The sequence below is a fragment of the Balaenoptera ricei genome, chromosome 10 (assembly GCF_028023285.1).
Source record: "Balaenoptera ricei isolate mBalRic1 chromosome 10, mBalRic1.hap2, whole genome shotgun sequence".
Lineage (NCBI taxonomy): Eukaryota > Metazoa > Chordata > Mammalia > Artiodactyla > Balaenopteridae > Balaenoptera > Balaenoptera ricei.
In genome coordinates this window covers 76,030,607-76,318,964 of record NC_082648.1, presented here as the reverse complement: position 1 = coordinate 76,318,964, position 288,358 = coordinate 76,030,607, and the positions used below count along the sequence as shown (strand labels likewise).

General features: G+C 37.5%; 1 protein-coding gene across 3 annotated transcripts; it reads left to right on the top strand.

Annotated features, from left to right (window-relative positions):
* Nucleotides 1-151,808: 151,808 nt before the first annotated feature.
* On the top strand, nucleotides 151,809-282,137 carry ATP2B1 (ATPase plasma membrane Ca2+ transporting 1). Of its 3 annotated transcripts, none has more exons than XM_059936653.1 (22): nucleotides 151,809-152,239; nucleotides 207,457-207,882; nucleotides 219,721-219,918; nucleotides 233,782-234,036; nucleotides 234,125-234,250; nucleotides 237,802-237,942; nucleotides 240,412-240,450; nucleotides 241,206-241,367; nucleotides 242,884-243,098; nucleotides 245,489-245,731; nucleotides 247,084-247,325; nucleotides 249,915-250,152; nucleotides 255,273-255,452; nucleotides 256,091-256,178; nucleotides 256,554-256,660; nucleotides 263,989-264,180; nucleotides 264,411-264,624; nucleotides 265,090-265,301; nucleotides 266,680-266,787; nucleotides 268,605-268,787; nucleotides 269,173-269,259; nucleotides 278,846-282,137. In XM_059936653.1, the coding sequence occupies exons 2-22, from the start codon at nucleotides 207,675-207,677 to the stop codon at nucleotides 279,155-279,157; spliced, it is 3,750 nt and encodes a 1,249-aa protein (XP_059792636.1). In that variant the 5' UTR covers nucleotides 151,809-152,239; nucleotides 207,457-207,674; the 3' UTR covers nucleotides 279,158-282,137. The 3 variants fall into 3 exon arrangements, with proteins under 3 accessions (XP_059792636.1, XP_059792638.1, XP_059792637.1); XM_059936654.1 differs by lacking the exon at nucleotides 151,809-152,239 and adding an exon at nucleotides 152,618-152,870; XM_059936655.1 differs by lacking the exon at nucleotides 269,173-269,259.
* Nucleotides 282,138-288,358: the final 6,221 nt, after the last annotated feature.

Below are 288,358 nucleotides of genomic sequence, written 5' to 3'. Positions count from 1 at the left end.
AATCAATATCTGCAAAGTGCAATAAAGCAGAGTGCAATAGAACGAGGTATGCATGTACTAATAAAAGCTGGGATCAGTGTAAGAAAAAATCATTCACAACCCCAATTAAATTCACATTTTGCGGGACTTCCCTGGTGGCGCAGTGATTAAGAATCCGCCTGCCAATACGACATGGGTTCGAGCCCTGGCCCGGGAAGATCCCACATGCCACGGAGCAACTAAGCCCGTGCACCACAACTACTGAGCCTGCGTGCCACAACTACTAAAGCCCGCACACCTTGAGCCCGTGCTCAAGATCTGCCTGAGATCTTACACTGAGGTGAAGATACAGGAATTCAAATTTATCAATATAGTTCCAAGGATGCACTCCTAACTGCTACACATATGGCCTTTATGAATAAAGCAGCAGAAATGTAGTGGTTCATGAAGAAGGAGAGAGTGGCTAACAAATTACCTAATTTTTAGCAATGTGATTCCTCTGTTGCTGCTCCAAGGGAAAAAGTTGAGTTCCAGGGCACTAAAAGCTATTTACAGCCTTTACCGCCCACTTTACTTGGTGCTTTGAACCGCGGCCAAATTGAATTCAACACTTACAGTTTTCTAATGCCATTGTGAGTTAATGGTTCTTTTAATCTACATCTTATCTCCCAGCTGTAGTCTTTGTGGCTGTTCCTAACTCTTAAAGTGTCAGATCAAGGGATATGAGACTTCAGTAAATCCTTCAGAGTTTAAGATTAATGAGAAGAGAAAAATGTCTGATGTCAGTTAAATGATAATGTCCTGTAGTTCCGTTTCAAATTTCGGGAGGCAGAAATTTGTTTCTAAAGAAAGAAAAAAAATGCTATGTCCTGTGCTCATTATGCAGATCAGAAACAGTAAGGAAACATCTGTATAGTTAGAAGATGAGTGCCCAGGGAGGACCTCTTTGAATGAGGGAATTGATAATAATATTCTCTCTACTATGAGTGTATTGCTGCTAGATCACCACTGGCAAGGACTATGTTGTGTTTGATTTTTCATACTGATAATGTGAAAAAGGAAGAAATGCTGTTGTAGGTAGAGAGAAAACAATGGAGACAAGTTTTGGAGGCCATGGTTGCCTTTGAAGAGAGCACCTCAAAAGTTCAAGAATACATGTTAAATGGGGAAGGAAAGAGGAGAGAGCCTGAAGCTGGAAAGGTAAGGAGAGGCCAGATTACAAGAGGTTCATAGAGTAATCCAATGTGCTAAAGAATGTGAATATTTTCCTCTAGAGAATGGGACGCCACTAAATGATTTTATGCCGGAGTAACCAGCATAACATCAAATTAGATTTCTGGTTAAAAATGATCTTTCAGGGACTTCCCTGGTGGCGCAGTGTTTAAGAATCTGCCTGCCAATGCAGGGGACACGGGTTCGAGCCCTGGTCAGGGAAGATCCCACATGCTGCGGAGCAACTAAGCCCATGTGCCACAACTTCTGAGCCCGTGTGCCACAACTACTGAGCCCGTGCACCACAACTACTGAGCCTGTGCTCTAGAGCCCACAAGCAACAGCTTCTGAAGCCCGCGCACCTAGAGCCCGTGTGCCTAGAGCCCGTGCTCCGCAACAAGAGAAGCCACTGCAATGAGAAGTCCACGCACCACAACGAAGAGTAGCCCCGCTCACCGCAACTAGAGAAAGCCCGCGGGCAGCAACGAAGACCCAACACAGCCAAAAATAAATAATTAATTAATTAATTTTAAAAAATGATCTTTCTGAATTCCTGTGTAGGGTGGAGAGAGGGGAAGGAAAAGAGTGAGATTGGATGCCAACAAAAGGGTAGGGTGGGGCTTCCCTGGTGGCGCAGTGGTTAAGAATCCACCTGCCAATGCAGGGGACATGGGTTCGAGCTCTGGTCTGGGAAGATCCCACACGCAGCGGGGCAACGAAGTGCGCCACAACTACTGAGCCTGTGCTCTAGAGCCCATGAGCCACAATTACTGAAGCCCCCGTGCCTAGAGCCTGTGCTCCTCAACAAGAGAAGCCACCGCAATGAGAAGCCCATGCGCTGCAAAGAAGAGTAGCCCTCGCTCGCCGCAACCAGAGAATGCCTGCGCGCAGCAACGAAGACCCAACGCAGCCAAAAAATAAAATAATAAAATAAATTTTAAAAAAAGGTAGGGTGCTATTTGCAAATAGCACCACAGACCAGGGAAATAAGGCTGCAGAGGGACCCAGGACTCAAGCAGCAGCAATGAACAAGAAAGATCTGGAATGTAGGAAGGACAAGTTTTAGATTACACATGTGCTTTAAGGGGTAGAGGGATATTCTAAGGGAGCATTTCTCCATTTTTAATCCATGATCCCTTTTTAATAAATAGAAAAACCTCACATTGTCTCCCCTGCAACAAAATTCTTATGTCCCCTCTAGTGGAATACGTACCCCCCCAGTACTTAAAAATCACTTCTCTTTGGTTTATTCCTACTGACCAGGAAATATTTTGTCAAACTTTATTCATATGGTTTGTATTACAAAACAATAGGATTGTTTCAAATCTAAATTTACATTTTATTGTAAAATAGAAATATTCAGTCTATAGAATAACCTAGAGAGACTAATCTCCCACTGTCCCCACTAGAGTCAGTGTGCTTAAATGGCTCCTGGGTTTCCAGATTTGAGCAGAAAGGTCAATTGTGGTCCTTAATATAGAGAATACAAGAAAAGAGGTTTAAGGAAGTGAATATTGAGTTTAAAGTGAATCAATATGATTTGCTAAACTAAAAACCACTGGACAGCAGGGACCATTTCTTAGCCCTGAATAACCTAAAATAGTAAGTGACTGGCCCATACCTTTAAAACATTTTTTAATAAAAAACATGTGTTGATGTGAACTAAGATGCCTGCTGGACATCAGGAAGGAGATACAGAGTAGGAAAGGTAGAGTTAGAGCTGTGGAGAGAGGTCTGAACCGAGACAGTACTTTAGGGTCATAATGGCAAAAGTAAAAGTGGTTTTTAAACTTCTGCACGTGAACTTTTTTTTTTTTTAATTTTTTTTTATAGACTTTTACTTTTTTTTTTTTAAGTATTTGTTTATTTATTTATTTATGGCTGTGTTGGGTCTTCGTTTCTGTGCGAGGGCTTTCTCTAGTTGCGGCAAGCGGGGGCCACTCTTCATCGCGGTGCGCGGGCCTCTCACTATCGCTGCCCTTCCTGTTGCGGAGCACAGGCTACAGACGCGCAGGCTCAGTAATTGTGGCTTACGGGCCCAGCTGCTCCGCGGCATGTGGGATCTTCCCAGACCAGGGCTCGAACCCGTGTCCCCTGCATTGGCAGGCAGACTCTCAACCACTGCGCCACCAGGGAAGCCCGAACTATTTTTGAAAAACTAATGAAAGCTATCAGTTTTTCCCAGTATATATGCATACACAATATGTGCATACAATTAACCTCCAAAAGTCTTACTTGAGTCCTTTAAGAGTTTCCAGAACCCAGATCAAGAATCTCCATACCAGTCATGGTTGAGTCTTGGGTCAGGTCTCCCCCACTCAGGGAGAGGGTAGGATAGCAAGGCTAAGAAAAGAACCTGGGGGAATATCAATATTTAAGAGGCAAACAGAAAATAATCTTCTAAAGAATGAGCACAACAGTCATAGAGGTAGCAAGGAATGGGCATGATGAGTGTAATTAAATCAAGGAAAGAGATTCTTTCAAAGAAGAGGAGATGGGCTCACATATTGTAGAGAGACAAAGTAAGATGGTGATAAAAAGACATCATTTGGATTAGTGGACACTTGCTGTTTGTTGCCTGGTTTTTATTCTTCTACCTTCTGGGAAGAGAATTCCAAATTTCCTCTGAGAAATCAATCCCTTGTTTCACCCATTCTCAGCCATATGAATGGTGTGGGATTGACCTCAGTTCTAGTTCCAGAGGACTGCATCTTCCTGCTACCATGATGGGTTCAGAGATGGGCACATAAAGAAGGTTCGTTGAACTTTTAGGATTTTATTGGAAATCCTGGGACATGGAGGCGCCAGATGCGAACAAGAAAGCAAATGGGGGGCTTCCCTGGTGGCGCAGTGGTTGAGAGTCTGCCTGGCAATGCGGGGGACACGGTTTCGAGCCCTGGTCTGGGAAGATCCCACGTGCCGCGGAGCGGCTGGGCCCGTGAGCCACAATTGCCAAGCCTGCGCGTCTGGAGCCTGTGTTCTGCAACAAGAGAGGCCACAATGGTGAGAGGCCCGCGCACTGCGATGAAGAGTGGCCCCCGCTTGCCACGGCTAGAGAGGGCCCTCGCACAGAGGCGAGGACCCAACACAGCCATAAATAAATAAAAATTAAAAAAAAAAAAAAGAAAAAAGGAAAACAAATGGCCTTGGGAGCTGCTGGTGGTCATCTCAAGACAGAAAGCCAAAAAGAAGCTGGGTCATTGGTCACCTTGATAGTCCACTAGATCAAGCCTTTCCTAAAGCTAGTCTACCTCTGAACGTTTCAATTTCATGAGCCCATTTAAATCAGATCTGCTGACACATTCAATAAGAAGCATCCAAACTGATACATCTCTTTGCAGAAACTCAGTGCAATGACAGTGACAGAAATAAGACTGCTGTAGGCTAACAAATGACTGGGAGATATAATGCTTCAGTAACCCAAACTACACACTTTATTTCTGCAGCAGATTTATTGTGGCCATTTAAAATACAATCCAAGTGTTTTTGGTTTTTTTGGTGTGTGCTTTTTTGTGGTTTCTTTCTTTTTTTTAATTTTTATTTTATATTGGAGTATTGTTGATTTACAATGTTGTGTTAGTTTCAGGTGTACAGCAAAGTGATTCAGTTATACGTATACACATATCTATCCTTTTTCAAATTCTTTTCCCATTTAGGTAATTACAGAATATTGAATAGAGTTCTCTGTGCTGTACAGTAGGTCCTTGTGTATATATGTTTTTGTTTTTCTTTTTAATTCTTTTCCTCATATGGGCTTTAGGGAACATCAAAGAACAGTGTATTCTCTTTTGACTCCTTTCTAGGACACAGGTGATAGCTCAAAATCTTAGAAGAAAAATTTACGTAATTCTTCCCCTAACTTATTAAAGTACCTTGGTCAGCCAATATTGAAATTTACCCACCACTTTTCCTTCCCCCTTACATTAAGCTATGCAGGGTAGCTCTGTTGACTTCAGATTTTCCTGCTCAAAAAAACAAATCTAGACATTCTTCTGGAAACTCCTTTTCCAAAACTCATCATCTCTTGCCTTGACCATTGAAACTCACACTAAAGTGCCTCCTTGTTTTCATTCTTGCCCACTTTCAGTCTAGTCCCTACACAGCAACCATACCGGTTTTTTTTTTTTTTTTTTGTAAAGGAGATCATACTCAGAATTGCCCAGTTTTTCCTACTGCACTTAGATTTAAATGTTTAATAGGGCTGCTTTGAGAATAAAATTAGATTATATTTGTAAAGAGCTTAGAACAGTGCCTGGAACACATAAGCACTGAATAAGTGTTAGCTTCATTATTACCAGCTGTTCTCTCTGCCTGAGAAAACCTTCTCCCCCCGCACCATGTTCACTTAGTAATTCAATTCAAATACCTACTCCTTTTTGCTAAGCAAAGGACTTTCTCCTCTGTGCTTCCATGGAATCTAGTTCATACCTGTGTGATGAAATGTACTGAGTTTATGTACATTTATTTACTGATCAGCATCAGTAAGCTCTGGATAATTTGTGTATCCAACACAATGTCTGTCATTTTGTGGCTGACATGTTCTACAAATAAGTGAAATTATGTTCATTTCTATTTCTTTCTCCACAGGCTTATATATCCCAAACACTGGCAGATTATTCCCTCCTCTTACAGAACCCACATTCCGCTTTTTCTAACTGGGACTGTTTGTTATCATGGACTACTGACCATTAATACCTACCCTTTGTTACAGTTTCCAACAACTGACAGATGTAAAGGTGGTCTTTACCTGTCAGTAATATCAGTGTCACTTATTCTCTAGAGCCTCTATCGTGCCAAAGAGGCCCTAAGGTGATGTGTCAGTTCTCTTGGACATGGGTAACTAGAAGGCAGTATGACTGAAGAAAAAGTCCCCACCAGGATTTGGGGAAATTCACTTACTGTCTCTAAACTTGGTTTCTTCACTTATAAAACCATTCTCAGAGTTGCTGTGCAATTCAAGTGGAATAAAAGAGATCATAACTCCATACTGATGTCAAAGAACTATATATTTTACATCAGCCATACTGAGCCTTGACTATCTAGCCCTGCACTGTCCAATATGGTAGCCATGGACCACAAGTGCTGTTGAGCACTTGAAATGTGGCTGGTCCAAAATGAGATGTTGCTGTATGCATAAAGTGCACACCAGATCTCAAAGACTTAGTATGAAAAAAGGAATGCAGAATATCTCGTTAATAATTTTTATGATGAGAATATGTTGAGAATATTTTGGATATCATAGATTAAATAAAATATATTTTTCAAATAATTTCCTGTGTTTCTTTTTACTTTTTTATGTGGCTATTAGAAAATTTTAAATTATATATTTGGCTCACATTATATTTCTATTTCTACTGATCTAGAAAAGGGCTCCCAACTTCTTATGCATCTAAAAACATGTTTCCATGGGCCTTGGTGCCAGGAACACTCTGCAAAAGGGCACTTCAGATGGCTTTTCTGACTCTCCTACAAAAGAGAGTGGAGGATTTATGCTGTAACATACTTCTGGGTACCAATGCTACATTTTCAAGAAGGCTGGTAATGAGGCAGAGGTGATACTGTGAAAGCCAACTAAGCTTGCCAGCTCACCCCAGGACTACACCCCATCGCTGAGCTCATTCGCTCACTAATCAGAAGTGTTTATACCCTTTCTTAGCTCTGGCAATTCCTATAATGTCTATGTCCTTGTAGGTTTAAAGTTATTTCTAATTCACAGTAGAGAAGTACCTTTGTGTTGCTCTATATATGCACAATTAATAACCCAAATGCTGATGTGATAGTAATGAAAGTAAAGTTTCTTTCTTATTTTACTAGAACTTTGTTAAATGTCAGCTGAAGCAAACATGTTTTCGGGTGGCTACTTTCAAAATTGCTCCAGGAGCTATCTGCACTTCATACTCACATCATACGTCCCCAGAGCATTAACTCATTTCTTAATCAAAACTAAAATGGAAAGCCAGTCACTTCTCCATTTTTCTCTTGGACATAGAAGTGAAAATAAGCTTCCTAGGAAAACCATGGAACAATGTTCCACAGGAAAGAACATCTGTGGGGGACAGAATGTAAGACCTTATGGATGAAAGGCAGGGCTTCATTCGGTGTCACTGCAATTCCACTGTAGAGGAATTATAATTTTTTTAATTAAAATGTAAGCAGAGAAGCATGACTGCAGAAGAACTGAAGGCATCTCAGTGACCAAAGAATGCATGCTCTTAATCATCGCTGTCATCATATTATTGCCTGAGTAGTTGAGGGAAAGAGGAAAATGAGTGCAGTGGGGGAGAAATGTATGTTCTGGGTGTGTTTGGGGTTTGTTTAGGGATGTATATATGAGTATCCTTACCCCTAGGCCTTTCTTTAATTCATTCACTCAACAAATATTTATTAACTATGTACCAGGGGCTTATTCTAAGCCCAGGGGATATAGCAGCAAACAAAGTCCCTATTCCCAAGGACCTTACATTCTAGCAGAAATTCCCTGGAGAGAGCTGTGTACCCTATGTGTGTGATCTAAATTTCTCTTAGTACCTTTGCTTCAGTGGCCTGAAATTCCCACCTTTATATCAACTCCACACCCACATTGGAGCCATATGAATTAGCATATCATACACATAGAACCCAGTTTTAGAATTCAGGGGAGGGAGAGGAGGGGGAAGGAGACTCAATTCTGAAATCCCCTTCTAACTGGCAAAGCCTTCAGAGTGCCATAAATAACTTCCACTGAAAGAAACCTTTGTCCTTTCTTTAAGGCTGATAAGAAAAGGTAGCCCTTGTTACCGCTGAGTAAACAGCAATCGCCTTGTTCCTCATCTTCCTCCCTCCTTTCACGTTTGCTCTGTGTGCTCTTTCTGGTGTCCGCCTCCCTGGCAGCAGGACATGAGTGAGCACAGAGCTGGAGGATGCAGAGCTGGACTGTGGCAGCGTCTCAGTGTGCGGAGGGCTTTTCTATATGAGACAAAGGTCCATTTCAGGTAGAAGTCCTGCTCCTTCCACAAACTAACTCTGTGACATTGGGCAAGTCACTGAACATTCTTAGCCCTGGTTTTCTCTTCTGTTAAAGTACAAGTATTAAAGTAGAGATTCTCTAAGCCTCCCCTCAGTCTTAAGGATTTATGCCTTTAAATAATTGATGTAACACAAATAAGTAAAGACAGAGAAATTAGAAAGTGGCGTAAAAGGTCAAGAAGGAATTTATGGACCTTAATTGATATTTATCAATAGCAATGGAAGATCAGTAACCAGAGAGAAAACCACTGTGTCCTCTAAAAAGTGACTTGAACAAGGTCATCCAGCGAACAGAGCATGTTTCCTGCAGTGTCTTGTTGCCTTATTTTTCAACAAGGCTCAATCTATTACATTTGGCAGTTTCTCAGCTGGACCTGTCATATCTATATAAATTAGTCTACAGCTGTAGCCAGCTGTTTTGTGAGAAGTAACAGAATCTCCAAGCATATTTCCTATCAACCAATATAAAGGCTGAATCTGGTATTTTCTAAAAAGAGCTTTTGCCCTGAAACTGCATACCTAAGCTAACATTGCCATCCTTAAACAGAAACGGCAAACACACTGAGGACATTTACCCTGGAAATTTTGGGGGGTGTTACTGCTGCATGACCCACATTATGATTAGTGTCCCAAAGACTGGGTAAAAATATGGCAGGAAAATTTCTTTCTACATTTTTCCTTTTCCTCCACCCCCAAATTGGAAAATATTCACATGGGGAATCCTTAGAAATGAAAAAACAGTTTTGAAAAATAGCCTAATTTTTCCAGTCCTTCACATTTCTAATAATGGTGGGCCGGGCAGGTTCCACTAATGTTTTCCAAACACTACACAGACCACATAGCTGATATAAATAGAACTAGGTCTAAACAACTTATGAAAATAGCACTCAGGGCTCCTGCAGAGGCCATCTGTGAGATGATCCTTTCCTAATGAGCCTGTGACTTCAGGGAATCACAGATTCACCCATTTTGATCCAAACCCTTTTGGAGGGATTGGATAACACACTTTTTCGGGGGAGGAGGGGCAGCAGAATTAGAAGCGGGGGAAGGGATGAGGACTAGAGAATGCCCAAGAGGAAGCCTCTGTCTAAGTTCCAAAGACTAAATCATGGTCAGGAACAAGACAATTTTTGTGGGTGAATCCTTCTACCACTGAAAACACTCAACTCAATGGTCCCTTCTCCCTGGATCCTCCGTAAATACTTGACGTTAAACACATAGCATTTATTAAAACATCTAGTATTTACTTAGCCGTCAGCTCTGTTTATTAGGCACATCTGATGGAATTGGCACAGCATTTTCTTGCCAACACTGTTTATCATTTCTAGCCACTCACTGATCAGAGAATAAACCTAGGAGCCAAAGGAAGGGGAGGGAAAAGGGAGGAGGTGTTGGCAGTCTGGGGGTGAAGAGTAAGGGGAAGGAGAAGCCAGGGAAGGGCTGCTTAAACTGGAGGTACTCTCCTACAGTAGATTTAAATGGCTAGATCAATGGAGTCACTCAAAGCTAAAAGTGAAAATTTGAAACATCTTCACAGCTGAATCACTGATTTAACCATTTCATATTTTTTCACCCATTTTGTTACTCTGCAAACTCTGAAAATTCATTATAAACAATCCCATATCAAGTAAATGTAACTTTATTAATTCCTCTGAGAATGCTGAGCACTTAAAATATCCTTAAACAAATGTGTTTAGTTTCAGTCTTGTTAAATGTTTCTGAAAATTAGACATTTGATTCTAAATATACCAAGATGGAAACTGTCTGTGGGCGTTTCCATAAGGTTTTGGAACTATACACGCTCAGAGGCACACGGCACTCTGATTATTTGGACCTAATTTATAGTAACATATGTTTAAAAACCTAAAAATTTTTAAACTATAATAAAACCTGGAAAATAGATAAAGACTCAATATGATGTGCACATACACAGAAATAAGTTTTAATTCTCACTACCTTGAAAGGTAGTAAAGAGAGCCACAGAGTTCTATCTTAAACCCACATCCATAAATGTTAATCATTTAAAACCTGAAAAAAAAAAAAAGGATTCTCAGGAAAAAGGCACTACACAGAACACCTCAGCATTTTAAACTGTTTTATTTTAAATTTTTTTCAAAGTTTAAAAATCATATATACTTTTAAAAACTGTTTATGTTGTAGACTCGACATTATTCAAAACTCTTCCCATTAGAATTATTGAGGACCCAGGCTGTGCAAAAATATCAAAATAGAAACATCTTTGTAGGACTTTCTCTTAATTCTTGTTTTGTCTTACCTTTGTGGCTCTTAATACCTTCCAACCACTGAAACACTTTCCCCATCCAAGGCTTGCAAGCTTGCCTTCCCTGTCAACGTTCTAGTCTTCCTTTCTTTCTTATCAAATCTTCCGTAACCCAGGTCTTAGCACCCCAGGAACCTCTGTTCCACTTTTTACTGTGATAGAAAATCATCTGATAAACTTAGCCATGATATCTAATAACTTTTATCTGAAATGTGCCTAATGATGAGAATCAGCTCACTGGCTAATTAAAAACATGAATTCTTAGACCTAACCTTGACCTTCTAAATCAGACTCTCTAGGAGCCAGCCCTACCAATCTGTAATTTAGTCAAGCCTGCCCAGGTGAACCGTATATCATCCTGCCAGTTTGAGCACCCCTGGATCGGTGGTTCTCAACCTGACTAAATTGTCCATTCACCTGGTGATGCTCAGGCATTACACTGGACCAATCACATCAGAATCTGTGTGGGTGATGCTGGAGTATCAGTAGATTGTACAAGCTCCCTGGACGAATCTATTGGGCAACCAGAGATGAGAACTACGGATTCATGTTTCTCAGTATTTGGTCCAAAAACTTCTGCATCAGAATCACCTGGAGTGCCTTGTAAAAATGCAGATTCCTGGACCCCTACCTCAGATCTATTTAATCAGAATCTTTGAGGCTGGAATCCAGGCATCTGAGTATTTAACAAGCTCCCGGGTAATACTTTCTTACCCAAAGTTCTGAAAAAAAAAAAAAAAATCCTCTGCTTGCAGCAGATGTTTATAATTAGGGCATATATCAGAAACAAAGAGAAGAGGCTTGCCTCCTCTAACCTCTGCACTAGCCATATTGCCTTAATTGATGTGAAAAGGGTCCAGACAAGCCCTGCCATGCCCTTTCAGGTGATCTCGTTATGTGGTCTCATTGAACACAATTATACTGAATTTTTTATTTAATTTTATTTATTTTTAGCTGCATTGGGTCTTCGTTGCTGCACAGGGTTTCTCTAGTTGCAGCGAGCAGGGGCTACTCTTCGTTGTGGTGCGTGGGCTTCTCATTGCAGTGGCTTCTCTTGTTGTGGAGCATAGGCTCCAGGCGCAGGCTTCAGTAGTTGCAGCACACGGGCTCTAGGGTGTGCGGGCTTCAGTAGTTGTGGCACGTGGGCACAGTAGTTGTGGCTTGTGGGCTCTAGAGCACAGGCTCAGTAGTTGTGGTACACAGGCTTAGTTGCTCTGCAGCATGTGGGATGTTCCCAGACCAGGGATCAAACCCACGTCCCCTGCATTGGCAGGTGGAATCTTAACCACTGTGCCACCAGGGAAGTCCCATGAACACAATTATACTGAATTTTAATAGATGAAAAAGTTCCCTAGAAAAATAAGTTTGAGAAATGCTCAATCCTAGTTCTCTTTGATTTTCATAATACACATTACCAGCATAGGACACATTCTAGGGAATCCTGCTTCAATAAAATTATTTAACTTTGATGGTTTTGTACATTGCTTTATAAAATTTATACACATTTTCTCAGTGAACCTTTGAAGCACGTTAAGAACGCTGAGATATAGAGAAATTAGGTGATTACCTAAGATCTCCAGTAGTAAATGGCAGAGTGACCCAGAACACAATTCTTTTGACTCCCCCCTTGTCAGATGATCCCCTTGGTCTCATTGCCCCACAGCTGTGATTCAGTTAGTACAAGAAGAACCACATAACAATGCAATGGTGGGTTCCATTGTTTCTGAATTTCTTTTGTAGTTGTTGTTTGTTATTTTTTTCTTTTGAAGTAGTTCCTTTGAACTGATTTCTCTACTATTATGAAGAGGAGGGGAGAGGATAACACCCCAGAACAGGTGTTTGTCATAGTGGCAGCCTCCTACGACCAGATGACCCATATTATCGCCCATCTGTCACAGACTTCGTTCATAGAGAAGGAGAAATAACACATTTTAGAAAAAAAAATGCTTCTATGTGATATTATGTTCTGTTGCATTATTTCACGGGTACTTTAATCTGTGTGTTTAATATCTTGATAATCAGGTAATGTCATACAATAATATTAACTCCAAAACAATTTTAATGGATGCCAAATAGACAAGGACACAACTGTACATGCCATACTCCAACTAAATGATAAAGCCCAATGAAATGGGCACCATAATGCCCTTCACCTTCTGGCCACCTCTGTGACAGTCATGCAGGCTGGGTATAATTTCTAAATCCATTTGAAGGTGGTAGGAGAGTAATTTAAATGGTTAGTTTTAAAGGAACCAGTTAGTAGCAGGTCTGGTTACCAGCTAGCTAACCAAATGACTTTAACCAATTATTTTCAAAACATTTATAATAAATATAGTCTTTTCCAGTAGGAAGAAACCTTCCACGTATGAATTATCTCACAACAACCCTGTGAAAATTAAACAGACTCAGGGAAACTCAGTGTCTAGAAGTAAGTGGTAAAGCAATATTTAATCCAAGTTCACTGAACTTCTGTCTCTACATTCTTTTATCTCTAGACACAAGATACCTGATTATTTCAATGCAGATTATTTTAGCAATTTAGTGGAGAAGAAAACATTTTTCATTTAAAAACATTTTTTATTATGTCTATCCTAATATTTTGTTTCCTGCTAAAATATTTTTGATATGTGTCTCACTGTTAATACATTTAAAAGACAGTAAGCCTGTTTTATCTCTTACTTTGGGGTTGCAGTGACTTAGTGTCAAAGAAATCTCCTGTGTTATTACATTTTGTTTTCATAAGCTGTAATGTTCTAAGTATGTTAATGCAGAGGGGTGCTCTTGAAAGTTTCCATTATTGGTATGAAAAGGAGACTGATGATCACTCATTTTATAAAGCAATGTGTCCCTTTTTTGTGAGGGGTTCTGCGAGACTGACAGGTAAAGACTGACATCAGTGTGGGGATTACCAAGGGTACAGTCAGAAACATAAAATACAGGGCACAGCATTAAGTTAGCAGGAAGAGAAAGTCAGATAAGCCAATGCTTATTCCTTGTAAAGCCCAGAGAATGGAACTCATACAGGGGCACAGATGAGGAAAAGAAAGAATCCATCAATAAGATGAAATATCTAGCATCCTGTTTATTCACCAAGTATTTATTAAGAACATACTATGTTTTTAGCAGTGGGCAGACTCTAGATGGAGAAATAAAGCTGTGCACAAGAGAAACACAGGTCCTGACTTCATGGAAATTACTGTCTCATCCAGTGTTTCTCAGACTTGGAAAACATAAAGGTCTCCTTTTTATGGGCAAAAACAAATCCTCCCAGACACCTAGTGTTGATTTAAATTAATTATATTACAATGTTACATAAATATATATATAAATATAAAACTAAATATGAATACATTATGCATTTAGGTCATGCATTTACAAAAATGTAGCAAAATCACAACATAGATGCAAGCAGAACTTCAACACCAGTAAAATTCAGATTAGCATCATTGAGTATCCTATATGTTGTTTTTTTGAAACCAGTAGTGACTAAAGTGTGTTCCAGTACCATAAAAAAGTGTACTATTTCCTTCATGTGTTCTCTATATGAACACCTATAAGTCTTTGTTTAGGTGGCATAACTGAAACTATTTGATCATTACTTGGCACAAATATTGGAATTTACATGTTGGGATCACTTCTGTTCTACTATCATTAACTCATGACAATTCAATAGCCACTATTTGGTGCCAACATAATTGAAAAAATTATATATATATGTATGTGTGTATGTATGATTATAATCATAACAAAAATACAAAATTTAATCTCGATGATAACTGAGAGACCCCCTCCCCCAAGAATACACCTGTTTATCCCTTTTACAAGGAGAGATAGGATGAGAAATGTGATTAGAAGAACACTGCTCTGGTGAGGATGAGAGACTCTAAGCTATTAGGGGTATGATGGGCTTCACTCATGGGGACAGTGTTATGAGGACATAGCAGAGAGGACACTAGCCAGGCCCTGAGTGGGCAGGCACCTTTTCAAGAAGTAATACTTAAACTGAGACTCAAAGAAAGACTTTTATCTTAACAAGGAAAAGAGTAGCGGGGAAGATGAGGGCTAATTTTCAACCTGTTAACACTAGGATATCTGTGCACCACTTCAGATGCGTCACTTACCTGGTGGGACTGGTTGTTAAATATTTTGCATTTTCCCGCCCGCTGAAAGAATCCTCATATATGGGAATAGGGACTGTAATACCAACTGCATCTCATTCTTGGGAGTATTCAATGAGTTACACAAGCTGGTACTTGGTACAGTGCCTGGTATGGAGTAAGCACCTTTAATGGGAATTGCAGTCATGGTGGTGATGATTAGGATGATCCTTAGTGATTTAGTTAGAAGTATAATATTGATAAAACTGATGGTATAGTTGTTAACTATAAAAGCAAAGTTTAGTCTGTGTCCAGGGTCTATTTTTCCATCCTCTCCATGAATGATAAGAGGAAACTGGGGGGCTTCCCTCGTGGCACAGTGGTTAAGAATCCATCTGCCAATGCAGGGGACACGTGTTCGATCCCTGGTCAGGGAAGATCCCACATGCCGTGGAGCAGCTAAGCCTGAGCGCCACAACTACTGAGCCTGAACTCTAGAGCCCACAAGCCACAGCTACTGAAGCCTGCATGCCTAGAGCCCGCGCTCCACAACAAGAGAACCCAACACAGTGAGAAGCCCGCGCACCTCAACGAAGAGTAGCCCCCGCTCGCCGCAACTAGAGAAAGCCCACGTGCAGCAACGAAGTCCCAACGCAGCCAAAAATAAATTAATTAATTAAATAAAATTTTTTTAAATTAAAAAAAAAAAAGAAGAAGAAACTGGGACTCCACTATTTCATTATGATACACATTCCAGAACACCCTCAAGCAGAATTTGGGAGAGAAAAGTAGAATACTTTTTGCCTCTCAGAAGACAAGTGATGGCCAACACATAGACAATATATTTCTTAGTCTATATAAAACAGTTGCCCCCTGTGTTACCTGTCTGTCTCAGGGAACTACTAAAGAACTCTGAGTATCAGGGCCTCTGTCCTACATATGTTTTTACCTTTTAGCAAAAGATCCACAATCCTTCACCGTCAAACAAGTCCCTTCATTGAGTGTCAAGAGACAGAGTTGAGGTCCATACACTCTGATCCCCCGGTCTCAATAGACCCCACACTCATGGCAGCCCAACCTCATTTTGGTTCTTAAAGGATGCTTCAAGGACTCTATGCCCATGTTCTTCCCCAGACTTAAGAATCTTAGTCCAGAGGGAGAACAAGAGTTGTTCCCACATTTCTAATGTCGGTAACCAGATTGCTGGTTTCCTAACAGTTTCCTATAGACTGAAGGTTGACAGCCAATTCAACCATGAAAATAAACTCTGACTTCTAAGTTCAAGACTAGAAATAATAAGCGTACAGAGTCACAGCTAAATGGGATTTTAGATATAGGAAAATTGCAGTGACAACAAAGATGGGACTCTTTAGAATTTTAATACATAATCTATAGCCTGCTCATGTCAGAAGCTCATCCCTGTGGAGCACAGCACAAATTCTAGTAGTAAGTGGATACTCAAAGTCAGTTGCTTTACAACTACTTGATGGTACCAGTCCTTTCATTTTGCCATTGATTTCTTGGTACAAAATGACTTACTAAAGGTCACTCAGCTAGTTAGCTTCTAAACTAGATTTACATTACAGGCCTTTTCATTCTTAATGCAGTGATCTTTCTGATGCTTATTGTTGTTCCCTGCATTCACACATGGTTTGACTACAGATAACATTTTAAAATCTCCCACCATTTGTATCAGTTTGCATCCAGGAATCTTTCTAAGCTCTGCTTCCCAAACCTGAACTCTCTCTCTCTATTGATAGCCCTTCATGACTGGTTGCATTCTTGCTCTCTACCTGCTTTCTTTGGCCTGACACCTCACACCTCCCTTTATTACCTTTTTTATTCACCTAGTACTTTAGCATCAGTACTCTTGGCTCAATGCCCTGCAGCAAAGGCCAGCATCCTTCATTGAGATCTGGCCTTTTACTCTTACTTCTAAGTAGGCACAAAAATAGCCTCATAAACTTTCTAGCCTGTTTCTTCTCCCAGAATTTAAATGCTTCATCATAGGATAAATAGAAAACTCAGGGCCCTAAAATTCAATACCAGACTGAATGGTTCTGGTCAAATTCTTGGCCCTGTACCTAATGCCTTCATCCCATGGTGAACTCTGCTAATTTCCACTAGGGCTGATGCCATGTCTGTTGTCTCCTGACCTTGACTCAATTCCGACTCCTGCTACTTCCTTGGCAACCTGTCCTCTCCAGAAGGGACATGACAATCAAAGGAGACCAAAAGCAGCTGGCACCTAACCCAGGCTCTTGGCAACTGCATTTTCTACTGGCCCATCAAACTGGTAGGCAACAGAATCATCTTGGGAGGAGAGTGAGGTGGCATTCACAAATGTGAATGTGAGTAATGTGAGTTGTCAGGCCTTATGCTTCTAAAACACAGATTTCTGTGATAGAATTAGATAAAGTTTTATTTCAAACTTGCATAACTCAGCATTATGCCATGCAAATCTTCGTGCTTTTAATTTCCTGCTAAATTTTATGGTCCAAAAAAATCAGCAGATGCTGAAGAAAGTTATATTTATGTAACAGAGCTTCTAATTCAATATGAAAATAATAAAACAATGAAGACCTACTCAGGCAACTCAAAAAATCTGGGTAGAATTTTGAAGTCCAAGAACATCCCCTAGGATGTACCAGCCATTACAGTGACCAGATGATACTGATGCAGCTCTCCCCCACACAGACACCTCTCCCCCAGCACCACTCATTTTCTTCATAACATTTGGCTTCACCCCTTTTCCAGTGACTTAAGTATGCATGGAGCTTTTTCCACCATGGCCCCAACTTTGATTTTTATCCACTCTAAACAATTGCATTTAAGAAAAAATTATTTCAAAAATATAGATATCCCCCAACTAGCCATCTTACAAATAAGTGCCATTGGACTCAGAGCAAACTTGGAGAGAGTATTCGTGTCTGTATGGATTTCGATACATAACAAAGCACTCCAAAATTTAGTATTTAGAATAACCGCAATCATCATTTTATCCCTAAAGACACTGTGAGTTAACTGGCTCGGCTAGGCAGTTCCTCTTCTCCACATGCTGTCAGCTGGGGCTGCACTCCTCCAGAGGCCAGACTGGGCTAGAATCCAAGGTGGCTCACTCACATGTTTCTGGAAGCTCATCTGGGGGCTGTTGACTGAGCACCTGGGTTCTCCTCCACATGGTCTCTCCACGTTGCGTGGGCTTCTTACAGGATTCCAAGAGGTATCATTACACAACATCACTTCTACCACATTCTATTACCAAAATATATCAGGATCAACTCAATTCAAGGAGAAGGGAAAAAGACTGTCTCCTTATGATCCATCACAGTATCCAAATTCACCATATCCATGGAGCAAAAACAAACCAAAGTTTTATTGTTGGAGCACTAATTCCATTGTTGTTTATAAAGCACCTTTCCTCAGTAGACTCAATCCCAACAGAGACCAGAGGAACTGACTCACTGCTTTTGGATCTTCTTCAAGGCAGGAACAGAGTGAGAAATTCTCAGATTACTCAGGTTGGATTCTGACTTCAAGGGGGCCTAGGGCCCCTTGGGGCTACTTAAAGGATTAGGGGGCTATGTAGGTTTGAAAATCCCTGCGGTTTATAACCCTGTTTGGGATTTACCTTGAACTATATAAATGTCAAAGCAACCCAAATAATTTTCCAACAGATTCTGCCAAATGAAGGAATAGTGGGCCACTTAGGTATAATTGTTGAGGGGGAGAGGACTGTACTGATTTCTCTATCAAAGGTTTAAATTTGAATATGATTTCTAGAACCACCACTCATTTGTATTGTACTTATATTCTAGTAGAATATAAGACTAGAGAGGACAAGATTGTGGATTCAGTTCCCATGAGAAAGGTCAAGCTTTGCTTTCACTATACCTCTAAACCAAACTGGCTGTGTTATAAACTTGTACCTTGATTCACCAATGGATCTGAAAGAGAGGGTGCAGATCAGTGTTACCCCTTTCTTGACCCTGAGAACACCTCAAACCACGGGGCCTTCTCTTGAATGTCACTTAACTTCTTCCTACTTCTCTTTACCCCAAACTCCTTCCCCATTAAAAATCAGGAAAAAAGTTAATCATTATTGAGCTCTTATTATTTGTCACCACTATACTAGGATTGTTTTCTTTTTTGTTAAACCAATATTGTGTCATTCAATCATTATCATACAGGGTTTTGCACACTACTGGCATTTAATAAATAGTTCTCATTTGACTTGCTGAGATAAGTTGTGAGGCTGGTGACCAACCATGGCATTAGCAATGTTTCACCGGGTGAAAAATCTCACACGTTTTTAAGGACAGCCTCCCTTGGTTCTCAAGTACAGAAGCTGGATATCCTTGCCAGGCCTAGAAATATATTATTTTCAGCTTATATCAGCTCAGTATATGATATTAAATTTGCAAAACATGGTAATAAAACCCTGAAGAAATAGAAGACATTTTCATAATTGTACTTTAACCTATGTAAGATATTTTATCATGAAATATCTATACAAAATGCCATTTGACCATGAATTGGAGATGTTGCTTACTGCAAGCATTTTACAAGCTAATTTTGGATGAATCTACTACTTTAGCAAATTTGCAGTTCTCAAAAATAGGAATTCCATCCAGAATGGAATGGCAATTTTCCCTCAGGGCGTGAATGATCATTCTCATTTTGTTGAAATGTTTCAGTACGCTAAATTTAATCAGAGTGGTTTTAATTATCCCCTTCTTCTGCCCCCATTTCCAGTTCTGCCTTCACCCCTAACTCCTAGATTTTCTTTAGCAGAGTTTAATATCCACACATTTTCCTTTCTTCAATTACTGCCAATTTAGTCTACCCTTGAATTTCTGAGAAGTTGAGAAAGATTTTCAAATTAAAATAAGTCATCTGTAGAAATCAAAAGGCATTTTAATGACAGGACAACTTACAGGGCCTTTGGAAAACGAGATCACAATAAAGAAATCTACTGATCGAGAAGACAGAGTGAAAATGTTCAAAGGGTCTTTATTTATCACCAACATCAAGGATATTAGTCAAGATAACATGTGAAGAGAGAAAAGGATAAAGAAAGTATCAAACTCTAGAAAGAAATGATGAAGAAATTATCAAACCATAGACAGTCTTGTTAGAGGCTACCACAAAAACAAGAAATTTGAATCTAATCCTATCTTGGAAAAAACATTAACATTATTTGCTTAATCAATATTTTCTTCATAAAGAGTTCTGTTGTTTCAATTACTTTTTAAAAATTTATTTACTTTTATTTATTTATTTTTGGCTGTGTTGGGTCTTCCTTGCCGCACGCAGGCTTTCTCTAGTTGCGGCGAGCGGGGGCTACTCTTCATTGCGGTGTGCAAGCTTCTCATTGCGGTGGCTTCTCTTGTTGCGGAGCACGGGCTCTAGGTGCGCGGGCTCAGTAGTTGTGGCGCACAGGCTTAGTTGCTCTGTGGCATGTGGGATCTTCCCGGACCAGGGCTCGAGCCCATGTCCCCTGCATTGGCAGGTGGATTCTTAACCACTGCGCCACCAGGGAAGCCCTCAATTACTTAAGTGTTTAACACTATCCTTCTGTTTAACAGTATCCTGTCCTCTGAATTAAACCGTGTATTTCTAATTAATATGGATTTTATTTGGTAGGTTAATTTATGTATTATTCCTAGATGATTGCCATGAGCATGAAGATATTTAATGTATTTCAAATACACAGATATTTTCTAAACAAAAATATTGTACACTGTGTGTGTATATATATATATATACACAAACACATACATGTATATATACATATATATATGTGTATATATATATATATATATATATATATATATATATATATATATATATATATATCTCCTGTTGAAGAGTTTGATTGAGGTCTCTGTCTCCTTTAAGGGGCTGCCAGTTTTTAATTCAGTATTCTAAATATCCCAGAAAAAGTTATTCAGCTACCTACTATCTCTATTCTATGCCTACACAAGGTACTGAATGTCATACCCTGTAACAATTTAGAGCCATCCAATATTGTGACTGAATCCCTGTTCAGAGTTGTCCTGCCTCCCAGAATCTGACCTCTCCTATCATATGCTGACACTGGTACATGCACAGCCACCTGACTGTTAGTGTTCAAAGTCAGTAACTTCCCTAGTCCCTTTGAAGAATGGTGCACTTTGAACCCAGTCTATACAAACCATACATGTGAGTCTAGTAAATTTGCAATGGTGTGTTATATTACAATATCTTGGAATGGTGAAACAAGGTTCAAGGTAGTGCTTTCTGAATAAATGTTTTCAGTCCTTTAAGTTGAATCTTGTTTGTGAGAGTTCATGTTCAGAATGGAAATCCATCACCTACGAATTACTGGGAGCCTCACAGATATCTCCACAGCGACTACAACTCACTCCTTGAGGCCTCCTAAAAATAGGTGTTCAGGTGCCAGGAGTAGCTCACGCAGGCTACTAGAGTCTGCGATGACTCTAACCATGACAAAGAATGTCGACATTTGTCCTAAATCTATTTTTAGAAACCAATTGTCAAAACAGCCCACAATGTGTGGATCTGCCAGTGAACTCTATAAACAGATGTCACTTTATTTTTCTATCTTGAAAAATATGTCAAGTACCGTGTGCTAGCTACCAAAGAGAAGATTACATAGAAGTAATAAGAAATAGGTTAGCTTACCCTTAGCTTGACGTTTAAAATGGATCAGCTTTTCAGGGCGTTTCATTTACTCCATTCTTCATATCACGATGCCTCTACTTCTTTGTGGCAAATTTCTTGTCAAGATTTAAAGGCAGCCCTAGAGAAGATTAATGAGCTCAATCTATGAAAATGAGCCCATTACCATGTTTATTACCAATTTTTCTCCCTATTACATACAATGGAACCATGCAGACAGGCTCTTCTAACCTCTTACCTTCTGCCTTTGTAAATTTGCCATGTACGAACAATGTTTCATTTGTATAACAGGTTACTTGGAAAAGGATGTGTGGTGTCATGAATGGCTGCCTCGTTTCTTCTCAGCAGAGTTCCACTCTGTGTTAGCAGGCAGAGCAGTCCTCTTTTATTGCAGTCAAAATAGGCACATCACCAAAGAGTTAAAATATCTGTGGTACATGCCTTTAGGGTTAATCTCATTTTCAGTCAGCTGCCATATTCCAAGGGGAAGATGGTCTCTGAAGGCAGCTCACGGCTCCAGTAGGATATCCGCCTGCCCCATAAAAGGCTCCCAGATGAAGATCTGAAGAGGCCTTATAAACAGATCCCCAAGTCCCTAGAAAAACAAAGTGAGATCATCTATACAAGATACTAGGTTATGACAACAAAAGAGAAGATAATGCAAAAAAAGTATTCTCCCAGTGTTTTCTAGCATCTGATTAAAAATCATAAATAGAGAAAATATTTAAATGACCCCTATTTTCAATAGTTAATAGACTTGGGTTTCCATATCCTAGAAGAAACAAATTTCTTAGTTATGTTTCTGTACTGGAAGAGTTAATCCAAAAGACAATGTTTTCCTGAAATTTTATATATCACCAGTAAGGCTAAGATCAAATACCCTCTTCAATTGTATTCTCTCTCTTCAGTTGTATTCAGGATTGCAAAAAAAGTTTAAGCTCCAGATGAAAGGGAATAGATAAGTATTCTGCAGTATAAAAATAAAGTGCCTGTTAAGTATGATGTCGTAAGCAGTATAAAATTTCTATAAGCTGGCATATGTGTTACATGTGGTTCAAAGATGATCCTTCATTTTCTACCAATCTGGTTTTTAACCTGCTGTTCTGAGGCCATAAACTCTCAGAGTGAAGTCCTCTGTAATTTTATATGGAATTTGATGACTTAGAGGCCCATGACAGGAATTATGGAGAGGGAGTTTTCTCAACTCCACAGCTCCTATAGAGAGACTAAAGCTCATTACCTGAATCTTGGACTAGTTCATTTTACAAAACCACAAAAGAGCATAAACTATGTTAACTCCTTCAATTTCATTCTTTGGGTGATGTATTCTATTCACCTCCTAGAAATGTGTATTAGATGCCAGTGGATAGAGGGGAAGGAGGGCTAAGTATGCCCAGAACATTGGAAGGACATATAGTGGGAAATCAGAAGTTAGATTAGCCTAATTTTTCATGGAGACAATCCTTCAAGCTTTCCCAGGAAATAAAAGGCTTCTAGTGAGAAGAAACAATAGACCTGAACAGCAGGAGTGTTTGGGACGGGAGCCAGGGAGCAAGAGTCACTAACAGAGAGTGGTAATTTGGAATGATTTGCTGTTTTATGTTGTGAAGCACCAAGACACAGCTGGTGTGTACTGGCTAACCTGAGGATTTGTAGTAACTACATTGAAATGGTAATGAAGTTTTTATTTTATGATTGCAGATGTTTGTGGATTATTGTTATTAAGCTTATTAGTGTAACAGTACAAATATGAGATTTTTATTTACTTGGTCTCTTATTTATGGGAGCTTTGTTAAAGTCTTTTTAACTGAAGTCAAGAAAACAAAAGCCATGCAATAACCAAAATGTGCTGAACCATCGGGCTGGCCTTACCACGTGTGTGGGTGTGCTTAACATAGGATTCTCCTACATTGTAGATAAACCTCAGTGTTCCCAGTGTTGTGCCTTGGGTCATGTTGTGAAGTAATCTGCTCATAGGTAAAACAATTAACAGTTGTATTAACCATGGTCACTATCACTGATTCTGGAGTTGAATTGCCTAGTCCTACTCTGCCATTGACAAGTGTGTAACATTAGGCACTTAACCAACCTCCTCCACTTGCCTCAGTTTCCTCCTCTGTAAAATTAGGTTTAAAAAAATGCTACCTCTTTCATAAAGTCACTGTGAGGATTAAGTGACATTATATGAATAGAGCACTTATCAATTAATGTTAGCTGTTACCTAAAAGATCTTTTGTTGTGGGAGAACACCTAAGCATTTTATTCAAAAGGTTTGAGACAAAAAATTCTGTTGGAAACTATTATCTTGCAGAGTTATCTGTTTGATCAAACAATTCAAAGAAGATACACATATGTATACTATGTGGGTAACTAGCTTTCAAGCAATAATATAAATAATATTCAGTTGTTAGTTTATTGTTAGGCATAATATGATCTCTTTTGATGATTCTGAAACGGGTGAAGAATCTTGAAATTTCTCAAGATATTGTCATCGGTGAACATTGAACAGTATCATGGAATAGATTGACCAGCGTTTGTGATTCCAGTTATTCCAATTATAAAAATTCCAGATGATTTGCCTTCATTATAGTTCTCTTCCTAGCTAGCCGTAAAGATACTGTAAATATATAGGAAGAGAAATGAGCATCTCCAAGGAATTTAATTTCTAACTTGCTGGAATAATTTCCTTAGGTTAGAAATATCAAAATCCCTCAAAATATCCCATATGTAAAAATAGAGTCATTACCATTATGCATTTCAAAATTAAAATGATTACTAGTTGACCAATTAAAGAGAAGCCTTTTTCATATTGACTATTCAGCAATTCCTGCCAGTGTCGAGATGTGATCTTGATGATTTAAAGCCAATTTGGGACACTAATGAAGAATCCTGTGATTCACAGTCGAATATATCTGGAGTCTAGTCAGAAATTTACAATAAAGTTGACAACTGGGCTTCCCTGGTGGCGCAGTGGTTGAGAGTCCGCCTGCCAATGCAGGGGACACGCGTTCGAGCCCTGGTCTGGGAAGATCCCACATGCCGCGGAGCAACTAGGCCCGTGAGCCACAACTACTGAGCCTGCGCGTCTGGAGCCTCTGCTCCGCAACAAGAGAGGCCGCGATAGTGAGAGGCCCGCGCACCGCGATGAAGAGTGGCCCCCGCTTGCCGCAACTAGAGAAAGCCGTCGCACAGAAACGAAGACCCAACACAGCCAAAAATAAATAAATAAATTAAAAAAAAAAAAAAAAAAAAAAAAAAAAAGTTGACAACTAATAAAAGTTTTCAAATGGGTATATCTTCTGTAGTTTTAAATGTAGCACGATTAAAATAGGTTCCTGGTCCAGAGGTGGTAGGGTAATACTGTAAGAGTAATAGCTTAAGATTTTTTTTAAAGGTTCCACTATAAATACTATAGTATGTAGTTTATAAAATTGTATGATCACCTTAATGTGTTGATAACCTACTTCCTTAAACCAAGGTGGATCCTAATGACGTTGGAAGCAATAAGAAAGCACTGTGTAAATTATTAAGCACTATTTGGGGGATGCGGGAATGTCAGGGAATTGGGAAGCAAACTGAGTTCTAATGTTTGTTCTAATGTTCTAATGTTCTCAAGCACATTAATTCTTCTGAGGGACAGCTTCCATTAGGCACTTTCATAGTATCTTAAACCAGCACACACCAATACCATAGGCTGTCATCAAGAAGATTTTTATACAAAAACAAGGTCTTCAGAAATTACATTTTATATCTCATTATTATAACTTAATTGCTTACGATGTATATACTTCTAAATTCAAAAACAATTCACTTAAATAAGTTCTGTTCTCTATGGACATTTTTCCAAAGTGAAACTTGTAACTATAAGTATAATGTAAGCCTGGAGCTGCATAGAGAAAGACTCCATGAGAACAAAGCCAACTCCGAGGAGAACTGAGCCAAGAGATGGAAAGAGACAGACCCTGGTGACATTTGAGGCCTCCAGATTCACCCATGCCTGTGATTCAACGTTGGCTCTGTGAGCCAGCAAGTACCCTGTATGGCTTATGCCTATTGAAGCTGGATATCTGTAACTTAAAAACCAAGAGAATCCTGACTAATACAGTGGTCAAAAGTTTTGGGGAAATGCTTCAAACTATATCTCTTTCTTGCACATTCCCAATGTACATGAATTTATTAAAAGATCTCAGAAAACCTGCTGTAAAGAAACTTGTTTATCTTTGTTAACCCACTGTTTCCCAAACTTTATTGATGGTAAAACCTCTTTTTACCCAACACCTATGAACATCTATTCCACTGAGCACATTTTGGGAGATGATGTTCTTTAAGGGCAAGGAAGAAAGAGTTGTCAAAATTGTATAGGGACCACTATGTTTGACCTCAGCGGTACTCCAGAGATGCACTGAAAAGGATGCTGTTAAGTGACGTAGCCTCTTATTAGATGAGCAAGTCTAAGTGGGTAGCACCAGGGTATGGACCGTCAAGACCTCCATCATCTCTTTAAATGGCAGATTATGAGGTGCTCACTATAACTGCTGGTTCTTCCTCTGCCATGCACCAATATTTTCGTTGTTTTTCCTGACTTCATTCGCCTCCACAAGGATCTCCACTACCTGTAAAATGAAGTCATGCCAGGCCATTTGGAGCTTCTTTATTTAAAGCGGCAATGAACCTCATTTTCCAGGCTCCCGTCACATTTCCCAACCCTGCACTTGCAAGCTTCAGCTTCTGAAATGAGTCTCAGCTCTCTTAACTTCTGCCAGGTAATGACCATCTTTTCCACAACCCCATTCAAGTCTGAAGACCTGAGAACCAGAAGAGCTGATGATGTAAGATCCAGTCTAAGTAAAGGAGAAAACCAATGTCTCAGCTTGAAAGCAGAAAGAGAATTCTCCCATACCCTGCCTCTTGTTCTACTCAGGCCTCCGAAGGATTGGATGAGGCCCACCCACATTGAGGAGCACAATCTGCTTTGCTCAGTCTATCGATTCAAATGTTAATCTCATCCAGAAGCAGCCTCACAGACATACCTAGAATAACGTTTAACCAAATATCTGAGCACCCCGTGTCCCAGTCAAGTTGACACATACAATTAACCACACGACAAAATCACATATCCTTCTGCTTCACTGAGTCCCGGGGATTTGTCCCAGAAGCATGGGCTCTTTGAAAGTTCATAGTCCCCCCTTGTCATCATGGCCTATGATATCACCTCTCTTAGTTCAGCAGTTCCCAGCCTTGGTTGACATCAAAAACCTATAGTATTATAAAAACATGGATTTGGGGGCTCCCATTACAATATTCTGAATCAGAATCTGAATTTTAGACCCATCTTACATCAGAATATGAGCCCAGGCCCATTTCCAAGGAATTTTAATACTCAACCTCACTAGGAAACAATGCTTTAACTATGTTATAAAGTACAGAGTCCCTGGATGCAGTGAGCCCAAAAGCCAGAGCAGGGATGTAATCAGTTTCCAATGATTTAAGTCCCTCCCTCTCATTCCACCTGACTTTTGCCCTCCTCCAGAACTTCCCCTTTGCCAGTTTAGGGGGAAACCAGGAAGATAGAGCCATTTGTTGAGTTACTAGTACATAGCAGGAATTGGACTATGTACTTTACATATATTATTTCATTTTAATCCTCTAGCCAACCTTGTGACCAAAAAAAAGAGGTCTATTTTATAGATGAAAAAACTTTGAGGAGTTAAGTAATTTTCCCAAGAGATTAGTTAAAAGAGCTGGGATTTAAACTGCAATCCATTTGATTCCAAACACCATGGTTTTCCCACCACATCACACTTCATGGTTAGTTTAGGAATTTCAGATGCCCCCTGATTGGAATGGATTAAAGATTCAGGAAGGACATGCATCTTGTTCTTGGTGATCGGTCAATAATAGGTTAATAGGTTCAACTAGTTGACTAAACATGGAGAGAAGCAGGAGATAAGGCAGTTTTCCACTCTATTAGGAAGACCCATAGCCCTCATTCGACAGAAATATTCAAAAACATGATCATACTCACAGGGGCATCAGACATTTTTATGAAATTTGCAATGTCCCTGTCCCACATCCCTATTCAACATCATAGGCATTAAATAAATGACTCTTGAATTTTAAAATGATATATAATTTACTTAGTACTTGTATTTTTTCAAGGAAGAGAGCCTTCAATAATTTCTTGTTTGTTTGTGTACATCCTGAGAGTAAGAATAAGAATACTAGACATTTGCATAATCTAAATTTGAGAACTCTTCAGTAATTCCCCATTCAGTTTATTTTATCTTTAGATAAAAGGTGAATCAATGTTAAGTGTTTTAATCAGCTGTTTAGAAAGGCATCATATGGCTCCCTTTCTGAGTGACATAGAAAATAAGTATTTGGCTGGCACTAATAGTCCTGAAGATTCTTCTTATTTAAGGGCCTTACACAGTTCATTCTTTGGGTTTTCAATAAATGCTTACTGCCTGATTGATTTTGAGGAGTAGAAAGATTCTCTTACTAGTGAGAAATTTTAGAATGTTGTCACAGAACCTGTGTTCTGCTTGTATTCCCTTTCCTTTTTTTCTGAAAAACCTCCTTATATTTGCTAGCACCAGCAATGTAAGCAACACAGAAGTTCAGATTTGGAAAGATAAGAGTACTTAAGATGCACATGAAAAAAAGTATTACCAAACTGCATGCAGTATGAATGTATGATACAGAGTCAAAATTATTGTAACAGTACTAGTCAAAAATTCACTACATCCCCTAGAACCTGGAGAATCTAGAGGATATACCTACTAATTAATAAATGTATTCTTATGGCAACAGTCATCTGAATGATTTTACTAATCTTGCAATCTATGGGTTGTAGCGAAATGTCAGACAATGATTAGCACTTCCTTAGGCTCAACAAAAAATCTGATATGAAGTATCTGTAAGGACACAAGTCTTAGTCAAAAGTGGCAGTTATTAATGGACTTTGTTAGTCTCTAGGTGGTTAACACACAAACATCTTGGCAAATGTTGCAGTAGATCTCTATTTCTATTTTTTTTTATATTGGAGTATAGTTGCTTTACAATGTTGTGCTAGTTTCTGCTGTACAACGAAGAGAATCAACTATATGTATACATATATCCCCTCCCTCTTGGACCTCCCTCCCACTACTCCCCCCACCATCCCACCCCTAAGCAAGGATTCAGCATTGTTGATTCTTGGCTTCATCTCTTCTAATCCCAGAACGAATTTAGTTTCCTTCTTCCTCCTCTCTCTCCTCTTTTCCCCCTTCCTTCCCTCAGTCCTTCCCTTTCTCTCTCCTCTCCGTTCCCTTCTCCTCCCCCCTCCATCTCTCACACCCTTCCTTCTCTGCTTTCCACAGGAATTTCTTGAGTCTCTACAATAGGCCAGATCCATGTTAAATCTTAAAGATACAGTGATGAACACTATAGTGTCCCTAAATTTAAGATGCTTACAGAACGTCTTAAACACAACATAAAAAGAGATGGAATTCAGAGTGTACGTCACTGATTACCTAGGCAGATTAAAGCAGGTTATAAAATATTATCAGAGTAGAAAAAATTCAGCAAGTTTCAGTGGTAGCAAAAAAAGTAAAGAAATTTATTCTGAAGTTGAAATTATATATGTTCAAATAAATTTGAGGCTGTTGAAAATTTACTGAAATTGTTCAATTTCTAGGGCTTGACTACTTTATGATGGGAGAAAATCATAAAGCAGTATTCATAATATCCAAATTCCTGATATACATTATATTTGATGATCAGAAATACTTTATTATTTAAAGTATAGCAAGGAATTTTACTACTGCTTTGAATATGTAACCATATTTGAGTAACATTCCTTTTATTTATTTCTTAAACCTAAAATGCACACTAAATTTTTTTTCTGAATCTATAACTATGTTTTTATTATATATAAGAAACTTTTTTCCCATGGTTAATTCATTTAACAAATATTTATTGAATACCTCCTATCTGCCAGGCACTGTGTCTGCAATAAGAAAAACAAAAAACAAAACAAAAAAAAACACAGGCAGACATGGTCTCAGCCCTCATAAAACTTGTATACTGGTAAACAGTCTCAAATTGTGTAATATAAATTATTGGCAAAGTAGAGTTTCCTTCAGAAAAATACACTTTATAACAAACTTGGCTAAAATGCAAATATCCCAGTAAATAGGGCATGACTGCCTCTGATGTTTTAGAACCACAGTTCTGAAACCACAAAGCACAAGCTTAAAGTGAAATGGACTCAGTTCAAATTCAGCTTTGTACCTTCTTGAATCTCTGACTCCATCTTTAGAATCAGAATAATAACCCCAACTTCACAGACCTATTGTGAAAATTACATGGGATGTCATGCAGGGAGGACCTGACACCCAAAAAGTTGTAGCTCTCGATACTGCTACTACGTCTGTTTGTGTCTTATTTTGTAACTAAACTAGAAGATTGAATTGAAGTCAAATAAAACCTCAATGCTTGCAAAATGGTATGTCCTGGTACATTTGTGTATTTATGATTGACTGAGGGATATCTGGATATTTTTAAATTTAAATACCCTTGTTTGTAAACTCTTTCTAAGTTATAAGAACCACTATTCTTTAATACATTTAGTATAGTCTGAGGATAATGCATTATTTTCAAACGTAAGAAATTCCGGACCCTAAATGGAAGGGTGCTGGATTAGGAAATACTTGAACCTATGACTTTTGGCGCGCGCGCGTGTGTGTGTGTGTGTGTGTGTGTAAGGGTGTGTTTGAGAACATTTCAGTGCCTCTGTGCCAGGATCATTATCATGAATTAATGGATTAGTAACAAAAATGTTGATATAGCAAGAGTCACGCTGAAAATGAATTTCTGGGAACATATTCTGATATCCGTAATTGATTTTAGAACAAATAGGAAGTGTTCCACACGTCTATTGATGATGGTAAAATCCTTAATTCGACTTTTCCCGTTCATTAAAAAAATCATAATCAATTACAAACTGTGAGTTCCCATATTCCAGTTGAGATTCTGTACCTCTAAATAATACAAGTTAACAACTTGCTTCTCCCCTTCCCAAATCATTTGAATTACATCACCAAATGTTTGAAGAGGATGTTTAGAAGATGTTTTTTACTTCTGATAGGGGTAAAAGGATCACTTAAAATTAGAATAAAGAGTGTCTCATTTACTTGGAAAGAATTATAGTCTTAAAGCATTTAAAATGAAAATTATCTGGAAATCATCTAAAAAAGGCAAGTAGGTGGTAATATTTTCATTATTGTTTGCATTACAAAACTTACTGCTTTATGTGTATATGCTCACATCTTCTTTTCTTTTTATTCCAATAAAATGTGTGTTAAATATAACAGAATTAACCAATTATAAAATTGATCAAAAGAAAATTTCTAAAATGAATCCTAACATATTCTTCCTATGAAAAAAACACATAGTGACAAATTTTTAAAATCACATGTAAGAACCTACTTTCAAACAATAGGATTTCTTTTTCCATTTCATTTCCTAGTCAGAGCAGTCACGTCATTATTTATTCATTTTTGCAAGACACACATGTCACAGATGTCCGTAGACCTTTTTTATCCTTAAATAGCTTTATCAAAAGATTTATTACGGGCTTCCCTGGTGGCGCAGTGGTTGAGAATCTGCCTGCCAATGCAGGGGACACGGGTTCGAGCCCCGGTCTGGAAAGATCCCACATGCTGCAGAGCGACTGGGCCCGTGAGCCACAACTACTGAGCCTGCGCATCTGGAGCCCGTGCTCCGCAAGAAGAGAGGCCGCGATAGTGAGAGGCCTGCGCACCGCAATGAAGAGTGGCCCCCGCTCGCCGCAACTAGAGAAAGCCCTCGCACAGAAACGAAGACCCAACACAGCCAAAAATAAATAAATAAATAAATATATTTAACATTAAGATACTCTTTGACAGAGAGGACACCAACAAAACTAAAGACAGGGCTTGCTTTCCTTTAAAAAAAAAAAAGATGTATTACTTGTAAATCTGTATCATATAAGAAATCTTTTCCTTTCTTGACCTGGTCTTTTCCCACCCTCACTTCCTTCATAAAGAAAGTTTTGAGGAGAAAGGATCACAGGAAATAGCTGTGGGGAGGATCTTAAAAAAATAAAAAAGCAGTTCATCTGGCCGCTGATGGTTGCTTATTTAGCATATAAGTGACCAGACTCTATCCAGCTTATCTATCTCTTTACCACTATCTAACGCTTAAAATAATTTTAAGGAAGCACCTTATAGGTGAGAGGTGTGCTTTGTCTCTGAGGAGCTCATCATGTTTGACAGGGGTTTTATTGTTTTAATAAATAATTTTTTAAATATTCCTGCAAAGAAAGCATAAGTGAGTTATCTGTTTTTAAAGGCTGGGGGTGTGGGGTGGTGGAAAGAACATGAAGAGGCCAGGTCAAGGAACAGGCTTACAGATTCAGCCCTGGAGCTAGAATGCTGGGGTGCGTATGTGCATGTATTTGAATGTCCATTTCTGTCTTTACATCTCTCAGCTTCAGGATTTCACTGCTCTGTGCCTCTCTACCTAGTTTCCCACTCTCAATCACTTCATCAAGCAATCCTTGACAAAGTTAATGTTCCCTTCTCTTGCCCCATATTTCTGAATTGGTCATTACCAATTTACCTTGTATGAACCATAGGTTTCCCCCTTGTCCTGAATCTTGGATTCTGCTTCACTAAAATATGGCAGATTTGGGTGAATACATTTGGTCTGATGGTTCACAATGCCCTGACGTGCATGGCAGCTTGACAGTAACTTCGAGAGGGCAGTGAGAGGAGAGACATCTGATGAACACAGAGATGTCATAGATTTGTGTAGTGGCTTTTATATAGAGGCTCTGACAAGGAACATCTAACTTCTACCATGACCAAGGCAAAGGGCAAAGGGATGGTACTGCCCCCTCATCCCCTACATAGTCAGCAAACCCCTATTGAGCACCATTGACCAGATACTGTGCTGAACCATATACTGAATGCAAAAGCAAAGGAGGCCATGTTCTACCTTTTTGAATTTTGAAATGCTGTCCAACAGAAGAGTTAGGCATGCAGACATACCCAATTATAAAGGGAAATGAGTTATAGTAGGCTATAAGCTTTTTAAAAGGTTGTGAGAGTATGGAGAATAGAGTAATCGCATCCATTCATATATGTGATTTATTCCCCCTCCCCCCTTTCAGGCTGCCTTAAGGTATAGTCTAATCTGATGTCATCTGTATAAAATTTTAGTTAATGCAGGGCAGCAAGGAAAGTCATAAAATATAATTTTCTCTGGATCATTCTTACACCCTCAATACTGCCCTCCCATTTGAACGACCCCTTGCCCAGTTGCCTGATGGATAATGTTTTCCAAACCTGGAAATTCTGACTAGAACTCTAGTACCTGTGGGTAGACTAGGCCAGAAATGTCATAGGTACACCCTTCTCAACAAACACCCTGACAAGTTTCTTTTTTTGGGGGGGAGGGGGGCTCTGAATATCAGTGACAGAGATAAAGCACTAGCTCTGGGGGGGGTCTGTGGGTTGGTAGTTCCCATCTACAAGTAATCATTTAATTGAAAAGGTAGTTTTGATTTATTAGAGAGAAAAGTGACTGGCAAAGTTTACCAGGAATATATTAGCATAAAATGACAATTCTCGATTTGTAAGTGAACATGTGAAAAGTGACACATGATTAATCCTGACTTGGTCAGTAATACTTGAGTAATCAAAAGTTGGGAGACATTCTGAAATACCCACTGGTGGATGGTAGGCAATTTAAACATGTCCCAATGTTCTTGGAGTATTTTCACTCAGACTTGTGCATGTGTCAAACTCTGGGGCAACATGCCAAAGTCAGAATGGATTGATACCAATAAAGCACTGGGAACTAAGATAGGGTTTTGTATAGAGCATAGATACCAATCTGGTATTGTACACCTAGTAAGAGATGAATTTCAACCAAAGGAAAGAGAATTTTATCAGCTCTTCAAAATTGTGGTACCAAGGTTGATGCTGGATAACTTTAATTTCATTCGTTTTCCAAAGAAGCTTTCCTTCCTTCAGATGCAAGTTTTTGAATCTTTTGGCTGAGTTTCTAATTCTGAATGTACACGGAAGATTCAAAAACATATTATCTACACAAGGACCAAAAAAAAGACTAGGAGAATTTTTTCTAGTAAAAAGTTTAATAGTAGTTAATTTGAGGGAAGGTAGATTGGTGTAGCCACTATGGAAAACAGTATGAAGTTTTCTCAAAAACCTAACAATAGAACTACCATATGAGCTAGCAGTTCCACTCCTGGGTATATATATATCTGAAAAAAAAAACCCACTAATTCAAAAATATAAATGGACCCCAATGTTCATAGCAGTATTATTTACAACTGCCAAGTTACGAAAGCAACCTCAGTGTCCATCAACCGATGAATAGATAAAGAAGATGTGGTATATATATTCAGTGGAATACTACTCAGCTATAAAATAAAGAATGAAATTTTGCCATTTGCAACAACATGGATGGACTTGGAGGGTATTATGCTGAGTGAAATAAGTCAAACAAAGAAAGACAAATACTGTATGATATCGCCTAATGTGGAATCTAAAAAAATACAACCAATTAGTGAATATAGCAAAAAAGAAGCAGACTCACAGATATAGAGAACTAGTGATTACCAGTGGGGAGAGGGAAGGAGGGAGGGGCAAGATAACGCTAGGAGATTAAGAGCTACAAACCACTATGTATAAAATAATAAGTTATAAGTATACATTATACAACACACAGAATATAGACAATAGTCTATAATAACTATAGAGTATAACCTTTAAAAATTGTGAATCACTATGTTCTACACCCAAAACTTATGTAATATTGTACATCAACAGTACCTCAATTTAAAAAAATAGTTGATTTGATATCACAAGATGCAGTAAATTGCCATGACCTTAAGTTTTCAAGCACTAAGTAGATTTTCCCCTGATCAGTATAAAAATTAATTATTATTCCATAAATCCCTCTTGAATTCCAAACAGTGTTTATTTCGGCAATACTGAGAGAGCACTCCTTGTTGTTGACATTAAAATCATCCTAAAAATCGCAATAATGTGATATCCTTACCCTATTTTACCCATGGCTGAAAACTACATCCTTACTTGCAGCATATCTCTTCTTTAGAGTCATTCGTTCAAATCAGCTGCAAGAAAACATATTCACAATATGAGTAAAGCAAATACACACACCCACACACACACACTCACTTGGTTTATTGAACTTAAGTTGATCCTGACAAAAAAAGTAATTTTCATACCTTTGAGTATTTCACTAATAAATACCTGCACACTAACCAAACCCTCGGTAAAATCCATTTGCTGCATTATAAATCCATCTATGAAGGACTTTATATATTCATTGATCTAGTTGTGTTTTTTTTTTTGTTAATTTGTCTAATGACCAGAATCTCGTATTCCCAATCATTGAATAGTCTATGCTGTCTCAATGGTTATCAATCTATATAAGAAGGGGAAAACTGAGCATAGTGGTGGTGTATTAGGGTTCTCCAGAGAAACAGAACCAACAGGAGAGATAGACCGATAGATAGATAGATAGATAGATATAGATAGATAGATAGATAGATAGATAGACAGATGTATACATACACATATAAGTTGCCTCATGCAGTTGTGGAGCCTAAGAAGCCCCACAATCTGCCATCTGCAAGCTAGAGACCCAGAAAAACCTGTGGTGTAATTTGGTCTAAGTTCAAAGGTCCAAGAACCAGGAGTGCAGATGTCTGAGGGCAGGAGAAAATTGATGTTCCAGCTCAAGCAGAGAACAGATCCTCCCTTCCTGCACCTTTTTGTTCTATTCAGGCCTTGAATAGATTGGCTGATACCAACCCACATTGGTGAGAGCAATCTTCTTTACTCAGCCTACCAATTCAAATGCTAATCTCTTCCGAAAACACCCTCACAGGTACACCAGTAGTAATGTTTTACCAGCTATCTGGGCATTCCTTAGCCTAGTCAAGTGGACACATAAAATTACCCATTACAGTTGGTGTTATCAGCTTCATTAGCAACATCACTTCTGACACTCAGAGCCTTTTATGTGGCTGGCACTATGCTAAGCATTTTATTTGCATGATCTCAGTCCTCTCAACAATCCAATGTGACAAGTGCTACATAATAATTATCTCCATTCTTTAGGAAATTGAGGCCTAGAGAAATACAGTAACTTGTCCAAGATCACAGGGTAAGAGGCAGAACAGGTGTTAAACACACAGGTCTGTCTGACATCTAAAGACCACACCCAAACCCCTCATCCTCTAACTGCCCATGTCCAACTTGAAAACAGGTGCTTGGTTATTTTACAACATCCTATACCTGTAAAACGTACGTGAAAGTCAAGTGATATTGATGTTATTGGTTAAGTAAACAACATAATTTGTGGACTTTCTCCAGTTGGGAGCTTTCTTTTATTTACTTATTATTTATACCCTATTTTGTCATACAGATAAAACTAAGATTTAATACCAAAAAAAAAATCTTCATAAAAAGCAGTTGCGGGGCTTCCCTGGTGGCGCAGTGGTTAAGAATCCACCTGCCAATGCAGGGGACACGGGTTCGAGCCCTGGTCCAGGAAGATCCCACATGCCGCGGAGCGACTAAGCCCGTGCGCCGCAGCTACTGAGCCTGCGCTCTAGAGCCCGCGAGCCACAACTACTGAGCCTGCGCGCCTATAGCCCGTGCTCCGCAACAAGAGAAGCCTCCGCAGTGAGAAGCCCGCGCACCGCAACGAAGAGTAGCCCCCGCTCGCCGCAACTAGAAAAAAGCCCACACACAGCAACAAAGACCCAGCACAGCCAAAAATAAATAAATAAAATTAATAAATTTATTTTAAAAGAAAAAGTTAAAAACAAAAAAAGCAGTTGCTCAGGAAACCAATCTGGCAAAAACAGAGTATGTTTAAAGCAGAGTTACACTGGTTTTCACGCGTTCATGTCACTCTACACCTTCTTTCTTCCCAGCGCCTAATGGGAAAGCATTAAGTTGACCTAAACTCCAAGTTTCCTGGGGTTTGGCAGGCTGTCTGGTCTTGAGGGCTGCTATGACCACACAAGCAGTCCAAAGAGCTGCTTCGGGACTAGGCCCCTCAGGGTGTGGCCTTTAAGACTGGTGTGGGTGGCAGCAGTTAGCAGACCACAGGGCCAGGTTCCTGTAACGGTTCTCCCAGAATCCGGGGGGCCAAAGGGATTCCCTCCCACCCCTTCCACATACCCCAATTAATCCAGAAAAGTTGATTGGATGGAGGGAGGTTTCCACTCCAACTAGAAGAACAAGTTGAGGAGGCAACATTCCACCACAGTGTGAGGATGTGCCAGGCTTCCAAGAAGCCGTGTGCCGAGTCCCAGGAGCGCTTGGGTACGAAGCAGGCCTGTCAGTGTACGTGTCAGTGTTCGTCCCGCCGGTGTGACTCAGCTGGGAATTCACTCTGCTGCGGGGGCGGGCCTGTCCTTTTCATTCCTCTGAGGATTTCCTGGGAGTTGAAGGGTCATGAGGAGCTGCCAGAATGAGCATGTGCAGATGGCAGTGAAGGTTTCACGTCAGCGAAGAAGGAGCACTTTTGTGTTTTTCAGGAGTGGCAAGTCAAAATGCAGCCCTTAGCACCGGAGGCTCACTAGGGGAGTCAAAAAGAAAAGCACGTGGGCATTCACATTAGGCAGAAAAGGATCCACGGAGCTGTTAGAAAACCCGAGGGAGATAGAAGCTAAAGAAGTTTTCCTACTTACACACTAATGATGTTTATCTGCAGAGGCTGCTTCTGGTACTTTATATGCTATTTAGGGGCCCTTAAAATTTAATTCATTATAAATATATTTTAAATTCAAAGTTTCAGAATAGTAACTCAAACATTTCAGAAATTTCTCTTTTTACTTACACTGTGTTTTGCCTCTACTGCAAGGTGAGCAGCTCAGATACAGTAACCCGCCCACAATCATTGACTCCTACCTCCAGCCTTGCTTCTGAATATTCAAACACACAGCTGTGGGAGTGAAGTGAGAGGCAGGAGACCTGACAGTGAAAAAACTCCCTCTGTTTTCCATAAACTCAGGCACTTTGGGGGTTGGGAGATGTGTTTTCCAGAGTGTTAGACACACTTCTTCAGTCCTAATTGAGGGGGTTGTTATCAGCATCTTGTAATTGCAAATGCCGAATTTAAACATCAATTTAAATTAAACAGGAATGAACAAAGAAAAATACAAACACACTCTATAGAAAAGCTTCAATTTCCTAGATTATCTGCATTGATTTTTTTTTTTTTTTTTTTTTTTTGGCCATGCCGCACTGCTTGCGGGATCTTAGTTCCCGACCAGGGATCGACCCCGGGTCCCGGCAGTGAGAGCGCCAAGTCCTAACCACTGGACGGCCAGGGAATTCCCTGCATTGATTTACATGGGTAGTTATCTAGGTCCGTATCTGGATACTGCATTTTCAACATGCAGTAAAGGAATAAATATGAACATTAGAATCATAAAGATCAAAGTCAGACTTCCCTGGTGGCACAGTGGTTAAGAATCCTCCTGCCAATGCAGGGGACACGGGTTCAAGCCCTGGTCCAGGAAGATCCCACATGCCACAGAGCAACTAAGCCTGCAGTCTAGAGCCTGCGAGCCACAACTACTGAAGCCAGCACACCTAGAGCCGGTGCTCCGCAACAAGAGAAGCCACCGCAATGAGAAGCCCAGGTACTGCAACAAAGAGTAGCCCCCGCTCGCTGCAACTAGAGAAAGCCTGCACGCAGCAATGAAGACCCAACGCAGCCAAAAATAAATAAATAAATATTTTTAAAATAAAAATAAAATAAAAATAAAAGTCAAATCTAGACCCTACGACATTAAAGCACTTCAAATGACATTGGATGAATCACTTATGTACTCAAAGCCATGGGTCCTCATCTAAAAAATGAGGAAGAATAATATCTACGTAATACAGGTAATAGAGAATGTAAGTTCCCACCAGTTTGTACACTTCGTGAGAGCAAATAATCTGAGGTTTACAGGGTTCCCCCCCACATTGCTATAACCTTCAATACCTAAGACATTGCCCAGCACTCAAATATTGGTTGAATAAATGAATGAATATTGTACACAAAAAAGATTCCATATGTGAAATGTCTATCCCCTATTTAATTAATAAATGTTTGTTCCTTCATTAACCTCCACCTGACTCCATCTTCATTCCTACCATACTATTTCAAATGTTTAAGGCTGAATTATTTTGACTCAATTCATATAGTAGATTTATGTTCAGATATTCTTAGACATTTACACTAAGAACTATCTTTGAGTATTTCTTTTCTATTATTCCCTCTATTAAATTAATTAGCAGGACTATTAATTCAACCTCCAGAATATATCTCAGATCCATCCACTTCTGTCCACTTCCACTGTCACTATCTAATCTAGGCCACGATCCCCAAATGGATTCTTGCAATAACCTCTTAACTGGTGTTTCCCATTTTGCTATGCCCTTACAATCCATAGCTGGATCTCCAGTCTCATCATGTACCATTTTCTTCTCTCTTACCCATGCTGCAACCATCCAGACTTCATTTCTGCTCCTCACATATCAAGCTCTTTCTGCTCTCAAACCTTCATACTTGTTATTCACTCTGCCTAGGAATGCTGTTACTCTGGCTCTTGTGTGTGAGCTTCCTGCACAGTCACCTGCTCAAACACACCTCTTCAGAGAGGCTTTCCGTGTTTACCAGGTTTTCCCTACCATGTTTCTTCATATTTCTTATTTGCTCACTGATTTAACCTAGGCTAAAATTGGCACCACCATTTACTGGCTGTGAGAACTTAGGCAACATACTTAACCACTCTTAGCCTTGGTATCTTCACCTATAAGATAAGGGTAATAATAATACCAATCTCACAGAGTTGTGAAGAATAAATGAGATATTATGTGAGAAAAGCTCTGAACGTTACCTAGAACATGCACTTGCTCGCTTAATGTTAGTTATTTCTATAATTTTTATTATTATGTTCACCTGCAAAACTACAGGTTCCTTGAGGTCAGGGACAGCATCTGTTTTTTTTCATCACTGCCTTGCTAGTTCCTAGAAATGTGCTGGCACTAAGTCATCAGTAAATGTTTGCTAAATGAATAAATGCTACCTAAACAGGCCACATACATTTCAGCTAAAGAGCTTCTTGTAAATACACATGCATGTTTAAATATGCATAAGTTAATTTGCTGCAACAACTACATAATGTAAAAAAGAAGAGAGAAATTGCTATTTGACAACTTCTCACCAGGTCTACCAACACTACCCTAGCCAAGCCACTGGGATTATTCTAGTAGCCTCATAATTGGTCTCCTTTCTTCTACTCTCACCTCCCTACAATCTATTCTCCTCACAGAAGTCAAAGTGATCCTATTAACACACACATCAGATTATGTCACTCTTGTGCATAAAATCCTCCAATAGTTTCCCATCGCACTTGCAATAAAGTCTAAACTCCTTGCCATAGCTGAAGGCTTACGTGATCTGGCTGCTGCCTGATTCTTCAAATTCATCTTCTACCACTCTGTTCCCTGGTACCACTAAATGTCTGACTTTTTCCCCACTAGCCTCACTCATGCCGTTCCAGTCAGGAAAGTAGAATTTTTAAATTTAGAAATTAATATAAAATAGAATAATCAGAAAGAACAGACATAGCAAAAAACACAATAAGGGACATAGAGGTAAGAAAGCAAACAAAATGAATGAAACTAAAGAACTGAAAAGTAGTAGAGAGAAAACAGGAGAAAAAGAACTTCCAAAGGAGATCCAACATTTGCATAGAGGGCATACCCAACAAGAAAAATAAAAATTTTTAACAAAACAAATATTTAAAGTTACAATTTAAGAAAATTTTCTTTAAATGTGGATTTGGATCTCTATATTACAAAAGCACACTGTGCCATGACAGAAAAAATTGACCCACAATGGTCAATAACTAGTCTTATAGTAATAAAATTATTGAATGCTTGAAATGAGAGAATCAGACATCCAGGCAAAAATATCAAGTTATTTATAAAGAAAGGAAATTATATTGGAATCAGATTTCTTCATATGAATTACCACTGTTAGAAACAATGGAGCAATGCCTGCAAAATACTCCACAAAGAAAGGGTGAATCAAAAATTTTATATCCTGCCAAACTGACCCTCAAGAATAAAAATTACAGATGTTTTAAATATGCACAAATTCATGGAATATTGTTCTCATGGACACTTCTCAGGGAAACTACTAGAGGAAAAGCTTCAGTCAACCAAGACATAACTGGAGAACTACAGCGAAAGGACTTGTAGTGACCATTGAATGTATTTAACTCTACAATTGAGACTAACACAAACCACAGTTTATGGTGAAGGAACATAGTGCAAATTGTATATGCCTGACCATAGAATAAGGACTCAAGTTTTTTTAAATGGGAGGGAAAAGGGAAAGAATGGAGTAGAATAATAAGTAATTCCATCTGCAGTAGCCAAGAGTCAAATTCTATAATTTAAAACTGACTTATAAGCATATATAACTCTATAAAATAGAACATTAAGAAAGATAATTGACTAAAATTGGAGAGTGAAAGAGAGAGAGAGAGAGAAATGAGGAAATAATAGTAAACGAACTACTTTTATCATCATAAAAGGAAACTAATAGATTGTGTTTGAAGAAGATTATAACCAGTGACATTACATAAAGATATAATTATGATAATATTAAAATTAAAATAAAATAAAATAAAAACCTCCTTAAATCTCAGCAAAATTTCACACTGAAAACAATCAGCAGACAAAGAAAACAAACCATGTAGTAATAGACTTTTTAAAAAAGTTATAAAAGAAAAACATGATATAAAATAATAACAAAACTAAGACCCAACACTTCTGTCAAATCAATAAATGTAAATTGTCTTGATTCATGTATATAAAAGAAAATTTTTACAGATTAAATCACAAAGTAAAACCCTACTCCATGCCAAATACAAGGCAAAACCTAAGATCATCTTAAAATAGAAGAGAAATCAAAGGCCTACCAAACAAAAATAAATAATATAAAGAAGTCATAATCTTCATATCAAGCAAGGTGGAAGTCAGAACAAGCGGATTTAAATAAAACAAAGAAGAGAACTTAATAATGCCAAAGGGTTCAATTCCCAGTGAAGATATTATAATTAAGGCTATTTATGCAAAAAATAGCAGCATTCATTGAGCAGAAATTACAGGAGACATAAAGAGAAATAAACACAAACATGCTAATCTTGGGAGACTCCAACTCATCTCTCCAGTGCATGATTAATCAGGTAGGAAAAAATAAGTAAGGATACAATGACCTAAATATCATAATTGATATAATGCAAATGATTAATATATTATAAACACCATAACCTGAAAATAGAGAATACACTTCTTTTCCCAAAAATGACCAATAGAAAACTTTACAATCTAAAAAAATAGAACCATAGAAATAACATTCTTTGATCACACTACCTAGAGACTATTAATCACACTATTAATAATGGTGCAAATATTCTAAATAATATATTAGCAAAAAGAATCCAGGAGCTCATTTAAAAAAACAAAAACAAAACAAAACAAAAAACTATTGTTACCAACTGAGATCGTAATGGTCCACTACTAGAAACTCTGTTAATGCAGTTCACCATATTGACAAATCTAAAGAAAAAAAGTATAGGATCTCTCCATAGATGCTGAAAAAGTGTTGGACAAAATTCATCCGCCTTTCCTGATACAACAAACAAACAAAACAACCAAGAAAACATTGAAATAGAAATAGGAGGCTATCTTGTCACAATAAAATGTATCTAATTCAAAACAAAGCCATCATAATGCTTCTGACTTTTATGGAAATGTCTTCATTGTGTTGGCTAGTATCCACTAACACTACAACTATGTAACATTGTGCTGGAGTTATTAGTCAATACCATTACACAATAGAAAAAGATTATAAATATAAAAATTGGAAGAGATGAGTAAAAATACCACTAATTATAGATAACATGGTAGTGTAATTAGAAGGTTCAACAGGTTTTTTTAAAAACTACTACAAACAATAAGAGAATTCAGTAATAATGAAGTACAAAATCAGTGTGCAAAACTCAGTTGTTTTTATATATTCAAACAGTTAGAAGATTCAATAGGAGAAAAGAGTTCGTATATAACAGCAACAGAAAAGATAAAATACATAAACTAAATGTCAAGAAAAATGTGAGACCTGTTAAAAATAAAATTTAAAATAATACTGATGGCCACAAAATAGCCTTTCTACAAATGGAAAGTCCATGTTATTGGGTAGGAAGGCTCAACATCATATATGTGTCAATTCTCTCTAAATTAATTTGTAAATTTAATATGATCTCAGTGAAAGACCAACAGTTCTAAGCTATATCACCAGATGCTAAATTTAGTAAGAAAAATAAACATAGAAGGCGACCAGCCCTAAAAGACATTAAAACAATTTTAAAAGCTTAAATAATTAAGAGTAGCATAGTGGTCCATTAACAAAATAGAAATTCCAGAAGTAAGTGTATCAGGTACATACAGGAATTGAGTGTATAAAAAAGATGCCATCTCAAGTCATTAGGAAGAAAAGGGACTGGTCAATAAATACTTTAGGGATAAGTAAAGTAATATCCATATCTTACTTCATATGCCAAAATAAATTCCAAAGGTACCAAAGATTTAAATTTTTTAAAATATGACCATAAAACAGTAAGAAGGAAAGCTGGAACAATTACTTTATAAATTTGGAGTTAGGAAGGTCTGTCTAAACTTTTATGACTCAAAATCCCCAAGTCATAAATTATTTTATTGGTATATTTGGACATAGGAGAATTTTTTTTTTAATTGCAGAAAGAAAGTCATGAACAAAGTTTTAAAAAAGACAAACTGTGAGAAATATTTAAAACTCACCACACAGGGCTAGATTCTCTAATATATTGATATAAATTGATAAGACCATTACCATTTTCAAATACAGAAAAAGGAAATGAAATTTGCTCTTAAATAAATGACGAGATAATCAACCTCCCTTATAAAAAAAAGAAATATAAACAGAAACCACACAGGATATCATTTTCTACCTCTCAGTCGGCAAAAATCCAAAGTTAGCTAACACATTCGGTTGATAGGACTCTGAGGGAAAAATAACACTTTCTCATGCATTGCTGATGGGAGTATAAGTTGGCCATGTGCTAATACCTATACATCTTACAAATGTATATACCCTTCACCCTAGCAATTCCACTGCTAGGAAAACCCAGATATCCACTAGTGATGTGTGGAATGCTGCCTGTACATTAGTACAAGATTAGTCATTGCAACAAAAAAATTTGAAAATATACTAATGTCCATCAGTATGTAACTAGCTAAATAATTAGTAGTATGTCCATATAATGGAATTACAGGTAGTTGTTAAAAACTGAAAGCAGAAACTCTCCCTGTACTGATATCAAGTGGTATACAAGGTATATTAAGTGAAAATAGTGTGATTAAGCAAAAGTAGAATAGTGTTTGTTAAGTGAAAAGAGAATAGAGTGTGTAGTATGTCATCTTTTGGGTAAAAAGGAGAAAAATAATGTAGCTATATTTTCTTGTATATGCATAAAGGAATTCTAAATGAATACTCCAAGATTAATAATAGCTGTTATCCAGAGGGTTGGACCTGGGGGCAAACTAAAAAATGAAAGACATGGATATAAAAGACGCTTTTCACTGTATAACTTCTTACGTTTTTTTTGAATGACAAGAATGCCTTATCTATTCAAAATTAAATTTAAAAGATTTAAATAAAAAAAGAAAGAACAATTTGTTATGAAGGTAATACTGTCTTGTGTTTTTCTTAATTTTTAAAAATGTAATTCTAATTTTATTTCTTAATTTTTAAATTTAATTCATTTTTTTATTTTTTGCATTATTTATCATATCTAATAAAATTTTGAAGGCATTCGTTGAGTCTTCATCTCACTGTACACTATTTACTTTTTAATAAAAGTTTAGTATTTCCATAATCCTAAATATTTCCAGCAGGAAAGGACATAGAAGAGCCAGGCTATAAAATTGATAACTTTTCAACTGCAAATGGTTTCATCCCCAGTAGTTTGCCGAGTGTGTAGTTTCCTTGTCATTTTTTCTGGTTGGCAGAATTCTTATGATCAAAGTATCTTTAATAATACATAAAAGCTCACTTAGAACACATCTACTGACAATAAACTTCAAAGGCAGTGAAATCCATAGCTGTACAAAGATCCCCATGTTGTGACATGCTACCAATTTTTAATTAATCAGTGTATATATCTAGTGTATTAAATGTAAGAAATGACATTTGTCACTCACCCCACATTTGTTCAGGGAATTTCATTGGAAATAGTAAGAGGGGGTCAATTCCTACTGCCCCATCCAAGCATGCACAGGCATCCTGCCTCCAGACAAGCCACTGTTGCCACCTTCTCCTCTCATGAGGCCTGCAAGCCAATGGAGAAACTTCACTTCCCACGTCCTATAGCTCAACCAAAGATTGGCACCAGCCCTATCCCCTTCTGATTAAAATAAGAAAATATGGTCAAATCACAACATAGTGATTTGATATTTCTATATGTTTCAAAATGATCACCAGGATAAATCTAGTTTCCATCTGTACCATACAAAGATAGTGTTGTAGGTCAATTATACTTCAAAAACAAATAAATTCGTAGAAAAAGAGATCAGATTTGTAGTTACCAGAGGCAGGGGGTGGAACGAGAAGGAAGTGGATGAAGGCAGTCAAAAGGTACAAACTTCCAGTTATAAGATAAATAAGTACTAGGATGTAATGCATAGCATGATAAATGTAATTAGCACTGCTGTACTTCATATATGAAAGTTGTTAAGAGAGTAAATCCTAAGCGTTCTCATCGCAAGGAAAAAGATTTTCTATTTCTTTAATTTTGATGATAGATGTGATATATGTGATAATGGATGTTCACTAAACTTATTGTGATTATCATTTCATGATTTATGTCAGTCAAATCATACGCTGTACACCTTAAACTTATGCAGTGCTCTATGTCAGTTATATCTCAAAACTGGAAGAAAAAAATAAAAAATAAAAAATAAAAATAACCCAAAGAAGACATTCCTATTTTTATCATCATTATATCTGTATCTTAAATTAACTTCAAAACCAATATTCAAATAGATAAAAAAATAATAATTCTATGGCAAAAATGAGGAGGGCTGTGAATATTTAGCCATAAACATTCAAATTTTTATAACTATTGCAATATAAATATTTTGTTTAGCCAAATAATGCCTGTCATTGTTTCAAAAACCACCTGCAAAACCTAGCTTTGAGAATAGCATCCAGGGACTAAGTAATCCGTGGCCATGGTGGGCACCATTTGCAAAGGGATTAGTAACATACACAGTCACTTTCAATTCAGCTTAAATTTCAGTCTGAATTTGAGCAGCATCATGCTGACACAACACATTCATAACTAGAGAGAAGTTTCCTGTTCTTTTTATGAAGCTCTGTAACCTTGGTTTCTGGGACTCCTTGTTTTGGAAAAAAAAAAAAAAAAATCACTTCCTGATAATTTCTCTGTTGAAGAAAAAAACTAATTAAAAGAATAATTGGGAAATGAACATGTTTTACATAAAGATATGCAAGTGATCTTTTTTTATTTTTAATTCAACTTAAAATCTGACTACGCATTATTTTTCTCTATAAGTATGCACAAGGGAAAAAATAAATAAAACACTTCTGCTTGCTGGGTGCTTCTAATAGGTGTTCAGTATCACAAAGACCACAGAAACCACATGATTGTGACAATTACTATGGCAACTAACAAAATTTTCAAATTGAAATACCCACAGTCCAGGCTGCCCACACAGAGCTCTTAGATTTGACACCCATTTCCACTTCAATGTATGTGTGCAAATTTGGAAGCCCCTGTCATCTTGTAACCACAGTGAAAAAAACTGCCTACGTTAACCCTGCTACTTGATTTTCAGTTGACTGTTCCATACGTCAGGGAGTATCTCTTGCAGCACTCCATTAAAAAATGAAGACCAAAAAGTTGGCTGCCCATCTAGAAAACTGCACATAAAGCCTGAAGCATACACGGTACTAAATTAGCAATATCATCCATATGTTTTCTCCTCTGTGTACTCAGTGCCATGAAAATAAGTTCATTAAAAATAGCTTCCATCACATAGTGTATCTTTTTCTTCTCCTGACTCAGATCATCATTTTAATCTGTCTGATTTAATTATCTAAAACCAAGTCCCTCACGTCAGAGAGGGCCTTTCCTCAAATAAATATCACACAGGAAAGCTGATGTGTAATAAAATTGTAAATGGTTTGGTCAGAATGTTCTGTTTTGTTTTTAGAGACAACAGAATTTCAGGAATCTTTTGGCTCATTATCATGTGCTGATGAGGAAAGTCTCAATATGGACATCAAAGCCATTTGGAAAAGGCTGAAAAGACAAGGAAAGTGTAAATAATCCTCTGTCCTGGCAACACACCCTTCTAATTGGAAAAAAAAAAAAAAAAAAAAGTCATTGGACAGAATTCTGCTATGTTCAGCAAATGTCACTATGTGATTTTCTCTTCCTGCTTCTACTTCAGAAGAAACAAGAAACAGGAAATTTTAGGACAAGAAAGACAGAGGAAATGATGTGCATCTTAGCAGGACAGGCACACAAGAAAGGCAAATAGAGATCTCTTCTGCTAGGACATATGAAATTGGGATATACGAATTCACTATTGAGATAGAAATTTTCCTATCAGCAGCAAAAAGATCGTCATCATCATCATCATCATAATTAGCAACCCAACACTCCCTGAGTTCTTATACATACCAGGCATTGTTAAAAGCGTTTTACATGAATAGGCTCATTTCAGCCTCGCTTTCAGTGTACCACTGCTGTTTCCAACTGCTAAGCAAGTCATAAGGTATAGAGCGGAACCAGTATTTAAACCCAGGCAATCTGTTTTCAGGTTTTAAACCCTGAAGAGAGAATAGGTGTCTGGAAAAGTCTATAATATTTCCCCTTGGAGTCTGTTACCTTTCAAAGTCTGCACACAAAAACAAAAACAAAAACCATAATGTACAATAGTGATGTTTGAAGGGACCAGTGTTTAATGAGAAGATATACCTATAGTTGGAAAATGTCACCTGGGTATGGTTCCGACTAGGGGATCAGAAGAGCTAGGCTCCCACAACCAGCCTATGGCAGCAAACCTTAGTGTCCAGAGCAGCATTTTAAAAGGTGAATAAGTCTGAAGTTAGTAAAATGGAAGCAAATGGAAACAAAAATACAATCAACTCTTGATTATTTGTGATTTATGGCTGGGAAATACAGCTCGTTCAAACAGCTACTTTAGCCGGTAAGTTCAACCTTCTGCCCATGAAAACCTTGTGCATTCAGTTTTTATTACTGCTGTAACAAATTACCACAAATATAGTAGCATAAAATAACACAAATTAAATGTCTTATAGTTTAGTAGGTCAGCAATCTAGTATGGGTCTTACCGGACTACAAACCAGGTATCTGCAGGCTGCATTTCTTTCTGGAGATTTTAAGGGAGAATCTGTTTCATACTCATTTGGGTTATTTGCAGAATTTAGTTCTTTGTGATGGGAGAAGGACTGAAGTCTTACCTTCTTACTTCCTGTAAACTGAGGCCCATTCCCAGCTTCTAGAAGCTGCCACATTCCTTGGCTCATGGCCCCCTCGCTCACCTTCAAAGCCAGCAATGGCAAGCTGAGTTCTTCAAATCTCTCCTCCCTCCTCTTCTGTCTCATCTCTCTGACCCAACCAGGAAAGTTTCTTCCCTTTTTAGGACTCACTTGATTATATTGTGCCCATGCAATTAACCCAGGATAATCTCCTGACTTCAGGGTCCATACCTTTGATTATACCTGCAAAGCTCCTTTGCCATGTAAGGTAAAATATATACAGTCCTACCCAGTTCCACAGCTCACATCTCCAGGTCCATAGATAAAGCCAGGAACATCCTTGGAGGACATTATTCTGCAACCTCATTTATGAATAGGAAGCACAGTTAGAAGGTTTTGTTTGTTCCTCTTTTTCTCTTTAACAGCTTTATTGAGGTGTAATTGATGTACATTGAACTGCACATGTTTAAAATGTACAATTTTATGAGTTTTGACATTTGTATACAGTATACACCCATAAATCTGTCACCACAATCAATATAATGAATATACCCATTATTCCTAAAGGTTTCCTTGTGACCCTTTTTAACCCATCCCTCCCTCCTTCATCTCATTCCCAGGCAACCATTGATCTGCTTTCTGTTATTATAGTTGAGTGTGTATTTTCTAGAATTTTATATAAATGGAATTACACAGTATGTACTTTGGGGGGGGTCTGCCTTTTTTCAGTCAATAATACTACATGACCTAGCCATTCCACGCCTATGTACTACTTTTTTATTTATTTATTTTTGGCTGCGTTGGGTCTTTGTTGCTGTATGCAGGCTTTCTCTAGTTGCGGCAAGTGGGGGCTGCTCTTCATTGCGGTGCGCGTGCTTATCTTGCGGTGCCTTCTCTTGTTTCAGTGGCTTCTCTTGTTGCGGAGCATGGGCTCCAGGCGCGCCGGCTTCAGTAGTTGTGGCTTGCGGGCTCTAGAGCACAGGCTCAGTAGTTGTGGTGCACAGGCTTAGTTGCTCTGCAACATGTGGGATCTTCCCGGACTAGGGATCAAACCTGTGTCCCCTGCATTGGCAGGCGGATTCTTAACCACTGTGCCACCAGGGAAGTCCCTCCTGTATACTACTTTTATTGTTTCTGCCTGGGACAATGTGTTAAGAAAAGAAAAGAGACTAAGAACAACCTGAGCTTTTCCGACCTCCAATCCAGCTCAGATACAAACCTCGGGCTAACCTAGACATATGAAATCTTCGACACTCAGACAATATTCTGTTCTATCCATTAGTTTTTGCCGTGAAGAAACTATCCCTGAAACTAAGTGGCTTAAACAGTATCACTTCTCTGTGAATCAGTGATTTAAGCTGCTATTTGCTGGGTCATTCTGCTAGGACTGGCTAGGCTCACTCTGGGGCTAAAGTCAGTGCTAAGGGCTGATTCAATGTCTCGCTCAATGTCTGGTGGCTGGTTCTGGCTGTCAGTTGATGCTGGCTGCCAGTGGGGTGATGAAGATGACTGGCCACAGGTCTCCAGCAAACTACTCCAGATTTATATTTACCTGGGGCAGCCACAGGATTCCCAAGAGCAGCAAGAGAGGCAAGCCCCAGTGCTCAAGGACTTTTCAGGCTTCTGTGTACATCACATTTGCTAATGTTTTATTGGTCATAGCAAGTCACATGACTAAGCTCAGATTAAAGGGTGAAGAAACAGACTCCACCTCCTGATGAGAGCAACTACAAAGAAACACTGCAAAAGGACATGCATTCAGGTAGGGAAAGATTTTGAAACCATGTTTCTGCAGTCTAGCTCATCTACTTCTCTTCCTCCTTCATTAACTACACTCCCTCACTACCCATTCACGCCTCAAGCCATGCCTCAAGTTCAATTTCCTTACCCATCACTCAGCAGAATCTACTCTCTCATAAGTTACCAATGAACTTCTTGTTTCTTGCTAAATCCAGGGAACCCATTTCCCTCATCATCTCATTTGGCATCTTGGCATCATTTGATACAATCTTCTCCCTTGGCTTTGATAACACCATTCTTTTCCTTATAGGCCTCTTAGCTATTTCTTCACAGTCTCCTTTATGGAAAAAGCGTGTAGCATGGTGCCTAGCATAAAATAAGCATTTTAAATGGTTTGTTGAATGAATTATTGAATGAGTGAATGAATGCAAGAACAAATAAAAAAGGATTATGTTCCCCTACCCACCAATTAAATGTTAGAGTTTGCCAGTCTTTGGTTACTACCTGTACACTGGTGATTTCCAATTTTATGTCTCCAGAGCCTAAATCTCTTTCCTTACTTCAGGCATGTATATGCAACCTCTGACTGGACTTTCTCCCCACTGACACTCCAAACTCAACCTGTCCGAGTCTGATCTCATTAGTCTCACTGCCAGACCTATTCTTCTTCCAGATTCTTCCACAATCTACCTAGTCACCCAAGTCAAAAATCTGAATGTTATCCTTGGCTCCATCCTATCGGTCGCTTAAGTCCTGTTACATCTTCCTTTTGAAATCAGCCCCCTTATTTCCAACCACGTTGTTTCTACCACTTTTGTTTGGGTCCTCATTAGTCCTTATCTACATGCCTACAACTCAGTGTCTGCAAAATCGCTCTGAAGACAAAAATCATCTGAAGACAGGAAGCATATGTTTTTATGCTTGTTAAAAACATAGATTACCAGACATGCCCCAAATCTTCTGCGTCATAATCTCCCAGAAAGGAGCCTGGAAATATGTATGTTTAAAAAGCACCCCAGATGATTCTTGCTATCAGGAAACATGGGAAAATATTTTTTTGCCTCCCAAACACCAGAGTTGCCACCCACCCTATAATCTACTCTCCACAGCATTGCCAGTGACCTGTTTAAAACACGAATCTAATCTTATCACTCCTTTGCTTAAAATATTTTCATGGTTCTTCATGGTGTCTAGGATAATAGCCACATTCTTTAACAGACCCTTCATATTTCTCTGGCCTTATCTTTCAATCCTTTTCAGTATGGACTCTACGCTCTGTTCTTAACTCTTTCCTAAATGCAGCATGCATAACTTTTCAGGCCACTGCACCAGCTCTACCTACTACTTAGGACACTCAACCCCTTTATTCATCACACACATATAATACTTCAGTGAGACAGGCACTGTTCTGAGTGCCTTAGAAGTATTAACTCACATATTCATCCTTACAACCCTGGGATGGGTAAGTAGATGGTGGATACTATTGTTATCCCCACTCATGGAGAAAAGGGAGAGACATTTGCCTGGAGTCATGCATAGTTTCTGGCAAAACCACGACTTGATCCCAGACAGCCTAGCTGTAGAATCTATGCATTTAGCACCCATGCTCTAGTGCCTTGCCTTCATCTGGTTAAACTCGTTTTTATTTAAAGCACATCTCATGCATTAATACTTCCTGGAAGGCTTCTTCAATCCCCCAGTCTGAATTAGCATTCTGGGCTTATTTTTTGTCACAGCACTCATAACACTGTACCATTAAAGTCTCTTTTCTTGTCTTACAAACCAGACTGTAAGTTCCTTAACAGAAGGAAACACATTTTTTGTATCCCCAAAACCTAGCACAATGCCCAGCATGAAGTACTAAGTATCCGTTGAATTTTTTAAAAAGGAATAAATGAATGAGTGAGTAAACTTATAAGGGAGCTGCAGGGAACATCAACAACAGACAATCTGAACATTGTGCCCCTGAATCGTCAAGTCATCTGTACACAATTTCATAAGGCTTTTCAATTTTGGGCATATGAGATGGCCTACCTTGTATGAAAAATAAACTTTGGAGTCTTCTTACAAATTCTACAAATGTTCATGGGAATTCAAATTAAACGCATGATTGGACATTTATTTGTTTAATCTACTCAGTAGATTTCTTTTATTTCTCTGTGTCAAGCATGAAAGTTAAAACTATTTCTAGACCTTTCATCTTAGCTCAGCTTTCCCCTTAATTTCTTCACTCCAAAATGTTGAACAAAACAGGTCCCTTTTTGTGGTTGGAAAGTTTGGCTTTACATAGAACCTTTCAACACACACTGTCAGCACCTGATTATGGGTCATTTTTTAGCCTCTGACTTTCACTTCCTTCCTTAAATAGGTCTTTCAGATGAATCATCTTCAGCCACTCTGTGATTATGCAGGGAACAGTTACTCAGTATATAAATGAACAGAATGCACTCAGCTCCTTCCTACCTTGTATCCTTCTGTGCTCTGATTTTGGGGGTTTCATTTTCCATTCAGTAAAAATTTGAGTGACAACCGTGTGCTGGATTTTGTGTAAGCCCTCAGTTCATTAACACTTCCTGCAAGTATGAGAGGAAGCAAATAGCTGGGGAAAGCTCACATCTACCAGTTTTCAGCCTTTTAGCATTTCTGGTTTGGAGAGGAATTTAGTGGAAAAGGACTTGGATGAGACTTTTTATAATACTTGTGCAATTATTTTTCTATATCTCATGTCATTATTAAAATAATTGTGTGTGTGTACAATACATTATACATATAAATGTAAGTAATCTGTCCACCACCACAGTAGTAGAGCCTTCTAACTACTCAAAAATTTATCTCTCAGCCCATAACCCATGAATACTTTATCAAATTCATTCCTATAATATGCATGCTGATAGTCATAACTATTGGATCGATTTTGGAAAATAATATATTTTGGTAAATAATCTATTTAATGATAGTTTATGGGTTGTATCGCATGTACACATGTCCATGAATATTAATATGAAAGAATCCACTTTTTTCCATATGAAACCAAGAAAAATCAAAGTACCAAGACCTACAATACTGGAAAATACTAGAATGAATTAAGGAAAGAGGAAGTTTACAATAGGAATTCTTGTCTTTTATCTTCCATATGAATGACATCCTACATATGTATGATCCTGACCTACATTTCTACAGTTGAAGGCTGTTTCCTGAGTGAATCACAGCTGCAATGAAATGTGCAGCAACAGAGGTATGAAAATACACAGGCAACAGCACTCGGACAGAGCAATTCAATAGGCAAGAGATTAAAGGACTAATGTGCAGGACCTCAGATATGGTAGGTTTTAGGAAAGATTTTGAACCTCTATAAGAGTGCAAAAACTACTTATTTAAGAGTCTTTCCAGGCTGCTAACGAAGATTCTGGCTTTGTGCTGCTTCCCCCTCTCGTTTATCTTCTGAGAAGAGAAGAGATGTCAAAAGAAAGTAATGCTTTGGGCATTAGTAATGGAGAATCGTCAGAGAGTGAACAGAGAGCAGTGCCTGCGAGGTGGTAGGAAACGAGGAAGATGTAACAGAGTCAATTAGGATAAAGAGCCAGAGAGGGTGGGAAGAGAAAAATAAAAACAGCCCAAACTGGGGGCAGAGGAAATGGGTCAGAAAAGAAGCTAGGAGTGCAAATAGCTATGGGGTGTGACGGCAACTTGTGGGAAAGAGAAAAGAGGAAATTTTCCGAGAGCTATTTGTACCCTTCCTAGTATTTGCGAAACACAAGTGCAGTATTTGAGATGTTCTGAAATCACTTTTGGTAGCTGAGTTCCTTTGCATACAGTACTGCCCTGGAACAGAACTACATGGTTCATGGCTTTATAAACATTACACGTCTTGCAGTGAAATGTTATGAAAACCACCTTCACTGTCATCTGGCCAGCAGGATTTGTTGCCTCTGGATGAACTGATAAAACCCCTTTAGATTGACTCATTCTCTACTTGGACCACATTGCCTCTTCTCCTCTCCCCATCTTTGTTTACTGTTTTTTGTGTCCTTGTTGAAATACAAATAACATACTAGACTTTAACATCCTTGATGCCAGGAACTGTGTCTTTTCTTATTTTTGTATTTCGAGTTATATCTGGCAGAACACCCAGGACGTGATTAGATATTCAGTTAGTTAACTAATCAATTAATTAATTCTAGGATACATATAAAGTTTTGCAAAATAAAATGAGTAAAAATGCACGAAGAGAAAGCCAAGTAACTTTGGTTTTGTTGGTGGTATTTTAATTATTATCACTTTCTTATTGATCTTTTCAATATTCTGATTCAGCAATATATTGGAATCTAAGAACTATCAGATACATTAGTCACTGGTGATTTAATTACTACAACTTTGCTTACCGACCTTACCAAAATGTTCTAATTGCAGCAATATATTTGGAACTCAATTGTTATTACCACATTTTAACACTTCAGAAAATATCACTAATTTAAGAGACTGTTATTCTGCTAGAAAGTAGTTATATAAGTAGCATTAATAACACTTGCATTTTCTACCATTCTTGTCTAAAAATTAGCTACAAAATTGGCCAGTTTTAATTCTCTAAAGTTTATGAAGGTATGCACGAGATCATAGCTATAGCTCCCACACGAATTGTTTTGATTGTCTGGAAGTCTTTGTTGTTTCGTTAGCTATTATCCTTCTGCATGAAGTCCTAACATAATGAAATGCACCAAACCATCTCTGGATCCAGAATAGCAGTGTGCCATGAGTAGTATATAAGACTAAGATTTAATGGCTAGGTGAGAGCACCCATCGAGAATCCGGATTGAACTGTAGGAAGTTAAAAAGGAATAAAAACATTTGTTCTCTGACAACAAGGAACTTATATACAACATACACAAAATAAGTTGCTGTGATGTGAAATGAGAAGCATTAAAACATATACATACACACACTTTTCTGTCATGCATTCGTAAACTTACATTTTCAGTTATGTTGTTGCTGTCTCAGTGTACACACATTGCCAGATAGATGTGTTTTTGACCAGGTAAAGTAGAAGAGTCCAGTTGAGAAAACAGGCCTGGAAGAGGCAGCACTTACCAGCTGTGTGCCCTATGTAGGTCTTAGAGCTTCACCGAGCCTCCGGTTCTTCATATGTGATGAGGAGTGAACACCTACCTCCGGAGTGGGGTCTAAAGAGGAAATGAGGTCACCGTGGAAGTGCCTAGCATAGAACACCCCACAACCAACTGTTCTCTCTCCACATTGCATTTTACTTTGACTTCTGACTGCTAACTCACGGCAAAGCCTGCACCTTCTTGGCAGTTTCTGCTTCTTAGACACCAAGATTAAACAAACAAACAAAAGGCGCCCTTCTGATGACTACAAAAAAATAAAACTATTTACACAAGTCACAAAGAAGTAGCATTAAATATGTTACTGATGAGAGTTGTTCAGATGTATATATAAATGCTTGGCTACTTAAAAGATACAAAAGGCAATTAATATAAAGGAGAGGAGGTTTCTGGGAAGATTGTAGAACAAGAAGCTGTCCCTTGAAAGGGTATTATAAGTAAGGTCTGATTAAGGAAATTTTTATCGTGTTTATTCTTTTATGATATAATGCACGCTTTAAAAAAACTTGGAAAGCATATAAATTTTTTTAAAAAATCATAAAATCAGCCATAAACTCATACCAGATATAAACTCTGGTAACATTTGGTGTTTTCCTTCCAATGTTTTTCTTCATATGTGATCTATGTTTTTTACCTATTTTAAATTATATAACGTATGTGTCTTTGCATCTCATTTTTTTTCTTAGATTGTATAATAAGCGTTTTTCCATGCTATTAAACATTTTCTGAAATCATGCTTTTTAATGATTTTTAACGGCTGCCTGTTATACGTAAGATACATGCGCAATAACTCTGAATCTCACCACTTACCAATTACTCCTTTATATTGCTCCCAGGTTTTCACTTTTAGCAGAACTTTAGATGATGAGAATGATGCATTTTAGTTAAAAGTAACATTTTGATCAACATGACATAAACCTTACAGACTGGATAATGAAGAGAAAGAGATGAAGGGGAACAGCTCAGAATAGAAAGCCAACATGGAATTATGTTATCTCTATATACTATCAGATAATATAACAATTGTACTTCTAAGTAAGTTAAAAACATCTTAAGGAAGTCAGAGAGCATTTACTTACACCAAAGAATGGACAGGAATTAAATAGTGAAAAAAGGTTATGTTCTTTCCAAAACACTGATGAATGTGAGACCTGAACTAGCTTTTGCGGTCACAATTGGTCTCTGGAAAGTGTTCTGTATCATAAGAAGATGCCATATTTAATAAATATCAAATGGCAGAATGACATCTGGCTAATAAGACAGATAAGGAGCTCATCTCATACACAGGTTGAGCTCAAGTGAACTCTGGCATAACCATCAAAGAGTGCAAGGAGGGTGGGCAGAGAGGGCAAGGACAGAAGGGAAGATTTCTTCCATTCAAAACCACGCAATTCCATCTCATCAAGTCTTTCCTGATGATCTCCTTCTCCAGTGCCTCCCCTCATCACAAGCTCTCACACTGTAGGCACATGCCATCAGTTGATGGACTCAACTAAGTTCTAACAGTGTAAGGACACATAGAACAAATTCAATGTTCATGATGGTCATCCTTTGTTCCTCTTTTGTACAGCACTGAATAGTCTCTTCTGAGGTTCCATAGACCCTCCTCCTTTGTTACACTGAAACTTGAGCAACCATAGATTGTGAAATGAAGGATTATAAACCAGGGCCAGGAGAACTACAGAAGAAAATGAACTAAGGTAGAAGTTGGAACCAGATTATAAGAACACGTTGAACAGATAGCCTGGAGACAGAGATACAAAAAAAACCAAAAGATAGAAGGAACTGGAGAGGTGAAGTCAGACAAAGAATCAGAAACCAGAGAGATCAGGTCAGGAGAAGGCACCAGTGCAGAAAGAAGTCAACACTTGGGAGGACCAGAGGTCACTGCTTCAGAGACAGAGTGTCTTAAACTGAAATTAGACCAGCCTCAAATGGAAGGACATTGTTTACTCCTCCTGAAAAATCAAGATCCACAGATTGGCATCCTGGACATAGAACCAAGAGATTAAGATGAATGCATTGGGTTTGGTAAACTAGCACCTCATTCAACTCCCTGAGGCCCAGTAACTTATCTGGCTTTGGGACTGGGTCTTTCTCTTTTATCTGCCTTACCTCCTATTCTCCAGTTTCACCGCAGGCCAGACCCCCTTTTGATTAATAGCTTTGGCTTAAGCTGTATTCTTCATTGGATCCTTTGGTTTCTGGTTGAAACTACCATGTGCAAGGCCACCTCCTCACTCGTGCAAGAGACATCCTTTCTGTCCTATATGTCCCCAACTCATTTCAGACAAACACAGATGCCCCTTTCCATTCCTTCCCAGGGTTGAGAGTGGCAGGATGTGTTTGAGCTGCTCAAAACCCTATTTTCTTTGGAGTTGAGGAAGAAGGGGATACAAGAAACAATATGAAGAGAACAGTACGCCCAGGGACATCCAAAAGCACTAAAAGCTCCTGTAATGGAGCAGGACCCTCTGCGCCGTTCCCAGGACAGACCCCATGTCCTCTGCCTGCCTCTTGTCTGCAGAAAAACTTTAGCCAAAGAATAAGTTTAATCAGAGAAGTGAGAAAATGCAGAAATGAAGGAAAATAGTCAAGCAAGAAAAAATAATACTAGTTTAGCCATTAAACAAAGTCAAGGACTTTTAGTTCCTCCTCAAGGGCTATAGATAATATTCTGAGTCATATCTTTTGAGCTGTTTTACAGATACTGAAACCTCCACCAGGTAGAAGAAGTTAACTACGTGATGACCAGACTATAGCCATGACATAAGCTGCTCCATCTTGCACAATTCCAAGAACTGGCCTCAAAGAAACGGGAACAAACCAACCCTAGAACTAAAGATTAACTGTACTTAAAACAATCAAGATGACGCTTATCAGACCACCACATGACCAATTTCAAGGTGACCGTAGGAGCTGACTGTGCTGTTCTGCACGTAGCCCCCTCGTCCCACCTGTACACCCCTGAAACTCTCCTTTAAAATCTTTTGCCTCCTGATCGGCAGTTGGGAGTTGGCTCTTGGACACGAGTCCACCTTCTCCCCAGACTGCTGGCCTCCTGAATAAAGCAACCTTTCCTTTCCTACCAACACTTGTCTCTAGAGTATTGGCTTTCAAGCAATGAGCAGCTGAACCTGAATTCAGTAACACTCCCTCTAAGAGACGCCCCTCGCCCTGGACAGGACTGCACAGGCCCGCGTGCACCCACGGGGCCACACGCAGTGCGTCAGCTTTGCCTCAGCCTCTCCTCTCTCCATAATCCTTCTCAGGAACTCTGAACCTGATCTGCTCATTCTTTCACCAACCTTCTAGTTAAAACGAAAAGTCCTCTTGAGCACTTTCTATTTTCCAGACATAGTTGAAGCCTTCCTCCTCATACCATTTATCTTACTTAAAAATTTCTCATTTTGTGGCTTCACAAAACATATTTACATGTGAAAGGCAGCCTCAAGGGGATTCTGGTACATTTGTAAAACTCTTGAAGTATTTACATTTTACAATGAATAATAATGTAGCTTATATTATTGATTCCTAACTAGCCACCAGAGATTCTGCTAAGCGCTTTATATTATAAATTATATATTATGTATTATATAATTATTTATCCCAATATTTTCAACATACCATGATTGCTTTCAATACACCTCTTATTTCCATTTAACAGAAGAGAAAATTGAAGATCACAAATAGTACGTGATGGATTCAGGACTGAAGACCAAACGCATATGACCACAACATTCATCCTCTGGTCAGTATTCTACATGGTTTCTTGCTCTGAATAACTCTGGCATTGCTGTCTTTGGCATTTATTTGGCAAGGAGGATGGCACTTTCTAATATCCTACAATGAAGATCTAGCTACTGCACAATCTTGGTCACAGAATCATTTAGCTGCCCTGAAAATGGTTGTATGTGAGGCTTGCTAGACTCTAAATTTCCATACTGATCACCTTTTGAAGTGGGAGTGGAAAGAAAAAACTGCAAAATCATCCTTGGCCTGCCATCCTGGGAAGTAAAATGGCATTTCTGAATAGTCTTTCAATTTCTTTCAAAGCCCCTGTAGTAGGAATGAAAGGTGTTGCTTCCATCAGAAAGCTCCTTTCACTTCACTGCCCTTCTCAAGATCAGCTTTCTTGTCACAGCTGAAATTGAAGCCAAGCCCTTGGGCTGGACCTCAGGACTCCACAAACTCCTCCCACAGCCTTCATTGCCTTTCTTTCTAATTCAGAGTTCTCACTGCTCCTGGGGCGCCTGGCCTGCCGTCCCTCACGCTTGGCTTGTCTCCTGCCTCTGCCCGGCGGTACCTCCCTGTAAGGACCATTTCACCCCTCTTCCTGTCCGCTCTTATCAGACCTTCACTCAGCAACCTCTTCAGTCATACTCACTTCATCGGTGCCCTACTTTGTAAACGGTCTGAAGCCCATTTTATATTCATGGGCTGTGTGTCTCTGTAGCCATAAAGTAAGGTCTTTGGGGATAAAGATTCTATTTTTCGTAGAATAGAGGAGTTAACTGAATGGATACTGGCTTAAGGAAATAAGATTATTTGGTGCCTGGCACAAGTAAGCATCCGTGTATTATAACTCGCATACTAATAGTAATAATTCTTGTTTTTGGTGCTTTGGTTCATAGAAATATATATACATATTTAAAAGGTATTAAGGTATCCTGACAACTCTGGTACCTCGGGCACAGCTCAAGACAGGAAGCCAGAGAAGGCAGGTTCACTTTATAGCAGTGATTCTCAGCTAGCGACAAATATCTGGAGACCTTTTTGGTTATCCCGACTTGGGGGTCAGGGATGTTACTGGCATCTAGTGGATAGAGGCTAAGAAGGCTACCAAACGTCCTACATCGCGCAGGAGGCCCCCCACTGCAAGGAAATACCCATCTCAAAATGCCAGTAGCACTGAGGTTGAGAAACCCTGGTTCAGAAAGTAAGTTATTCTGCAGTCAGGTTGTCAGCATTGCCTGGGTTTGTTTGTTTGTTTGTTGTTTTGGCAGTTCATTGTCCAATGCAGAGAATATAGATTTTATTTTTAAGATTGAGAATACCACCATTTGCATATCAGTCATTTTAGCTAAATACACTGTGACACAGCTTGTTTCACCTTTACGTTCAAAGTTACCATCTCAACTTTTTAAAATTACTTTTATTAACTTTTCCACTTTTGTATGCAATATAAATCAGTTTCCAAATTCTTAAATAAAATCTTTGGATTGGAAGAGGCCTTAGGAATTATCTGACCCAAACTTTTCATTTTACACGTGAAGAAACTGAGACCCAAAGTGGTCTGGGGACTTTTGAATGACAGAAGCAGGACTGGGTCCTCAATCTCCTAACCCGTACTCCAGTGCTCTTTGCAGTGTCACACAATGCAACCACTATGTAAATGAGGAGTAAATTCTTCTTTGGGAGATTATTTCTTTCTAAGGACAGACCTAGTGACTGTGCTAACTAGTTTCACTGAATCATAAGGTAGAAAATAATTGCTACAGTAATACATGATGAAACACTTGTCCTCTGAAGAAGCAAGATCAGACACTAAAATTCTGTTTTGGAAATGGAAATTCTAAAGCCATCTGGCATTTTTCACTTTTAAGCTCATTTAGGTAATACTTTTCAGTATATTATCATGGTTCTTCAAATAATTTTGTGTTAAGACTTTATCTTTGTTAGATATTGGTTAACATTTTCTTGGTAAATAAATTATTATAGTAAACACTTAGATGAGAAAATCTTAATAAAAACCTTTCAAGAACAATCTTAAGTATTTTTGTTCTATGCAGTAACTTTGGTTTTCACTTCATTGCCAAAGAAATGACTGGAATGGAGAGGTTAATTAACTTATTTATAATCATGCAGTATATTAATGGTAAAGAAAGGATTCCAGTACTCAGCTTTTTGTTTTGTTTGGGTTTGGTGTTTTGGTTTTGTTGGTTTTGTTTTGCAAAACAAATGCTTTTAAATTACGCATTAGATGGAATTCCCAGTTTGTTGTTCAGCCTATATCCATCCTAGGGGTGTGAGCTTCTGAGCTCTCAAGCAATGTGAAAGAAATGAGTAATAAAAACTGATATCACCATTTCTTAATGTTTACTACTGAGCTAGGTTTATTTAAATATTTATGATATGAAGATTAGAGATCAATTTGCACCTTTACCCTCCACCATTCAAATTTGAATTTGTGTCATTTGTCCCAAAGGAGGCTCAGTGGAAATGCATGGAGAGATCAGTTTGAATCAAACAAACACTTCAACTCAAGGAACAATTTAAAACAAGGCCCCACTAATCAAGGAAAGGGTCACTAGTTCCTATTGTGATTAGAAATGAGGAACAGAAAGGAGCGTGAGCAGGCTGGAACTTCTTGCAGTGACTCGTTTGAGATTTATAGCAAAAGGAGGAAGTTACCTCCCAGAAGTTGTGTTTGAAGTAAAAAGAACTGTGTTACTGGCATACGAATACCAAACAGGCTGCAGCACTATTAGAGGTAGGAATGATGTGCAGATTAAATGCCACTAAATGTAGTGACAACTTTGAGTGACAGATGAAGAATAAAAATGAACAATTTTTCTGATAACATGTCAGGAAACAAATGCCTCTTTCTTTCAGAAGAAAAAGATATATATGGTTGCGAATTCAAGCAACCTCCCATCTACTGAACTTTTTCTCCCTTACAAAACTATAATTTTGGCCCCAAACGGAGCAATCCCTTGGTAGAAATTGTTACTTCTTCACTTCATTGAAGGTTTACAACTGTTTATTCTGACTGTTTCTGTCCAGGTTTAACAATGTGTTTTATTTATTTTTGCTGTGTTGGATCTTCGTTTCTGTGCGAGGGCTTTCTCTAGTTGCGGCAAGTGGGGGCCACTCTTCATCGCTGTGCGCGGGCCTCTCACTATTGCGGCCTCTCTTGTTGCGGAGCACAGGCTCCAGACGCGCAGGCTCAGTAATTGTGGCTCACGGGCCCAGCTGCTCCGCGGCATGTGGGATCTTCTGGGACCAGGGCTCGAACCCGTGTCCCCTGCATTGGCAGGCGGATTCTTAACCACTGCGCCACCAGGGAAGCCCCAACAATGTGTTTTATACTAACATTGTCCTGTCTACTGCATAATAAGAGATCCAAGAATAGGTTAGGCATTTTGTCTTCTGTAGGCCAAAGGCCATCATAAGTTCAGATGTACTACTCAGAGCAAATTCGCATGGTTTTTGTACTAAAAGTATGTCATGTTTTAGGAGTCATCTCTTTATAAAATAATAAGAGAATAAATTTTTGTATTAATTCAACTTTGTCAAAAATAACTCAAGGGGCTTCCCTGGTGGCGCAGTGGTTGAGAGTCTGCCTGCCGATGCAGGGGACACGGGTTCGAGCCCTGGTCTGGGAGGATCCCACATGCCGCGGAGCTACTGGGCCCGTGGGCCACGACTGCTGAGCCTGCGCGTCTGGAGCCTGTGCTCCGCAACAAGAGAGGCCACGACAGTGAGAGGCCCGCGCACCGCGATGAAGAGTAGCCCCCGCTTGCCGCAACTAGAGAAAGGCCTCGCACAGAGACGGGGACCCAACACAGCCAAAAATAAATTAATTCATTAATAAAATAAATAAATAAATAACTCAAGAAGATATGGAAAAAATTTTTAGAAATTATACAGTACATATCTGCGTCAGACAATCAATAACATCTTGCCTTTGCCAACAAAATGAACTTGAATATTATTTAAACTTCCCCAAGAAATTTCTGGTGTGGATCAAAAAGCAGATAAGAAAATAATGGGCCTCTGCCTCAGGCTACTATGTATGCAGTTTCCCTGGATGATGGAAATCCCATGGTGACAGCCTTTCATGACGGCGATAGATGTTTCCAAAAATACGGTTCTATAAAAGTCCCTCTGAACTTAAGAAAGAAAATATTAATTAGGTAGTATGATGTAATGTGTCACTTTTAATTATCCTATCCTATGAGAAAACTTGAATCTAATATCAGACCAATATTTGGTTTCAGCTAAGGAGAATGGTAGCTGCTTGTTTATCACAAGGATCTGTGAATCCAAAATAATGAAAGAAAGCTAAAGCATATTATGGAGTTATCAGTCCATTATAGGAATTCTTTAGCTATACAGAGGACAGTTTTGATAAATGGCTCTCAAGGGACCTTTTTAATTTCCATAAATAATTGATTATGGCCATGTTAACATGTGCTGTTGTTTGAGGGTATTCTCACTTCTGCCCAGAAATTTCAAGATATGAGTTGAAATGTTACTTTCATATGCTATTAAAGTCCATTATTTCTGCATTGAGGTTTCATATTATGCATCATGGCCGTTGTTTCACTTAGTGAAATGATCAGAAATTCACTTTGCCCAAATCTCAGTTTTGATCTTTGCATAATGCCAAAACTTCTCTTCGGAAAAAAAAAAAAAAAAAGCAATTGATGGTTTTTCTTTTATGTTTAGTATTCAAGTTAAGAGTGTACAATTTGCAAGGAAGACTCTGGCCAAGAACTCACCTCCCCATCATCAGAACTTCCCCTTAACTTCTCATTTCCTCAGCTACGGTGATTTCTCTTTGATATCTCAGTGATTTCCCAGCTCCCACCAATTCTGTATGCTTAGCATTTGGAAGGACAAATTAACTGACATGACTCCATGGTTTTGTCTTTTTCAGAATGTCATACAGCTGGGATTATACAGTGTGTAGCCTTTACAGACTGGGTTCTTTCACTAAGCAATATGCTTTTAAGGTTCCTCCGAGTCTTCTGTATATTGATAGCTTGTTTCTTTTTAGTACCTATTAATATTCCATGCTATGGATGTGCCACAATTTATTTATGTATTCACCCTTTGAAGGACATCTTAGTTTCTTCTAACTTTTGGCAATTCTGAGTAAAGGTGCTAGGAACATTTGTGTGAGGGTTTTTGTGTGGACATGTTTTCAGCTCGTTTGAGTAAATACTTCAGAGCACGATTGCTGGATTATATGGTAAGAGTATGTTTAGTTTTGTAAAAAGCCATCAAAATGTCTTTAAAAGTGGCTGAATAGTTTTACATTCCCACCAGCAATAAATGAGAGTTCCTGTTGCTTCACTTCCTCACCAGCATTTGGTGTTAGTGTTCGCAGATGTTCTTTATCAAATTGAGAAAGTTACCCTCTGTTCCTAGTTTGCTAACATTTTGTGTAATAAATGGATGTTGCATTTTGTCAAATGCCTTTTCTACATCAATTGATATGATCATACGATTTTTCTTCTTTATCCTGTTGACATGATGGATTACATTATTTGATGTTTGAATGTTGAACCATCCTTGCATACTTGAAGTAAATCCCACTTTGCTACAATGTAAAAAAAAATTAATTGACATGACAGTTCATCATGTGACTGACCTTTGGGGTTCACTCACAGAACCTAGACTATGATGTCATCAATTCTAACATTAACCATGGATGGAATTTACTGAGCCTTTACCTCATGCTGGTCACCATGATAAGCACTCCATATCCATCATTTAATTTAATTCTCATCACAAGTACCATGAGTTATTGCTATTCCCTTTGACATATGAAGAAACTGAAGTTTAGAAGTTTCAGGGAACATGCAGGTAGAAGGTGCAGAGCCCAGATACAAATCCAGGTCTGCTCACTTTTAAACGAGAAAGGATGCACCACTCCCTCTTTTCCCCAAGGTAGAATCTAAGAACAAGAGACAGTGGTTCAGCATTGAGTTGAATCTTTGCTAAACTCGGAGTCTCTAAGGTTCTATTTGTGTGACTGATGAAGAGAGGCCTTAAGGGAAAATGAGCCAGCAAGAGGTCCCTTCTTCTATTCTCAGAAAACCCAAAGGGAGAAGAGGATGAGAAATGAATTAAAGAGACCAGACTTACCAAGTGTTGAGAATTACTGACTCTGTGGAGGGAGAAACAATTTGAAATTTTAAAAATGTATTTAATTAACACTAATATAGCACAAACTGTCAAACACTGTTCTACGTACTTCATAAATATTAGCTCATTCAGTCCTTATAGTTACCTATGAAATGGGTACAATTATTATCCTCATTTCAAAGATGAGGGAACTAAAATATAAAAATGTTAACTTACTTGCCCAGAAATCTGCTGTCAGTAAGGGGCAAAATTAAGATTTAAACCTAGGCAGTTTGGCCTTAGACGAGTACTTAAGCACCATAATATACTGCCCCTGATAGTTAGGAAAATATTTTGTTCCTTTTTATGGGCTTAGATCAGTGTTTCTCAACCTCGAGTTCAAGATCCCCTGGGTCCCTCAAATGTTTTTAAAGAGGCTTTCGGGTTCTCTTCAAGAGCTTTTTAATTTTATGTTTAATTCTCAGTTCAAGTGAGGCTTAAGCTATAACTGACATAGTTTTCCTGTTCTTTGGAAAAGCTGCTTGTTAAGAGGGGCTTCATGTTAGCAGGGACCTCAAATTCAGGGTCTGCCAGCCAGAAATGAGGGAGCACAAGGAATTGAGGTAGGCGACAGGGTCTGATCTACTACCCACACACCGGGTTGTCTTCAAATGTGGTTCCTGTCATGAAAACATCTCAGGACTCCCAACTGCTTTGCTCTCTGATAGCCCATTGGTCTTTGTGTGTACCTCTCTTATCATCCTTCCCTCCTGATGACCACTATTACCATTCTCTTTATATTAACCAACCAACTTCTATGTTGGAACTGCCTTGAAAGTTCTATGTAGACTTGCTGGTTGCCCTCATTATCTACTTTCCCCTTCTTTTATGATAGAACCTTCCATTTTAACTAGTTGCATTGCCAGGAAGCTAAAAGACTACATCTCCCAGTCTCCCATGCATAGATGAATGTCCCATATGACTAAGTTCTGGCCAAATGAGAGTTAAGCAGAAATGTTGACTGAGACTTATAGAAAGTGTCCTTAAAAATGAGGATACTGTGGAGCATGTTGGTAATGCGTTTGGGGGCGGCAGGCGATATGTGCTAAATCTCTGTACCTTCCACTCAATTTTGCTGTGAACCTAAACCTGCTCTTTAAAAAAAAGTCTAATAATCTTTTTTTTCTAATGAGGGCTGTGCCTGTCCCTTCCTCCTTCCTCCTTCCTACTGCTGTAAGACACAGATGGGATGGCTAAATCCCTAAACCCATCACGGACCATGATGTGGCCTTGGGAACAGAAACCACATGCAGCAGAAAAGCAAGGGGAAAGAAGTGAAGTTCTTCACCAGCCCCGACTACCTCACTCCAGACTCCTTTATTAATGGGAAGGAAATATACTGCTCTCTCATTTAACCTAAGGTTATTTTGGATTTTCCTGTGATATGCAGCTGGACTTGATCTTCAGTGGTGTAGAAGTACAGAGATGATGTTTTATTCACCCTTCATTGAAATATGCAGCACAGTCTCAATAGGGCAGGTTCAACTGAAAAATATACTTATTGAATTGAATCTCAAAAACCACTGAAAGGGCCCAGAATTCTCCATTAAGATATACACCAAAGTTCCTCCTGGCCTTCTTGTCTACATCTAGTTAAACTCATTCCAAATAAATTTCATAATTGTTTCTTTTCAGTCTTTCTTGATTATAGGTTGCATAATTGGAAAATATTTAATTAAAATGCTTTATGAATATTCCATATGCTTAAATATATTTTATTAGCTTTAGAATAGAAGGTGTGACCAAAGTATAGTTTTCTGCCTTTTATTGAAAACACAAAATTTTAGCTTTATTATTAGGGATTAAAACAGCTTTGGAAGGAAAATCTAAACTGAAAACAAGTCAGCATTTACAATACACGTTCTGTTAAGACAATCCATTCTGAGTTTCAAACTAGCAAGTTACAAGGAAGCTTTTAGAAGATAAAGTATTTGTAAATTCGTGAGTAGGGCTACATATAGACATGTAAACTCCAAAAATCAGTACTATAGTTTCCGGATTTGGGAACTATGAAACCTTAGGATATTCTTTAATCATAACTTATTAATTGTTTGACTTTTATCAATTTTAATTAGTGAGATTTCATCCTGTTAAAACAATGACCATAGTTTTAGCATTTGGTTTTTTTGCTCTTTTTTTATATTGAGGTACAGTTGATTTACAATATTATATAAGTTTCAGGTGTCCAACATAGTGATTCACAGTTTTTAAAGGTTATACTCCATTTATTGTTATTATAAAATACTGGCTATATTCCCTGTGCTGTACAATATCTCCTTGTAGCTTATTTTTATATGTAGTAGTTTGTACCTCTTAATCCCCTGCCCCTGTCCTTCCCCTCCCCACTGGTAACCACTAGTTTTGTTCTCTATATCTGTGAATCTGTGTACTATATTGTACAGGCAAAAGAAAAACTATTATTAAGTCTTTTTATATAATGTTTAAATATATGTAATGGAATATAGCTGACCCCTGAACAACACAGGGGTTAGGGGCATGAACCAGAGCAGTGGAAAATCCGCATACTGCTACCTCTGCCTCAAAAACAGAGGAACTGATAAATGACTCACCCAAGGGCAAGAAGCTGAAACAGTTTGGATAGAGTCAGAACTCAAACCCCAGTTCTTTTGATTCCACATATTATGATCTCTAATCAAACACAAACTTTTCCTCACACTTAGTTAATTTAAAGATCTATAAAATAAAAATCCAAGTACTGCATTTATTGAAAAACATCTGCATCTAAGTGGACCTGCACAGTTCAAACTTGTGTTGTTCAAGGGTCAGCTGTACTGATGAAACTTCAACATTCAAATAGAAAATGTTCATTAGTTCATTGATATTTCTTTTGCATCTCTTACAGAATCATCTAGAAACATCTCTTTTCAAGTTTTAATCAGTATTATCTAATCTAAGCTTTAATCAATAATTATCATTAAGAATAACAGTAGTCAATATTTGTTGAATATTTACTATGTGCTAGGCACCGTTTTAAGGGCTTCACATATTCCACAAACAGAATACTGAAACTCAAAAATGATAGCAATATGCCCCAGTCCTACCAATAAAAGGTAGAACTATGACTCAAATCCAGCTCGGTCTGACTCCGACTTCAGGGTCTTTCCACCAGTGAACACACTTTGCTGCCTTCTATTAATAACAAGGGGACTATAATTTCATTATTTTTGTCATTACATTTTTCTTCAAGTAGGGGTTAACCAAATTAATGCCAAAAGATTTGCCAGCCAGTTTGCTAGAATCAAGAGAAATTGTAGGTCTTTCTAGTCTGCCTGACTTGATTCTTTTTATATAAATGAGAAAACAAATTACTTCATTATGTAAAGACTGTATCAGCACTATTATTATTTATCTTTGAGCTTCCTGAGAGCCAAGGCAACAAAGCAAATAAGATGGGCTGCATAATTCTTATATCAGGACTTTGAGAAAAACGTTTTTTTTGGCATCAAACTCTAAAATCAATATATTATATTGGATTTATGAAGAAACATAATCAATAATGTCTTAAATAGCACTTTCACAACAACAAAAAAGAAGTGATATTATGTGCCTGACTTCTGGGTCATGCCTCTGTGAAAGCCAACAATGCAATAGTAAAGCGTAATTCAGCAATAGTAATTTTTGCAAATTACCACAGTCAATATCTACAGATGTTCCATAGGAATCAAACTTTCATTTAGCTACCAGTTACACTATATGTATAAGAGGTAAAAATATCACGTCAACGCTGTCAAGCCATAAAATAATGTAGTCATCCGGAAGTATTCCATGATGCCTACTGTCCAAATTGGCTCAGCATTTCTTTGACTTGTATGATACTGCACAGAATTACACAGATCCTCCCTTTGAGGTCGCAAACCTTTTCAGCTACTTATTCATCTAAACAAAGCATTCCTTTGTTGCCCTACAACATCGTCCCTTCATATAGCTGGCACCCCTGAGCATACAGGTACAAAATCATTATGGCTACATGTCCACTGGTTCTTGCCAGCTCCCAGCTCCTCCCTAGGCAGTAACCTCAGACAGGCAGCTGTAAAGAAAGTGCAAGGGCAAAGCCACCTGAGTTGACCTATTGTGTTGAAAGTGCTTCACCTCCCCCACATTCAGCAGAGAGCACACGGAAACCATCCTCATGGATGTTTGTGCTAAAAGCTGTCTTTGCCTGAGCATTTGCTTTGTGAATGAGGTCATTTTAACAAACACAGTAAAAGTGATATGATGAAGAGATGTGGTTCTTTTCCTGATTAAGACATCATGTAAAACGTAGAATTAGCTATGGTCCCTCCAGAGGAAACTTAAGTAGACATTTTAAATTCGTAGTTAACATTACACATTCAAAGATAATCAGCAGCTGCAGCCTTACCTTGGATATATTGAGGCACAAAAGGAAAGGAGAGCATAGAAAATTGCTTACCTAGTTCACAAAGGTACTGAGAAGCTTAATGCTTCTAAAGCACTTGAACTGAAGACACAAAGCATTATCTTCTTACCACGACATTGTAACAGACGTCCATATGGTCCCATCTTCCACTAATTGGACTTAGATGTTGCATGCATTTGATGATTGTGATAATGGGTGATGTGATTATAAGATCCCCTCCACAGGGCATTTTGTCCACAAATAAAATTGTCTTTATCCTATAGGAGAAAATGTCTCTCAGCCTGAAATAATTTGATTTTGTCACTGTGGGTCACAAACTGTGCCTTAGGCTTGTGGTGTGCAAAAATGTCTTTTAGTCAAGTGCCTGTCGTAAGAGGTTTCTTTAAAAAAAGAGAATGGAAGCCTCCATTTGTACCACGTGACATGATCTTATCTGCTGTCTAGACTGTGTTACCAGTTCAGATCCTTTACCGTTGGGTGAACTGAGTTTAAAGGTAGATAAAACAAAGCTATAGTTACCCTATGTAAACGGATCTGGAAAAAAAAAAAAATTAACAGGCAGTTTACCTACCATGACATCGTACACAGTACTTGTGTTCATTTACTTAGTTCTTGAAATCTTATATAATTCATACTCAGCATGAATGTGTGAATATTGTAATTACACCTGTAATTAAATTGGAGTTTATTTGAGAACAGAGAATCAAAAGTTCATGAAGCTTGTTATCTAATTCTCAGATTGTAAAGTAAATAGGTCAGGTTTTCGGTGTTGCATTTTTTTTAACCTGTCAATAAGAGAAAAAAAAATTGCAATGCCTTGTGACTTTGAAATTTTCCATTAATTTTTTTTATTAAAATCTGAAAATTTAAGTTAAAAATTTGCATTGCTTACAAACTAGTTTCCCTTTAAGAACTATATACCATTCAAGTTTTTCATTTCTACCTGATATTATTGTGAAAGTATTTCTGTTTAAACATTGAGTATTTGGCAATAATCGTCTTCTCCAGTGCCACAGCCATTCTGATAAGAGTTAAGAGATGAATTAAGGTCTCCCTTTCAGTAAAGCAGGTATTGATGCAGCCATATGTATCTTAATGAATAACTGATGTAAAACTTCCTTGACTCCTTTTTGCAGCCACTTTTGAAAAGTGGAAGTCAGGCCCTCAGAAAAGGTGATCCATTATCTTTGTACTGTAAGCCAAAGACATATACAGAAACTCACATAGCTCTCCCTTCACCCATCAAAAAAGAGGCAAAAAAACACCAAGAAGATTGATATCTATAGCCTGTTCCATTTTCCTCAGAAGGAAAAATACACAGTAGCTCAAAATGAGAAAAAGGTAAATACCTATTACTTCCAACAACACACTACACTACAAAAGGACAGTGGACTATCTTTTTTTGGAAAAATATCTGCATAAATCCAATAAGATTTTTCTAAGAATTGGGCAAATTTGGAAAACTCAATCTAACACAACAATTTAAAGAGATAAAACCTTGACATATATGTAACTATTTGAGGACAGGTTCTTAGCTTTTTCCAGTAACAGAATTGCACCTTTGCCTAAAAGTTTTTGACCTCAATTAGCTAAGTATTTGGAAAGGAATCCCAATACTGAATGGGAAAGGAAAGATTTAAAATGTAGAGAGAAAAAGGCTCATTTCATTCAAAAACCCTTGACCTGTGTATGGTTTCATGTGGGATCTGGGTACTGGTATTGGTCATCATTTATCTCTCACTGCTTTTCAAAATATAAACTGTAATGTCATTCTTATAAAATTTCCATATAGCTATGGAGGTCTGCATCCTATTTTGCCTCTCAGCTAACTCAGCTTTATTATTTACCATAGGTGGGTCCATAGCTCATGAAACATATCATTCTTTATAATTTTTTCTTATTTTTATCTTTATCTCCTACACTTAACTTTATTAAAAATTCATTCATCTAACATTGTATTTACAAAGATACCCATAGACCTGGCTAACCAACTGATGCTATTGTGTTGCTGAAAAAGGGAGGTTTTAGAATTTATTTAGATTTCAAACATGGAGATGAAGGTTGTTTCCCTTCTGGAAGGATCAATCAGTGCAGTCTTTATGTGCCATGTTTAATGAAAGTGAAAGCCCCAGTCATTTAAAAATGAATAAACTGAGCTTGGAATCTTACACCAATTACTTACCAATGAAAACAGACCACTATGATCTGGAAATTTAGGAAACTGATTCAAAACTGACTATTTGATGTTAATTTTAATTTTCTACAGTAATCCACCATTCATAATTTATTTTTAAATTTTTAATCATATATTGTGTCCTATAGGAATGTTGTACCACTTGCATAGAAAGTAAACAAAGCTATAGTTTTGTCAAATTAATTAATATTAGCACTACCAATAAAGAACCATAGTGAAAAAGGAGATAAACTTCAGTATCTACTGGTATGCTTCTGTTACATTCACCATCAATTATTTCAGTCTTCATTAATTAGTTATATGAGACAAACATGTGTTCTTCAAGGAGTTGGTCTCATTATAATTAAATAAGTATGGCTTTGTAGGGATCTACTCAGCATATTATGTAACTCACATACAGGACAGCTTATAATAACTCAACTCTGTATTATAATTTGACTATATTGTTAGATTGTAATCTCATTAATAGAGAAATAACAATGGAATAAAGATCTCTCAGTGTGAGAGTGTCATGGACATATATACACTACCAAATGTAAAATAGATAGCTAGGGGGAAGCAGCCGCATAGCACAGGGAGATCAGCTCAGTGCTTTGTGACCACCTGGGGGGGTGGGATGGGGAGGGTGGGAGGGAGGGAGATGCAGGAGGGAGGAGATATGGGAACGTGTGTATATGTGTAGCTGATTCACTTTGTTATAAAGCAGAAACTAACACACCATTGTGAAGCAATTATACTTCAATAAAGATGTTTAAAAAAAAAAAAAAAGATCTCTCAGTGTAAGATAGAACATTTTTTAAACAAAGAGAAATAAAAGAATCCTGGGAGAAAGTTTGGAATAAAAGAGCATCAAACATGTTATCATTTTTCATATGACTTAATAGCCTGATTATAAATTTAGCTGGACACTAACACAGCTTTATATCCGATGGCAGGTAATTTTTACTCAGCTCTTAGATGATAAGCTGGAATCATTAGTCTTTTTTTCTTCACTCTATATTAAATACATGCCAGACGTAGGTTAATGAGTTTTTAATTTGTCTAAGTGGCAAACAACCTTAGGATTTGCTCCAGTTACTATTTAATATTAGAATCATTACATTGTAAGTGTTATCCAGTTAATAGAAAAGACAACACATAATTTTTAATGTGTGTGTGAGGGGTGAACCCTGCCATGGTCAAAATCACAATGGTCCAGGCAGCATCATTAGCTGTAACATCTTCCTGCACCAAAGGGAATGAAACCTTATCTAAGAGGCTGGGTTTTAAATGATATCAGCCGCCCTAAATTAGGAATCAGCTCCACTGAATTGTCTTCTCTGTCAAGTATGACATACACTGGAGAGTGAAATCAATTGGTAGTTTACAGGAGAAAGATGTAACCTTCAGATCGCATAACCAAAAACCTTTCTCAGAAATTCTCTTCTGGAAGGCAAAATCCCCTTTTATAGTCTCAGCAAGAAATGATTAGCTGGAAGATTAAGATGTTAATAGGTTTTTCCTAGAAGACCAATTAAAAGGGTGGTTATTTTTCCTTTTTTATCCAATGAGCCAAAAGATAAAATAGATCATTTAAAAATTATAAACATTTTAGACTCTTTTTCACAGAAAAAATAATTACAATCATTCTCAATCTATTTTAAACATTTTTAAGATTTAATACTCATGGAAATATAAATATAAATATATGATAATTCATGTAAAATTGCCTATGTAACCATGTTTAAAAGACACTGCATCCTGTCCCGAAGGAGAAAATGAGAACAATATCCAAAATTCTAGCAGAGTTTGCAACTCCCTGCATGTTTTGGCTTTTGTCTTTGCAATTTCATTTCATGCTTTACTCCTCCTCACACTATAGAATCCAGCCACACTGATCTCTCAGCTCTGCAACCATATCTAACCCTCCCTTAGCTGTTCCGTCTTCCTGGAATGCTCATCTTTCCTCTCCTTGAATGGCTGCTTGCTTATCTCTCAGGACTCGGCTTAAATGTCATCTCCCCAGTCAGGACTTTCCCAGTAATTTATCACAAGTAGAAACCCTCCTTGTTAGTTCCTATTTGAGCATCTTGTTTGTGTCTTTCTTAACACATACCATAATTTGTCATTTGCCTATTTATTTGACCTCCATGGGAAAGGAATCAAAATGTCTAGTTCTATACCGTATTATGGCCTTTGGTAAATTCTCAATAAACATTGGTTCAGTAAATTAATTGATGCCCAAAAAGAGGTCATAAAGGAAGATGTCTTTATGTTGACATGTCATTTTTTTTTAAAACTCTAATGCTAAGTCCTTGCAAAGCAATTCACTCTATAAAATTACTTTAAAATGTTTTAGGGACTGCCTATCACCGATAAAATTAAGTTCAAGATCCTTAGCCTGACACACAAGGGCTCTAGAACTGGCCTCTGGAGCCCTGCCCAGTGCTACTTGCCTCCGTTGCCTGCTTCCTTTTTCATGTTCTAACGATGGCAAGCTGTGCCAAACCCCATGCCTGGGATCGAGTAGGCACTTCACAAATATTTGATAAATCAACTGCTAGCAGTTTCCTGCACACACCTGCCTGTTTTGGTGGTGTCAACTGAGACTGGAGAGCTACTCAGAGACTAGATCTAGAAAGATCTCTGTATGACATGTTAGGGCTTAAAGCCTTTAAAGCGATGGGAAGCTATGGAAGGGCTCTGAGCAGGGGGATGACACAAGGAAGGACTGCTCAGAGAAAAGTATCATGTGCATTCTTCCAGCATTGGCATAACTTAACATGTCTTTATGTGATCAGCTCTAAGAGTGACTTAACAGCCCAGCACGAGGGTCAGGGGCGGAGTCTGGAAAATATTTCTGGTCAGTAGTTTCCACTTGAGTTGCATCTTGTACACTTTCAGTTCTGTCTTTTATGGAACACATAAGTTTTGAGTAACCTCCAAAGCCACCCAAGTAAAAATAAATCAAGAAGGACTGTGTTTACACTTTACTTCCCTGCATGTCCTTAGGCAGGAAGAAAGCTGGCTTGGGAGTCTATATCTTTCCAAGTCACTTATCTTGGATATGTCTGAAGCACCATTGAACTTTCGATGATTTTCATTAAGGTATATTTTCCAAAGCAAAATAAACATAGGAACAAACAAACAAAAACCTCCCTGTTTCAGTACAGGTAGTTCTGAACTTTATATTATCTGTTGAAGTGTCATATACTGATATAATATTTGCTAATGTTCAGTTGATAATGGCTACACATATTTGAATAAGAAATGCAAGGACAAATTTTATTATCATCATCAAAGAACTTCTCATAAAAAGTTTTCTCAGCATCTTTTGATAACTTTTGGTAATAAATATGCACTAAATTAATCATGAATTGTTTATTCCCTCTGCGGTAAGGATTATTACCTGGTGTTTGAGCTCCTTTTTTAATAGCTTAGGTATTAAAACTTCTCTGTGGCTGAGTGTCGGCTAGAATCAGTTTTACTCATTTGTCAAAATAATCTGAAGCTAATTAGACAGCATAAACCCAACGTGTGCAAAGAAGAAGGTACATTGTTCTTTAGAGATATCAGGCAGCTACGCAGTGACTAGGCATTACCTATCTCATTTTTCAAAAATAAATCCCTATAACTTTCATAAAATCTGAATTAAAAATCAGTGCTTTCCAAAACTTCATGAAATAATCTGCAGGTGCTGACATGCTGATAGCTACTGAGCTGAGAAGAACAAAGTTAACATGTTAAAACTGGTTGCATTCTGGAATATTCTAACATCTGGGCGTCAAGTTGGATGCATATGGGTAAACCTCAGCCTCTCACACTCAGGAGAGGATGAGCATGAAAAAGAAATAGAGGCAATCAGAAGTTTGCAGGAGCAGGCCAGGCACCATCTGGGCTATGTAGGAGGACTGCTGGGGAAAAAGGAACATGATGGCATATGCTATAAAAGTACAGATTGTAAAGAAGGGTAGCACCCTGATTTTGCAGACAAGTAACTACATTTATGTTGCAAAAGAGCCCTCTAAGATTCGGGAGGAAGAAAACACTCTGCTTTCAGGTTAGCTGCTTTGCAGTGCTCTCTAACACTGAAGGGGTGGCGATAGGGTGGGAACGTGCATTTATTATAGCCCAATAGGTATAAATAAATAAGTGTTCACAGGTATAAATCTCTTAACGATTGAGTAAGAATCTTAGGGGAGGACCCATGTCTAAAATGTCTCCTGCCTTCCCCACAGAAACGCAATGCTGGGCACGTGAGAGTGGCAGAAGCACTGTATTTGAAACTCAGAACATCTGGGTTAAATTACCATCTGTGTTTTGGTGAGAAAGTCAACCTCTCAGCCTAACTCCTCATCTGCAAAATAAAAATAAATAAATAAATAAGGGAGGGGGTGGTTAACGCCAGTCCTGCTTGGGTTTTTTTAGGATTTTTATCAGAGTTAGTAGATTAATGTATTTGAAGATGTTACATAAACTGTAAAAAGCTCCACTGCTGGAAGGCAATGATATTATACCTGGAGCAGAAGAGCAACAAACACTTGTTGACAGACTGGTTTCGAGATTAGGATTTATTCATGACTCATGTATGGAAGGATTCCTTTCCATTTGCTTCAGGGCTTCTCAGCCTCAGCACTGTTGACATTTGGAACCAGATGATTCCTTGCTGAAAGGTGGAGGGTGAGGGGCGGGGCCTGCCTGTGCACTGTAGAATGTTTAGAAACCAGACATCCTTCTAGTCTATCCACGGATGCCAGTAGCAGCCTCCCCATGCCACCCCCAGGAGGTGAGATGACCAAAAACGTCCACAGACATTGCCAAATGTCCCCAGGTGGGGATGGGGTTTGGGAGGGGCAAAATCGTCCCCCAGTTGAGAACCACTGATTTAACTTCGAGACAAAATCCCACTATATTCCAAAAAAGCCATAGCGTTTTGTATCCCTGAAGCACAAATGATAACCAGCAGTAATTATCTGTGATTACTCTGTAGAAGGCACTCTGCTAAACTATTTGCCTACATTAATTTCTTTAGTCCTACAACAGTGAGGAGGTTCAAGTGTTTCACAGATGAAGAAATTGAGGCTAAAAAGGTTGAAGCAACTTGCCCAGGTTCAAAGTCAGAATAAAGCAGAGCTGGTGTCTGGATCCTGCTCTGTAGGATTCCAGAGTCTTCACTCTTAACCATCCCTGCTGTACGTACTCACGGAGATAAGATGATCAAAACAGCCCCACTCTCTGTTGAACATAAGACAATACATGCCGAGGTGAACCTGACTTTGACAGAAGGATAAAAGCACACAGCCATCTAAGAGCTGTAGCTGCTTGGTAAATATTTATATGAACCATGAAACTAGGCAAGCCATTAAAAAACAGGCATGTCTGAAGAAAGGCAGCAAGTCCTAACGTATTGATGCATAATCATCATTTAATTCCATAGGAACCGTTTTTTGTGGGGAAATTATATTTTCTTTGTAAATATTTATATTTTCTTATTTAAGTGATATGGAAAGAGATGAAGCTTCCAAAGTAGGAAGCAACATAGGTAAGGGTAGGTCAATTAAAGTACATATTACTTGGTGTATATGAACGCCGAAAGCCTTCCTGTGGGATCAAGAAGCTCAGGGCAAATGCTGTTGTTCGTTAAGCATCTATGTGGGTATGTTTCGCCAGGTGCTTAACAAAAGTTAATGCCCTATGACTTAATATCTAGGATCTAGGCTCTTTCAAAATACAGAAGCTGTTGATATTATTCCCAATTCCTGGACCCAAAAATGCAGACAAGGTAAGGTTGAGCAATATGTATCAAGTCACAGAAGCCAAGAGAGGGCAAAAGAAAACTTTAATTACAGAAGGATGTATAACTCAGATCATTCTACATGTACTGTCAATCATTAATGCCCGCTGAAAGAGTGGCTTGAGTAGCAAAGGTATTTAGTTTCTTAAGAGAGCCATCCCTCGTGGATGATTCCTTCTCAACTGACCAAGGACAAGATTGTAACTGCTAATTTACTACAACGAAACCTGATTGCATTTCCTTCTGACTTCTATTCTGCTCCCCCAAACCAACCAAAATTCCTGACTTTACAAGTTAATACACATATTTATTTCCTCAAATAATAATCTTGAACCTTATAAATGTGAGGAGCATTTCTTTCTACCAATAACAAGAACACATCAGTGTTAATGCAGGGGGCAGAAGATCTGGTCCTTCCCCGATCAGAGATTCAGTTTGAGCATATGCATGCAGGGTATGGTTACAATTTTTTTCTCAGCTTCCACAGCCAGTATCACGTGTGGTACACACTGCCACCCTTGCACTTGGAGAGACAGTCCTGGGGGAAGCACCTGGCTCTGTGCTTGCTCCCAGAAGGTGTTCTCTTTGTGTTGGTTTCATTGTGCCCCTTGCATAATGGTTCAGATGAACTGTCCGATGATGCAGGGGCCTGAATTCTGAAGGAAACAACTGCATAATTCAGGATTCTTTCTGTTACAAAGGATAGAAACCCAACTCAAATTTGTTTAGGCAAAACTGGGAAGTTATTATCTTTCCTAAATGAAAAACTTTAGGCATGAACCCTCCCAAACTATCTGCACAGCACTTTTAAGTTACAAAGAATCTTCACATTTATTGGATTGTTAGATGCATAAGAGATAGATAGATAGATACATACATACATACATACATAAAGAGGTAGGCAGGACAGGTCTTATCTTCATTTTCTAGATGCCATTAAATGATGTACTCAAGGTCTCTCAGCTAGTAAATTGCACAGCTGATTACTAGTTGACCCCAGGTGCCATGAATCCTAAACACTGCATTTCCCAGTGTAGCATGTCTTGAAAGTCTTAGACAACATCCTTACCCTCAAGATATCCAATTATAGTGAAAAAAAAAAAAGAAAGAAAGAAACTGATGCCCTTGAAAGCATTTTTGTGTGAAGATTTGATTTGTGCTTTATTAGAACTATTTCATTTTCTTTTCCTAAGAGGAATTCTATAGGACTATTTTGTGGAACTTCTACTAACAGCATGTGCAAAGTAGAAGTGGACACTTTATTTTGTCACAATCATACTAAATGGACAAATGGACCAAGGACCATATCATTATCATCAGTATATCACCGTCATGTTGCTATTGCCAGCAGCAATCACAAGCACCTTGAGAGTAACTCTTAGCTGGGGCCTGTGTGCATCTGGAGGGTCTCAAAAGCCAGCACTGCATTCATTCATCATCATGTCCCTGACACCAAGCGTAATTTTGGTTGAATTAATGGAGAGCAAGTCCTAATGAGACATAAAATCTGAAGAATGAGTAGAGGAAAAACAGAACTCTGGAGACTTTATGAGGGCTGTGACTGTAGATATTATTCTTTTTGAGAGTGTAATGAAAAGTAATCATTTCTTGAAGTCCCCATTTGTTATAAATGAAGATTACTAATTGATGAAGGACACATATAAGTTACCCTATTGTTGTGGAGCTGTATAAAGTTTCAATGGAATTAAAATGGAAAAGGACCGTTCCTCCACCTGCACTCTGAATCCCATCCCTCCTCCCACATCGGGGGCTTTTTGCCATCAAATACCCCCTCTTCACTTGTATGTTTACTCAACATAAAATTACAGTCATCAGTCCCAATATTAAAACAATCCTGGCTCCTCCCTGTATCCGCCTGTAACTACTGCTCTCTTTCCTTCCTTTCAGAACCTAAAGTCTATACTCGTTGTCTCCAATTCTTCATTCCTCATTCATTTTTCATACTGTGACTCGGTTTTCATGCCCTCTATTCTGCTAAACCTGTTCCTGCCAGTTTCCAGTACCATATACTAATTTCAATTTCAAAAGTATTCTTTTTATTCCTTATCTTACTTGACCTCTCTCTGGCATTTGACATTATAAACTCCTTCCTTAAAACTCTCTCCTTGGAAGGCCACATTCCCTGGATTTCCCCATTTACTCATTCTCACTTGGAACAACTCCCTCTTAAATGCTACTATTCCCCAAGGTTCCATTGTCAACAAGCTTTTCTATCTACACACTCTTTTAAGAAATCTTATCTACTCCTGTGCCTTCATTGACTATCAATGATTTAATGTCTCCCAAATCTTTGTCTCCATCAATAAATCCACAAACGCTTCAGCAGTCCTGCAATTTCAACATGTCCCAAATCAATTGCATTGTATTAAATCCCACCAAGGTTCACATCATTGACTCCCTGTTGCCACGAATACCAGTATTATCTGTTCCATTGCCGAAGTTGGAAACTTTTTAGTCATTCCAGACAGTTCTGCCAAATCCTTTCAATTCTGCTTTCTAAATGTTTCTTCTATTTGGCCCATTTTTTCCCATGCTCACTGCAACTCTCAAAATATTTCTCCTGGTTATTATGAAAAATCTCCTTATTTGGTCCACCTGTGTATGATCCCCCTACTCACCTGCCCCCATTTCCCCATCACCACTTAATTCATCTCTAAAACAGCTGTCAAAGGCCATTCTAAAAACCAAATCTGATCATGTCATTTTTGTGCCTAAAATGCTTCAATGGCTCCCCATTGCCTCCAGGATGAAATTTTAACTCTATAACATGTCTGCCATACAAGGCCCTTCATTATCTGGCATCTCACAGACACATTAGTTAATCTCTGTATTTACAACCCTAGTACAAAATAGGCCTTTGACAGGCACCTATTGAATGAATGAATGAATGAATGAATTCTGGGAAGGATGTCCTTAGATTTTAAAAAATGTTATGTGGCTTTTGTTTATCTTCAACAAATAATAATTTTTATACAAAGATAAATTCACATAGCTTCTTTGTTTTGAAGCTTACCATGTATCATCCAAAAAATAGGATCTTAAATTTTGCTTCTTTTTTTAGGAACTACATCTTCTAGAGAAAACATCTAATAAGATAGTTTAGAATACCCCCCAAATATATGAAGAACTCCCGAACTTGTAAATGGGCTATGTTCCAAACATTCTTTTATAACTTGGTTCTGTGAAACTTGGAATGCATTTTCTCATAGAAACAATGTTTTATATATTTTATTAAATTTAGACTTAAATTATTTTAGAATCATTTAAAGTAATATATAATAAAATGCACATGTCATAAGCTATTAGAGTAATGAAAGAAGGTCTATAGCAATATATTTGGCCTATGGAAAGTAATTATATCATAAATCTCATAAACCTGCACTAACCCAAAACCAAGTAGAAATAACCATGAGAATCTTGTCAGCCAATACAATATGAAAGGGAGAAAATAATGAGGATTTTTTTTCTTTTTTACTTTCTTAACCTCTTTTTTACATCTTAATGTCTAATAAAATGATATATACTAATTCATCAGGAGACATTTTCTTTGTACTAAATTCTCAGAAGAAATTTTTTACATGGACTCTTATACAAGGAATGTTTAATAGACTATTAGGCAAAGATGGTTTAATAGAAAACGCAGAAATATTATACATAGAGCTACCATCGATGAAACTGAGAGCATATTTCATTATATTCCTATGAAGGCATTTCTATAAGTAATTCAAATAATATATACCCGTCTCTCTGATACTCTAACTTGATATGGAATCAAATCTGGTCACAGCCAGCATGTATCACTTAGAATGTGTGTACATGGACTGTCTCATTTAATCTTCACAAAAACTTTATGTGGTTAGTACAGTTATTACCATTCCCATTTTACAGATGAGAAAACTGAGGCAAAGAAGTGAATAACTTGCCCAGTTCACACAGCTACATTGGTAACACTCCCCTTACATTTTTTCTCTCTCAAATATTAATGATCTCATTCAGAATTTTAAAAGCAGTTGAATAACAAAATTTTTGAGTTTGAGCTTTCTATTGACTTTAAAATGAGTTGGGCCACTGCTACCTTTCCAGTGTTATCCTACTCTATTATTCTTCTTGCTCACTGAATTTTCATAAAGAAATAAAATGCCTCTAACCAACCAAACTTGTTCCCCACATTAGGGTTCTACACTTGAAAAAACCCTCTACGTAGAAAATATTTTTTCTATTATCTCTACCTAGAGAATGTTTCCCAAAAACCTTTATGTGACTGATGTTTTCATATAATTCAGGTCTCAGCAGAAGAGTCAAACAAGTTCCTCCTTGGCCACCCAATCTAGAGAAGCCTACTTAGATACTCTCTCATGCATCACTAGATTTTATTTTCAATCTGTTTATTGTTATTTCATTTATACTCTTCTCCCAGCCTCTAGAATTGTGCTAATAGAAATACAATGTGAATCATAAATGCAAGCCACACTTGTAATTTTTTTTTGAATTTTTGAATTTTATTTTATTTTATTTTTGTACAGCAGGTTCTTATTAGTTCACACTTGTAATTTTAAACTGTCTAGTTGCCTCACTAAAAAAATGTAAAAATAAATTTTTATTTTAAAAATTAATTTTAGTAATATGTTTTATTTAACTCAATATATCTCAAATATTACCCTTTCAATAGAAACCAATTAAAAAATTTAATGAGATATTTAACATTCCTTTTTTCATGCTAAGTATTCAAAATCCAGGGTTTATTTTACACTGGCAACACACTGAAATTCAAATGAGCCACATTTCAGATACCCAACAGCCACATTCAAATGTTCAATAGCTTCATGTGGCTGTTGGCTACCATCTTGGACAGTACAACTTAAAATGTAAACTCTAGGGCTTCCCTGGTGGCGCAGTGGTTAAGAATCCACCTGCCATTGCAGGGGACACGGGTTCAAGCCCTGGGCTGGGAAGATCCCACATGCCGTGGAGGAGCTAAGGCTATGCACCACAACTACTGAGCCTGCACTCTAGAGCCCGCGAACCACAACTACTGAGCCTACATGCCACAACTACTGAAGCCCGTGTGCCTAGAGTCTGTGCTCCGCAACAAGAAGCCACCCCAGTGAGAAGCCTGTGCACCACAATAAAGAGTAGCCCCCACTCGCCGCAACTAGAGAAAGCCCGCATGCAGCAACGAAGACCCAACGCAGTCAAAAATAAATAGATAAATTAAAAAAAAAAAAAAAGATTTTAAAAGAAAAAAATGTAAACTCTAGTTCACTGCTATATCTCTAGAACCTAGATTAGCATAATAATGCCTGGCTCTTTGGGTGCTCATAAATGAATGGAATGAATGAGTGAATGTTGAATGTGTGGACTATAAGTGTTCCATGTCTTAGATTGAAAGAAGACCCATATTCTGTTAGTGCCAAATTTGCACATGACAAAGATGACATTTTCTTACATAATTTTAGGTGAATGCGGACACCTTGATTCAGCCAGTGAAATTGATTTCAGATATCTGGCTTCCAGAACTGTACAAGAGTAAATGTGTGTCATTTTTAAGTAACTGAGTTGTGGTAATATGTTACAGCAGCCTTAGGAAACTAATACACTTACTGATTTATCAAGCCACCTCCATATTAGATATAATTCTCTGGTAACTTGCAAAAATAGTCACAATATCCACTCCTCTCTGTACCCCTATCCCTTTGCCATGTGAATTAGCAGATGCTCTCTTTAAGAGGTATAGTTGGTTTCTCTACACTATCTGTTGCTTTGGCCAGTAGAATGCTGCAGAAGCAACATTCTGTCAGCTCCTAGTCTAGGTCTCAGGAGAGCTTGCATGCTTTCTTCCTCTCACCTGGAACTCTCTGTATTTCCATGTGAATAAGCCTGGTCTAGCCTACTGGATGCAAGAGACAGTGGACCCAGGTGTCCTCCATTGTCCAACCTGACAGTGAACCATCAGCTGGACCTGTGAGTTAAGTCATCTTAGGCCAGCCAACTCTCAATTGACCTGCCAGCAGCTGACTGCAGACAAATGAGCAATTGCCACAGAGATCAAAATAACTGCCTAGCTGAGCCTAGCCCAGACTGCTAGCCTATAGAATTATGAGCTCAATAAATCATTGTTGTTTAAAGCTACTAACTGTTGGGGTAGTTTGTTATGCAGCAATAAATAACTGATATTCTCCTATAAAGCAAATTCCTTCTACACGTGCTCAATTCTCCCATACAAATTCAGAGAAGGAGTCTGCCAAAAGAAGAACTGTTTGTAGTCTCACTTGGGGACAGTGCCAATTATTCCATTTCCTACTGGAACTCTATAGAGCTAAAATTTTCTACAGAAGCAGCATTTCATCATGTTGAACAACTCCATGAATACTTGGCTAAGGCCAACTGATCATCATATATCACAGTATAGATAATACAGAACTAGAATTTCAAGGTAGGTATAAGTACATGGCTGATCTAAACATTAAATACCTTGTTTCCAGCCAAATACAATTTTGAGTGACATTAAATCCTTTTTGCCCAGTAAAGATGAATTAGTTACAAATATACTGTAAGAACTGATAACTGTAATATGATAACTATAAGAACTGACCTGTTGAATATTTAATTAGTCTGGTAAATCTGAATCCTGAAGAATAGCTGTTGAAAAAACTTGATTCAATTTTGTCACAGTTGATATCAAATTGCACTTTCTGACAGTGATTAGCCACTAATTTCAGTTAGTTCTTATTCTTAGTCCTAAATAAGAATAAAACTATGCCACCAGAATACAGGAGGATACTGGTCTTCCTGTCTGCTAAGACAGGAACTCAGTTTATCAGGGTGATATTCAGATAAATGACTAAGAGATGCCAGGATGTGACCTATATACCAATGTTTAAAATTGTAATTCAAGAATATATTTCATACTGAGCCTGCGCGTCTGGAGCCTGTGCTCTGCAACAAGAGAGGCCGCGATAGTGAGAGGCCCGCGCACCGCGATGAAGAGTGGCCCCCGCTTGCCGCAACTGGAGAAAGGCCTCGCACAGAAACGAAGACCCAACACAGCCAAAAATAAATAAATAAATAAATAAATTCAAAAAAGAAAAGATGACTACTATCTTAAAAAAAAAAAAAAAAAGTAACTTGGGGAAGCCTTTATGTGATGTGAAAAGATATTATTACTCAATAATTGGGTAAGTCTTTACCCAATAAATATTTAAATAAAAATATTTAAATAAAAAAAAAAAAAAAAGAATATATTTCAAAAATTGGCACTTGATTAGCAGTCCAGGCTGCAGATGATCCCAACAGCTTGCAAAAATATCTATGAAGGCAAAGGAAAGACAAAAATTGATGACAACAAAAACTAAAACTGACAATCATCCTACCACCAGAAACAGAGAAAATTCCATTAACTGCAGGAACTAGGGAGGTGAATTGTAAATTATAATAGCAGTCACTTTAAATAGAGAAAATTGACAACATGAAAGAATTAGAAAGAGCTTTCATTTATCCTTCACTGTATATCATGCAGATCAAAGATGCAAGATCAGTACTAGCCAGAACACCAAGCAAGGGAGCCCTTCCAGGACAAAAATAACCTTTGGAGGGAGAGAGCATACTATTCCCCAGTTTGGCCCTCATTACTACCTTCCTTTCTTTGGAAAATGAGACTCCCAAAACACAAAAAGCAAGTGTGGAGTGTGTGTGTGTGTGTGTGTGTGTGTGTGTGTGTGTGTAGGAAGAGGTGGTGGTGACAATAGATATACTGCACGCTTGGAATCATAGATTCAACAAGTAAGGTACTATGAGCAAAAATGAAAATAAGGACAATCTGTTAGTTAACCATGAGGACTCTAGTTTTACTTTTACTCCCTTGGTTCAAAGTATCAGCAGATATTTTGAGTGGCATAGAATCCATCTCAATCCAGCCAACCTGCAGCATTTAAATAATCTAGGACTTGTGAACATTAATCTGCTCCCCCACTGGAAGTGGCTTATTACAAATTTGGCACAAGGGAAATTCTTACCACAATAAAAGAAAAAGAAAACTTCTCAATGTTTTCAGTAAGATAACAGAAGATAAGAAACATTTGAATTAGGAATAGAATTCAAAAAGGGTGACATAATAAAACATGTAAAAACACAATTGGAATCAGGTAATATTTAAATGATACTAGAAATGAAAAAGCTGAATTAAAATAGAAGGCTGTAGTAAAACTTAATCATTAACAAAACTGAGACAAAAAAATATTGGATTAGTGACTAAGGTCAAAATTTAGAAGTCTTCTCCAAAAATGAAAACAAATATTTACAAAAGTGAAGACAATAAAGTCCAGAGAATAGAGATTTAATAAATAGATAAATTAGTATTATTGAAGAACCCTGAACCAAAATAGCAAAATTAAAATTGAAAATATAATAGAAGAAAACTTTACTGACTGAAATGAAGACCTAAGTCTTCAAATTAAAGGATTTGCTTTGTTCTATAAAAATAATGAAAAGAGAGCCATAAAAAAACACATTGTAGCAAATTTTTATTAAAAAGATGAATAAATCCCTATAAGTATTCATGTAGAAAAAAATCAGTTTTATGTGGAATAAAAGAATTCTGGCTTCAGAGTTCTCTGCAATATTAAGTATCTTAAGACAACAGTGTAGTATTTCTAAAGTTTTAAGAACCAAAGCTTGTATCAGCCAAGGACTGAGGTAATACTGAGGAAAATAAGAAAATAGAGAAACCACATTAAAGAAACAGAGGGTGAGGGATAGCAATGAGCATCAAAACCAATTAAAAATGGAATTATTGAAATAATCATTATTATCACCATTGCATAAAAGTAAAAGCAAATATCAAAAATAATTATTAATAGAAACTGTACTGGCATCCAATTATCCATGTGTTTATCCTAAAAATATTGGACAAGTTACAAATATATATCCAAAGATCTAGTATTATTGTTTATAAAACCAAAATACCTAAGTCAACCTAAATATTCATCAAGAAAGATGTAGTTAAATAAATTATAATATATTCATGTATTAAATACCTTAAAAGAATATATAGATCTATATTTATTGACATATAAATATGTACATAAAATATTATACATATATGATTTCATACCTTCATTTAAAAATATATATGTGTATGTGAGTATATAGGAAAATATCTTAACATATGTACCCCTAAGTGTTAACAGTATTAATGCAAAATGTTCTTTGTTTGCTTAGTCATTCTCTGCTTTATCAGAACTTTTTATAATACATAACAAAGCTACATAGACAAAATTTGTGAGAGAATCCAGAAAATCTCGCTCAGGATTTCTTTGACTTTATTTACTACGTCATGTATTTTATAAAATCGACTTTTTCTAAACTATCACCATTTAGATTAAGTTTTAAAGCTCTCTTATTTAAAAATAAAAAAGATTAGACCAAGAAATAACCCATGATTTAAAAAATAGACACTTAGTAAATAATGAAAAGATCATATCCAAACTTATAAAATGCTTCTCAAGATGACACATAGAGGCAAATACATTACTGTAATTTATTATTTAGTAAAAGAATTAAAAAATCATTAAATTCAAGATATTAGAACATAGAAATAAGAAAAAATAAATCAATGATAAATTCAACATTCTTTGAAAAATAATATAGACTAATTTCTCATGAATATAATAGAAGAGGTACACAAATGGACAAAATTAGAATGCAAAGGAGATATTATCATAATCAGAGAATTTTCAAACTATGGTATACAGTGTACAACTCTGTACTAGCTGTTTCTAAAATCTTGACAAAGTGAATTATTTTCTTGAAAAATATCAATCCCAAGATCAACCCAAGTTCATGCAGAAATCTCAGCTAGAAGGAAAAGAAAGAAAATGCTTGAGGAACAATTGATTTTTCCATTGAGTTTTGCTTTTTTTTTTTTTTTAAGATAAAGCTATCCCCATGCTGTATAAGCTGTTTCAAATCATAGAAAACTCTAGACCCACTTCATTTTATGATGCTAGCATAACTTTCATAGTACAACTGTCAGTTTGTGAGCAATTATTGTGAGTCATCAATAAATACGTGTGCCCCCATAATTACTGTTATCTCATACTCTGGTTTCTTAAGAACCAAAATTTATATTCATTAATATTCATTAACAGCTGTATCAAACCTGAGGTCATCATTGATATTTACTATATTCCTTTCTTAAAAAATAGATAAATGATGTATTTGTTCTAAAACTGGATTTTGGTGATGGTTTCAAAGCTGTAAACACTTACTAAAACTCATTGAATGCTACACTTAAAATGAATGAGTTTTAAGGTATGTAAATTACATCTCAATACATAGTCTGCCTAAGAGAATCAAACTAAATAAACAAACTGCTTTTTGTTTTTAATAAAAATATTCAAGTGTCTATGTGTGTTAGTCTGCTTGGACTGCCATAACCAAATACCACGGACTGGTGGCTTACACAACAGAACTTTATTTTCTCACATCATATCTTTTGAGAGTTATGATGGACGATCCCAGTAAGCCATGAGGCAGCCAGGACTCCTGACTATTATTTCACAGTACTTGCTTAGCAGAGAATACTCTACCCCAAATTACTATAAGTAGGGTATTACTTCTTTCTACAAAAAATTACTCATCACAAGACCCTCTTGCCGTCTCTGCTTTCTCAATCCCCCAGATCTTATCATGCAAATTATGAGTAGATATATATTTAGTAATAGTTCTATTACAGAAAGAAAAATAAAGGGAAATGGCCACTAACTTTAGATAAGTTTTCTCTCTCAAAACTGAAGATAATTAAAGAATTATTTATTAAATAATAGTATTGACCCTGTCAATATGTACCAAAGGTCTTAAAATTCATTGACTTTATAATTCTACTTTTCAGAATTTCTTCTAAGTACATCATCAGAAATTTGGCCATAAATGTATGTAAAGTTGTCCATTTTGGCATTATATATAACAAAAAATATATCAGCAACCTAAATAAGGAAATGATTAAGTAAATTGTGATATATTCCTACCAGTAAGTATTATATACCCATTAAATTTAATAATTGCCTGGAAATTTTATGTGAAATGAGAATGTTTTCACAAAACAGTGTAAAAAAAGTTGTGTATGGAAGTTGTTGGTTAACCAGTTCATGATTCTGAGAATTAGTAAAGGAAAATGCATTTTTCCCATTTTCCTGCATTTGCTATACAAGATGTATTTTTCAATAGCTAAATAATGATGAAGTAAAGTTCTTCATAGAAGAATTCTAGCTAACAAATGCAAAAGGAACATTAGAAACAGAAAATCCCCATTTTGCAACAGAAAGAAAGAAGAAAGAAAGAAAGAAAGAGAAGGGAGGAAGTGAGGGAGAGAAGGAAGGAAGTGAGGGAGGGAAGGAAGGAAGAAAAGAAAAGAGAAGAAAAGAAAAAGAAAAAGAGAGAAAAAAGCAAAGAAAAGAAAGAGAAAAAGAGATCATAATGAATGGATGTTGAAACCCTTCAGGGAACTTTAAAAATGGGTGGGTCAGGCTAACACCACAACAAGACAACAGATCAAGCACAGCATCATTAACAGTGGGACAGTCAGACATGCGCCTCATGAAATATACAATAATGTTCCTGCCAAAAAATAAATAATAACAATGAACAAAATTGGACCTAAATCCAGTCAAGAATCTAGATCCAACTACCAATTATAAGAAAATTTGGGGAAAAAGAAACATGTTAAATGACATCACGAGGAACCAATCAGTCAAATTCAGATGGTGAAATAGTCAACAAAACAAATAACAGGTTTTCCTTCAAACAAATGGCATTTTTTAAAAGAGAGGAGGGGGAAATTATTATGGAATAAAAAGACAAATGACATAACTAATTGCAATGTATGGACTTTGCTTGGATCCTGATTAACAAACTTCATCATAAAAGTAATCTTTGAAATAATTAGGAATATTTCAATATGGATTAATATTAGACAGTAATAAAGAATTGCTGTTTTAATTTTAATAAAGCTTATAATAGCATTGTGATGTGTTGAAAACAAAAGGAAACCTTTTATGTTTTAAAAGTGTATACCAGGGCTTCCCTCGTGGCGCAGTGGTTGAGAATCTGCCTGCCAATGCAGGGTACATGGGTTCGAGCCCTGGTCTGGGAAGATCTCACATGCCACGGAGCAACTGGGCCCATGAGCCACAATTACTGAGCCTGCGCGTCTGGAGCCTGTGCTCCGCAACAAGAGAGGCCGCGATAGTGAGAGGCCCGCGCACCGCGATGAAGAATGGCCCCCACTTGCTGCAACTAGAGAAAGCCCTCACACAGAAACGAAGACCCAACACAGCCATAAATAAATAAATAAATAAATAAAATATTAAAAAAAAAAAAAAAGTGTATACCAGCGTATTTATGGTAAAACTATATGTTGTTTGAGATTTGTTTTAAAATACTGTAGCAAAAACAAATGTGGAATAGTCTCAGAGTGAGGAATAAGTGAAACGTGACTGGCAAAATGCTAAAAATTATGGAAGATAAACAGTAGGTACATAGAGATTCATTATACTCTTCTATCTACTTTTATGTATGTTTTTATACATACATAATTCATAATTTTTATGAAATTTTCTATAATAAAAAGTTTTTTAATGCACATTAATACATGAAACAAGACTGAGTAAAATAAACCTAAAACTATTAATGGTGATTAACAATAGATGATATCTCTGAACTGTGGAATTAGTGATAAATTTTGCTTTGTTCTTTATACTTTTCTTCAATTTAATTTTCTACAAATATCACAAGTTACTTCAATAAGCACAAGAAGTAGGCACTTAAAAAAATAAATGCTGGCCTCTTGATTAAAAATGTTGGTTAAGTCCCTCCTCCTCACCCAGGTGTCCCTTTGTCTGGCATTTGATGATATTACATTATGAGGAGTTATATTTTTCTTCTTAGATTCATTCAGCATCTTTGAAGTAATGCCCCAGAGGAAAACCATCTTCCGAGCTCAGATGTTTCGTAGATGAGAGTTTAACAAAAGTATTACTAATTCTAGCATAGAAATGTCCTGTGATGCCTATGTGAACTAACAAGTACCTAAAGTACAAATATCTAGAGAGACTGAGAAAATCAGAACAGTCATCTAAAAACTATGAATGCCCATATTAAATAGAGAAGAGGGCAAATAAGCACATTGTGGCATAGGCTAGTCTTTACTAGTTAGCCGAATTAAAATTAAGAGGAACAATTTATTATAGGATGATCAGGCATCTCTTTTTTTAAAAAATCCTCCTGAGATTAACTAAAATCTGTGAAACTGGTCTGTCTTTACATCTGTGTTATTATGTTTCTCCATTTAAAAGGGCCAAAATCCTTAAGTGTGAAGGAGTCAATTATTTACAGTCCAGGTCTATTGTAAATAGAGGATGTTAAAACCAATGGTCAAAGAACTTCCAATTAAATATGGCAAGTTATATGCATGTATTTACCTCTTTCCCACTCCCCAAACATTTCTAAAAATAAGAGTGAAGGGATTAAAAGGGCATAAACCCATAAAAACAGAGAGGGCAGGATCGCAACAATAAAATTTTAATAACTGAAACAATGGACAAGTAGTTATTGATTAGGAGGCCAGAAAAATCTAGCAATACATATTGTAGGACCCCAGAAGGACTCAGAAACTGCGTCCTGGTCTCTCTGAGAGGATATAGGTGGGGCTGAAAAAAGAATTGATTGAAAATCTATATAAAAACCTTATTTTCTCCCCAACTCCAAGCATCCACAAAACCACCCCACTCTGAGTCCAAAAGCGGACTAGAGTTTTACTCTCTCGAGAGCATAATCAGAAGACCTCTAGTTTTAGGGGGGACACCAGGCACCTCTGAGGACTGGGATATCACACTGAATACAAGGAATTAAGTAAAAGTCTATTAACCAAATGTGAAATTAGAGTTTGACACCCAGCTAAATTATCACTCAAATGAAAGTATAGAGCAAAGAAATGTGAGGTCACCCCCAAATATGTTTATCTCAGAAAGTTATTAGAGAAAGTGTTCCACCAAAATGGGGAAATAAACCAAGAACACTGAAAATGTAAGATCTAGGAAACTAAGGATCCAACATAGACGAGAGCTATAGATGCCACAGCTGTGCAGCAGGCCTGTTCTAGACTGGAGCACAAGGTATGTGGGCTCAAGAACGGATGCCTCAGGGGAGAAGGATGGGAAATAAAACAGACAAAGAGATTTAAAAGTAATCTGATATGTTTTAATATCTTGAGGAAAATTTATATTCCCAGTACTTCTAGCAGAGAATTTTTAGGTAAATTAGTGAAGAGGTACATAGAAAACTAAGCAAAAAGAAAAGTAAGATAATTATTACCTCAGGGGGGAAATTTTTTTTAATGTATGAGAAAGGAAATGTGAGCCTTATATACATTGTTCAGCTGTAAATAATGTTGACATAGTCATAATAATATAGACACAAAAGCCTTTATTAAAACTTCAATATCTGTATCAGAAAATGATGAGAAAGGAAATGTGTGAAGGTATTTATTAGTGAGGGAAGAATGGAGAAGAGATAAATTTTCATCTTTCATAGAAGGAAGTCAAAAATAATAAAAGTGCAAAATCTCAAGAAATAACAACATAGGCATGCTATTTAGAAATAAGTAAATAGAAGAAATTGCTAAAATATCTATGAGGAGTAAGAATCAGGTGTGCAGAAAGGTAGACACAGGTAACAGCTGTTTTTGTATTATAAACCTAGTTTTAAAAAAACGGCTTTTTAAACCATATATATGTGTATAGCACTGATAAAAAATAAATAAAATTTTAAAATAACATAAAACCCATGAGCAAATTTAGCAGGTCAATCTTGTAACCTAGTTCATTTTCTTGCCACCTTCTAGCATAGGGTTTTTAATTAGTATGAAGTATGTTTCTGGAAATCAGGGGAAATATTGCCGTTTGTATTTTTAACGTTTAGTAATTAATTAGATTTTAGTGAAGATGCAGAACCACTCCAGCTTATCTAGTCAGAAACATAATACAGAGAAATGGGTACACACAAAGTTCAAGGAGCAAGATCTAGTCTTAGCTTCCAGAAATGATTCCCAGGTACAACAATGAACCTATGTGGGAACTGCTGTTTCTCCATCAGAAATTTAGAAAGTAGGAAAAATGCAATTGCTCATTCCAGGAACACACCGTCCTAGCCACAATCCACAACAGCAAAATGGATGTTCTATGTCCTACTTCTCAACTTCCAAGAAGTTAGGAACAGCCGTACTTACTGCAGAAAACAAAATGCTTCATAACCAAACACTTCACAACCAGACTCGCACAAAGCAACAACAGAAGCACAGCCGCCTCATTTCTGACTTCCAAAATGTCACACAAGGACATCTGGGGAAATCCCAAATATAAGGGAAACTGGGAAATGTAGGCTTTGACTTTCCAGCCTCTTTTTTTCAATAATGCATGACCCAAAGGTTGGAATGGAGTTGGGTGAGCCAAAGAACAGTAATTTTACAAGGAATATATAATGCTATAGCTGCTAATTCACTAACAGGCCCCAGATGGGATCAGCCACCCACTCAGGTCTGAACTAAAGCTAGGACAGTTGTTAATTCCATTAGGAGAACTCCTAAAACTGATCCTCTCAGAAGGCCTAGCATTTAATGAGAAGTCAGTGATTAGTAATAGCTAATAAAACTATACATTTATATATGACTATATATCATATTGTGACTTTTTCTGGAGATTGAATGACATGATAATTAAGTATTCATGGACAAAACAGTATCAGACAATCTGGACAGGAAAAATCCATTGATGAGATTATGGAGACAGGGCAGAAAGGCAAATTAAGTGGAAATTTTAACCCTGTATACCATTCAAATGATAGATTCAGGCCAACTCACAATGGCTTTTAAGGACACATGCAATGGAATTCAAGAGATCTTCTTTAACTGGATCTTAGCATACTTGAGGCTCTTTCTTATGCAAAATGGGAGCTTAGTTTGTAAAAAAGTGAAGGAAGGGTCCTGGTTAGGGGAAGTTTAAGAGTTTAAATCCTGGCCATCAGGGAAGCATATGAGGTCACTCCATGTTCAAAAAAAAAGATTCAAAAAATTTTTTATATCCTAAAGCCCATGGTAGTGATCATCCCAATCCTAGACAACTCCTTACTTTCCATGATAAAGGGAGGGGTTAGGAAGGCTGATGTACCAGACACCAGGAGAATCCTGCTGAGATTTTTACTTTAAAAGGTGACTATAGTGTTTGGAGTAGGTTGCCAATTGGCCAAAGGAGACTATACAGATACACAACAAATATATATATCACATACATAAAAACACATTTTTAAGGCTAGGTTAAAATTCCAATATAATTAGCCAAAGATTCCAAATGTTATTAGAAGTGAAGTGACATGCACATTCTATCGATTTCATCAATAAGAGATTGAATTATCCCAGAAATAAGAAGTGTGTTGGTCCTTAGCCTGTTTGCCCTCAGATTCATCCATCACCCTTCCCCTCTTCAGCCCTTCTTCTGCTCTGCTCTGTGTGCAGAGGGGCTAACCCACAGGCTGTTTTTCCCAGACTCCTTTGTCAACGGCTCTTCTGCTGGGTGTAGTCAATGAGATGTCCAATGAGAAGTGCTGATCAGAGGATGGTAAAGGAAGAGAAAAGGGAGGTTATTTCTCCCTCTCTGCCTTGGGGATCATTTCTGGCAGCAGATATATCTCCTCTTTGACCCCAGCTACCACTAAAAAAAGCCCATCCTGGTTCCAGCTTCCTTTAGGTAACCCCGACCACTAGGCTCTATAATATCACCTCCTCCCTCAGTTTCTCCAGCAATTGCTAATCTCATGCATGTTGATTTCTGTTTTCCTGATCGGACTCTGACTGATAAAATTATTGCAGTAATTCTTTTGAGTTGATCTACAGTTTTTTTCTTGGGGCAAGAGATAGTTTGTACTTGGTCTGTGGTTCTTCTAAGTAATCAACTTTAGTGATTGTCTTTTTTTTTTTAATCTAAGTTTATTAACTTTTCCTTGTGAGATACTGTGTGTGAGTCAAGGATTTCATTTGACATATGAAAGAGAATTTTTTATTGGGATAATAAAAGGACTCTGTAAGTGCTTAATTAGGAGACAAAAGCCATCCATCCTCCTCTGTTTGGCACAATGGTTGTCAACCTGGTTATCCATCAGAATAGTATGGGGAGTCTTAAAAATCACCCCCACCAAGGAGATTCTGATTTAAATAGCCTAAGATGAATAATTTTTAGAGTAGTGGTCCCCAGACCAGCGGCATCAGTATTACCTAAGAACTAGTTAAAAATGCAAAATGTGGGTCCCCCCAACCCTAGAACTACTGAATCAGAAACTTCTTGAGGTTGGCACAAGAAATCTGTGTTTTAACAAGCCTACCAGGTGATTTGATGTACACTGAACTTTAAGAACCACTATTTTAAAACTACCCAGGTGACTCTGATGTGCAGCCAAGTTTAAGAACCACTGGTTTAGGAATAAACTATCTATAAAATCATAACTTTAATTAAACATGCAATTATTTAATACCTACCATGCTTTGGAATTTCCTGTTGCCCAACAGAAGACTGAAAATGAGATTATTAATAAAATTTGAAACTGCAGAAAGATGATGCATTAAAAGAAAAAGTTGTAAGAGCCACAATTATTCAATCACACAGAACACAAAAAGAAAAATGTATTATGAAATTTCTTCTTTCTGAATTAAAAATAGCTAACTAGATAGTAAATGTGCTTCAACGATAAGACTGAGGTCCATTGCAGAATGCATGTCCAATTAACTAACATAGATTTCTCCACTTGTCTTCAATTACACTAATGGCACAAAATCTTTGCTAGAGATGATTTTAGATATCATGTAATCCAGGATTTTGCAACCAGTAATTCATGGACCTGAGGGCTTACAGAAGTTTTCTGGCAATGTAGCAGTTTAAATTGTTTCACGTGAAAATAACAGTAACTCCAACTCCAACTAGCATAAATGATCAAATACATTTTAGGCTCCCTCATTTTCGGTCCACAACTAATGACAGTTTCTGTTGGAGTTTGCCTCAACTCCATTTCTCTACAATTCTCTTGGTTTTACTCTCTTCCTTATATCAACTTTGACTTCAAACTTGATATTCCTCATTGTAGCAAAATGGCTGCAGCAGTATCAGGCCTCACGTCTGCATCCCATATCATCCAGAGAAAGAGAATGTGTCTCTCCAGATAAATACTGAAGAAAAACAAGGATTCTCTTTTTCCAGAAATCCCTGGAAAATATATTCTGGTTTTTCTTTAGCCCAGGTTGGTTTATGGGACCTAATCCTTGTGGTCAAGAGAATGAACTGGGCTTCAGTCAGTCAGGGCCCATTACTAGAGCTAAGGATGAAGTTGTTTACTCATGAGACAAATGGAAAACTAAGGTATTATTGCTACAGGAAAGTGCAATGAATACCAAGAATCCTAAAACAGCAAATTTCTGCTACGCATAGGGGAGGGGAAGTGTTTTAAAACTGATAAGTAAAATAATTGTTCAGATGTTTTCCTTCAAATTAGATGCATCTTAGAGCCTCCAAGAATTTATCAAATGACCATTCATGGCAGCCAGTGGAGATCAGAGGGATATTCTCAAGACAATCATTTAGTCAGTTTACTTATCCAGGTTAATTCTACTAGTTTAGTGTTTTATTTGCTCTTCAGCTTAAAATAATTTTTATTCTTAGTTATATATTGTATAATTTAACACCTATAAGGGACCACTGCTTGGAGACAGAAAGACATACATATTGACGTGTGTTTTTCATGTTCACCCAGCACCTTCTGATGACACTGCCACAATTTTCTTACGGGAAAGCATCAGCACCTTTTTCCTGGTGGTACCATATAAGTGGAACTGTCAGTCAAGATGTCCCTCTCTCCCATAGCCACACAGTGAGCATGTGACCCAGAGCAGGCCAACCCAATTCCTTTTCCTGGGACAGGAAAGAATGACAGAGCTGATTCATCTCTGTGATGACACTTTAAGAGGACTATTCAATTACCTACTGCTCACAAAACCCAAGAGCTTTCCAGGTTCTTGCTGTTTCTAACGTGGCCCTTCAGCTTCCTTTGGTGTGTGAGTCACCTATGGCCTTCCAGTCAATTCACTTTTTGCTTGAGTTTTCAAGAATAGGTTCTATGGTTTGCAACATACAATCCTGATAAGAAGCATAAAAATGGCAATTCTGAACATTTCCTTCAAGATGATCAACACTGAATTCATAAATTCAAAAAATTTTTATACAGTATATCAATGCATGTCTAGTACTTTAAAAATCATTGTTGAATAGGGAAAATATAATAAGATTTTATCCAATTTTACTTATAATTTGTTAGGAATAAAAACCTTCTAAACTCTCAATGTGTTATTTGTGGATAAGTGTTTGGGAATAGCAGCTTGAAGTCTTCTCTTTTATCTTACCATTTAGAAACAAAAGACAAAAATATGAAAATAAGCTAGCTCCTTTTTAAAGCAAAATTGTTTTAAATGTTAAAATTCTAAGTATAGCTACAAAAGTGGCTTTTCAAGGTTTGATGCATAATAGGCAGTTAAATTTTAGTATATATTTTAATACATATTTAATCCCAAAAGAAACATGATGTAATATTATTTTTAATTGATTCATCAACAAATTATGCTTTTTCTCATAAAATAAAATTCAGGAAAATTAAAGAAAATTAAGCTTTTTCTAATAACTCATAGGGATGTAATGTATAGCATGGCAACTATAGTTAATAATACTGTATTGCACATTTGAAAGTTGCTGAGAGAATTGATCTTAAAAATTCACATCACAAGAAAAAACATTCTGTTAACTATGTATGGTTATGGATGTTAGCTACTCTTGTTGTGGTGATCACTTTGCAATATATACAAATATCAAATCATGATGTTGTACACCTGAAACTAATATAATGTATGTCAGTTATACCTCAATTTAAAAAAGAAAAAGAAAATTAAATATTTTCTAAAGCTGAATGATATATTTAAATATATAGTGACTAATGCTCAATGTATATAAAATAATATTAAGAAAAAGAATAAAAATATGTATAGTAATCTTTGAAGACATACTGATTTGAAAATTTTACTTGCCTTTCAAACCACTTATATTTCACACAGATAATAATAATTATTTTTAACTCCTAGGGGCCTTGGATAGATTATTTATTTCATTGAAAGGTGATCGAGTCAAAAAAACAAACAAACTGGGAAACAGTGATACACCTCCTTACTTGACAGGAACCAGAGAGGTCACACAGATAACCCTGAGAGGTGAGATACAAGCAGGGTTCCTTAGACTCGCAGGGCCCATCAGACATTCTTGCTTTCTGCCACAACAAATGCACTTCAGTAATTGTAGAAAAGTGAATTCTCATCAGCTTCTAGGCAATGTCTGTAACTTTACCAATTCCAAAACTATACATTTCTATGCAATTACATATATGATTGCCTACAAACCAACAGATGAGTCTTGAGTTGAACCCACAAATTTTGAGGCTAAAATCCAGAGCAGTTGCCCAGGACCCACTACCCATATATTGATTTAAGACCTTCTCAGTATTGAGTGATATTGCTAAATTAAGGTTTCATACATCTGAGTTTACAGAGATTGAACTTCTAATATTCAAAAGGGGTATAGAACCTACTGCGCTCCTCCAATTCTCTGCTAGGAGTTTTCTGTGACACCAAGACAGGGAACCAAGAATGGACAGATAGTAACTTTTATTGTGTTCCTTTGATTGTTTCTGTTGCCCCAACTAGTCACTTTTGAACATTTCTGCTATCTCCAGCTGTCTCTGATGAAATCAATACATAAACTTCCAATAATTCAGGATCCCATGACATTGAGAGTCTGTAAATAACAAAGAATAATTCAAAGCTCTTGGACAAAATTGTTCCCCTTGTTAAATGGGCTACCCTGATAAGCAGGGGAGAGGTAGACTTAGAAGGTTGGAGAAGAGTACAATATCAGACCTTTAAAATACTTGTAAAAGTTTTATGTTAGCTTGAACTAGGGCCTTATCTGGCTCCCGTGACATGATGAATGTCATGTGGCTAACAAAGTCTCATTCTAAACAGAGTTTCCATGTTCCTGTAAGTAAGCCAAGAATCCTATGATCTACAGCTACAAAAATTAAATAAACAAACAAGCAAATAAATAGAGGAAGAGTTTTAATCAAGCATAGTATCCTCCAAAGTGCTCCACCCAATTGATTGGAATTCCTGTCGTGTTATTTCTGAAAGTATGGCCAAAAGATACAATCTTTTATCAATTATTTTATTTTTTGGTGAGAACATTTAAGTTCTACTCTCTTAGCAAATTTTAATTGCATAATTCAATGTATATTCACCATGTTACACATTAGATCCTCAGATCTTATTCATATTATAACTGCAAGTTTGTATCCCTTTACTAGCTTCTCTATTTCCCCCAAGTCAGATCTATCCCTTACTTTATTTTGTTTTATTTTATTTTAATTGAAGTATAGTTGATTTACAATGTTGTGTTAGTTTCTGGTGTACAGCAAAGTGATTCAGTTTTTTTTTTCAGATTCTTTTCCATTATAGGTTATTACAAGATACTGAATATAGTTCCCTGTGCTATATAATAAACCCTTGTGGTTTATCTACTTTTTATACAGTAGTGTGTATCTGTTAATCCTATACTCCTAATTTATCCCCACCCCCCTTTCCCCTTTGGTAACCATAAGTTTGTTCTCTGTATCTGAGCCTGTTTCTGTTTTGTAAATAAATTCGTTTGTTATTATTTTTTAGATTCCACATATAAGTGATATCATATAATATTTGTCCTTCTCTGTCTGACTTACTTCAACTTACTTCACTTAGTATGATAACCTCTGGGTCCATCCATGTTGCTGCAAATGGCATTATTTCATTCCTTTTTATGGCTGAGTAATATTCCAGTGTGTGTGTGTACAGATACATACATCTTCTTTATCCATTCCCTCTGTTGGTGGACACTTAGGTTGCTTGCATGAAAAGACACATTTTTCTTGAACACTCCGTAACTGGGCCTGGAATCCAAGTGAGTTTGCCCCAGCCCCTGTCTCGTTCTGAAATTTAAGATTCAGGCATAATGTTCATCTCTACTTCCTTCCCCTCTGATTTTCCTTTGACTTAAATTCCAGACCGCTACCACACAGTGTTTCACCCCCTCGACAGTTTAGTCTCTGTGCTTCTGTCAGCATGCGGTCCATGAGAAGCTGCCAATGTTGCCTTTTTGTGATGTATCAGTGTTTTACCTGATGGTCAGGTCCTTGTAGCATCCCACAAAAATCTACTTAATTGATAATATCCCTGAACTGTGGTAGTAATACCAGCAGATCTCCACATGCAGAGTTTTAGTCGGAGGTGCCAATCACACATCTTCTTTGGCTACAGTGGAAGCATAAATTCAAAATCTATATAAAAATTTGCCTTAGAATCAGGCTTAATCTAGGTTAGTGTCTGACTCCATTGTGTAGTAAACACCATGTGCTAAGTAAAATCTCCTAAGATTCTTCCTGCTAAATGATCTCTGTGGTTCTTTAAGTTTCCTAAGAACACCAAAAAGGTATGACCACAAAAAAGAAGTGGGGATGGGTATGATCCTCAGAAGATCTGCCATTTTTAGGGTGTTCATTCTCCAGTATTCATATCTTGGTGACATAGGCATGAAAGTTATATATTAATTGGACCCGCCTGAATCAGGGGATGTCTGTGCTTACTTTTTCAGCTCTGATACTCTGCTCTCTGATCTTTGAAGTTAGAGTTTTTGTCGGAGGAAGCAAGAGGACAGAGTAAGATTAAGATTATTCATAAATATTGTGGAATGTCTGGTAGGATGAGTGAAGCACGGGTAAAGCAAATGCCATACTAGATGTGAAACCACGTTTATGGAAAAGAAAAGGGAAGCTTTCAGGGAGCAAAAATGCACCAGAATATAGAAACCACAGAAGACAGAGCTAGAATATGCCTCAGATGTCTAGGAATAGCAGAGTTAAAATGTCTGTATATTAGCAGACATGTAAAATTACAGAATAATATTTGACAAAACATTTTATTTCAGACTTTTACTATTTGTCCAGTTTCTTTCCCTTCCTTCCTTCCTTTCTCTTCCTTCTTTTCTATGATATAGGATTAGATAATAATTAGTTGATTTTAATCTTTCTAGGTTTGTTCATGTTTCCCTTTCCTTGACTCTATGGGCCCCAAAAATGGATTGCCTTTCTGAACACTAAATGGAAACTTTTTTTGTATAAATGCAGAAACCTGGACCACACGATATTGAGTATAGACTTTCAGGGAAACCAAAGTGAAAATCCCACCAAAGATACTTTTAAATTATTGCCTCTGTACATATGGAATGTGATTTCTTATCCAAATTTTTTGAGATAATTTATGAATTTGCTGTATTGCATACTCTTTAATCAACATAAATACCAAATAAGTGAAATTATTTACCTAGTCATTTTAGATTTACAAAGAAAAAAACTATATATACCTTGGATACAATTACTAGTACATGGTCAGTCCATTTTAGCTGATCAGCTGGCTGGCTGAATGCAGGTCTGTGTCTCTCAGGCAGCCCATGTAGCACAATGGAAAGGCACTGGAGTAGGAGCCAGAAGATCAGATGTCAGTTCTGTAGTGTCCCTGGGAAAATCGCTCAGCCTTTATAACTCTCCGTTTTTTTATCTGTAAAATAGAATAAAAATATCTTCTGGCCTGCCCCGCTGGATTGTTAGGAGAATCAGAGAAGACAGTGCATGTGAAAGCATTTTGTAAATGCAAGGCATTTGTGATATAATTTTACTTAACTAGTAATTGATATTCCCCTGCTTTAAAGCCACATTTTCAGAAACTAAGACAATTAGTTATGGCAGTTCGTATATATCCCAAAGCTAATTTTGACATAAAAACATCAATTTCAAAAGCCCAAACCATGTGGCCTGTCCTTAGGCCTGAAAATTATTCAGTGTTTTGTAAAGCTGAGGTCAGTCAGTTGGTGCCTCAGGATGGTGTCAGCAGCCGGCCAGTGATACTCAGCTTTAGCTGGGGACCAGTTTTCCTCTGACCTCAATATTACAGTGTTTCAGCTGTCATGTGTTTAAAGCCTGTAGGCTGGTTGATAAGAAAAATGAGGCAGGGTGCAAACACCTGGGGCTCAGCTACCTTAGTAAGTTTAAGTCACTGTTAGGAGTGGGGAGGCATTTCAGCAACTTTTCTCATGTTTACTTAAACTGATTTTAACCTTAAGGTAAACTATTAACCTACTTAAGGAGCAACCAAATTAGAGTAGTAATGTAGTTTCTCAATTCAGTTATCAAAAGGGCCTACTAGGGTACCTTGTCCATGAATGAATATATCATCACTTTGTCACCTAAGTATTCAATCTGGGAGAAGTTATTTTCCAGAAAGTGATAGCATCATCTTATGTTTGTCTGGTCTTCAGGGGATGAAGGGGTATAGCTCTATGAGAACATGACTGATAGAATGGAACCTGCTTGAACATTAGCATCATGACAGCAGTCTCATTACCAGTGGTTAAAATTTCAGCTTTCAGTTTTCAGATATCAAAATAGCAAGAAAGGTTTCCATAAATTAACTGGTACTTTTCCCGACCTCTGCCACTTCACAGCCATGGTATATCTGGAAGCTAAGATATGGGCACGGGACTTTGGGTGTTTCCATTAGCAGGTTGGTTTGCACTGCTAGATAAAGATGTCTGGGGGAGTCCAAATCTCATTTACCATGAGGCTCCTTTTTATTTTTCCACTCACCTTCTATATTGTATAACACAACAAAGTTAAATAGCATAGATTCCTAGGTCGAGGGCTAGCAATAGACTAGACCAAGTCTATAAGAGGTCAAGCAGTGGAGAAGCAGAAATTTTAATAAAATCCAGGGAGCAGGGGTAGGAAATCCTATGTGTTAATTAACTCTACCTCTTTTAAGCTTCTGATAGTTGTACAATTATCCTCTGCTTCATTACCATGAGCTTGTTCAAGTAAAACAACAATTAATAAAATTTTAGACTACCCTTCCCAACAATTTAAAAAAACATCTGCAAGCAAAATTATTATATCATTTTATCACAGCCATTTAAAAAAAAATAGGATAATATTATTAGCAAACTGAGACCTAGCTGTGACATGTCCAAGCACTTTCCTAATTGATAAATCAAGAGTTGAACCAATCATTTCTAGAGTCCCTCCAAGAACTAGTATTCTATGCTTCTATTTCAAATGGCAAAGGGATGCAGACAGCTCTTGAATTAACTGGGGTGAAATTAGTATATCTAATATAATGTAACTGGTAATACTAAAACCTAATTTTATCAATTTAGTTTGGGCTCTTCTTTTCCTAAATTTTTTTTTCTTCTTCCTGCTTATTTTTTGGTAACTGCACAAATAGAAAAGAAAGGTCAAATAGACGGCATAGACAAAAAAGATGTAGGTCAGAGGATACAAACTTTCTGTTATAGGTAGAATAAGTTCTAAAAATCTAATGTACAACATGGTGACTACAGTTAATAATGTGGTATTGTATACTTGGAAGTTGCTGAGAGTAGATCTTCACCTTTCTCACCACACAAAAAAAAGATTAACTACATGAGGTGATGGACATGTTCATTATATTGATGTTGGTAATCATTCTGCAATGTATACGTGTATCAAATCATCATGTTGTACACTAAATATATACAATTATATTTGACAATTACTCAATAAATTTGGGGATGGGGGACGAAACAGCTAATCTCTCAATATTAAAGCACTGGCTATTATCAGGATTTCACACAACTGCTTATGAAATTTACTGAAAATTCCTCCTATATCTATCTTTACTGTAAGTGGATTAGGCCTTAAAACATTTCAAGTGAGACCCTATCTAGGATTGCTTGCCTTCTAACTAATGAATTTATTCAACATCATTGACTAGTTTTGATGCCCCTCCCCCCATTCATGGAATAGAAGAAACACAGCAGCGACAATTCTGCTCCAGTGTGTTGTGCTACTAGCTGGCCTCAATCCTGACCTAGAAGGAACATCTTCAAAGCTGAGAATTAATTTAGAGTCTGTTCCAGGTCAGTCCTTGGCGTCTTTGCTGAGAAGACCTACTAATGCCAACCTCATCAGAAATAAACACAAGCCCATAAGGAACTCGACTGAGACCATTAATCATGTAGCATAAGACAAATAGCAAAGCCTGTCAAATGATGAACCTACCAACTCAAAACTGAGTACAAAATAGCAATTCCAAAATGTTACAGTAGGTAATATCCCATTAAAAGGTATAAAGTTTCCACAAGACCAACAAACAAATTAATATACTATTAAAATAACTTACTAGAAAACTCTAAATATAATGATTTCATGATGCAGTCTGAACCAGAAATGCTTCAAAGTAACATATTGTAATTTAGGACATTTTGCTACAAATTATCCTTGATACGTGGCACAATTTAAGATAAAAAGATGCATTTCTGGGTTACGGTGAAATTTTTCTTATCCTAAAAACAGTATGCTGAAAAATACTAAAACACGACTAGTAATCTACTGGCTCAATTTTTAAAACACTTTCAATTATCTCCATAAATGGAGAGATTTATAGGTTTATCAAGTAGGTACAGGATTTGCTTGACAGTAAATTCTTGTAGAATGAAGCCAATTTATACTCATTTTTCAATATCTAAAATAACTACAAATTTAAATGAGCAAACTACATTATGCAATCATATTGATAAGCATGTCCCTGGTGGTTCATATATAAATATTTTAGCTACTTCTTTGCATCCATAGGAGAACAGGATTGGAAGCCTACTTTTCTGGGGTCCATCCATCATCATAAGGTGCAGGTCCAGACTAAAAGTCTGTCTCATGTAGCTTGCAGACAAGGAGACTCCTATTTTCACCTGGGCAGGTGTTGCTTCTGCTACAAGGCATGCTAATACTTCAACGGCCTAAGTAACGAGGGAAATGAGGCCAGGACTGGGCAGGGACAAAGCTGGGAGAAACTGACCCAGCTATAGGGCTGGTGCCCAAGGAGGTAGTCTACTGTCAAATGACCAGTCCGAAAGGGCACAGTGATCCTCCAGCTTGGTTGCAGCAGTCTTCAGTATCTGAGATCCCCTGAGAAAATACAGTTTGGCAAAATGAGGTTTCAGGCAGCAGGTGATCTGCCAAGACAGATGCGGTTGTCACCACAGAACCTGTATCAGTCAGGGTCCTAGAAGGAAGCATCCATCAGACTCAGGTTAGGAAAATTCAAGAAAGTTCAATTAAGGGACTATTTCTAAAGTTGTAGGATGAAATCACAAGGGAAAATACAATGCCCCAATACCTAGCTAGGCTGTAACCATCCCTAGCTAGAAGGGGTGAGGAGTGAAGGCAATTCCTAGAATCTGGAAGCAGAGGACCACCTGGAGCAGAGCTCTGACCTTCTGTGGAAGGAGGTGGGCAGCTCAAGGTAACCCCAGAGGGAAGAAGCTAGAAATATAAATACTCTGATCTCACTCAAGCCACTCCCTGGAATCTCCTGCCAGGGCTCCCCCGTTGGCCAAACCCAGCTGGAGCCAGAAGGCAAGGGTTGGTAGGTTCATATGGATCAGTATGGAGAAGGGAGGGAGAAAACAAGGTGGAAAAGGGTGGAAAGGAGTCTAGCAGGGCAAACAGAAAAATGGTGACACAAACAGGATCCCCCAAAATGTGTGGGAGTCTGGGGAGGGCTCAGCATCCAGAGAAAGGGGCCAACAGAGTGAAGCAGTATATTAGAGCCCTCATCAAAAAAAGAAACTGGGTCAGAGGAGGACTCCACCCACATAGGAAGTCAGCTGCTAAGCAGCAAACCAAGGCAGAAGTCTGCTGGCACATGTTATGCCAGAGATGTGGGAGTGAGGGAAAGCCCCCAGGCATGCTGGAGGACTGGCTCCAGAGCAGAAAAGCTCAGCCTCGATCTACCTCACTGATGCCTTTGGCATCGAATGTACCTGCTGCCTGCGTCAGGACCGACATAAGAACAAGTCCGAAATGAGACTGGTGAAGACCAGAGTATCTGCAACTGAGAAAATGGGAAAGAAAGAAAGTCCCAATGCCATCGGAGACTGTTAACGGTCCTTGCAAGAAATGGATGACAAGTTCAAATTGGGAAATGTAAGGAGAGTCTACAAAGGTGTGGAAAGAATGTAGGAAATGTAGAGAAACTGCAAGGGATGTGCTCCACCCCTAGACTCGGGACAACAAGGGAAGGGGGCAGTTATAAAACCCAGAACTGCAGGCTGAGAAATGCCCCAGCCTTCAAATGAGGAACATCATCTGTCTTGGGAGAAAAGGAGGGGGGAACCTATGGAGAAAAAACCCAGGGGATGTATCTCTGGACTCACTCTCTACCCTCTTCAGATCTCCTGCAGGACTCCCCACTGACCAAACCCACCCAGAAGCCAGAGGACCAGGTTAACTCAGTCTACACAGGTCAATGTTGTAGGCCACAAAGAAGGATGGGGACACGACAAAGCTAATAAAAGTGATCCAGCACAGGCTATAGTGTAATCCGGTGAAAAAGGATGAGGTTCTTCCCATGAGATACTTACCCATAACAAAGGAAAAATAGTAACTTTACATAAAAGAAACTAGCAGACTCCACCTTGACTAGACGATCAAGTTGGCATCACCAGGAATGGGTCAAACTGATATCTCGTGTTTCCCTATATGATTCCCTGAGAAGAAATCCATACTTGAGTCTGATCATGAAGAATCATCAGACAAACCCAGACTGAGGGACAGTGTACAAAATAATTAGCCCATCCACTTCAAAAATGTCAGTGTCGTGAAAGGCAAAGAAAGACTGAACAATTGTTCCTGGTGAAAGGAGACTATAGAGACATGAGAGCTGAATGCAGCACACGACACAGTGTTTCCTCCTGATGCCAGGACATTACAGGACAAACTGTGAAATCTGAATTAGGTCTGTAAATTAGATAATAGTGTTATATAGATGTTAATTTCCTGATTTTGATTCTTGTACTGCAGTTATGTAATAAAAAGCCCTTGTTTTTAAAAAATACATAATGAGGTATTGGGGGGTAAAGATGCCTCATGTCTACTTTCAAACAGTTCAGGGAAAAAATGCATAGAGAAGAAGAAAAGAAAGAAAATATTATAAAACATTAACATTTGGGGAATTTGGGTGAAGTGTATATAAAAGTTCTTTTACTATTTTTGCAATTTTTCTTTAAGTAGAAAATTATGTCAAAATAAAGATAAAAGTGAGGAGAACTTGAACTGGTGCAATAGCAGTGGGACTAAAGAGGAAGGGACATATACAAGAACTATGTAGGAGGTAAAATGGATCAGATTTAAGTGATGAATTATGTGGGAGGGGTTTACAGTGAACATAAGGCGTATGGTTTTGACCACCGCATAGTGCAGATGTCATCATTTTGGTACTCTTAGCGTGAACTGCTAAGTTGTCTGAATGATATATTAAATGTGCCCTGGATAAAATTCAAATATCTATTTCTATAATTTGTTATTTTTCTAGAGAATTGACACAGTCAAATATTAGTAGATTCAAAACAAGATCCTAAATATCCACATCATCAATAGTAATAAGAGTTTAATTCTTTCCCCAGGAAAAGCAAGCAATTGTGGATTTACCCAGTAAGGGGTGAAAGAATGCCCCTGGCAAATCAGTTCCTCTTCTCCAGTCTTCCCTGGGATACAGAGCTGATTAGGACCCTTTCAAAGCATCAGAAGGACATTTAGAATGCAAAAGTAACTCAGACCTGTGACAGAGTGGTTCCCTGCAACTGATTGGGGAAGCAAGTTGTAAGAGAGAGCATTCCAAACCCTTCTACTCTCATGTAAAACACTTTGTTTGGCACAAAGTTGAGAAAGAAAATCATATGTCTTATAGGCTTCCATCAATCTCAAATAGTCACCAATATGAGAAATTAACCCCATTTCTCTGACCGTCCTATGTGTCCTATTCCAGGGCACAAAGCCCAGTTGTTTAAGGCATGGCCTATTCAACAAGCGTGTACTGAACACTTACCATTAGCATCAGCCTTTAATCTGGGTCAGATTGATGGGTAGGTATAACCCACACTTTGCAGGAAATAGAGACTTAAGGATATAGCTTTTCTGCTGTATTTCTCATAGTAGTGTAAGTTTTCTGGGACTAATTGTTAATATGGATTTAATGCTTGATTACTATGAGTTATATCTGTTTTTATTACTCAGAGTCCTAGTTAGATGTTGGTTATAACTAAAATACCTAAATAATGGTGGATTCTATTGAACAACCAGCAACTAGTGCCAAGAAGATTAGCTGCACCCACACTCAGCTACTGGGCTGAGAAGGGAATGATATTGAGGTGAAATAGGCAACTGGTTACTAATTAATGTTGTTTTGAGATGCTTCAAGAACCCATAGATCCTGCAGTGTTACCATTAAATATCCTTTCCTTTGAAATAACCACACCTACCAAGGTCTCCATTAAAATGCAACTACCCTTAAGGTATGTCAATAATACAGAAGGGTAAATCAGTTTATTAAATACTGTGAAGGATGAGGATAACATAAGAGTATTTTTGGATCTGGAAGTGGAAGATTTTGAAATGGAAGAAAGCACAGAAAATAGGGAAGTGCAAAGTTTTAGGAAAAAGAAAATCTCCCTACTTCACAGCTTTCCATAGGACTGGCCCTAAAACTAAATGTCATGAGTGTATGGGTGTGTTTTCTTTAACTTTTTCCAGTCAAGAGTCATGTACCACAATGTTCATTGCAGCTCTATTTACAATAGCCAGGACATGGAAGCAACCTAGGTGTCCATCGACAGATGAATGGATAAAGAAGATGTGGCACATATATACAATGGAATATTACTCAGCCATAAAAAGAAACGAAATTGAGATATTTGTAGTGAGGTGGATGGACCTAGAGTCTGTCATACAGAGTGAAGTAAGTCAGAAAGAGAAAAACAAATACCGTATGCTAACACATATATATGGAATATAAGAAAAAAAAAAAGGTCATGAAGAACCTAGGGGTAAGACGGGAATAAAGACACAGACCTACTAGAGAATGGACTTGAGGATATGGGGAGGGGGAAGAGTAAGCTGTGACAAAGTGAGAGAGTGGCATGGACATATATACACTACCAAACATAAAATAGATAGCTAGTGGGAAGCAGCCACATAGCACAGGGAGATCAGCTCGGTGGTTTGTGACCACCTAGAGGGGTGGGATAGGGAGGGTGGGAGGGAGGGAGACGCAAGAGGGAAGAGATATGGTGATATATGTATATGTATAGCTGATTCACTTTGTTATAAAGCAGAAACTAACACACCATTGTAAAGCAGTTATACTCCAATAAAGATGTTAAAAAACAAAATAAGACTTTTTTCCCCAAGGCTACAGTCTACATCTCCAAACTTCGACAAACACCTTTTATCAGAATGTGGGTTGAAGAACAAGGGTGCAGAAACTCAAATAACAACTAGAATCGCAAGAACACATGCCTTTAAATGTGGGAAAAAGCATCAAAATCATTAAGTAATCCAGGGTATTTGCTTATCTTCCCTATTTGCTTATCTTCCTATGACTTGCCATTTCCAGCATTCTCTCTCTGCCAAAAACAAAGTTTTGTTCTGACCACAGGAAAGAGCATCACTGAAGTCTGCAGCTGTTTGGAAGAATATCTCCAAGTGTGGGGCTGAACATCTTCAATTAATTTTTCAAAGAATATTTCCTTCCGCAGAGATATGTTTGGGATTTCAGGATTCAAAGCATTGTACCTTAAGCCTCATTTTCAAACTGAGCATCTTCTTTCATTTTTCTCATCACACAGAGTGTGCACATAGTAGACACCTCCCTGGGACCTGTCTGATCAGAGCCCACAGTTCAGCAGGAGGGATCTTCCAACCAAGATCTAAAGGCAGACACACTCTGGATAATGGCTTATATTTAATCACTTCAAGTGCTGCATCTCTTTCTGGTAAGTTCTATTTTAATTTTCTTCTTTAGTGATCAAAAAGGAGCAAAGAAAAACTTACAACAATTTTCTCCTTGTACTTTGGAACTACATTTCTAAACTTTTCCCACCCTGTTGCCTAAAGGCAGATAAACCCTTAACAATATAAATCTTACCTGAAACTAACATAATGTTATATGCCAATTATAATTCAATTTTTTAAATAATTTAAATATATTTTAAATTTTAAAAAGTGTTTAAAAGACATTATAAATCTGATAAAATCCAATAGGGTTAAATCTCTGGTCAGGTCCCACATATGTAAAATGGCATAATGCTTTCTAGCTCACGTAATCATGGTACAGATGAAGTTATATTGCGTATGTTCAATATCTTGCACAGAATAGATGCTCAGAAAAATGGTAGCTATTATTTTCTAAGACTGGCATTTTAATAGCTGGCAATTCAAGAGTAGGATAGAGCCTGATAATGCTGAGAACATCAATGATACCAATTAGCTTGTGTATGCTGCTTTACAATTTCCGACGCATTTTTATAGACATTTTCACACAACAACCCTGTGAGGTAGATTGATAGTGTTATTGTATTAGTTTTTTATTGCTGCATAACACATTGCCACAAATTTACTGAATTAAACAACACAAATTTATTATTTTACGCTTCTGCAGGTCAGAATTCCAACAAGGGTCTCATCAGGCTAAAATTAAGGTGTCAGCAGAGCTGTGTTTCCTTCTGGGGGCTTTAGGGGACAATTGTTTTCCTTGCTTGTTCAGGTTGTGGACAGAATTTAGCTCCTTGCAGTTGCAGGACTAAGGTGCCCATTTCCTTGCTGGCTGTCAAGTGAGAGCCATTCCAGCTCCTAGAGTCTGCCCCATTCCTCAGCTCATGGCCTCTTCCCTCTGTCAAAGCCAACAACATTAGGGTGAATCCCATTCATTTTTCACATCTCTCCTGCCTCATTTTTCATGACATGTTTCTGATTTCAGCCAGGAAAAGTTTCCCAGTTTTAAGTGTCTCTGTGACCAGATTGGGCCCACTTGAATACTCCAGGATAACTCCCCATCTCAGGGTGCATATCTTTAATCACATCTGCAAAGCCCCTTTTATCATGTAACATAACACATTCACAAGTTCCAGGGATTAAGACATGGACATCTTCAGGGCAGGGGGGTGGTTCATTAATTTTCCTCCCACCGTTATCATTATCCACATTTTACAGATAAGAATAATGAAGATCAAAGAGGATAGGAGACTAGCAAAGCGCACACAGTAAGCAACAAAGAATGGACTCAAATCCCCAAATTGTTTTACTCCAAACCGAACTCAGTGTTCTTCCAACAGACAATTTTTTTTCTGAAAGGCAACTCAGCATTTTTTTTCTCTCGCATCGCTCCTCCCTCCCCACCCACATGTAAACCCACACTTCCATTAACTATATTTAAGGCTGACATTCTTGAGGAATTAATGCATTTTCCAGAACTTCCACAAAGAAGCCAAAGTTTAGTTGTATTTCGACTGATTTTGATGTAATTTCTTCCAAGACTTATACCATTGAAAGTATTATTTGCCAACAATTGGTTACTTTCAGCTAGAGCTATAAAGATGGGTTGAGCACTAAAAGCAGTTCATGTCATGGTACATGTAGGTTATCTCACAATTCTTCTCAAGAGATGTACTCCAAAATTTACAAGCAGCTCATGCAGCTCAATATCAAAAAAACAAACAACCCAATCCAAAAATGGTCAGAAGACCTAAACAGACATTTCTCCAAAGAAGATATACAAACACATGGCCAACAAACACATGAAAGGATGCTCAACATCACTAATCATTAGAGAAATGAAAATCAAAACTACAATGACGTATCACCTCACACCAGTCAGAATGGCCATCATCAAAAAATCTACAAACAATAAGTGCTGGAGAGGGTGTGGAGTAAAGGGAACTCTCTTGCACTGTTGGTGGGAATGTAAATTGATACAGCCACTATGGAGAACAGTATGGAGTTTCCTTAAAAAACTAAAAATAGAACTACCATATGACCCAGCAATCCCACTACTGGGCATATACCCTGAGAAAACCATAATTCAAAAAGAGTCATGTACCACAATGTTCATTGCAGCTCTATTTACAATAGCCAGGACATGGAAGCAACCTAAGTGTCCATCAACAGATGAATGGATAAAGAAGATGTGGCACATATATACAATGGAATATTACTCAGCCATAAAAAGAAATGATATTGAGTTATTTGCAGTGAGGTGGATGGACCTAGAGACTGTCATACAGAGTGAAGTAAGTCAGAAAGAGAAAAACAAATACCACATGCTAACACATATATATGCAATCTAAAAAAAAAAAATGGTTCTGAAGAGGGAAGTAGCTGCATAACACAGGGAGATCAGCTTGGTGCTTTGTGACCACCTAGAGGGGTGGGATAGGGAGGGTGGGAGGGAGACACAAGAGGGAGGAGACATGGGGATATATGTATATGTATAGCTGATTCACTTTTTTATAAAGGAGAAACTAACACACCATTGTAAAGCAATTATACTCCAATAAAGATGTTAAAAAAAAAAAAGATGTACTTAGCATTTTGATACTGAAATGTTCAACATTCATTTGAGACAGGACTGGTCACTTCATATTTCCTAGATAATAATATTTCTAGCCTCCTTTCTTGTTACTAGGATTTAGAAACATAATTTTAAATTTATTTTCATACGATTTCAGTTAACCAGTAGGTGTTTATTAAACCCATTAATAAATACAAAATGTCAGTAGGCAATTCAAGGGAGTATGTGATTAAATGGAAAAATGTGGAGCCCAGACTGTACTCTGAAAACAATCATATTCCTGAAATCTAAGGAGACTGTTCTGATTAGAAGTAGAAAACACTCTTTAAAGAAAATGGGCAGTCAGTTCAAGTTGGTTGTATGCAGAAATATATAGAGGATGGAAAAAGCCTGGCCACAATCAATCATATACAAGAATAACAATAAAATGAATGTTTTTATCAAAAAAATCCTGAACAGTAAAAGTCATCGGCTTATGCATTTTGAAATAAATTATACACTTTTATAAATTACAAAATTAAATCAATAAAACTCATTTTTAAAAAGGCCAGGTCATGAAGTAGATGCAGAGCAAAATAGAGATGTTAAAATTTTTAAGGAGGAAAGTGAAATTTAAGAAAAATTAGTCTGACAGCAGTACCCAATCTTAACTGTAAGTGGAAGAAAATAAGGACCAGTAAAGAGCCAGATGCCTTCCAGCCATCTAAGTCTGTGATGATAAAGGCAATGTAATCAAACAGTTGACTGGCTCTGGGGTCAAACAAATATTGGCTCAAATTCTGTCTTTTTCACTTACCAGCTATTTGCCTTTGGGCAAGACACTTGATTACTTTGACTCAATTTTCTCATCTGTAAAATGGAGATAATAATATTATCCGCCTCATGAAATTGTCATGAGAATTAAATGAGATGCTATCTAAGAAGCACAGGGCACCTGGCACATAGAAAGCACTCAGTAACTTTTAACTGTCATCATTATCATGATTATTGAGAATGGTGGCAATGAAAATGGAAAGAGAAGGGACAAAAGTCATTTTGAAGGCAATATGATTAGGATGCAGAAAATGTCTCCAAACTTTCTGACACTGATCACTGAAGCTTAATTGTTTAAGAAGTTGGTACAGCCTAAAACCTGGCTCAATCTAGAACTTCACTCCAAATGTGTCACCCTAAATCAGTTCTGTCCACTTAGGGCAAAATATGGTCAGGACCATACTCTGAAGACTTCTAATTTAACAGAGCTGCCCAACAGAACTTTCTACAGTGAAGGAAATGTTCTGTATTGGAACTGTCCAATATGATGAATACTAGCCACATGTGGCTATTGAGCCCTTGAAGTGTGGCTAGTGCAACTAAGGAACTGGTTTTTTTATTTTAATTAATTTCATCTTATTAATTAACAACATGAATTTTAATTAAAAGCAGATGGCCACATGTGGCTGGCGGATACCTCTCTGGACACTAGCACAGCTGCTATCATATCCAAGATGGTCCGTGATCAGGATGTCAGCCCTGAAGTACAGATGCACTGGGTATCGCTGGGGCAGTGAGTACAGACGATGTGTTCATAGGATCTCACCAAAAGTAGGAGTAGATTAGAACCAAAGCTGAGGTCATGATCATCTTAGAACTAGAAAGTCTAACTCTTCATTTTAAAATTCAGAGCTAACTATTGAATATGCTTACATTATCCATTAGTTTACATAAATGTGAAGGATGAGTAGAGAAAAGGAAATGAGTTAGGAGGTAAGAAAATAACATGGGGGACACCAAAGACAGAAGTTCAACTTCTCAGGAAGAAGTTCGGGTCCATCCGTTCCTCTCAGTCTCTGTGTACAAGTGGAACGTGAGATGGAGGAAGCAGGAAGTAGTTTGATTTCACTTCCTCTTTTTGCCTTCTCCATTCATTCTTCCACTTCACTTCCAATTTTAACCCTTCAACTAACTGCTTCCCTCCTCTATCTTCTTCCATAGTAGTGACAGCACAGAAAGAAACATAAGTATTCTGGAAAACTCCTGTTGTCTTTCCTAAGTGAAGTAGAGGAAACAGGACAGGACAGATGGAGAAACTAACTGTGATGCAATTGAACTAAAGGCCTCAGCTGATTCTTGGGGGGCAGGGGTGGAGCTTGAATGGCCCCTTCAAAGGGTCCTGAATTGTCCTGAATTGAGGCAGAGAGACGGTCCTTTGAATTTCCCCTAGGCCCAACAACAGTCAGTTATGGAATGCAGGCTGTCCCTGGAGAGAGGTATAGACATGGGCAAGGCAGCTTCCCTTTGGCAGAGGACAATGCCCAGAGAAGGAGGGAATTCCTGGAGAGGAAACGGACTCTTTGTCTCAACAACCAACACTCCCAGCTGTCGACAGGCAGAATGAGCCCATAAAAGTGGGGCAGGTGGGGGAGGCGTCTGGGCAGTGTGCCACAGCCAGCAAGGTTCTGTCCCTGTCTTTGCCACGAGCAAGTGACTCTGAACCATCCATTCAGCTTTCCTAAGCTTTCGTTTCCTTATCTGGATGCAAGGGAAGTGGAAGAGCTAAACTCTGATACACTTTGCACTCTGACTTTTTATTTTAAGAACTATTCTAATTTTCTGTTTTATTTACAAAGTTGCTGTTTTAAAAATATTCTCAAGGCAGGGCAAAGATGGGAGTTTTTTCTGATTTTCATAAAAACTGATGGTTCTATCAATGCGCTGCTTTATTTAAAATAACCTCAAAGTCAATACTTAGTTTTCATAAACTGAGGATTTCTGACCATCTTTTATCAACAGCATCTTCACAAGGTATCTGACTTTTATTATGCCACTAAACTCTGTCACTGTGCTGTGGAATCCATTGCTTTATTTTGTGACCATGAGTTACATCTATTCACCTTTAAACACACACACGCACACGCACACGCACACACACACACACGAAGACCAGCTTTCACTAGTGGATCTAAAAAGACTTCAGAATACAATCTTAATGTCACTGTGATTGGGTGGGACTGCTTTTAAACCACCCCTGGAGAAACAGTTTATATCTCATTCTTAAATGTCTCCAAGGAGCTCTTTCAGAATGTGATATATCCTTTATTCAGTGATCAGCAGCCTTCATAGTTAGGAGGTTCTTTCTGATATCTACCCTAAATCTCTCCTACTGCAATTTCAAACCACTCCCTTTTCCCTCCTTAATGAATTAGGAAAGTACCTGGTAATCACTGTCACCTGCCTCTTATAATTTTCATATGTTTAACTTTATTAGGATTTATTAATACCTAAACATTCTCTCCTCTGTGTCATTTTATCCCACTTAGCTATTGTCTACTTTTTAACTCTTGAGAAATATTATTTCATCTTTTTAGTACATTTTCTAGCTTCTCTATATATTCCATAAAGTATGGAGGCCAAACTTAATGAATCTTTAGAACACCATGACTGATGAAGTCTTTTTTATTTTAGAGGTTTGGCATATTACAACCTAACATGGGTTAGCTTTCAAATTGCCTTAAACTATCCCTACATTAAAAATGTATATCAGATTGTTTAACCTCAAGGAAGAAGCAATTTTCCCACAAGACCTATTTATAAAGTAGGATAGTATCTTCCCTTATAGGGGAACCTAATGTAAACTATTAATGACATGTATCAGGTGCAAAATGTTCTTAATGCTAACTCTCTCCAAATAATCTTTAAAATAACAAACTCGTTTTGTCTATTAGAGTTTGGTTTTGAAAGACAAATATTTTAATTATTATTAGCTCAGTAATCAATACTTGGGAAGTTACTGTTTTCTCTGAATGCAGCCTTTATAACCTCATTGGCTAATGTGAATTTCTTGACATGTAATGTCTTTCCTGCTATTTACAAAATTAGAAGAAAAAAAATGAAAAGAGCTGCTTGACAGATATTTCTGTTAGCATGTAGAGTTAAAAAGAATTACACAAAGGTGAAACAGAACTCAAATTTTGTATTTTAAGTAACGTATGGAGAAAGTACAAAAATTAAAATTCACTTTCGACCTGATGTCAAATATAAAGACAGTTTAAAACATTTACAGTAGTTGCTATATTCTATTTAAGAGTAAATTTTATACTTATACATGGGAAGTAAGTATATCACATATACTTGTGTTTTAGGACATTGCCTCCTTTAGTGAACCTCAGCTTGATACATTTATCATCTCCTTCTGAAAGTTGGCTACCCACAAATGCATGTCAATTGGAGAGTCACGTGACACTGTAATTTGGGTCTCCTCTGGTCTGTAGGTACAGTGACTATCACCTCTGCCTCTTGGATTCATATTGCCCTTGACCTTCTCCCAATTCTGACTGTGAGTCCTGGGCTGACGCCTCCGATGCTGCTGTTCCCACAGGCTGGGAAGAGCAGCTGAGTGCTTCCACAAGAGCCCTCTGCACAGAAAAACCTTCCCCATTTCTACTCAGTCATACATTCAAATGTGAAGAATGCTTTATACTTTGGTGATAGGTACTTTCTGTGCATTAATTTATTTAATTCCACAATAAACTCCTGATATAAGTACATTGTAACTATTATACATTTTAGAAAATTAAATTCAGAGAAATTAAATATCTTACACAAGCCACACACCAGTAAGGGGCAGAGTCAGGATTTGAATAGGTATTTCTGACTCCAGTGCACAAATGTTTCCCATTATCCACTATCTATCCCCCACTGCCATGTGTAGGCAGGATAGCTTAGGTGTGCAGAGTAGGGATGGTGGAGTTAAACTGTTACAGGTGTTTCAAAACCACTTCTCAGTTTATGACCTACTTGGCATCTCTACCCTCCAGGTCCATGATGTGTAAAACAGATATAAAAATAGTGTATAACTCATAGAGTTGGTATAAGCATTAAATGCAAATGTGTGTAAAGTACTTAGACTAATGCTTGCCATGTAGTAAGTGCCATTAAATTAGCTATTATCATTATTATTATTGTTATTTTATTTTTATCATGCAATAAGAAGATCCTACTGAAGAGCAAATGATATAAAGGGTGGAAGAGTGGTACTGACACATTAATTCAATAGCCCACGTAGAGTCTGAAAACTGGTAACTAGTCACCTAGTAGACCTGCAGGGAAATGGAGACACTGAGCAGGTGTATTTGACGACTGGACAAGGTAGATCTCCATCAAGGTAGTGCTACAGTGGACAATCACTGGGGAGCAAGGGACACGAGAAGCCCACATTTAAAATTAAATATGGGGGGAGAATAATTATAAAACTACTTGAAGTTATATATGGGACCTCTATTAAATCTAGGCCTTAAATTTTCACTATTTCCTAATTTGGGTCAAGGTCCTGTGCCTAATAAAGTCCATAATATGTTTGACAGCATTCCAGATATCCTTTATTCTTCTTGATTTAACTTTCAACTTCTTTATTTACCATTCTACTTCTTTGTCAGCACCTCATAGGTGAGTATTCTGCCTAAGTTGCCAACTTCAAGGCAGCTGTCAACTCTGTATTGTGCCTGGTACCAAGATCTTAAAACTCTCTAATCAGCCTGTCACACTTTTAAAACTACAGCATTGGTGGCATGATCAAAGGCTGGGACTCCATTGAGAACTTCACCTAGGATTTTAATCTGACTCTCTGTACATGCTAGTTGCAAACGTGTAAAAAACTTATGAGTCTATAGTGATTTCTTATGTAAAGAATTATATCATGCAGAAGAAAGGGTCATGGAAGTGACTAAATCATCAGAGGAAAGATGAATCCATTTATACTTTCACTTCTCCAATTGTTGGACAGTCAGAGGAATTTAGATTCCCAGTACCAGTTCAAATAAGGGCCTATGCTATTAGAGTAGTAGGAACTTGAATGTCTACTTCATAGTGCAATTCTAATGGAAGTACACCATGTTATTAGGAATGCTTCAGTGAATTTTTAATAGTGTCTAATATTCATTCCTTTGTGTCCCTCCAGGAAAATAAACCCTAATACTAAGAATGAGTATGCTATAATTACATGTGTTTTTGTTAGTGTATTAAAAACACCAACTAATATTACTTTAATCTAAATTCTATGAGTTTATAGTGGTTACCATTGTTCTAAAACTTTGGCAGATACAAGGCAAAAAAAACAAAGATATTTTAAGTGAGTATAGGTACTTACAAAGCATTTTCAATGAAAACATTTTATTTGTCATACATAATAATCCTGTGTGCTAGTTTGAATAGAGCCAATAATATTATCATCCTTGTTTTAGGGTACAAAAATCAGAATGAACCAACCAAGCAAAAAATTAAATAAATAAATAATTTGCCCAGAGTCTTTGGCTAGTAAGTTGCAGAGCTGAGACCCAAACCTTGGTCTTCTATCTCAAAAAAAACCCACATATTTTCTGCTTTTAAATGGCCTACAGACTCACTGCTGTGGCAAAGTTTCATAGAAATGTTGCCTTAAAACCGCTTGAGGGGCTTCCCTGGTGGCGCAGTGGTTGAGAATCTGCCTGCCAATGCAGGGGACACGGGTTCGGGCCCTGGTCTGGGAAGATCCCACATGCCGCGGAGCAACTAGGCCCGTGAGCCACAACTACTGAGCCTGCGTGTCTGGAGCCTGTGCTCTGCAACAAGAGAGGCCGCGATAGTGAGAGGCCCACGCACCGCGATGAAGAGTCGCCCCCGCTTGCCGCAACTAGAGAAAGCCCTCGCACAGAAACGAAGACCCAACACAGCCAAAAATAAATAAATAAATTAATTAATTAAAATAAAAAATACCCTAGGTAGTAAAAAAAAAAAAAAAAAAAAACCGCTTGAAACGAGGCAGACAGTAAATAAGACATAGTTGCCCAAATGAAAAGACAACGGACATTCATCAAGTTAGAAAGTAAGAAAATCCTTATGGCCATTTTTGGTGGGAAAGGAAAAGCTTCCTAGAAGAGTTAGAACTTTATATGTTCCAATGTTGGACCTTCATGTATGTTTTCCTAAAATGTGTAGAGGCAGATGAGGAAAAGCCTGATTGTACTTTTGATCAACAGGTAAAATACTAGAATTAGGTAACTGCATGGGAGCAGTGAGATACTGACCAGTCCAGCATGCCATGGGGGTGGGAGATTCACACTGGAGAGTAGCAGGTGATGGTAATAGGCAAAGCAGACTAAAAGGTAGAGAGCTTTATGTCAGGCAAAAAATTTGGCCTGGATTCAGCAAACCACACGGAGCTGCAGTAAAGGAAAAGGTAACCCAGCAGCATGGTGTGAGATGAATTAGAAGGGCCATCAAAATAATGTAGGCCTGGTGAAGCCTTATATCAGGAATAGCACTGAGTCGTTAAGAAAGAAACCAAAGACTGTTTTGTGGTGGCCAATATGTGTTAAATGCAAAGAGCAAAGGACAGAGGCAATCCCAAGAATTAGAGTTAACTGCATGATGATGGTGCCGATGACTAAATAGGAAAGCTAGTTTGTAGTTTGAGTATATTTGAAGGTAGCAGGGAGTGCAGTGGATAATGTTTGTAAAATGGCTTCCTCTTGACTGAAAACAGTCTATGTCCTAATTCAAGGTAGTTTCTTTAAATTGGAGACAAAGGAATGATTGAGGTGATCAGTTTGAATCTTTTACAAAACATCTTACTCCCCACTATATCCTTAAGATACCACCCTGGGGCATATTTTGAAAGTTTTAAAATTTCCAAATGGCAATGGTTTGGAGATTATTAGAAAAAGACCAAGAATCCAGTTGCCGTGGATGGAACTCTATTTCTAAAGATCCTTTACAAAGGAAAGAAACTCAGATATCAGGGACCTAATATGCACAGGCACTATGTGTGGGGGGGCGTCTGCATTTATCTTCCTTCGCACAGCTCTGGGAAGCCCCTGTTATAATCATCATCAATAGAGATGTTAATGGTGGTGTGGAAATGGAGCCTCAAAGAGCCTCAAATGGGTAAGGTCATAGTGTGATGGCAGAGTGTGGATTCACTGCTGGGTCTTCTGCTTTAAATTTGGTGTGCAGCAAAAGGGTATGGTTCTTCTCTAAGTACATCATGAAAAAAAGAAGGATCTGTTATAGAGTGTCCTGATAAAACAGAAAAGGTACAAGATAGGATAGGAAAGGACACCACTATCTTTAAAGAGTAAAAACATAATAGAAAATAGGAATAACGTTAAGACAAAATAATACAATATAAGCTGGATAAATATATGCTAAAAAGATATAAAGGAAAGATACAGCCAGAGTGCATAACACTGTTTTTTTTAATATATCATGTGTTAACACGGAGTCCAAAAATTCTCTCATATTCTGTGATAACATTAGGAGTACTCTCTGAGATTAAAAAAAAAAAAGATTGTGATAAGATATTTTAAATATGAAACTTTAATATTTTCCAGATTATTTAGAAATTAGGTGTGATGTTTTTCCATCCAAGAGAGTCAAATGCTGTATTTTCCCTTTCTACCTCAGTAGACATGCTGTTCTTCAGCATCTGTCTCAGTACAGAACGATCTCAACTCACAGTTTAGTCATGAAGTTCAGGAAGTGAAATCCAGGGAATCGTCCATATAAATGAACATGTTTAACCTGTGCAGTATAACAGAAAACAAAATGTTTCTTTCTAATGGATGAATCATAACATAATAGGGACCTTCCCACAAAAGAGCTTGACTCTTTTTAAACATGCAATTTTAAAGCCATTTAATAAGCACAAAAGATTTCCATTAATGTTGGATTTAGAAGTAACTCATAGTCAAGTCCTTCACTGGAATTTGACTCTGCATTTCAGTGGTCCTCAACCTTGGCCATGCATCAGAATCACCTGAAAAGCTTTATAAAAACACCTGCTGAGTCAGGACCTCTGAAGGTGCAGCCTGGGCTTCTTTGTCTGAAAGAAAGCTCCACAAATGACTCAAATGCACCAGCAAGATTGAGATTTCTGATATAAGCAATACATAAATAGTTCTTCAGTCACCTTTCTCTGAGAGGAATTAGTTAGGATATTGCCATGCAAACTTAAAAACAAAAGTGTTCCCTGATAAGGAGACTTTGACCACTTCTCAAAAGAGTTACCTCAATTCCACAGAACAGCTGTAGTTCCACAATCGGTACCCCTGCAGGCTATCCCACTTTCAGCAGCTGCGAGAAATTCCAAGCATACTTCCAATGCAAACCAACCCAACCTTTGAATCTAAATCCCTCCAAGTCTCTCCTAAAGTTTAACTGTAACTGTTCACTTTGGTTCAACTTTCCATTTGCCTGTATTAGTCAGCTAGAATGGTTTAAAGATTTATAGATAGAAAAGCTCACATATGATCCATATTTTATTGTAATCAAATGTTAACTGGGTTGCTCATGCTACCAAGTATTTGCCTACTATGGACATTTGAAAATAATTATTGTCAATGAATCTTTGCTTTCTTTTTTTTCTGTGAAAAGTGATACTTGAACTTAATAAATATTTATTGGGCCTCTACTATTGCTGGACACTGTGATATGCACTGGGGATACAATAATGCCCTTAATTTGATCATATTTTAATAGGAAAGCATTCACTTGACAAATATTTATTGAATGGAAGCAAAGATACATAAGGTGTAATCTTTGCATTCTGGGATATCACAGCGTATGTGAAGAGGCAGATTTATAAACAGAACTTCCTCTTCAATTTGGTAAGCGTCATGACAAAAGTATTATGAGGTACCATGTGATCACAAAGGAAAAGCAGTCTATATGGGGAATGTCAGTACAAGCTTTTCAGAGAAAGTGACATCTAAAGTGGAAGAATGAATGGAATTTTCCAGACAGAGAAAAAGAGAAAGAGTATTCCAAACAGAAATAGTGTGTCCAAGTCTCAGAAATAAGAAACTCATGGCACTCTCATGGAAGAATGAGAACGTCATGGAATATTTAGCACAGACTCTGCTATAGAGTGTTATAGACTCTTATAACACTATATCTATGTAACTCTTTCTCTGTTGCCATCATTGTCATCATTCTTGATAAATTCACCAGACCTGTAGATAACCATCCAATTGCCTGGCCTCTAGGCTCTTTACTTCCAGTCATCATACAGAAAGGTGAAATGATGGAGAATTTGCTTTCTCTGCCACAGTGTCTTTGAGCTAGGACGTCAGTCTTCTCCTGCCTTTGGACTTGGACTGGAACTATACCACAGTGTCTCCTGGGTCTCCAGCTTACTGACTGCAGGTCTTGGGAACCTCTTAGCCTCCATAACCATGTAAGTCAATTTCTTATAATATGCATGTATACATGTGTGTGTTCATGCATGAGTGTGTGTGTATGTGTATGTGTTTTGTGCCTTATGAGTTCTGTTTTTCTATAGGACCCAGACTAATACAGTAAGCATCAATAAACAAAATGGATAAATGAATGATGGTATGTGTAGCTAAAATATGGCAGGGGAATAAGGGTATGAAGCTAAGAGACATCAATAATAATAACAACACAAATGTGTTATGCCTTAATTATATGCAAGATACTCTGTCAAACACTTTATTTATATATTTATTCATTCATTCATTCATTCATTTATTTAGTTTTGGCTGTGTTGGGTCTTCGGTGCTGCACGTGGGCTTTCTCTAGCTGCGGCGAGCGGGGGCTACTCTTCCTTGCAGTGCGCGGGCTTCTCATCACGGTGACTTCTCTTGTTGCGGAGCACGGGCTCTAGGTGCGTGGGCTTCAGTAGTTGCAGCACACGGGCTCAGTAGTTGTGGCTCGCAGGCTCAGTAGTTGTGGCTCGTGGGCTCAGTAGTTGTGGCACACAGGCTTAGTTGCTCCGCGGCATGTGGGATCTCCCTGGAGCAGGGATCAAACCCGTGTCCCCAGCACTGGCAGGCGGATTCTTAACCACTGCGCCAGCAGGGAAGTCCCTGTCAAATGCTTTAAATGGACCATGTTGTTTAATCTTCATAACACTATCAGATGTGTACTTTTATCATCTCCATTTTGTAGAGAAAGTCACTGAAGCTCAGAGAGATGAGGTAAATTTCTAAGGTCATATTATTAAAAATGTTTTGTTTTAATTCATTTCCAAAATAGAAATACTTTTCTTCATTATTTCGGTTCTTTCAAATCAATCAACTAGTCAAGCAACAAGGATATACTGAGGCTGCTATTATGTGCTGTAGGTGATTTCCTCTCAGGAAATGAAGCCACTGACGGTGAGCACAGGCATCTTCCTGTCTTCAAGAAACATCAGGTCAAAAATACTCCAAACTCATGATGCCTCTGGACAACCTTCCATTTTTCAGTTCTGTAATTAGCTATTTGCAATAGAAAAAAGTAATTATAAGAGCAAAATAACTACAAGCAGCTGTAAATAAGAAAAACTGAGTTCAACGAAGCATTCTAAACCATGCGTTCCATTTCAGAAATGTGCTGTCCAGGTCATTAGTAACGTGGGAATTATTTTTTACTCTAAAGACTACAAAGTCTGTCCCTGGTAGACTTAATTTAAAAAATAAAAACTAAAAAAAAATAAAAGAAAAAAGGAAAAAGAAACACCTTTTCCCCCCCTCACACAGCCATCTAGATCAGGAATTGGCAAACTTTCCCTGTAAAAGGCCACATAGTAAATATTTTAGGCTTTGTGGGCCGTATAGTCTCTGTCACAACCGTTCAACTCTGCTGTTGCAACGTGAAAAGAGCCATAAACAGTAAGTAAATGAATGGATGTGCTGTGTTCCAATCAAACTGTATTTCCAAAACTAGATAGTCAGCTGGATTTGGCCTGAGGGTTGTAGTTTGCCCAATCTCTGGTCTAGAACCTTGGGTACCATACTCCCAGATTAGAAAACATAAGCAGTCTACTCACTCTGATGAAAATTACTTATTGATGAGGTCTAACCCAGTGAATACTAGTACATGTCCTGAAGAATAGGTTGAGAATGGGTGGAAAGTAGCAATAGTTACAAGATTGTGTCTCTACTTGAGCCTGTCCTAAATAAACAACTAATAAAGAACCTGTGTCATTAAAGAATCAGAGCCATTACCACTTTAAGACAGGACTCTACCATTTTACTCAATATCATCTTTCATCAGCAGGTTCTTAAACATTACTGGTTCCCTCACATAAATTCCATTTTACTACAGATATTTACCTATTGTAGACAAAGCAGATTTGTTATTTTCCCTGTGATTTGGTGACTTGTAAACTTGTGAACTGAGGCATAGAAATGAATTAGATAAAACCACCTGCAAGTTAATTTTTAGGTTATTTCTAAATGGTACCACAGATTTCAAAGGTAAAGACCTAGACATCAGAAAATCTGCATTGGCAGGTTTTGACCTTTTCTTGGTTTTGAATTTTAAAAGATTACAAGAGAATGTTTTTTAAAGTCATAATCAAAACATCTGAGTCATAAGCCCGTTAATATTTAGATTATAATAAAATATTAAATCTTTCAATTTAAAACAATGCATTTTTAACCATCAAAAAAAGTCATGTAACTAAAACTCATTGTTTTAATTCCCCTTAAAATTGCGTTTACATTAGTAAACAACACATTTTTTTTACTTTACACATTTTTTTTATAGATTTATAAAATCTATAGTATTTTGTTAACACGTTAGGTTGAAAATGAAATCTTGTTAACACATTATACTGGAATTTTATTGTTATAGGGATTGAAAGAACCTTCAAAAGCTATCTGGTTTAGACCTTAACTTTCAGTATAGAGTCATTAAACTTTAATTTCCAAAGTGAATTCCACAGAATGCAAGTGCCACCATTTTTTTAAACACACATTTTGTGTTGTTTTGTTTTATTCAATACGAAGGATAATTTCTAAATTCAACAAAGTTTAGGAATCTCTTGCTTAATCTTAAACAGGATTCAAAGCTGATCTTCAGGCAGTCTTTCTTCTGAAATATAATTTACTCTATTTGTCTGAATTTCTAGCCTCAGAAGTTTTATGTAAGGCTTGGGTTAACATCTGGAAGAAAATAGCATTCCTTGTTTGGCAGGGGTAGGGCCAAGGATGTCCTTGGGGCAGAACAAAAGTATCCTTCAGCTCTTTCTTTCCAAACTACTGAAAGAGACTGACAGCAGGTTCGCGCACTGCCCACACAGAAGGCCTTCTCCAGTCCATGTGCCTGAGATTCATCCATCCCTAGCTCTGGTTCAGAGTTGAATTCCAAATCATACCAGTCAACAAAATTATGTTTACCAATTTAAAACTATGCCATATGCTATTGTATTGTTATTATTATTTTGAGTTGTAAATTAGTCAAGAGAGAATTGCTAGAGCCTGTGGAATTTTTTAAATAAAGTACGTTGAGGCAGAAAAAAAGTTTTTAATCTTTATTTTAAATTACAGAGTGGATCGTGACAATTATCTTTGAACAACCCAAGGGCTGTTTGTGGAACAGGTGAGCACACTAGAGAAAATTCATTTGTTTTTCTTGTCGTAGTAACTTAATGTTTTGAGAGTTAAATATACATTTTTCTCAAATGTTGTTTCACTCATTTTCATACTTCATAAGCATGACTTCTGAACATAACAACACTTGTCAGTTGATTATCAGCACATGCTTACATGAAACCACAGTAAAAATGTGGTTAGAAACTACCAAGAAAAAAATGAAAGAAAAAAAAAGTTTATTATCTTTCAGTTTTATAGGAGAAAGGGTGTGGTTAACAAAATAGTTTATTTTAAAATAACAAAAGTACTGTTGAGACAACTAAGTCCATCAATGGTTGTTTGAGAATATATTGTAATATATTTTTTAAATCTTCTAAAATCAGGTATTTTATTATAAGAAGAGTTGAACATCATATGCCATAATTTAAAATTGCCTTATAATTTCTAAAGCCCTCTTTTTATGTAGAAGGGCAGGAGGGACAGATCAACTAGAAGAAAAATGTAGAGACTAGTCAATTGGAAGAGGTAAATTGAAAAAATAGAAAAATCAGAAAGAAATTTTAAGATTTTAAAAAGAAGAAAGTCATCTAGAGAGAGAAGAAAAGATTAAAAAATAAGAAGGAAGAAAAAGAAGGCGAAGAGGACAGAACACAATAGTAAAGGGGTTAAAAATAGATTTATATCTAATATAATATGCCTTAATTCTTTTTCCTTCCCCCCCAAAAAAACTATTTTGAAGGAAAAGATGGCTAAATTATATAAAACACAAACTGTAACCACCCAAGAATTACAGAACTGAAACTTTTCTGTCTCCAAGTAGCCCTTTTGCTTCACAGTAATATGCCCTGCCTGGCATTTCTGAAACACAGAGATCACCCTATCTGCTATCTGATCTGCTATCCCATGGCTCACTTCCTGCTCCTTCCCTCAGTGCATGGCCCATGTTCACAGAGGAATATACTAGACACAGTGGTCTCAGTATTGGAAGTAAAGCTTTAGGAGAAGAGTGCTGGTCTATAGGTAGCATAGAAAGATCATGGGAATTTTGTAGCTACCAGTGTAGTAAGTGATTTAGGCGAGTATCATCAATGGATCCTAAAACCTTGGTCTCAAAGCATTACTCCACAGCTGACTTACTAATTAAAAAGGGGAAAGTTTATCTTTACAAAGGAGAAATCTGGCAGTCACCATCTTAATCGAGTAATCAAACTAAACACCACCAACAGGGGAACAACCTGACATTCACCTCTGTACTATTCCTGCCCAAAATATTTTAACCTAAAGCGAACTGCAAGGAAACAATCAAACAAATACAGAACTTAGGACACTCTGCATGACAAGTGACCTGACTTTTCACAAAAGGTAATAGCATGAAAGACAAAAAATGGGGAAACTGTTCTGTGAAAAAATATAAAAGATAGACTACTCAAATGTTATGCATGATCCTAGATAGAAAAAAAAATAGAGCTATGAAAAATGGGGGGACAGTTACAGAAATGTAAATAGAGATGATATATTAGGTGATGCCATTGAATCATTATTATTAGATCACTATTATTAGTTTTTTTAGGTGTGAAAAGATTTATTATGTAGGAGAATGTCCTTATTCTTAAGAGATGCAGGCTAAATATACTTGGAGGTGACAGGATGTCTGCAACTTACTTTCAAATAGGTCACCAAGAAACTGTGTGTGTGTGTATGTGTGTGTGTGTAAAGACATAAATATGGCAAAATATCAATTGGTGAACAGGTGTTCGTTGTACTATTATAAAATGTTCACAGGTTTAAAGCATTCTAAAGAAAGAGTTGGACAGCAGGTGGTATTGGGAAATTGTTGACCTTGAAGTCAGAGAACCTAGAACCTCAAACTGGTGTTTCTATCTTGGGCAAGCCACTCTAGCCCTCTGAGCATGAAAAGGATGACCTCACTGATCCCCCCATAAGATTGCTCTAAAGATGTATCATGTATGTGAAGGGGTGTTTGTAAACTATAAAGCACTCAAGAGTTGTTAACCTGGAGTCCAAAGATAGAAGACAGGGTGCCATGAATTTGGATGGGGGAAAAATTACACCTTTGCATTCAGTAGCCTCTAAGTGAAATTTAACATTTCCTCCAATTATACACCTAGGCATGAGTTACATGTCATGTGTCAAGTACATAGTAAGAGCTCCATAAATGTTAGCTCTCTTATCACTACACTTAACCATTTCAAATTGCACAAATGAGGTTCATGAAAAGCATGAGTCAGTCATGGAGTTCTTACAATCCTGCATCCTCTTTTTTCTTCCACATCTAAAATGACACTCCTACTCTGAGCTAATACCATGTGACAGATGCTATATCACTGACTCATGCTTTCCATGGCCCTCACTTGTGCAACTTTTAAAAAATGAATTGCACTGATAACAGAGCTAACTCAATGCATTCAAAACTGAACTCCTGGTCTCCCCCTCAAACTCCCCCCTCCCCTCCAAAAAAAAAAAAAAAACTGCTCACTTAGAGCATCTCCCATATTGGCATGCCATCTATCCAGGTACTCAGGTCAAAAATATTAGAGTCATCCTTGACTCTTCTCCACTCACTTCTACTTTTCCGGAGAATTCTGTTGGCTCTAACTTTAAAATAAATTTTAAAATCTAACCACATCCTTCCACCTCCAGTGCTACTACTCTGGTTCAAACCACCAGCATCTCTCACCCAGAGATGAATTCAACAGTCTGCTGATGGGTCTCATACTTCTTCTCATGCCCCCTATGTTATCTATGTACAGTTCTCCTTTTACATTGTGTCATATCATGGCATTCCTCTCCTGACAAACTTGCAATTGTTCCCATTTCTCTCTGGTTAAAAAGCCAAACTCCTTCAAGTGATCTCAAGAATCTGTATGACCTGACCTCCCCTTATGTCCATGACCACAACTCCTACTACTCTCCCCCTACTCCTGCCCACTCACTTTGACCCAGCCACACTGGCCCCCTTGTGGTCCCTTCAACATGCCAGGCATGCTCCCACCTTCGAACTTTTACACTGGCTGTTGCCCAGAAATTCATGTGGTTAATTTCATCATCTCCATGTCTCTGCTCAAGTCACCTCCTTAGAAAAGCCTAGGCTGACAATCCGGTGTAAAATAGCAACCCACCTCAGGATGCCTAATCCCTCCTTACTCTGTTCTTCTTTTTGTGCCTATAGTACTTATCACCTTCCAACATAGGAGTAATTTAACTATACATGGTCTATCTCTCCCTGCTAGATTATAAGCTCCATAGAGGCAAAGATCTTTTTTTGTTCACTCATATATTTTTCAAAGTCATGTGGTCATTACACAAATAACAGATGTTGATGAGGATGTGGAGGAAAGGGAAACTTGGGGCTTCCCTGGTGGTGCAGTGGTTAAGAATCCACCTGCCAATGCAGGGGACACGGGTTCAATCCCTGGTCCGGGAAGATCCCACATGCCACGGAGCAGCTAAGCCTGTGAGCCACAACTACTGAGCCCACATGCCACAGCTACTGAAGTGCATGTGCCTATAGCCTGAGATCTGCAGCAAGAGAAGACACCACAATGAGAAGCCCGTGCACCACAACGAAGAGTAGCCCCTGCTCGCCACAACTAGAGAAAGCCTGTGCGAAGCAACGAAGACCCAACACAGACAAAATAAATAAATAAAATAAATAAATATTTTTAAAAATTAAAAAAAAGGGCTTCCCTGGTGGCGCAGTGGTTGAGAATCTGCCTGCCAATGCAGGGGACATGGGTTCAAGCCCTGGTCTGGGAAGATCCCACATGCCACGGAGCAACTGGGCCCGTGAGCCACAGCTACTGAGCCTGCGCATCTGGAGCCTGTGCTCCGCAACAAGAGAGGCCGTGACAGTGAGAGGCCCGCGCACCGTGATGAGGAGTGGCCCCCGCTCGCCGCAACTAGAGAAAGCCCTCGCACAGAAACGAAGACCCAACACACCCAAAAATAAATTAAATAAATAAATAAAAAAGAAAAGGGAAACTTCGTACATGGTTGGTGAGAACGTAAATTGGTGCAGCCACTATGGAAAACGGAATGGAGGTTCCTCAAAAAACTGGAAATAGAACTACCATATGATCCAGAAATTCCACTCCTGGGTGTATATCCAAAAAAAACAAAAACTCTAATTCAAAAAGGTACATGCACCCCAGTGTTCATAACAGCATTATTTATAATTGCCAAGATATGGAAGCAACCTAAGTGTCCATCAACAGATGAACGGATAAAGAAGATGTGGTGTATATATGCAATGGAATATTACTCAGCCAATAAAAATGAAATTTTGTCATTTGCAGCAACATGGATGGACTTGAAGGGTATTATGCTATGTGAATTAAGTGAGACAGAGAAAGACAAATACTGTATGATATCACTTATATGTGGATCCTAAAAAATAAAACAAAGTAGTGCATATAACAAAAAAGAAACAGACTCACAGACATAGAGAACAAACTAGAGGTTACCAGTGGGGAAAGGGAAGGGGGGAGGGACAAGGTAGAAGTAGAGGAGTAAGAGGTACAAACCACTATGTATAAAATAAATAAGCCACAAGGATATATTGTACAACATAGGGAATATAGCCAATATTTTATAATAACTATAAATGGAATATAACCTTTAAAAATTGTGAATCACTGTGTTGTTCACCTGAAACTTAAATAATATTGTACATCATTTATACCTCAATAAGAAAATTATGTGTTCATTTATTTATTTTTTTGTTGGGTTGTTTGTTCAGTTTTTTATTATGGTAAATTCCACATAATATTTACTACCTTAACCATTTTTTAATGTACAGTTCCGTTATATTAAGTACCTTCATATCGTTGTGCAACCATTGCCACTGCCACCATCTCCAGAAATCTTTTCATCTTGCAAAACTGAAGCTTTGTACCCATTAAACAATAACTCCCCATTTCTGTTTGCTCATGCTTTATAAGCACCTGCCACAGAAGTACTTAATAAATTTTTGTTGACTTAATGAATGAATGCCTGTCACAAAACTTCAGATGTCATCTCCATGGGGAATATTTGTAAATTTATCACTCAAATAGGTTCTATTTCAGATTCCCACAGTTGTGTCTAAATTATGCTCTTCTCTGTACACTAACTGTTTGGGCTATGCCTCTTGCATCTTTGTAGTCTCCGGTATCATTATCATATTATCTTAAACATAGCAAATGTTTATTAAAAGTCTAATAAGTGAATAAATGGCTGAATACCAGAGTCATGAGTGTTGGGCCTTCCCCTACCTCAAAATCCAACCTCACGTGTTTTAGCACCTCCTACATGGTCCCAAGTGTGCCAGCGTGTGTTAAAGCTGAGATGTTCTCGATAAGAAGCAAATAGTCCACAAGTTAGAAAACACACAGAACTATTTTTTAATATCATAAAAACCAAGGTTTACCATGACATATTGATGGCCTTACTTTAAGATGCCAGTGCTTTAAGGGCCAGCAGATGAGAAAAGATAGCAAGCAAGGAAGAATTAAGTCAGTGTATTTACATCGAGAATTGAGAATAATTATAAAAAACAAAAAACAAACAAATGAAAAAAAAAAAACAGGCTTCCAGGAGTTCTAACTGCTCAAGAATCTACCAGACCTCTTGAGAGAAAAATTGAGATGGAAAACCTAGGAAACCATAATTGACGCTCTCTCACCCAAAAAGAAAAGGGAAGATGAACCACTGCACCTAAAGTAGGAAAGAGGTCAAGATGTTTAGAATCCATCCCATGATACCTGAGAGGAAGAGAACGTTTTAGGAAGACATAAGATTACATCACTCAAATTTACTCCCTCCCAGGCCCTAGGAAATGCTCCAGATTCTTTGGCGGAAGTGCCTGTAGATAAGAGTCAGGCCAACACTGGGATCGTAGAACAGAAATGTGAGCAGAGCAGTGGTGAGGAGGGATCCGCTACACACCTCTGAGAGAGAGGAAGGGGTGACAGCTGCAGTGAGTGGACAGGTGGATGGACCAGAGCCAGGAGCAGGTGGAGAATGAGAGTTGGCAACAGGATCGAATTCTTAATGGCCACTGTGGAGAGGGCCTGAACAAGGAGATGTGGGGAGGCTGAGAGGTCCAGGGGCTTAAATAGATGGAACCCTGGAAGCCCTTTTTTATCCCTCCTGGCCTACAGGGCTGTTGTTCCAAGGAAAGTGGAAGCACAAGTAGATCAACTCAATTGAATTGTCTCTTCTTTGAATTGAAGTTTCAGCCATAAAATGGGTCATAGAAGGTCTGTGCGTCCTAACTCATAGATATTCTGTATTCTGAAATTTCACACTGGTTGATTTTTTTTCATCAAACTGTGGGTTAAACCTCTCCATACGATTAGAGCTAAAAAGTTGAAACTGACTTCTGATGGCTGTTGAGCAAAGTGATACGGTCTCCTTCATGTCCCAGACCCTTGTTCCTCATCCAGTGCCTCTATTTTTAAAAGCTTCTTTGTGACTCCTAGATGAAAAGCTGTAGGATTTGGGGGGTAAAAGAGTAGGAGACAATGTGGTGATAGAAAAATGTATTGACTCTCATAATCTCCTTCAATTAGCCTCAGCCCAAGCGCACAAGCAGCACACGAAGACTTGGGACCTGCACACCATGAAAACACACATCAGAAAATTCATCTAGCGTCTCTTTCTTTCATCTAGTTCAAACTTAAAGATTGACGCATCTTCTTAGCATTTGGTGGTGCATCTTCTAATTGCTTACCAATATCTCTAAGACACTTTTTTCTAGTGTTTCTCCCTTAGCTCTGAGAAGAGCAGCTTACACTTGGGGAAAAACACGAACTAGGCCCACGGTGTCCTTCCAGGGAAGGAAATCAGATACCAGAGTAACATGAAGCAGAGAGGTACCTTATCATGTGTTGCAGGATGAAAAAAAATTGAAATTTGGTTTTACTCAGTAATTGAATTCCACATCACACTCCCTCCAGGACCTTTGATGCTGAAGAATTCATCTTAATTTCTAAAGGCTGAAAGAAAGTTTTGAAAGAGGAGATTAGAGATTAGGGATGTTATTAAGAATTGGGTGGGATGGCAAAAGAACAAGAGGTAAAGAGTCCAAACCAACAATTTGGTAAAAATGTTTTCAAGAAGTGTATCTGCTTGGCCATTTGTTGAAATCTGCATTACTTACCATGTAAATGATGTTATGAATGATGGTGGGGGACAGTCACAATCAGTTGCCTTTCCAAGAGCCATTCTTTCTTCTTTTTGTTTAAAGAATCCTGGTTTTATGGTCAGCTTTAGGGAATTAATCATACTCTACGCCAGAGGAAGTCAAACTTTTTTCATAAAAAGCCAGGTAATGAATATTTTAGGCTTTGCAGATCATATGATCTCTGTCACAACCCATCAGCTTTACCATTATAGCACAAAGCCGGCATAGACAATATGTGTATGAATGGGTGTGGCTGTGTTCCAATAAAACTTTATTCACAAAAACAAGCATAGGGCTGGGTTTGGCCCAGGACCATACTTTATCAACCCCTGGTCTAAGGCAATCATAGCAACTCCAACCCTTTTTGCCAGTTATTGATCTAGTCATAGGTAGGTCACCTACTTCTGCTGAGTATGAAGTAAGAGGAAGTCAGTTAAGAGGTTTCTGATAAAGCATTTCTTTCATGATAAAAGAGAGGGGGTATAAGAAGAAAGTCTTTTGAACCCTTCCCTCTCTTTTTCCTTTGAACACTTGTTTGAGGACATGATGCTTGAAGCTGTGGCAGCCATCTTGTCCTCATGAGGTTCTAAGTTGGAAAACAAAAGCCAACAGCTGAGAGTGGTGGAATGGCAGAATGGAAAGAGCTAGGATCCTCACTGAATCACTGCACTGCCATTTATCTCCAGACTTCTTGTTAGGAAAACAATAAATATCCTGATGATTAAGTCACTGTGGTTTTCTGTTACTTGCAGCTGAAAGCCTTCCAAATTCATATATACACAGAAGCTCAAAATGTGAATGAAATAGTTTTAATGGTACCTTTAAATTCTTCTGAATATCTTGGGATATTTTCTGCCATAACGTTGGAGCATGGGCTCATATAAAATGAAAATAAGTATTGATATTACCAAAAAAAGTACAAGATTGCCACTGTAGGAGGTGTGGAGTTTACACCAGTGCTACCCAGTACTGCTATGGAGGAGCCACTGTGCCTATAAAAGAGGTTATTTTTACCTATGAAGTCATTTTAGGTCTGGTTTTCTTAACAAGGGAAAAGAGAGGTTGGAGTGGATACGAATAAAGGCAGCTAACAATGACTGTCACATCAATACAATTACTGAAATTATTATTGACCATCTTGAATTGTCAAATAAAACTGAAATTACATGGTTTCTGTTTAAGAATGCAGGGAAGTCGACAAACTATTGTTAAAGTTTGTTGTGTAATTAAACCAAAAAGAGTTTTATGTTCTTCAGAAAGCTCAGCATAAATGGACTCATGTCCCCAGACCTTATATTCATTCAGTAGATGTTTACTGAGAGGCTTATAGTATTTTTTTCCACCCTTTCCCCCTCTTTGTGACCTCTGAGTGTTTCCATACGCTATTTCCTCTGAATGGAATACTCTCCTTCCTTGTCCCACCTTCCCATCTCTCAATCTGGCTGACCCTAACTCATCTTTCAGGTCTCAGATTAAATATCACTGCCTCAGGAAAACCTTTTTCTAACCCCATGTAATTACATTATATTTTTTCATGGGTGTCATCCACCTATCATTATGTTCATTGTTCTCTACTGTAACTATTTCTTTTATTTTCCATCTTCCTCACTATATTATATGCTCCACAAGGTCTAAGATAATGTCTGTTTTGTACAACAGCATCTAGCAGACTGCCTGCCCCATGTTTAATATATACTTGTTGACTAAATGAATTAGTGGAATGTCATGTAAGCTGTGAAAAAAGAAAATTGAAGACAGACCTAACATAAATGATTAATACTATAAGGTGGCTGAGGCTACAGGGATGCTACAGGATATAGAACAGGTGAGTTTAACCCATGTCTTGAAAAATGTGTTCACCAGGTACTGAAGATGGGTAAGAGCATTTCATGCAAAAGAGACAATAGTAGCAAAAGACTAATAAAATCCTGTATCAAGGTAATTGTAGTGAGAGAGGGTGATTGGAAATTCAGATATATTTTGAAAGTAGAATCAGCAAGATGTGTTGAGATTGGTTGTGAATGTTGAGGAAGCAGGTGTCCAAAATGACTTCCACATTTTTACCTGAGGCAACTACGGTGGTGATAACATCATTTATTAAGAAGGGATTAAAAGAGAGGTAAATGTTTGGGCAGCCAAGAAAGTTAGGAGAAACAGAATTTTAGGGTTTGGGGAAACTTTTGGGTATAGGTGATACGAAATCAGAAGTTTGAAGTGGAAGACATATTTGAGGGAATCCATGGAGCATAGAAGATAGTTGAAAACAGGAGTCCAAATGAGAATAAGCTAAACTCATCTGCAAAAACATGGCATGATTATAAAGTAACAACTGCTTCTTCAAAACAAAACCAGCATCACTTAAACATCCCAAAGAATGATGCTTCTTTCAACCGAGTCACTGCAGGAGGCCCTGCATTCATGCTGTCTTTGCTGCTACTACTACTAAAAATATATTCAACACTTCTTTTTGGAGCCATCCTTTAAAAAGTGAAAAGGGTATTGTTTTGAATATCCTCAGTGATGGCAAATCTTCATTGTTTGGGATAAATTTGGTGGGGGGAGGAAGAAAACTTCAGGGCTAAGTCTGATGAATAAGAGGAATGAATGATTATATTATATAAGATCATTTTGGTTCAAAAAAGAGGAATAGTAATAGCAAGAAATTTTCTTATATGACTTATAACTGAATCTTAAAGCAATTTTAAGTCAATAAATATTTCTGCAGTGTGTATGGGCTAGGCACTGTGCTCTATGTGCACAGTAGCAAAAAGGAAGCTGCTGATGTGTTTTGAACCATAGCATTTGAATAAGCATCATTTGAATAAATATTCAGTTCCCCCAGTTGACTCCTTTGAAAGGCATATTACTTAAAGAAGTATTATATCTTCCTACCTTCCTCATGGTTGTGGCCTAATGTCTCTTTATTGTGCTTCCAAAGTTCTATGTGCGTATCTCTTTGATAGCATATTCATATAATGTTGTTATTATCTCTCCATGTCTGTTTATCTCACAAGACATTATCATTATCTTATTCTGCACTTAGCACAGTGCCTGACACAGAGCAGTGGTTAATAATTGCTTGTTCATTGAATAGGTAGGTGGATTAATGAGTGAGTAAGTAAGTGAATGTGTAATTGAATTTCTGCTCAAATGCCTCAGAGAAGTCTTTCCCCATCAGCTGACCTAAATATCCACTCACCTACCCCTGTCAGTCTCTGTGTTTTTATTTGCTTTATTTTTTTCTCTACAGTATTTATGTATATCCAAAATTATGAATGTATTAAATACTGTCTATTATTTATTGTCTGTCTCCCTCAGTGGATTGTAGCCTTCATGAGAACAGTGGCCTTGCCTGGGTTATTCACAGATGCATCCCCCAGTGTCTACAACAGCTGCTGGCAGAATAGTTTCTTTTTAAATAAATAAATGCATGTTTCAGTTATATCTTGCTATGTAATAAATTATCCCAAAATGTAGTGGCTTAAAACAACCACCATTTTATTATATTTCATACTTTTGTGGGTCAGGAATTAGGGCAAGTGTCAGCTGAGAGAGTCTTCTGGCAACTGAGGACCATCAGTGATATTCATCTGGTGGATGGGCCAGTCTGGAGGATCCAAGACAGCTTTGCTCACATTTCTGATTCCTTGGCAGGGGTGACTAGAAGGCTGGGCTTAGCTGGGCCTGATGATCAGAGGGCTTACACATCACTGTCCAAGATGGAGTTCTCAAGGCAATCAGGTTTCTTCCTTGGTGGCTGAGACCTCCCAAAGTGAGCATTCAAAAGGTATAGGCAGAAGGTTCCATACTTTCTATTAATTAGCTTCACAAGTCCCACTCTATCATATTCTATTCATCAAGCAAGTCACCAAGTCCAGCCTGTATTCAACAGAAGGAGAATTAGACTCCATCTCTCAAAGGGAGGATCAGCAAAGAATTAAACTGATGGTCATGTTTTCATCTTCCATATTGCATGAAGGAAAAACAATGAATATGCAAAATTGGGTAGGGATCAAAAACAAAACACTGATTGCTAGAGCCAGACATAAGAAGCCAAGAAAAAATAAATTACAACCCATGTTTCTTTTCTCTACCCACAGAAAGACCAATTTTTATAAAGAAACAAACTCCTAGAAAATAAGATCTATTAAACACTCTCTGTGTGTCGGCCACTCTAGTGAGTACTTTATACGTGTTCTCTCATTTAGTCCTCACAAATCACACTATTGAGTGGATATTATTGTAATCGCTCCCTTTTTACAGATGAAGAAACTGAGGCAAAGAGACATCAAGTAATTGCTTAAGATTACAAAATTAGTGAGTGGTAGGAACCCAACTAGTTCAACTCCAGAGACCACATTCTTATCCATCAAACTATAGGGCTCTCGAGGTAGGCATCATAATACATTGCAAGGCTGGTATTTCTCCTTAAGAATGAGCAGGAAGGGCCTATTTAAAGAAAGCGAAAAGAACGTGAGCTTTAGAATCAGCTTTTTGTCATAAACCTGGCTCTTCCTAGTAGTAACTGTGCAGCTGTGGGCAAGTTATGTCTTAATTACTCATCTGTAAAATAGGGATGATAGTACCTGGCTTGTAGGATACAGCGAAGATGAAAGTGAATATTTTAAAGTGCCTAGAATAGAGCCATCACTTAGAAAGACTTAAAAAGTGTTAGTTCCTTTCTCAGATACACAATGAGTGCCCTACTTATAGGGAAAATCAATCCCACTGTGTCACAATTTTTTCAGAATTTCTCCTGGCATGATTAAATATTTATACTGAAAGGCAAAAAAAAAAGGTGCTCCAGAAATTCTTTTTAAAGATTTATTTATTTTTTATTTATTTATTTTTGGCTGCATCGGGTCTTAGTTGCGGCAAGAGGGATCTTCCGTTGTGGCGCACGGGCTCTTCGTTGCACACACTCCTCTCTAATTGTGGTGCGTGGGTTTTCTCTTCTCTAGTTGTGGTGGGCAGGCTCCAGGGCACATGGGCTCTGTAGTTTGCAGCACGTGGGCTCTAGTTGAGGCGCACGAGCTTAGTAGTTGTGCTGCACGGGCTTAGTTGCTCCACGGCACATGGGATCTTAGTTCCCTGGCCAGGGATCGAACCCGTGTCCCCTGCATTGTAAGGTGGATTCTTTACCACTGGACCACCAGGGAAGATCCCAGAAATTTAGATTTATCTATCTCCCTTCACCAGTTCAGTTTCTGCCCTATCTAGTATGGATAATAGAATCAGTTCTAGCAAAAGCAAGGTTACCACTGACAAAGTAGTAGGGGGCTGTCAACACAATTTTTCATTGGTAATAGAAGTAGTTTTAGAGAAGACTTACTTTTTAGTTAGAATTAGAATGAGCTGTAAAATAATATTGTAAAGAAAAATGCTCTAGATTTAGTGTCTAGTTCCATGTTCTACTAAGTATCACGGGGAGAAATGGTGATATTAGAATATCAGCATTTCTAACTTTCAAAATCTTACCACTATGATTAGCATGAACATTTTATTACCGATAGTATTTAGTCATGGTTTTTTTTTAAGAAAATTTCCTTTTCTACAGCTAAAAGCACAAGATTGGTACTTGGTCACTTATAATTGTTATGTATAATAATGTACACTACTATTTTAGGTCTTAAATTAGCTACTTGCCTGACAAATAACAGAGAATATCAATTGCATTCACGATGCTCAAATTCTGTACTCTCTGAAAAAGGAAGAGAAATAAACTCAAGAGCAAACAGGCAGCCCAAGTATACTGAACATAAGTGCACCATTAGACTAGGGAAGAAATAGGACAGTTTGCGATGACCTAAGGAAAAAGCTTGTAACTAACTATTGGACGAAGGAGGAGGAAAAAGTAGCTGCAAGTCAAGTGCAGAATATTTCAGCTTTGAGGCGTAGACAAATACATGACAAATAGAAAAGACGGAAACACTCTTGAGTTCTAATAATGCTATATTTACAAGCACCTCATTTGAAGACCAGAATTGTTCCCTGGAATATATTTTATAATGACCTAAATTATAAAATCAGAGTATGAATCTTAGAGTAGGAGGATTACTCTAAAGCAATAGGATATGTTAATTACAGAAGAGAAGTGGGCAGGGAAACGAAGTCTGATTATTCCAATCTTCGTGAAAATCACGAAGCTTTTTTTTACAAATGAGGAGACCAGCAGAAGCATTGGGATTTGGAAGAGAACAGATTTCAGAGAGAACCTGAAGAGAAATACGGAAGATCAAGGAGACTGCCTAGACTTTGAGAAAGCAGTCTCTGAGCAGGAGACTGTGCTGTTGACACAGCAATCGAATAAGTGACGGACAATTATTAAACAAAGCCTTTTATGACCAACAACTTAACAAAGGAGGCACAAATCTCTGTCGGTTGTATAATAAGTGTATTCTAAAAGCCTCCTATGAATTAACCAGTGGAGATCAACTAAAGGGAGAATGGTCTACTCTTTGCCTATTAAGTTACTATCACCAAGTTTGGAAGCCAAACAAAATAAAAATCAAAAGAAAGTGGACATTTTATCATGGATGATATTCAAACTCTATAAAACTCTGTTTCTTTACAGTCATGGCAAATTTTACGAAATATTGCACTTAGGATTTTTGTGATTAGCACACACGTAAAACGAGATACAGTGGAAAAGTGATGGGGTGGAGGGGGGAAGTATGAAAGACACATGCTTATCAATGTCCTGAGTCATCATTGTGGCAAGAATAGGAACCAGTCGAATGCTACACATCCTGGGTTTTTTAGTTTTAAAGGGGCAAGAAGAGAGGTCAAGTGTGCACAACAGAAAATAATGAATGACAACTCAGGTGTAGTATTAATTACATGGGCAGTTTTAGAAAGAATGTATTATACATATAAAAGTGAGCAGCTTCTTGGGTATTCTTCGATTTGAGACTGACCCAAAGGGATAACTATTCTCTAACCAAAAGTATGTGTCCCGTTTATTGAGGTGTCTAAAATTCACACCATCCTTTATCACTTTAGGTTTATAGATGGAAAGGAAGACTCTAGGTCTGTTGGTATGAGGCCAGGGTGGAGCACCAGGAAGGAGTCTGGGCAGCAGGGAAATGCTTTGTATTCAAAAGAAGACACAGAAAGGGCAGCAGAGGGGAATGGAAAGGCAGCTCTAACATCTCTTCCTACTATTGTCCAAGAATTTGAGTCAAAGGGAATAAGAGTGATATTTTCTTTCCTTTTATCTCACTCACTGAATTGGCCATTTTGGCCTCAATTATTTTTGCCACCTACTGAGTTGTGTTTTGTGTATTTATTATGAAGGCTTTGTTTCTTTTTGGAAAGTAATTTTGCCATTTGACTCCTTTCCTGATCAGTTCCTCTCTAATCACCATTAATGACTATTGATTGTGACAACTTGCAGCTTCAGATGGAATAAGTGACTTAATATGGAGAGATTTGTATCAAATCCAAAATATATTTTTACCTAAATCTTTGGAGTTTGGTTCAGATAGAATGAGTATAGGAACCACAGGTATATGCTATAGAAACTTCTGTATATACATAACTTTCAAATATATATGATATCTCTATCTATCTATCTATCTATCTATCTATCTATCTATCTATCTATCATCTACCTATCTACCTAGAGATATGTTAGATATATAGAGACAGGAGAGACAAAGACAGGTATATGCACATTTTGAGCTTTAACTTAACATCTTAAGACACTTACCCTGTCTAGACGATTACTCTGGTCTAGATGAGGAATTATCTACATGATTGTTGGGAAATCACTATGGACCTGTGTAAGTTACTGAAAAAATATAGGAAAACCTATAGATTTCAACTCTAGAGAAGTTGTTCATGTAACATGATTCTCTGATAGTTTATCTTTCTAGTAATACGAATGTAAATAGGACTTTTCTTAGAGTTATGAAGGTTAGAGATCATAGGATTCCAAGCCTGTATTCAATGCAAAAGAGTCTGACAGTTAAAAATGCAGATTTTGCTGGAAGGCTTCTTTGTAAGCATAGCATTCCAAGCCTAACTCCGGATGAGTTTGAATCCTTCCTCTCTATTATCCTTCTACCCCTCCGATTCAATTGATCTCAGAGTCCTGTAGAGTCCAGCTCCTTAATATTTTCCCTCATCTCCATCCCCATCACCACTTGCCCATTTTACATCTTCGTCACTTGCAATTGCATTACTAAAATAGCCCAGCCTTCCCAAAGAGTTGTCCTCACCCCCTTGCAACCATTAATTCATGATGCTATCAGAGTAACTTTTAAAAACACACATCTGATCCTGTCACCTGCTGCTTAAAACCAGACTTCTTGACATCCTATTAAAGACTTTGGTCCCAGCCAACCTCATTCTTTCTCTCCAACCTCATTCCTATATCTAACCTCAGTTACATCCTATACTCCAGGCATTGTGAATTACCTATAATTTGTAAAGAACTAGCGTTTCCGCACACCTCCCTATCTTTGTATGTGTGGTTCCTTCTACCTGAAAAATCTCCTCCTCTACCATCTTATGGCCAAGCTAATTTTTGAAAATTCAGCTTAGGTATTGTTTCTCCCTGTGAAGCTCCCATAGCACACATGCATACCTGGCACTTACTTATCACACTGAATTAGAATTGTTTTCTTCTTTGTTTTTCCCATTAGATTGTGAGTCTTGTATCTCCAGTACCTATAGTACTATTACAGGACCTGAAATATAGCTAGGTACTCAGTTTTGAATGAGCATGAGAGATTGTTTCTGTTAAGCAAAGAATTACCTCTGCATGGGTCTATTCCCTTTTCCAGATAATAGCCCTAATATTTGAAGACAGCTATTTTGTCTAAATTTATCTTCTTATTCTCAACATCTCCTTTAATCCATGGCCTGATCATCTTTGCCTTGGTGGTCACAAACTCTTTTTGAACAGATTTCCTATGTAACCTCATCTTGCTTTCTGAACCTCTCCTTCCAAAAATTCTTAACATACCATCTAAAATCTATCCAATTCATTTCCTAAGAGTAAAACTAGATATCTTCTGAATAATTCACTTCCTCTGTAATCTCTTACTCCTAAAGCTATCCCCTCCAGGAAAAAAATTGCTAATATCTCATTTTATCAAGTCATCTAATCTTTGCCTCAGAGCCTTTTTTCAAGCTACATCCTAAATGTGACAAGGTATTTAAGTCAAACAGTTCCAGTAATGGTTGGGCAGGAGCTTACCATGGTCTTATCAAGGGAGTGTCTGACTTTGATGGGCTAGAGAGGATATTTGTAAAATTCTGTGTCTTAGCTTAAAAAAGTTAAGACTGCTGGGAAATCTACCAAGCTAATAAACTTTCTTTTTGTTGTTGTTTAATTAGCTTTGAAAGACCAGTCCTTGCAAAAGTATTTCACTCCTACTTAGAATTATTTAGGAAGGTGTTTGGAGGATTTAGAGAGGAAATCAACTACTTAACCAAAATATGGCACTCCTAGGATTTTCTAGATGGAGGAGTAAGTCCGTATGGAACAGTAAGAACAGATATGTGTACCTGCCTTTAAAAAAAGTCAACCCTGTTAACAAAATTACCATCAGATTTTCTGTGCCTTCCCAGTTTGAAAGTAGGTATGGCACATAGATATCTATGATATTATTTTCTATACTTAACAAAATGTTTAAAATTTTCAAAATGAAAACTAAAAATAACTTTTAAAAGCTATGTAGAAAATTTCCCTCGCATTGCCGCATTGCTTTACTTAAATCTTTACACATCTATTAAAGTTATAAATAGGAGTATATACTGTATGTGAGGTTTATCTGTTTGTCAACATGAAGTGTCTACCTAGGCTCGTGTTGTTTTTTTCAGAATGATTTTTACCTGTTACAACATAAGTACCAAAACTACTCAACTCTTCAAAAGCTATTGTTTTATTTTTGTACAGCACTGGAAGAAATGTAGGATAAGTGCTGCCCTCTCCATTTTAGAAGATGGGTGGATAGGGTTGTAAAGGATTCACTCTCTTGCTCTGTGTCTTTCTGGGTCACTACATCAAGGTGCCTGAAATGGTAACACTTTATGGCCTCCAAAAAGTTTCATCATTAACTATCTCGGTATCTTACTTCTACCCTTACTGTCCATGTATAATAACTTAAATAAGGACAGTTTTCAGAATTTACTGATAAAGTATAATTTTTATTTACTATTTATATTTCTAGATATAAATTTTAAAGCCCAGTTATTAAGATTAATTAAGAGGGAAAGTATTATACTACACATTAATTTAAATTATCCTTGCCTTACACATTCCATTTATTACTGATTTATGCTAAGTTGAGAATTGCTACATATTTTGGATATATATCTAGTTATTAGATTCTAATGTATTAGTGGTCATCAAAATGTCTTTTAGAATCTTAAAAAAAATAATAAAATAAATAATAATTAATAAATAAATAATAATAGAATAAAAATTTATTTTTGAACATGCTCTCTGGGTATCTAAAGCACTATTTTTGGATTTTACTGTCAGAGTGCAATAGCCTCATTATTTTGGGTAGAAATTCATTGCTTGGTTTTTGCATCTATATGGAGGATCTCATAGGCTCCATCTATAATAAGCTGCTTATCCAGTATGTTAATTTTTTAAATGCTGCTCAAAAAAAGAGGCTGCCTTCTTCTGATAAACCCAAGACTTTAATAACATGTCCTCTGAATTAATTCTGTAACTGCAGTCCTAAAGTTCAGCACAGTGATCTAGGCTGTTTAATTAGCTCACAGCTGCACTGCTGGGATAACATTTCTTGTTGAGGAGGGAGCTTGGTTTTCATTATTTGGGCTCTGGTTCATAGTTCAATGGTCATTTTAAGCTTTCTTAAAGAATTGCTTGTCTTTGTTTTCAGGGAAGACCGTACGCTGTCCTGCTTAATCATTACTCAGAAACACTTACTAGTAATCTTGTCATGACTGTATAGCCATTGATTTGACCTTAACATAACAAATGCTGGCAATCTTCTAGACATAGAGGAAGCCTGTGGGATCAAAAAATTATCTGAGTTACTAGTTTAACTAGTATATAAGTCACACAGAACCTAAGTCTCAAGTACTTTACTATTTCAAAATTCATTAAACTTTTAAAATCTCCTTTTTAATGATGAATATAGATCATAAAATTTAAGAAATCCTTTTGAAGCTGTATAGTTTAACTATATTTTCTACATTTTCCAGCAAATTGTATTATTTTCATATACAGTAGAAAATATGAAGACAATATAAAATGAGGCAGATTAAGTGGGAGTTGAAGAATATAAATACCGGGACTTCCCTGGTGGTCCAGTGGGTAAGACTCTGCGCTCCCAGTACAGGGGGCCTGGGTTCGATCCTTAGTCAGGGAACTAGATCCCGCATGCATGCCGCGATGAAGGTCCCGTGTGCCACAACTAAGACCCGGCACGGCCTAAATAAATAAATAAATAAATAAATAAATATTCATAAAAGAAGAATATAAATACCTATTCACTTAGTGTCTACTAGGAAAAACTACATGACCTAATTTTATCCTCACAGCCACACTAGAAGACTGTCTCCATTTACATAGGGGAGAACTAAAGAGTCAGAGCAGTTAAGGCACTTGTTCAAAGCCACACAGCTGGCAAACTTCAGAACTGGGATTCAAATCCAGGCCTGCCTTCCATCAAAGCTCAGGCTCTTTCTAAGTGTCATATTGCCTCCCCCTCAAAGCCAAGTTTAAGATTCATCTTTCGCATAATAATCTTTCCAAGGAATCTTAGTTCTCTTGGCACGAATTTACACAATGTGTACTATACTGTCACATATTTATGTATTTCTTTGAAATTATTTTTCTTGATATTTCATGACTTGTCGAGGCTACTAGATGTATATATTCCCTAGGTCCAGACACTGTATGCTTTACTTCCTTTTTTGCCCTACAGCAAGAACTACTTTGGACAAATTATACAACCTTTTACACTGGTTATGTCAGGGTATGATTAAAGAGATCTTTAGTTAGAATAGGACTACCTCAGAAATCGTCCCCAGGAATATAGAAGACCATATACGCGTGCTATGATATCAGTAGAATAATGATAGCTCAAAGAGAATTTAACACAACCAAACCAAAATGATAAAATTTTCATCCTTTTTGGTAGATTATTTAGTGTAGAAGTGTTCTTGTAGTCCTATAAACAAGGCACTATTACTTGGAAAAGTAATTTTGCTGTTATATACTCTTTGTTCAATGGTGAAGTGGCTTCAATAGCTTACACTGAAACAAGGAATTTAAGAAATATTTTAAAAATTAAACTTAAAAATTTAGGTGAATAAAATAAGAAATGAAATGACAGTGGCCAGACACACTTAACTCAATGTGGGGATTGTGTGTGACAGTAGCAGAGCATTAAAAAGGGTCTAGAATTTGGAACGGGGAAAACCAGAAATGCAGAGGAGGTGAGAATCTTGACAAGGCAAGGGAATCAGCCATCAGGACATTTTTTTAAGAAACAGGCATAATTAAAGTTCAAGATGAACCAGTGAGGTCAGAAACTAAACAACAAGTAAGCAGAAGTGAGTATAAATAGATGTGAGAAGTAAGTCTAATCATTGGGTCAGAAATAGGGGAGGCAAGCAGAAGATTATGAGGACATGGTTACTGGAGTTCAAAGAGCTACTGAAAAGAGTAGTGACCGGCACAGTTACTGGCAAAGAGTGAGGACCTGGAGGCCATAGATTCCAAAAGAGAAAGGCAAAGCAAATAGTCAGATCTTGGACTTCTAGCCTGTAGAATTGTAAGAAAATAAACTTCAGTTCCTTAAGCCACCCAGCCTGTGGTGTGTTATTATGGCAGCCCTAGCAGACTAATACAGTCCAATTATCAGTGTGCATGACAAACCCCACTGAGAAGAACTGCACCAGACTCTCTTGAACTCTTAACAACTGTAACCACAATGGGAAACCCCAACTCTGAGTCACCAGAGAATATCGTGCAAACCTATATTGCTATAAAATTGTACTCTAAATTTGCCTGGGCCTTGGATAACATTTTATCCTTTGCTCATCCTTTAGTTTCTTTAATCAGCCCATTCTGCTCCTTACTTAGCCTTACTCTTTCTGGCTGATGACCATAAGCACCTATTATTATATAAGGAATATTAAGATGACATTTGTGTGCCTATGTCATCTTTCCTCTAAACTTCAATTTTTACCTTTTTTTTTTTTTTGCCTTTTTCTTCTGCATCAGAGAAAGAGATGTTCCTTTTTCTTTTCAAGGTGAATCCCCTCTGTTTTAGATCCTACCTTATTCTGATCTGCACACTCCCCAGCATTTTCAGCTTTCCTCCCTTGACCCCTTCTTCTCTGCCATCAAAAACATATAAGTCAAAAAATTGACTTTCAGTGACCTGGCTTTTGATGACTGGTAAATTGGCTTTTTTGTTTGTTTGTTTGTTTGTTTGTTTGTGTTGGGTGTTCGTTTCTGTGCGAGGGCTTTCTCCAGTTGCGGCGAGCGGGGGCCACTCTTCATCGCGGTGCGCGGGCCTCTTACCGTCGCGGCCTCTCCTGTTCCAGAGCACAGGCTCCAGATGCGCAGGCTCAGGAGTTGTGGCTCACGGGCCCAGTTGCTCCGCGGCATGTGGGATCTTCCCAGACCAGGGCTCGAACCCGTGTCCCCTGCATTGGCAGGCAGATTCTTAACCACTGCGCCACCAGGGAAGCCCAAATTGGCTTTTTTTTTCCAACACAGCTGACCCTTGAAAAACACAGGTTTGGGTCCACTTACATGGGGATTTTTTTCAGTAAATACATACTATAGTACTATACCATTTGCAATTGGTTGAATCCGAGGATTCAGAACCTCTGGTGCAGAGGAAGGGCTGACTGTAAGGTTTTTTTGGTTTTTTTTAAACATCTTTATTGGAGTATAATTGCTTTACGATGGTGTGTTAGTTTCTGCTGTATAACAAAGTGAATCAGCTATACATATACATATATTCCCATTTCTTCTCCCTCATGCTTCTCCCTCTCACCCTTCCTATCCCACTGCTCTAGGTGGACACCAAGCACGGAGCTGATCTCCCTGTGCCATGCGGCTGCTTCCCACTAGCTATCTATTTTACATTTGGCAGTGTATATATGTCCATGCCACTCTCTCACTTTGTCCCAGCTTACCCTTCCCCCTCCCTGTGTCCTCAAGTCCATTCTCTACATCTGTGTTTTTATTCCTGTCCTGCCCCTAGGTTCTTCAGAACCTTTTTTTTTTTTTTTTTTTTGGGTTCCATATATATGTGTTAGCATATGGTATTTGTTTTTCTCTTTCTGACTTACTTCACTCTGTATGACAGTCTCTAGGTGCATCCACCTCACTGCAAATAACTCAATTTCGTTTCTTTTTATGGCTGAGTAATATTCCATTGTATATATGTGCCACGTCTTCTTTATCCATTCATCTGTCGATGGACACTTAGGTTGCTTCCATGTCCTGGCTATTGTAAATAGTGCTGCAATGAACATAGTGGTACATGACTCTTTTTGAATTATGGTTTTCTCAGGGTATATGCCCAGTAGTGGGATTGCTGGGTCATATGGTAATTCTATTTTTAGTTTTTTAAGGAACCTCCGTACTGTTCTCCATAGTGGCTGTATCAATTTACATTCCCACGAACGGTGCAAGAGGGTACCCTTTTCTCCATACCCTCTCCAGCATTTATTGTTTGTAGATTTTTTGATGCTGGCCATTCTGACTGGTGTGAAGTGATACCTCATTGTAGGTTTGATTTGCATTTCTCTAATGATTAGTGATGTTGAGCATCCTTTCATGTGTTTGTTGGCCATCTGTATATCTTCTTTGGAGAAATGTCTATTTAGGTCTTCTGCCCATTTTTGGATTGGGCTGTTTGTTTTTTTGATATTGAGCTGCATGAGCTGCTTGTATATTTTGGAGATTAATCCTTTGTCAGTTGCTTCGTTTGCAAATATTTTCTCCCATTCTGAGGGTTCTGACTGTAAAGTTATAGGCAGATTTTCAGCTGCTGGGAGGTGGGTGGCCCAACCCCTGTGTCGTTCAAGGCTCAACTTTATTTCTACCTGGAAGAAAAAAAATGACCCTGAAGGGGTTCCCTGGGGTCACCAGAATAAAAGAACAAGGCAGTGGATAAAAATTAAGAATTTATCATTGGAGAGGTGATAGTTCATTTGTTTATTCATTTCAAACTAATTTTATTTTAATCACCTATTATGTGCCAGATCTTATTAGGTCTGGCATGTAATAAATGTTTAATGAAAGTTTCTTTGTATAAAAGAATAGATGAATTACTACCTGGATGCTAATGCCTCCTAAATATTAGGCATCGTCCATGTTTTCCTTCCTTAGTAAACTGAGAGGATAATTGTCAAGATCAACAAATGATTAATGAATAAATTAATGAGTAACATTATCCTTACCCTCAAGGGGCTGAAGTCATGAAAATGGGTGAACTTTATGAAAGTTAGGATAGAAGGAGATGCTCAAGTATAAGAACTTAATATCGGAAATAGCCAGGGAAAGAGAAAGAAGAACTAATGAAGAACACAACAAGAGAATGTCAGGACAAAGGAGGGAAACAGAGACTGTGAAGTGCATCAAAGTCACCTAAAGGAACTATCAAAAATGTCTATCCTCTGGCTCCACTCCAAACAGCCGGAGTCAGAAGCTCTGCCACTATGGCCCCAAGAATCTGCATTGCTAAGCTCACACAGGTGATTCTTCGGCACATTCTAATATCTTGAGAACAAAGGAGGGGTTTCAAAGGAAAGGAGGGCAATAATGAAAAATTATATAAAACTATAAGCACTAAATAATCTAAAAAACATAAGATGCACCACAAATGTGAGAAAAATCCTTCTGATTTTCCTGTTTGGGGCATAAAAAGATACTGAAGCGCACACCAGGGTGGGTGGAGCAGAAAGCTGTTAGCCTGGATCCTTGATTCTGTGTTCAGCAACTGAATCAATCATACTATCACCTACCTCTGAACTTCTAATGTGAGAATAAGCCCCTATTCATTAAAATAAAGTAAGTCAAGTAAAAATGTATATTCTTGTTTGCAGCACATTTACTTTGTAATAAAGGATAAAGAATACATGCTTATGAAAAATAATGACAACAGCTCCCGAGCATTTAGTACACACCAATTTTTCTGTTAAGAGCTTAATATAAACATTTCACCAAAACTTCACAACAACCCTATGATACACCATAACTCACCATTATTAATGGGAAAATAAATGAGTTACGTATGGAGGTGAAAGATAACAAAGGTAGTAAATCTATGTTTCATAGATAAACAAAGGATAGGAAAATGGATGTGGTAAACTTGCTAATTCTCAGGTACATTTCCTGGCATTTCTATTGCCCATCTTCTTTTGCATTAATTTAAATCTCCTATATATTTCGTGGCACCAGTCAAGTCCAAATCCTCATTTAGGAAATCTTCTTCAGCAACATTTAAGTAAGAGCTTTCCATTTTTTTTGAGTCTCTGGAATTTAGATTTAGGGCCACATCCTATGACCTAGATACTACATACGGGGTAGGAAAAAAATGCCTTATACTGAAGGGTACAGGATGTTAAATAATTCCCATCAAATTATGACATTTAACCGTTTCACATTTTTCACCTATAAAAATTTTCCATTATGTGACTTGAAAATTCTTATTCTAGGCTTACCTGTAATCATACTTCATTTAATTCAGCAAATGTAATTAGTTTGTTACTAATAGATAACAGTTCTCTGCGGCTTTCAGCTAAGTAATGTTTCACTTCATATCTCTCTCTGATGATCCAGGTTAATGGAAATTTGAGAATATACACAACTACTTTTTATGAAGCGCTGAATATTTTTCCTCTTCTGCCTCCCTACACCTGTCAGTTCTCTTTAGTATTCTGCAATGATTAGCACTGACACATTCACATACGTATAAAAGTGTACTTTGGGAAATGACATGGTTTTAAAAATATGCTGCTGTTGGTATGCCTTTATTTTGTCCCCTCGATAGATGAATGTGACAGAATTCTTGAGGGAATAAAGATCCTAATGTTTCCCTTTACACTTAATTACATTGAGGATTTTAGAAAACTCTCTCCATAAGTTATACAAGATTAGTTCATATTGAATTGATCAACTTATTAGAAAAGATGTCAATAGTTGAGATTTATGCCACTAAATGAAACATACTTTAACAGTTTGCAAAATACATTATTTTGAATATACAGCCTGTCTTCAAGCAATGTTAACATCCCAAATAGTAACTTGCCATAAGATTTAAATACCTTTATAAAATTTTCATTGTAACTAAAAAAATATATTTAAAGCATATTAAAAGTGGTTTAGAAGATTAAGTATTTCAACAATAAATTGCATTATATTGCTCTTATTATGCACCAATATATCTATGGATCAATTAAATCCATAGAATAAGTGAGGTCTAAGATTAAAAGAATATGGTTATATCATATACAGTGGCATTCTTGAATTTAAGTAGTTCCATTTATTTAGGAAATGCTAATTAAGTAATCAAATATTTTCTTGATTTTTACAATGAAAAATATGCCATTAAGAAGGTTTCAGTGCTAAATCTTTGGGAGAAAAAGATGAATTTTCTATATATGATGTGTACAGTTATATATTGCTTTCTATTTGAAGAATGAAAATATAAAAACCAAACTACACAGTACAATCATCTTGACTATGACAGTAAAAATATACCATTGTATGTGACTCACATTTCATTAAAATGCATATAAATATGTTCTGGGATATATATGTATATAATCTCCATAAATGAAAACTCTATTGAAATCGTTCTAAAATGAAGATGCTGAGTAATTTTTCATGACCACAACACTGTACGAGCATACCCTTTATTATTTGGAACTGCAACAAACCCACAAAGTGAACAGATTCTAGTTTAATCTATTATCCATTTAGCTAGTGCACTATAGCAATGAATCATATATTACTTTAATGTCAAATTCTTGATTAAAGTAGAATACATAATTCAATTTTCTATTGCGACTTCCTTGGAGGAAAAGTTGGACAAAAGCCAATGATTCTTAAATGTCTCTAAGCCGTTTTGAAAAGTTAATCTGTTCTTCTGTTAAGAAGTTTTGAAATAGTGTCAGGAAGGGCTGTTGTACCCACCAACCAATTTCTCAACAGTGATTAAAGAGAGGAAGAAACGGGGTCATCCTGCCCAGTGCTTGTTTTGCGTGTCAAGGGCACAGCTCAGAAGGTTGGTACTGTTTGACCTGGTAAGATACGTAAAGTGATAAAAAAATTTTTTCAAAAGGGTTAACTGGGGTTTTTTTGCTTTTTAAACTTTTCACATATTTAGTTTTTAAATCCTTCAAAACTATTTTAATGTAAATGCTACCAGAGTGAACATACATAATAAAGTCCTTCGCATCGACTGTTTGCTTTTAGGAAGACGTTACAGACATTAATTTTTCCAGTCCTGGAGTTAAGAGAAAGGAGGAGCCTCTGCAGAATTTATCTTTTTGTTCTGATTAAGTGGTATTGAAAATAACACGGACAAAGTCTCTAAAGCGGCGGCCACAGTTCAAACAGAGGCGATTAGATGAAGATGGAGCACGATGTCTTAGGTAAGACACAAATCTTTGAACACGTGTGTATGTGTGTGTAGGAAAGAAAACCCATTTTATTTCTGAAGATGTCACTACGGTGGTTTCTTTTTTATTAACTTGCAAAATCTCTTGAAGGTTGTGGCACAGCATGTTACCTTTCAGCATCTCAATCCCTCCCCCCTGAGATGCTACAAGTGAACTGAAGAGCCAAAGGCTTAGCATAGGTAGAAAAAGCAAACCCCAAAGGAAGACACGGGGATTCTGAGCGCAGATCCTGATGGGCCTGTTCGCACCGGCCGAACGCCTGCGTTAACTCTTTGGGCGCTGCAGCGGGTATCCCCGGAGTCTACGGGCCCGACCGGCAGAAACAGAGATGGGGCGCCCCTCGCCCGTGGGGGGTGTGGGCTGTCCTCCCCCAAGGAGGGAGCGAGCTAGGCGGCACTTTTGTCGTCCGGCGCGTGCGTCACGGCCCGGGACAGGAACCGAGTCCGGTACGGAGTGGAGCAGAGACGTGGCGAGGAGCCGCTCAAATGTCCGCGGACGCGGGGGTCTGCGTTAACCTGTCCTCGCCTGGAGGGCTCGACCTAGCCCGCCCGCCAGCCCGGCTCCCGGGCTCGGAGGAGCGCAGGCCCGGGGTTGCCTCGGGCGGGACCGCAGGTAAAGGGCGCCCAAGTCCGCCTGCGGCAGACATCGCTCTCCTGCTTCCACAGTTGCGGGAGCCGCCCGGACCCGCTCCGAAACAGCAGCTGTGACTGACGGAGTCACCGCCCCGCTTGCCCGACCCACCCCACCCCCTCCTCCCCCTCCGCCCCCCGCCCCGATACGTCATGGAAACACGGACGTCAGAGCCTTTCAGCCAATCGCTGGCAGCGACAGGAGGAAAGGGGCGAACGGGAGGGGGCGGGGGCAGCGGCCGGCCGAGGCGCTCAGCGGAGGAAGAGAGGGAGGGGCGCGTGGAGGCGCGAGTCCCCCGCCCCTCACTCCGGCCACCCTTTCCCCACCGCGCGGCAAGTGCTAATCGCCGGGCGCGCGCTCGCCAGCCGGGGGCGCGCTCTCCGGGTCCTCCCCTTAAACGCCCTCTCCGCTCCGCTCAGCTCCCAGTCTCCGTCCGAGTCGCGCTTCCTCCCGCGCGCGCGCGCGCGCCTGCCCGCCCCCAGGCTCCCCGCGGGCCGCGTCACGTGACCGCGCCTAGCCAAGGCGGCAGCGGCGGCAGCGCGAGCTTCGGCGGCGGCGGCGGCAGTGGCAGCGGCAGTGGCAGCAGCTGCGCCGCCAGCGTGGAGCGGGAGGCGAGAGGGTGTGTAGAGAAGGGAGCGCCAGACCGGAACGGGTGAGTGTTCACCTTCCTTTGCCTCCCCCGGCAATCTTGCGGGCCACCCGGTGCAAGCGGGGCCCCTGCCCGAAGCTTCGCGCAGCCCCCTCGTGCTCCGCTGTCCGCTCTCCGGGGGCCGCGGGCCCCGCCCCGAGCGGGTCGGGCTGCGGTGCTCACGGAGGGGGCTGCACCCCGCCCGCCGCTGCCTTTGCGGACGGCGGCGTGAGGCCGGCGGAGCTGCCCGTGCTGAGCGCGGCGCGCCCTGTGTGCGGCTCTGCGGAGCTCAGGAGGCGGGTCCTGCGGGGACGCGGGCGGCCACTCGGCGGCAGCCGGGCTCTGGGCGGGGGCCGGCCGGGCGCCGCCTCCTCCTCCGCCGCCGCCGCCGCCGCCGCCGCCTCCTCGCAGTGCAGCGTGAGTAGGGAGCCCCGGCTGGTGGACGCCGAACCTCTCGGCTCCGTGGCCACCTCATCCTCGAGGTGCAGCCGAACCTCCGCGTGGCGCCCCGAGTCCTGCGAGCCGCCTGCGGACGGGCTGAGGACCGAGCCCCCGTTCTCTGCGTTTCCCGCTGTCCTCACCGCCCCCTCCCCCGACCCTCCTGCAGCCTCCCCTTCCTTTCCCCTTCGGAAAATGGTTCCTGCTGCTGGGTGAGGTGAGTGGCGGCCGCCGCCCGTCCGCGGCGGGGGCGGCGGGACAGGTCACCTGCGGGGGAGGCCGGGCGGAACACGGAGGTGGGGGCGTCGCGGCGGGGCTCCTGACAGCTGGGTGCTCCGTGGACTGCACGGATTCGGGAGAAGTTGGCGGGGGCGTTTCGGCGCCCCCTCGCAGGTTGTCTCCCGCCGCGCCCGCCCCGGCAGATCGTAAAGGTGAGCGGCTTCCTCGGCGTGCGCCTCAGCGCCGGGTCCGGCCGGGAGTCCCCGCGCAGGGCTCCAGGGACGGGGCTCGGTGGGACTTCGCGTCTAACCCCCCAGCTCTTCAGTTCTCCGAGCCGCCTCCGCCGCGCCATAGCCCATCCTGCGGCCGGCCGCCCCCGCTCCAGCGCCTGGTGACCTTGAGGGCAACGGTGCCCGGCACTTTTTCCCCGCGCCCCGGGAGGGTCACCCCTCTAATCCCCGGCTTCAGCCCCACTGGCGCTCCGCGGGCGGAGAGCGGGGCCGGGGTCGGCCCCTGGCTGGGGCTAGTTGATTGATGCGTGTCACACCGGACGGTGATTCCCCGGGAGTTGGAGAACCGTCTCGCCTTTATCCCAGCGTCTGTGGTCTGGCCTCCCAGGATGTTCTCGGTTGCTTCCAATTCGCGTTCTTAGACTTAGTTTAAAAGAAAGAGAGAAAGAAAAAATCCTGCGTCCTCCACCCCCTTTTTGGAAGGGTCAGTAAGAGCCGCATTCCAGTTGCGGGGGTGGGAGTGTGTGCTCCCTTTATTCCATCCTGCTGGAGAATCCTGTGGCTTAACTAGTTAGCGACCCCTGGTTCTGCGTCGCGGTCACTGGCCAGGTTGGTGTTTGTGCGCATTTCATTCACCAGTTTTCTGCCGGACTCGCAGCGCTGGGAGTGCTCGAATCCTGTGCGGTGCAGCGGTGCTTGGCGCGGAGGGGAGGGCAAGAGGTGCTCAGGGGGGTCTTTAAACCTGCGGAGGGCTCGACCCTCCTCTGCAAGCGTAATTTTGCCTTTCCTGGGGTTAGAGCGCAGCGGGCAGCCACCTTTGGCCGCTATGCATGCTACTTTTCTGGGTTTATTAATAAATCTAATGGCTCCTGTTGGTATCGATTGCTGTTCATGATAAATTAGTTATATGGATTTTTTTTCATACGCGTGTAGGTATATGCTTATATCTGGACTGTCTGCCTTTCAACATGGAAGCCTTTGTTGTGTTTCACCTCCCCCCACCTGAGGACAGTCTTATTTTAAAATAAAGCTCTTGTTCAGCGTGGGTGTATTTTATAATAAAAGTACTTGTAAGGATCTGCTTTGTATGAGGCTCTCCTCGGGCAGAGGGTGTGTAACCCTTTGGATAGTGGCCCACGTGAGTGAATGAAGGGCCTTCACCGCTTGTCCTGCTGCCAGCCTTCCCCAGACTCCCTGTCCTTGTGTGTGGCAGAGGCGGATTGGGGGAATTAGAGGGATTGGAGGAGAATCTGCTTTTTGTACTTGAGCGTTTCATCTGGGTCCCCCTCCCCCTCTTTTTTTCTTTTTTGTCCTGGTGAGTTCAAATTTGAAGTAAATAGGAACATATTCCTTAAAGGGAGACTTTGAGAACTAGTATATGAAATGGGCCCCATGATTTCAGGGGGCCGTTTTAGTTTCTGTGCTTTGCATGAATTGCTGTAATTAAGGGTGGATCTCTGTCCTGATTTTGGCTTGGGTGTAACTGCAAAGATCTTTGAAAAGTAAGTTATTTCCTACCATATAGTCTGCAAAAGTGAGTCACAATCGGGTGAGTTGAGGACAGAGCGCCACCTTTAATTTAAAATTTCAGCATTTTCTTTTATTAAAATGGTGAAAATTCAGAGAACACCCTCTTGATTTTTGTTGCAGTTGTCATTATTGGCATCCCCATTTAGATGTGTAAGGTGAAATTGTCTTCATTTTCCTGTATTCTGCAATTCCTCACTCTTAGGGGTGTTTCTGCAGTTGTATGGGAAATCATGGTTTCTTCACTGAAGCTTGGGATTTAGTGTAGAACTCTGAGATGAAGTGAGAAACTAGATTTGATTTGTGCTTATGATAAAATAATAGGGGCAATGATAGTTTGGATCTACTTAGGAAAAGAAATAAAGAAAGTAATAGCTTCATCGTAAATAGATATTTAAAACTAGCCGTTGCCACCAAATAAGGGTACCCACCACCAAGATAGTGGTTTTATAAATTTTTTTAGCTTCTGTGCTATAAAGAGATTCTAAAGTAAACATGCAAAATTATTAACCTTGTTTGAATAAGGTATAGTAATTTTTTTTTTGTTTTTCATTTTCCAATAGCTTGCCTTTTATGGTTTGACTGCAAATTTTACAATTAATTGTTTTTAAATAATACAAATGAGGACTTCCAGCAGGAGTACTTACCCTCAAAGTTATTGAAGACCATATTGGAAAAAGTGGTTTCTGTGTATGGCTCTTCTCAAATGTATCAATATCTTATATAAAAATGAATGGAGTTTTTAATGCTTAGAAAACAAGTGCTGTAGTGACAGCTGAATGGGTGAGATTTCCTTCCCTGACCACTTGGTCCCTCCTGTCCCCCTCCCTCACAAATCAAAAACTTGAGATACACTATGTCTTTAGACACAGGATATCTTCTGATGATTGTGACTGCAGATGTAACATAAAAAAAAAAAGGATTCAGCTTTCAAGTAATGAATAAATAAATGTGTGGATATTACTAAATATAGTTTTAATTGCAAACCACAAGATCGTTACCATTTCTATCTGCATTTAATTTTTAATCCACCACTTGTAGTTTCTTCATAGACTACTGTAAAGCATAAGCTATTGAGCTACAGATAGTTTTATTAAGTTAAAAAATCTGCTTGTGATGAAAGGTAGTTTATGCTTTTCAGTCTGGAATACGGCCCCAGGTTAAAGGACATCATTTGAGCAGTTAGGTTGATGTATGCAGAGTAATTATACATCTTTACACGTATCTTGATAGAATCCTTGATTTGGGGGTTAAATTTACCAATTTCCTTTGTCTGACAGATATGTTAACTTCATTTTGGGTGCAGCATTCTCTTACCATGTGAATTGAGTTGTATAGGTCAACAGGTTTTAAGAGGAATGGCCAATTGCAGCTATTGATGGTCTTTTGCAATACTAACAAAAAAGTGTATTGGCCCCCTTTTTTATTTTCCTTATGTTTTTACACATACATGCAGTTGAAACTGGTCATTTCACTTTTTACTTCTGGAATTTTGTAATGAGTGAGAAAATTAAAGAAGTAAGGATCAGGAAGCAGAAAATTAAGTTTTTGCAGCTTGGCTAAGAGTATTTACTCCACTGGAGAGGAATAGTTATTTTCTAATAGGTGTCATGATATATATAGAAGGGTACATAAGAGCAGCTTATTTTGGAATGTATAGAATCTGAGGTAACATTGAAGGAAAATGATACAATAGGTATGGGGATAATTTTCAAAAAAAAACTTTAAAAGATTTGGTTTTTAGCTTTTACAGATATTTTATACACACACACGTATACATTGTTGTCTTGTTAAAACTTTTTATTATGGAAATTGTCCAGCATGTGAAAGTAGAATAATATACTTAGTAACCAGTTTTGAGTTATCAATTCATGGTGCATCTAATTTCATTTCTATTTTTACACAAGAAATAGATCTATTATAAATGGGGGCATAAGACAGATGACTGTATTAAATTCTTATGTTTTATATTTATAATTTATAGGATATATACAATAATGTACAATATCTAGTTGAATCTGAAAGGTCAGTTTTTATGTTTGTTGTTTCTGTAATAGTCTGTTTTACAGCAGACACCTAAAGACAGTGTCTCTCAAATTTTACTCTTAATGATAATGCCTTTGATTTATAAAATGCTTTACAGTATTTCAGAGTGTATTACATAGTATCCCTTTTGATTCTCACAATAAATCTGTGAAATGAGTAGATAGCTGTACCTTTCTTGTTTTTTAGGTAGGTAAAATGATTTCTCTAGGCCCTAAGGTCATATAATATAGCCAGCAGCTAGATTAGCCAGAACTGGACTCTAGATGCCTTCTAGTTTTTGCTTCATTGCTCTTTCCATTATACATGTCTGTGTAAGTTTGTGAAAGTTACATGTTTATGAAAATCAGGTTCTGACCACAGTAAATTTAATAGTGGAATATACACAGATTTGTTTGGGTTTAACTTATAAATTTAATCATTGTTTGTATTTGGTATAATATAAGCAGTTCATACCCTGATTGCTTAACAGCTGAGTAAATGAATTTGAACATATTTGAAATACTATATTTTTAATATTGTGGATAGGATTATTTTTAAGTTAGGAATTATGTTTACAAAGACTTGTTAGTCCTTGAAATGATTAGGGGTGTCTTAAATCTTGAGTTAAAAATAAAGTGGCCTGTACTAAAAGTTTCTCTTTTAAATTTTTGCTGTCATTTTTTCATGTATTTGGTTTTTTTCTGCCACAGCTTGTTACCTAAGTCTTTTTGAAATGTTAATTTGATATTTAATGAAATTTAGTTTTAAAAGGTCCCAAATGAGATTTTAGTTCTCGATATCCAAAACCTTGCTATAAAGCTCACAGGGAAGGTGGTGGTTCTGCAGAAAGTGTGCAGGAGGGTCACCTGGGGGAGTTACTGAAAGTGCAGACTCCTTGGCATTGCCCCTGCAAATCTGATTCAGCAGATGTGAGTGGGGCCCAGTAGTCAGCATTTTGAGAAACACTCACGTTGAGTTTGCATTTCGCTTAAAATTATATTACGTAGTAGAGATGCCTTTATAAATTAGAAAGACATCATTGATTTATTTGACTATGAACATAGTGCTTTCAAGTAGTTTTGACTATTGTAGCCAAGTTTGATTTGTGGACTTGGTGGTTTTTGTGACAATTGTAAGACTGGTAAATTGAAAATATTTTTTTATCTGTGTGCACTGTCTTCTTTCAGAAGATTCATCTACGGTTATTGAGTTACTTATTAAGCACTGTAAAAGTCCTAGATGGAAAATGTTCTTCTCTGTTTGTTTTCATGCCCCAGTGTCTGCCATTTCCAAATGACTTGAACATGGGGGCTTATGTAAAAATAATGCATGCTGTGTCAGTACAGTACTGTATATTTATATACATATGATATGCTTTAGTCTAGCTCTTATTTTATGTTAGAAGGAAAGACTTTGGATGTTCCTTCAAACTAAAAGGACATAAATTGTTGGATAAGTAGTGGTCCTTATTAATTTCAGTTAACAAGTAGCTGTTCCTTCAAAAACAGCAGGTTAGTCCTTAATGATCTTTCAAGAGTATTAATAAGACTAATTGATAATTTACCATTCTGTGCATGAAAACAGAAGTTACTGCTGTTTTACTTAATGTTAAAGAACAGATTATATAGTTCAGCAGTCTACTGTAAGAGCCATTTGATGTAAACTGATCTGACTTTAACCATTTTATCTACTCTATATGGATTACCTTCTATTTAAGACCAGATTTAAAATGCAATTGTTTTTGCTTCATTTATGACACTATAGTAAGTAGCCTGCATCTGTTTTTAAAGTACATTTTATAATGAAATTAATTTCAAAGCAGGTCCATCTCAAGACTGTGCTGAACACTTTTTTGATCATTTGTTACAAAACCTTAGGCTTGTTCGCTGCGCTTTAGAATATATTTAGGAATCATGGGTTATAATTTACTAAAGGTTGTGGAAATCTAAGCTCATAAAGATTTCTGGCAGAGAGATCCAGATAAACTATGGGTTAACCTTTCACCATATTCTTTTAAAGCTATTTTTCATTAAAATTTTCCTAAATAACTGTGTTAATTATTCTAAACAGTATGCAGTGTTTTTAGTTACCTCTTTGGTAGGAGTATTATTTGGTATTTCTAAGTACAATAACTTCCAACAATGTGGTGTCTCAAAATCCAGGATACGTGGATTTGTATTAATATTTTTGTCACTTCGGCCTCTGGAGGAAAAAATAAGGATAGTTTTGAATGGACCAGTGCTTGCTTACATTGTGAAATCTGAGATGATACTCCCTAACTGTAAGCTGGTGTGACTATTATAAAGACTTAACAGATTTAGGACTAAAAGTTGTGTGTTCTGAAAAGTAGATCATAAAAAGGATTTGTCTGTTTAAAAGATGCTTTTTAAATAACTTGATTATTAACAATGTGGATTTATTGTTCATTGTATTAACTCAGTGAGTTGGTCTGCTCCCAGAAGGATTCTAAGCAATCTTTTACTCTCAAAATTCTCAGATCTGCTGCTCTAATCTACCTTTGATATTTGTGCCAGAATTTTCTTGTTTTTAAGTAGTTTTGCTGCTGTCATTTCTTGACTAAAACGCTCAGTGGTTCCTCATTTTTCTCTTTATCAAGATGCAGCTTGACTCTGAAGGCCTTTTATAAAATAGCTCAGTATTCTAAAGTGCATTTTAGAACACCGATTCTAAGAAATATTAATAGGGGTTTTATGGAGGGAGAGGGGCAAAACCCAAATCCCAGATAGGCTGGTTTATGCAGTTTCCCATTTGGGACTTCTCCCATATTTTGCTATGGTAATACGGACTGAATCTATCTAAATGTGTTTAGTGTTTTAAAAGCTCCCTTGTTTCACAGAATCCCTTTTAGTGAAGCACCCACTTGTTGCTTTTCTGTATTACTTAACCAGGATCACCACTTTGCACACCTCCGGGGGGTGCTATTCGCAATGTGAATCACGTTTCTGGAGTTGAGAGCAGAGCTGCAGTACTATACTGCTGACTCCCCACTGCGAGACAGTCATGTCTGGCAGTCTCCTGCGTACACTCTTCTCATTCCTTTTGCTGTGACTTCATTATGATTTTCCTCTCACTTGATGGGACCCTTGATCTTGCCTGTCTAAATGTTCCCATCCTTCAAAACTCAGCATTCATCTACCTTTCGCAGTCATCACCCATTAACTTTCTTGTCTGAATTGCTGTACATTTGTAGTCTGGGTTATACAGTTCCCATCTATTATATATCCTTTTTGTCTTAGTAATTTCATTCAGATAAGAACATGAGTTCTTGAGGATATATAGGGTTTTATCCCATAAACGTTCAATCAGTATTTTTCTGGCGGATTGAGTTAGGACTTAGACATTGTGTAACTCGCGTGAAGGTAAAGTGAATAAAGTGGAGGAACTTTTCTTGGAGAATTTCTAAAGACTTTTTACCTTTGAAATTTTAGCTTTGCTCAGATGGATTCATAGGACAACCTGTTTTACTTCTGAGGGGCAGCCGCATTTCATAGACTGTTGCTGGGACAATAGAATTTAGCTTCTCCATAGGAAGTCATTTCCATTTCTTAACTGCAGTGTAGTAATTTGTCCATTTTAGACAAATTACAGTAGCTAAAATTTATGTCTTAAAATGACCAGTTTCACTTTTCTTTTAGCTCATGACATCTTTTCCTTTCATCAGCATTGATGTTCTTAAGATGTGCTTGTTGTATCTGTAATCCATTAGCATATTGCATAATGTAAAATGCCATAATTTGAAGCATATATTATGGTCTAAAATTTACAGTTTGATACCCTTGTAGTTACTGTTTATCGATAGGAGTACTCTTGGAGCTAAGTTTTTAAATGTCTTTTTGCTGCAGGTTCTGATTTTCTGAGAGAGTTCTTCTTCATGCATTGAGAGTGAACTATTGGCCCATGACTTGGTGCATGATCACTGTGGGCATCAGGAAGATGTGTAGATATTTAGTCTCTGTTAAAGTTTAAAGCATAGCAATGTGGTTATTCTTCTAACTGCCTTCCTTAGGTCAAGGCAGGAAAGCCTGTACCTGACTTTATCATTTCTGTTGAATGCTCGTGTAGTACGTGGAGTCATAATTTCAAACATTTAAGCAATTAATGATTTATATAGATTTGGCACATAAGCTGTTGTAGTTTTAAATGCTTGAAAAAAGTTGCTCTCCATAGATTATTCACTTTCCAGTGTTTAGCACCGCTGAAACTGTACAGGTGTACTGATCTTGAGTGTTCTCCCAACCCTTTTACGTTTTATAGACCTCTTGGTAAGGTATTATAGAAGGAATTAATCGTTGATCAAAAGAGGAGTGTAGAATGGTTTTAGTAGTGAAAAAAATAAAAAGAAAGCTGTGAAGGCAGACATCAGTGGAATCAGCAAAAGTGAAATGGGTTAGAGTATGATCTTTTCCTACTAGATTTTGATGTTTCCTATTGGGACAGACGTGGATGGCACTGGCATATACTCCATGCTGCCTTGCTTATACTTAGAGTTACGTGAAATTTTCAGTTCCTTTGCTATAATTCTGTCCTTTTTTTTTCTACTTACGCCCCAAATCAAGTGAGTGATGCTTTACCTACCATTTTTTGTTTGTTTAAAAAGTGAATTACAGACTTCAGGTACTTTGCACACTCTTGACAACTAGTACTGTGGTGGAGAACTGTTGGGTTAAAGGGCAAATATAGGGAGCTGAAAACAAGGAAGGTCAGTCAGTGAAATGGGAAAGAGATGATGGCAAAGTCCAGGAAAAGGATATCCTCCAGCATCAGACCCTCTGAATGTCGGGTATCAGAAAAACAAACACCAATCAGCCCTTTTTTGCATGAAGAGTGGATTTAGAATAAAATTTAAATTCACCTGCCTTTAAACTTAAACTCCACTTCTTTAATATATATATTGAACACTGGAACTTAACTGATTCTCTTTTGCCTCTGGATGCTCTTGCCACATCGTTCCTTTTGCCAGGAAGGAATGCCCACCTTTCTCAGAGACTGTATATCTGTATTTTTTTGAAGTATAGTTGATTTACAGTGTCGTGTTAGTTTCAGGTGTAAAGCTCAGTGATTCAGGTGTATATATGATTGGATTTCAGATTCTTTCCCCTTATAGGTTATTAGAAAATATTGAGTATAGTTCCCTGTGCTGTACAGTAGGTCCTTGAGCCTGTGTATCTTCATGGTATTACTATGTGTGACTAGACCTAAAACTTCTGATTTGGGTTTTTAACTCTGTGATGTTGTCTTAAGATCTCTTCAGATTTAAATTTGAGTTTTATCGTTGCCACTAAAAAGCCAAGTGACCATGGGTAAATCACTTGGTTTCTTTGTTACCTCCCACAAAAGTACAAAATACAAAATCAGAGAATTTTATTAACTTGTCTCTCTTGGAAGTTTTGACTTTTAAAACAATATGTCCACAGTAGGTCGTCTTCTCCCTCCACCTTGTCCCAAATTTTCAACTGTTGAATTTATTTTTTAGGTTTACCATCTGATTTTGCCTTTAATTTATCATTTGGTGTTTCATCGATGATATGCTGTTTCATCCATGAAGACAGTTTAGCTTTTCAATAAATCTATTTATCTAAGATTTCCATTAAAGAAGTGGCATATCAGTGGCATTTGACACCTGCTCCCTGTCAAAGTTTGCTAAAATGAGAGTGAGTGTGAGTTTACAGTATTTGTTAAGATCCGCAGCCACCTTCCCTCACTTTGCTTTCAGGATGCTGGCCAGAGTTGAAGTGTCTTCTCTGAGAACTCTGACTAGCTCAGGGGAAAGGAACCACTAATCTGCTTTCTGTCATTATAGATTAATTTGAACTTTCTAAGGTCTATATACATGGAATCATAAGGTATGTGTTCTTTTTTGGTCTGGCTTTCATTCAGCATAATTATTTTAAATTCATCCATGCTGCATATATTAATAGTTCAATTCTTATTATTGCTGGTAAAGATTTCATTGCATGGATATACCGCAGTTTGTTTATCCATTTACCCATGGATAGCCTTTTGGGTTCCAGTAACTTATGGTGTCTGTTCAGATCTTTTGTCCACTTTTTCATCAGGTTGTTTGTCTTATTATTGAGTTGTAGTTTCTTTATATCCTCTAAATAAAAGTACTTTGGGAAGCATTTGTGCTTATGCTGGGGGTGGGAGGAGGAATGGTGTTTAAAGAGATTTATGTATCTAACACCTAAAACTGAAAAAGCAAGCAGGAGCACTGCAAGTATTATTTGTAGAAATGGAGTTAGGTACTGAAACGAAAGATACCTGTTCCTTGTTGCCTGTGAATGGAAACTGGGATAAGGGGACTAAAAAAACTGCTGATGTTTTTAAAAAGTCTTATAGACCTGTTTCTGTAAACAAACTTCATGCATGTATAAGTTTGTCAAAACTAAAAATGAATACATGAGTGGAATAAGTTTATATCTGTGGATAAGCCAGATATGTCCCCTGTTCCATTCTTGTGTCTGCGTGCAGTCTTGTGCAACTGAGATGCAGAATTCAGTATTACTTTGAATAAAAGAATCCATTTTTACTAAAGCGTAAGTGAGCAATGTGGACTTGACTGAAAACTTATTTAGGGGAGGCAGTCCACTTAAGTTCCTTGATTTCTCCCTCAAGTCTTCCTCCACTTTGCAAGTTCAAATTTCTTCCTCCTTTATTATGTTGAACAGTTGCTTGCCTTCTTTGGTTTCTTAGTTTGTCCCTCACCATCACCACTACTCCACACACACTCCAAGCAGCTCATAAAAACATATGAAGACATTTTTTTCTAAATAGTTACATATAGTCCTGTCCCTAGCTCAGAGTTTGGTATATGATTTCTTTATTTCTTCATCTGGGTAAGTATAGCATTTAATCCCATGAAATGTTGATTTGTGAGAGACTCTTTAATATGTTAAGGAGTACCCTTCTGTAGGTGCGTCTTAACAATTAACCATATTTTAAAATTCCACCCCCTTCACTAATTTCCTGTCTTCCCTTTGAAGAATTTGATATTTGACAGAATTTCTTCCTCCTGCTCTTTCTTTGAAGGAAGAATCTCAGAGGGAGACAGTAGTCATCCCTTAAGAGATGCTGGAACTCAGAAAAGAAAAACAAAAACCTATGGTTCTTTTGTCAAACTGGCATGAAAAATAGACCAGCTATAAAACACACTAATTACTTGGACTAGATAAAGGGAATTTTAAAATGTTTAATAAAATGAACACTGGTGTAGCTGCTTTCTACCTGCCAGATACTGTTTCAAGGAATTTACAGATATTAACCTGTTTAAATGAGTGGGTTCTGTGGAATTTGGGGGAGAGAGATTCTCTACCGAAAAAGATGAGAGGGGTTATTAATGGTTTTAAAAGGGAATCCTGGAATACAGTGACTTACATAACTTTTCTACCAATTTAAAATGTAACAATACTGACTGTATAATTTTTGGAAAATATAGAACAATGTAAAAATGAAACAATCACTATCTCTGAGAAATAGCTTTAACATTTTGATTTATTTTTGAACTTTAAAAAAATTTGTACATCTATTAACATGCTTGAGATAATGTAGGTATAATTGTGTGATTTTAAAAAGCTTTGTATTATTTTCTCCTGTCACCAGATTTTTTTCATCAACATCATTTTAATAAGTGTGATATTCCATCCCATGGCTAGTCCCTTGTTAGTGGATGTTTGGGTCTTAAGTTTTTCTCTTATGTTAAATAATCCTCTAGTGAACATCTTTCTTTTGTAGATTTTATCTTCATTTATGATTGTTTCCTTTGTAATTTCTGGGTTTAAAGGATTTCAGTAGTTTGTTATCTTTTGATTAACATTCTTTGCCAGCCTCGTTGCTGAGAGGCTAGTTAAGTATTTAGGATTCTTTGTCTTTTCCTGCTATGTGTACAGTTTGTGCCACTCAACTTCTAGGTCTTTGCTTTACTTTCTCAAATTCTCATAGCCCTCTTAAAAATTCATAATTTGTTGTTGTTTACATGTTTGACACCTCCACGAGGTGTTCAGTTTGAGAGCAGGGACTGTTTATCTTTCTGTTACTCGCCTCTGGCACATGACTTTTACCTGTGACTCTTGAATGAGCCTCTTGTGTCTGGTCTTGAGCTTGAGTCCACTGACTTCAGACTCCAGTAAAATGCTTGTTTTGTCTCTCTTTATTTTATTTTATTTTTTAAAAGTCTTTATGGAAATTGTTACAGTATTGCTTCTGCTTTATGTTTTGGTTTCTTGGCCCCAAGGCATGTGGGATCCTAGCTCCCTGACCAGGGACCGAACCCGCACCCCCCGCATTGGAAGGCGAAGTCCCAACCACTGGATCGCCAGGAAAGTCCCTGTCTCTCTTTAGAAACTGTAATATGCTTGTGGTGAGACTTTATCACAAGGCACTTTTTCTTTTAACTTAAGCTGAAAATATGTCAGCTGAATCATACTATTGAAGATGAGAAATAGTTTGTTATAACTGTTATATAAGTTTAATTCTTTCTGAAACGGTTCCACCATCCCTGCTTTTAAAGGGTAAGATAAACTTTACTAAGTGGAGTAGAATACTAAGAAGAAGCCCTTAGAAATAGATGTTACTTTTATTATTATTTATTTCAAAATGCTGATAAAGTTTTGTAAAATCCTTCTTACAGATGAATACATTTTTTTTTAACAGAGGAGAAAATTCTCCAGAAGTTTGACATTAAGCTTTTAAGTGCAAGTGTATGTTGACTTAATCCAAAAAAGTGGAGGTTCTGTATTTGTATATGAAATAAAACTTTAGGTTTAGGAAGGTGTCCTAGCAGGCTCTTCCTGTGACATTGTATCTGACTTTTTTTTAGTGCTCAGACTTTGAGTGGAAAACTTAAGATTTTGGATAAATAAATTCTTTCAAAAAATAGTTATGTGATCACTGTGCTAGACAGTAATAACTGTGACCTGCCAAGAAAGAGAGTCTGTTATGCAGAGCTTTCAGTCCGTCTCACTTGGTGTGTCCAGCGTTCCTTCTTGGTTTCCTTTTTTGTGCGGTGATTCATCAGGTGCTGTATGCTTCCAAGGAACCAGTGTTAAGTGTATGCACATGTCTCCTTCCTAGTCTTTGCTCTCTTCCTATAATGAATAGGGATATATTGTTTCCAGCTATTCTTTTTTTTTTTTAAGAGAATGACATTTTTAAAATTTTTTAATTTATTTTTAATTAATTTATGTATTTATTTTTGGCTGCATTGGGTCTTCGTTGCGGTGCATGAGCTTCTCTCATTGCGGTGGCTTCTCTTGTTGCGGAGCACCGGCTCTAGGCACGTGGGCTTCAGTAGTTGTGGCTCGTGGACTCTAGAGTGCGGGCTCAGTAGTTGTGGCGTATGGGCTTAGGTTCTCTGTGGCATGTGGGGTCTTCCCAGACCAGGGGTCGGACCGTGTCCCCGGCATTGGCAGGCGGATTCTTAACCACTGCGCCACCAGGGAAGTTCCTCCAGCTATTCTTATACAAAGAAGAAAGACATTTTGGAGTCAGCTGTCAAACCTTCATATGGCAGTAGTTTTGCTACCATCGTTTCCTATTCTTAGAACGCTTGATGGTGATCTCTTTCCTTCTGTCACTATTACTTTTGAAGTTTTTTTGTTTGTTTGTTTTGTGGGTTTTTTTGTTTGTTTTTTAAAGTTGCACTGAGCTCTGCTTATATACCACATACAACCAAGGTAGAGAGCCAGACTGTCAGTTCTGAGTTGCGTTGTAATCTTGGACTTGCCCCCACTGTCTCCTTTCTTCTTCTTTTTTTATAAATTTATTTATTTATTTTTGGCTGCATTGGGTCACTCAGTAGTTGTGGCGCACGGGCTTAGGTGCTCTGCGCATGTGGGATCTTCCTGGACCAGGGCTTGAACCGTGTCCCCTGCATTGGCAGGTGGATTCTTAACCTCTGAGCCACCAGGGAACTCCCTTGTCTCCATTCTTGTAGATTCAAGTTGAATGTTTCCTCAAGCTGAGGCTGTATTGGTGAAGGTCTTTGTGCTGAAAGGAAGGAAAACTCCTCCTTTGAGGGGTTTCTTTGGCTATGCCTCTCCAATATATTCAATACTAGGTAGCCCCATAAGGCAGGTGCTGCAAGGAGTTGAAAGGAAGAATTTTTGAGTGGTTTTTGGGATCTAGAGAGATTATAGTTTAACTTAAATCTGCAAATGTACGCTTAGAGATTATAGTCATCAAAAGTCACTAGATTATAGCAGTGTTGAGGACTTTAAAGATGACAGCTGCAGAAGTGGGATGTGACAAAAGGAGGGAGAATAGGACAGATTATGTAGTTGGTTGAATGTAACTTTTTACATTTAGTTAGTAGTTAGACATCAACGTATATGTTTGAATATTCAAAGCAGGTTTTTTCTCTTAAGTACTGCCTCTTAATTACTTAGAAAAGTTAAAGGTGTGGGCTTCCCTGGTGGCGCAGCGGTTGAGAATCTGCCTGCCAATGCAGGGGACACGGGTTCGAGCCCTGGTCTGGGAAGATCCCACATGCCACGGAGCAACTGGGCCCATGAGCCACAATTACTGAGCCTGCGCGTCTGGAGCCTGTTCTCCGCAGCAAGAGAGGCTGCGATAGTGAGAGGCCCGCGCACGGCGATGAAGAGAGGCCCCCGCTTGCCACAACTAGAGAAAGCCCTCGCACAGAAACGAAGACCCAATACAGCAAAAATAAATAAATTAATTAATTAATTAAAAAAAAAGAAAAAATTAAAAAAAAAAGTTAAAGGTGTAAAAGGATAAAATTATCATGACATTCCTCTAATGTTGAAGTCAGTGAATAATGGTGGTCTTGTCATGGAATGCAGTTTAGTGGATTAATTGCCATCCGAAATGCCTCTGAAAGGGAAAAGAATGAAAGAGGAAGGAGACCAGAAGAATGGGGAGAGGTGTGGGATAGTTTCTCTCCTAGCCTGAAGGCTATTTTTTATCTAGCTTCCTGAACCATGTAAAACATGTAGAAAACCAGGAAATTGGCAGACAGGCCCTCTTAGAAGCCAGGAGTCCATGCATCAGATCTCTCAGTGCCTCGCTCCACTTTAGGTATTTAGTTTGTTTACTAGTATTTTAAATAGATTTCTATAGCATTTTGATAACTGGTTTCCCAGCACACTGCAGATGAGAGCAGATTTGGAGGAACTGGAAAGGTAGTTCAGAAGCAGGCACAAGTATTACCAAAAAAAAATTGAAAATTGATGTCGTGAAAAAGGTTTTTAAAATTAAAAATTGGAATTCACAAAACTTAATAGCCATGGAAAATTTGGTTCAAAAACAGTGTAGCTCTGTGCTGCTCTCCTCATCTGGACTAGTCATCTTGTAGGACTCATCGTGAAACTGCTTCGTGAAGCCCTCCCAACCTCTCCAGAAAACTGGATGCTCTCTCTTGGCACTTACTGAATTCTCAGGTTGTCCAGTTAGACTCTGAGCCCCCCGTAGGACCCCATCTCTGCTGTCACAGTGATCACCTCAAGTCATACCAGGAGTTCTTACTGTGGTACAGACATGCCCAGCCTGCTTGTTATTCTCTGACATGTCAATACTTTGTACATCATACTTTGTCTAAGTTCCTCGTATTACAAAATACTGCTGTCTCTTCAAGACACACTTTAAAAGCCAGTTCTCTGATGAGGCGTTCCCCCACCTTCCCTAGGCAGGGTCATTTCCACGTCTGTGTTGCCATTGCTTTGTATTGTCAGTGTTTCCTTGGTTCTGAAACATTCATTAGAAAATAAATTACTGATTTAATAATAGTTACGGGAGGTAAAAGTAGAAATTAAATATACATACAGAAATACTTCGGCTAACTGGCAGGGGCATGTTACAGGCATATTCCACTTTCTTCGGTATAGGAAAATCTGAGTCCAAGCCTTTCCTGAGCTTTAAGTCATCTAAATCATTTTGGCCATTTGATTAAGAATCACAGCATGGTAACATGTTGCTTTTTATACCCTATGTTCTGTGATCTTAACTTTCTTAACAACTTTACAGTTGACCTGTAACTTTGAAACTTATATATAGGTTTTGTCTGCATTTCTTATTGGTTTAAACTCAAGGGTTTTTTTTATTGTCTTTGTGTATTTTAATTTTTTTGTCTTTAATAGTAACTGACTGCTAATGCATAAAAAGGAAACACTGCCCTTTCTTAGTTGGATAATTCTGTGGTTTTTCTGAGAGGTGGCAAATTCTGTTCCCTTTAATTGTTTTGCCTGGCATGTGACAAACAATCTCTGTATAAACTAGCTTTTGGTTTCAGTGTTACTTTTTAATTATAAACTTCTGAAAGATATTTTAAGCAAAAATTGGGGATTCAAATTCCCATCAACTCAACAAGTGTGTAATTTCCTATTTTATGGGCTAAAAATGCTGGGAAGTGGAAAGAATGATTTCTGAAATATATTTAAGCCAGAGAAATACAGTATTTCTAAAATATCTTTTATTATCTTATATTTATCTGTCAAGTTCACACTCCTAGATAAACAGAGTTCTTCAAGGGTGAGGTCTAAGTTGGTGCTTGTCTCTATCCCCGGGACCTAGCATAACACCTGGCACATTATAGGTCTTTAAAAAAAAAAAAAAAAAAAGAGCGGTAATCCTCAGTGGTTACTTGCTGATTTAATCATGTTTGACTTTTTCAAATTGTCCAAGAAAGTTTTGTGGTATGTTGTTGAAAGATTTTTGTGTAAAAATATTAAAATAAACTTTTTTTCTTTGTAAGGATAAGCTTCAGCTTACGGCAAATATCTCACAACCCAATTTTGCTCCATAAATAAGTGCTTTTGACACGAAGAGTTTGAATATTATACTGGTAACAGTCACAGACTTCAGATCACTGCTTTAGTTAAAGAAAATAGATTTGGCGTACTGGCTATAATATTTGAGGTCATGAGGATAAAGAATCTGATTTTCTTTGATAGTTAGAAGAAGATTGATTGTGTCAGAAGCATGTTACATGTAACAGTTACTATCATATTTATTCTGCATAGCAGCCCTCCAGATAAGATGATGGCTTCTTTCTCTGGAGATAGAGAAATGAGTCAATTCACCTGCCCAGATGCTCCGTGGCAGAGAAGGCCTGTGGCCCCAGCTGTCTAACCCGCCACTCTGCTAATCTAGGATAGAGTCTAGATTTACTGGATGCTTAGTAAATGCTTACTGGAAAGAATCCAACCATCCAGAAAGTTCACAACTGGCATTTCTATACATTTTAAGAGTCAATATGTCAATATGAATTTAATTCAAAAAGTGAGTTAAGCAGTCAATATGAATTTAATTCAAAAAATGAGTTCCAGGTTTGTCATGGGATCAGTATGAATTCAGTGCAGACCATTACAACTTCTGTATTTATACTCTTCTACAATGACATTTAATATTTAGAAAACACTTGCTAAACTTCTGTATGCATAACACAGTGTGTACCATGTGTATGGTGTAGGATAGCAGATGAAGGTGAGGATACAAAAGAAGTATCTCCCTAATTGGTTTATGATACATTAGGTACGATAGATGAATATACGTATTTATATAGCAAATTAAAGAATAGATGAGGATTAAGAAACCATATTGATGGTTTATATAAAATGTGTGTATATATACGCAATGGAATATTATTCAACCATAAAAAAAGAAAGACATCTTGCTATTTATGATAGCATGGATCAACTTTGAGGACATTATGCTAAATAAGTCAGACAGAGGAAGACAAATACTGTATGATCTCACTTATATGTGGAATCTAAAAAACAAACCAGAACAAACAGATTGGTGATTTGCGGGGGTTTTGGCGGGAGGCAAATGGGTGAAGGTGGTCAAAAGTTACACACCCTGGGGATGTAGTATATATAGCGTGGGGACTATAGTTAATAATACTGTATTGTATAGTTGAAAGTTGCTAAGAGTAGATTTTTAAAAGTTCTCATCACAGGAAAAAAGGTTGTAACTGTGTGTGGTGATGGATGTGAACTAGACTCATTGTGGTGGTCATTGTGCAATATATACAAATACTGAATCATGTTTACATCTGAAACTAATATAATGTTACCTGTCAGTTATATCTCAATTAAAAAAATATTGAGTATAGGCCATTTGGAATAAGGCAGCCTCCGAGCTGCAGTTACGAATTTGTGTTCTTAAGTTTCATCTTAGAAGCATGAAGGTTATTAGTTCTATTATTAGTCTGCGGCCAGGAAGGCAGGTCATATGGTAGAGGCTATTTTACAGTTCATTTCCAGTGTTTTGTAAGTGTTGTAAGTTGGGAGACCAGAGTGAGGAGAAGCTTAGCTATTGGAAGACCCAATTTCCTTCTGAGTCAGAAAAATTAAGTGTATTCAGTGTTTAGACTACTTTTAAACATTTGTTTGTAAACTGGTAATATTAAATCAGTACTAGAGTTGCTGTATTTTGCAAGTAGAAATACAGGGCACTCAGTTAAATTGAATTTCAGATGAATAATTCTTTAGTGTAAGTGTATTCCAAGTAATGGATGGGATGTACTTATACTAAAAATTATTTATTGGTTGTCTGAAATTTAGATTTAAGTGGGTGTTCTATATTTTACTCAGCAGCCCTGTTAGAACCTGACAAGACAGGCAGTAACAGAATGTGAATCTTTTCTCTAAGTTGGAAAACAGGAAGTTGAAATATAGATCATACATAGGTTTTTAAAAGTATACCAATATTGAAAAAGTTTGAAGAGCATCTGTTCATTGCCAATCACAATACAGAGGAGGTTTTTAGATTGTGGATGGAAACAGCTGAAGTCAGTAGAGTGAACCAAGGTTCTGAACCATTAAAGTGAACTTAAAACTGACTCTACATTGTGGCTCACCTTCTGGCTTCTCATGTTTTTTCTGGTAGAAGAGACTATAAGCAAAAGATACTAGTAGTCTTAAATCCATGGAAGGGAACCACTGATATTTTTGCACTTGGACTGGGAGAGGTAATGAGGGGCAGCATTTTGAGGGCAAAGACTTTAAGAGCTAGAAAAGATCTTAGAGAACTTGGTCCAACCCTCTCTTTTTTAGATGAGAAAACTGAGATCTGGGGACCCCACAACTTGCCCAAGATTGCACAGTGAGGATGAAAAACCAGATCAGAATCCCATCTTAGTGCCCATTCTACTGTTAGGTGTTTAGCTCTCCTGAACTTTGACAGACATAGTATCCCTTCAGCGAAATATTTGAGTGCCAGCTTTATGTTGTCTCTGGTATAGCTTCAGGTACTATGCTAGGTGCCGGATAATTTTGGTTAAAGCAGGTAGTCTGTGTCCTGTATAAATGGAAATTTATTGTCTTTCCATTTATTTATTGTAAGCAGTTGGTGCTCAGTGAGCAAGGTGTACGATAAAATGGCTTCATTAACATGTGTAATCTAGAGCTAGAACTCTGATGCCTGATCCCTGAAGTTTACTCCCCTGTTCTGCAGTTTGTAATAGTTGTGCAAAAACTAGTGTCTCCAGATATTTTATAACCAAAACATCTGTGCAACTGATAAGTGTTAACTGTTCTTTGTAGTTCACTCAGTTACCCTCAATAATGAAGAGTAATACCGATGAGACCTCAGTGTTTGTATGAAAGGAAGTGTTATAAATTCATCCCCTGGTAGACTGAACAGACAACAATCTTGGCCGAAGGCCTCAGCATCATCTTGGGTTAGATGCCTACCGAGGACCTTATTCTGGAATGATGTCTCGTTTGTGAGGTAGATGCCTTTGGGTGCTTATAAGGAGTTCTCAGTTGGTCAGCACTATGGTCCTGGTTTTCCTGTTCTCACTTGGAAGAGAGCGTTCTTACGTGTTCTTGGGCTTTTTTCTTTTTTTAAACATCTGACTTAGTATTCTGCATATGACTGAATTGATGGAAAAGATAATCTTGCATGTACTGTATGAGTTTTGCCTTCTTATTTTGACATCTTTCACTGGTTTTCAGATATGTGAAGCATATTTGGTTTGATTTAAACATTGAAAACGCAGTTATTCTAACTTGTAAAATCTAGCAACTAAAATCACTGGGTGAGTAACTTTTATTTGAATCCCTTGTTGAACTTATCCCCCCAAATTAGTGTTTTTCTTTCTCAGCAAATATGGTTAAAACTTAATGTTTCTTTTATTCAAATGCCCCAGTTTTATAATTTTTACCATCAGTTCTTCATCAGATGATGTACAGTAAGAGGAAGAATGATCCAAATTAATACTTTCCCAAGGATATTTAGAATGTTTTAAAGATGGATCTCACTTACAAACTTGACTGCCTCTTTAAATTGGAGCAAAATTTTTCTAATCGATAACTCTTCAGGGTAAATTCTAATTAGTTATATTTTTTAAAGGTATTTTGTGTGGTAGCATCTTTATGGGAGAATGATACTGTCGTTGTTATTTAAATGGGGAAGGGACTAGGTGGTTAGATTGGTCACTTTCTTGACCTCACTGCCTAATAAGTTGGGAGAGGCTAATCATTTGTATTTCTAGAAAACATAAGTAACTCCATAAGGGTAATTTGTTAATTATGGATATATGGTAGAGACAGGATCATATTTTTATTTGGATTAATACCCAGTTGTTTTAGTGTGTGTGTGGCCGCTGTGGCCACTTAACTGTCAGTTTAACTAAGCATATTTGCTGTGTGTGTCTGTGCATGCACACACACACCACTTGAAATATGACACTCTTCCCAATCATGTAGTTTTGTGTTGAGATTGAACATAAATATGCTGTGCACTGATGTAGGCATAGTGAAGCATGTGGAAATAACCTGTGTCTAGAGGGTTCTCTCAGGCTGGTTAGGCTGTTGATGAATATGATTGGTTGGCTAATATTCATTTATTACCTGTTAGTATTTCTTAATGAAGAGTGTACTCAATGTAGCACTATTTTTGCTAAAATTTCCTTTTAGATTTTTTGGAAGGTTTAGTGGTGTGCTGCATTATCACATTTTATTCAGTGTAGACTGGATAAAGGGGGAAATACAGTTGGAATTTTTAAATCCTTAACTACGAACTGAACTGAAAGTGAGTGTGCTCAAAAGCGTATTAGTTATCTGGCTTTCTTGTAGTAGGGGAAAACAGGGGACAAGAATTTGAGAAAGGGATCTAGTCTTTGCTTAGACAAGTAAAGAGCAGACCAAAGTCAAATTAGGATAGATTGTAGATATTGGAAGCAGCACCATTTTGTACTTGGAAATAGACTTCTAACAGGTTAAGCTGCATATGCTTCTGGTTTATCTGCCCAGGGAAGTGAGGTATAAGATAACCCTTCTTTTATCATCTAAAAAGAGTGAAATATTGACTGGAAGAACGAGTTTTACAGTTGCCTAAGGGAACTTCAGACGGTTTTCTTTTAACAATGGCCAGTATTTTCATTGATACCTAAAGAAAAATATCAGAATTAAATATTGCTTGAGGTAAAAGGGAATGTATAAGTCTTCTAGGACCACCGTAACAAAATAACCACAGGCTGCTTGGCTTAAACAACAGAAGTTATTTTTTCTCACAGTTCTGGATGCTGGAAGCCCCACAGATCGAGGTGTTGGCAAGTTTAGTTTTCTCCTGAGGCCTCTCTTCCAGGCTTGTAGATGGCTTCCTTGCTGTGTCCTTATCTGGCTTTTTCTCTTTTGTGCACCTCTGGCTTCTCTTCCTCTTATAAGGACACCAATTCTATTGGACTGGGCCCCATCTTTATGACCTCATTTAATCCTAATCACCTCTTTGAAAAGCCCTGTCTCCAAAGACAGTCACCTTTTGGGTTAGGGCTTCCACGTAAGAATTCTGAGGAGGTACAGTTCAGTCCATAACAGGGAAAGCAAAGAAATTCACTCTCTAAAGTGTAATTTTAGTCAACTAGAACATGGTTCTCAAATTTTAGCATGCATCAGAATCACCTGGAGGCTTGTTAAAAACACATTGCTGGGTCCCACCCACAGAGTTTCTGATTTAATACGTCTGGAGTGGGTCTGAGAATTTGCATTTCTAACAAGCTCCAAGGTATGCTGAAGCTGCTGGTCTGCAGACCATGCTTTGAGAATCACTGATGTTGTATTTCCCATCTGAATTGAGAGAAGTTGCTGAAGAATGCCCCCGAGAGTCCCCCAAGGAACTCTCTCCTTGGGGAAGGAAGTGATGAGATGGACTGCAGTGGGAAATAGAAGATGTACTGGGAATGTCGAGGAAATATTGGTCTGCTCACTGGCTATCATGTTTGTTCTCAGTAAGTTAAAGAGACATTTGATTGGATGTTGAAAGCAAGCACTTCTGTTTTCTGTTATGGGAGGAAAATTGACTCTAGACTTGGTTATTAAGGAATTTAATTCCCAGAATATTTTTCACATCCTTCAAATCTTTGCTGAAATGTCCCCCTCTTGGTGAGGCATTCCCTGATCATCCTATTAAATTGCATCTGTGAATTTAAAGACTTTATCCCAAGAAAAGAGGGCAAAGGCAGGTGCTATAGTGAAAAATACAAATTAGGTAGAGTGGTGCCTGATGCTTAGAATTTAATGTTTATTTAGTTTAAACAGACTTTTGGCTTGAAGTGTAGGCAGTGAATAAAATTGGGTTGTACTTCAGAAGTTCATTTTTGTTGGTTTCGAACTTGAAACAAATTTTCTCATAGAAATAAAACTATAAACAGTTGGTCAACAAAATCCAAAAATGAAGTTAAATCACTAGTACTATACTAGCCTGAGATCTGGGAGTCCCCACTATATTAATATGGAGTAGCAGGCAAGAGGGAGAGAGACCAAATTCCCTTTCCTCACCAGTCTCAGATGGACCAAGAGAGAAGATTAAATTTTACAGTGTGAATATAAAGCTCTGTGTTAAATTCTCCAAAATAACCCAACTTTTCTTATAAAACACTGCTCTTGGTGTGGCTGATTTTAGCTGGGTATTGAAATAGCCCTAAGTCATTTTTTCCCCTCATACTTAGAAATTCTTGTATTTTAAGATGTGTATAGACATGTATATGTGTGTATATATGTTTCATATACATAAAAAATATATGAAATTGTGAATTCATACTGATAGCTCCCATACTAGTCCAGCCCACAGGGCTCTTCTTTGTCCCCCATTCCATTTTTTTGGTCTCTCTCTACTTCCACAGTGAGAACTGTAGCTCCCCACATTAACACTTTCTTTGAGAACGTCTACATCCATGCCACGCTGACAGACAGAGGTATTAAGAGAAATTTAAGACTTGTTTACAGTCCCTTTTCCTCTAGGCGAAGGCAATGTAGTAAAAATAATACTCTGTCTGAAAGTTAACTTGCATTGCCCCCCCCCACCCCATACACTTTCAGAGTTGTCATTTTATTCATTTGAAATACAGTTGGGTTCATTTACTTATGTTGTATTCTCTTTTAACTTCTCACCCCAACCCGTTTTGTTTCAATTTTATATTTTGAATATGTAGAACACTAATGTGCTTCCAAAAGTCAAAACTACACATAAAAAATGTATAATCAAAATACTTGGGCCTTTTCCTTTTCCCTTCTACCCTCTCATCCCTGTTCTTTTTGCAAGTAGCTAATTTTTTTGTTTTCTGGTTTATTCTTTCTATGTTTCTTTTCTCAAAAATAAACAGACTTGTGTATCATTTCTTATTTCTCTTTTCTTACACAAAATGGGGTGTATGCGCTCTGCTTTTTCCCCTATTCCGTATACCCTGCACATCTCTCCATATTGGCTTATACATGGCTTCCTCTTTTTTCTTGTTTTTTTTTGTTTTGATTTAATAGCTTTGTGGTATTCTGCTGTATGTGCTCTGCAACCACTCTCCTATGTTTGGACATTTTAGGTAGTTTTCAGCATTTTGAAGTTATAAATAATGCTGCAACAAATGTGCATGTGTATTTTCATATTGTTAAGATATATCTTCAAAGTAAATTCCTGTGAGATTGCTGATGTGAAGGGTCAATTAATAGTAGTTTTATTAGCTATTGTCAGGTTAGGGATATGCCATGCTCTGGTTGTCTGTTGCTGCTTAATTGTGTAACAATTCTTTTATTATGCTTCTAGATTCTAGGTCAGAAATATAGGTAGGGGACATGAGAGTGGCTTATCTCGAGCTTCTGTCTGGAAGTCTCAGATAGCTGGGAGGTGACTAGAAACATTAGGGACTAGAATTCTCTGGCAGCTTCTTTACTTATATCTGGTGCCTGGACTGAGATGGCTGAAATTGGGCTCAGTTCAGACTGTCAACCAGAATATGTACACATGGTCTCTCAGTGAGCTTGGGCTTCTTGACAGAATTGGCAGCCTGGGTTCTGAGAAGGCATATGTATCAGGAGAGTGAGCATTCCAAGACAACCAGACAGAAGCTACACGACCTTTTATGACCTAGCTTCCAGTCCCATAGTGTTGCTTCTGTGGTACTCTGTTGGGGGAGGTAGTCACAAGTCTGTCCAGATTCAAGGGTAGAGACATGAACTTCGCCTCTTCATGGGAGTAATGTCAAAAAATTTACAACTATGTGTTACAACTGCTGCATGATATTTTGCATACATTGCTGGTGCATTGATTGTTTCCTCAAAGCCTCACTAAACAGTACATTTTCCAGCTTTTGAATTTTCGTTACTGTGTATGGTGAGAGGTGGTATTTCACCATAGATTTAATTTGCATTTTTTTTATAAGTGACATTGAACATCTTTCCCTGTTTTTAAGGACTATTTTTGTATTTTAGTGAATTTATTCTTATGTGGTGTAAAGAATGCTTAGGTATGATTTTATCTATGTCTAAATAGTCAGTTGTCCCAATACAATTTATGAAAAAGCGCATCTTTGCTTTTCATTACTCTCAAGTCATTTGAGTTACCACCATTATCATATACTACTTTTAATATATATTTGGGTCTATTTCTGAACTTTGTATTCTAGTCCATTGGTCTATTCATGTATCAGGACCATACTCTTTTATTCATAGGGACTTTCCAGTACATTTTAATATCTGGTAAGGCTAATCTCCCCATCATAGCTCTTCCTTTGCTGTGGCTTCCTGTCTATTCTTGTGTGTTTATTTTTCCATATAAACTTTAGCATCAACTTGTCTAGTTCCAGAAAAAAAGCTCATTGTTTTTATTTGGATTGCATTACATTTACAAATTGACTTAGGGAAAATGGACATCTTGATGATGTTGAGAGGTCCTAATCATGAACAAAGAATGTCTGCATTTGGTCAAGTCTGCATTTGTGTCTTTCAGGAGTGTCAGGGTTTTTTTTAATATAGATTTTGAGCATTTGTTAAGTTTATTCCTAAGTTATTTTTAATCTTGTTGGTTGCTATTGTGATGAAGTTTTCCATTAAATCTTCTAATTGGTTATTAGCTGTGTATGAAAAGGCCGTTGATTTTTGCATGTTAATTTTAACCCTTTTGCCTTACTCAGTTGTTTTATTATTGAGTTAGTTTTCATTGATTCTCTTAGTTCTGAAGTTTAGGGTCTTCCAGGTATATTATCATGGCATCTGAAAAGATTGTTTTATTTTTCTTTTCTGATTCTTATAGCTCCAGTTGTTTTCTTTTTTCTAATCCATTGGCTAATACTTTCAGAATGATGTTAAATAGTGGTGGACCTGACAGTATTTTTTCCTTGTTTTTGACCTTATATTGAATGCCTCTAGTATTTCCCCATTAATTGACAGACTTTAAGATTGAGATATAGATAGATAAAATTTATTAAGTATTTGTTTATTTCTGCTAACTAATAGATTTTCTAATATTGGAGTATTGCATTCCTGGTATAAATATCACTTTATTGTGGTGTATTTTTTCCTTAATGTGGTGTTGGAGTCTGCAGAAATCCTAAATAAAATATTAGCATCAATTTTCATAAGTGATATTAGTCTACAGTTTTATTCTATCTTTATTAGGTTTAGATATCAATGTTATATTTGCTTCATAAGGAACTTGAAAGTTTTCTTTTATTTACTATTCCCTGAAGCAATTTATGTAGCATTGGGACTCTGGTCTTCAAACTTTTGGTAGAATTGCTCTGTGAAACCCTCTGAACCTGGTGTTCTTTTGTGGAGGTTTTTCTTTGGTAATGTTTTCTGTTTATCTTTGCTGTGGTCAGTTTTGGTAAGCCGTATTTTCTTAAGAAATTATCCATTTCATTTGGTTTTAAGATCTATTTACCTAGAGGTCTTCAATCTATTTTTTGAAGTTTCCTCTGCATAGTTATTTCCTCTTCTGTCATTTTATTTTAGTATATTTGTGCATTTTGTCTACTTTGTCAGCATGTATAACATGTACATTCTGTTCTTTTAACCATGTTCCCACCTTTGTCTTAGTTCTGTAGTTAAATGTATTAAATGCTCACCCTTAAACTTTTCGCTGAAGATTCCCCAAGGATCCCTTAGTTGAATGAAGTTCATCTTCTAGTAAATTTTTCAGGAAGGGCATGTGTACATTGTATTTCTGGGTTTTTGTGTCTTCACAACTGTTTTCTTTGGTAGACTTAATATTTGAAGGAAAGCTTGGCTCCTACATTCTTAAATTTCTTGAAAATGCTGCTCTGCTCCACTGTCGTCTTTCATGGGTTTTTTTTGTTTGTTTGTTTTGGTGTTTTTACTAAGATGTGTCTTGAAGTAGATTGTTCCAGGTCAGCTTTCCCAGGTATACAGTGGACCCTTTCAAGGTGCTGGTTTAGATTTGCTCTTATTTCTGGAAAGATTTCTTGAACAATAGTTTTAAATATTCTGTTCCATTTTTCTTTTCTTAAAGGCCTCTAATTATACAGTGTGGGATCTCTTGCATGTCTTATATTTCATACACTCTCTTCTGTCTCTTTTCACTCCTTTCTTATTTTCATTCTCTTATTTTCCTGGCTTCAATGTCTCTTACTAGATTTCCACTCAAATCCAATCTCTCCTGAGCACTTTGTAATTTATTCTTAATTTCAGAAATGGTTTTATCCTTTTCTCTTTGATTTCTTCTTTGAGATTGATAATTCCTGTTGCATTTCTTCCTAAAATTTTGTTCATTTCTGCTTTTAGCTTTTGAATGTTTTGTTCTAGGTGATTTTTGGTTTTGTTTTTAATGTCTTCAGATACTTGGCTTGAGGGTATTTAATTCAATTTGAAATATTGCTTCACAATTTTCTGATGTTTCATGGTTTTTGGTGTGTGTTGTTGTTTTGTGGGGGGAGTGTTCATTAGCTGGAATGTGATTTTACATTTTCTGTTTTCTTCCTCCAGTAGCTCTTTATGGAATTGGTTTGGTTTTTCCCACCTATTCCTAGGCATTTTGTGGACAAGGCTCTTAGTTCATAAATGCCTTCCGTCAGAATAGCAAAGGGCATTTTTCTAATGAATGATGGCAATAGTGAAGGGAATTAGGCAGAAATTTGTCTTTTTCTCTTTGGTTTCTTCAGGATCCTTAAATTTTCTTTCTTCACTTCTGTCTCTCTAAGGGACACCTCTCTTTTCTATTAATCTGCTTCTTCCCCAGAAGTGCTGCTTGTTTGAGCTTGCGTTTTTGTTGCTGTTGTCTTTCAGTCTCTTTCTGTGTCACTGATGATGTCAACAACCAGATTCCAGTGTTGAGTGTTTTGATATTTGATGTTGGACTTCCCTCTTCTGTGGGTGATTTTGTCTGTGCTTCATCTGTGTTCTCTGGTCCCTTCTCTTTAAGTGTCCCTTCTCCTGTGTCAGGCTCCCATAGGTTTGCAAAGGCAGTGGGAGCTCTCTTGGATTTTGGTGTTGATTTCTCCACTTGCAGGTACTTTGAAATTTGTGGTGTTCTGTCTCCTAGTAATATTGGAGGTCATGTGTGGTTTTATTTGCACTTTTTGTGATTTTATGTATTTTGAGGAGAGGGAGATTGGGATTCAGGCTGTTACCATTATACTTCTGACTCAGAAGTTCCAGAGGAGCTTTTTAAAATTAAGATTCTTAAATGCTAGTCCTGGAGACTCTGATTCTATTGGTATGGAGTGAAGCCTAGGACTTTATATGTTTTTTTAAAGCTCTGTAGATTATTTGGATACAGAGCTAGTTGGGGAACTGCTTGCCTTAGACCAGGGACTAGCAAACTTTTTCTGTAAAGGACCAGATATTAATAATTATTTTAGGCTTTCAAGAGCCCGTACAGTCTTTGCTGCATATCCTTTTTCTTTTTTTTTTTTTTAACCCTTTAAAACTATTTTAAAAATCATTCTTAGCTTTAGGCCTTGCAAAAACAGGGTATAGGCAATTTTGGCTAATGCATGCCATTCAAATGCCTTTTTCTGAACTTGGCTTGAAAGTTAGTGTTTACTAACTAGTGTTTACTAATGTTTACTTTTTTCTGAGAACCTGGAACAAGGAATGTTTTCAGTGCGTTAAGCAGCTTTGGATCTTCTCAGGTGTATAAACCAAGAGATGGGTTGAGGTATAAGCCAGAAAGCATGGAAATAACAGTATGAAATGGAAAATGGAAATGTAGGTGTTACTGGTTAGCTGCTTCAAGAACAAAAGCACTTTATGTGATTCCTTGTAAACTACCTGATTTCACAAAATATTGCACTTTGATGGATGCCTAGCGTATTGACCAGCACAGTGTGTAAAAATATGCAAATGAGGAGCCCTTGGGGTTGCAAATATCCCTCTAGAGTTATTTGTTTAAATTTTAAGAATTTATACCAAATTTATTTGACTTTTTGCACAGCTGATACTGAGCTCTGACCGTGTACAGGTTCAGTTCCTTCTTAAGGCAACTCTTGATTTGTGTTAGTAAGACAGATGTGAAATAGCTTCCTATTTCCCATGGCCACAGGGCATGTTCTTAGTCTTAAAGCTGTTATTCTGTTGTTTAAAAGTATTGGAGAAGGTGCATGAAATCTTGCTATGTGGATCACCATCCTTGCCACTTCTGATTCCCCAGCAGTAGTTTTAAACAGGCTTTACAACGTAAGTCTCATGTGAGGAGCAAAGAGATCATTTTGGAAGGTGAAGTAACATGAATAACAGTACTATAGAGGTGAGAAGGAGTAAAGCTCATTAATTAACAGGCTCGTTGTTATTAATCTTTAGCCGTCTCTGAATGCCATCCGCTGACAGGTTCTTCTCTCTCCACCTATTATAAGAAAACATGAAATGGAGGTCAAATGGCCACTTAAAAAAAACCCCAAAAAAGTCCTTTTAAACTTCGAGAGTCACATAGTTTAATCTTCTGTAGTCCATGAAGATATTGACTTCTATTATGGAATCCCTATGGTTTGAAGGCATGGGGTTTAAAAAAAAAAAAAAAAAAGCACTTTGTTAGTCACCTTTATTTTTTGGTGACAAGTCATCCTGTTTATCTTCATTATTCACTGCTGCAGTCAGTGTTTAAAAGTCTTTCATACAGACTCTTTGTTTGGGAGGGGGAGGGGCAGTTAGTAGGTTAGTGATTTTGCTTGATGCAGTGTCCTTGACTCCTCCACTTTTTTGGAGATGCTATGATTTTCATTTCCTTGCCTAATAAGAAAAATGGACAAATGTAGTTATAGTTCCATACCCTTTCCTGGCACCATGGTCCATTTTTCATAGAAGCCAGAATAATCTTAAAGTACAAATCAGACCATATCACCTTGTAATTAATGTTCAGACTCCTTGCCATGGCCTACAAGTCCCTCGATATCTGGCTTCTCCCAGCTCATCACCCCGCCTCATCATGCACTGTGCAGTAGCTACATTGGCCTTCTTTCTATCCCTTTGGATAGAACATTTCAACCTTGTTTCTACTTTAGGCCTCTCCTGTTTTCTCCACCAGGAATGCTTCTTCCTTCACATCTTCTTGAGGCTGCTTCCTTGTCATTGTTGAGGACACTCTCAAATACTCCTCTTCATCCTCTCTGAAGTAGTGCCCCTTCCTTGCATGCTGTCCTTCTTTCATGTATTTATCATTCTTAGAAAATAGCTGGAGGAGACACATAGTTAGTAGAATTCAAGGTTCATTAGGGCAGGAACATGGTCATGTTCACCACTGAGTTCTGGGTCCCTGAAGTATTGCCTAGCACACAATAGACATATTTTGAGGAATAAATGGAAGCTTTTGCCACTGTGTATGGTTTTTATTTCAATTATTATTCTCTTTCATTGTTGATAAAATATGAACAATGCTGTAATTCCCCCACCCCACTCCACTCCTCTTGGTGGAAGTTAAGGACTAATTCAGCTGAGCTTGGAAATGCAGGGGTTGCCTCTTACCTACTCTGACTATTTGATCCATGGGTTTTAAGAGTAAAGTTTTTTTAAAGGAGAAACATTTCAGCATTAAGGATAAGCACATAATAGTATATCTTGGAAAGCTGTCTATAATCAGTTACCTCTTTAAAATAAATTTTCACTGTTCAGTTCCATGAATTAGGTAACGAAGAGTTGCACTACTTGCACTTTTATTTGATTACCAGACTACCAGGAGGATGGTTTCATCTTTTTTTTTTTTAAATAAGAGGGTGGTTTTTGTGCTTTCCCATAAAGGCATCTGAATTTAGATTTCTGTGGAAGTGACTTCTCCCTGGAGTTGCCTTAACCATTGACCCACACAGAAAGGGAGCTCAGATTCTCTTTGTGCTTTCAAGTCTTACACTCACCACCCCCACCCCCACCCCCATGAATATATAATCAAGTGCTTTTAAAACTAACTGGCCAAGTTTCCTCAGTATCAAAGACCTATTCAGGGAAATTTTCAGGAGACTTTGAAGATCACTGCTGCCTTCCCTTCTGATTTAGTATAATGTTAATGCAGGCAGGCTTTGGTTGTAGCAAACTAAAACTCCTACTAATTTTTTTGAGGACTTCTCCATTCTGAACTTACGGCTTCCCCCACCCCCATTAGAAAATCTCAGTGCAGGGGTTAGTATTGATAATATTTCATCTTATTCCTTTTTTGTCCCACTTATTGAACATGTAGCCTGCCATCTGGTATATGAGATCTCCCCTAGTTGTGGCATTTGAAAATTGTATGTCTTTTATGTCTACCTTTAGGTTTTTGATGAAAAACATTGGACAGGATGAACCTATAATTTAATTGATAGGCTACTACTGGTGAGCTTAGGAATAGCCACACCTGATTTTCTGGTACTATAGAGAAGAAGAAATGAACACTGGTGCGGTTTGGTACCAGGAGAAATAAGCAAAAGCAAAAAGAGGTGAAGGAACCTGGTGATGTGTTTTCAAGGAAGTGTAACTGGTTTTACTTCCAGTACAGTTTTCCTTTGAAGATGGTAGGGGAGGACACACAAGAGAGTACACTTGTTCTCTGTCATTTTCGGTCTTCAAATGAATGAAGTACAAGTGTCATTATAAGCTTGGTCCTGTGTTCTTGCATTTAAAAGATGGTGAATCAGATATTGCCATTAGTGAGTTAGGAGGAGAATATTTGAAGGACAAATTAATCTCCGTTGGGAACTATTTCTTAAAATGTTCATTAGCGTACTAGAAAGATTTGGGGAGGGTATAATCACTGCCTCCCACTTACCAGCACACAATTGAAATTAAACTCCTGTGGATAAATCACTCAAAACAGCTGGGCTTTGCATAGGAGTACCTCAAAAGTTGGACCCTGGATCCATGAAAAATACAAGGTGTTTAATATCCTGCAGGGTCTGTATTCAGTATCATTTGGCAGTGATAAAGAAAGCGTCTGTCTGCTGTTCCTTGTGTTGCTTTCCTGGCACTGTTGGTTATAAGAGGTATTGTTAATAGTCAAAATTGTGAAGTACTTTTCAGAGTAGCACTGTGATTGGTTTTGGAGGGGTGGTGGTTGTTTTTTGTTTTTGAGAAAGACTTAAAAATTTTTTGATCCATAGTGGATACTGTTTCCTACAGACTTTTCTTCTAAGGAGAGAACAGTGATTTGAAACTGTAAAAAAGGATACTTTTTCTTTTGTTTGTGTTCTGTAGTAATAACAATAATAATAATAATAATTAATGGCTGCTTTGTAAATCTGGGAATTATAATTGTTTTAAAAATGTGTATTTAGAAGGGTAATTATCTTGTAAAACTGTGGGAGCTGGAAAATTTTGTTTTATGTGAAGTGGCAACAGCTATCAAATGAATAAGCTGCATCTACTTGCAGTTTTTGTACCCTCAGATAAGTAAAAGTGGTGTCTTCACTAGTGGAGACTTGGTGTTCCCCATACTTTGCATACCACTTTGTTATCCTTTTAATGTAAATAATATCTACAAAAACAGCAATAGTAGAAACGCTCTTCTCATTTAAAAATTGAAATATAGTAAATGCTTATTTTTCAGATCTTTTCTAGGAGAACATTGTAATTTTTATTTTATTTTATATTTTTTTGAATTTTATTTTACTTTTTTCTATACAGCAGGTTCTTATTAGTTATCTATTTTATACACATGAGTGTATACATGTCAATCCCAATCTCCCAGTTCACCCCACCACCACCCCCCCCGCCCCCCGCCACTTTCCGCCCTTGGTGTCTGTACGTTTGTTCAAGGAGAACATTATGATTTTTAACTTTACTTAAATCTGATGCTGCCGCACAAGGTCTTACAAGATCTATCATCAGTAATTCTGCCAACCATCAGCTGTATAAACCGTGTCTGTAATTCTTTTGCAGTGCCTTATATGGTTCTGTACATCCAGGGTGAAATCAGGAAATATTTATTGTTGAGAGTAAATCGAAAACCTTGGGTTTTAGCCCATTAATTTGTCCTTGCGGAACCTGCAGTGGAAGAGGAAATTGGAAGGTTCTCCCTACATGCACTTCTTTCCCTATCACAATGCCCAGCCCCAGCTTCCAGTTTGTGTTATACATACTGGTCACCGGCAGACAACAGGTTCAGCTGCCTTCAAAGCTAACACCTCTCTACTAATTACCCTGTCCCTCCACGGAGGAAATATTTTGATGACAATAGGTCTCTGAGGTTGTAAAAACAATTTTCTGGCCTAAATAGATTTAAGTATTCTTTAAGTAGCATTGTTTTCCAAGAACCTTTTATCTTTTTTTTTTTTTTCCCTGAAATAATTATACCTAAAAATAAGTTCTGGCTAGTTAGGGCTTTAAGTTAAAAAAGCAGCAGCACATCTACCACTAGAAGAAATGGATTCTGGGGCAGCCTGGAGAGGACCCTTTTCTTACCTGTTTTATTATAGTGGTAACTAATGGTTGAATCATGTGAAATATTTTCATGATGATGATCTTGAGTTGTGAGGGCCACTTTTCTGGCATGTAGTGAAAACTTCATTGCTTCAGTTTTAAGTTACATAACAGCAGTATTGGGGAGGGTACAAATTTTATATTTGCATGGTTTTTCTAGCATTATAGTTAAATAGTACCATTTGTTCATTTAGCAAACATTCAAGTGCCTACCTTGTGCCAGACTACATACTCCACTCTACGGGTAAAAGATGTGCTCCTTAGTCTTATTGTTAATAAAGGAAGAACACAGATATTCTCAAAGTTCAGCATAATATCTTTAAAAGAATGAATAGTAATGCTGCTTTCAGGTACAAGTATGTCATCCTTCATAATAGACAAGTATTTTGGCTCTGAAAGAGATATGTTGACGTTTATATAATACGATTCCCTATGTACTGTTACATGTATGTCTTAATTGTGAAAATCGTGAACATAAGCTTAATTGGTAGAACAAATTGAGGTTTTCTTGTCTGTTTTTAATGATGAATTCTCTTCTTGGTCTATCAACCTGTTCCTTTTTTTTTAGCCTCTTTGTATTTTTCGGCTGCGCCGCAGGGCATGCGGGATCTTAATTCCCCGGCCAGGGATGGAACGTGCGCCTCCTGCATTGGAAGCGCGGAGTCTCAGCCACTGGACCGCCTGGGAAATCCCTGTATTTTCATATGTAGTGTGACGCTTTTCACATAATGAGCTTCAGTCAATACTGATGATAATGAAAATTCCTGATCTCTTCAACATATGATCATTCAGAATTAAAATTCCCATAGAATTTTAGTGACATGCTGAATTTCCGAATAGATGAACATCTCAGAGAGGTCTAATATCATGCTTCAATATATATGTGAGCGTATATGCAAAGGCAGAGCAGAGTGGGGAGGAGCAAACCACACTGCTTGGGTGTGAATCCTAGCTCTGTCCTTAACAGCTTTGTGACCTTGGACAAATTACTTAACCTGCTTCATTCACTTCAGTTTCCTCAGAGGGAAAGGAAAGTGATAGTACCAATCTCACAGGGCCATCGTGTTCCATAAAACACTATGGAAATGTTAGTTATTACTGGTAGCATCATCGTCATAATCATTCAACTTCGTGTAAAACCCATAGCACAAAGCTCTCTATATAGTAAACACTTAAAATTGGTTGGTTTTTCTTATACATTTGGCAACAAGCCAAAGAGGTAGTACTCAGAGGTCTCAGAGGTGTTTACGCCATCATGGGCACAATTTCAAAGAATCTGTTTTTAATGCTACCTTGTGGCCAAAGCTTTCCCCACTTAGCCATCCCTGTGTTCCCCCGAATATCCCATGTGCATTTTGTATTTTCTGGCTAATTCGAAAAGGCTCTAATGAGACATACTGTTTTAAACCCTGTATGAGCTTAATGCCCACTTTTTTCCTTCTTCCAGATCTGTGAATAACTAAAGGTTAAAAAAGAATCAACCAGTGTATACTTACCATAGTTGTAGTTAAATAATTGTATAGTTAGTAGTTTCATATATATATATATATATATAAATATCTTCTCCAGAAGAATGTAAATTCTGTGGAGACAGAGATGATTCTGTTTTGTTTCCCTCTGTGTCCCCAATGCCTAGCACTCAAATGCACCTTGAATGAGGAAAATGTTTGCATGCTTGTTCTTTTCATGCTAATGTTAGTAAGGGATTACAAGTAGGTGTACATGAATGAAGATCTTCACCTCTTCTGAAACTTGGTAGGCTAATTGAGGAGGTACACAGTTTATAGAGTTAGAAAAACCCAACTTTCAACGCTTGAATAAATGAGAAAACTAGCTGTATGCTGTTACCTATTCTATACCTCCTGATTGTAAGTATTTTCAGGGGGATGGCGACCCAGTGCTAGGTATGACATTCACTCTGCCACTGTTGTTACTCATGCCATATTCATATTATCCACATTTCTCATTTGCCTCATTTAAAAGTCTCCAATAATGGCCAATATGTATAAGGCCAGTACTGCCCTTATTAAGAAGATGGATATCCTTAAGGTTCAAGTTAAAATTTGCCATAATAAAGAACAAATTCCATCTAATCTTAAGGGAGAAATGTTGGATGCTTCGGAAAGACACATTATACAAGATGTCATATTCATTCTCTTTTAATCCTCATGACAGCCTTGAGGGGTTGATAGCAACATATCTAATATTTATTTTGTAGACATGATCTATCACTCTTACGACAGGGTCTGAAATTCAGTGTTTCGGAGGGAATAGAAAGGACGGAAATGATTAGATTGAGAAGGAAAAGGAATTTAGCTACTGATTGGCTATTGGGGAGAGAGTGAGAAATCAGAGGCGCTTTTGAGCTGAAGTGGTCGATACTTTGACTGAAATAGGAAAGGGTAGAACCGTGTTTCCTAAAATATTCTGTGAAACACTGGTTCCTAGAGATATTAATAGGTGCTCCATTGGCGGGGGTGGTGGGGGAGAAACAGTAGTTAAAAATAAGTTCAGGAAATGCTACATATAATATTTCCCTCTTGTAGATTCACAAAATTGCATGGCTGTGCAAAGTCTGACTAAAGAAACCTATTTGCTATGCTGACCTTTTCACATCATAGCTGTTAACATATTGTGAATTAGCCTTCTCTAAGACACCAGTTTGGAAAAGTCTGGTCTAGAGGAATTTGGGGATTGGTAATAGGAATGGATTTTGAGGTTTTAGCTTGAGGTTAAAACTAAAAATTAAATGACCATCAGGATTTTTGAGGTGAGTGAGAAATGAGGTCTGAAAGTATAGTTTTGTAGGTGAATTACATGGAAGCAAGAGACAAAACTGGAAAAGAAAATACTAATATCCAGTTGAAATCCTGAACCCAAGACTATTGAATTGCACCTGGGTCCTTCAGATAAAGGCACAGCTTTTCAATACCTCACGTATATGCAGAGATCATGCTGACTCTGTAGAATCCACAGTAGGCAGATAACGGGGAGTACAGATAGTGTTTGTAAGTACAAGTCTAGAGTTATAACTGTTGAGTGCTGGTGAGATAAGAGTAGAGGACCCCAGACTTTACTGGGATGGGTGTAGAGGCAGAAAGTGGATAGGGGAGCCAGTCAGAGAAACAGGAAGGGATGCTAAGAGAGATAGATATAAAACTAGAAAGTGCACGTGGAATGCGAGGGAGGAGTGTTTCACCGGATAAGCAGCCATTGGTGTAGATAAGAAAGGGATATCAGATCCTTGGGCCCAACTCCTCCATTTTACCCATGAAAAACTGAGAGCAAGGAAGGAGAGTGATTTGCTCAGGATTAAATGTTAGCACAGCAGAGTCAGGATTAGAATCTGGTCGCTTCTGTTACCTCTTTGTACTCTAGAGATGTCAAAAGGGAAGAGACTGCTAATGATAATGTTGAGGTTATCTCCTCTCTTGGGAGGATGAGGATTGACTGTTCCCCAAAGGGCCCTCACAGGATAGGGATTACATCCCTTAGTAGGTTTACCATGATAAAGAGTCTGAGACTTGCAGGCTCTGAAACTCAGTTCATCTACACTCTAATAATCGATTTTTTGGATCAGACTATAATTCTCAAAGCCTCATGAGATTGATATAAAAATCAGAATGTCAGTTTATTAATTTACATGGGAAAAAAAAAGTAACTGCCTTGGGAAACAGATTCTCAAGTCCTGGCTAACACATTCTCTTCCCCGTAGATTTTGCCACATGAGATGCCATATTATAATTAGAAGGTTGCTTAGTATGTCAGCAGAACAAGTGGTATAATGTTTGGAATGTGTAATGGAGTCAGGCTTTTCTTACCCTCTCAAAGACCAGTTACCTCATCTGGCAGTTGGGGTAATAATAGTACAATACCTTGTTCACAGGGTGTTGAAAGGATTAGGTAGAGTATACTGTGTATTGTTTAGCACAGTACCTGGAACATCAGTGTTATAGTTCTTCCCAGTTAGGATACAAATACTACTGGAACCTCATCGTGGCTTAGAATACTCTGCTAAACACTGCTTGAATGAGAAAGGCCAGGTTTTCTTTTGCTGTTCTAACAGCTGTCTTTTGCCTGTTCTTTCATGGTTGACCCGCCATTTCTGATTGTTAAATGCCCCCCCCCAATTAAGTTAAATTAACTCATTCAGTCTAGCTAATGTCTGACCTTGAGAACTGGGAACCGTTTTAATCTTTTTAGTATACTTGATGTGGATACTCTGCTCAATCGATTATATTAGGTTGAACCATATGAAATTGCTGATATTCTACTGGTTTTCACATAGAAAAATGGCAGTGTCATATGGGTTAATCTAATATACTGATTTTAAAATTTAATTCCTTCCAGGTGGTCCCAGTAGTTTCTGTTATGAGGAGCTAAGTCTGTTGATGAGTTCAGAAGACTTTCCTTTAAATGCAAAGAGCTGTACCCTTATACTTCTCTTCCTGTGATCAGGTTCTGAGAAGGTTCTTCTGTTGTATGTCTGCTTGTGTCCTTTGTGTAGTATACTATTTTTCTTTTTCCTTTTTTTTTAAAAATTAATTAATTATTTTTGGCTGCATTGGGTCTTTGTTGCTGCGCGCGGGCTTTCTCTAGTTGCCGTTGAGCGGGGTCTGCTCTTCATTGTGATGTGCGGGCTTCTCATTGCGGTGGCTTCTCTTTGTTGTGGAGCATGGGTTCTAGGCGCTCAGGCTTCAGTAGTTGTGGCACACGGGCTCAGGAGTTGTGGCTTGCGGGCTCTAGAGCGCAAGCTCAGTAGTTGTGGCGCACGTGCTTAGTTCCCCCGCGACATGTGGGATCTTCCCAGACCAGGGCTCGAACCCATGTCCCTGCATTGGCAGGCGGATTCTTAACCGCTGTGCCACCAGGGAAGCCCTAGTATACTATTTTTCCTCTTTTCTTTACATTTACTCTCTTACTTGCTCAGGCCAGCATTGAACATATGAATGATTATTCGTAATTCCTAGACTGGTAGTTTACATGGTGCATTTTCTATTTAAGTTATTAAATCAATGTTTGCTGCTCATTGTACATTCTGTGTATGATATCCTGGATCATGGCCATTAACTTTAAAATGTTCACAGTTTTGGTAAGGATACTGTGGGTCAGTACCAAAATAGGCAAATTCTTCCATTGCACTAGAATTTCAATGTAATGCTGATAGATCAAAGTCAGAATGTCTAATAATTGAAGGCAAATATGTCATTTTTATAATGCTCAGCTAACATCCACAGGATTTAGGAAAGACAGTAATCTGTAGGCTACTCTGACAAATCAGCTAATTCCCCCTAGTGTTTTCTGGTTCTTGTCCATTTACAATATGTGAATTCTAAATGGTTATAATCGTTGGATAGATATAGATCTGTATTTCCGCCCTGAATATTGTGCCACAAAGAGTTTTCCAGGTTGGTGTTTAGTTTTCTTAATCATTATTTTTAAGTTTTGAAGAACCTTCAACAATTAATCATCTAATTTTAATTGTGGGAAGAAAACCTTTTTTCTGCCTCTGGGGTGTCACTCCACTGTTCTTTTTTAAAGTAGATCAATCTAGTTTGTAGATCAACTGTTAGAAAATTCTGGATGTGATCCAGGCCACTTGCTTTTTAATTCTTAAATTCTGTTAGGTGTCATTATATATAAGGACATCACATTCAAATATTGAATTTAATGTCTTCACTTACTTAGCAAGTATGTATTATGTGACTTCTGTATCAGTAGCTTGACTTAAGTATTATACAATGTTCACTGCACATGACGGTTTATTGGAAACTAAAAATGTGTTACTGCTAATTATAACAATTAAATAGCTATGGTTTATTAAGTACTTACTATTAAGTGCCAGGCTCTAAGACATTGGGATGATTTCTAAGATAGTTCATGTATTAGTTCATTAAAACCTCTTCAAAATTATGAAGTAAGTGGTGTTATCCCCATTTCACAAATGAGGAAGCTAAAACACTGGGTAAATTGCCGAAGGTCACGCAGCAAGTACAGAAAAGCGCTGAAATGAAATCTAAGAAGTTGTGGACCTGCCATCATCGTAGTCATGATTCCCTGGTGAGCCAGGCATCCTCTTGAGTGCTGAAATAATCTCTGCTTCTCTGGAACTGACAGTTCCATTTGCCGGCACCCGAGACAGGCCTTACTTAAAGGACCAGTATCTTCAATGCATTGCAACATGTTTTCCAGTTCAGTTCAGTTACCCTGTATTGAGCCGTTTCTGTGGGAAGGTGTTGTAGCTGTAGGTGGTCACTAGGAGATGAGCAAGACCACCCTGTCCTCAGAGCTTACATTTTAATCAGGAAGAAAGTCATGTACACAAGTAATTGTAGTACATATTGAATGTTATAGTGGCTCAAAAACTACAGAAGCAGAAGTAGACTAGTAATTCCATGTCATGGTGTCGAAGAAGGGAGGGCACGTTAACTGTTCCTTGAAGGAGAAGTTAGTAGAAAGGCAAAGGGAATAGGCCAGCTTTCATTAGGAAAAATGACGCTAGGAGATTATTTGAAACTTGTCCAAAGAAAAAGGAGGTGGGGAACCTGAGAGTGATACTGAAACAAATGGATGAGAGGAGTGGTGCTGATTTGGTACATGACACCATGCTGAAGCCGTCAATATCCACATTTCTTATACTGAAGACCTCTACAGAGGAGAGATGCTTACAGGCTAGATGCTGCCCAGTGTCTTATCACCATCTTAAAAGTACTCCTTCCTTCTCATCTCCTTCCTGGTTCCTTCATTTTACTTTTTGCAAGTGCTGTGAAAGTGTTCTGACCTTTTCAAAGGGTGATGTACGTCTGTCATTAGTTTTAGAAGATGATTTATAAGAGTTTTATAAAATGATTTATAAATCATTTGTATTAAGAAATTATCATAAAGAAATAGGAAGTCAGGAGCTTTTGAAATCTGCATGTTTTCTCCCAAGTACTATATTAATATGAACCTGAAGTTTTGGGGGGGGGGTTGTTTGTTTGTTTTTAATGTGTGTGCCTGATTTTTTAAATATTCTGTGATGGGAGCTTGAGGATTCTAATTGCATTGGTCTTCTACAATTTAGATGGACTCTTACCCATTTTTATTCTAGTGAACAGTTAAGCAATTTATTAGCCTCTGTAAGAGCTATGAAAGGAACACAAGTTGTGGCTACTCCCTCAGAAAGCTTAAGTTGTATTTAAGAAGAGAAGATAAACTTTTAAGAAACCTTCCAAGCATATAAGTAGATAGTGTTTTTATCATGGTATCATCTCTTTCTTGTGCTGCCTCCTTATTTTCCTGTGCTCAGGTATGTCAAACTATCACTCACACGTCTGTTTTCAGCCCTTTCATCACCTCTCCCCAGCCCTGCCTCAATCCAGGTGTGTCCTAGACAGTGAAGCCTTTCTCAAAACCACATCCCCATTAACACTCGTCGCTTTGTGTGCTCACCCAGCCTTTCCTGATGCTCTCTACAACACTTAATTGTGTTTGCTTGTATACTTGTCTTTCTTCCTCATTTAGGCCGCGGACTCCTTGAAGAAAGAGACTTGGATGTAGGGCTTACTCAGATATGTTTGGAACTGATAGGAACTTCAGAGAAAACAACAGATATGGGGGGATAAGTGTAATAATATTGGTGATTGAGTTAGATTTGCTGCAAGATACTCAAATGTTCATGTCTGTTAACAATTGAAAACATTGGCCTGGAGCTTGATCAAGTCCTTAGATATAGGTCATGATGTGATATCAGCTGCTCTGAGAGGCCTGTGGATAGATCCCTGGGTGATAACCTCATTTAGGGTATGGTAAAGATGTAAAAAGCCAGGAAATACGTGGGCTGAGGAGTATTGCTTAGAGACCTGGGAGAACTAAGTAAGAAATATAATGGATAGGAGGGAAGAATACTGTCAAATGACACAAAAATATATAGGAGGCTGAGGACTGAGAAGAAGCCTGAGGTTATTAATCACCACAAGCAGCCAACCCGGGAGTGGGAGGATGGATCTAGTTTGCCCAGGGTCAAGGTGAGAGCAGGTGATCAGGAAGAAGCATTGAGGATAGACCTTACAAGAGGTGGTAAAAGGAAGGGAAAAAAGCATATTTTGTTTGCCTAACAAAATCCAGGAGACGACTGTTTTGGGTGGGAGGAGGAGAGAACGGTCTTTTATGGGGTCGAATGTATCTGAATATTGAAGTTGAAGGAACCAGTACAAAGTCGTGGCCATGGCTTGCAGTGGCTGTCAAGGAAATAAGGAAGTATGGTCTTGGAGTAGACTTGAGTAGCCTGGAGAGGCAAGAGTTGGAGTAATTTAGGAGACTCCAAATAGAAAAAGGAACATGCTAGGAAGTTAGAGATGTGTCAGTGGATCATATGTTACTGAGAAAAACAAGTTTCTAATGGAATTTAAAATTTTAAACGGCATTGCTCAGCCAGATGGTATGTCTCTTCAGGGGTAGCTAATTAACCAGATGAGTGTAGTATGAGAATAAAAGAGCAAGGGACGACAGAAGAGCAAAACTGGAATCTCTGACCATTGGGAAGTTAGCTTTCTTAGGGAGGTAAGTATGATCAGAAAAGGTCTTGACTGCCTTTGAGCCTGGAGGTCAGGATATATATACAAGATTCCTAAAAAAAAAAAAAAAAAAAAGATTCCTTATAGGTGAAGAGAAATAGAAGTTGCACCAGAGAGGAAGTCTTGAAAATAGAACAATTCCAAGTGATGATGACTTCTAATGTGTAGCTCTACCCTTGAATAGCAGTCACAGAGTACAAATCAAAGTCTTGGAATGAAGGTCAGGAACTGTGTGAAACCAGGGAGTTTGAAGGATCATCAACATGATGTGATGGAGTGGTTACGGCTCAACACATCCCCTGATGTCCATATTCTTTGCCCTTTGGTGAGTTAACTGTAAATCAGGTTCTTGCCTAACATCCTCTTAAAATATAGCTTACCTTGTTTTTCAACCAGATTTTCTGAATGTGTTGCAAAAGTGAGTATTGATTTACTGGGCTGTTCTTTAGTAACCATGGCTGGAAATTGCAAAAGACCATCGACTAATCAAACGGTATAAAGAAAAAGGAGATAAAGGAATGGAAAAGGGTCTTCTGCCCTTAGCTCTGTGTTCAGTTGGTTTAAATATTGGAATAAATAATCCTTGAAATCTAGAGTTTTTAATTAAGAAGACAGAAAGCTCATGTTAAATTTATAGATAAGAGTTATGCTTCCCTAAATATTGCCAACTTTATTTTTGTGAGCTCGTTCAGTGACATAATGAGCATCCTGTTTCCTTAAGCATTTAAGTGTAGGTTCTTGTGAACTGACAGGATAGAAGCTCTTAAGAACTGAGTAGGCTGATAGAGCAGCTGGTGTGACATTCAAGTGTTCATATTGCCTTCTAGCTCCTGAACAGAAGGAAAAAAAACACTGTTTTAATTTAGAAATCTTTCTTGACTATAGCTGAAATTCTCAAAACCAGTGAGACTAGAAAATGAGAGAACATTTCGTTCTCATATTTAACTGTAGATAGAATATGTTCTTATATTTGTTGGTAAGCAGCACTGGATTATATAAAATTACTTCTGAGCTTTTCAAAGGCCTTTCTTTCGCGTGGAAACAATTATTGTTAGGATGAAAGTTCTTAAAACGCCTAAATAGAACAATAGGATAGGAGAAAACAAAGGATAGTTTATTTCTGCGAGAGAGCAGGAGAAGGTAGATATCTGAATTGTAGTTCTCTGTTAAATTTGTTAAAATTTAATATTTTTAGGTGTTTAAAATCATTTTACATATGTTCAAGATAAAGCAATGTGTCTTCACGTTTCTTTAAATAAAGGAAATTATTTGCAGTATTTGTATAATACATCAATATACTTGGTATTAAAAATAAAAACAAAGTAACAGTGTATTTTTAGAATATGGTGTGCTTTCAGTTATTCATGCAAATTAAGAATAGCATAACAAAGAACCATGAGTAATTTGCTTATATTGTTGTTGGGAAATTTTGGATTAAGGTGATAATCCAACAGTTTGTTCCTTAGTCAGATTTCAGGGCATACTTATTATCTATAATAGTGGTTCTCCAGACCAGCAGCATCAGTATCACCATCGCCTGAGAAGTTTTTCGAAATGTAAATTCTTGCGTCCTGCCCTGCACCTACTGAATTGCTGGGGATCAGAGACCACCAGCAGTCTGTGTATTAAAGAGCCCTTCAGGTCATTCTCATGCAGGCTGAGGTTTGAGAACCACTCATTTCTGGTTAGGACAACCTTACCAGAGACACAGGCATCATCAATGTTGGGAACAAGATGAGTCCAACTGATTTGACCATAAAGCAAAATTGTCTATAGTGAACTTCAAGTAATCTGTGTTTGGGATCATTCACATTAAAATTTTATCATATCTTCTGCTTAATTAAGTACTCTGGCATAAACAAATAATCTGTGCTGGAAATGACAGTTATCAAAAGAGTAATTGTCTTACAGCCCCAGGGAGGGGGATGAATCACCAGTTTACAGAAACTGTTCTGCTTTGGGCTGACATATTTCTTTATAAACTAAAGACTATGGGGGAAAAGGAGCTGTACTGGGGGCTAGGATAAGGAAACTGGGTGGTTTTTTCACACTTTTACTAAGCCAGACTGCTATAGTGTGGTTTCATCATTTTAATTGAATAGTGAAATTATGAGATAGGAGAGAAACAAAAAAAAAATGAACCTTGTAAATGCACACGCAAATAAACTGATCTCATGCTCGCTACCTAAAAACAGATGGAAACAGTTATGGTCAGGATTACAGTGCCACCCAATCCCTCTCCACTGACTCCCTTGACAATTTCAAGACGAAGAAGAAGCAGTGAAAAATGAGAAAAAGCAACCAGAGGTGGCACTGTGGTGGGAACAAGAGTCAACATCAGAGAAATTAAGGCAACAGTACATTTCAAGAGTGAGGTAGTGATTAACAGTAACAAAGGTTGCCAGTAGGTCAGATAAGAGGGACTAAATGTGTCTGTTAGATTTAGGAAAAAGAGAGGTCAGTGGTCACCTTGAAGAGTAGTTTTTGGTGCAGCACAGAAGCAGCTGGTTTGAAATGAGGTGATCTGTGAGTTGGAGATAAAATAGAAATGGCAAATTTAAGAGAGGATGATAGCTAGATGAGGGTTGGAGGATTTTCTTACCAATCTGCCTTTACAGGTAAGATTTTTATCTCTTAATTCTTTAGATCTAATTGCTAACTTTATTACCATATTGATTTGGCATAATTGTAATTTAACATGAGTAATCCTAACAAATTATTTCTCAAATAAATATATCATTTCTTCTAGGCTTTATGAAGTATTGAAACTCAGCATTGTTGCTTTGCATAGCCTTGAGAGTCTAGGACCCAGTTAAGAACCACTGCCATGTTGCAGTCATTATATAATTTATTTGGAAATCTGAATTACCTTTAACTTACATTGTCTGAAAGAATTTAAAGGAAAGTTTGTATATTTGCATACCAAAGTGGTTTGAAAACTCCTTGAAGGCTATGACTTTCTCTTAACAAACTAAACACCTAGCATATTATTTTAAACATAGCATTAGGAGTTTTGTATTGCTCTGCTGTTTGAATTGCCATTGATTACTAATGTAAAACCTGTTTTTCAAATTGATTTTTAGCTAAGGTTCAAACAGGAATATTTCCATTCAATAAACATTGAGCACCTACTATATTCCTGACAGTGCTGGGGTTAAAAATAAATGGCACAAATCCTGCCTTGAGTTCACAGTTCATTGGGGAAGACAGAGAGGTAAACAGATCATTGCAGCTGTGTGTTAACGAAATTGAGTTATTTGTAGTGAGGTGGATGGACCTAGAGTCTCGGGCAGAGTGAAGTAAGTCAGAAAGAGAAAAACAAATACTGTATGCTAACACATACATATGGAATCTAAAAAAAAAAATGGTTCTGAAAAACTTAAGGGCAGGACAGGAATAAAGACACAGACGTAGAGAATGGACTTGAGGACATGGGGAGTGGGAAGGGTAAGCTGGGACAAAGTGAGAGAGGGGCATTGACATATATACACTACCAAATGTAAAATAGATAGCTAGTGGGAAGCAGCCGCATAGCACAGGGAGATCAGCTCAGTGCTTTGTGACCACCTAGAGGGGTGGGAGGGAGACGCAAGAGGGAGGAGATATGGGGATATATGTATATGTATAGCTGATTCACTTTGTTATACAGCAGCAACTAACACAACACTGTAAAGCAATTATACTCCAATAAAGATGTTAAAAAAACAAAAAGCTGTAATAGAAGAACAAGTTAGTGCCTCCACTATTCTAATCTACTTGCTTCCCACCCTGAGAGATTTGCTAAAGTGGTCATTCTGAATTTATCACTGGCAGCATCTGTAACTTGCCCTTGAAAGTATTATATTTAGTCTCTGTCTCTGAAAGAGTCTAGTGGGTAAGTAACTTACTGAGGGGAGTGGGACTAATTTTTGTCAACACAGACACAGCCATGGTATTCATGAATTTTTTTGAGACTAATAAATCAGGTGTTGTAGTCTGTGCTTATTTTCTGCTTATCTGTTCTATGAAACAAATCCTGTTTGGTGAATTTAATCTTATGTAAATGTATCATTCTTTACTCACCTGATGTAAATTACTTTTCTAAACAAGCTTTATACGCTCTTTTACGCAAGCGTGTATGTTTTCTTTAAGCCCATAAAACTCGATTAATGCACGTTCAGAGTAACATTAAAATTAAGTAATCCCTTGGTTCTTCAGAGTGTTTTAATGGAATAATTTGAATATAACAAAATTTGGTAAAAGAAACTTCCCACCACTCACGATCTTGAGGTGTCCACTCTTTGATATGTATGATATTAGACCATCTGCTCTTTCCTCCATTACAGTCAAATATTACATGCTAGTACTTATATATTCAGTAATTTACAGTACATTTTTGTCATTTCTTATTAAAATTGCTTTAATTTTTTAAAGACTAAATTTTAGGGTATGAGTTAGGTATAAGATTTTTTTTTCTGCAGAAGGTGACTATAAGGAAGTTGAAAGAGCATAGTACCTCTTGCTTAAGATATGAAGATCAGAGATAAATAAGGCATGGTTTTTGTCTTTAAATAAATGTTCAGTATAACAGACCTAAATTTAGGCATAGTTATAACAGTCCAGATTCCCTCAGGGAACATTTAAGGTGGCGAGTTTCAGGTTGTTCACTGACTGAGAGTTACTGCTAGTATCTGGTGGGGCTGGGTGAGGCTGGATTTCTTAATTTATGAGCTAGTGCTCACTGTCAATAACATGCCAATAGCAGCTACAGTGAGAAACAGCTATAAAGATGTTATCCCTCTTCTCACAACTACTTGTCTACAGAGGAATTTGAATTAATTTTTATGTTTAAGAAAATGGAGATTTTGTGAGTGTTCTTTTTTGAAAGGCTGCAGTCAAAAACTTTTACCCTTTTGTCAATCAAATGGTGTGTCTAATAGTTAGGGTGTCAGTACCCATTTTGAAGTACAATGACAGTTATTTCCCCATAGTAGCCTCCTTAAAACCTGTATGTTGTTACGATTTATCCCATGATTTAAATTTTGATCTTTTACTCTTCTTTTTAATGATTTTTGTGAGCATTTAATGCTTGCTTTCTTTTATTCTTTTTGGAAGTAGATGATGATGAGTGTTTGGTTTCAATGGGTATAAAATGAACAATTGAATTTGATCTTCAACATCCCTTTCAGCTGTTAAAGTCTATGATATTTTCCTTTGTAATCATTTTTTAGCAGAATGCTGGCTTTTTAAAATTTGTATATTGTTGGTATTTTACTTTGATTTAGAAACTTTTACTATTTTTCTAAGTGAATGAAAATAAGCTGTCTTTAGAGAATTTTCCCCCCCAAACCCCAGATCCATAATTTGTGTTCCTATAAAACCAGTCATGGACTAAGAACCTTTGTAAATACTGTTTTTTTATTTTTAAACATTTACTGAGACATGTAATAGACCTAGTAAATAGAAATTTGACTTAACACTTAAATTATTTCAGTATATGAATGAAAATTTGAAGATATTTTATTTTACCTTAAGAGATCTGTTTGAATTTTCTTGGGAAAGAATATATGAAATCAGAGGTAACTTAATGTACTGAAGCAGTTACCGAATCTATAAACATTGGAAAATTAAAGAGTAAGGTTTAGGACTATAACTTTTTCTGTTAGTTTTGAAATTTCATCCCAAATTGGGAGTGATTTGAAAAAAATCAAGATTACTTAGGAATCTTTAGTTGACTCAAAGGACACTTTAAGAGATTAATGAAAGTTTAAATGAAAGGATTGGTTTCTAACAAGTAAATTACTTTTGATTTATAACCAGTTTGTGTAAATTCAGGGTTGAAATTAATCAAACGTCTTTCCTAAGCTTAAGAACACAATTAGCAGATCTTCAAATTAGATGGTATGTTTCATACACTATATTAAAAAAACAAGAATAAGTTTTCTTGTCTGGGGTATGTTCTCTTTGAAGTAATCTTGCCTAAAAGGAATCTTGATTTTTAAAAGCTGAACAGTTTAAGATCAGTGGGGAATGGAGTGCTGGACAGGAAGTTGTTTACATATATAAAGCATACTTATTGCATCAGGACTTATGGTGTTACCTTTTGAATCAGGAATGGATTTTTTTTTTAATTTTATTTACTTATTTATTTATTTATGGCTGTGTTGGGTCTTCGTTTCTGTGGGAGGGCCTTCTCTAGTTGCAGCAAGCGGGGGCCACTCTTCATCGCGGTGCGCGGACCTCTTACTATCGCGGCCTCTCTTGTTGCGGAGCACAGGCTCCAGACGCGCAGGCTCACTAGTTGTGGCTCATGGGCACAGTTGCTCCGCGGCATGTGGGATCCTCCCAGGCCAGGGCTCGAACCTGTGTCCCCTGCATTGGCAGGCAGATTCTCAACCACTGCGCCACCAGGGAAGCCCAGGAATGGATTTTTTAAAGACTAGAGTCATCACCAAAAGGGCATGGGCTGTCTTCAAGTATTGAACTCTCTTCCATACATTCTTTTAGTATAGCTCTGTCAACCCCAAGCGTAGGGAGTCTAACTGACCGAGGGACCCTTTATTGGTCAGGGTTCTCCAGAGAAAAAGAACCAATAAGAAATCTATCCATATAGTGATTTATTTTGAGGAATTTGCTCAGGCAGTTACAGAGACTGAGAAGTCCCACTGTCTGCCATCTACAAACTAAAGACCCAGGAAAGCTGGTGTTTTAGATCAGTCTGAAGTCCTGAGAACCAGGGAAGTCAGTGGGTAATTCCCAGTCTGAGGGCAGGGGAAGACTGGACAGTCAGGCAGGGAGGGGTGGGTACGACTTACCATTTCTTCACTTTGTTTTATTTGGGCCCTCACTGGATTCGATGATGCCCACCCACATTGTGAAGGGCAATCTGCTTTACTTAGTCTACCCATTCAAATGCTAATCTCATCCAGAAACACCCCTGTAGGCACACCCAGAAGTAATGTTTAGCCAAATATCTGAGCATCTTTTGATCTAGTCAAGTTGACGTAAAATTAATTGTTATAGATCCATCCCAGTTTGGGATAACTTGTTACTAAGTTCTGCCTCAGCCAAAAATCTACCTCTCTGTAACTTTCTTTCATTTCATTCTAGTTGTGCCCTCCACTACTCCACAGAATATATCTAGTCACTATTCTACACTAAAATTTCAAATGTTTTATGCTATCACTTATATGTGGAATCTAAAATACAATGCAAATGAACATATCTATGAAACAGACAGACTCACAGACATAGCGAACAGGCTTGTGGTTGCCAAGGGGGAGGGGGGTGGGGGAGGGAAGGATGGGAAGTTTGGGATTAGCAGATGCAAACTATTATATATAGTACGGGTAAACAACAAGGTCCTACTGTATAGGACAGGGAACTATATTCAATATGCTGTGATAAACCATAATGAAAACGTATATGAAAAAGAATATATGTATAACTGAATCATTTTGCTCTACAGCAGAAATTAACACAACACTATAAATCAACAATACTTCAATGAAATTTTTTTAAAAATTTCAAATGTTTGAAAATAGCTATCATGAAATATGCATCCCCTAGACTGAATTTCTTCCACTACTTCAGTGGACTGATTTTCTGACATCTTCAACATTCTCCTTATTATTTTTTACACTATGTTTCTCATGGTAATTCAGACCTGACCAATGTGAAATCTGGTAGGCCTGTTGTCTATAATACAAGTAAAAGTTGGTGCCTCTCTTTTGTTCATCAGTCTTTTTGATGTATTCAGTCATCAGTGCTTTATCTGTATAGCAGAGCTTCACTTATATTAGACTGTCATCAGGATTCTCTTTTCCTCTAGGTTTAGAAATATAGTAAAAATAGCTAACATGTATTTACGATTTACTGTGTGTCAGGCTAATTTCACACTGTTTTACATATATTCACACATTTAGGGAGGTGTGTTATTTGTTATTATGTCTGTGTTTTACAGATGATCCTGTAACATTTTAGATGTGTTTGTCTAAGGCAAAGTAGAATCGGTCTATTAACTCCCTTTGTTAGTTGTTACACTCCTGTCATTGCTGCCTAAAGACAGCTTGGGAGTGGGAGGGGAAGGCACTTACATTAATTAACATCAAGCTAATGCATACAGAGCTTTGAGTAAACTGAACCTTTGTCTTTGAATATATACTGTTTTATTTCTTGTATGTCATGTTTGTACAGTTATGTTTTTGGAATTAAATGTAGGAGACCATACTTTTGTACCAATTAAAGTTAGTTTCCCATTCCCACCTGTCTCCGATTCCGATTCTGTCATCTAACATATTTGCTGACTTACCTAGCTTCAAGTCATCTACAGATTGGAGAAACATAACTTCTATATTTTCACAGCACTAAAAAGTTTCGAGCAGTCAGGAATTAGGAGCCCAGTAATGCATTTAAAAACACCTTTCAGGTTGTTCCTTTTATTCTAATACACTTAGTTATAGTAACATATACTTTCTTGCCTGGAGGAATCTTGTGTTACTGTATAATATTAATAATCATTTTTATTTTTTAAATTTATTTATTTATTTATTTTTGGCTGTGTTGGGTCTTCGTTGCTGTGCGTGGGCTTTCTCTAGTTGTGGCGAGTGGGGGCTACTCTTCATTGCAGTGCGCGGGCTTCTCATTGCGGTGGCTTCTCTTGTTGCAGAGCATGGGCTCTAGGCGCGCAGGCTTCAGTAGTTGAGGCACACGAGCTCAGTAGTTGTGGCTTGTGGGCTGTAGAGCGCAGGCTCAGTAGTTGTGGCACACGGGCTTAGTTGCTCCGTGGCATGTGAGATCTTCCTGGACCAAGGCTCGAACCCGTGTCCCCTGCATTGGTAGGTGGATTCTTAACTACTGTGCCACCAGGGAAGTCCCTAATAATCACTTCTAGAGCTCCATATTTCATCCAACTCCATATTTCATCCCCAAATTTACTTAACTCTTCCACTATATTTCTTGTAGTTTTTCTAATGTGTGATATTTTTGTTGTTGTTATCATTGTTGAGTCTAAATAATATCTATACAACCATTCCACAATCTATAAGGCAAGTGACCTTGTGAAAGAAGGGATTGAATTGTAATATTAACAAAACTGTCTCTTTATGAGCTTCATTCAGTACTAAGACCTCATAGTCATCCTTTTGTTTTCTTTTGGGGGCCTGCCCATTCACAGTAAAGCTTATGTGTCAGTTGGAATCCATCTTATTCTTCTTTTTGAAGACTGTAACTATTTTTGCCCACTCTAGTCTTAAACCACCTCTGTCTTTTTATGTATTCCCTCAAAGATTATCAATGGTGGTTGGGTCAGAGACGTCATCTCGGGATTCTGGGATAAAATATATAGGCCTATGTAGATTAGGTATGTGTTTTCCTTAACATCCCCCTCTTGTGGAGCCTGAGCTTCCACTTAACATTTCTTCTTTAACTTTTCAAATGGAAGGTCAGAATCTTTTAGTGAACGATGAGAAGCAAAGTAGATGTTCTACTGTGTTGTACCTCAATCCCAAATAGCATGTCTCTTGATTGTCATGTTGTAGCTAACAAATGAGAAGCAAAACTTTTTTGTTGTCTTTGGCATTTTTGTCAATTCACTAGTTAGGTGAGTAAAAGAGTGAAGAGTTGGCAGAGAGGAAAATAGGGGGAGAGGCTATAGATGATCTAGAAATAGACGACAGCCCAATTTATCATTTGTAGGTAATCAGTAATTCAAGTAGTCTACTTTTGGAAAGCGGCTCGTTTGCATTTGGTGGTTTTCCCTGGACCTCTCTTTCTTTAAACAGTGGGGGGACTGAACATGGTTGGTAATCATGTACTTATCAAAGCCTTATGGGTTGCAAAGTCATAGACAATCCCCAAAAGGAATTTATTGAAAAATTAATGAAAAGATTATGGATAGGACAGGCTTTAGGCATTGACTGACCAAGGGGCGCAAATGATCTAGCACTGACAGACATATGTCCTCCCTCCCTCCCTTTTAGATCCTTTCTCAGAGGCTTTCCACATCTCAGATTTAAGTTCAGTAAGAAGAAACAAGTCTCTGTTCCAGAGTCACAGCAGGTGCCTTGTTGTCACCTATGTATTGGTCTTTGTTGAGTCACATGCACATTACTGAACCCATCATCCTTATGGTCAGGGGAATGTCTGGATATGGGGATGGACCACACTGAGAGTTGGGGAAGGGCAGATCCCCAAACAGAAAGTGAGGCCATTGCTGAGAAATGGGGGAGAAGGATGAGCTGATGTGGCAGATAACAAATATCCACTATAATGTCTATTAAATTCTGTTTTTATTGTATAAATTGGTACATTTGGTGTTGTTTGTTTTTTAACCTACAGAAATTTCCATTTCAACCTAATAAACATGAAGACTTAAAGTAGAGACAGTATAGTAGAAGAAGCATGGCTTTTGAGTTGCAAACAGAGATTTCAGATCCTAGCTATGTTATGTATCCTTATTGTTGAGAAATTTAAGGGCACCCAATAAATAACACGCTTCTCTCCTGCTTGAATTCTGTGAAGAGAAAAGACAAATATTGGCACATAGGAATAAAAAGTTTTATTACTGACAAAAGCTGAAATGAAAGTTTTTGTGTGACAACAATGAAGTTCTAATATTGAATCCAGAACTAAACAGTTATTTATTACCCCCCCCCCCCCAGCCCCCAGACACTTTGAACAATAGGCTTTTTTACCTGGGAGTCTGCCCCTAATAACTCAGACCAGAATGGATGAGTCCTGCAGACATCAGGCTCACAAAGAACACAGGGAGGTGAGGAAGCTATGTATGTCTAGTTGTTCTCCGAAAATCTGTCAAGCAGCTCATTTCACCTCAGTGGTAATGGGTTGGGTAGGAGGTCAGAAATTGTTGAGGAAAATTCCTCTTTGTGGAAACCAGAGAAATGATGACATACATGCCTCCAACACATAAACTAATGAACTTTAATTATTTTATCTCTTCAGTAAATAATAATAATTTATTTTAGGGTTGGTGTGATGTTCAGATACCAAGAAATTTGGGGTATGAAAACTCAGAGAGTATCAAATAACCACCCTCTTCAGTTTTTGAAGTTGGGTTATTATAATAATTGATGTGTGAGTAGGAACCCACTTTGCCTAGGAGATGAGTAAAATTAGTAATAATTGGGCAAGCAGAAGGATTTGTGAAGTGGGAGGAAGCAGGCAAGAAAATGTCTTACAGAGTTCATAACTATCACATCCTTGTAAATTTAAGCCAAGGCAAGCAAACTTTCCCTCCACTAGCCATCCTCAACCATTTAGTTTTTAGCCCGTTCTCCTGTCCAGTGCTTCTCACATTGTACTCTCTGAACTAATAACATCAGTATCACCTGAGAATTTGTTAGGAAAGCAAATTCTGGAGCCCACCCTTATCCTACTGAAACTCTGGAAGTGGGGCCCAGCAATCTGTATTTTAACAAGTCCTCTAGGCAATTTTGATGGATATTGAACCACATACCATGATTTGCAAACATCCCCATAACAGTTTCATAGCTGGATATTAATTGTACTTGCAAGTAATCTCTTCTAGTTCCTCATCATTAAGCATTTATTAAATATGGAATATTTTGGGGAGGGAGAGAGGCTGAATAGGTAAAATAGAGCTTAGGCTTGAATGCCAAACAGATATGAACAATAAGACTGTGTTTTCATTCTATAGGTTTAGATATAGTGGCATGATAACTGTTTAAAAGACTAACTGTAGCAGCAAAATGTAGAAGGGATTCGTTGTAGGAGATAATAGAATGAGAGAGAAACTCTAGGGGTAGTGATTATAATTTGTGTAGGGGGACTCAAAGATCAGGAAGAAAAGGGGATCTGTAGAAGAGGCTTTTCAAAGGAAGAGTTAATTGAACTCAGTTCACTGAAAGCTGGGGTGGACAGAATCAAAGATGATTTAAGATCTCAAATCCAGATGATTAAGATAATGATAGTTGGGAAGGGAGCTTTCTAATTAGAGAATAAGATGAATCCATTGTTGGGCATGTTAACTTTGAGGTCATACTTTAAAGGACATATATTGAGAAGGAAGAGTTGAGAGCTCATTTTTAGGTGGTTTAGAGTAAGAGGAGAACTTGAAAGTACATTTGTCCCTTGGTATTGGCAGGAGATTGGTTCTAGGACAACCCCCCCCCCCCCAAGCCCCCACAGGATACCAAAATCTGCGGATGCTCAAGTCCCTTACTGTCGGCCCTCTATCTGTGGGTTCCACGTTTGCAGATTCAACCAAGAATTGTGAAGAAAATTAAAATAATGCATTCATTCATTCTTGAAATGCTTATTGAATGTCTACCATGGGTCTGGCACAGTTCTAGGTTCTCAGCATATAGAAATGGACCAACCCATGCGCTGTATGCAGAACTAATATTGTAAGCGGAGGGAGACAACAAATAAGTAAATCAATGAACAAGATAATTTCAGATAATACTAAGGGCCAGCAAAGAAAATAAAACAGAGTAACGGTAAAGAGTGACTAAGGGGTAGAGAATTTCTTTAGTCAACGAAGACCTGAGGCGGTGACATGTGACAGAAATCAGTTGGAAAATGTGAAACATGTGAAAGATAGTTTTAGGAAGCCAAAAGTTGCTGGCATCACAGAGTGGCCAAGGAGAGTTGCAGGAAAACATATGAGAAGTTCACTGTGCTTTTTGCCCTTTCGGGGACTCTCCCATATGAAAGGTTTGGAGAGACAGGGTAGTGTATTTGAAGGAACATGGGTCTAGAGGCATCCCAACTCATTCATGTCAGGCATCTGTGGGCTGTGTAGAAACCCCTCGATTTCTCTGAGGCTTATTCTCCTCAGTAGAGTAAGGAGCAGTAACACCTCATGGGATTAAATTGTGATGATTAAATGAGAGAATGAATTTAAAGCAACTAACGTAGTGCTTAATGATAACTATTAATAATCCCTAACAGTTATGTGAAATATAGTTTCATTTAATAATGGTGAAAGCTAATGTCTCTTGATATACAATTTTATTTAGAAGTTATACTTTGACCTTTTATCATGCAAAACATTTTAAGGGCATGAAACTACAGTAAAAAATATTTTTGCAATTAAATGATATACTTTGATTAGCTACCTGATGACACTTAGAAAGTATGCTTATATGCATAATACTCTCATATGGATTTTACTAATTTTAAATATTTTCTTCTTACAGATGTGTACGTCTCATGACTGATAGGAAGAAACTAGTCATGGGCCAAAGGTCAAGATACTTCCCTGGGAAATGCTGCTGATGCTCCTCGACGAAGTCATACAATGAGTGTTTGGTTTAAGAAAGATTTTCATATTTAAAAGATTTTCATCTTGGATATATATCAAGTGAAAATTAGAGTCTTTTGGGAAACATTTTCCTCCTGTTAAATTATACTTGTAATGGGCGACATGGCAAACAACTCGGTTGCATATGGTGGTGTAAAAAACTCTTTGAAGGAAGCTAATCATGATGGAGACTTTGGAATTACACTCGCAGAGCTGCGGGCTCTCATGGAGCTCAGGTCTACAGATGCATTACGAAAAATACAGGAAAGCTATGGAGATGTCTATGGAATTTGCACCAGGTTAAAAACATCTCCCAATGAAGGTGAGTTTTTTTACATTCATTTTTAGTACTTTGGCGAGTTCTGTAATTGGCTCATAAATAAGCATGCTTAGATTGTCTTGGCTATTGTTTGATTATGCCATATCTTTCGTGGCATTAAAGATTGGTGTAAAGTAACTTTAGATCAAAAAAAGTGTTGCAAATTGATTTATATATTTTAAGTTGGTGGGAGAAAGTATTTTGTACTGTCGCACATATTGCTGCTTGTTTACGATAGCATGATTGTTTTTCCACTTGAGCTGGAATCAGGCTTGGTAGTTCCCAGGGAATTCAGTGGAACTAAACCCTGCTCACTCTCCTTCATTTTGCCAGGCGGCTTAAAATAGCTTTCACTGCCAGTAGCTGACCAAGTTTGTTTGTTTGTTTTTTAACCTAAACTTTAACAATTAGTTCAGAAGGTACCAGAGCAAATGGAGTAGATTAGATGGCAATTTTTAATTTAGCGGACATTTCCTTTGATTAAAAATAGTTTTCAATCTTTGAATTATATTCAGTTTCCCTGTGTTCAAAGAAATCTTTGGTTTCATAATTCTTGATTTGTAGTACATTTCTTTTTGAAAAACAGAAACGTTCATTATAACTTCATTGCGTTATGGTCTTTGAAATGGTTTGAAGGGATAATCTTTTATTTAATATATTGATCATGTTGAATATAAAGGTAAGGTTAGGAAGTTTCCAAAAAGGATTTCCAAATTGCAAAGGAGGGGGGGAAGGATACATGAGGATGAATGTTTGGTGATTACAATTTATTTTAGTAAGGAAGGGAAATTATTAATGCTAAAGTTTAAAAGATATTAGTATATATTCCAAAGCCAATTCTAGAAAAATTGTGCTTCAGTGTTTTTCTTAACATTTTTCCTAAAACATCTTATGCCTTGCCACTACTTGTGATAAATTTTAAGGTAATAGCAAAAAGTTATTTCCAAAGTTGTAAAAGAATTTTAAATCACACTGAAAGATTCTTTAAAACCTTTATGTAATTCTATGTGAATTGCTCATTGTTTTATTGGTAGGTAGTTGCTTTAATTTTTCTGAGGTAGCATGGTCTTGAGGAAGCTAATGTCAGTATTCACATATATCCTAAAAGGGCTTCCTCAGATCAGTTGGAGTATATTCTTTTTTCTGTAAAGTCTTCCAGATTGTCTGGATCTTTTCCTCAAGTCAGAACCACTAGAAACATGGACTTCTCAGTTATACATTAAATATGCTGCACCATTTTAAGAGCTGGACCCCTGCTGCTTAAATTCAGTGAATCAGGAACAGACCCATGGAACTTTTAATAGATGTAATTTGACAAACTTTGGAGTTTGTTCAGTATGCAAATCTACTTTAAAATGTTAGCTAACTTCATATAACTTTAGAGATTTGTACATTAAGTTGCTATTCTCAATTGGTAGATTCATTAATTCAACCGTATGTACATACTACGTTTAATCTAAAACCTAATTTTGGATGTTTCATGATCACCAAATTGATAGGGTATATTAACATTAAAAACCCTCAATATTTATAACAACATAGTTTGTTCATAAAAACGATATTGGGGCTTCCCTGGCGGTGCAGTGGTTAAGAACCCGCCTGCCCATGCAGGGGACATGGGTTTGAGCCCTGGTCCGGGAAGATCCCACTTGCCACAGAGCAACTAAGCCCGTGCGCCACAACTGCTGAGCCCGCATGCTGCAACCACTGAAGCCTGCGTGCCTAGAGCCCGTGCTCCGCAACAAGAGAAGCCACCGCAATGAGAAGCCCATACACCGCAACAAAGAGTAGCCCCCGCTTGCTGCAACTAGAGAAAGCACGTGCGCAGCAACAAAGACCCAACGTAGCAAAAATAATAAGTTAATTAATTAATTTTAAAAAACCTAATATTGAACTTCACTTTGAAATCTGCACATATTTGCACTTCCCTCAACCATGTCTTTGTGTTTCCCTGCTGTTAGTTATGAGAAGACAAAACTTCTGATTAACTAAAAACCCTTCCATGGTGCTTTTTCATTTTTAATGGACATTATTTCTCTTTAGTTTGCACTGCAGTTTCTTTTGTGTTGTTGTTTTGGGCAGTTCTCCTTACATTGATTTTGGTTTAATTAGTGAAGTTTATTAAATTAACGGAAACTTTGTACCTAGTACAGTAGGTTTTAAAATTTAGGGAGGGGATGGTTATGTACCTCTTTTACGACATGGTGGAAGTTGTGGATAATCTCTAGAAATATTCACTTAACACTCAAAATTTTGTGTGTATTGTTGCTGCTTTGTGCTATTAAACAAGTGTATGCCATTTTCCCCGTCTTTTATTCTTAGAAAATTCTTGCTCATCTTCTTCCTAGTATTGTGAATTTAATTTTTGTCAAAATTTGTACAACCTTTTGTCTTCACTGTTTATATATATATAGTTTGTCATTTTGAAATATTCTTCTAAAGAATGTGAAAAAGCCATTGTAAGCATTATGTTTGTGTTTACAGTCGTCGTAAGAATAAATAAAAACAACAGCAGCCTTCACAGAAATGTTATTTCCAAAGGAATAGTTCTAGTTTAATTTAGAAATAATTCACTCAGAAGCTAATGAATATTTTGTCACTGATCAACTAGGCAAATGGTAACAAATGACTCATCCCTGGGAATAATCAGCTAGGAGTTTTTATGCCCAAGTAAAATGATCTAGACAATAAGTAGCCTTTTTTTTTTTTTTTAGTATAATCTGCTTATAGTCAGGGAAAGTGAGATAACAATGATTCTTTAAAGTACAGGAATTTTGGTTAGGTAAAACTGAAGTTTATCTGTCACTTTAGTTCTTTCATTCATTCATTCATTCATTGACACAGTCTTTTGTCAGATCTAGATTAATGATAGTCATATGTTTTATATACCCCCTAAAAAAAGAATTAGTGTTGGCAGTTTTAACTGTAAGATAATCGTAAGTGTATAATTAAATTACATCCCAATTTCAGAGATGTTAATAAAATATAAGAATGTGTGTGTTTTAGAATTGCTGAGATATTGTGTTTATTGGGTATCTCCTATCTTGTTGGCACTTACCTAGGCTCTGGGCATACATCCATGAATAAAAGAAAACTTCCTGCCTTATTTTTACATGGGGAAGACAAGTTCACAAGACAAATGAGATGTGTAGTGTGTTAGTGATATATGCCTAAGAGAAAAATGAGTGGAGGAGGAAAATCAGAAATATTTGGGATGTAGATATTAGATTGCTCTAAAGTCTGGAGGAACAATTAAAGATGTTTCTTAAGAACAACAACGATAATAAGTGACGCGTAGATAATGCTTTTTGTGCCAAATTGGTAGTTAGTACTTATGAATATCAACTTACTTTATCCTCACAACAACCTTATCCTGTTTTACAGCCAAAGAACCCAGAGCACAAAAAGGTTAAGCAACTTAGCTGAAGTCTCACAGCTCATAAGTCCAGAGGAGGGATTCAAACCTAGACAGAGGACATGCTTTTAACTACTGTAGTGTACTTTGTGTTATAAAAGTTCATCTCATTCAGCTTGCGAAAGAGTTGAGAGATTGAGAAAGAGGTACCTGTATTCTCTCGTCACAATAGTATTTTTTTGATGGCAGGAATTACATGATGAAAAAAAAAATGGGGATTTAAGATTCTGTTTATTAGTTGGTCTTTAAAATATGCCCTCCTCAGGAAGTTGTGTTTGTGTGCTTCCTCATTTGGCCTGCTAATTTATTGCTTGTTTTCTAGCAGAGCAGTGCTTTAATTTGATTTCAAGCATACTGTACGTGTACTGATCAATAGGAAGTGTTTTGAGCCAGATGTAATTTTCATATTAAAAACTTCCTAGTGGTTCTGATTAATTATCTTTACTCTTAAAAGAATTAGAACTGTAAATTTCAAGGTTAACTGGAATGAGATTTATTGCTTCATATTTTTGGTTTTATGTGTTAGCAAGCACCTATCTTATAGTCCTCAGAATCCAAGAATGTACTTTTAAGGCAAAATAATCTTCTAATATCCTAACTATATAAAACTGCCATTACAGTTTTGTTCTTCTGTATCATTATTGTTTCCCTACATTAACCTTCTTATTCCTGTTCTAAACCATATTTCTTCATCTTTTTATTGTTACCCTAGCTTTTGGTATCTTTCCCATTTTAATGTGTTCCTATGTTATCTATATTATATTTTATATTGGATGGTAGAATAGACTCTAATAAGATTTACAGAATGCAAATCTCAGCCCTTGGTATCATTTATTATTCATAGTACTGTATCAAGCAAAGGATAAAAATGAATTCATAAAAATTAAAGATAGGTACTGAATGGTACTCTGTAAGAGGCATGACTTTATGGATTTGTAAAGGGCAGGAAAGCAAATGAGACACCAAGCTTTTTAAGTGGTAGTTGCTAAAATTAGGTAGACGAGAACAAAAAAACAAAGGAAATAAGGAAACAGTGGTAGAGAGAAGCAAAAGTAGTGTGTGGTAGGAAGCAGGGTAGAGTCAACAGCAATTGTCCCTGGCTGACTAATGTTTCCATAATGTTTCAGATGGCAGTTTATATTTGCACTTGCTAGTAGTAAGGTTGTTGGTAATGGTGTGCTTTGACCATGTCTTCATGATGTAATACAATAAAATTGACATTCACACATGGAAATATATTTTAACTCTCGAAAGAAGTCAGCCTTTTGCCCAGGATAAATCATTACTGACTTACAGGCTACTACAAGACCACTGTGATTCCCTGATGTATGTGTTTGGTCATACAGGTTGGTTTTAGGCATTCGACAAGGATTTGCATGGCCATGGTGTGCCGGCCACGTATGTTTTAATACTTGTATACAGTTATCAGTGAGGGTTTTCTCTTGATGATCCTGTGTGACCTTGTCCTAGAAATTTATTCCTGCTATAATAGAGAATTGTATACCCCAATAAAATTTTTTTAAAAATAGAGAATTATACATTTAATTTAAATCCTGCTCAGATTACCAGTTTTCATTGCTTATTAATTTTTTGCAGATAATTGTAACACTGACTACTTCTTCTCAAACCTTGTAGCATATATATATTATTTTTTAAAGTTGTACTTGATAGAGCCTGAAGTAACATCGCTTTGTTAGTTTTTTCAAGTTCAGTTTTCTCAGTACAATAGACATATTTCCTTCCCAAAGCATTCTCTTCTGCTTTCATAACACTATACTCTCAAGGTTTGCTTTCTTCCTATCTGGCCCGTTTCATCCACCTCCTGTGCTTTCCTTTCAGTGTTGGCAGGCCTTGTGTTTCTGTTCACGGTGCACTCTGCATTCTCCCTGGGTGATGCTCTCCACTTCTAAGACTTCACATCTGACTCTGACATCTGTGGCTCCAGTCCAGGCTTTTCTCCCAGGCTTTGGGCCTTTTGAAAGCTCAGTTGCTTTTAGACATCTTCGTTTTCTCAGCCTCTCCAAACTTTCCCTTCTGAAAGCATATTTCCTCTTTCCCCCTTTGCAGTGAAACTGTCATCCACCTTGCTAGATAGACTTGACTTTGATAGGAGTCTTTCACCTGTTCTCACTCACTGGGTCGACAAGACGTGAAAATTCTAACTCCTGTCTGTTAACTCAACGGTGTCTGCTTCTCTACCTCCCCACCACCCTACTGGAGGCTGCTGTCTTTCTCTTGCATAATTCAGGTAACAACATACTAACTGGTGTCTTTTCCTGTCTCCCTTCACGCTGCCTGTCACTTTCCTGCTGAAAGCTGGCAGTGGTTTTCCACTGCCCTTAGAAGGAAGTTCAGACTTCTCACTTAGGTTAACAAATTTCTTTGGGGTCTGGCTCCTGCTTACCTCATCTCATCTCATTTTCCAACTCTCCTCCTCAGTATTTGAGGCATAGCAAAATTTTCAGTTTTCTTAAATACTGTTGTGCCAAGCTCACTCTTGTTTCTGGTCCTGTTACATGATGATCTTTTCACCTAAAACACTCTACCTCACCCTTCCTGTGACTGTCTCTCTTAATCATTCCTGAGATCTCAAGTTTGGTATCTTAGAACTCCCTTGTCCACCCCAACCCCGTAAATTTGGATTCCAGTTCCCTTTGCTGGCTTCCATTAACAGCCTCACCACCCCCATCATAATATGTAACACACTGGCTTGTGATTAACTGATTACTTGTGAAGTCTGCCCCACCAAACTGTGAGTTCCTTGAAGGCAAGTGCCAGAGAAAGACATCCTGTCTGACTCATTTCCCCTTGTATGTTTATGCCTATCACAGTATCTGGCCCATGGTTGGCATTCAGGAACTAAGCCTAAGTTTGAATTTAGACAGTGATTCACTTAAATTTGAGGGCAGTCTCCTTTTCTTTTGAAATTGAAAATATGATGAGGGTATTAGTCTGTTTTTCAAGAAGAATGAACACAAACACAAATTTTCACATACTTTCTTGATCTGTGTGTTTTCCTGTGGCCCTCACTTAAAGAATGCAGGCTGGCTGCTGCCACCACTACCGCTACTCCACACACACACACACACACGCACACGCACATGCGCACACACACACACAAATACTGACATAATTTCAAGTACAGAATTTGCTAAGATTGGGATGTGCTATGTAATAGCCGTGATTTTCAGTTAAATCCACCTGCTTTCTGTATTCCATTACTCTCCCCTCTTCATTTTCTAAAATTGAGACATGTTTTTATTAGCCCCAGCAGTTGGAATGCTACATTTTTTTTTTTTTTTGCTAAAACATCAAGCTATTGATAGAATTTGCATTTTATTCCGTAATCTATCCCTTTCACACATAAAGACAGTATCCTTGAGCCATTATCTATTCATAGAATGGTAGATCCAGACCCCAAAAGCATATATTCTGAGCTGGTTTTGTTTTTTCTCTTTGTCAAGCTAACTGGGCCCTAATGAGATCAATGCCCTTGGCCTTATTGCTGCTACACTACAATCCACGGAGCCAACAGGACTAGGCAGAAGATTCTCAGTATATTTATTCATACGTTATTCTAAATGATTTGATATCATATCTCCTCCCTTTTTAAAACTAGGACCATGTAGTCTCATTACCAGTTCCAACTGCTTACCTTTCTCTTCCCTGAAAACTTTGCTTTCTCCCCCCTCACAGTGGAGCCTCTTCCTACACCTATAATAGGCTAACACCCACGCCCTGGATTCCATTTACTCTGGCTTCTTCAAAGGCTTTGCTCTAGATTAACTAGGCTGTGTCTCTCCTGTATCACCAGTGTGGTCTTCTCTAGTTGGTCATTTCCATTGCTAAATAACTTGCCTTAATATCTGTCACTCATCTTTAAAAAAGCAAAATGGGTTTTATTTACCCATTTTAATTCACCTTTACTGCTTTATTTTACTTTTACTGCTTTGTTTCTCTCCATTGCATCACACTCCTAGAAGAAGTTACTGTACTCATTGTTTCCACTTAACTAATTCCCATTATCTGTCAAATTCTTTCTAATCAGACTTTCTTCCATACCTCCACTGGAAGATTCCTTATCAAGGCCATCGGCCTCCATCTAGTGAAAGCCAGTTATCCATTCTCTGTCTTCATTTTACTCCACTTTTGTAACACCATTTGATATAATCAGCCACATCATCTTTTTTAAAACTCCCTTTCTGTAATAGTGCGTGTGTATGTGTATCCCCTTTTCTTCTCAGTTTTCTTTGGTGTTTTAAGAACCCTAGCTGATCTTCAAATCAAATGTTGGAGTGCTCCAAGGCTCTTGCCTCAGCCCTGCTTTCTTCTTGTCAACTTACTTAAGCTTTCTAGAAGCTCTCATTAGGCCCATGGCTCCAGAATCATCTGTATATTGAGGACTCTCTGGCTCAGATCTCTCTGTGAGTTCTGAATATGGATAACCGGCTGTCTACTAGACATTCCCGCTTCTTGTTTAATGGTGATCTCATGTTTAAATCGATAAAGCAGAACCATTAACTCCTGCCTACCTTTTTCCACCCAAATCTACAGTTCCCAAAGCCTGCCCTATCTTGGTAAATGTCTCTATCATCCATCCACTTGAGTGCATGGACAAAAAAGAATCTAGGTATCATTCTTTATCCTTCTTTTTTTCTTTCATCCACATCCACTCCTTCAGCAAGTTCTGTCTGATCTCCTTACAAGATACCTGGCAGATTCAGTGACTCTGCCTCCATTTCTTTCTTTTTTTTTTTTTTTTTTTTTTTAATTAATTTATTTATTTGGCTGCTTTGGGTCTTTGTTGCTGCGCTCAGGCTACTCTTCGTTGCGGTGCGCAGGCTTCTCATTGCGGTGGCTTCTCTTGTGGAGCTTGGGCTCTAGGCGCATGGGCTTCAGTAGTTGTGGCTCATGGGCTCTAGAGCACAGGCTCAGCAGCTGTGGCACATGGGCTTAGTTGCTCTGCGGCACGTTGGGATCTTCCTGGACCAGGGCTCGAACCCACGTCCCCTGCATTGGCAGGCGGTTTCTTAACCACTGTGCCACCAGGGAAGTCCTCTGCCTCCATTTCTGAACCCAGGTGCAAACTACCACCATCTCTTACTTTGTACTGCAGCGGCCTCCCAGCTGGTCTTTTCCTCCACTCTCCAACTCTTCAATTTATCCTTCAGACAATTTAAATGAAATTAGTTATCACTACCCTGCTATAAAGCCTTCTAGTGGTATCCATTGCACTTAGAATAAATGCCAGTCCTCTCTTCATACTATTTTAATTGTCTCTTTATTTATCTCCCTCCAGTATAATATAAGCTTGCTGAATGTAAGACTTGTTTTGTTCACACTGGCTTTTTAGCAAGTAGAACAGTACCTGGAAGTAGCAGATATTCAGTAAGTATCAGGAGTCAGGGGAGGGGGGACAGACTGCTGCAGAACTCTGAACTTCATTATATTTAGATTATGTGAGTTTATTATTTTACATGAATAGAAATCAGCTGTCCCCAAAATGGAGTTAAAACCTATAGTGTTCAGTCTGTAACTTGTCTTTCTCCTTACTTACCTTAACTAACTGTTGCCCTGTAGTTTATGGTTTATAAACTTTGTACCTTCTCCTTTGGTCCTCCCAAACTATCTGAGTTATACCAATAAATATTAATGCCCCCCCAACCCCAAAGGGGTTAAGTGACTTGCACAAGATTTCAGTAGGTGAATTGGAGCCTAGGTTTTCTAATTCCTAAACCAGACAGCTTTAGTGGTGCAGTGACCTAGGTGTGTGCTTGTATATGTGGTGGGAGCATAGGAAGAATTACGATAACCTTTGGATCAGCTGCTTTTTTACTTTCCTTATTCCCTCCAAGATACACTTTTAAGCGATCTTTAGCTTTATGGCTGTTCTTTTCAGCATTAACAAAATATTGGCCCCTGTTACAACCAATATAAGTTAAGATTTAATCAACTATTTTTATAGTTGCAGTGGTGATATTTAAAACTGAGGTGTTATGTGTAGTTAATGGTAGACTCTATTAAGGGTGAGTTAAACTGATAGAACCAGTATCTTCAAACATATTTCTTAGAAAGAATTGGAGACTGACACAGGGAGGGGTAACAATCTTTTTTTTTTTTTTTGCTGTAAGGGCATTAAAATATAAGACAGAACAAACCTACCCACTGTCTAATATCATCCTTTCATAAAAGAAAGGGTATTTTATTTGAAAAGCAGTAAGCACATAATTTCAGAACATCTCAAAGTATAGTTCTTTAAAACAAATACATTCTGTTTTGTGGAAAACCTCACTGCATCGATTCCCTCATCCCCCGATTAAACCACAGACTGTTGTTAACTGTTTGCAGCCAGGATTGATGAGGGGCATTGCTCTCGCCTGAAGAAACAGTGTGTGGATTCTAAGTTATAATTTGTAAGTTTCCTCTCTCATATTGTCTTTCCCCCTAGTCCTTTGTCCCCTAGTCCAGTGCAGTCCTTCACTGCCTTTCTATCCATTGACTCTGACTCAAAGCCTAGAGCTCTGTGGAAGCTTTCAGTTGATGACTTTTGTCATCAGAAATCTAAGATGCTTTTTGAACTGCCTAGTGTGGACCCGACTGTGCTACAGTTGCTTGTGAAAACATTCTCTGGAAGCTTTTTGGAGTCTTTAACAAGTAAATAAGTAATTAATAAATAAAAAACCAAAGTAAATAATTACTTTAAGATCTGTATATTCATCTCTCATTGTTGTAATAATGAACTTCCTTTGTTTTCTCTCTTCTGCTCTTTGCCCACCTCTGCATCCAGAGTAATAGCTGAAACACTTAAAGCCGAGAGCCTTACAGTGATCTGCTGTTTCCCTGTCTTCTTCCTATGCTGTTCTCTTAGAATGAATTCTTGCCAAAAAATAAAGAGTTGAGGTTAAATGGATTATAAATTTAAATTTATAATGATAAATGAAAAGTCATGTCATCCTGGTATCTCTGTCCTCTTCTTCAGTGTTCTTTTCCTTTTTTAAAAAGAATTATTTATTTATTTTTGGCTGCGTTGGGTCTTTGCTGCTCCACGCGGGCTTTTCTCTAGTTGTGGCAAGTGGGGGCTGCTCTTTGTTGCGGTGCACGGGCTTCTCACTGCAGTGGCTTCTCGTCGCAGAGCACGGGCTCTAGGCACGCAGGCTTCAGTAGCTGTGGCACACGGGCTCAGTAGTTGTGGCTCGCAGGCTCTAGAGTGCAGGCTCAGTAGTTGTGGCGCACAGGCTTAGTTGCTCCGTGGCATGTGGGATCTTCCCGGGCCACAGCTCGAACCTGTGTCCCCTGCATTGGCAGGTGGATTCTTAACCACTGCGCCACCAGGGAAGTCCCTTCTTCAGTGTTCTTAAACTAAGGAAAAATGTCATTTGTCACTGCTGCCTGTGTTTTCATAGTCCCACAATAATGTAAATATGTACATGCTTTGCATTAGCTAGTTGGGATATATCTAGGCTCGACAGGATCAGCAGGATTAAATTAGAGAAGGACTTGCTTGGTAGGGTGAAGGAAAGGCAAATTTGATCATCCAGCTCTCTCTTAACCTTTTGCTTCATAGCTTTCTAATTCCATGCTCCAGGCAATAAATAGTATGTCCTACAAGGTACCTTTTCCTTTACAGTGATGGTCAGTCAATAGCACTACCTGTTTCTTTAACTGGAAATAAATCGTAAAAAGTAAACTTGAAGGAAAGGTCATCCTAAGTCTCCTGTTTTTTTTTTGTGACTTGCAAATCTTTTATCAATTGAAGTATAATAGACCTTTTTTTTTTTTGGACTGTGCCACGCCTTACAGGATCTTAGTTCCCCAACCAGAGATTGAACCTGGGCCCTGGCAGTGAAAGTCCTAACCACTGGACTGCCAGGGAATTCCCTATAACAGACCTTTTAGACTAGAAGTTTTAGAGCTTACAGTAGATGAACTTTTCATTGTTTTTCAGCAAATAAGAATGAAAATAAAAGACTTTTACTTATTAAGTTAACCAAGATGCAATAAGTAAATCAAATAAATATCTTTATATACTTCCCCACTTTTGGAGGAAAAATATCATAAGTAAAGGTCAGGGAAATGTTTAATTCCAATATAAAACCATCAAACTCATATCATTTCTGGTCTCTAGCAGTCTATAAGATGGTGTAAGACAGTATGATCAAAAACCAGCAGTTTGGAAAAGTGGAAATTCTTAGTTCAACCTTGTGTCATCTACTTAAAATGTTCTCTTAAAGCATTGCACATATTTTTTGGTGATTTAAATTATGTACACTTAGTCTAACTCATGAGAATAAACCATTCTGATAGGGTCTTATGAATTGTGTCTAAATGTAACGAATCTAAAGTGTAGAGAATGAATGTGTTTTGAATAAAATATTTTCATTTGTAAGTAGTAAAACTGTTCACTTAAATTTATTTCTTTTTATTAGGTTTAAGTGGAAACCCTGCAGATATAGAGAGAAGAGAAGCTGTATTTGGAAAGAATTTTATACCTCCTAAAAAGCCAAAAACCTTTCTTCAATTAGTATGGGAAGCATTACAAGATGTCACTTTAATTATATTAGAAATTGCAGCCATAGTATCCTTGGGCCTTTCTTTTTATCAGCCTCCAGAAGGGGATAATGCACGTAAGTAAATTGGGCGGGGAGAGGGAAGACTCTTATGTGTGATGCTAAGTTCAGTGCATTTGCTTACTTAATACATAATAACAATAGCAGGCCAGCTTTTATTAACTGCTTTGTACTGGATATCGTTCTAATAGTGCTTTTAATAGTTCTTTAAATATATTACCTCAGATAATTTTCCCAGTAACCCTATAAGATAGACAGTGTCACCTCCATTTTACAAGTGAGACACAGAGGTTAAGTAACCTACCCGTGTATGCATATGCTGTGTCTGGCAAAGCACTAAGCCATATATATGATGTGTTATATGTCATCATGATTTTTAAGTTCTTTAGAACACTATTGTGAAGTAATTAGTTTTTAATTTGGGGTGTTTTTTTTTAATCTTTTGGAAAATCATTATGAAAGCAAAAATTTATTCTTTTCCCTAATCTATTACTTTTCAAGTTCTCAAAATGTTATATATATTTTGTTATATACATGATTTGGATAATTTCCTTGCCATCTTAGAAATGTTTATGCTACAAAGTATTCTGACCAGTGGAAAAATATAGAATGGTAACTCTGCTTTAACCTATAACTGCACATGATTTTGTTTTTCTCTCATCTTTCTATGTCCTTCATTTCTCTCTTTTTTTTTCTTTTGCTGCGTTGGGTCTTCGTTGCTGCGCACGGGCTTTCTCTAGTTGCATAGAGCAGGGGCTACTCTTTGTTGTGGTGCACAGGCTTCTCATTGCAGTGGCTTCTCTTGTTGCGGAGCATGGGCTCTAGGGTGCACGGGCTTCAGTAGTTGTGGCACGCGGGCTCTAGAGTACAGGCTCAGTAGTTGTGGCGCACCAGCTTAGTTGCTTCGCGGCATGTGGGATCTTCCTGGACCAGGGATTGAACCCATGTCCCCTGCATTGGCAGGCGGATTCTTAACCACTGTGCCACCAGGGAAGTACCCCTTCATTTCTCTTTTAAATTTCTTCTTCTTTTTCCTTAAAACAAATTATTTAAAATGGGTATTTCCAACATTACACTCTATAACTGCCTGGAGATCTAGCTTGGGTTTTGGTCACTATATTTAAGTAGCTATAGAGTGAACCATTAGTATTTTATATATCAGAATAGTGATTCACCAAAATATTTTTGTTTGTGAAAGCTTCATTCTTCTGCCTTTCAAGTTATGAAGAGTTTAATAAATATTTGCTAACTCTAAAAGTTGGCTTAGGTAATCATTTAAAGTAATTCTTTCAAAGGTATGCCTAGAGCTCATGTGAGAGAGAACTTTTGGCGGGGGCGGGCGGGAGGAGGTAGTGGGTCACAGCATAAGCGAGTGGATCTGAGGCTGAAGTCTGTGGAGATCAGGATTTCTCAGAGGGGCACTGTTGACATTTTGCACCAGAACATTCATTGTCACCTTGGCAACCAAGAGTATCTCCAGAGGTAGCCAGGTATCCTATTGGGGGGGGGGGGGCAAAATTACCTGCAGTTGAGAATCACTGATGTAGATAAGAAAGGATTTAGGCAATATTCTTGTCAGTATTGAGCCAAATTATTTTTTAAACTTTTATTTATTAAATAAGCGGTACATGTTTTGCTGTTGAAAAATTAGGGGGGGAAATGACAATTCAAAGGAAATCATATTTACTGAAAATCCCACTTTTTAGAGGTTATCATTTCGATATATATCCTCTGAGATTTTTTAAATGTTTTTGTGTATGTGTCTGTGGTGCTCATGTATATGTATGTGTGCACAAGTGGGTGGGTGTGAGGATGTGTAAGTGTGTGTGTCTTTTCGTCTGGAAAGGGAGGTGATACCATGTTTAGCAACATGCAGTTAAATTCTTTACTGCTTGGTTTATCCAACTGTCATTATAGAATACTGGGAATTGGTGTTCTAGACTTGAATGCGTTAGCAGATGATTAAAAACTTTTTACTTTTAACATTTTTTCCCAAGACTATAAGAAAACTGAAGAAAAATATTTTCAGTGGGAGTAGGTTCTTACTAACAGGATCTGGGCAGATCTTGGAATTCAGACTGCTTCATTTGTAGGATATAGTGACAGGCCCTTTTTCATATTTGCTTAAGGAGATAACTGGTATTGGATCCAACTGAGAAGATAATCTAGAGTTGTTGGTGTCTTAAGGCCCTTAAAGAGGCTCAAAATGTACCAGAAGGTGTTAATAAACCATATAAAGGTATTTTTGCTCCATGGTAAAAGTTATTTAGTGTTTGTATTTTTTTAAAAAACACTTATTAGTATATTTCATGTATCTTTTCATCATGTTATGTTTAACACTAAGAAGTGGATACTTGCTTAAAAGGAAATCCATTAATTGTTAATCTATAGTCATAGAAATCCAAATTATCAAAATTTCTTACTAGTACTGTTTAGTGTGAAAATAAGCACTATAACCCACATAAATCTATAATCACTGTATACAACTAGTGGTTCTCAAACTCTTTGGTCTCAGAACCCTTTTACACTCTCTAAGTATTGAGAACTCCAAAGAGGTTTTGATTATGTGAGTTATATCTGTAGGTATTTACTGTATTCTAAATTAAAACTGAGAAATTTAAAAATATTTATCAGTGCATTTAAAAATAATAAATATTATAATATATAATTATAATTACTATAATTGATTATTAATGAAGTTTGAAATGAAATAATGAAGAGTAGTGGTGTTTGTAATGTCATTGTATCTCATTGAGGTCTGGCTTAATTGAAGATAACTGGATTCTCATCTGCTTCTGCATTCATTTTGTTGTATTTAGCACATGTAATGTAGTCTTTGGAAAGTTTCACTATACATTCATGAAATATGAGGCAAAATAGCATCTTAGTGTTATTCTAAAAATAGTTTTGACCTCGAGGATCCCCCTGGAGCTCCTAAACAACACTTTGAGAACCACTTTTCTATGCTATTAATATATCACTTGATATACCACCCTAGAATCACGTAGGGGATTTTAGAGTGGCATATTTGCCCTGTGTTAGAGAGCATAGGCTGAATTTAGATGGTGTGTACCTCTCAGGCGAATATATTTACAAGGGAGCACCTTTAGTAAAAATCAGTTTTTATTATTGTATTTACACTTGGACTTTACTGAAAACATTATTAAAATACTTTTTTTTTTCCATGTATAATTGGTAAACTACAGTCCTTTCCTAACTTTGATTTTGAGATTACTTTCTTTTTCCCCTGCAGCTCCCTTAAAAATTTGTAATGGTCATCAGTAGGAAAAAGATTCAGTTTCTAGAAATACTTTAATACTGTCTATTTCAAGATCATTCTAACTTTATCTGTGTAATATAAAGTAGAACTATATATGAAATGAAATATGTCACTAACTTGTTTCACACTCTTCTTTTGAAATATTCAGTAGTTTAGTTATAAATACATATGCATGTGAGATTTAAAGCTGAAAATTAAATAATTGTCTCACAATTCCTTTCCCTTAACCTCTGTTACATTGTCTTTAAACTTTTTTGGTTATTTAGCCTATAAAGAAAAGATATGAGCACACGTCTCCAAATGATGCATTTATGTATTTATGAATTATATATATTTAAAGTTATTTATACTGTGAGCATTTTAAAACACATACACAAATAGAAATTAAAGATTAAAAAGGTGAACGTTTAAATTTTTGATTTTTAGTAGCCTTAAAACATCCTTATTGGGCTTCCCTGGTGGCGCAGTGGGTGAGAATCTGCCCGCCAATGCAGGCGACACGGGTTCGAGCCCTGGTCTGGGAAGATCCCACACGCCGAGGAGCAACTAGGCCCGTGAGCCCCAACTACTGAGCCTGCGTGTCTGGGGCACAGGCCGCAACAGTGAAAGGCCCACGCGCCGTGATGAAGAGTGGCCCCTGCTTGCCACAACTAGAGAAAGCCCTTGCACAGAAACGAAGACCCAACACAGCCATAAATAAATAAATAAATAAATAAATAAAATTTTTTAAAAACCATCATTATTAATAGCATGATTGAATATACATTATTATATTTTATAATCTTGATTTAGCCTGATTTGGGTCTAAGTTTGTTTTCTTTCAGAACTTGGTTTTAATATCTCTCATAGCTGGAAAAAACTCAACATTAGGTAAATCCAAGTGGAAGATTTTAGTGTACTCACTAAATCATGATACTTATTTTCACTTCCATCCACCAGTTATGTAAAAGTTTTTCTTGAAATATGATTGGTAAATTTCATCTTCTGATATGAGTCTGTCATTCTTGCACACTATTAAAAAGTATTGCTTTTCCTTTTCAATCTGCAGCAAGGGAATCCCCTGCCATCACTTGATTTTAATTTAATTTAATATATTTTTAATTGTGTTTTATTTTATTTATTTTTTAATTGTATTTTATTTTATTTTTTGACCATACGGTGCAAGCATGTGGGATCTTAGTTCCCTGACCAGGGATCAAACCCGCACCCCCTGCAGTGAAAGTGCAGAGTCTTAATCACTGAACCACCAGGGAAGTCCCAAGTATTGCATTTTTATATTTTTAACCAGTAAGACCACTGTAGTGCTTTATTTGGAAGATAATATTTTAGCACTGCCTCAAGGTTGGTGAAAGTGGTCAATATAGTATTTCAACCTTCATCTGTTCTTGAGTTCAGACTTGCTTTATGTAATTCAGAGAGCAAATCTCTGATATTCTGGGCAGGGCGAGAGGTAAGGGGAAGCTGTCTTTACAGCTTCTACTATTTAAAATAATGTAGGGCTTCCCTGGTGGTACAGTGGTTGAGAATCTGCCTGCCAATGCAGGGGACATGGGTTCGAGCCCTGGTCTGGGAAGATCCCACATGCCGCGGAGCAACTGGGCCCGTGAGCCACAATTACTGAGCCTGCGCGTCTGGAGCCTGTGCTCTGCAACAAGAGAGGCCACGACAGTGAGAGGCCTGCGCACCGCAATGAAGAGTGGCCCCCGCTCGCCACAACTAGAGAAAGCCCTCGCACAGAAACGAAGACCCAACACAGCCAAAAATAAAAATAATAAAATAAATAAATTTATTAAAAAAAAAAAATAAATAAAATAAAATAAAATAATGTAAACCATAGATTCACTTAACTGGTTATTGTATGCAATGATACATAGTTATTTCTTCAGCTTGAAAATAAATAGAAGTTTTAGTATTTGGATGGCGGGGCCAGCACTCTCAGTAGATCATCTAGCCATCTCCTTTGGAGAACATGCTTTATACCCATTGGTGGCTGAATTCTGCTGATCTTCACAGGGATATTTTTTGTGATTGTTCACATCATGCCCATTTGATGAGGATGGTGATTGTTCCATTTCACGCAAATTGATTTTTCTCCAGCTTCTGTCTTCTCCTCCTTTATCTGTCCCACATACCTCTCCCTGATTCATCTTTATTCAGCACCCTTGCACCTCAAGTCCTCTCTTCAGTTCATGCTCACTATTCTGGAATATGCTTTAATCATTTCTAGCGTCATTGGTTTACTCATTATTTTCTTGTGAATAATCCATTTCCTGTTCTGCATTTCCTAAGAGAACCATTGACTTTCAGAGATTTTAGCTCAACGCTCAGTAAGAAAGAACTTTACATAGGAACAAAGAAGAACATACTCCTTCATGTGAATTTAAAACTAACCAAAGTAAGCTTTCAAAAAACAGTTCACCTTTACTACATGTATATGCTTTTCTGTTTTGTTCTGTTTCATTTTTCAAAATTCTGGTCATGAGCCACTGAATTGATTTTATTTTATTTTATTTATTTATTTTAAAAACAACTTTATTGGAGTATAATTGCTTTAGAGTGGTGTGTTAGTTTCTGCTTTATAACAAAGTGAATCAGCTATACATATACATATATCCCCATATCTCCTCCCTCTTGCATCTCCCTCCCACCCTCCCTATTCCCACCCCTCTAGGTGGTCACGAAGCACTGAGCTGATCTCCCTGTGCTAGGTGACTGCTTCCCACTAGCTAGCTATTTTACATTTGGTAGTGTATATATGTCAATGCCACTCTCTCACTTTGTCCCAGCTTCCCCTTCCCCCTCCCTGTGTCCTCAAGTCCATTCTCTACGTCTGCGTCTTTATTCCTGTCCTGCCTCTAGGGTCTTCAGAACCATTTTCTTACATTCCATATGTATGTGTTAGCATACGGTATTTGTTTTTCTCTTTCTGGCTTACTTAACTCTGTATGACAGACTCTAGGTCCATCCACCTCACTACAAATAACTCAATTTTACTTCTTTTTATGGCTGAGTAATATTCCATTGTATATATGTGCCACATCTTCATTATCCAGTCATCTGTTGATGGACACTTAGGTCGCTTCCATGTCCTGGCTATTGTAAATAGAGCTGCAATGAACATTGTGGTACATGACTCTTTTGAATTATGGTTTTCTCAGGGTACATGCCCAGTAGTGGGATTGTTGGGTCGTATGGTAGTTCTATTTTTAGTTTTTTAAGGAACGTCCTTACTGTCCTCCATAGTGGCTGTATCAGTTTATATTTCCACCAGCAGTGTAAGAGGATTCCCTTTTCTCCACACCCTCTCCAGCATTTATTGTTTGTAGATTTTTTGATGATGGCCATTCTGACTGGTGTGAGGTGATACCTCATTGTAGTTTTTATTTGCATTTCTCTAATGATTACTGATGTTGAGCATCCTTTCATGTGTTGGCAATCTGTGTATCTTCTTTGGAGAAATGTCTATTTAGGTCTTCTGCCCATTTGTGGATAGGGTTGTTTGTTTTTTTGATATTGAGCTGCATGAGATGCTTATAAACTTTGGAGATTAATCCTTTGTCAGTTGCTTCATTTGCAAATATTTTCTCCCATTCTGAGGGTTGTCTTTTGGTCTTGTTTATGGTTTCCTTTGCTGTGCAAAAACTTTTAAGTTTCATTAGGTCCCATTTGTTTATTTTTGTTTTTATTTCCATTTCTCTAGGAGGTGGGTCAAAAAGGATCTTGCTGTGATTTATGTCAGCATGTTCTGCCTGTGTTTTCCTCGAAGAGTTTTATGGTGTCTGGCCTTACATGTAGGTCTTTAATCCATTTTTAGTTTATTTTTGGTTATGGTGTTAGGGAGTGTTCTAATTTCATTCTTTTCCATGTAGCTGTCCAGTTTTCCCAGCACCACTTATTGAAGAAGCTGTCTTTTCTCCATTGTATATTCTTGCCTCCTTTATCAAAGATAAGGTGACCATATGTGTGTGCGTTTATCTCTGGGCTTCCTATCCTGTTCCATTGATCTATATTTCTGTCTTTGTGCCAGTACCATCCTGTCTTGATTATTGTAGCTTTGTAGTATAGTCTGAAGTCAGGGAGCCTGATTCCTCCAGCTCCGTTTTTCTTTCTCAAGATTGCTTTGGCTATTCGGGGTCTTTTGTGTTTCCATACAAATTGTGAAATTTTTTGTTCTAGTTCTGTGTAAAATGCCATTGGTAGTTTGATAGGGATTGCATTGAATCTGTAGATTGCTTTGGGTAGTATTTTCACAATGTTGATTCTTCCAACCCAAGAACATGGTATATCTCTCCATCTGTTTGTATCATCTTTAATTTCTTTCATCAGTATCTTATGGTTTTCTGCATACAGGTCTTTTGTCTCCTTAGGTAGGTTTATTCCTAGGTATTTATTCTTTTTGTTGCAATGGTAAATGGGAGTGTTTCCTTAATTTCTCTTTCAGATTTTTCATCATTAGTGTATAGGAATGCAAGAGATTTCTGTGCATTAATTTTGTATCCTGCTACTTTACCAAATTCATTGATTAGCTCTAGTAGTTTTCTGGTAGCATCTTTAGGATTCTCTGTGTATAGTATCATGTCATCTGCAAACAGTGACAGCTTAACTTCTTCTTTTCCGACTTGGATTCCTTTTATTTCTTTTTCTTCTCTGATTGCTGTGACTAGAACTTCCAAAACTATGTTGAATAATAGTGGTGAGAGTGGACAACCTTGTCTTGTTCCTGATCTTAGAGGAAATGGTTTCAGTTTTTCACCATTGAGAACAATGTTGGCTGTGGGTTTGTCATATACGGCCTTTATTATGATGCGGTAAGTTCCCTCTGTCCCTACTTTCTGGAGGGTTTTTATCATAAATGGGTGTTGAATTTTGTTGAAAGCTTTTTCTGCATCTATTGAGAGGATCATATGGTTTTTCTCCTTCAGTTTGTTAATATGGTTTATCACATTGATTTGCATATATTGAAGAATCCTTGCGTTCCTGGGATAAACCCCACTTGATCATGGTGTATGATCCTTCTAATGTGCTGTTGGATTCTGTTTGCTAGTATTTTGTTGAGGATTTTTGCATCTATGTTCATCAGTGATATTGGCCTGTACTTTTCTTTCTTTGTGACATCTTTGTCTGGTTTTGGTATCAGGGTGATGGTGGCCTTGTAGAATGAGTTTGGGAGCGTTCCTCTCTCTGCTATATTTTGGAAGAGTTTGAGAAGGATAGGTGTTAGCTCTTCTCTAAATGTTTGAAAGAATTCGCCTGTGAAGCCATCTGGTCCTGGGCTTTTGTTGGAAGATTTTTAATCACAGTTTCAATTTCAGTGCTTGTGATTGGTCTGTTTATATTTTCTATTTCTTCCTGGTTCAGTCTTGGAAGGTTGTGCTTTTCTAAGAATTTGTGCATTTCTTCCAGGTTGTCCATTTTATTGGCATAGGGTTGCTTGTAATAATCTCTCATGATCCTTTGTATTTCTGCAGTGTCAGTTGTTACCTCTCCTTTTTCATTTCTAATTCTATTGAGTTGAGTCTTCTCCCTTTTTTTCTTGATGAGTCTGGCTAATGGTTTATCAATTTTGTTTATCTTGTCAAAGAACCAGCCATTAGTTTTATTGATCTTTGCTATTGTTTCCTTCATTTCTTTTTCATTTATTTCTGATCTCATCTTTATGATTTCTTTCCTTCTGCTAACTTTGGGGTGTTTTTGTTCTTCTTTCTCTAACTGCTTTAGGTGTAAGGTTAGGTTGTTTATTTGAGATGTTTCTTGTTTCTTGAGGTAGGATTGTATTGCTATAAACTTCCCTCTTTGAACTGCTTTTGCTGCATCCCATAGGTTTTGAGTCGTCGTGTTTTCATTGTCATTTTTTTCTAGGTATTTTTTGATTTCCTCTTTGATTTCTTCAGTGATCTCTTGGTTATTTAGTAGTGTATTGTTTAGCCTCCATGTGTTTGTATTTTTTACAGATTTTTTCCTGTAATTGATACCTAGTCTCATAGCATTGTGTTCGGAAAAGATACTTTATACGATTTCTATTTTCTTAAATTTACCTTGATTTGTGACCCAAGATATGAGCTATCCTGGAGAATGTTCCATGAGCACTTGAGAAGAAAGTGTATTCTGTTGTTTTTGGATGGAATGTCCTATAAATATCAATTAAGTCCATCTTGTTTAATGTATCATTTAAAGCTTGTGTTTCCTTTTTTAATTCATTTTGGATGATCTGTCCATTGGTGAAAGTGGGGTGTTGAAGTCCTCTACTACGATTGTGTTATTGTCAATTTCCCCTTTTATGGCTGTTAGCGTTTGCCTTATGTATTGAGCTGCTCCTATGTTTGGTGCATAAATATTTACAATTGTTATATCATTCTCTTGGATTGATCCTTTGATCATTATGTAGTGTCCTTCTTAGTCTCTTGTAATAGTCTATTTTAAAGTCTATTTTGTTTGATATGAGAATTACTACTCCAGCTTTCTTTAATTTCCATTTGCATGGAATATCTTTTTCCAACCCCTCACTTTCAGTCTGTATGTGTCCCTATGTCTGAAGTGGGTCTCTTGTAGACAGCATATACATGGGTCTTGTTTTTGTATCCATTCAGCCAGTCTGTGTCTTTTGGTGGGAGCATTTAATCCATTTACGTTTAAGGTAGTTAGCGATATGTATGTTCCTATTACCATTTTCTTAGTTGTTTTGGGCTTATTATTGTAGGTCTTTTCCTTCTCTTGTGCTTCCTGCCTAGAGAAGTCCCTTTAGCATTTGTTGTAAAGCTGGTTTGGTGGTGCTGAATTCTCTTATCTTTTGCTTGTCTGTAAAGGTTTTAATTTCTCCATCCAATCTGAATGTGATCCTTGCTGGGTAGAGTAATCCTGGCTGTAGGTTTTTCCCTTTCATCCCTTTAAATATGTCCTGCCACTCCTTTCTGGCTTGCAGAGTTTCTGCTGAAAGATCAGTTGTTAACCTTATGGGGATTCCTTTGTTTGTTAATTTTTGTTTTTCCCTTGCTGCTTTTAATATTTTTTCTTTGTATTTAATTTTTGATAGTTTGATTAATATGTGTCTTGGCGTGTTTCTCCTTGGATTTATCCTGTATGGGACTCTTTGCACTTCCTGGACTTGATTGACTATTTCCTTTCCCACATTAGGGAAGTTTTCAGCTATAATCTTTTCAAATATTTTCTCTTTCCCTTTCTTTTTTCTCTTTTTCTTCTGGTACCCCTATAATTTGAATGTTGGTGCGTTTAATGTTGTCCCAGAGGTCTCTGAGACTGTCCTCCATTCTTTTCATTCTTTTTTCTTTATTCTGCTCTGTAGCAGTTATTTCCACTATTTTATCTTACAGGTCACTTATCCGTTCTTCTACATCAGTTATTCTGCTATTGATTCCTTCTAGAGAATTTTCAATTTCATTTATTGTGTTGTTCATCATTGTTTGTTAGCTCTTTCGTTCTTCTAGGTCCTTGTTAAACGTTTCTTTTATTTTCTCCATTCTATTTCCAAGATTTTGGATCATTACTCTGAACTCCTTTTCAGGTAGACTGCTTATTTCCTGTTCATTTGTTTGGTCTGTTGGATTTTTACCTTGCTCCCTCATCTGCTGTGTGTTTCTCTGTCTCCTCATTTTGCTTAACTTACTGTGTTTGGGGTCTCCTTTTCACAGGCTGCAGGTTCATACTTCCCGTTGTTTTTGGTGTCTGCCCCCAGTGGCTAAGGTTGGTTCAGTGGGTTGTGTAGGCTTCCTGGTGGAGGGGACTGGTGCCTGTGTTCTGGTGGATGAAGCTGGATCTTGTCTTTCTGGTGGGCAGGACTGCATCCGGTGGTGTGTTTTGGGGTGTCTGTGACCTTATTGTGATATTAGGCAGCCTGTCTGCTAATGGGTGCGGTTGTGTTCCTGTCTTGCTCATTGTTTGGCATAGGATGTCCAGCACTATAGTTTGCTGGTCGTTGAGTGGAGCTGGGTCTTAGAGTTGAGATCGAGATCTCTGGTAGAGCTTTCGCTGTTTGACATTAGGTGGAGCCGGGAGGTCTGTGGTGCACCAGTGTCCTGAACCTGGCTCTCCCACCTCAGAGGCTCAGGCCTGACACCCGGCCAGAGCACCAAGACCCTGTCAGCCACATGGCTCAGAAGAAAAGGGAGAAAAAAAGAAAGAAAGAAAAATAAAATAAAGTTATTAAAATTAAAAAAAAATTACTAAAAGTACAAAAAGAATTAAAAAGTTAAAAAAAAAGAAAGAAGAGAGCAACCAAACCAAAAAACAAATCCACCAATGATAACAAGCGCTAAAAACTATCCTAAAAAAACAAAAACGGACAGACAGAACCCTAGTACAAATGGTTAAATCAAAGCTATACAGACAAAATCACACAAAGTCCACCTCCTCAATTTTGGGATGATTCGTTGTCTATTCAGGTATTCCACAGATGCAGGTACCTCAAGTTGATTGTGGAGATTTAATCGGCTGCTCCTGAGGCTGCCGGGAGCGATTTCCCATTCTCTTCTTTGTTTGCACAGCTCCTGGGGTTCAGCTTTGGATTTGGACCCACCTCTGCGTGTAGGTCGCCGGAGGACGTCTGTTCCCCGCCCAGACAGGACAGGTTTAAAGTAGCAGCTCGTTAGGGGGCTCTGGCACACTCAGGCTGTGAGGAGGGAAGGGTACGGAATGCGGAATGTGGGGTGAGCCTGCGGCGGCAGCGGCTGGCATGATGTTGCAACAGCCTGAGGCGCGCCGTGCGTTCTACCGGGGATGTCCCTGGATCACGGGACTCTGGCAGTGGCGGGCTGCACAGGCTTCCAGGAGGGGAGGTGTGGATAGCGACCTGTGCTCGCACACAGGCTTCTTGGTGGCTGCAGCAGCAGCCTTAGCGTCTCATGCCCATCTCTGGGGTCCGTGCTGATAGCCCTGGCTCACGCCTGTCTCTGGAGCTCGTTTAGGCGGTGCTCTGAATCCCCTCTCCTCGCGCATCCGGAAACAATGGTCTCTCGCCTCTTGGGCAGGTCCGGACTTTTTCCCGGACTCCCTCCCGGCTAGCTGTGGCGCACTAGCCCCCTTCAGGCTGTGTTTACGCCGCCAACCCCAGTCCTCTCCCTGCGATCCGACTGAAGCCCGAGCCTCAGCCCCCAGCCCCCGCCTGCCCCGGCGGGTGAGCAGACAAGCCTCTGGGGCTGGTGAGTGCTGGTCGGCATCGACCCTCTGTGCGGGGGTCTCTCCGCTTTGCCCTCCGCACCCCTGTGGCTGCGCTCTCCTCCGTGGCTCCGAAGCTTCCCCCCCCCTCCCTGCTACCCCATCTCCACCAGTGAAGGGGCTTCCTAGTGTGTGGAAACCTTTCCTCCTTCACAGCTCCCTCCCCCGAGGTGCAGGTCCCATCCCTATTCTTTTGTCTCTGTATTTTCTTTTTTCTTTTGCCCTACCCAGGTACGTGGGGAGTTTTCTGCCTTTGGGAGGTCTGAGATCTTCTGCCAGCGTTCAGTAGGTGTTCTGTAGGAGTTGTTCCACATGTAGATGTATTTCCTATATATTTGTGGGGAGGAATGTGATCTCCGCATCCTATTCCTCCGCCATCTTGAAGGTCTGAATTGATTTTAGACTCACAAATAGATTACAGCCCAAGGTTCAAAAAGCACCGTCCTTGTTCTTTCTTCACCATTACTGGCCCTACAGTTTTGAGGTTTCTTTTGTCCCCGCCTCTGTCTTTTTCTAAAGTCTTTTTTGCCATAGAGCCTCTGTGCTGACTTTGATCTCTCCCCGAAATCCTCTTCCCTTAAATCTATATGGCTAGTTCCCTCATATCATTTGGCTCAAATGTCATGGACACCTCAGAGGGGCCTTCTCTGTTCACCCAACCACAGTTAGCCCTCTTTTTTCATTTGCTAGCACATCACCATATTTTATTTTCTTCATGGCACTTACGATATCTGAAATTAATTATTTGTGTTTTATTATCTGATTTTTTCATATCCCATTCACACCTACCAGTCTGAGTATAGGTTCCCTGAGGAGAAAGAGCTTATATGTCTTATTCACTGTTACACCCTTAGCTTTGAAAACAGTGTTGGCACCTAAAGTAGGTGCTCAAATAGTTGAATGAATGAGTAGCACTTTGCTTAAATTTTTATGTTATGAAAGTCAAGCTTTTATCGTACTCCAGTGAAACTGATACGTTAAATAAGCATGGTTCATGGGTAAACACATAATACTTAACTTTCCATGTACGACTTGCCTACTCTAGTAATAGCATTAACTATTGGTTGAGTATGAAGGATGTCTCAGCCACTGTTCTACCTTCTTTACAAGTGTCTTCGCATTTAATTCTCTCAACAACTCTGCCGTAAGTGGTGGTCTCCTAATTTGACAGATGAAGAAACTGAGTCTCAAAAATAAGTAACTTGCCTTAGGGTCGAGATTTAATCTTCCCCAGTGTCCTCACTCTTAACAGGTACCCTAGACTGCCTCCCTACCCTAAAGATGAGAATCCTCAGAGGCAGGGAACTTGAAATTAACAGAGTAAGCGTCGTCATCATTATGGAATGCTTTGAATCAATAAAGTGTTTAGAGCTGTAAGCAAAGTTAATGGGGCATATAAACATTATAATTACATATCTGTTGCCATCAATTCAGAATCTTTTTTGATAAGCATTTTCTTTCTTTCCAAATAGTTTGTGGAGACGTTTCTGTTGGAGAGGAAGAAGGTGAAGGTGAAACTGGTTGGATTGAAGGAGCTGCGATCCTCTTGTCAGTAGTGTGTGTAGTATTAGTAACAGCTTTCAATGACTGGAGTAAGGAAAAACAGTTTAGAGGTTTGCAGAGTCGAATTGAACAAGAACAGAAGTTCACAGTCATCAGGGGTGGTCAGGTCATTCAGATACCTGTAGCTGACATTACAGTTGGAGATATTGCTCAAGTGAAATATGGTAAGTAAAAAAGGGCAGTGCATCTTACACATGATGTGATGTTATTGTAATCTTGTTCACAGTTTAGCGTACCTTTATTTTGTTTTAGGTGATCTTCTTCCCGCTGATGGCATACTTATTCAAGGCAATGATCTTAAAATTGATGAAAGCTCATTGACTGGTGAATCTGATCATGTTAAGAAGTCTTTAGATAAGGATCCCTTACTTTTATCAGGTATGAATTTCTTTTATAACTGAACTTTTTCCTCCTCCTCAACTGTATACCACTGTCAGCAAACAGTTCCCCAAAGAGCCAGTAATGTGAAGAGGATTCTGTATTTTATGTTAGCTTCTACCCTTATAAATCTTAGAGACTTTCTTTTGTAAGTCAGCAGAGACATTAGAGATCTTTAAATCCAGAACTGTATTTTACAAATGAGGAACCCGAGTCCAAAAAAATGAAGAGATTTGAGAGTCGGTGTTAGTTAATGTTAGTATAATGATAAAACTAAAGTATAAGCCTAATGATCTCTGTTAAATTGATCTGTTTTACATTTATTCTTAAGGGCTGTTGTAATATAAAATTAAAGAATGATTGTGTGTTTAAAGCAAATTAATGAATTCTCTATGATGGTCTACAAAGGATAGGGTTTAAAAAAAAAAACAACTCATAAAATCCTTAAAGTTAACCTAATCTTGCTCCCTCATTTAACTACTGAGGAATGAGTCTGAGACATTAACTATTTATCTAAGGTAATATGATTAATAATAAATAGGTCCAAGAGTAGTACCACATCTACTAGGCAGAACTGAATTTGCACACGGTTAAGACATGTTCTGAAAATCTAAGGCGTTGTGTAGGTGAGGGTACTGTCTGAAAAGGGGAGGTGGGTGTCTACTTAGGAGGCTTTTACAACAGCTTAACTGTTGATAGCTAGACCTAAGGTTAATTGGAAATGAAATGGAAGGGATGATGAAAAAAATTACAAGCTGCCTTCTAAGATGCTACATGAAAGGAAACCAGAGTACCACAACTTGTCTCCAAAATTACACCAGTTCCTTAACTTTTGATTTTCAGTTTCCTACTCTTAATTTTCTAGTGTTCTTTATAGAATTTACAAAATTGCTTGTAAGACATTTGGTTTAAATATATTTTTAGATTGAGTTATACTAGCATTTGGAGTAAGAAAATGTTGCCTATTTGTCTTTAATTATTATTTTCAGATGTTAATGGAATGCTAACATTTCCCACATTGTAAGGAGATTCTGCTTATTTAAATATTTAATAACTTGGCAGCTATACTTTCTCACTTCTTCTCTGTGAACTTTATATTCTAATTGGTTGGACATGGTTTTACTGAAACCAAAGTCAAACCTGTGACAAGCGTCAGTTAAGTTAGAATCACAACTTCGGGGCACATACCTAAGTTTAACTATTACCTTTTTAAGATTTGTAAATATATGCCAAAAGGCTTATTGTAAAACGTCCCACCACTAAAAATCAGAGTAATTTCATGTATATACATTTATAAACAGCATTATAAATAGGGGGAAAGTTTCATTTTAATATAGACTTTTGTTTCTTTGAAAAAATCTTGGGATTTGTATACCTTCAATATCCTGCACTACTAAGAACATTCCTACTCTATTTGAATTTTTCTTTATATTTCTCTGCTTGAAATTCATTCCAAATAGAAATATCTTGGATATATAATGTATTTAAGTTTGATGTATACTTATTTTACTTATTCCTTGCCATACTTCTAAGAAACTGTGGTTAATGTTAGCCAAGTAAAACCTATGATTTTTCCAAAGGAGAGGGAAGCTAGCTGGTCATACCTAACTGCCATAGACTGACCAGGCCACAGTGTTTGGTGAACTGAGGTAGTCTCTCTTGCCTTTTTGCCATGTATACCTCATGGGCTTTGATGTACATCTAGCTTATTCACACAATGCTTAGCTCTTCAGAATGACATCCTTTAACGGAACCTTGGTCCTTTTCTGTTTTAACAGAGATGGCTGGTAAGGTTTTGTAGACTCAGGTTCCCGACACACCAAGTATACCAAGAGGACTCTATAAATTTTCCATGTTTAAGAAAAGACTGAAATAACTTTCTGGAGTCCCTTATCACAGTACGGGTGGGAAAGTTTTTCTGCATTTATTTCCATCTTCCAAAAATGTACTGAAAACATGAAATGCATTTATTTTTAAATTTATTCTCATGATGCCATCTCTCACTGCTGTTCTTGGCTTTTTAAATTTAGATGTTTAAAAGCAGTTATTCAGTTAGCGGTAGGGATATGACCAGAACAAAAACTGTTTACTTTGCCTGAGCATATTAGCTGCCAACATTTGATTACCTGTGGTAGAGAAGAACAGAACATAAAAAATTGAAATTTGCTGAAAGCTAGAATTGTTAAAAGAAACAAACTGTCTTTTACATTTAGTCCTTGCTCAATAAATATTGTTTCACTGTCCTTAATTTAATTTCTTGTTTCTCTTGCATTTTTACTGGCAAAGAAGCTAATAATTAGTGAAACAGTCAAAATATAGATTTTTTAAAGCAACAAAATCAAAGGCCTAAAAAATTCATATTGGATAAATTACATAGTAATTAATAGCCAAATATAAATTCTTAGGTACTGGAGTAAGTACGTATGCTTTACGATCTTATTTTGCAAATAACAATTGAACATTGTTTTGGTACGCAGGATGGTATAGTACGTGCTACAGACCCTGCCCTCCAGGTGGTTGTAAACTAGGAGATTAAATAAATAAATGATAACTATAAGAAGACTTTATTGAGTATATTAAAAAGAGTTAAGTTTTGAAAGTTACTTAAAATCACAAAAATATTAGAGAGGTGAGAAGCCTTTTAATGAGTGAGGGAAAGGTGCAGAGGTGTGGTCGTACAGGTTGGAGAGTTGTGAGCAACCTTAGTGACATTATATCATAAGAAGAATATTCCCTCTGTCCTCTGACAGAGCTGAATTGAATCTGCCTTGCCACTTAATAGTTGTGTAACCTTGGGCAAGTTTCTAGGAAATAAGAATAATAATGCCTGCTGCTTGCAAGACTGTTGTGAGGGACAGAGTCAGAATTCAGTCAGTGTTCCCATCTCTGCTCCCCAGCTTTTTGTAACGGAGTTTTATGTTAGGCTAATGGATGAAAAAGTTCGGAGTGTTGTTTGGTCTCCATGTGAAGACTTTGACCTTTATCCAGTAGGCAGTGAGGGTCAGAAGTTTTGGAGCCATGAGAGGCTTATGATAAAATCACATCTTAGGAAGGGTAAACTTATTTCAGGGTGAACTGGAAAGACAGAAACTAGCTAGGCAGCTGTTGCAGTGATCTAGGTGGGCTGGCATGAAAACCTGGGTTAGGGAGAGGTGGTGGGGTTGGCTTGGGAATATGTCAGTTGTTGCTGTGTGATCCTTTTTGTTGTAAGCACATTTCTTTATAAGTGAATTGTCCCTAATAATAATAATACAGTTATAATTTAAATATTGAACATTCATTGAACCCCTAAAATTCCAGGCAATGTGCCAAACACTTTACACTTACAGACTTAATTTGCGTCTCATTTTTACAAAGTGTAGGTACTGTTATCCACGTTTATGGACTAGTAATTGAGATGTTACAGTTTGCCCAGTATCACATGATAAATGAGTGGTAGAGTGAGCTTTGAACTCAGATGACTTATAACAGACTTAAAACCTTAAGCACAAGAATTTAGGTTTTATTTAATGTCTTGTTGAATTTTAAAAACACATTTTCTGTTGTCGTAGGTACTCATGTAATGGAAGGCTCTGGAAGAATGGTAGTTACTGCTGTGGGTATAAATTCTCAAACTGGAATTATCTTTACCTTACTTGGAGCTGGAGGTGAAGAGGAAGAGAAGAAAGATGAGAAGAAAAAGGAAAAGAAAAGTAAGGATAGCAATATGCTATAAGAATTGGCATTTGGAAATACGGCAGCCTAGATTGTAAGAACTCATCCAAAAAATACACTGTTTCATCAGATTTTGAAATGAAGAGTTCTACAAAAAAATTAGTTACCCAACATAGTACCTTCAAGTGGTAGAATTGATGGAGGGGGAATTTTTTTTTTTAAGACTTAGTAGTCCGAGGAGGGCTTTATGAAGGAAGATATCAATCCTGCTTTACCATAGCCAGATGAATTCAGCATCTTCTTGAATACTTTAAAATCTCCCTGTCATTTGACCAGCAAAATGAATTAAACTCCCACTTCCTTTGCTTATTTTTTTGCTACTTCGGTAGTAGCTTTCCTTGTCAACCATATCACTTTTTGGCCTCATTGAGCTTTTCATCTTTTTCATGTTTTCTACTACTCACATTTCCCAGTCTGTACTTATGTACTTGGTTTTTAGACATAAGACCAAGACTTCACTTTGACACCTCATGTGTTTGTCTTGTTATATTCAGCCCATCATTAGATATCAAGGTTTTAAATTTTTAATCTTGATCCATTGTATCTGCTGTCCCTCCAAGGAGATCTATTATCAGCAAACTTGATAACCATAGTTTATCCACAAGGATCTTATAAGAAGCTGTTATACATAGGGAAATAGCTCAGGATCACTTAGTTGGGGGGTATGTCCCCTTTTTAAAAAAGCCCTCCTCACCCTTCACTCAAAAGAGTTTTTCCCTTTAGGGCAACAGCACTTTACTGTGGTTTAACCGCTTAGATTTATTTAATTTTACTTGGGCTAGTAAGCCCATATTTCTCTCAGACACGTAAGTATTTTGAGATCTTATAAATGCCTCACTAAAAGTCTTGGCTTGCTATATCTACAGCAATGTTTTTAATATTTAGGTGTTTTGGTTCGGTTTCTGGGTTTTGTCTTGAGCTGTGAAATCTTGATTTCAAAGAGAACTATGTTTGAAGAGTTCTGGCTGCTGGCAAGGGAGGCAGGCCCCACACTGTAGGTCTTTCCTGTCCCACTCTTCTCAGCAGCCCTCCACGTGCCGCCCTAAGGGGCCAGTGTGTAGTGCTGATACCATTTCTGGACCGCTTTATATGCGTTATCTCAATAATCCTTACAACCATACAGAAAAGACTATTTATCTTTTTGCTGACAAGTAAACTGAGGCTTATGGAGGTTACATAACTTGCTCCAGGTTGAAGATCTAATTAGTGGCAGATCAGACCCACTTGTCTGACTCAAAAGTGTGTGCTCTTCACCATATATTGTGTTGCATCCTAATTTACAGGAGACTAAAGTCAATAGACCCTATTAAAAAAGGAAAGGGAAGTTCACATCATGACCTTGTTCCTGTTGACGATACAGTTTCTTTTCCAATAAGCACCTTTTTTTTCTAAGATCTTATATACCTATTTTTATTAATCCAGTCAAGTGTATTCCCAGGAATTAACATCTAACTGACTGCTGTTTTTGATTCTTGGTGAGAGTGTGGGGGGGGGGGGGGTGGGGAATGGTAGACACCATTTTTCCATCTGTGGACTTCCAGCTCTTTTACCATTCCCTTGAATAAATTGATATTATGTATTAATATAATCCAGGGTAATCTGTCTCAGTTGCCTTCATAATCTGGAATGTGAATGTTTGGTCTCTTTCCAAAGTTGGGCTCATTCAGAGTAGCTAGGTATTCTGTCTCCTCACCTGTCTTGAGCACCTGTTCCTCCTTGACCATATTTGTTCCACGTTTTCCAGTTTGAAGGTAGGTCTCCTTGATAGAGAAGTTGAAAGAAGAATAGGCTGAGTGGTTCTCTTTCCTCTTCGTCATTTTTAGTATTACACTCCCTACTCCAAACAATAGACCCATTCCCTCCTTGATTACTTTTTACGTTAGACATTCTCATCTTTCTGTTTCCTCCAAATCTAAGTGAATTTGGGGATTACCTTAACTAGTAGTTTTACTGTCTTATTTTGTACCTTCATATTCTAGTTTTACTTGCTTGCCTCCCCTATCTTTTATACATACCAATTTGGTTCTCATTCCCATCAGAGTTCTCCTGTGTGCCTGTTGTCTTCCTATGACATTCCTTCCTCCCTCTACCCTTTCCCTTTTCCACATTCTTAGGCTTATATTTGTATTTAGTTTGAAAACCTCTTGTACCATATTTGGGTGTGTTGCAGCATAAAAAAGAGTAAAGTCTTATGGAGAAATCAACCAAGTATAGATGCCCCAAATTATTTTGGAGTGTCCCCCCATGGTTAAGACCTAGGGAGTGATTGAGCCAGAAGGTCATTATGGGCCAAATGCTTTCTAATCTGTACACACACACACACACACACACACACCCACCCCATTGTGTAACAGTTCTGTTATAGAAATGTGAGCTACCTTTGCATAATTTAACATGGCTGTATTCATTTCTTTTGGAAAGCTTTAATTCCCATTTTGTTCCTACAGATAAGAAACAAGACGGAGCTATTGAGAATCGCAACAAAGGTAAATTCAGGAGGATAAAAGTACACTTAGCTTGTTCTCATTATATCCACAAATATATCTCTTGTGTACTGTATTCATCCAAAAGTAGGATGTATACGGAAAATTAACAATCTGTATTACTTGGGTGAATGTCTCTTTGGTCAGTGCCTGACTTATGCTGCCTTTACAATGTTAATAAGACTTTAATTATGACCTGTGGTAGTAAGCTTAGAAAGGTCCAGATGTAGGTAACTTTAAACTTAAGCATTTCAGTATTTTATCATTGGTTACAATATGATTGCTAGCAAAAATGCATAAGAAACAAAATATAAAATGTAAATTTTTTTGCAGCTATTTAATAGTCTGTAAACATATGTGCATTTCTCTATATGTGTGGTCCTACATAATGTTCTACATTATGGTCATAACTTATATGGGAGGGACTTATGGTGTTTGGAATGAGTCTCATTATCTAACACAACACACAGGAAGAAAAATGATTTGGTACTTAGCTCTTTCAGGACCCTGTATTTCTTCTTATGCCTCATCCCTATTTCCTACCTCAACATTCTCAAATCTGGTACAGAGTTTCAAAACCTAGTGTCACTAATTGTCTTATTTTCTCTGGGTAGGCACAGACATACACAGGAAGCTAAATGTTTAAATCTTTGTGTTTCTATAAGAAATTGATTTTTTTCCCCCAAAATTGCTTGAAAATATTAACAGTTACGTGTGCCTTTAAAATGTAGTGAAGTTATATTTGCTCTTCGATGCAGCAAAAGCCCAGGATGGTGCAGCCATGGAAATGCAGCCTTTGAAGAGTGAAGAAGGTGGAGATGGTGATGAAAAAGACAAAAAGAAAGCAAATTTGCCAAAAAAGGAAAAATCTGTTTTACAAGGGAAACTAACAAAGCTGGCTGTTCAGATTGGCAAAGCAGGTATGATATATACGAGAAAATAAGATGTTTTGTTTTAAAATATGCTGCCTTTCTATTTAAAAATCATCTTTGACATACTTAAGACTGGAAATCATTGCTTTGTGAGTGGAAGAGGAATTAAAAATATTTTCAGTTTTATCTACAAGGTACCAGGCCTTTGAGTTACTGTAGATCCTCACAATATTTTGCAGCTTGGGAACTGTTATCCTCATTTTATGTAGAGGGAGTGTCCTCTGTCAACCAGCTAATGAATAAGTGGTCACGTTAGGATTAGCGCCTAAGGCTGCCCAATTCACAAGCCCACGCGCTCCTCTCTGAATTTCTGGGAGCAATAGAGAGAGGGCTTATTAGCAGTGAGGTTACTCGGTGAAGATTACCCAGCTATATTTTAATAAAAAGAAATTTCACCGCCCATTTTCTTATCTTTTTTCTGACTATGAAAAAAAAAATTAGGTGTGTGTTTTTCTAAAAGTTATAGTTAACTTAAATTGAATGGATTAGTTAGCGTTAGAATGGATCATCCTGGTGAGGCTGAAGTTATAAATTACAACCATCACTAGAAAACACCTGTTAACAGGACTACTCTTCAGAGGAAATAAAACAGAGCTTTAGCTAAAAACATAGCATGCCCTTCAACAGTATCATCTTTATGAAAGAACACGTGTGGGCTAAATCAGACTACACTATTAAAGTCACTTACATTGCATCATTCTGTTACTTCCTATGACTATGTTGGAAAAAGTTAATTTTTGCTTCTGTCCTCAAAAAGCTTATTATCTAATAGCAAATATTTGCTTTTGATAATATGTAGCCAAATGGTAATACTGACTCATACAGTGTTGGGGAAAAGGGTGGATTTAAGATGGTGATGGGATTTTAGTAGACATTGAATTGGATTATTAGACCCAGATAGGTGAACGTGCCTTATTTTGTAATACTCATTTATAAGGGGCTAAATATCCCACAAAACAGAAAGGTGTAAATGATTTGTAATATATGATTAACTGTTGGTTTGCTAAGTTAATAAAGCAGTAAGGATAGATGAAAAAATTAAGTAATTTTGGTAATTTGTGTTTTCTTCATTAAAAACATGGGGTTCAGTATTTAATTCTAGGTCTCCCCATTGATCAGGTTCTTATCAACTTCTCTTTTGTCATGAAAGCAGCTTGCCAATGTGTAGAGCACCAGCTTATACTAAGCTTTTGGTATTTCCTTGTCATTGCTTGTTATTTTGTCTCGGCTTTAGTAGAAGACTGAAGATACAATTAAGTCTAGAAAAGAATCATAAACACTTTTTTCCCACTTCTCCTGGGTTTCGGGACTATACTTGGAAGCAGAAATTAAATCTGATAATGTCAAGTGATGAGTTAAGCACGAAAAAGGATGTAACAGTTTCTCAGCGAAATTAAAATAAATATCACCAAAGTAGTTATAATTCTTCCAGTGGCTAATATGTAACTGACTATGAATTGTGTCTAGAATATTTAATAATTACATTTTCCTTCTTTTTATGTAGGTTTGTTGATGTCTGCCATCACAGTTATCATTCTCGTATTATATTTTGTAATTGATACATTCTGGGTTCAGAAGAGACCGTGGCTTGCTGAGTGCACACCGATTTACATACAGTATTTTGTGAAGTTCTTCATTATTGGAGTTACGGTTTTAGTGGTAGCAGTGCCAGAAGGTCTTCCACTCGCAGTCACTATCTCACTGGCTTATTCAGTCAAGGTAAGCAGAAAAGAAAGTCTCAGCTGGTGTAGAAAATGTACAACTGGTTGCTGTTTTCTCTTGGGTTCTGGAACTAGGGGATTTCCATAAATTTACACTGTTTTCTTTAGCGCTGTCATTGATTCCCTTCTCCTCCCCCCCAGTTGAAGATCTCTGCATCGAGACCTATACATTCCTGGGATGGCAGACTTGACACAAAGCTAAGCATAACTCTGCTGGGGAAAGTTCTAGCTTAATTTTCCTCATATGATAGTTATGTTGTCCTGTCCCCTCCTGTTTCCAATCTGTAACATTGAAGTAAGCATGCTTGTCATTTGCCTGTGGTACAAGAGCAGAGAGGTTTACTTGAATCCAACTGTCTAAGGCCTCCTTGTTTCCACACTTGGACCCTTATGACCCCACGGTCCTGCCTTCACATGGTAGACTCATGTTTCTAAAAAATAATTCAGATCATCTTGTTTCCTTTTATAAAACCCTCCAGTGGCTTCTTGTCAGAATGAAATCCAAGGCTCCTTGCTATGGCCTGCAGGGCCCTGCCCCATCTGGCCTTTGCTTTCCTCTAGTGTTCATCTCCCACCTCTCTCTCCCCCTCTGGTCCAGCCTCACCAGCCTTCCTGCTGTTTCTCAAATACCCCAACCCTGTTCTCACTTCAGGACTCTTGTGTTCCTTCCTTTGAATCATCAACTCTCTAACTTTACTCAGGTCTCTTCACGTATCACCTTCTCTGACCACTCCATTTACAGTAGCTAACTCCTCCTTGTTCTCTTAGTAGAATGCTGAAAAAATGAGCTTCAGTGGCTTTGCTAGCTGCTGGTTACCTAAAGGAATATTCTGTTTGAAGATTACTAATCTACTTTTTAATCAATTTTATATCTTATATGGAAAAGGTGGCTTCACATGTAAAATTATACCTGATGAAAGAATGCTGCTCTTGTCAGTTTTCTAATATTAATTAATATTTCTCCTTAAGTAGTATTGCTGACAGAGAGCAATACAAAGTAATTGGTCATAGTTTCTGCTCCAGCACTCTTATCTTCAGTGTTCCAACAGATGTGTCATGATAAGAATATTTTTTGCTTACTGTTTGAGTTTATTTTCAGGCATTTCACATCTTTTGTTTCAAAAGTAAAATGGTAAATGTGTCAAAGTAATAATGAAATACAGTGTAATCATCTGTTTGATGTTTTAAAATAATTAGAAATAATTGGGGTAAACATAAGTTTTAGACACATGGGTAAAATCAGTCATTCTATCAATACTGTCATTAGTTCACTTTGAATAGTCATTAATGATATTAATTTTTCAATTGATCAAAAAGATATAGGCAGGATTGATTTGCAGTCCTTTCGTAGAAAATAAATAAGAGCATTTTTCTTTAAGTTTTTATTAAATGTTTATTTTAGCCCAAATGTTACCAGTCACTTTTCTTTTCATTGAGGTGTGGTCCTTATGGCTCCTGTGTTAGTGTTTGGCAAAACTGAACACATTTTCTTTACTGCAGAACTTCCTTCTTTTAATGTTCAGTATTAATGTAAATCACAGTAATCTTCCTTCCCCATATTTATTTCTTCAAGGAATCAGTTTCTTGCAGTATCTTGCATATTAGTAGTCACAGAACATACTTTGTAAAATAACTCTTTACAGGTTTTAACCCATTCCAGGTATGCTTTAAGAATCAATTATCAAGCATTTTAACCTAAATGCTTTTTGGAGCTACAGTGAAACTCTTGTTCTTTTTAGAAACTGTCTTTTTCTTGTAAATAAGAGGAAGGGATGATCCTGAGGATGAGAAGACCAAGTGTACCAACATATGGAAAAGATAAAAATGATCCTTTCTGGTTTTGTTATGTTACCTCAATCTATCAGAGTCAAAAGAAAAAAAAAAAAATCAGGCAGCTACATGCCCACAAACTCTATATTTAACTGATAAGCTACTTTTTCCTTGGTGACTGATACAAGAATCTTTTGTTTTCCACTTAATAAGGAGACTTAATCCTTACATGTTATATACTCTTACATGGCTGTAAGTACCTCTGTACTTAGAGTACAAATTATTATAGCTCTTGTAATTTGAGGACACTTCACAGAAGTGTTGGAGGCATATAGTCAACATGATTTGCATATGGGTGCAGGTATCTGTGTTCATTTACTAGATTATGTTATGTAGTGGGGAAATGATTGAAACCACTGAAAGCTAGTACTCTATTTAGCTTATTTGAATAGGTCAAATATACTAAATTCTTCCAGCATTAAATCGGTGCTTTATACTGTCTATCCATGTAAAGTTGGGAGTTTTAGTTCTGATTTTAAAGCAGTTTACAATCATTTTAATATAATGAGGTCATTGGTTTTCTATGTAGCTTAACTACTTTTTTTTTGGTCACTGTAGAAAATGATGAAAGATAATAATTTAGTGAGGCATCTGGATGCTTGTGAAACCATGGGAAATGCTACAGCTATTTGTTCAGATAAAACAGGAACATTGACAATGAACAGAATGACAGTTGTTCAAGCTTACATAAGTGAAAAACATTATAAAAAGATTCCTGAACCAGAAGCTATTCCACCAAATATTTTGTCCTACCTTGTAACAGGAATTTCTGTGAATTGTGCTTATACATCAAAAATATTGGTAAGCTTTCTTTAATAATTAATTTATATATGAAAATTAATTTTTCAATTTGTGATGATTTGACTGTATGTAGCTTTTAAGCTCTGTCATTACTATTTATAAATTGAAGAAATGAATTGTGTTAAGTTTTTAAAAGGCATAAATCATATACTGTATTTAATTTTCTTTTGATACAATTTGTGTTACTAGTAAGATCTGTTGATCAACATATACATTCTGTTTATTTGTATTTTTCGTCTCCTGTATTTTGAATTTCCTGCGTTTAGAAACTCTTGAGCCTAACAATCAGAATAAGTCCTTAATTTTAAATTTTTACTTTGCTCATCTTGTGAAAGACTAGTCTATCTTACTATAGAAAATTAACTCAATTTACTAGAGAAGATTTTGAAACTAGATTTCAACTTAAAATAATATGTTTTATATATGCTTGCTATATGCTCTGTTTGGTTTCTCAGTAGATCCTACCTGTAAGGTGATCCTTAAACCTTTTGGGACTAACTGAATAAAGTAATTCTAGACTTGTACTACCTTAGAATAAAATATTTTTAACTTTGCAAGTTTTAAAAGTCTTTATTTATAACATAAAGCATGAAATTGTTTGGCTGATATGTGTTCTAGTGATTTGTGGGTGAAGACCATAAACAAAATTAGTATTTCATGAATTGGATTATTGGACTGGAAAGTTATGAGATCTTGATTCTAGATCTAGCTTTGCCTTAGCTGTAAGTCTGAGCTTTACTTTCTTCAATTGTTAAGTAAAGATGGTTACATCTGCCCTTAATACTGTTGTGATGATTACATAAGGAGGTATTTGTGAAGATACTATGAAGGAAATAAAGTTTTTATATATATTTAAGTCAACAGTGCTTCATTTTAATGCTTATATTTTTATTTTAAGCCATAAAAATTGGTAAAGTAGATTTAATTTTGAATTATTTAATGTAAATATTCAATGAAAACAAGAGAAAAGGAAAGGAATTAAAATTTCTTAAGTCCCATATGTGTCAGGAACCAACTTTAAAAGTTACATGTCTTATTTAATTCTTGGGTCATAAGAGCGCCCATTTTCCAGATGCTGAAGCCAAGGACCACAGCAGTTGGGTAATTTGCCAAAAGTTCACATAGCTGGTAACTGGCGGGGCTGAGATCGGAATCCGTGTCATCTTTGCTCCAGAGCTTCTTTCTACCTTACTTTTTCTATGTCCCTCTTTGAAATGCTAAAACTAATAGAAGTTTTCTATATAATTTCTGTATAATTTTGTTTTAGAATGTCTCGTTCTGTTTTACATTATAAATTAAACTGTCGTAGAGAAACAAGATGATACTAGCTTCTAAACCTTTTTTTCTTATAGCCACCAGAGAAAGAGGGTGGATTACCACGTCATGTTGGTAATAAAACTGAATGTGCCTTGTTGGGACTTCTTTTGGATTTAAAACGGGATTATCAGGATGTTAGAAATGAAATACCAGAAGAAGCACTGTACAAAGTCTACACCTTCAATTCTGTTAGGAAGTCCATGAGTACTGTCCTGAAAAATTCAGATGGAAGTTATCGAATATTCAGCAAGGGTGCATCTGAGATAATTCTGAAAAAGTAAGAGTAAAATGCTTAGATGAATAATTTGCTAACTATAGTTGCTTTATGGAATATCTACTATGTTATTATTGTTGCTATTTTCTTTTTGTGAATATCAGGCATTTGCTAGGACCTTGGAGTTTTTTAGTATATTTTAATGGTATCGCTCTTTTGCCCAGGGTATTCTGTCATTTTCATACTCCAGCTTCTTTTATTTCTTAGTATTTTGCTACAGGGAAAATAAGCCCATTACATTCAATCTGGTAGGTTTAATGAAGTGAACATTGATATTTGTTCTTAAACATGTTGACTCCATTGTTATGTAGGATCATGAAAAATAAAAGCCTTCTGGGAAGAAAACCTGCCGTTTATGTCTTCAACACTGCATTGTAGATAGTGATGAATGAATTATATATTAGTTTTTAGAACAGCAAAGCATTAAACCTAGATCTTGAGAATCCTTTTATATCAGAGTGAGGTTTTATCATATTTATGCTGCTGCAGCGTCGTATTTAAATATCTGCTGTCATTTTGAATGGTAATCTTTCTTTTGTACTGTCCTTATACACACCAGTCGCCTCAATTTTGACATCACATGTTTATGTATAGTTTTCCTAATGCTTATTTGTTACTACAGGTGTTGAAATTATTTTGATTTTTTTTTAATTCCAGTAGAGAAGTAGAAAACTTTTTTTTTTTTAAATTAAGAGCATTTTTGGAAAATTAGAACTCACTTAAAATTGTAATATTTAAAATATTTCCAATTTTAATTAGCTTATATGTAGATTATAATCCAGTGTTATCTTAATGAACACTTGTCAGATTATAATCTAACAGGTTTAAGAGAAAATACATATAAATGAAAATGCAGAATATGACAGATGTACACAAAGTTTTAAGATGAGAGGTCATACTATGAAGGGTGTAGCATTTAAGATAGGTTTCGGTATGAAGTAAGATCAAGTTGAAGGTAGCCACATTGGAGGGAAGGAAGTGGGAATATGCAGACCATATTGGGAGAATAGCTAATAGTCAGACAGTTCAGCTGAGTGGTGATGGGCTTTTGTGGCACACAGGACATCTTTCTTCCCTTTACATATGCTTGGTTATCTGATTTCTGTGAAATGTTAGAAATCTTGCATCCGTGGCTTGCTGAGAAGCAGGTAGGTGGTATGGGAGAGATTTTTCAATCAAAACCAAATCAGGCTTTGGCTCTTCTGCAACTAAGTAGTTTTGGGATGCTGGGAAGATTCTTCCATTGGCTTCCATTTTCCTTCACTGAAAAAGAGGATGATGACCACCAATTCTAAGACCCTGAGATAAAATAATGCATGTAAAACATCCAGCATGGAGTATATTAAGTATACAATAACTCTTTCCACAGTGAGATTTACTTTTGCTGTGGAGTCTCTTAAATGTTAGCCTGAGCAGTTAAAACAGTTAAGTAGGCCAGATAATGCAGCTGAAGAATTTTTTTCATCAGGTAGCAGAATGAGCATAGCTGTGGGACTGAGGATAATTCTTGCATCAGGGAATAAGGTGGGTTGTGGGGGGAAAAAAGGATGGACTGGAGACCGATATCATTTAAAAGCCTATTACAGTAGCTCTGGCTTGAAGTAAGAGCCAGAAGAAGGCAGTAGAGTAGCAGGGGGAATAGAAAGGAGAGGAAACATACGGAAGACTGTTCAGAGGACAAATACATAGGACTTAGGAGCTAATGCTATATAGATGATGAGGAGAAAGGAGGTATTCAGGTGAGAGTTTAGACTTAACATTGAAATTATTGGGAGTAATGTTGATGTCTGTTCAATGGGCAGTGAGGACACAGCCTTTAGTCTTGCATGCAGTAAATTTAAGGTACGGTACAACGTCTGAGTAGACTGTCAGAGTGGAAAGCTTTGGAAAACGATCAAAACAGAAGATGGGGATTTGGGAATCACCTGCCTAGAAGCAGGAGGCAGTGGCATCACCAAGGAGAAGAACATAAAGAGGCAATGTGAAAAAATAAACTTTAAATAGGGAAGTATACAGTGTAACTTTTATTTACTACACAGTTAACGAGTTGTAGTTAGTTTCGCTGAAACTAAAACTATTTTGGCATTATCTCTCTCATTCTAATAGAGTGCTTATTTTAACAGTAAGTTATTTTTTTTCTTTCATGGTTAAAACAATATAGGTGATGAAACAGCATCTCAGGTAAGGGTTGATTGAACGTGGCTTTTTACTTTAAAAGAAGGAAATATCTGGAAATTTTGTGTTAATTAAAATTAATGTCTAATTCTGTACCAAAATGGACAGGCATATAGTTTATTCTTCTCTGCCACGAGGTTTTTTGTGAAAATTTAGAAGCCCTGCATTTCCAAAAGAGAAGGGTCTAAAGTAACTTGAATGGAGCATGGCCAAGTGAGAACCATAAAAAGAGAACTGTATTTTGTAAAGGGGAGGGTGAAAGGTGAATGTGATTTAAGTCTGTAAAAGCACAACATATGTAATTCTCTGAATTCCGGGTAATCAGATTCCATGACTCTAGCCCTTCCAGTTCACTTAAATGGCATTAACCATTATTTTTGTTAATTATTGATGTTTGGATTCAACATTTCCTTATAGGTGTTTCAAAATCTTGAGTGCTAATGGTGAGGCAAAAGTATTCAGACCAAGGGACCGTGATGATATTGTAAAAACTGTGATTGAACCGATGGCATCAGAAGGCTTGAGAACCATATGTCTTGCATTCAGAGATTTCCCAGCAGGAGAACCAGAACCAGAATGGGATAATGAAAATGATATTGTCACCGGCCTTACATGCATTGCTGTTGTGGGGATTGAAGATCCTGTGAGACCTGAGGTGGTGAAACATTCTGTGTTCTGCATGTGCAGAAGGCACTAACTTTAACCAGTTTTCTAGTAAAATTCTTAGTGTTTGTGATTTTATTTCTCTCCTATGTGAATCCAAGATTAGTGAAATAATAGTGCTTGTGCTGCATGTGCTACCTGTTTATGGTTTTTAATTAGATAACTTCTCTTTGGGATCCTGTATGTTTATAGCATAACCAGTGCCTTGAACTGGGTAGGTTTTGTCCATTGATATTTATATTAAATTACATAGTAAATGCCATTAAGTTATTTGTTTTCATGGTCTGTAGTCCAGCACTGTCCAATAGGACTTTCTGCAACCATGGAATTGTTCTGTGTTGTTCCATATCATAGCTACTAGGCACATGTGACTACTGAGATTTTAAGGTGTAGCTAGTGCAACTGAAAAACTGAATTAAAAAAATTTTTTTTCAATTTATATTTAAACATCTTGTTACCATATTGGACAGTCCACAGCTCTAGACTTTGCTTTTCTTCTTTAAATCTTTTTTTTTTTTTTTTTTTTAAGTCTGTTGAGCAACTGCTGTGTGCCAGCCACTATGCTAAGATACTGGAGACATAAAGATTTTTGAGATCTGGTTCCTGGCCTCAAAGAAGTCACTGTCCTGGGCAGGGATGGACAAACACATAATTATAACCAGGATGTTAGTACATAGTTAGATACATATGCAGAGCATGTTATATGAGCCCCCAACCTTCTAAAGTAATTATATCTTTTTATTGCATTCTTACTGTGTGCCAGATACTATGCCAAGTGCTTTACATGTATTATTTCATTTAATATTCACCTCTGAGTTATAAGTATTAGTACTTATTTGAAAGATGAAGAAAAATTGAGATGTATAGAGGTTAGCTCTAGACATTAGAGCTAGTGTGTTCACACCCAGCTCTGTATAAAATACATTTGCTTAAAAGACCCCACTGTGTTATGTTAACCATGAGAGGGGTCAAGTAAGACTTCCTAGCGGTTAATTACCTGATGTGAGTCTCAAAGGATGAAGAGGTATTGGCTAGACCAAGAGAGAGAGTGAGCGGTAAGCACATTGTGAGCAAAGTAGCAACATGAATAGAAGCACAAAGGCAAAAACAGCTTTTGTTCAGTGGCTGTCATCAACTAATTGATTCAACATCCAGTGTGTAGTGCCAGGCACTCTCCTAGGAACTGGAAATACTACACTAAACAAAATAATTATGAAACTTATACTCTAGAGGTAACACAACAGATAAACAGGTAAAGTGATAGGTACATAGGCAGTATGCCAAGTGAAGACACATCCTGTGAGGAATAAGACTTGGTCCCTGCCCTCATAGGCCTTATATTCTAATTGGCGTGAGGTAGCAGGGGAGCATCAGATATGACTATTACAAGTGTGATAAGGGCTGTAAAGGATATGCACAGGGTGATAAAAGAGATAGCAGAGACCACATTAAGGATCTCTGAAGATGTAACATTTGAGTTGAGGTCTGATGGCTAAAAGTGAGCCAGCCATGTAAATAGCTGCAAGAACAGTATTCCAGAAAAATGGCACAAAAAATATAGGACACTTAAGAAGAGAAAGTATTTAGATTTTCAGAGGTGGAAAGGAGGCCAGTGTGGCTGTAAGTTTGGACAAGAAAGGGCAGATGAGATTATCTTTGGCCTTACTAGGCAACAAGGGCTCTGAATTTTATTCTGAAATTCAGTGGGAAGTCGTTGAAGAAATTGAGGCTGGGAAGTGACATGATTCATGTTGTTAAAATAGTATTTGGGGTACTATGTAAGAAATGAATTAAAAAGAGGAGTAGAAGCAGGGAACCCAATGAGATTATTGCAGTGATCCCAGGCAAGAGATGATCATGGCTTAGAACTACAGTTGTGGCAGGGAAGATGGAAAGAAAGGTATGATTTTAAAGTAAATAGAGGTAGAACCAATAGGAATGAATATGTTGGGTTTGGATATACTCTTTTTGACATTGTTGAGATCTCTGAAACATCCAATTATATGTCAAGCAGGCAGTTGAACCTAGAAGCCTGAAAGTGAAGTAGGCTGGAGAATTCACATATGAGGCTAAAGGAGATCTCGTGAGGAAAGTGCGTAGCTAGAGCAGTAAGCTTAGGACTGGGATATCTCTACAATTAGATCTCTTCTGGAGGAGTGGGGAATCAGTCTCCAACTTGCATAACTGAGTGGCTGGTAGATGGTATTACAAATGTAATAAGAGAGTCAGACGAAGCTGCCTATTTAGAGATCAAGTTTGGGGTTCTGGAGTTTCAAATGCTTATGAAACATCCAGGTGGATCAGGTTTGCCAACCTTTGGTCAAAGGAAAACCATTCGAAGTTTTATACATTGATTTATGGCTTAAATCTTATCTAAATATAATATTAAATCAGGATGTTTTCAACTTTTGTCCTTTGGAAAATGTATTGCTCATTTTGTGTTCTTAGCACTGAGGTTGATGGACAGTTTTATCTTTTTTTAAACACGTAAGTGGCAATTAATTTCTTCAGTATCACAAAATGAGATGAGTACTTTCATACTAAAATGAGACAATGTAATAGGACGTAGCTTTCCCAAGTAGGTCTTCTGGATTGTACAGTTCTGATGTAGAGAATCTTGATTAATTAGATGTCTAGAATAAATCTAGCTTTATTGCATATGCATAGATAGTTAAACAAGATGCTTGGCTTCTCTTCAGTTTATCTGTAAAAGTGGAGGTAGTTTGTAAGTTTTAAGTGGAAGTATTTGGTGGTTAGTGGACTATTAATAAATTTAGTTTACTTTCTTAAATATTATTTGCCACATAGCTTTAAGCAAGACCAGTTTCTGCCTCTTATTCATTGTTTCCTATTCCAAATGATCTCAGGGTACCACCCAGTGAGTGCTAAGATGGACAAATCTGGTTACTTTCTATCTCAAATGAGAAGTGAGAAATACATTTATACAGCAGACCAGTGTTTTCAGAATCAAATATTGATTTTTTTAAACAATAGAGGGATGTATAATATGAAAGCACAGTTCTGTCTAGGTAGGCCATGAAAGCTCCCAGAGATGTTACATTTACACTGTTTACAATAGAAGTCACAAACAGCATATAGGCCAAAGTTAGCCTTCAGTCAAGTTATATGTGGACTGTGTGTGTGTGTGTGTGTTTAAAACATCAGGTTTGAGAGTACACACAAATCTGGGTTTCTGCTTTCTCTTGAAATTATAGATTCTGTCAACATTTCCACCGTGATAAAAAAAAAAAAAAAAGACTAGAGCTGAGTGCTCTTCTATTAGGATTGTCTTGGATTTGTCACTTTCAGTGTTTTTTCCTCATTTCTGTTACCCGCATGGCCCTGTGGGTATTTGCATTTGCGACCTCTGTTCTAGTAGGATCGACATGGATTTTCTGGTTAGAGAAGAACAGGAAAGGATTTTCTAGGCAAAGAGAATTACAGAAGCACAGGCACAAAAATAATACATTGATTATTCATCTATCAAGCTGTGTATAGTAGAAAAAAAATTTAGATAAATCTAGGAAACTACTCTTTTTTTTTTTAATTCTTTTGTGAAACACAACCATGATACTTAAAACTTTTAACAATAATTCCTAAATATTTATTATTTTTTAAATTTCCTAAATTGTGTCACAAATGCTTATTCAAATCAGGATCCAAAATCCACACATTAAATTTATTGCCATGCCTCTCAAGTCTCTTTTAATCTAAAGGATCTATAGGTTTCCTCCCTTTTCCATTCTTGCAATTTCTCTGTCAAAGAACAAATTGTTTTTTTCTTTCAATTAGCAAGTAAACTATTGTTTCATTGGAAATTATTTGTAGAAAGACATGTGTCCTGGAGAGTATTCTACATTCTATAATAGATTTTGCCAATTGCATTCCTTCTATTTCCTGTGAACTGGTAGTTAGATCTAGAGTAGGGTTTCCAGATAAAATACAGGACACCCAATTAAATTTGCATTTCACCTAAACAATGAATTTTTTTTTTAGTGTAAGGGTGCTCAATAGTGCAATATTTGGTCATCTTGTATTTTTTTAATTGAAGTATAGTCAATTTACAATATTGTGTTAGTTTCAGGTGTACAACAAAGTGATTCGGTTATACATATATTTTTCTTTTTTTTATTCTTTTCCATTATAGGTTATTACAAGATATTGAATATAGTTCCCTGTGCTATATAGTAAATCCTTGTTTTTTATCTACTAGGGAGCTATTCTGAAGCTCAAGTGTGATACTCTGTTATACTGAGAACTTTGTGGTTTATAGTATAACAGTTGAGGAATCGTATATTTTTGAAGAAGTGTATTAAAAAAAGAACTGTATTGTTGGGTATATCAGATGTTTTAAAGGGGAAACGAACATAAACACAAGGATGCCAATTTTAAAAAGCTATTGCAGTAGCTCAGGCAACAAACATTGGAGACCAAGTACAGGGAAGGTTTGAGGTAGAATCGCAGGACTCACTGGCCCTTAAGGATGTATAGGGTAAGGAGTTTGAAGATATCAGATAATCTTTAGGTTTCTCTTAGATAGAAAACATGGTTTCCGTTTTAGACACCCAAATTCTGATGTCTGTTTTCTGATGGAACTAGGAATCCAGCTCTCACAATGAGCTGGGGAAAATATGTAGGTCTGAAAGTTATTAGCATGTAGCTAGTAGTTGGAGGTTCCAGAATAGGTAAGATAACCCTTAAAAGATCAAGAATGGGGAAAAACAAGTGAGCCTCCCTTAACCCTAAAGAACACCAACATTTTACTCTGGTGTGGTCTGGGCAGTAAAACCAGAACGGTGGAAAGCCAACCAGGAAAGAATTGCCTAATGGTTGCTAGGGGAAAAAGGCGCTTTAAAAAGCCTTTGGCAAATAAATAACGTAAGCAAATTAAGTCAGATGATAACTGAAAGTGAAGCCTGAACTAGGACTGTGGCAGTGGAAGGGGAAAGAAGAGATTATTGGGACTACTTCAAGAAATAATATCTTGAGATGTAATTAAGGTTGTCATTTGTGGGACTATGAGGCAATGTATATTTGTTCGGTGGGATTTTTCCCCACCCTGGAAATACTAATTTTCTTTTCATCATGTGAATTTTTTTCCACATTAACCAGGTGCCAGATGCAATAAAGAAATGTCAGAGGGCTGGAATTACTGTGAGGATGGTCACTGGTGATAATATTAATACTGCTCGGGCTATTGCTACCAAATGTGGTATTTTACATCCTGGGGAAGACTTCCTGTGCCTAGAAGGTAAAGATTTCAACAGAAGAATACGAAATGAAAAAGGCGAGGTAAGCATTTTTTATTTTTTAAGTTGATATATTTTTAGTATATTAGGAATTTCATTGGACAGATACATCTTGAATACGCACTACGGGTTAGGCATCGCACCTGGATCAGTGCAGCCCTCACCCCAAGAAGCAGAACAGTAGCATTTTAGGAAATAAAGGGGACAAGTGATAAAGAAATTTGCCCTAAAGGGAGTGAGTGCTTCACTTTTTCAGTCTGGGCCCAAGAAGTACAATATGTGTAAGCGACTAATGGGAGATGAGTTTGGAAAGGTTACTATGGAACATATTTTAGGGGACCCCAAACCCTGCACTACTTACGCTAAGGAGTTTCCATTTTCATAGGCAGTGGGGAGATGGTTAGAATTTGATCTTGTAATGATATATATAACAGCGGTTCTGCGTTAGAGTGACTAGAGATCTTTTTAAAACGCTGATTACTAGGCCCCACCTCAGAGTGTCTTATAAGACAGACCTTGGGTCTCGCTCAGCAATTTCCATTTCTAACAAGTTCCCAGGAGTTGCTGATACCGCTGGTCTGTCCACCACACTTTGAAAACCACTGATACAAATGCTAGGTCGCTAACTTGGAATTAGAAAACTAGGCTTGGGCACGTTTTAACTTTGACAAAAATTTATAGATTGAGCAAGAGCGGATAGACAAGATTTGGCCAAAGCTTCGAGTGCTTGCAAGGTCATCTCCTACTGACAAACATACACTGGTTAAAGGTGAGTAGATTTTACAATTACTCCGCAATTTCTTAATAGAGAAATGCGTTCTGCTTCCTAAAATAGTAATAGATACGGAATATTAGATTGAATCGTGGATATCATCTTCTCCAATAAAATCCAAATACATTTCCTTTTGATACCTTAGGTGAATTGTGTTTATCTTCAGTGATTAAAACAGGATATAACTCCTAATACAACAATTTCTGGAGTTGTTCCTTGCCCAACATCTCAGCAGTTTCCATTTCTCTGTGTTTAATTATTTATTTTTAACTTTGAGTCTGTAAAACTGGCTAGCTAGCATATTCTGCAGAATCACTTTATTATTAATTAAACAGATTGTTTTTACAGCATAAATACTTACTTTTATTTCAGGTATAATTGACAGCACTGTCTCAGAACAACGCCAGGTTGTAGCTGTAACTGGTGATGGTACAAATGATGGCCCAGCATTAAAGAAAGCTGATGTTGGATTTGCAATGGTAGGAACTTAACCTAATTCAAATATTCAGATGTAATTTACTGGCTGGGTTTTCTGTTTGTTTGGTTTGTTTGTTTGTTACTAAATTGCTGTTGATTTTAAACACTGTCCCTCAAGAGTAGCTTAAGGGATAATATGTAAGCCTAAATTGGTTTATACGTCTAATTAGTTTATATAATACCTTTATTTGATGCTGGAAGATGACATGACTTCTTTTGAACAGTTATAATAATATCATACATTTACCTTGTACTCTGTAAAATATATAAATGTCTGTCTTCTCATCTAAACCTTACAGTCCTCTTAAACAGGAGACAGGCTTAGAACAGTTATATGTATTTAAATTAAGAATATGATTAAGAATCTTCCACTCAACTGAAAATGTCTTAAGCGTAACTTTTAATAGTAATCATTTCATGTATAATAGATGTAATCTTTTTTTTTTTTGTAATCTTTTTTGATTGAAAAAAAAGATCTATTTCACCCCACCCAAGTTCTTAATTTATATTTGATTATTAAAAGTGCTAGGAAATTTTAGCATTTCATTATTATTTTCTTTATACTGTAGCCATAATACTGATGAAGTGTTTACTATGAAGTAGTTATCATGAAATACATATGCTACATAAATGTTTAATGATTGAAATTAGATTGTTATATCTTTGAATCCAGTCCTTCTAATTTTTCAGTGTTGGAATGAATCTTTGTACTTTCAGTGCCATCGAAAACTTAAGTATTTTATTTCATTTTAATTTGATTTATTTCATTTTTGGAAAATACAGGTTCATAATCACAATTCTCAAATCCAAAAATCTGAAAACTGAAATTTCTTTTCCTAAATTTGCAGCAGAATCATTTGATTGCAAAAACTATTCTGAATGATATGAGGATGTTATTTGTCCCACTTAATATGAACGTTCATAGTCATTGTAGAGATATTAATGTGTTTTTATGGGATGCTAACCCCATCTGGGAGAATTTGTGATAGAAGGTATGTGCCTCATCGTCTTGCTAGAGCATGAGAGACTTTGAATTCTGAAACACGGTGTGCCCCCAAGTGTTTCAGAAAGGAGAATATTTATGTGTACCAATGTTTATTTGCATAATTTGTCCCCCTGGTATTTTGCTACTAAAATAGGGGTTTAGCAGAACCACCACCATGGTAGCTGCCTTTTAACAAGAGTGAGGGAGATGGAAGAAGGAAATGATATGGGTAAAATACCCTCAACCAATAGCTGTGAACCCAAAGATTCCCACCCTGCCCTATCCCAAACTTATTATGGTAAGCAGTGCATTGGTGAGAACTTCTGGAGACCTGGGAGAAGAAGCTGAAGGGATAAGGAATATTTAAGGGCTTTTCCTTTGGCTGTAAGCAAAACAGGATCATTCATTTTAGAAACACGGGATCACTCATTGCTGCTCTTGAGCATTTGGCAGGATTCTTACTTCTACTTTCATCTGGACAGCTGACCAGGAAGGTATTTATATACAATGCATTTTAATATTAAAAAAAAAACAACAACAAACTTTCTTCCTAAAACTTAGGTGTTTAAGGCAGATACTAAGGGCTTTAAATAAATGCAGGTAAATATAGTAATTCAAACAAAAACACAGTACAACAGCTGCTCTGTTTGTTTGATTTTTAAGCCTTGAAAGTTTTAGGTCCATTTTACCACTTTTTTTTTTTTTAAAGGTAGCATGTCAAAAAAAATCTAAATTTATTTTAAATGCACAGAGAAAAAATAAGTGCGTAGTGGCTTAGACTTGAAAGCACTCTTGCTCAAGCTTGAATTTACTTTGTATATTTGTTCAGTTCTTCAATTTCATATTTTAAAACTGAAAGATGAAATTATTTGTCTTGGGCTTTTATTAGATACCCACAAGAAATTGCTTTTGTGTGTGTGTGAGAGATGAAGTGTCTGTTTTTTTAAATTTATTATTTATTTTATTTTATTTATTTTTGTCTGTGTTGGGTCTTTGTTGCTGTGCGAAGGCTTTCTCTAGTTGGAGCGAGCAGGGGCTACTCTGATGTGGTGCGCGTGCTTCTCACTGCGGTGGCTTCTCTTGTTGCGGAGCACGGGCTCTAGGCGCGCGGGCTTCAGTAGTTGTGGCTCATGAGCTCAGTAGTTGTGGCTCGCGGGCTCTAGAGCACAGGCTCAGTAGTTTTGGCGCACCGGCTTAGTTGCTCCGCGGCATGTAGGATCTTCCTGGACCAGGGCTCGAACCCGTGTCCCCTACATTGGCAGGCGGATTCTTAACCACTGCGCCACCAGGGAAGCCCAAGAAATTGCTATTGATTATTTCTTTTTAAACCTGTGTCTTATTTTTCAGGCAGAAATAGCATTTTAAAACACTCTATTCTCTGTCTCTCTGTTTATATATATAGGTGTGTGTGTGTGTGTGTGTATGTATACACACACACACACACTTACATTTAGTAAATTCAACATTAAGATAAAATTTACAACAATAAATTAAAGGGACTTTAATGTGAGTACATTGCAAAGAGGCCTGGCATTTTCCCCTGTTTAGCCACTCCTTTTAGAATTCCTTTAGATAGCAAGCTTCCATGCTGTGTTTAAAATATGATTACATTATTTTTTAAATTATATTGCATTATTCTTACCAAAATTCAGTTAACCACACATGTACAGATATTTCTGTCATCATACACTGAATGCCATGATGTATTTCTGTAACCAAATATGCATCTGTGGTAGTAAAATCTTCCCTAAGGTAATTAAAATATCTTCATTTAATTTAAAGTGTTTTTAGACTTTGGGTTAATAATAATTTGTTTCTCCTCCAAACATTAAGAAGCTGTTTTCAATATTCTGGGCCAGAAACATTACAGGTGAGTAGTTGCTGCCTCCTAAAGGTTCAGCACACAAGGAAGTAAATCATTGAAGCACGGTGGCAGCCAGTGAAGGACTAAACACTGCACAGGGAGTGCCTCAAGGAAGAAGTCCTTGACTCTGCCTGTAGAGACTGGGGAAAGTTTTCTGAAAGAGGTGCCATTTGAATGGAGAGAGGGAGAAAAGTACTGCCAAGAGACCCTCCGAGAATTGCAAGTAGTTTAACTTCACTAGAAGAGGGTGTGGTGTTGGTGGGTACTGGAATGTGACGATCAGAAGGGCCTTGAATATGAAGATGAGGAATTTGTTCTTGTATCCTGTAGATGAGCACTTCCCAAGCAGACTTCTCATGCAGTAAAACAAATTTGGAGACTCACAATGCATGCTAGCATACAGCTCTAAGAAGCTTATAAAAAGCTGTTTTAACGTTTTTTGATGGAGAGTTTCCCAAACTTGTTTCACTATGGAACTAGTTTTTATTTGGACACTAATTAACATCTTAAAGTAGCTTTTTAAATTTTGAAAGATTTTGAACAAGGGAGTGTGAGATTTGCATTTGCAAAAGATGGAGGATGATTAGAGGCAAGGAAACCTGTTGGGTTTAGATGTGTTAAATATGTTGCACATTAAAAGTAAAGTATACAGGGAATTCCCTGGTATTCCCTGGCGGGCCAGTGGTTAGGACTCCGTGCTTTCACTGCCGAGGGCTCCGGTTCAGTCCCTGGTCGGGGAACTAAGATGCCACAAGTGGCACAGTGCAGCCGAAAAAAAGAAAAAAAAAAAAAGTAAAGTATACAGATTAGGAGTTAGAGACTAAAATTTTAAATTAAGATTGCTCCTTCATGGAGTATTTTGAGAAAAACTTGTTTTGGACTTCGTGTTTATCAAAACAATATTGCATAGCATTTAAAAAGTCAAACAGTTCTATAAGACTTAATAACTATGTCCCCTACCACATATCATTTCTTCCAGCTAATTTTTTGACTAAAGAAAACCAACTATTTTCACTGTTTGTTTTCCTTAGTTGTTCGCCTCCATGTACCTAAATGGCATGATTACAAGGGTTTTTAAATTTTTTTATATTTTTAAATTAATTTTTATTGGAGTATAGTGCTTTACAATGTTGTGTTAGTTTCTACTGTACAGAAAAGTGAATCAGCTATATGTATACATATATCCACTCTTTTTTGGATTTCCTTCCCATTTAGGTCACCACAGAGCACTGAGTAGAGTTCCCTGTGTTATACAGTAGGTTCTCACTAGTTATCTATTTTATACATAGTATCAGTAGTGTATATATGTCAATCCCAATCTCCCAGTTCATAGGTTTTTTTTTTTTTAATTTTATTTATTTATTTATTTTTTGGCTGTGTTGGGTCTTCACTTCCGCGCGAGGGCCTCCTCCAGCCGCGGCAAGCGGGGGCCACTCTTCATCGCGGTGCGCGGGCCTCTCACTGTCGCGGCCTCTCTTGTTGCGGAGCACAGGCTCCAGACGCGCAGGCTCAGTAGTTGTGGCTCACAGGCCCAGCAGCTCCGCGGCATGTGGGATCTTCCCAGACCAGGGCCCGAACCCGTGTCCCCTGCATCGGCAGGCAGACTCTCAACCACTGCGCCACCAGGGAAGCCCCCATAGGTTTTTTATTGTTTTAATATAAAGCATTTGTTAATGACTCTTCATTAAGGAAGATAAGGATTTAGCACTTTCACAGGCACACAGACACCTGTATGCATTCATGCACACTACCTATCCTGTTACTCTTCCATCAGAGTTAGAGGTCAGTCAATATACCGTCCTTATTGTGATTAGAAATGCTGTTACAAGCTGAGCCATGTGGTCTGTTATAATTACTTTTACTTCCTTGCACAACTTTTTGTATTCCCTATACATTTTCTTTTTCAATTCACTTTTTAATCTTTAAATTATTTATCTATCTATTTTCTTAGTTTTCTTATGTACTTAATACTAATTCATCACTCCTTTCATTACGTCAGAGACATCAGGCACTTTTACCAGTTTTGCCTTCTTAGAGATCCCTCTCCCAGATCTTCTGATGTGCTTCAATCTGGACTGTTTGCTAAGCCTGCTACACAGCTGTCTCTTCTTTCTCCATACCTAAGAATTTCCTTTTCCTCTCTCTTATGTTAGATTTTGAATTTCCTGAATTTGATGTCAGTGTCTTTTTTGGTTTACTCTCTCATGTAGTAAAGCCATCTCCTCCAATAGATCCCTGAGAAAAAGGGTTCATAAGAGTTAAACTTTTTCATAACTTTTATGACTGAAATCTCTATTCTCTCCTCAAAGAATCCTCCTTGATACTTAGTCTGACTTGGTATAAAAATCTAGGTTGACAATAATTTTCACTCAGAATTTTGAATTTGTACCTCCATTGTTATTACATACCATTTTGAATTTTGAACCTCCTTCCCCCCTGCCACACGCACACACTTTTTGGAGGTATATAAGTCTTTCCTTTGTTCTCAGTCCTCTGAAATGTTGTGATGGTTTGTCTTAAGGCAACTTTTTACTATGAAAACTCATTTTCTTCAATTTTGTGAAATTTTCTTATACTCGTCTTATGTCTTCTCCAGTGTCTCTTCTTTGTGGGATAGTCCCCTCTGATTTTTGAACCTCTTGGACTTACCTTATTATCTTGTCTCTTTTTTCCTGTCTACCATACCTTTGTCATCTTGCAGGAATATTTCCTCAACTTCTGTTGTTTTTTCATTTCTGTGATCATATATTTAATTTCCAAGAGTTGTTTTTGGATCTCTGAGTTCTTGTTCTTGTTTCATTGCTGACCTTTTGCCTTTCTAAGGATTTGATTTTTTTTAATAAAAATCAGCTTTTATCTCTGTGTAGTGTTTGTGTCTCCATATGCCTTTTGGTTTAGTCTCTGTCTTTCAGGTTAGTGCTTTCTTCAGATGTCAAAGTGATTCTTGGTTGTCTCTGCATATTTTACCAGTAGAAAGCTGAAAAGCTGGAAAGCCTTAGGCCTCTAAGTGGGATTTATTGACCAGAAGCTTCCCAGTAAAGTGATCTGGCTTGGCCATTTCACTTCCTTAGGGTACCTTGAATTTTCAGTATTTTTAGGTCTCTTCTCCTATGATGGTCAGATTTTCAGGAAAGAATTTTCAAATGTGCTGCCTAGAGGGCAATCCTGAATGCTGGTATTCTGGGAAACAAGTAGAAAAAGGAGGGTAGTGGTCTCTACATTCATTAAACAGTTACTCTTAACCCCTTTTTTTCAATATAGCACCTCCTATACTCAGCAGCACTTGGTATCCTTCAGTCTAAACGTTCTCTGTTATACCCTCCCTAGTAAATTAGCAGGCAGTCTTCTGCCAGGTTAGAGGAAGTGGCAGACTTCCTGGTTGCGTGGATGTGGGAAGGGACTCGGAGGCTCTAGCTGCCTTTTCTTTTAATTTTGTTATTAAAATATAACACACATACAGGAAAGTGTCTGTGTCATAAGTAAACACTGAATGGATTATCACAAGTAAACAGACCTGTTCTATGCAAGGCAGGAAATAGAATATGACCTGTGACCCCAGATGCCTCAACCACACTCCCTTCTAATTACGGCCGTGTCTCTCTGCAGAGATAACCAGTATTCTGAAGATTCCTTTTGTCTGGTTTTGAACTTCGTACATAAGAATCATATATCATGTATTATTCTGAGTCCATCTTCCTTTATTCATCATTTTTCATGTGAGATTCATCTGTGTTATTGTATATAGCTGTAGTTCACTAATTTTTATCAGTCCACAACTTATTAATCCATCCCATTCCACTGTTGAGGGACATTGTTATTCTTAGTTTGGGCCCTCTAAGTACTGCTTCAGCATCTTCGGTAGACTTTAAGAATCCTCCTGTTCTTTTTCACGCCTTCACCCCTACCTCCAGTGCTGCCTGGTGCTGCCGAGTCCTGAGCCTTACATAAGAGAGTCCTGTAGTGCAGAAAGGCTGCTACTCTGCTCTCCTACTGTTGATTTAGGATTCAGCTTTCTGGAGTCTGCTGAGTTTCTTCCTACTTGGTTATCTGCTTTCCAGCCTCTTAAGATGTTTTTGCAGTGTCTCTTTTCCCACTAACTTTTTGACTTTGTAAGTTTTTATTTTTTAATTAAAAAAAAAAAATCTTTTAGTGTGACTTTTGGAAGGAACTTGGGTAGTGCCTTTGGAAGGAACTTGGGTAGTGCCTGTGTCCATTCCTCTTTTTGTTTTTTTAAACTCAATTTGAACATTATTGTCAATGCCTCATTCATTATGTTTGATTTCTGCTGAGATAGAATGTCTTTCTGAGAGATAGTACAATATCTTAGACTAACTATATTACCCCCTTTTATGGTAAATTTAAGTCAATAATTATTAAGTATAATGGTAAATTTTTGTTTATAAAATATATATTATCCTTTCAAATATTTAAAGGTTATATTTTAAACATTCAGTCTAATTCACAGAAATTTTCTTTAATAGGGTATCGCTGGAACTGACGTAGCTAAAGAAGCATCTGATATTATTCTCACAGACGACAACTTTACAAGCATTGTTAAAGCAGTTATGTGGGGACGAAATGTCTATGATAGCATCTCAAAATTCCTTCAGTTCCAGCTTACTGTTAATGTAGTAGCAGTGATTGTGGCTTTCACGGGCGCCTGTATTACTCAAGTAGGTTGACAATTTATTCATTAAAACTTGTTTATTTTAGAGCAAAGATGTGTATAATCTGCCTTTTTAAAGTACTTAAATATTTAAATAAGTTGAAGCTTAGTATTTTAGGTTAATTCATATAAAAATGTAATCCTGTTCTGTTAAGTTTTTAAATAGAAACGGCTTCCTGAGAATTGCGGAGTCCCTGAATAGTTGTAAATGTCTATTAAGAAACCTGTCTTTTCTAGGATTCACCGCTTAAGGCTGTGCAGATGCTGTGGGTAAATCTCATAATGGATACGCTCGCTTCCCTGGCTCTGGCAACTGAACCCCCCACTGAGTCTCTCCTGCTTCGGAAGCCTTATGGTAGAAATAAGCCTCTCATCTCACGCACAATGATGAAGAATATTTTGGGTCATGCATTCTATCAGCTTGTAGTAGTCTTTACACTCTTGTTTGCTGGTAAGAATTTAATGCCTGATAAAGTTTCGGTTGTTTCTGTTCCAAGCTAATATCCCAGATGGTTTTAATGTTACAAATTTTTCAAGAATATAAGTTATTTTCTTTCTGACTCCCCATTTATCTTTAATTTCTTCTGTTTATCAGTGGATCCTTAGTACATTTTGAGAGGCAGTGTGATAGATTGGGGCAGTGGGAGAGTAAAAAGAGTCCGAATTTCTTGTCCTTGGCTTTACCACTAACTTAGATATGTGATCCTAAACATGTCACCATAGTTTTGGGGGCTTCCGTTTCCTCCTGTATAAAATAAAAGAGGGTTGTACTAGAGAATCCCAGGTCCCTTCCAACTCTTTCTGTGCTGCCGTTTGAGAGCAAAGAAAGGTCTGACTAGGTTTTATTGCATACTTCCTTGAAATGTTAAATTATTTTGTATGATAATTACAAAATAGTAATTTTTCATTCTTTCAGGAGAAAAGTTTTTTGATATTGATAGTGGAAGAAATGCTCCTTTGCATGCTCCTCCATCGGAACATTATACTATTGTTTTTAATACCTTTGTACTGATGCAACTTTTCAACGAAATAAATGCTCGGAAAATTCATGGTGAAAGAAATGTGTTTGAAGGAATCTTTAATAATGCCATCTTCTGCACAATTGTTTTAGGCACATTTGTGGTACAGGTGGGTAATTGTAAAAGATAGTTTCAAATATGATTATTATGTGGAGATCTTAGGTGAACAGGTGGCTTGTTCCAGAAATTACTTGACTGCAATGTGTGGGCCTTCTGTGTATTGCCTTGATGACATCAAAAGAACTCGAGTGAAAATTTGCCCCATCCTGAAATTCTACATGTGAATGAGTACATTAAACTAATACTACTTTAATTGCACTACTGGTTCTGTGGCTGTGATACTTCACACTCACTGTGATTCTGATTATTCTACATTGTTATTATGAAAACTGTTGTAATTTTTATGTTATTTAAGGCCAGTCTTATAGTCAACCACTTTATAGTCCAGCTAGAGTGATCCCTTAATTGCTTCTAGCAATTAATAGTAGTTGTATTTGTACAGTTGAGTTCATTATTAAAAAATAAAAGGTTTTGAAATGAATATTTTAAAATCCATGTGATTCTGAATGGCCTCATCCAGACCTGGTATGTGCCAGTTTTCCATTTTGTAATATTGTCAAAACAAAGTAGAAGAGGAGTGGGAGAATGGGGTGTGAGAAGTGGGGTTGAGATGAAATAGAAAGGAGCGAATTATCCCATTTTTATAAAGGTCATTCTAAGGACAAAACTAAGCATCACTTTACATATGGTAAATTTTATATAATTATATACTATACCTATGTTTTTATATCATCTTGGATTCTATGGTACTCCTCTATGTAAATGGTTGTTATTAGCAGAATCTGGAATCAAAGCAGGTAAGTGAATATGGTGCGTGATCACACCAGGAAGTCAGTAAACACAGTAAGATTTAAACTTAAAAGGTGAGCTTTTCAATAATAGAATCAAACAGGATGGTGCTAGTTTCAAAATGAAGATCTAAGAATTTTGAAGTTTATTCACTCTATACCTTGTGTACTGTGGATACCGAAACCAAAACCCTAGACTTAATTATTTCTGTGCAGACTGTTTCTGTTTTAGCTTTCAACTTCTATAAACTTTAGGGGAAGTGTTGCTTACTTGCTGTGTAGTTTCTGGAAGTATTTTATAAAAAAATCATTGTTCATGACATGCTAAAATTTTAGTTTTTACTTACTATTAAAGTTAGGTTTATTTTATCTGTTTTTAATATATGGGGATTGCAAAAATGTAACTGCCTGTCTCTCTATCAAGCAAGTCTGATAAAACTTAGTTCCTCGCATAGGTTGATATACCCAAAACAGTTGATGGTAGGGTGTCATTCTTCAATGCCTTCGTGCTACTCAGAGTGTGGTCTGTGGACCAGCTACTGGTCTGTTCATTACAAGTCCACAATGAGATAAGGAGCATGGGCCAGAGTATAAGACAACAACTTCACTAAATAAATTTATTCTTGATTATTCCTCTAGATAATAATTGTGCAGTTTGGTGGAAAACCTTTCAGTTGTTCAGAACTTTCAATAGAACAGTGGCTATGGTCAATATTCCTAGGAATGGGAACGTTACTCTGGGGCCAGGTAAAAAAATCTCATCATTTTTTGTTCAAACCTACAGTGATTTTTAAAAAAAATTTCTAGTGTGTGTATTCTTTAATCAGTTCTATAACTTGATTCTAAGTAGTTTTCATTCTGTTTTTTAGAACAAGTTTTACAACTGTTATTAAGTTGATGCATTTATAACTGGTTAGAATGCTGATATCTGTATCTTTCGCTCTATGACCTACTTTTGCATTTTCAGATTTAATATTTTAGTAAAAATATTATATACTTTAGACTTTTTATCATTTTGTTTTGTAATTTAATACAAGTGTAGCATTGGAAAAATCTTGAGTTTCAGTTGATGTGAAGAATGTTTCTATAAAAATACTGGTATCTGGAAAAATAGGCCACAAAATGACATTTTAGATTATTTGGATCAAATGGCTTCAACAGTGTATGTATAAAATACAATGCCTGAAAAATTAGATATCCTTAATCTTCACTATGGGTAGCTGACTTGCAGATATATGTCATTATTTTTTAAAAGATAAGTGGTAACGGTGTGTGTGCTGTTCATTTTAAATCCATTACCATCACTATAAAACTGATAGAATCTGTACCAACATTTTCATAAATGAAAACTAGCCGATGTTATGGTGTGTAACTGGTGTGAGCAAATTTACTGTCATTTTGCAAGTCAGTCAGACTGAATATTCAGATTGTACTTAACCTTAACTCAGTCTTTATGTGCCTTTTATCTCACCTTTTTCTTAATTGTGTTTCTAGGTTCTGAGGTTTCTCTTCTTACTCATTATAAAGACCTCTTTCATTGAGATCTTCTTTTAAGCAGGATCCATACTGGGCCCACAGTTGTTTTTTTTTTATTACCGTTCTAGTTACTTTATAATGTTCCCTCACAGGCAAAACCAAACCCTACAACCTCCCCCAAAATCTGGCTAATTTCAGGAAGAGGAAATTCAGTACAGTGTACATGCCTAACAGGCATCAGTTACTGTCTTTGATTGACGTCGTCTATTGATTTTAAGTGTGCGATGGTAGGAAGCACTGATTTTGTTGGTCAGGAAACCTAGGGTCTTAGTCACTCCATGAACAAGTCACTTCCAGTGTCTCTGAACCTGTTTCATCTCTAAAATGAGGTGGTTGGACTACAAGTTCTCTGAGCAGTTCTGATTCTGACTGCATGCCTGTTTCTCCCAGCTTCCTTAAGGAATGGCTGTGAACACCTATAAGTTCATACATATTGGTAGTTTGGTATTTTTTATGTCATCTCGGGCATCTGTTCCTGTTTGGTGTCATTCTCAATTAGTATTAATCCAATTTTAAATAGTTGTACTTTTTGAAAATAAATACATTCAATAAACAAAAGCTATTTTCAGCTCAGCCTTGAAGATTTTCTGAATTTTGGTATGTTTTTTTCTCATTGAATTCTTAAAGCACTAATGAAATGTAAACTTCTTTTGCATCATATAAGATCACCTATTTTCATTTTATTTGAAATAAATATCATTAATATGAGTTTAAGGAAATATGTATATATCAAAGCATGGTTGTATAATTTACTGTCTTGAATGTCCTAAATAAAATATGAAAATGTAATCAGGTTATTTCCATTCAGGAAAACTTTTTAGCCTTCAAACTTAAATCTTTTGTGTAGCTAAGAGAAGAATATTTTTTGTTCTGAGAAAGAAAGTCTCTGATGGACAGGATCTCATTGCTTCATTGGTAAAGATAGTTGGCTATACTTGCAACTTTCCATACCTTTTTTGTATTAAAGTTGATCGGTTTAATTGTAGTTTGATATGATTTGTTTCTAAGTTCTTTCCCCTGTGTTGTAGCTTATTTCAACAATTCCAACTAGCCGTTTAAAATTCCTAAAAGAAGCTGGTCATGGAACACAAAAGGAAGAAATACCTGAGGAGGAGTTAGCAGAGGACGTGGAAGAGATTGATCACGCTGAGCGGGAGTTACGGCGTGGCCAGATCTTGTGGTTTAGAGGTCTGAACAGAATCCAAACGCAGGTATGGGTCTGGTGGAGAGGTAGGAGAGACGATGGGAGCGGGAGCCGAGGGCTTTGCACCTGGGGAGGAGGTTTGAATGTGCTCCTTTGCTTCCTTTCTAGCCTCCCCAACCCACAAAACTTATTCTTTTGAAAAATAGTACTGGTGCCTGGAATGAGTGAAAGTTTTAACTGACCATGAAAGAATGTGTCTATATGCCCCTAAGCTCCTTTTTTCCTAGCTTTTTTCCCCCCCTTCATCTCCAAATGCTACTCTTGCCTATTTATCTGCTCTGTAAAAAGTGCCTTTTTCTTTACTTTTTATATGTTGATAGATGGAATGGTCCTTTCTCTTGTTCTCTCTCTCTCTTGCTGAGCAAGCTGTCACAATCTCTGATTCCTTGCAGATGGATGTAGTGAATGCTTTCCAGAGTGGAAGTTCCATTCAGGGGGCTCTAAGGCGGCAACCCTCCATCGCCAGCCAGCATCATGATGTAACAAATATTTCTACCCCTACACATGTAGTGTTTTCCTCTTCTACTGCTTCTACTACTGTGGGGTGTGAGTGTGTGTTCCTAAGTGCATGAAATTAACATTTCCTACTTCACACACCTAACGTTTCTCATTTTCTCCTTAATGTTTAAATTCATTGTTCAGGCTTTTCATAAAGCTTTCTTTTCGTAAAGTGGATTGAGACCTCAAAGTGTTGTCGTTGTGGTTGTTTTATTTCTTAGAGGGTTAGATAACAGGTGGAACAATTGCAACCAAAGATCAGACATGAAATCTGTGAGCTTGTCTCTATGCTAACTCTGATAGTTAATATGGGGAATAAAATTGTAGCTTAGAATTTGTGAAACGACTATACATTTTTGAGTATATGCCTTTAAACATGTTCCATACTGCATGATTCCCAAAAGCATGTGATTTGAAACTGACCTAACAGAACCAAGAAATTGCATTTTTAAAGCTAAAAATGAACTTAAGCATTCTGACTTGTATCTTGTTCAGTTTGTAAAGTAAGTTAGTACCCTGAAGAAAAGTTCTGAGCATATAGCCAGGTGTTTGCCTTCTTAGCTTGGACTTTGTGGCCTTGCTGTGAATTTTTAATTTATTTTGTTTTGTTTTGAGACTGCATCCCTGTATAAGCTTCAAAGTTCTTTGGTATTTATGTGGGTTTTTTTCATTTATATAATCAATTTAATTTAGGATTGCTTCCTAGATAAGAAAATGTTCTATTAAGTTTTCCAAAGAAGTAGGGAAAGTGCATTTCTTTTAATTTTTTTTCAGTTTTGTTTTGTTTTTTTAAGTTTACTCATTTCTCACACCACTGCCCACCTCCCACCTCTTGCAGCAACCAATTTGTTTTTTGTATCTATGAGCTTGGTTTGGGTTTCATTTTTTTTAGATTCCACATGTAAGAGAGATCATACGGTATTTGTCTTTCTCTGTCTGACTTATTTCACTTAGGATAATAATGCCTTCAGGGTTCATCTGTGTTTCCACAAATATCAAGATTTCCTTTTTATGGTTAAATAATGTTCCTCTATGTGTGTGTGTGTGCGTACACCATACTGTATCCATTCATTCATCAGTGGACACTTAGGTTGTTTCTGTTTCATTCTATCAGATGTGAGGTAATATCTCATTGTGGGTTTTGATTTGCATTTCCCTGATGATTAGTGATATTGAGCATCTTTTCATGTACCTATTGGCCATTTGTAGATAGGTTTTGGAAAAATGTCTGTTGGATCTTTTGACCATATTTTAATTGGATTGTTTGGTTTTCTTGCTATCAAGTTGTACAGGTTTTTTGTATATTTTGGATATTGGCCCTATATAAGATATATGATTTGCTAATATTTTCTCCCATTCTGTAGGTTGCCTTTTCATTTTGTTCATAGTTTTCTCTAATGTGTAGAAGCTTTTTAGTTTGATGTAATCCCACTTGTTTAATTTTGCTTTTCTTGCTTTTGGTGTCAGATTCAAAAAATCATCATCATCCTATGTCAAGGAGCTTACTTACCATCTCTGTTTTTTTCTAGGAGTTTTATGGTTTCAGGTCTAACGTTAAAGTCTTTATAATCAATTCTGAGTTCATTTTTGTGTGGTGTGAGATAACAGTGGTACAGTTTCATTCTTTTGCATATGGCTGTCCAGTTTTCCTAACACCATCTATTTAAGAGACTGTCTTTCCCCATTGTATATTCTTGACTCCTTTATTGTCAATTAATTGACCATATATGCATGGGTTTATTTCTAGGGTCTCTGTTCTGTTCCATTGATCTATATGTCCATTTTTATGCAAACTCATACCAGTACCATTCAGTTTTAATTACTATATCTTTGTAATATAGTTGAAATCAGGGAGCCTCCAGCTTTGTTCTTATTTCTCAAGATTGCCTTGACTATTTGGGGTCTTTTGTGGTTCCATACAAATTTTAGGATTGTTTGTTCTATTTCTTTGAAAAATGGCATTGGAATTTTGATAGGGATTTCATTGAATCTGTATTGCTTTGGGTAATATGGGCATTTTAACAATATGAATTCTTCCAATCTGTGAACATGGAGTATCTTTTCATTTATTTGTGTCGTCTTTAGTTTCTTTCATTAATGTCTTGTAGTTTTCAATATACAGGTCTTTCACCTCCTTGGTTAAATTTATTCTTAGATATTTTATTATTTTTTTGATACAGTTGTAAATGAGATTGTTTTCTCTTTTTTTTTAATTTATTTATTTTTGACTGCATTGGGTCTTCGTTGCTGCGCACGGGCTTTTCTCTAGTTGCAGTGAGCGGGGGCTACTCTTCCTTGCAGTGCACAGGCTTCTCATTGCGGTGGCTTCTCTTGTTGCGGAACTTGAGCTCTAGGCATGCGGGCTTCAGTAGTTGTGGCACACGGGCTCAGTAGTTGTGGCTCACGGGCTCTAGAGCGCAGGCTCAGTAGTTGTGGCACATGGGCTTAGTTGCTGCGCAGCATGTGGGATCTTCCCAGCCCAGGGCTTGAACCTGTGTCCCCTGCACTGGCAGGCGGATTCTTAACCACTGTGCTACCAGAGAAGTCCGGGATCGTTTTCTTAATTTCCCTTTCAAATAGGTTATTAGTGTAAAGAAATATAACAGATTTTTGCATATTGATTTTGTATCTTGCAACTTTACTGAATTCGTTTATTAGTTCTGACAGATTTTTGATGGAGTGTTTAGGGTTTTCTATATATAATATCATCTGCAGACAGTGACAGGTTTATGTCTTCCTTTCCAATTTGGATGCCTTTTGTTTCTTTTTCTTGCCTAATTGCTCTAGTTAAGACTTCCATTACTATGTTGAATAAATGTGACAAGAGTGAACATCCTTGTCTTGTTCCTGACCTTAGAGGAAAAGCTTTCAGCTTTTTGCTGTTAAGTATGATGTTAGCTCTGGGTTTGTCCCTTCATTATGTTGATGTATGTTCCCTCTATACCTGTTTTGTTAAGAGCTTTTATCATAAATGGATGTTGAATTTTGTCAAGTGCTTTTCTGCTTCTGTTGAAAGATGATCATGTGATTTATATTGATGAATTATTACAGGTCATAATTTTCATTAATTGACTAGAATGACAGATTTTCTTTCAGGTTTTTAGTAAATGACTTTTAGTAAAAGGTTTTTAGTAAACTCTCCAGAAGTCTTATAACCTTTATCGTTCTTACTCTGAATTAGTGTCTTGAGTCCGTGGTGGATTCTTAGTATATTAGAGTCATTAAAGATACAAACCCACCCATTCCTCATGCCTACCCTTGAAGTCAGCTAAGATACCTGATTTGGCCAGAAACCTATCTTTTCCATTTGGTCTTTAGCCAACTAAGGACTAGAGGAACCTTGGGAAGCTGGGGAGAGGATGAATTGAGGGGAGAAAACAATGCTGTTTACGCAGAGCCTATCTGTTCACTCTTTGCTTAAGTAATTTTCATTTGTTATTTTTGACAGTGTTGCAAAACAGCCAGAACAGGAACTATCCCCATTTTATAGGTGTGAAAACTGACTTGGAGTTTAAATGACTTGTCCATGGCTGATAAGCAGAGGCAGCATGATGTAGAGCAAAGAGCAGACAAGTGCTGTAAAGACAAACTGACCCTGTAACATTTAGACAGGATGTTAAATTTACATACGTGGACAGATAGGAATCTTCCTTTTAGAAATTACTGTGGTACTACCTACCTGAATGAAATGGTGTATGCAAATTGCCTGGCCTTACTCCTGGGATGGCTGATATCAGATGCATGCCTCCCTCCTATGGATTTCACATTATTCCTGGCTTTCGAGGACATATTACCACTCATCCCTTCATCTCCTACTATTAGTGTTCATTTAGTTGTATTTCATAAACAGTGGAAGGCCTACCATATGCCAAGGCTGCTAGAACCTCCAGATCTTGTCATCTAGTAAGGGAAGCAAACAAGGAGTTGGGGATTTCTACATGGTAATGAAACAGAGAATGTTATAACAGGGTCCTTCACCCACCCTGAGAAGTCAGGAAAAATTACCAAAAGGAAATGATTCCCAAGCTGACCTGACAGAATTTGGCGGTTGAGGAAAGCAGACCTCAGCTGACATAGTTTGATACTAAAAGAGTAATGGAATGTAAGGAGTTGATGAGGCTAGAATGGAAAGTAAGCATCTGTTTATATCCCACAGGAAGGAGCCAAACTGAGACTTAATCCCTCCCCTCAAAACTTTAAATTTGAAAAATTTCAAACTGACAGACAAGTTGAAAGATTAATACATGAATAATCTTCACCTGGATTTACCACTTCCTAATATTTTATGATGTCTGCTTTATCTATATAATATTAATATATACTTTTTTTTGAGCCATTTGAAAGTAAGTAGCAGATATCATAAATGCCATCTCTAAATACTTCACTATGTGCTCTCCTATATAATCATACTATATAATCACGTCCAAGAAATCTATCTTTGATACCATTTTATCTAATATACAGTCCATATTCAGATTTCTCCAGTTGCCCCAAAAATGTCCTTTATAGCTTTTTTGATCCAGGATCAAAGGAAAGACATTCAATCACGTGTGTTATGACTCTTCAGTCTCCTTTAACCTGGATCCATTTTCTCTACCTTTATTTTTTGTAATATTGACTTTTTAAAAAAATCCAGGCAAATTGTCTTATAAAGTGTCCTGCATTCTGGATTTGGTTGTTTCCTCTTGATTAGCTTTATGTTAAACTTTTTTTGACAAGTTTATCTCCTAGGTGGTATATATTCTGTTTATTTTTACTTCAGAAAATTTTAAGTAATTGACTTCTTTCACTTGGAGTGGTATCACATGACCTTAGGTGTATCATATTTATTGTATTTCTCTGTATAATTGTATTCCAGGCTTTATATTAAATATCAAATCAAGCACAAACTCTGAAGACATAGCCACCCACACCTGCTTCAGGTGATGTGCTCTGTGCTCTTTTCTGATGCACAACTATATATGAAACCTGTGAGTTGCTGGGCACATGTATTGAGGGTAATGGTGTTAATACATTTAATGAAAGGTGTAAATTCCTCATTGCTTTCCTGCCCTAATATAGAATAATCTTAGAAATATCTGTGTTTGTCAAACTTCTTTGACTTTTTTTTTAACCTTTTTTTTTTTTTACTGAAGTATAGTTAATTTACAATGTTGTGTTAATTCAAGTGTACAGCAAAGTGATTCAGTTATACATATATATATTCTTTTTCAGATTCTTTTCCATTATAGGTTATTATATGATATTGAATAGAGTTCCCTGTGCTATACAGTAGGTCCTTATGGTTTTCTATTTTATATATAGCCGTGTGTATATGTTAATCCCAACCTCCTAATTTATCCCTCCCCCCTCCCCCACTATCCTCTCTGGTAACCATCTGGAGTCTTTGCTGTGCTAAATGAAGAAATGATATCCATTTCAACTTTGTCATATACTAGGCTTGTAACATCTCTGGAGAGGGCATCTTTTTTCCCTCACTTATTAGTCAGATCTTTTAAAAATCTGAAGAGGAAACTTTCTATAGTTTTTCTTTATAAAGTGTATCCTTCTAATATCAGTCTTCACGGTTAGTAAATTCTTTTGCTAAATCAATAGTTACGCCTTCCCGGAAAGGAGAGATTGAGAGAAAATTTGGCCTTCCAGATAAAGGATTGGCAAACCATAGCCTGTGGGCCATATCTGGCCTGTTGCCTGTTTTTAACTGGAACATAGCCATGCTCATTCATTTAATTACTGTCTGGTAGTTTTACACTACAAAGGCAGAGTTGAGTAGCTGCATCAGGGACCGTATGGCTCACTAAACCTAAAATATTTGCTATCTGGCCCTTTACAGAAAATGTTTTCCAACCCCTATTCCAGGTAATTAAAACATTACATATTACACAGGTGAGTCTCACTTTGAGAAAATTTGATATGCAAGTACACAGCTTTGAAAAGCAACCTCGAATTTTATTCCCTTTTGCAAAGTATCTTTTACTTTACCATTGAAATTCTTTATGGTGCACATAATAAAGGTAGTGATGAATACAAATTTCAGAAATGGGCAGTCTGTCGTAGAAGGTAAGATAGATCAGCTACTGATTAAGTAGCCTCATAGTTTAGAGCCGTCTCCTTACATACAGTGTTTTGGGCAGTAATATTTTCTACCATCAAAAGTTAGGATTATATTTAAGAAAATGGGTGGTTTAGCAGGGTACATGATCTTAATTTGATTTGTTACTTAAAGTTTAATGTAATGCTTACATATTCAGTTTCCTAAAATTACTTTATGATCATAATAATCATTTCAATTTTTTGTTTGCCATATGTGCCTCATTCATGCCTCTGATTTTTTTTTTTTTTTTTTTTAAAGGGGAAGAGGAGGAAATGAGGAGTCTTTTTTTTTTTATTGATTGATTGATTGCTTGCTATGTTGGGTCTTCGTTTCTGTGCGAGGGCTTTCTCTAGTTGCGGTGAGCGGGGGCCACTCTTCATCGCGGTGCGCAGGCCTCTCACTGTCGCGGCCTCTCTTGTTGCGGAGCACAGGCTCCAGACGCGCAGGCTCAGTAATTGTGGCTCACGGGCCTAGTTGCTCCGCGGCATGTGGGATCTTCCCAGACCAGGGCTCGAACCCGTGTCCCCTGCATTGGCAGGCAGATTCTCAACCACTGCGCCACCAGGGAAGCCCTGCCTCTGATTTTTTTTCCTCAATAATTTACTGTTTAAAAAATTTCCTTGACATAGGGATTGTTGAATTTTTCTTAATTCTAATAATTTTAGGAGCTATAGTTTTGTGCATAGTAGGTCTTAATAGCTATTAAAAGAATTGAGTTAAAAGACTAGATAAACAGTAAGGTTTGGATTGTCAAAGATGGGTAATCATTTTCTGCTTAAACTGATTTCTTTGTGGTATTAAAATAGTTTTCTATCTACCTACAGTATAATGCACACAGTTGGCACTTTTTAATTACTCAGAATTACTACAGTACTGTGAGAATTTTACCTATAGAAGGTAACAGGTGAGGGCAAGTATAAACTAGGTCAGTGTCACGCCTTAGATCGAGAGTGCTTTCTTATTTATGAGTAGAAAGTAAAACAAATCTGGCTCAGTGGCCCCTAGTTAATCTAGATGTTATTGTGTGTGCCTAATGTGAGAACTGTTTATTGAAAATTGTATTGCTTTGCAGTATTTCTAAGCTGTCCTTGTAATGTGCTGACCTAAATCTTAGGAAGTATCTTCTTCTACTGAGGTTAGTTATAAAGCTGATGTCCATACGTTCTCTTCTTTTATTGACTTGAAAGAACCTGGAGTTGGGAGTACAGAAAGCTTGGTTCTAAGACATTCTGGCACTAATTTGTAGTGACCCAGCAAGGCAGCCACCTGTCCTCAGTTGCTCAGTTTCATTATTTGTAAAGTGGTTGAAATAAACTATCTCGAATATCCTTTCAAGCTTCGATGTTCTAGGATAACTTAATACATTTTGTCAGATACGAAAAATAATCTTAGCAAAACTGGAAAGCTTTGGTAAAAAGGAATCTAATTTCACCTGCCACAGGTGTGAGTGTAATCGTTTATACAAATATACTCACTGCACTCACCTGCTTATAACTCTTTACGCTTGCCCTCCTAGAGCTTTGCTGACTCCCAGATCTCTAACTTAAACCCATACCTTTCTTCTGAGCTCTGGATATTTTCACTTGGATGTTCTGCAGCTCCCCAAATTTAACATGTTTCAAAAATTGATTTTTATTTTCCCCTTGATTCTTCACTACTCCCCTCTACCCAGACTGGTCAAAACAAAACAGATCTCAACTGCTTCTCTAGCTCCATTAGCAATACCAGCAACCAATTCAAATAAGCAACAACTTTAGAGTCATCTTGAGCAGCTCTCATCACTCACCAGACTTGCTGGCTGGTGCTCCAGTTTGTATTCTCTATGCCTACTGGCCACTGACAGCAGTGAACATAGGAGTGCAGGAATCGCTCCAAGATCTTGATTTCAATTCCTTTGGATAAATTCTTAGAAGTGGGGATCTGGAATAGTCAGACTCATACCAGCAGAGTAGAATGGTGGTTACCAGGGGCTAGAGGGAGGGGGAATTGGGAGATGTTGGTCAAAGGGTACAACGTTTCAGTAATACAAGCTGAATAAGTTCTGGAGATCTAACGTATAGCATGGTGACTACAGGTAAAATACTGTACTGTATTGTATACTTGAAATTTGCTAGGAGGGTACAATCCCAAGTGTTCTCAACACACACAAATGATAACTGTGTGAGGTAGTGAATATGTTAATTAACTTGATTGTAGTGATTATTTCATAGTGTAGATGTATATCAAATAGTCTTGTATGCCTTAAATATATACAGTAAAAAGTGGGCATAAACTGCTGCATTTTCAAAAAAATAAATTCAAATATCCCTGTGAAGAAATTAATTTTTTCCATGCCATTGTCTTATGAGGTGAATTTAGTGACTTATGAGATAACTTTAGTGATCTTTTTTTTGGAATATCAGTATCAGTTACTTCTCTTAACATTATGAGTAAATGATGTCTTCATTGCTAAACAGGATTCGTTAGAAAGCAAAAGCAAACACTATTTGAATTGATGTATACTAGATGCTCAACTATTTGGATTTTGTCTTTTTTTTTTTTTTTTTAACTCTTCACGGCACTGGGTTAATGAGACCTAATGTCAGTATGTGCGGGAATGTATTTGAGTCGATTATTCATTAACCTGTCTTCATCCATACAGCATACTTCTGAGAAGGAAGGTGAATTGTTGAGCTATATGTTTAAGGGTGAAAATGCTAGAAGACTTTGTGTCTTCTCCTGGGGAAATTTTTCACAGAAGGATCCCAGAGGGCTTTTTGTTTTGTGTTGTTTTGTTTTAAATCTGTTCTTTCCAATGAAGTGTAGTATGTAAATTTATTTGTTTTATTATTATAGAGAAAAACACTAACCTTGACTGACAAATGGCATATACTCAAATATTTATAGCTGTTTAATGGCATTTTATAGATATTTATTTGGGTTTTGTCTTTTTATTTTTTAATTAAGGGCATAGTGGGGTAGATGTGAGTTCATTGTGACATTCAGCTTATATTTGCTTGGCTTTTTCATAGTCGGTGACACCCTGATTCCTAGCATGATTAATAGTAACCCTCTGTGCTTGACTTTGTTTAACTTATTTGAATTGTTTTCAAAAATTATAATTTCTTTCATTTAAAAAAATTAGCTGAAGCTGTGTATGGTTACTTTTATGTTTGTTTTCTGTTGATTTTGTTTTTTTAGGGAAAAAAATCCTATAAAATGGCTATTAAATTCTTAGCCAGTGAAAATGAGATTTTCTTAGTATTACTTTGAATTCTACACCTCTTAATTCTTAGAGTATGTGGTTTTGTTGGTCTGTAGCGTCCTACTAAAATATTCATTTTTTTTTACAGTGTATTGCAAGTTCCACTGCATTACATGCAAATATGATTCACTCATACCTAGCTGTTTGTGGATTCAAACTCATAAATGAACCATTTTTAAATTAAGCTAGTGGCGTACTGATATCTTTCTGTGTTTTCTGATGTTTACAGATTCGAGTGGTGAATGCATTTCGTAGTTCTTTATATGAAGGGTTAGAAAAACCGGAATCAAGAAGTTCAATTCACAACTTTATGACACATCCTGAGTTTAGGATAGAAGATTCAGAGCCTCACATCCCCCTTATTGATGACACTGATGCTGAAGATGATGCTCCTACAAAACGTAACTCCAGTCCTCCACCCTCTCCCAACAAAAATAACAATGCTGTTGACAGCGGGATTTACCTTACAATAGAAATGAACAAGTCTGCTACCTCTTCATCCCCAGGAAGCCCACTACATAGTTTGGAAACATCACTCTGATTGTAAGCTGAATGTTAGCACACTAGCTGCATTGTAAAGAAACAAATTGAAACTGGGTCTTTTCACATATTGTGACGGACAAGATAGTATTCTTGTCTTTGGACTTCAACAGAAGACACACTTGTACGAATGTAGATTTATTTTTTTAAAAAAAAAAAAAGCAAAGCTTTCTGCCAGACTGAGGGTGCTTTTTGGGGGGTGGGAGAAATGAACTGACAGAAACAGTAACTCAACTTAAGTTGACCTGTGGATCATCAGTAGAACCTAAGAATGGTCCTGAACAGTGTATTAGCAAAGCTTTAGTTTATCTCAGTCCTTGGTGGGAGAGAGGGAGGAGTAAAGCTGGGCAAGCAAGCAAAGAGCCCTGGATCATTGAATTGATGCTTTAATTTCTGCTGTTGGCTGTTAATAATTTGGATTATTTATGTTTATAAATGATACAGATCTGTTTACAAGGTTTGTAGATACTTTTTTTGTTCCTGTTCATAGATGGGAAGCTTCCTTATAACTGATGCAGAGAAAAATTAGTCCTTCAAATACTGCTGTATTTTCAGGAAAAAAAGGGGGGGGTGTTTCTATTGAAACTGTACTAAATTTTTGCCTACAATTTACCTTGTTAAATATTGTAGATAAATTGCTAATACTAATAGCCAAATAGATAACACTAATGCTTTGTTTAAAAAAACAACAAAAAACAAACAAAACAAAACAAAAAAACATGAGCAGTGGTGTTCTAATGAAGTTATGGCATCTGTCCTAATTAGTTTCTTAAATACATTTACTACTTAATGGTTTTGAAACAACTGTTTAATTTTTAAAATTTTTGAAAACTTGCTAATAACCTTTGTTCAGAATTTAGTAGATTGTTTAATGCAGGACATCAACTACATAATGAAAGATGCTTGAAATGCTTTTGTTATTTCAGGCAAATCAAATTAAATCAAACTATCAAACTACAAGAAAACTTTAGTCCTTTTTGTTTTTGTCTAAACATGTTAGTTCAGTGATGTCTTGGTGAACTGTGAGTGAACTGTATTGATTTTTTTAATAAATCCTTAGAAACCTTCATACAGCATGAGGGCTGTTGGCATTTTGAAAAAGGTTAATAAGTAGAAGCATACATGTTTTCCTTTTGTTTTTGAAACTTGTTTGTAAACATAAATAAATATGCCCTTTTATTAAATAAATAAATATGCCCTTTTATTAAATAAATACACAGCAATGTTTTTTTAAAAAGAAATTTCAGCTTCTTTACTCAATTCTACATATATGGTGCATCGGTCTGTTCTCTTTAACCACAATTGGAATAAATTTCAAGATGGTAACAGCCCCATGAAGTACCCCCTTTAATTCCTTGGTGGCAGTCTAATAGAACCAAATTAAGGAAATCATTGCAGTTTGACATGTTCTTCATAGAGTTTAGTTTGTCTAAAATAGTCTCACAGTTTAAAAAAAATAATGACCACCATTGTCTTTGATACATTTGTTTTCATTCTTAAGTGGCCAAATAACAAATTAGGTAAAATGAGATTATGTGAAAAGGTGGGAAAGGTCCTAAAAATATACATATTTAGATGTAATAATTAACCATATGCTGGAATGCCCATCTCTAAGCCAGTTGGAGTCTTTAAGTCTTTTTTTCTTTTGTCTACCTTCTCCCCCTTTTTGCCTGTCTTTACCTTTTAGGAACTGGCATTGTGTTAGGGCCCAGATTGCATCAGATATACAATCCTCAGGCTGACATAAAGTTTACGAGGACTACTACAACATCTGAGAGTGCTGACCCAGCAAAGAAACATTTAGTTGATGGTGCTTGATATTTTTGGTGGGTGGGGGAGAATCTTTTTCTCTCCATCAGTCCTTTGCAGTTAGCCTCTGCAAGACTTAGAAAAACATTGTCTCTGTCAGCATTTGTAACTGTACATTATTCATCAGGTATTTATAGCAAATCATACTGTAAAAAGAGGTAGCATGATATGCTGGAAAGCATATGAGGCTAGGAGTCAGGACCTGGTTTCTAGTCTTGATTTTGCCATTAACGTGCTGCATGACCTTGGGGAAATAATTTACCCTAAATGAGGGTGGTGGACTAGACTATCTTGAAGAACCCTTTCAGCTCTAAAAATTTACCCTATCAACTGGAGAGCCTACAAGGCATAGGGAATAGAGAAAAGGGAAATGTTTTCAGTTTTCTTTTTTATTTTGGTTATGCTTAAACATGAATGTAATTACCAAAAGATTTAGAAGTGCATGTGCTTTGGAGGATTTGTATTGAGCTTTTACAGTATTCATTTTTCAACTCAAGGCAATGGCTTTTTACACCAACTCTAATCCATAAACGGGTCTTATGACATCCATGAAGTAGTAGCAAGACATGCTTAGTGTGTATTTCTCTCTTTGAGACACTGTAATTTCTACCAGAAATTTCCAGAGCATTATGTGAGTAGAAAAAAATGCAAACAAGCTGTTAAAGATCTTGGATCCCATTATATAGTATGTATAGCTGAAATCAGCATCTGTAATTCAATCACGTTTTCTCTTTTATCCTCTAACCAAAAAATTGTTTAATTTTGCATCCCAAATGTTTTTAATCTTTGTATATTTTTTAAAAACCTTTTTCTCCTCATCATTGCCTTTTTTGTGGTTGTAAATAGACTTACTTGCACTTTGAAGATGAGTTACTCCTTGTCATCTTATAAATATGTGATATGGTAATTTTCATAACAGATGTCAGTTTTGAACTAAGAAATGGTGATTTGTTTATAAGCAAAAAAAAAAAAAACTGGCTTCATTTCTGTGAAATTGCTCTTTGAAAATTTCTTTTTACACGTGTAAGCCAACTGAGATACCGTGATGGTGTTGATTTCTTTCAATGATGCTTACCATCTATTTTAGCCACTGAGCCTTTTATTATTTGTCTATTTGTAAAGTTTATTTGTCTTAACTCATTTAATAAATATACTGTTTATCTGTTTCTGAATGGGGACTGAACTTTTTGAATATTTAAATTGATTCGAACATCATATTTGGGAATTTTTTTTTTCTACTTGAAATTTAAAAAGTCTAATTGATGAAGATTCTGTAATGTACTTGAAATGTTATGGCTGTGTTGCAGTGAATCAGTGTTCTAATATGCATGATCTTGCCCCTAGAATGAAAGTGGGTATATTGTCCCTACTCTCCTACCCACTGTCTTCAATCTTTGTAGCACAAGAGATAATTTTTGCAGTCCCAGGGGAGAGTAATGTTTGGGTTTTAGAAAAGATTAGTTTTTCACATTAAATATAAGACCTTATTTTTTCATTAACTAATGCAAAGTTGTCAATAGCAGTTATCTGAACGTTATGGTAACAAAATTAATCAGATTGCCCTCAGCTGGTTTTTATAATAAATTATTAACATAAGTTAGCAACTTTGTTGAAATACTGAGAAAACTTTAAATGATTATTAATACCATATTTTTCCATCAGTAAAAATTATTCAGTTAATGAGTATATACAAGTACCATATTTATGACATGAGAGATGTTTTCTACTTTGTCAAGTTTGATTTTATATATTATGTATTAAGATTGAATTTTGAATTAAGTCCCTTTGTAAAATTAACTGAATAAGAAAGGGAAGTTTCTGTAAGTTTCTGCTTATTGACATTTTTTCTTCCCTGTGTCTTTAGAGAGCTCCTGTCATGTTACAGCTGCCTTTGTTCTTTTAACGAACTGCACTCTTAAGACTCTGACGTCCAAACCCCATATCAACCTGTATCTTTTTAAATTACTGTTACACTCATTTGTAGACCAAAAATACCTTTTAATAGCATAATTATACCACCGAACTAAAAACAATCTTTGAAAGATCCTTGAAAAATTGTCTTTATTTTAGAATAAGCATTATAAAAATACCATAAAGAATGTTTCATGCTGTAATGGGAGTCATGGTTGTATTCCTGTACTTCTCTTATCAGTACATGTCAAAAAGGAAATGATCTTTATCCTTATAATGTAACTTCCTTTCAATAGATAGATGATTTTGTCTCTTAAACTCTCGATAGCTTATTTTTGTACTTTCTGTCTTAACTACTTCTTTAACATTTTCCCTATTTGTTAGAAAAATACTTCAGCTTGCAGATGAATATACTAAATGTAGGCATGTTTAATCTCTATTCTCTGAATTCAGTGTCATTATTGAACACGATAATATTAATGATTCCAAAGTAGGAAATTAAAGGAAGAAATATGAATATGTGTTTATACGGTATCAGTCTTTGCACAACTTTCTTAACCAGCACTGTGTCCTAGGAAAACTAGTTTCCAAATCAGTACCACCCAAATCTGGGTGGGGTGTTCAATGCGGTAAGTTCCCTAAGAATTCTCTTAATTAAATCAGAGTTACAAGGACCACATAACTTCCGAATTACTTTTTAGGTAATTAAATACAGACACTCTCTCCTTACCTATTAAAAGGAATCTTGTCGTATCATAAGTTAATATCAATGGGGAGTACCTGATATATGCTGAGCACTTTATGTGGATTATGTAAATATTGTTAACAACACTCTGTACTGCTGCTGCCATTTTACATAGGGAGAGACTGAGGCTTAGAGACTTTAACTAACTTGCTCTTGGTCACATGGTGAGGAATTTACACCAAGGCTGACCTTCTCAAGAACCCCAAGCTGGTAGCTATTGGGTTTTACTGTAGTACTAGCATCTTGATAACCTGAGTCAGGGCCCAGTGCCTAAAAAGCTTAAATTTTTTTTTTTTTAATTTTATTTATTTATTTATTTACTTATGGCTGTGCTGGGTCTTCGTTTCTGTGCGAGGGCTTTCTCCAGTTGCGGCAAGCGGGGGCCACTCTTCATTGCGGTGCGCGGGCCTCTCACTATCGCGGCCTCTCTTGTTGCGGAGCACAAGCTCCAGACGCGCAAGCTCAGTAATTGTGGCTCACGGGCCTAGTTGCTCCGTGGCATGTGGGATCTTCCCGGACCAGGGCTCGAACCCGTGTTCCCTGCATTGGCAGGCAGATTCTCAACCGCTGCGCCACCAGGGAAGCCCCAAAAGCTTAAATTTTAAGTGTTCCTTTGTTGTTGTTCTTTTCTGGCATCAAATGCATCAGAGATGATCTGAAAGATTCTTCATAACCTTCCTGGGTTATGAAGAGACTGAGGCAAAGAATCACCGATTAAGATGTATAATCCATGCTTTCCTTATAATCAGACCTCCTCTACCTGAAGAGTGAAAGATAAACTAAGTAGATTTTTTTTTTTTTTTTTGGCCGTGCCACGCAGCATGTGAGATCTTAGTTCCCTGACCAGGGGTCGAACCTGCGTCCCCTGCGGTGGATGTGCGGAGTCTTAACCACTGGACCTCCAGGGAAATCCCAGAATGGTGTTTTTAATAGCATATTTTGGGTAGAAGTTTTCGTTATTCAATACTTTTAAGATCGGTATGTTTATTCAAAGTTTCATAGTGGTTTTTTTTTTTTTACTTGAGAAAATTAAATTTTATTGACACCAAGGATACTTAGGCCACATCACCAAAAAAAATTTATGGCAGTATCAGTAGTGCCTTTTAATTAAATGACAAATTGGAAGTGTTTAACAACTTGTCCCTTTTTCTTGACATATATGATTAAGAATATATCTTTTTATCAAAATGTAAAATACCATCTGGCAGAAGTAACAATTATTCTGTTGACTTTATACATTAAATTTAAATCACTGTACTTTAAAAAGTAAATATTTTCCTATTTTTCTTTTTTCTTGTGCTAGATCTATATAATATTCAAAAACTGCGTAATTCAGAAACTGTTAGTGGATATAACAAAACTGACTTTGAATTCTGAACAGAAAACAATGTTTCTTAAAATTTTTTCCAAACATTTCTTAAAAATTCATATGACAATAGCTCTTTTCTAATATTCATAATTGTAAAGTTAGGCTATCTGAAAACCTACTGTTACCATTTCTTGTTAGACACATAGTTAGACTTTGTATATGACAGGAGTTATGTGTATATGCATGGAGTGCTCTTTGCAAAAAGGAAGGAATTTTTATAAGGTTGATGCATTTTGAACGGGTATGTATTAGTACTAATAGCCAGAGTTATTCATTCATTTGACAAACCTGTCAGGTTCAGAAGATACCAAATGAGCAGGAAAAAGTTTCATAGTATTAATCTAAAAAGTCATCGCTTTATTTCCTAAATAATTTGTAATGAAAATTTATCACACTAATGAGATAATAGCATTTTTCTTGAAATTTGTGAAACTAAAGAATAGGGTGTTTTATATTTGTTGAAGAATTATTTGGTCCTCCAGCTGTATTTCCCTTGGTGAAAATTCTTAATGTTTTAATATTTAGCCTAAGGGAGTAACCCTATTGCACATTAGGCTTTAATAATTTTTAAAATAAGAAAATTACAGCCATTATTTCACTACTGTTTTAATACCATTTTACATTAATGTTTGTGGTTTGTGAATAGCCAGCCTCCCAGTCTGTAAAAATAAGATGCTTGCTGATTTTTATAATCTTTAAGGTAACATTTATCTTAGTGAAGATAATATTTTTAGACTCTTTTTTTCCTGTAAGGCTGCTTTTGAAATCATAAATATTTAGTCTGAGGCATAACCTTAGTGAGTAGCTTGAGACAAATGCAAAAATATTTAAAATGTGAACTCAGGGACACCTGTGTTATCCGAGGTTAGAAATTCAACTTTAGGCTGTTTTTGATTTATCTAGGATTCTAAATCTTTTAACCATAAGCCTGCTCTTTCAGTTGGCTTCAAATCCTCCAAGAAGGGTAGTCTGTAGTATCTAAACTCTTTCACTTTCTCACTGTTACAGACTTGGGATGGGAAGTAGGTCCCAACAACTGAAGTGTGGTGGTGGAGAGAGTGAATTGTGACAGTGAAGCCACACCACGTTTCCTGAGTCCAGGACTCAACTGCTTAAGAACACTACGCTAGTGTCTGTCTCCCCTTTCCTGGTCCCCAAAATGTCTGACTGATAACTGCTTTCCTGCCCTTTATCTACATATCCTGCTTTCCATTTATTCATTCACTCAACAGATATTTGGTACCTGTCATGGGAAATGCATACGGTTCTAGACTTGGGAAAACCAAGCAAGGTCCTTCCTGTGCGGGAGTTTAAGTTGTAGTGGGTGGGAGAGACAGACCTATATGAGGTGGTAAGGGATGATGCCATGTTACATAGTGTGGTCAGGGAACCCTCTCAAATGAGGTGACATTTGAGCAGAGACCTGAAGGAAGTGAAAGAGCCAACTTCCTGGTTGTATGGAATAGCCTTCCAGCGAGAGGTTCCAGTAGCTGGTGCTTGGCAACTTTGAGGAACAGCAAGTGTAGCTGGAGTGGAGTGAACCAGTGGGAGAGTGGTAGGGTATAGGCTGAGAGATGCAATGGGAGGCTTTGCCCAACCCTATAAGCCTTGGCAAGAACTTTGACTCTTAGGCTGACTGAGATGGGAAGCCAGTGGAGGTTTTTGAGCAGAGTGGCAATGAGTCTGACCTTTGAAAGGATCATTGGCTGTTCAACACAGAGCGAGAAGTTGGAAGTTAGAAAACCAGTTAGGAAGCTATTGCCTTTTTCAGATGCATTCCATTCCAGCTTAGCTTTTTCTGCTGCTTTTGTGGCCCCAAAGCTTTCTTCTAGAAGCTTCAAGCTACTGAAGAGTCTTGTGGACCCCTTATTTCTTTATATGTTTTACCTTTATGCTTGATCCAGATGACATAAGGCTGGCGTCATTTTTACAGTCAACTCGCAGAACCTAGGTACTTTCCTAATTTGCTTTAGCCTGTGTGCAGTTTCCCAAATGAATCACAGTACTACATTTTTACTCGATGTTATTCAGCAACATGGTCCCAAATAGAAGATGGTAATTTTTCAGCTGTTGAGTCTCTAAGACTATAAGTGCACCTTCTGCAAACTATCCTTTTTTTTTTTTTTTTTTTTTTTTGCTTTGTGAGAGCTCTTTACACCTGCTAATTTTATTTTTTATACCAAGTCTGGTTGTTGGTCTATTGATTCTTTCATCGTCTCCCGGTCTTTTTTAGCTACTAATTTTCCTGGCTCCATCCTAATGAAGGTACTCCAGTTGGCTACCTCACTCCTGCTCTGTCATTGACCGAGATGGCTTTGCCTCCTTGACATTTCACACCTTGGTTCCTAATCCTGAACCACCTCTACTTCCTTCCTGTCCTCAGCTTCAGAGTATACTCATAGTCTTGCTGGTGACCACAGTTCACACTCATTTCCTGGTTTTCCTCACTGATGCTCAAACCAACCTTTAATTTGTCCCTTATTCTTTTAAGGGTCATTCCTCATTGTATTTATTCCAAACCTTTTACATTTTTCTCAGGACAAGGATTCAAGATGTGGTTTGTCTGACTAGAACGTACCTTTCCCATTCTACCTCTCACTGTCAACTAAACCTATATTTTTTTCACACATTTTAGCAGATATCTGCCTCACCTTATACTTCTATTACTGGTTTTTGGTCCAAAGAACATGATTTTACATCTATCTCTATTAAACTGTTGCTTTAGTCCATTCATACCACTTTGACTCCTAATTTTATCATCTAGTTTATTCTTAACCCTTCTCAGCTTAATGCTGCCCAAGACAGTGATTAGCTTTCCTTCTATTCCTTTATGGAAACCACTGTTTCACAACAAAACTGAAAGATGTAAACAAGACGGATCTGCCAATAACCCTTTGCCTTACTTTTCAAAACCACTACCAGGTTGATATTAATGCCCTTTTAATCCAGTCACTCAACCAATTAGGGATCACCTAATTAAATGTTCTGTCATCCTACACACAAATAGCCATCAGATCCAAAAGTAGATGTCTTGTTGAAATACTGTCAACTACATTTCCTGTTTTGCTACAAATACTTTTTCCTTGGTTTCAAGTACTTTCGTCAGTTTCTTGATTTTCACTGTTATTACCCTTGTCTATTCCCTCTTTGCCTTAAGCCCACACACTTAGGTTTCTTAACTGTGTTGTCCACACCCCTGTCCTCTTTTCTTTCCCATCATCAATCTATCCAACACGTAACCCAAAATCTTCCTAAATCACCACTGTGCCCACATCATCCCTCCTCTCCTCAAAAAACAGGTAAATACCAGAGTTTTAAAAAGAACACATATTAAATGGCTCGCTATTTGCTCCTAACAACTCTGGCCT

Excerpts from the sequence above, each read along its gene's own strand:
- ATP2B1 (XM_059936653.1), top strand. The coding sequence starts at position 207,675 with ATGGGCGACATGGCAAACAACTCGGTTGCATATGGTGGTGTAAAAAAC. Across the intron at positions 234,037-234,124 it reads TATTGCTCAAGTGAAATATG|GTGATCTTCTTCCCGCTGAT; the intron begins GTAAGTAAAAAA and ends ATTTTGTTTTAG. Across the intron at positions 250,153-255,272 it reads AAGATCCTGTGAGACCTGAG|GTGCCAGATGCAATAAAGAA; the intron begins GTGGTGAAACAT and ends CACATTAACCAG.